General features: G+C 42.5%; 1 protein-coding gene and 1 long non-coding RNA gene across 2 annotated transcripts; both read left to right on the plus strand.

Annotated features, from left to right (window-relative positions):
• The first annotated feature begins 14,058 nt into the window (after window positions 1-14,058).
• On the plus strand, window positions 14,059-110,289 carry LOC138605461 (uncharacterized). The gene is made up of 3 exons (XR_011309325.1): window positions 14,059-14,157; window positions 64,370-64,494; window positions 110,035-110,289. It is a non-coding gene; the product is annotated as an uncharacterized lncRNA (long non-coding RNA).
• Window positions 110,290-110,473: 184 nt separating this feature from the next.
• LOC138605460 (cadherin-22) lies at window positions 110,474-207,834 on the plus strand. The gene is made up of 12 exons (XM_069677733.1): window positions 110,474-111,103; window positions 125,274-125,568; window positions 143,257-143,376; window positions 148,775-148,942; window positions 152,512-152,693; window positions 154,109-154,365; window positions 159,268-159,404; window positions 173,607-173,728; window positions 191,351-191,468; window positions 199,260-199,409; window positions 199,716-199,817; window positions 206,046-207,834. The coding sequence occupies exons 1-12, from the start codon at window positions 110,873-110,875 to the stop codon at window positions 206,582-206,584; spliced, it is 2,421 nt and encodes an 806-aa protein (XP_069533834.1). The 5' UTR covers window positions 110,474-110,872; the 3' UTR covers window positions 206,585-207,834.
• Window positions 207,835-288,358: the final 80,524 nt, after the last annotated feature.

The following is a 288,358-nucleotide window of genomic DNA, read 5'->3' on the forward strand; positions in this document are numbered from 1 at the left end:
GCTTTAGAGCTTGATTTTCTTTTCTCAACCCATAAAAATTTAAATATGTTATGGAGCCAAGCTTCCCTTAAAGCTTCTCGAAATCAAATTAATCACCACTATGTGAGAATTAGAGTTTATGGCTGAGCCAATAGAGGTGAACCATGTCTGTAATTGCCATATAATACTGCAGCATGACTCGTTGGAAGTGAAATGTGAAAACTGCCTCGCCATCATTTTCTCTCTCATATGTGTGATTTCATGCAAATGTTCTAAACCCTTGAAAAAAGCTCCGTTTTTATAATGACTTTTTATGCCACATTTCATTAGAGATAGGAGGCGACCGCTGCCTTAAGGGCATTAATGCCCCATAAAGGCTCAAAGGTAGGAAATCTTTTATATAGGTATGCAGAGGGTTTGATTATGTACTGCATACACAATGTTTGTGTTGGGGGGGGTATTTTAAGGTATTGCTCTTGACTGTTGAAATAAATTGCTGTTGTTAGTCTTAAAGCCTATGCGCACCATAAGCACATAAAACCAAACAAACACAAACAAAATTGTATTTTCCTATTTTCTCCCAGTAATATGTAGCCGGAGGGTTAGTGTTTGTGACGGTTTTCCCATTCTCGCCCACTGTATCTTGCAACGCAGCCGTTAAAGTCAAATATATTTGGGCCGTGGTAGTCAAAGCATCAAATAATTATGTTTAAAGAAAAGTCATCAGCAATGTCTCGGTACAGAACAATGTTCCTGTTCTGCAGGATAATCCACAGACCTCCCTGTCAATACACTTCAGCATAAACAAAAACTGTTAAAAGTTGTAATTTACGGAGTAGTTATTCAGGTTGTCTTCACAGCAGAGATTGTGGATATTCCTGATTAACAAGGTTTGTTTCTAAAAGACAGAACAAGAGGAAGAGACAACATTACGTTTTTCTGTACTTTTAAGAAGAGCCTGACCGATATATCTGTCCGCCGATATTTTCAGGCTGATATGGGCCTATCACAAATATCAGTAATGATACCATAGTTTACAATTCTCTCAGCAGTGTCTGAAACATATGTAGCAAAGCGTCACAGCTGAGCAGACGGTGGTCTGCAATGGAACAAGTTGACTGTGTTATGATGATGTTAAATACACCACTACCCTGTGGTGATAAACGGTAATTACAGGAGCACACTTCCCAGATATCCAGACAGTGCTGCATGTGTGACGTCCACGGTTGGCTCCGGTTGTAACTCTTGATTTTCCTGGCTGACGGTCACTTTCCTTTTCAGACTGTTTGCTTCATCTGAGCGTCGAGTTTGTTTCTTCTTCTTTGGATGTTCACTTCTTGTTGAAGTTGTATCTGTAGTCATCCATCTTTTCTTTGTTTGTTCAGCCATAGTAGATTACTGTTTACTCGCAACACTTGCAGAGAGCGGAAAAGCAGCCGCTTAGCTCCGCCTACCCTCTCTGGCAGACCAACCACTGCTGGCTGATGGGAAACGCGTCACTAACTGGGCGCCGCTTGTGATTTTTTCTGTGAAAGTCGCCACAGTCAGCTGTAGACACTGTAATACTGCAGATGCAAAGGCTTTCATCAGTGGGCAATCAGCTCAGTAACCATTGTGTTACCTCATTTGGCCATAGATAGAGACTTAACATCTGTTTCTATTCCAGCTGAAAAAATTCCAATATTGGGAATATTTTTCTCTTTTTCAATGGGTATCTGTATTGGTATCAGTATCAGTCCCAAAATCTTTTATCAGTCAGGCTCCACTTTGAAGTACCTAAATTAAATTCTGTGTTGTTTCATTGCATTTGCAAGATATCATTAGGATAAAGATGGAATTATAATAGTGAAATGAAATGATGCTCAGCTGACATGTAGATTTTTTTAACAAACAAAAGCAGATTTCCAATTTTCTCACCTCCAGTTTTAAAGCAAAACAGAGCAAAAAGATCCTGAAAAATATGCTCTACAATTTTTCTGTCTCCCTGTGTTTTTCTGACATCCCTCTCTCTCTTTGGAATGCTTCGTGCTGTGCGGTTGTTTAGTCAGTAGTGTACATTTTAAAAAATCTCTCCATCTCTCCTCCAGTCAATCTATCAGGTCGCCCTCGCGTCAGGCTGTCGCGTGGCGGCGAACTTGTGAATGACTGATCGCCGTCTGAGGTGCGAAGAGAGGGAGGTGCTGCCAAGACAGACCCCTCTGTGGCAAAGGGAGTAGTCGTGCACGTCAATCAGAACTCCACATGACCTTGTGTCGAGTCAAACAGCTCCACTTCTGGAACACAGAGGACGCAAGGTGGAGGCCCTTTGGACAAAATGGTCAGCAGGTGCATTTTTCCTTTACTTGGACGAGAGCCAGAGGTAGGGAGTCCATTTTAAACATATAAACAAACACTTATCGGCCACTTCATTAGGTACACCTGTACAATCTAATGTAGCTCAATACAACAGCTCTGCCGTGGATTCTTGTTTAGTTTTTGTTGACTGTTTTTTTGAGAGTCAGAAGTGTGTAAATTCAGTGATGTTTATAACTGAGGCCGTAGTTAAAGGTGGTGTTGTACTGAACTCCATTATATTGAGATGTGTCTCTTATTGTTTGTCCTCCCTGTTTACATACATGAGGGCGCCAGAGTGTTAGAAACACCTCTGAATATAATGCAGCTCAGTACAACACCTCTGTGGCAGCTTAGAAAAAAGCCTGTACATTACAGGCAACATAAAGGCGAATCTTTTGGCTGAGCTGGTGTGTTGGATGACATTAGATTTTTCAGGTGTACCTAATGAAGTGGCCGGTGAGTGTACTTTGGTTTGACTATGAATTGTAAATGGATGAGAGTTTGTTTAACTCGTGTAAAGAACAGATAAAGTACTGAGCAGTGCCCTGTTCTGTTTAAAATATGAGACAAAACTCTTACACGCTACACTTGTGCTTGCTAATCTTTTTGTGCTGCTAACAAGACAGCTCATTTAACATTACCCCCTGTGGAGAACAAGGCGTTTGATGTTCTGTTTCTTTTTTTTCCTCTTCAAAGGAAGAACGTGAACCTTTTTAAACTTTGCCTCACGTACGTAAGTGCTACTGCACAGTCAGTGCAGAGTTTCAGGGATAAGATAACTTTGGAGAAAACGCCAGAATTAATTGTCAGACAAAACAGTGACTGCTGTGGACGGGTACAGAACAATGCTGCGCAACAAAATGAACATTCAGTAAACAATAAGAATACATTTCTCTAAATACACCAAATAATCTGTGTTACTTCATCCCAAATAAGTGTCAAGTGTTGAATAAAAGTAATTATAGACTAGAATACTCAGTAATTCTACACTGTGGGATATTGGAACTGCAGAGCAACATTGTTTTTTATATATTATGGCTTATAATGAGCAACATTAAACTAAGTTTAGTCCAGACAGACTGAAGCACTTTATTTGGGACACATATCACCCTTTGCTTTCCAGCATGCTCCCATCATCACACACACGTGTTGTGAGACAATCTGAAGGCCTCCATCCAACACTTTTAGATTAGGAAAACCCACACATGCATACACAAACATACCTCATAAGTTACTAATATTATCAATGCATTATATATCATTGGAATATCTTAGATATTAAACACTACCGATGGCACCCAAAAGCAAATATCTAATTTCTCTGTATGTGATCAGACTTTCAGATGAGTATCAAGATTTTGTGTTTATATTTTCACTATTAACTCAAAATGTTTGGTCAAAAGACAATTATATAAGTAAACAAAATTAAAAAAGGTTTTTGAAAGACATCACAGGGATTACAATCCAGTCGTTAAGAAGTGAAATGAGTCTTTAAGATCAGGTCAGCTTAATAAATAAAGTAAAAAAAGAAGTCCAGATTTCCGCATCATTCCCAGTCAAAGGTGCCATGTAGGATGGTTTGGGGATTAGTTGACATGGCTTGAGGGATGTAATCTGCTGTGACAGATGTCAAAGCAGGATGCTTTGTGGGGTAGTAAGCAGGGCAGCCGGAAAGATTGAGGACCGCTTTTCCAAACAACCCACAGAGAGGGACAGCACGGAGAACGGCAAGTCCCTACGAGGGGAAGATGTAGAGCACGGGGCAGTGATTCATTTATGGGTAAATAGAGTGTCATCAGCATAAGAGTGGAAGTTAGTTCCAAAGATATAAATAGGGTTATAAAAGTGAAACATAAAGAAAAGTGGATCAAGTGTAGAGCCTTGAGGAATGCCAAGCATCAAAGTGTGGCGACATTAACAGCTTTTCTTAAGAGTGTATGTAAGCTTAATCCAAACGGCAACTGGACTTGGTTGAAGCTCTTGAAGACGTTTCACCTCTCATCCGAAAGGCTTCATCAGTTCTAAACAGACTGGTGGATGGAGCTAGAAATATCAGCCTCTGTAGGTCATTAGTATGCTAATTGATATGTAATCAGGGGTGAGTCGTTAACCTAGTATCACTGAGGGTCGTTAGTACCCTCTGGCGTTGATGGGTCGTTAGGCTCACAGGATCCTGAGTGTGAGCTCAGCTGTTTGGGCAGAGAATTCAACACTGCATTGTAAGTGGGTGATAGGTGGTGTCATAGACCTCCACCTCTGTTAAGGGATGGTTTTTCCAGCTTAACATAGATGGCTTCCTTGACACCTCTTTCAAAGCAGCGGTCTTCTCTGGCCAGGATGTGAACCTTGCTGTCTTCAAGCAATCTGTGTCTTCAATGATATATTGTTAACCCCAATACACTAGAGTGCAAGTCATGGACTTCTATACATTCTTTCAAGATGATCAAGTCAAATTAATGTGTTTGAATAATATACCTTGACTAAGAGCATTTCATGTAAAGCTACATTGACCACTGTTTCAAAAGATCAGAAAGGATGTAAAACAAAATAGTACAATTACAATAAAGATCTCTCAAAGGTTTCAATGATAGATCCGCAGTGATTAACACTGTGGTCGTTCAGCTGGGTCTTGATTGTTGGCCATAATTAAAATGTTCTTCTGATAGAACATTCTGGAATAAAAAATGTAACCAACTCAAGTGATGTTAATGTGCTCGACAGGCCTTAACCTCTTCTTTCTGCTTTCAGTATAATTAACAGTGCAATTATTCTTCGATTAATTCACCAACATCTTTCAAACTCAGGCTCACAACCTTGAAGTTTTGCTATTCAATGAAGTGTTTGCAAATAGGCAGAGAACTTTCCAGCTGGTTTAAAATGAGCACCAAACATACATGAGAATTTAAGAATTGAAGCAACCAAAATGCAGCTTGATTCTATTTATAGCACATGTGATCCTGATATATGAGTATCTAACAATGTGAACAAGCTTAATATAAGAGATGTTGGGATATTGCGTGTTTCTCCATTCGTGAGCCGTGACTCTTGTATTGTGTTATGAACACAAAATGCTGATATTTCCTCCTCACACGTTCTTAAGATCTCGGTGAAATAGGCTGGTGTGCAATAAATTGCTTCTGCGTTACGAACAAGCCCTTCTCCTCATACACAATGTAATGCAACGCCTTGGTAATATTATATGACTAAAGAAACTCTCTTTGGGAAAATAACTGGATTTTACCCCCCAATATAATGTCTCCGAGGGGCACAGGGAAAGATTAATGTGGTAAATATGAGAGACTATTTTTAGGCGTCCTGGACTGCTTAGCATTGACTCTGCCTGGTTGCTGCTACACAATGTACAGCAAACTAACATTAAACCTGATGAAAAAAATCATCGTTCACTTCCTATATTCCCACTGGGTATTTTTGTAATCTCATTTCTGTCTCATTTCCCTGTCATTTGGCTTCCAAGTGCGATTTAGGTGAATGGATGGATGGATGGATGTAAAAGGCCTTCAGGGACATGAAACCTGCAGATAGTTTCAACTGGCAGCGTTTCTTTGAAGGAGGTCTCACTGCCTGAAGAAGATAGGATCTAGTCAGCACAGATCATCAAGTCGTGGTACTTTGTAACCCCTGCTGGGGGACTGTGATGTAGCTGTGGGCTACGGGAGACTCAGTGATATCTGAGAGTGCTGCAGACGATGAACAGATTGGAGCCGGTATACTTCAGATGTCTGTCAAATGGGAGAGATAACTGGTCTCGCCTGTAGCCTGAGTAAAGCGCTGGGGCACTGTTGATGTGAATTGCTGTATTGATTAGTAGAGGATGGTGTTTTATTGATAGCCGATATGGGAAATCATTTTCAACTTTGTAAAAATCTTATTCAATTACTCAGTTTTACAAATCACAAATTTGATACTTTTGCAATCTGTATAGGATCCAGCTACGTCTTTCCTTTTATAAATGATTAGGAAAACATATTTTTGATAAGAAAAAAAATGGAGTAACATTTTAAGAAAGCTCCCACCAAGACCTGATCCGCACAACCTCCCCTCCACCACGACGATCTGGAAATAGAACAGACTACACTAACACAAGAGGCAGAGCTGAAGCACAGCAGATAGGAGACAGGAAACAAGCAAACAGAGGGAGAGGTAGATAAGGACAACATGCAAAAAAGGGAGAGCAAGATACGAGGATGCACCGACAGCCCTGGGAGAGAGAGGTTTTAGGTAGTCCTAATGGTCTAGCATCGAGAAGTCTGAGCTAACAGAGAGGGAAGGGAGGGGAAAATATGGAGAAGAGAAAACAAGAGAGACACACACACAACGTGGACGTCCTGTGCTTGTGGGACACCAAACAAACAGAGGAATGCAGTGGTAGTTCCCAGAAAGTATGCAGAATACTCAGGACGTGCATGGACTATATATACTGGATTAACAGATTCATTGAGAATAACTCGCCAGAAGGGCAATGGTAACAGGTACAAGGTCTGGAGTAATCAACGAATAAGCAGATTTAAGAGATTTAAAGGCCTCAGCAGAGTCAGACTGCCTGATGTCAGCAGGGATTACTTCAGAGGAAGGGAGTTAGAAGTTTAAGTCACTGGGACATTTTTTAACATAGTCTGTCTGTGCAGTGAACAGAGCCAGAACCACAGGCAATTGCTCTTCAAGTGGCAGCTAAAGTTGAGAGACTGGTGAATACATCAGCACCAAAAGTACAAGGGCAGAGTATTGTTGCTTCAATTTTAATTAAACAGTGATTTCACCAAGGATGTGACAGGAGAGGCAGCCAGAGCAGACACCACCATCTCCCCTCACAGAGTCTACCACTTCAGTCAATAGTTTCAAGTATCAATGCCAAAGTGCCAAAGACCCTCAAAGAAATAACCAAGTATTAAAATGTCATCGGAATAAATATCAAGGACTGAAATAAACGTTCCAAATTCTGCATAATTGATGGAGAAACAGGAGCCTCAAATAAGTTTTAAGTTTGGAGGTTAGAATGAAAATGCACTTCATGGATAAAGGCAGCTTTAGAAGAGTCAGGTGTGAGTTTTACATTTGGTTTAAGCCACGTTCCACTTTAACCAACGCTTACATATATTTTCTCAGGTAGGATAGGGGATGAAAATCAGAGTTTGCAATCCACTGGCTGGATATTGTTATAAAGCCAGTGGTCTCCAAACAGCTCTAACATTAAACCAAGCGGGCTCTCTTATGACCTGCGACCTGTGGAGCTTTAAATCCTTAAAGTCAAACTTTACACGAGCTGCAGTTAATAGCTAAAACAGCCGAGTGAATGCCAACCACTTCTAGCCAAGGCAGCCCAACAAAAGAAGTTCCTTTGTCAATAAAACCAAATAATAATGAGCCAGCAAGGGATGGGTGAAGTAAGTCTACTGTACATCTTATCATTACCCCTCTTGGGTGAGGAGCCAGAAATAACATCCTGTCCAGGCTTTTTTTGTGTGATCTTTCAATTCTTCATCCTTTCCTAATTGGTGCCGGAATATCTTACAATTATCTTCCCTTTTGATTCGCCTCTATGTTTGAAACTCCGGCCCTGGTTAGACAACGAGTGGCTGGAGATGCCAGTCTATCATTGCAGGTAAATAATCCTAACAAGCTTTATTTGAGCCTGTTGGTGCAGGTAGTGGAGGCCAACAGGATACCAATAGGGCTGGTGAATGCCAAAGAAGTGGAGTGCAGTCCAAGGGCACCAGGCCACACAACTGGTTACTTGCTCTCAAACCTGCATCTGTCTATCTCGAGTGCCCATGACATGTAAGCTAATAAAAGCAGAGGTAAGCTGTTCTACCTGGACGTTTCTCTCAAGTGCCACTTTTAACAAAAAACACATTTCCAAAAACTTTTGCAGCACCTGTGGGTAATTGGAGGCCAAGCAAGTAGGCAAGGGTAAGCTTAGAGCTCAGCTAACACTGACACTGACAGGAAGCTACCCCTTAATGATAATATAAGTTCAAAATAAAAGCAGAGCAACATTGTATAAAGAGAAAAAATGTAGATTAAGAAGAATGAAGAGTTTAAACTTTAATGAAGGACGGAGAAATGAAGACTGTAGTTGTTGATCTCATGGAATGCAGCCTCACAGCGGCATCAGTCCAACGAGGCCAGACTCATTAATTAAAAGTGTGAATCCCAATGCGTGCCCGTTACCTTTGTGAGTGTAATTGAGCATCCCTTGTACAACATAAATGTCAAAGGGATACACGCTGAAAAATGTGTTTAACCATTAATGCAGCATATGGTTTGCTTGCAGTTGACCTTTGTGAAAGACTTGAGTAATGGAGGAAAAGAAGTAAAGATACAGCATTTAGAAAGCAGATCTAGTGACTGTAAAGTCAAAGAATGCTATGACAAACTGTGTATAGTGAGTAGTTGCTTGAGAGAGCTGTCTCTGGTCTACAGCTTTATATATAACAATAGGAAAAAATAGTGACAACTCCTCTTAACCCAGCCTGCCGTACACTGAACAGCCATGGTTAAATGCATTGGGGAAAAAATAGAAGGCAGTGGCTTGAAATCCACATCGATGATGCACTATTGATTTGGGCCTCCGGTTACTCTTCTTTGATCTCTCCAAACTGAGAAGGGCATGTCTGGCAGGTGTGTTGATTTTAACCTCGGGCCTGCAGCTCCCTCTCACATAGCTAAGAAAATACTCAGGTACAACTATACATAGATCTGATAGACTCTCATAAAGAGCACAGGCAGACAGAAGAGTTGCACTGAAGCTCCAGGTTGCTTTTGCTCAGCTTAACGTGAGCTTTGGTGTTTTGTTTTAATCTTTCATGAGGTATTTGCTAATGATTGATCACAGGTTTTAAATGTTCCTCTAGGAATGAAGTGCCTCTGTTGCTGGTCTGTCACTGAACCTCTTCTCTTTTCTATCGTGTAATCTTTGAGTTAACTTCTAATTGTGTTTGAACAGTGTTAAGTCATTATTCAAAAAATAAATAGATTCTAATTTAAGTTATGTATGGGGGTAAATGTTAGAGATCGGTTTCTGTTGAGGTGCGTGTTGTGTACATTGCTAACTCTTTATATTCATAGTGAGTGTGTTGTTTTTAATGTATTTTTATCCACCATGAAAACTTGCCTGCAGGGATAAATAAAGTTTATTGGATTGAATTAAATTGAATTGAAATGGCCTCTGCTATAGCTACAGTGAACTTCCAATGAGTCAAGGCCCTCCTAATTTGACACACGGCAAAGACAAATCTTAATTAAATAAAAAGAAAAAGTGATGGAGCTGGTGTGCAGTGTTCTGCTTTAAGGACAGATTATTGCTCTTTTCTGAATCTTGGCAAGCTTTATTTAAGAGTTAGCTTCAGTTTGTTGTAAAAATCCTCATATTTCTTAATGCTTTTATTTTCTACATCAATGCTTTTATTACATTTACAAAATCTTATTTTTCACTTTGATAATTTTTCACTTTTTTTTTATCATTTTCTTGTACTCAACCTAAACAGTGTCTGTGTCATATTTTTAAGCATCTTGCTTCTGTTGTTACCGTGTAACCTTGTTTGAGCTCCTTTTTTTTGCCTTTATTTTACAGAAATCTATAAAAGTTACACATAAACAAAGTAATTTTTCTTTTTTTAAATTTGCATCAGTATATTTTCTTTTTACTTCTTGCTATCTTGAAAGTGTCTCCTTGTTTGCCCCACCTGCCCGTCATGTATGTGTTTTAATGTACTCATCTTCCTTGTGTCATTTTTAGATAAAGAGAATCTGTGATCCATAATGTCAATATTTAAACATTGCCTCTAGACTTCTTTGTCGAGAACTGTGTCCACCCACAGGGAGTGCACACAAGAGGCTAAAGAAGTCACTAACACAGCTCTATGGAAGGCTTCCTATGACATCCATACAGATATTCTTTTTGGTGGAGTGCGCTTGTATGAATAACTTATGCTGTCCATATTGACACTGGATCAGCTTTGAAGCAGCTTTCATCTACTCTCTGCAGAAGGAAATGAGTTTTCCTGGGTGCTGATTTGGGATCAGCTTTCAGGCAGCTCTCTCCCACTGTCTCTCTTTTCAAAATGAAAAAAAAAATATCCACAGTTCTGATTTGGAATCAGCGGTGAAGCGATGCTCTCCTTCAGTCTGTGTTCGAAATTGAGCAGTTGTCCATGGTGCTGATTTCAGATCAGCTTGAAGCTGTTTTTTTAGCTCAGGGTCATTGATTTGGAAATGAGAGCTTCCCAATGTCAGTCTTTAACCAGCTGTCTGGTAAATTCATCCTTCTGTGAGTTAGGAGTTGTCCATGGTGCTGAAATCAGATATGAAGCAACCCTCTTCTACAGTCCACTGTTTGAAAATGAGGAGTTGGAGTTGTTCATGATGCTGATTAAGAATCAACCCTGAGTCAGCTCTCTGCTACAGTCTATCAACTGAAAATGAGGAGTTGTCCATGGTGCTGATTAGGAACCCGCTTAGAAGCAATTCTCTATCCAGTCTTTCATTTGGAAATGAGAAGTTTCTTGTGGTGCTGATTTTTGTATGAGGATTGTTTCAGCTCTCAACCAGAGTCTTCCAACTGGAAGTGAGGAGCTGTCTACGGTGCTGATTTGTGATCAGCTTTCAGGCAGCTCTCTCCCACTGTTTTCCTTTTAAAAAGGATGAAATAGTCATTGTGATGACTTGGCATCAGCAGTAAAGCAACTATCACGTTGGACCCATGTTTGGAAATGAGGAGTTGTCCATGGTGCTGAATTGGAATATTTTTGGAAGCAACTCTCTCCTGCACTCTGCTAATTGGAATTAAGGAGCGGTCCATTGAACTGGTCAGCTTTGAAACATTTCCCTGCTCCAGTCTCTGCCACTGTCTTTACTCTGAAAACAAAGAACTGTCCTTGGTGCTGATTTGGAGTCTGCCTTGAACCAGCTCTCTGCCACTGTCTTTACTCTGAAAACAAGGAGTTGTCCATGGTGCTGATTTAGGCAGAAGGTTGTAAACAGCAGCTCACAACATTTTAACCTACTTGGCCTGCTACAACAACTCAGCCTGACAGTTACAATGTTGCAAGTAGCTGCTCTGTGCTGCACATGTAAGCATGCCAAGTTGATTTATATTGTAGGGCTCTGAGCAAGATGTGTTTGAAACCAGCCAAGAACAAAAAATCTAACGGAATATGGTCTCTTTCAAGTGGCTGCAAACCTTTGGGCTATTAGTTTTAGACTGAACAAATTAATATAAGAGTGTGAAGATGGGTAGAATGGTGAACGGAGATGAGTGTATGATACACAATAGCAACTATTGCAGGGATATGTTTGTTGGCAGAAAACAGATTGCTTTAATAACCTTTGACGGTACCTTTCATTATAATCCTTTACTCATGGGAAATAGAGTCTAGTGCTGGTGAATTATCCTGGTAACACTGCTGTTACCATCCTTAGATCTTTTACCCATGGTCCCTCACTGTGCTCCCCCTTCCCCTCCTTCTCTCTCACTGCCCTGTATTGATCCGCTGCTGGTTGTGTCTAACAGTACTATATCCACAGATATTTATGTTTGTAGCTGCTGGTCTCCGGTTCCCATTATGGGCTTGAGCGATAGGCATGGGCAGTGTTTCAACACCTCGCTGCTGAGGAAAAATGTAATATTCAAGAGACATGTCCTTAGTCAGCACTTCCAGAGCTCCTAGAGCTGGCTATGTAAAATGACCGGGGACAGCTAGGATACTGAGGAATAAGCTATAAGGAAAGAGATGATGAGAAGCCAAAACCTTTTCTTAACCAAGTACAACACATTTATATTATTCTGTCCTTTATGAGAATTTGAATTTTAGTGGAAATTGTGCGAAAGATTAGAGACTGAATGCAGAATATGGATAACAGTTTTGTTAAATGTACAATGTCCAAAAGGTCAAGTGGAAATTAGCAGTATGTGTTAGCTACAAAAAAAGATGCTAACAGACACAAACACACAAACAGAGATCCAAATATAGACAAATAACCTATTAGCTTAAATTGCTAAAGATTTAGACAAATGTGTGTGCCCAAATAACGCTAGTCTGCAAGATGGTAACTTCCTGAATCTAAAAAAAAAAAAGAAAAAAAAAGAATGCTAACAGAATGATTGTGTGAAATTCTGTAATTAAATCCTTTCCCATTCCATACACTTCCTCCTCGTAAGAATTTGCCTGAGGGTCTACAAGTTTATCAATTTGTAACCAGCCACTCATGAAGTCCTCACTTGGGATTAACATGAGAACAAATAACCTGTTTCTTTCTTCCCGTCTGACTTCCCCCACCCACACCCTTTTCCATCTCCTCTCTCTCTCTCTCTCTGTGATTCTCTCTTCCTCTATTCATCACCTCTCTGTGCACAGCCTCCGCACAACGGCTTTTTGGTACATCAGCGTCCTAACCTTCCTGACCTTGCTGACTGAGCCTCGGAGAGACTCCAGCTGGTTGTGATCGGTGGGCAATCTGCAGCAGAAAGCTCTCCCTCTCTCTCTTTGTCTCTGCGTCTCTCTCCTTATGTCACATTTCTGTCCCTCACTGCATATTTCCCACACAAAAACACACTGTCTGATTAACAGGTGAACAGCTTCAGTGAAGCAGACATACTTGACATGGTGACCCTCTCAAACACCCGAAAGAGAATTGATCTGAATACCACCTTCGGACTTTATTACAGACCACTCTGTCAAGTATTTCTTCATTTCCTCTTACTGTTGTTTTCTACCACTCATGCAGATAATAAAAACCTTTTCAGTACTGCGACTGAAAACCATAGTGGCCACTCTCACTCTTTGCACTGAGCGTAATCAATGATTCAACAAAAACTGAACAGAAATTCACTGTTAACAATGTAGCAGACAAATTCAACAGAGAGGTAAAGTTGTGTACGGAGTTGAAGAATACAATCAATAAATGTAATCAATCATTTTTTATTGAAAAAGCACCGAATCACAATTTGAGTTTTTTAATGCACTTTACCTAAAGAGCAGGTCTAGACGTACTCCTTGTTGTGCCTTTAAGAGAGACGCACTTCGCAACAGTGGCAAAGAAAAACTGCTTTTAACAGGCAGAAATCTCGATCACAACCAGACTTATTGATGACCAGTTATCTGCCTGGACTAGGTGCAAGTGGATATAAAAAAAAAATCTAATTTGAAAATAACCAGAGGCAACCTTATTTTTTTGTCCAAGTCATAAATGCCTAAAGCTCAAGAAGCGATGGATTTATTCATGTTTAAACACTCTCTGCTTTTGTTCCTTTGCAGGGTAAACCAGCAGTTCCACTGTTTTTAGTGTATTGACTTTTTAAATAATGCACAAATACATGTATTTATTCCAAAACAATCCGTATAACTGTATTTATTTAGTAGTTTGCACACCGCTGTAGGCCGACAGACACATCTTCATCCAGTACATCTACAGTGTAGCCTGTGTCGAAGTATCAGAGAGGATATAATCTGTCAAAGAAACCACTTTAGCTCTATCTGTTTTTATTTCTACTGCTGGCTCCGATGATCTCCATACTACTCTCTCTCTTTCTCTCTCTCTATCTCTTCATTCGTCGCTTCCCTCCATCACCACCAGGGGCTTTCCACACCGCGCCGTGCCGAGAGCGGCTTGGCCGTCCCTCTCCCCCTGCGCTTCTCGGAACGGAGACTCCAGACGCGCAGCGCGGCGGCAGACAGGGCGCACAGAGCGTCTGTCCCTCTCATTCCTTATCTCACAGGGGATCGTACACCTTTCATCCCGGGAGCAGCGGCAAGTTGAACAGCCGGCACCGCATCTGTCTGCAACTTGTCAAGGCAAAGGCATTATTTCCATCACCCGATAACAAAGGTAGGACTTTAGGGGGGTTTAATTTGGGGATGGGAAAGTTGAGTGTGCCGTGGCATGGTCTTGCAACATACAACTCCACTGGACTTGCATGATGCCGTTCGAGGTTGCACTGATGGAGTTGTATTGCAATAGAGGGAAATTGCCTAAAATCATAGAGTGGTTTTTGTGCGTGGATGTGTGTGAAGAGGCTGAATGGTGCATTTCATTGAAGCTTTTTCATCTTTACTTCAGGGCTGAACAGCAGCACTAACTTGTTGCCTCACTTGTAACACAATTAACGGCGTCTTAGTGTACTCGGTAATGAGCCGTATGCAGGAGATCAGTCGTGATTCGGATAATACAAAATGATTAAGACGGTAAATAGCCTAATTTGAACGGTTTCCAGGTTACTGTGAAGTAGGGAATGGTTTCTGACGGGTTGCACGAGCTGTGACATGATGACTGCACGTTGGTAATTGCGGTTTATTGTCGCACATTTTCAGTAAAATCTCCACAGAAAGATTGGGCAGCTGTGCACATGCATGACGTGTGGCAAAGCTGCAGACATTTAATTCTCCAGTGTTAAGAATTTTCAGCAGCCTGTGATGTAGAGTCTAAACGTGTGGAAATATGAATTCCAGCCTAATTGTAGCAACAACACTTCCGACTTTCACAAGTGAATTACCGGGGTGTAAAAATGACTGCACGCGCACAGTGGGATGCGTTTCCGAGGACTGCAGCCACTTGATGCGCCAACAGGATGCATTTAGGGAAGTTGGATGTGTGCCACTGGGCAGTAAAGCCATGCTGTTGAATGACTGAATGCAGACTTACACGCATATCGGATCATATTTTATGAAGAAAGAATTCATTTGATTCGATTTGATCCGGATTTGTGGCATTTCTTATTTAAACGTGGAAGTCTCATTACAGGGAAATACGTGTTGCAGCTGGCTCCTTTCTCTGTCTTCTTCATGTTTTTCACTCCTATAGACATATTTATACAACCATCATTTACTTAAGGTTAATATTTTAATCATGTTTAATCTCCACGTGGATCTGATGGAAGTCCTTGTGTTTAGCACATTTTGCTGGACAAGATCCAAATTTAGTACAACACGCTTTTTTCAGCAGTTACTGTATTTCTTAATTCAGCTTCTCTCCTTCTCGGTTCACAACATTGTGTTGTGATTTAAAGCCTGAAATTAATTTGAGATGTTTTTACATCTTTGCCAAACAGTCACTCCGGAGACAGACGAATGCTTTCATTACAGAAAAAGATGAACTGTGCTGTGATTTATCTCGACAGCACTGTTCTGCTGTACATGCATCATAGCGACAAGGCTGATCAAATTCCCCCCATCCTGACTTTAGATTTGTTTTTAGGGGAGGGAGGCAATTCATCTCTGTGCTATCTGGATGAAATAGCACCTATTCCCATCAGGACAACTTGCGTGTGCGCTTTATTTTGAAGGATATAATTTGTGAGCATGGGTAACAACACAGCTGGGATATTACTGAGTGACCTTCGGTGATGTTAGAAATGCTCGAGTTTTCTCCTTTAAGCTGCGAGCATTCTTGATGATTGCGTGTGCATGCCTGCAAGTGTTCATGTGTGTGTGTGTACATGAGGTGCTGTGTGTGTTTGTCTGACCGCCGGCGTGCCCCAGTTTATCATTTATCCTGAGCTAATTGGTATTTGGGAAAGTGAGAGAAATGCCTCTAGTCCCAAAAGCCAATCAATGGCTTTAATTTTCCAATTAGACGCTGATCTGTTCAGGAACCCGTCAGGGAGGCAGGACCTCTGGGTGAGGACCGTGACCTTTTATTGACCCTTTGTTTGGAAAATTGATTTCCGCAGGTCACAAATATAGGGTTGAAATTGGTTTGTGTAGTGATCAGCAAAACTTCAGGCAGCATTAAGGCAGGATTTATGCTTTTAAGGTCCTCTGAGACATTGTGTTTCCTCAGGATTGTAATGTTCTTATCTTTATTTTCATTCTGACTCACTTTGCAGTCAGTGCACTAAAATGATCATTTATTATCATTTATGAATAAATATCTACATGCACAGTGAGTTAAACTTTCCCTCCACAGTCTCACAGTTGAGACGTGCCTCTTTTCAGTCATGATTAAAAATGTAATCAGAGTGCTTTCTAGTTTTCTGCCATCGGAAATAAATGTCAAATGTTGGCAACGTTTTGGAAATGCCCCATCGTCTGGTGGTCGCTGTTTTTATTGCAATTTCTTCATCATTTCCTGAACTCTTCTTACATACAGCGTTTGTGATTTTAAAGACTCCATATAATATAATAAAAGCTCCGATCTCTTATAAAACCTTTTCTCTGTAAGAAAAAAAAGAAAACATTTGGTCCTTACCGTCCATTACAGCAGCGTATCGGCTTTGTATCCTGGACTCCTCATTTATTCAGCTGGTGGTCTAACCAGCTTGTACATTACAAGGGCCATGTAGCAGTAACCCAGATGGCAGAATGGGCTGATTGTGATTTATGTACCAAAAGTGAATGCATTACTGTGAGCTGCTGGAGTCAGTGCCAATTCCAGGCAGGCGTTTTCACACATTCTAAACAGACACACACTCACACAGGCACACACACTCGCCATAGATATACTACAACAGCACTTAGTTACATACAACAATTTGTTAAAACCGGTGTGTGCACTAAAAGTTCCATCTCTCCACCTGCCACTCTTTCTCTCCTTTTTCATCTCGTCTTTCTTTTCTCTTTGTCTCTCAAACACTTAGACAGACACACACACACGCACACACACACGCACTTGCACTGGAGCCCTCCTGAAAAATCGTTTAGATGAAGCAGTCCACCGTTGTGAGACATTGATTACCGTTTACCAAGCTGGAGCATAAACGCAGTGTGTAAAGGAGAGATGGCTTGGAGAGACAGAAGGAGAGAGTGAAAGAGGAGGAGGAAGAGAGTGGGAAGAAGAAAGAGAAAAGAACGGAGAGATAGAGAGAGAGGCTGATAGATGGCAGTGCTGCCGCAGTAAAGATGACAGATACAGGGGTAAACCAGGGGATCTTTATGGCTAACAGAGAGAGGACAGATTAGGCCAACTAATTGATCAGGACCTGTGGTTAGGTGCCTGGTTCATTCTCCGCACGCTTAGTGAACTCTCACACACACTCGCTTCCACGCACACACACTTTCAGTCACACCCTTCACCGCTCACACCTGCTGTCTTGTCGCGCGGTCAGGGCCGGTCAGCCCTTAGTCACTTCATTACCCCCTCAGGGCAGGGACTGCATCAACCATATTAACTCTTGAGCTCTGTGATGGAATCGCTGGGCAGCAGGAGATAGAGAGCTGAGGGCTGCGGACAGGCTCCATGCTTGATTTTCCAGTCCTGTTTGCACCTGATTTCAAGGAGACGCTTACAGGCAACACTTTGATCCAACTATTCTAGAGTACTGTGCCTTTGCTGTGGAAATTCTGCTAGTTTTTTATGCCTTTGCTTGTGATGAAACAGGCTACTAATACAGGTTTTTCTGTCATTGTTGCAGCAGTGTTAGAGGTTAAATTGTGGGCCTGTGCTGGAACAAGCTATATAAAGCTTCTCTTGGCATCTACAATGCTGTTCAAGCTATCATCAACAACATCTTTTCTTTCCTGTCCTTCAAGTTACAAAGATAATCAGCTCAGAAAGCATGTTGTTTACTTTCTTTCAGAGGGAAGGTTGATATAAAATATGAAGCTACAAACAGAAGGCTTACAGCTTTGCTTTGCTTATCCTAGCTTAGCATAGAGACTGGAAGCAGAGCTAACAGCTAGCTAAGCTAATGATAGGAAGACTTCTTTACTTTGTTTGGGACAAGGAAAGCTATTTCCATTTGTTTCCTTCCTTGAATGTGAGCTATGCTAACTAGCTGCTGTCTGTAGTTAGCTCATATGTAGTGGGGCTGTGGGCTACCAGACTCTTTTTCTTTTTTTAGCTTTAAGACATTAGGACATTTCAGTTGATGATTTTCTTAATGTTTCAAATAATGCCACCACCATTTTTATTTAAATTATCTCGCTGGATTTAATCAGCGAGTGAGCTAAAGTAAGTGGCAGCTCAGCTGGCATCTCCCAAATCCCAGCCTGAGAGCGCCACTGAGACACTAAACTTGGCTCCCAGTAAAAAACACGTGAACAATGAACACAAGGAAACTTTCTGACAAAAGGCTGAGCTGTTAAACAAGCTAACGGCAGCTCGACTTGCAGCCTCTTCTGACATCACATGTCCACAAAGGGAGGTTGACAAACATTTTAATGTGAAGCTGCATTATTTAGTTGTACTGATGGTATTAATCTGTTGTGGAGAGGAGAGGACCTCCATGAAGAATGTGACCACAGGTGAAGAGGAATAAGACGGGTTATTTTAAGACTTGTTTGTTTAGAGCTGCCGTGCTGTTGCTCCTGCACTGCGCTGTGTACAATGACCCAACTTACAAAACAAACGTGTAGAAATTCAGTTGACAAAATGCAAGTCGACTCCTTGTCTTTTTTTACTGATGAATGGAATCATCAACTATATGGAGGCAGCTCTAATAATAAGCATACAGACATGAGGGTGGTAACAATATTTGATCTAACTCTAAACAAGTGTTTAGTGCCAAAACAAATCTAGCGATTCCTTTAAGCATTAATATCCTATTTTAATTCCATTAATTAAATATAATTATTTGAAATTCTTATGAACATTAATAAGAACATGAAGCATGTTGGCGTTTGTAGTCCTTTCATGCAATATATCCAAAGCTAATGAGCTAAGTACTTGACAACTTATTTTATTTTTCAGTCACGTCAGACAGATCCAGTGGAACCATGTTGACATAGCCAGACACATTTGAGTGTTCAGTGTTTCAGAGTGCTGCTTTAATTACTTTATTGTGCAATTTGAAAGCAGCTCAAAGGTTTTCTCTTAATGATCCAGTTTTTAAACTTGAAGGACAAAGCACTGGTTAGATTCACTTTTTAAAGATTACAAGTATAATAGTGTAAATCCTAGCCGAACCAAAGCAACAAAGAGGCAGGCAACAAGAGGACAAAATGGTCACTAGCAAGATGCAGGCAGCTGCCGGGTCCATCTGTCCTAATGATGCAGTAAAATCTGTTGATATGGGATCAGTGTCTTCAGACCCCCAAAGCCAAAGGAGCACCATTGAAAGGACATTTCGGTGATAGAAATCATCGAAGGACGTCTGGGCTGTGTATTAAAGAGCAGCTCCAGTCATGTTTTAAATCAAATGCTCTGCTTGAAATAATAAATTGTCTGATATGTTTTTTTTCCTACAAAATACGTTTGACTTGTAAAAATCGTCTCCTCCTGCTCCCTCATTATAAATTCCTGAATCTGCATAGGCCCCGCCCACTATGCACATCTCCAACTAGTGGCAACTTATTGAAACTAAGCCAGCTTTAAATGTAGTCATTAGCAGTAGTAACGTTAACGTTAGTAGTCAGTAGTTAGTTTGAAAAAATTACGATGGCGGTTACAGCTGGCTCACGTATCGCGGAAGTGGTTGCCATAGGTTACACATAATGATATGCATTAACCGGATTGGCTCCTTAAGTTTGTGACGTCTCAAACCTGCCAATCTGAACACGTGCTGTTCAGCCTGTCCTTGGTACACTGCAGTTTAAAAGCAGACAGGCCCAGCCATGGAGATGATGCTGATGTTGTCCCTGATGTGTCTTGTAGCACATGAAGAACACCACATGGAGATGTTCACAAGGTTAAACACTCAATTTTCACTGGAGGGGGGGCTGGAGGGAAATTAAAATGTTTTTTCTACATGATAGGATCACTTACATGACAAGAAACAACAAACATTTTGTTATTCTTGACACTCAGCTTCTTGACAGCATCAAAGGCATGTTGACCGTAGTTGCGTTGAGTCTTAGTAGGGCAGTTGAACATGTGATTTAAGTCTGTGATTGAAGATCAAAGGACAAACATGTTTGATCTGATCAAAATCACCATCTGATCATCTGATCCTGACATTCAGAATCCTGCGTCCGGGCGTCCAGCTTAAAATAACAAGATTTGCTCTGGCACACAACGATAAGCCGTCCTGATTGCTGTGATAAATAGAATTGCACTTGATGTACGGTATAGTGTTGATGGTTACTCACACCATATTTCATGTTTAGCACTCCTGGTGTGCTGTTGTGGTTTTACTCCGTCTTCCCACCTAATGAATAAGCATTCCTGGAGGCATGATTCCATCTCTGGATCCAGGTAGTCTATGTGCCCTCTGTAGCCGATCTGCAGGTCTACGTTTGTGCCTCTTGCACTGGAGTGGGAAGAACAGCTGCTTTGTAAACTGGCAGTTCTTCACCTGGATGTCACGGTTCACAAAGACTCCTCCTCGGAGTCTGGCATAACCCCACTGGCAGAGCTTATGTGCTGGTGTATTTCTGCGTCAGTGTCGGCTTTGGAGGGATGAAGGCTGCCAAGGTAGGAAAAGTCATCCACATTTTTTGAGGCTGGAAACATTTGATGTGTATTGAGACACACAGATATGAGTGATTCACCACACACATGCATGCTCATGCACACACACACACATCAGAGCACGGATGTAAGGGGATTTTTATGTACGCAGGAGATTAAAAAGAACAATGGATTAGAGGTGATGTGAAGAAGTTGTTATCATATTGTTTTGTTGTCTCTTCTCAGATTTATGCATGGCATCCAGTGTGCGAAAAGGCTTTGGGGTCATTTCAATAAGTAAACAGTCCACACTCAATAGTTGTCAATTTTTTTCTGTGCTCTGCAAGTGACTGTTATTCCAGTAAATATGAGTTTCATTCTGTTTGACAGGGACGCCTCGTGTTTTTCAGCTCTTGTCTCATCTATGATTATCTACTGGCAGTATAAGGTGACATTTTTGCAGACTGGGGATGCTCATTGACGACGAGTGTCCCTGAAATGAGATTTATGATGGGCTGTCAGTTTCAAAGACTCACAGAGTGACTCAGGTACAGCCATAATGGAAAAAGAACTCTCTCTCTGTGCAGTTTAGTTAGTCTGCAAAGTACACCATGACTTTCTTTAGCATTAAAATGAGCCTGTTTAATGAGTAAACTTGGCTCGGTGAATTACAAGCTGAGTTGCTGTGGTAGATATAAAGGCCTGACCTTTTACCTTGTTGAATGGATATTAATGAATACTCGGTACAAGCCAAACCTCTGACAAAACCCTACAGTTAATTTTTTGTATTCTTTAGAAGGAAAAAACGTCTGCTCTGATGGTAGAATTGGACGTAGCCACCGTGCTGTCACCAGTTGGTTTGTACATTACATTTTGGAGGCATTTTGGATTTCACCATGTTGTTTTTTGGAGTCAGTAGTGAACGGACAAGATGGTTGATCCTCACTGTTACGTATTTATCCTGGTTGACAGGTCACAATGTTAGCCACTTTTCAATCACAGGTAGCCAATCACGGCCCTGAAGTGCAGATGAAGATGAAGTTTGAACGTATTCAACATGGAATTCGTTCGAATTAGTTCGAACACAAACATCAAACCCACCCTCCCTTTTCGGGTACATAGTGTGGTGCATACAGCCCTTCTGAGGTGCGTTGGTGTTGAGATGATCACTTCTGTAGCACGGTCTTATACTAGAAGCGTGGCTCTGTTTTGGGAAGAGCTGAGTGCGTGAGAGTGGGGTGGTAGAGCGAGTGAGAGAGAACGTAAGTGTGTGTGCACGAGTTACGTGAAGTGTCGGTGACCGGAGCAGCTGAAGAGCAGAGAAAAGAGTGATCGGGTATCTGTGTAAACAACAGTACTAATGTAAAGTTGTGTACGGCTGTGTTTGTGAATAATAAAGCCTGGGACTCCTCAAGACTCAAGCTGCGCTCCTGTGTCTTGCTTGCTGCGTGCTGCTGGCGTACTAAAGTGACAGGAGTTAGCCCTGAAGCTAGCTACAGCTTCGGCCCTGGAGCAGAACAACAATAAGTCTCCCCTGTGCTTTCTGACTACGGTCGGGACGCTGAAGCAGGGAAGGTTCACGGCTTGGCTCGTTGGTTTCCTCCATTGGTGATGAAAAGTATGCCTTTGTGGTCTGTCGGGTCCCGGCTGGAAGGACTATGGTGACAATAGTGTTGTATATGGTGCTTTTTAAGGTCATCCATTTAAGGAGCTGTCTCACACAAGGCAGAACGTTGAGGCAGAACTGGTGCTCAGAGTAAGAGGAATCCACACTCCTGGATTTCCTCCAGCTGTCCCAGTTACCTGCTATAGTTCAGAACCGTTCATGTTAGGTTGGAGGGAGATTACAGATTGTCTGTAGATGAGAATGTGAGAGTCCAGTTATGTCAGTCCATCTGTGAACTGGCGTCTTGTCCAGGGTGTATCCTTGCCTTCTGTCCAATCTATATGCCGGGACAGACTCCAGCACCTTGTGACCTGGAGTAGGAGTAAGCGGATAAGACAATGAATGAATGAGCAAACAACAGTCCAGAATTTGTATTTTTGTCAGAATTACACTCCAAAGCTTTCATTCAGCGTCTGATAATTCAGCGTAGCCACAGACAGCTGGCTCCTGAGAGTGACTAATGCAGGCTTTGGCTACTTTTCTTTTTGTCTTACTTTCTCTCTCTCTCTTGCTTTTCCTCATTCTCATCTCTCTCTGGCATTTTAATCTCCAGGCTGATGAATAATAGTGATGAATAGTATAATGATGTTTGGTGTAAAACACGGAGCTGAGTGCAGAAACGTAGCGATAGTTTCTTTGTGTGGTTTGTCAGAAATGTGCAGTAATATGTGACAGTTATAAAATGAATGAGTAAACATGCAGTCAGTTTTCTGTTTTAGCCCTGATGTTGATAAGAAAGCTGTTATTATGTTGTGTCACACACACACACACAATTTTAAAGTTCTTACTCAATGCTTGTATATATAGATGGCCGACGCATCTCCATCTGCTCCCAGTGTACGAAAGTGATGCCATGAGAGCCCCTGTGATAGGCGCTGCCATCTTGTGATGGTGATGTCATATGGAGCCAGAGTCTGCGCAGTTGACATTGTCGGGTGGAGCCGCCGGAGTCGCCGTAGCCACTTCCGCTAACCAAAACGCACACTTAACTTACCGAAAAAACAGCAAGGATCTCGCTAGCCAGCGTGTTTAACAGCAGAACAGCTTCTTGTGTCGGTTTGAGGTTAACGTTCACAGGTATGGAAACTTCAGTGACTGTAGTGATTGTTTTAGTTACGTTTCCTCTCGCTGTTCCTCCTCCACTCAAAAAAAGCTGTTTGACTACAATGAAGACATTTCAGTTGTCTAAAAGGAGACTTAGACTGTTAAACATGCTTACTTAACTGATAAAAATGTGTAAGAGTGTTGCGCACCCCAAAGTTATGAAATGTGAAAGGTTCATAGTGTGAAAGGTTTGATTTTATAAATATAACCATCCATCCATTATCCTATACGGCTTATCCTGTTCAGGGCCGTGGGGGGGCTGCAGCCAATCCCAGCTGTCATTGGGCGAGAGGCGGCGTACACTCTGGACACAGGGCTGACACATAGAGACAGACAACCAATCATTCACGCTCACATTCACAGCTGTGGGTAATTTTGTGGTTATGAACCTGACGAGCATGTCTTTGGACTGTGGGAGGAAACCGGAGAGAACCCGCTCATGCACAGGGAGAACATGCAAACCCCAAACAGAAAGGCCTCCTGTGTCCGAACCGGGATTGGAACCAGGAACTAGCTGTGAGGGGGCCGGTGCTAACCACTGCTCCACCATGGAGCCTAAAACATATCCATATATCCTTATTTATTTTTGCTGACTTGACTCGCTTTATTTGGAATGTTGTGCGAGATGTTGGGTATTTATCATAGCTAACTTAATGCCCTGCATTAGCCCAATCAGCATCAGCCCTGCATGCGCCCAAACCGACACTAGAGTGGTTCTTAGATCTACATATTTTGAAACTCAGAGCGAGCTGCTGTATTTGACAAGTTGTGCGTGTGAACGTGTTGTGAACATGTTGAAATATCACAGAGATACAACATCATACTTACCCTTCCTCTGATGTAAAATTGAACAGTTCCATTGTGTCTGAACTGACAAAACAGCGGGCGTTTGGTAAGTGGCAGCTTTAAGAAATGTGTCCGACGTCTCACAGATATCACTTCCTCCTGGCAAAGTAATAACTCCTATTACAGCCCTTTGAGGGACTCCTTGGGAGTGGAACTAAGTTGTTTTGCAATGTGATGCAGTTGGCACCTTGCAGAGGCATAATGGAAAAGACATCCTGGTATAATTGTGGTAAAAGTAATACTGAGCTGTTGGGGCAAATCTCGGTCTGACATGAGAAAATGAACACCTTAAGAATGATGATGATGTGATCCTAAAATTACATGTTTGATTGTGCAGTGGAGTTCTCCTCTGCAGGAAGGGAGTGGATGATTGAATAGAACAGGTATGAGTGCATGCTATGGGTTTATGAAATACTCCTTAATGCTGTTTCCTGTTCCTGCCACCCACGAGCACACATCTACACAAACACCAAAAAGGATCCTTTTTTCAACTTTTTATGTGTTTGTTGAATTATGCATTGAGAACGCACTCTCGGGGATGGTCGTACGGTCTTACTAATGGTATTAGCTTTTGCAGGGTAAAGCGTACTTACACAAACTTTTGCAACAACAACACACACATACACACACTCAGCTACATACACGCAGATAAGTGCAGGAGCGTGCATACACACAGGAACATCACACAGATACGTTAAAGTAGTACAGCTTGCGTCTGGGCTGAAAGGTTCAAAAGACTGTGTTCCCTTGTGAGAACATTTCCTACTTGGATATAAATTTTGGAACTTTAGGATGTTGTGGTGAACCAATTTGAACTCTAAACTAACTTTGCTTCAAATATTTACTGCCTTTAGAAGGCATAAACATCTACATGGTTACTAATATGACTCATTTTAAAAAGAAGTGATCATTTATAGACGCTCTCTGTGATTGCACCACTACTAGCTAGGGTCAGTCTGCTTGAACAATCACCCTTCATCACACATTGCTGTCAGGAATCCACCAGTTAAATTCTCTGTGATGGACTAAAGAGCCTTTAGTTCAACGTCTTGGACAAATACCCGATTATGCACAGTTATAGCTCATTTTTCTCTCAATAGGAAAAGCATAATCTCCACGATGCTTCATTATAGAACAGAATTCAATAATATCCTCCAGACATGCACCCAGGAGGATACGAAAAAAGCTTTTTTGTTAAGAAGTCATGAAACTTTGACATAATACTGATGGCTCCCTTGGAAGCAGACAATGAGAAACCTGCATGAGACTGAAATATCTGCTATTCAATGGTATCTCAGCGCTCTAATTGCACCGAGGACGTTTGGTGTCTCGAGTGTGAAAAATCAATCCCACATGAGGCGGTTGAAATGCCACCAAAATGACATTAAATTAATGGGAATTGATGTGAAATGTGGGGGATTTTGACAAGTTCTGCATCCAGGTCATTGTAATTGGATCTGTTGTGTTTACTAGTTTTGCCTTTTCTTGCGTCGAGGGCTTTAGGATGAAATCTTCAGCCTCTGTGTTTGTAAATTGTGTTCATTGTCACCTGTTCGATAGCAGAATAGCATTTTTGAGAACGCCTTTTCGCTTTTGTGTCTTCAACTACCTTTTTATACCTGAATCTTTTTCCACTCTCTTCTTTTCCGTCTGTATCTTTGGTTCACAGCGGCTCAGTTGTTGGAATTAAGGCCTTACAACAAGACAAGTTTGACGACTGTCATTTCTGGTATATCTTCCCCCTTTCTTCACACAGTCCAAACTGACTGGTAAGATAAAACAAACTGTGATGTTATATACATATGCACATGTTTTCTGTCCTCATCTATAGCCCAATGCATGCCGCAGCCCCTCTAAAATCCAGCATACAAATAAACAGTATAACCTCTTCAGAAATGGATGGATGGGGATGTTTCTGCTTCTGTCTCTTGGTTCATTTGGTCTCTTGCAACAATCTGCAACATTTCCAGCTGCCTCTGCTCTGCTGAGCCCAGACCATCATCTGTCTGCTTAATGACCACTGAGGTGCCATGTTGAGTCATAGTGATGACATATTAAGGTATATTCCTCTGTCCAATTTAAGCCGTGGTGAAGGAGCGTGGCCCATAATTTCATCTTCTATTTAACAACTGTAGGTTTCCCTCCCTCTTCTGACCTTCCCTGCTAAAAATGTAAAGGTCTCAGCAGAGATATGGAGAAAATAAGACGTAGAAAATACACTATAGAGCTGACAATAGAAAATACAAAAAATAAAGGTCATTACAAACAAAATGTCATCAAGAAATTCCAATCTTAATATTAGCATTTTAAAGATCATCTGGGCTCATTAACAATCATTTCTAGATAATTAGTATGTAGTAATATTAGCAGTGTTTTGATAATGTAAACTATTATTTTAATCCATATAAATAATAATAATTAAATCCCAGAAACCGTCTACCTGTTATCCATACCTCGGGCTGAGCCTATCCCAGCTGTCATTGGGTGAGAGGCGGGGTTACACCCTGGACTGATCGCCAGTCAATCACAGGAGACAGACAACCTTTCACGCTCACACGGGCAAACATCCGAACTGGGATTCGAACTACCCTTCTGACTGAGACCGTGCAGCCCATCTAAGAAACAGTTATATTAAATGATTTGGAAACCTATCGTGGTAGAAGACTCTGTTGTGTATGGTTGATTGACAGTTTTTGAATCGCACTTTCGATCCTCGGTCCTGTTGATTGGTTGTCATATTATGTTTGTTATGGTACCATCCTCTATCAGGTCTGTAGTTTAATGCAAATGTAGCAGAATTGTGGTACACGATGGCTGTCCACATTCACAATCCCAACCAAAATAAACATTATTATTATCTGCGTTCCCTGTGGGTATTTAAAATATTTCGCTCAGTGATACCTGTGAAGTAGCTTAGCATAATTTACAGTTATAAAAACTCCTAATTTTTCTCACACTGGTGCTCTGTGCAGGCCCTCACTGATGACTCAGTCAGCTCTGTCTCTTTAAGAAACCCCGCCCCTACAAGCCCACTTTCTTCTGATTGGTCAGCTCTCAGCATCCTGCAGACTGAGCTGAGAAGCCTGGGGATTACTGCAACATACTTTTACCTACAGATCTGAAACTTCACCCACGTTTAGTCTGAACATCCAACATTGTAACATTATATATATATATATGTCTTAATATGTGAAAGAGCAGAATACCCCCTCTTTAAGAATAACTGGGAAAAAGAAGAAGGGAGACACTTTTTGGACAAAAAATTAACTTTTATCATGTTCAGTTAAATACAAGTAACAACTGAAAACAAGCTTCTATTAACCAAATTTGTAATCAACGAAAGATACACTTCGGCGCAGAGAGGAAAAACACAATCGTTTTGGCCCGACACACAAGAAACCGAACGACTCACTCGCCCCTGCTGTTTTCTCTCCTCAGCTCTTTATGCTCTGAGTCTTGATTGGCAAGTTGCAACAGGTGTGCTCAATCATTAGCTGCACCTGTAGGAAGAGCACCACCTGAAGAGCACAGGAAAGAGAGAGGAAAACAACACAAACAGAACCACAGCACGGAACAATCCACAAGATAAATCAGTGTATTCAACAGATAATAATATTCAGTATTCATGGCATGCTGTATTAAGATTATATATTGTTTCCCCTTCACCTTGATGTTATGGCTCCCAAGTCTCACATGCTTTTATATATGCAGCAGTGCAATGATTGGTAACATCTTGTACAGATGTGATAGCTTATTATTAAAACTAAAAATAATGACAAACTGGCCATAAGAACTTAAATAGCATGTCTAATGTCTTTATCATGCACAGTCTCATCTTGCATACAAATGTGGAGCAATAATCTGGATCTCAGGTATTCATGTTCACAAAATATCATGGACTCATCTCGTCTTTGTGAGGGAAATGATTTTCATCCCCTCGACTGATTCACAAACGAACACGATGCTGTGTGTAAGCAGTCTACAGGTTTATGGAAATCTGAAACACAATAAGCAACCTCTTACAGTCCATTTAAAGCAGACAATATGGTGCGTGTTTTTCTGCTGACAGCATTCCTAGTGTTATAATGCCGGATTAAATCAGTCATTAAAATATAAAGTAGACACTATAAGCTGATAGTATCCTCCCCCCATTCAGCATCGCTGTTTCTGAGCCTACATGTGCACAGTTACACGAGCACTTCAGCTGCGAGGATCGTATTAGTCATTGCATACGGGAGCCATTGTGTCTAATTTAAGTTAGGTTACTTATTGGACTATTTATGGAGGACAGACATATTTGTACCAACAAATAAGTGAGTGGATTTTACCAGGCAGTGAAGAAATATGTAGATAAACAAAAGAGGGCATGAAAAGGGGAAACAGACTGACAAAACAAGTAAACTAATTTATTCATTATCCAACTGGAATGTTAATAGAAAATAAAAGGAGGAGAGGCGATGAGAGAGAGCAGGAAGAGGGTGACTTGAGAAAAATAAAGAGAGAGAATGTGTGTTTTTTTATGTGGGTTTGTTAGACTGTTTAATATATTCCTAATCTCCCCATTAGTGCTTGCTTTGGGACTTTCTGCAGTATTAGAAGAAGTATGCTAAAAACCCAAATTTCCATTGAAGAACATTTCAAGTTTCCATGTAGATATAACACAAGAGAAGCTCAAACACCAACACGAGCTGCTCCGGGGAGCCGTACACAGGGGCAATCTATCTTTTTTATACTTCTGTGTACTTTATCTTACCTTACCTTAAATAAAAAAAAATTTAAATTCTTTTTACAAATCTGCAAATATGAACATAATTAGGGACAGAAAAGCACAAACACATTAAAGAACAATGACGCAAGCCGTTATTAACGTGGAATAACACATAGTGTGTGTTTGCCTCCATAATAAACAAATGAGGGGCGATGTTGGGTAACCAGAACTGCTTACTTTGCAAATTCACTGCAAGCTAATAATTCAATTTAAATGAAAACAACAACATATGAGATATTGTGAGCCTCAAGGTCACCCAATCTGTGCTCATCGTTTTTATAAGCTATAACGACAAGTCAGAGAGGAGGAAAAGGCAGTCGACGATATAAGTATCAGATTGGATGGTGTGCTGCATGACAGCCTCGAGAGTAAGTTCCCCCTCAGACTCGCAAGCCTACAAAAAACCTTAAATCTCCCAGACGCTCAGCCAACAAAGTTACTAAGGTTACAAAGCAGATCTGCCAAGACAGTTTGCAAAGTTCCCTCTCCAGTGAGACGCGGCTCTTTTCACAGGGACGTGTTGACTAGACTCTAAAACATAGATAAGTCGAGCTTTTAGATGAAGACTTGTGGCAGCTTGATTTGAAGTATCTTTGAAGAGTTTCCGTGGTTGTGTCATTTTTAGCCAGAACGTACTCCCTCACTGGGACCTCGGTAGTCTTTAGTACTCCACAAAAGTACATGGTACTTCAGCTGTATTTATATAAGGCGATTTGAAGATAGCAGTTATCTGAAAAGCCATGGAGTTAATACAATACGAGAGTGTGTTTGTAACACTCTGAATAGCCTCTTCAACTGGCTGGAAATCAGTGAAGTGAGTGACTGAAACAATCTCACCACAGCGGTGCTTGTGAAAACACATCACCAGTTAAATCTTAATCGCAGAACAGCAGTGCAATCTGCAATTTTGTGCAAACTGTATTTATATTGCAACACGCGTTAACAGAAGTGTGCAAGACACGGCTCTCTGCGTATGCCTCAGACAGCACCAGAGATTAGACTGTGCCGGCTTAATTCACTGATCAGCCAACATGAAATTACAAGCTCCAGTAGGTCATGTGGTGTAAATGTTTGGCTGTTTTCTACACATTGCTGAATTTGCGCTACAGATATGATCTGTCTCTGAGAATTTACGACATGAAGATGTCACATCTGTTTTTAATGGTGCACAGCTGCATGCACACATATCAGTAATCCGGGGACACGCTAGGATTTGTACTGATAATACACATCTTTGCAAAGATTAAACCACCATGTGTGCATGTGTCAGTGTGTGCTGTGTGTGTTGGTGTGCACACTGGAGTTCCTACAGTTCTAGGCCTGTGTCTCCTCTTTGTTTCTGCAGAATAATGGGCTTTGTAAGATAATACCCAAGAGACATAACAATACTTCTGAGCCAGGGGATTGTGAAGCCGTCCCAGTTCGCAGCGCTGCTGTGGCTCCGAGCTTCAGCTATGATTGGAAAACCAGCGAAACCTGGATTTACCGGCAAATGATATTAATCGCTGCTGTGGTCCTCTTCATTTTATCATCTCCTTTCTTTTCAATCACTCTGCTCTCAGTTCCTAAGCTATTTTCTCTGTACCTTCTAATTCACTCCTACAGTGACACCCAATGTCAAAATAGGTTCATTCTCTGCAATGTTTCTGTGTATCGCAGCAGACCTTGGCAGGATTCAGTTGTATACTAGCAGTATGCAATTTAGTGTTGGAAAAACACTGACAGGCTCAAAGCGAAAAACAAGGTCATTTTTTGTGGCGTTATATCTTTCTTTATGTAGAAGTTACTGGTAAAAAACAGTTAAATATCCCTCCAAATTTCCACCTCAAGTCAAGTTTTGTCTGTTGTTAACTGTTGCATTACTATTAGTGTCAAAAATGTACAAACTAACACAAAGGTAAGAAATGAAATATCATAAAATCCTTTTGAAATCTGTTATTGAATCAAAACCTAAACAACTTTCTGCACTGGAGAGCGGTTCGGCCATCTCAGCTGCGCTAAGTGATTAGCAGCTAATATTAGATTAGCTCGTCCATCAACAACATTAACCAAGAAAAAGTTATATTTAGAGAGACACAGAGTTCAGGCATCTCACAGCATGAAACTTCAAGCCTCCAATTTTCTAACAACTTCACTCCTCAGCTTTCATGTGAGCATGAAGCCGGTTCTTGCAAGCAGTCGGCCAATAGCTCGGCAGCAGTTGGCCGCAGCCATCAAGCAGCTGTTAGTGCTGCTGAGTCAAAGATAAATCAAACGAAAGCAGCCAGTGCCAACAGCAGTAAGAGCGCAGTTTACTACTGAGGAAGTTCTTCCCTAACTTGATGCCGTCTTTGTTCTTGAGTAGTGAAAAAAAAGTTTTCCATGTTTTTGTGGTTGATGAAACAGGCAATAATGCTAGCTGCTAACAGCAGCTAATTAGCAGAGGTGAACTGGGAGTTGTTTGTTTTTCCAACCCATATTTCATCTCGTTAAGATTATTTATCTTTTGTATAATAAGTTAGGCCTTTATATACTATCAAATTATCATACAGAAGGTCTTTTTCTCTGCTAGGTTAGCCTCAGGTTAGCTTCTACTACTAGCGATCTAACAGAGTGATGTAAGCTCAACTGCTACAAGAACTTGTCCCTTTTTCACATGTTGTTCCACATTACAATGAAGCAATCTATGTTGCAAAATGGCAAAGTGGCCCTTCATTTGGCTGCTTTATTTACAGCTGATAAAGTGGTTTGCACATTTAAAAGAGTGCTGTTGAACTTTGTTGTGCTACACTGTTCAGCAGCACTCTTTATACTGTTAATCAGGTAAAAAGAGTCAGTAAATAATTTTGCCTGCAGTTTTGAAGTGACAGTTTGAAGTAATTTGCTCTGCTTTCTTATTTAGTTGTAGCCAGTGTTACAACAATATTGTTAATTGTTGGAAATGGATTTTCAAAAAGACAATTCCACTTAAAACACAATTTAGGGACGTATGATCCAAGAGGTCTGTGCTAAGCAAGTTGTTGAAGCGAAAGAGGTTTTCTGCTTGATTTGAAAGCAATGATTGACTGATGTGAATACTGAATGAGAATCCTTTGCTATCTTTGTATTATTTATTATTAGCTTAAATAAATTACACTGTGTTGACTTGTTACTGGGCCTAGCCTATATTTAATCTGCCACAGAATCACAAATTGAAGTAAACTCTCATTTTATTTCTCATTGTTCTTTTGACATGAGAATAACTTTTGCTTTATTATTCATGTCATTTTATCTCTTCCAAGTCGAGGCAAAGACTCGCCATCTAACAAATGAATGGTAAATATAACAGTGAGACCCATCTCAAACAAGGACAGGTACAAATGACGCTTTGACAGCGCCGTGCATCAGGCCCTCCATGTGTGATTGCTTTGGTATGGACGACGTTGAAATAGATGGCATAATTCTTTTTTGTGAGGGATGCACTGTTTATTAGAGATCTATCAAGTGAGATGGGGTACTGCGCTGTAACTCCACAGCACCTGTGTATTTATTGCCCTCACTCGATGCCTGGAGGAGGCCTGTAATAGAACTGATAAACAGGACAATTATGCTGGGAGCTCCTTTAGCTTGTATTGATAAGGACATTTGGCACTAAAGCATGAACTGTCTGGCTTTCAATTATCATGACAGGTTAGTGTGCCCCGCAATCTTAAAGCTAATTTTACACCTTTACAAGACAGTGTGCTTTTCAGCCATTGGAACATTGAAGAGGCGGGAAAATAACCTGAACTTCTATTTGCTGCTTTTTCATCTTTGTATATCACATTTTCCAACAACCCAGTCTGCAAATCATCCGTATACAGCCCTACTCACAAAACCCCCCTAAATCCATTGTCCCCTAGGGGCTCAGTGGCCAAAATTGACATCTCACTGCTTTTTCTTTTTTTTCAGTCAATCCTGTCAAGATTACAAAGTCTGTCAGCCAGATAGGAATTCATTTTGCCTCAGATGTTTCATGACTGAACAACCCTTTCACTCCACTTCAGTTCAGACCTGCTGTATGTCACATGTGTTCCAGTCCAGCCTCCAACAGCCGAGAGACGGTGGACAAGCTGTGGAAGTGACTGCTGACGTTTTTAACCTCTCTGAGACACCTTCCAGCTTCACTTTACTGCTGAAACTTCCATAATGTCTGTTTTCATTTATGAGCAAAACACACTGAATTGGAGCTGCTTGAAGCTTATCTGTTTTCATGTTGTTTAGTGAAGGCTAAGCTTCTGCCGGGCTCCTAAGCTCCTTGCTCATCTGATCATGATTGGACTAAGTTGTTGTCCGTCAGACTCTGCTGTTTTCTATCTTTGATTACAGCAAACTTTGAGTTGTAATCTGTTTGACTCACAGGTTTGTTTGTGTACTTTAAAGTGATAATCTCAAAGATTTTCATGTAAATAAATGTCTGTTAAGTCTCTATCGCTGAATGAGGTAACACGATGATGATTGAGCCAATGGCCCTTTGCATTTACAGCATTACAGACTGGGTGTCCGTGGCGACTTTCACGATAAAATCTCAAGCGGCGCCCAGTGACGCGTGACGCGTTTTCCATCAGCCAGCAGTGATTGGTCTGCCAGAGAGGGTAGGCGGAGCTAAGCGGCTGCTTTTCCGCTCTCTGCAAGTGTTGCGAGTAAACAGTAATCTACTATGGCTGAACAAACAAAGAAAAGATGGATGACTACAGATACAACTTCAACAAGAAGTGAAAATCCAAAGAAGAAGAAACAAACTCGACGCTCAGATGAAGCAAACAGTCTGAAAAGGAAAGCGACCGTCAGCCAGGAAAATCAAGAGTTACAACCGGAGCCGACCGTGGACGTCACACATGCAGCACTGTGCTCCTGCAGTTACCGTTTCTCGCCATAGGTGGCGCCAAAGAGAACGAAACTTAGAGATTATCACTTGTACATGTTTTTTGTGTTGTTGGCTCCTGTTCACATGCATGCACTGTACCAATTTGAAAAATTGTAATTAGGAGTGAGATTTTATTCAATGAAATGTTGTCTAACAGTCCTCTGGCCTAACAGAACAACCCGTGCTCTTTGTTTCATCACCCATCTGCATTAGAAATAACATCCCCCTCTTGAATCAACAATTCAAAATTGCATTTGTCACCTACTCTGGCTTATGCAGACTTCAAAGAGCATATTTTTGAATGGTTTCCTGGCTAAAAACTCTCAAGTGAAGCAGCATCATTTTTTCCCTATTATCCATCATATTCCTCCTTTGCACAGTTACGAGTGGGGATGTGATTTGACGGACAGTTTCCAGCTGTATGAGTCCATGCCCTCCTTCCTGCATACTTATGGAGGATTATGTGGCATTGCAAGCTTTTATATAAAGTAAAGTGGATTCTCATCTCTGTATGAATGCATGTGTGTGTGTGTTTGAGACAGTCTAATGCAAAAACAATGCAACCCTCTGTATTTGTGAGCGTGTGTGTGTGTGTGTGTGTGTGTGTGTGTGCACCTGGGTCTTTGTGATGTCTGAAAGGTTTGGGTGTCCACAGCGACTGGTCTGTCAGTGTGAATGACAACTGCCCATGCACCTGTCAGAGCGCTTTGTGTTTGCCCTTGCTAGCAAGATAGAACCCCAGAGTAACTCGGGGTTGTTTTTGTTTGTTTGTTGTGGTAATAATGCAGTTCAGGAAGGCTCTCTGAGTGTGTGTACGGCTGTGCATCCCCAGACTTTCTGACTAGAAGCTTCCTTCCTAATGCCCGGGGCTGGCAGCACAGAGTTGATTATAATGAAGCCAGGTGCATACAAAAGAGGCAAACATGTAACAGATAATTAAACAGCTTTCAAAAGCTCAACAGGTATTAACATTTATCTCACCTGTTAGAAACACAGAATTTTTAGTCCTTCAGTTTTGCAGCGATTGATAAAAAGGAAGTTATCAGCAGAAGTGTGATGGAGAGAGTGTCCCCTGGTTGGTTCTGGTCATGTTTCAACATACACGAGGTGGCAGACGAGGAGGAAGGGGGGCTGATGGAAACAGAGTGAGGAAGCTGAGGGGGAGATGACGAAGAGGAGTGTGCAGTAAATATTGTTCCGAGCCACCAAAGTAAACATCCCTGACCATGATGAGACTGATCATTGGTCATTGTGATGATATCCTGTTGGGGTTAAATTGGAAGTGTTGGTGCAGTATGATGTCAGTGTGTTGTATCTGGTGCAATCACACGGCTGTGTTGAGCCGTCTTAAATTATTAATTCATTAAATTTTTAATGCAAAATAGTTGATAACCCACTTACATACCCAATCTGATCCCCACGACCTTTTAACCCATACCAAAGAGCTGCTGGGAAATATTTTAACTCTTCACAGACAGACACAAGTTATCATATTGTGTGTATATCTTACAATAAGTACCCAAATATGTGTTTAACTCTATCTTCCTATATTATTCGTCCCTCCAAACAACATTCACCCTCATGAAAGTTAATGCTTTCTGTTGATCTGTCACACTTCCAATCCACAGCGGTGGAACACAGCGAACACAAACAGCTTGAAAAGATGCTTTATTTTATTGTGAAAGGACACGTGCTCAACAGCATGCACAAACACGGTAAAGCCACAGATTGTTAGATGTAAAAGTGCAACAATGTGTAAGAGGGTTTAGCAAAAGTCTTGCTCTTTATTGTATCAGGAAGAAGCTTCTGTTGTTTATTTTTTATTTGTCCAAAATTGCACCTCAGGTTAAAAAAGGAAAGGAAGCAAGCACAGTGTGAACAAAGAGACAGGAAGCAGCCGTGGTGCTGTCTCTCCAGCAGAGGTGCACATGAAACTGTCCTTTTGCTTAAATCCTGGAGCTCAACTCTAAATGCAGCGCCCTCACAAATTTGTCCGGGAAGCTGCATACGTGTGCGGAACAGGATCAACAAAAAGATTATGTAAACAAGCTACAGGGACTTTTGAAGCTTAAGGCGGGACTTTGAGTTTTATGACCTGGATAGCAGTGAAGCTGGAAGTCTGGAAATCCTTCATGCAACTGCCTGTTCCTCTTCTTCTAGGGCATCATAAGACGTCTACATCAAAAAGCTTAACATGCACTTTGTACATTAGCACACCAACTGTTGGTTGATGTGTTGGTTATTACTTGAAGCCCACAGATGTTTGCCATGAGAGAAACCTATATGTCTAATGGCCTTAATGCAGATATATCTGGCCCTCCTCCCATTTTATCAATAAATACAAACCTCTACATAAAATGCATATATCTATCTCCATTATCTGTTTCTCATTAACAATTTCTCTCTCACATTTCCTGTTTCTCGTTCCCTGGCACTGAGAACCTTTATGAATCATTGGTTGTTAATGGGACATTGACTATTCCAGTCACAGCAGGAGCGAGGGGAGGGGGCAGCTGGGAGTCCCAGGGGAACTCAGACCCGTGGCAGATCCATTATTCATGGTTCACCATGGGCTTGTAGCGAACACTGACACCCGACCTGCCTAAATCAAACAGGGCCAGTGAGTTTAATGCCCCCTGGGAAATGTTGGGCTCAGGTACAGGTGGGGGTGGGGAGGATGTAGAGGTGGGAGAGGGGTTGGCGGTGAGGGTCAGATCAGAAAGGACAGGAGAGGAGGGGTGAGGAGGAGGACAGGGAGTGACCCCTCTTCTTACTCCACTGGCTCTTGAAAGCTGTCAGTACAGTAGCTGAAAACAATCTTACTTTCTTTCTTCTTAATGAAGCTGTTGTCTCTTTTACATTATGTCAGCGAGTTAAATTAGAAATGCTAATGCTGCATTTTCATACAGGAATATACAAGCTTTTTTAGAGGCCTTTTTAAAGTTGTAATCTCAAAGATCTCAGTTTCGTTCTCTTTGGCGGCACCTATGGTGATAAATGGTAATTGTAAACGTTAATCCGGTTGTAACTCTTGATTTTCCTGCTGACGGTCGCTTTCCTTTTCAGACTGTTTGCTTCATCTGAGCGTCGAGTTTGTTTCTTCTTCTTTGGATTTTCACTTCTTGTTGAAGTTGTATCTGTAGTCATCCATCTTTTCTTTGTTTGTTCAGCCATAGTAGATTACTGTTTACTCGCAACACTTGCAGAGAGCGGAAAAGCAGCCGCTTAGCTCCGCCTACTCTCTCTGCTGGCTGATGGAAAACACGTCACTAACTGGCTGCTGCTTGTGATTTTATCCGTGAAAGTCGCCCCACAGACAGCCAGTCTGTAATACTGCAAATGCAAAGGCTTTCATCAGTGGGCCATAGGCTCAGTCACCATTGTGTCACCTCATTCAGCGATAGATAACTTACCAGACATTAATTTACATTGAAAATCTTTAATTGAGCCGTGTAATAAAATGTGATGGGAAAACCCTTTCAACAGAACATATGCATTGTTTTTACACATTTATTTAATTTAAGTCTGCAACTAAAGATTGTAATTGTTTTTACAATTAATTTATGATTCATTTAGTCGATAAAAAGTCAGACAATTGTGAAAAATCCCCCCCAGAGCCCAGATCGATCCTTCAGATCACTTATTTTATCAAACCATTCGTTTAAAACCCAAAGACTTCCGTTAAAAAGCAGCCAATCGTTACATTTAAGAAGCTGGGACCATCGAATGTTTGGCCTAAGTGCTTCCAGAATCACCAAATCAATTTATGAAAGTATTTAGCAACTCATCTTTTTCATTGCAGCTCGACTTGAGGTGGATTTAAAGTGACCCTCTGTCCACCCTTCTTTCTTGTCTGAATAATACTGCATGCTGGTAATATGATGCGAGGAACCTGAAACATCGTATGGACCAGTAATCGTGCAGAGTGGACGTTAGTGTGATGTCAGGGACATAAGTGAGACCTCACTGTCCTCTCTGTGTCATTGCTATGCAGGAGGGTTAGTCGTGAGGCTCCATTCAGCCCCATTCAGAGCCAGAAGGTAACACTGTATTAAAGCCAAGTGCTAAACACCCAACAAGGACCTGATTGCCTCACAAACCCGGGCATAAAGATGAGACAGAACGACAGAAAGCTAAAGAAAACCTGTCATGATGAAAACAGAGGGTTCTTTGAACGTACACCTCATTAGACGTGCTTGTGCACAATGGCAAACACATCTGAATCCTCTTCAGTCATCATGCACAGAAAAGAGGTTCAGCGGCTTCCAGAATGAAAAACAGACAGTAAATCATAAGAGAGGACATTTACTTTGAATTAATTCCCAGTTCTTGTTGTTACTGAGCTGGAAAAAAAACCCTCACAAGCGAACGCCTTTTAGATAAATTTTCCCTTGATACCATCTGCCCCAATGTAACAGGTCATTACCGCCTTGTTTGTGCATGTCTGCTTTTCCTTGAGTAATTGCATACAATCAGTGGGAAGCATAGCCATGGTGCAACTTAATATTGTTTGTATTTATTCTCTATTTATGTAAGGAATCTAATGAATCCAGAGACTGTTTTACTGAGCTGGTGCAGCCCTGTTTTCCGCACACAAAGAGCCCCTGAAGTCTTTGCAATTACCCACAGAGATTTTAAGTTTGCTGGTTACGTGTTTATCTCCTTTAACGCGACACATCCCATGGGCACCTCCTTCCTGTTCTCACTGCGAGCTGCTCTGTAATGTGAAGCATTTTCTTTGATCTTGCAATGTTGCTAATAAGGTATATTTCCTGATCTTGCTAATTAGATAATCATTAACTTGTTTTCGCATGAACTGACATTGAAATCAATAATCAAAGCACAAGGTCGCATTTCAAATGGAAGCAAAATACAAGTAAGTGTGCTTCAGAAGCAGGGGTGTATCCAGGGGGGTGGCCTGGGGTGGCATGGGTCCCCTGAAATCTGATTGGCTACCCCAGATGCGACCCCAAAGTAGTAAACTATGATGGCTACTTGCCCTTTCAGAGGCGGGACTTGTGTTCAAACCATCATTGTGAGCCGTGTTGCAACCAGTGTTGGGGGTGATGCGTTACAAAGTAATCCGTACTCAGATTACTTTTTTGTTGTAACGAGCAACATCACACGTTGGTTCTGCAAGTCAAGTAATCCGTTATTTAGTTACTTTTTCCAAAAACGAATCCGTTACTGTAAAAAAAAGCCATATTTCCCTTATCCGTTTGTCAACACAAACAGTCCCTGAAGCTCTGTTTCAGTTTCTCTCCTCCTTCTTGGCAGGTAGCTGCGTACCAGCAGAAGGTAAACACAGCTGTGTCAGCGCACGTGTGTAGCTAGCTAACTCAGCTAGCAAGCTGTCAGAGAGGACAGCGTTTACTTTGTGTAAATATTCACATTATTCTGAATGTTTGGGTGAAAGGGACGGGAACAACATGACGGTGAAATGTAAGCTGTGTCTGGAGGAGAAGTGCTCGTCAGCTGTGAAGAGCTCGACTTCAAATGTGAAGAAGCATCTGCAGCTAAACACAGCTCCACGACACTGGTGGGACTAAGAGCCTGTGTTGTATTGTTGTCATGGAAACAGCTGTGCCTAATACTGTATGCCTCTGCCCAATTCACTGTCAGACTGTTAGCATCATAAAGAGCTGTAAAGGTTATACTGCGTCTGTCAGTCCTGTTATTAGGCTGCAGAGTTACATATTATGGGCCGTAAACGAGGCCATGCAGAGACGGTAGAGTCGATACATTCAAAGGTAGACCTACAGCAGGCTACACGCCGTCCTGACAATATAACAGACATGTGTAACGAGTCGCAGAGGGGGTTTAAATTTTTGGTAATGCAAACGTGATCTAATGCATTACTTTTCTCAGGAGGTAACGCAGTAACTTAACAAGTTACTTTTTAAATGACAGCAATCTTGTAACATAAGTTAATTTCAAACACTGGTTGCAACTGGCTGCAAGCTGCCTTCGTTGCATTTCAGTGCAGCACATTTTCAGGCAAGATTAATAAGTTGCCACTCTGTTGTTATTTTTTAAATTTTAATGTGACATCTGTATGAGACTTTTATATTGGTAGTTGATGGTAAATAAATGATATTCAGACATGTTTGTGTGCGCACCCAAACTTCATGTCAACCCTGCATACGTCACATGCCAGTCAAAATAGTCTGGACACGCCCCCGTTTATAAGTAGTATGCTTGCATAGGTGTAATATTTCGTACTTGAAATGTAACGTTTGTGAATTCTTTCTGTTATATTTCTTTAACGTTTCAGTGAATCTGCACTTCATTGAGCTTGTGTCTGCATTACTTAAGTTGCTTCTATAAATAAGCTTAAGTGAACACACAGCAGTTTGCAGAGTTTCAACAAGGTGCCTTTAATTTAAACTTTCTTACAAGTGGTGATTTAAAAAGCTCACAGGCTCTATGCAGATATGCAGCAGCGCGCTGCAACACAAAAGGCTGGAGGAATAAAAGAAAAAAAGCAATCAGCGTACCAATCAAAATTTAAAGGAGCACAATAAGTTGTTTGATCTGGTAGGTGCACAATCCCACACAACAAACTGCCATGATGAGGGAGAAATTATCTTACATAGAACCAGGGAAAGTTACTTTCAAGCAATTTTGGCTTCTTTGACTGGAGGTCAGTGTTCAGACAGGAAGAACAAAGCATGAAGGATTGCAGTAGTGTTAGCCAGGTGCTCAAATCTCTCCTTTGGCTGAGGATCACAGTCTTAAAACATAAAAGAATTGGGACCTGAATGCTTGTTTATTGCATATGTTCTCCTCTCCTTTCCTTGTTTTATGCAGCTTCCCTCGTCTGCCTCTTTTCTTGCCAAGCCTCAGATTAATGCATTTGACAAACCACTGAGCAAGAAAGGGCATTAATAGCTACTCAAAGCAGAGAGCTATCATGGGAACCCTTGTTGTGAGAAAATTACGCATCTTCAAACCCGCAAGGCGGTATGCAGGGATAACAGAACACTTCTACACACTGTTTTCTAAACACTCTATTGGCCAAGCCTGAAAGGAAAGAGGCGGGAGAGACTTCAACTGGCAAGACGAGGCACGGCGAAGGGGGGGGGGTCTGTTCCCCGGGTGCTCGGGTACAGGCCTTTGCTTCCCAAACAGCTCGTCCACAAAGGCCTAATCACTAAATGACATGATGATCCAGCTTACAGCCGCAGACTGACAATGAAACTGTGCTCTGTTCTTCAAATACACCACAGGTCTCAAACACACAAGTCCAAGCGTGTGTGTGTCCATGTGCGTGCATGTGTGTTCATTTCTTCATGCATCTTCAAAATATAAACACTTGCCCAATTCTCATGTGGTTAATTTGCATGAACTTGAGTGTTTTTCCTCTTTGATGTTATTCTCCACGATTGCTCTCGACAAATGACCACAAAAAGGCTGCGCTGTTTACTGGTGTCTCAGTGCATCGTATGTTTTGACAACTCAATGACCTTCGGTGCGTTGTCCTCTGGTGTTTTCAAGCGGCAGAGACGCTAAAGACCTGAGGTGATAGGAACACACATTTAGTTCCAGCCTTTGAACAAAAATAATGATCAAAATGATTAAAAAAACAACTTTTAAATGCATGACATATTCAAGGGAATGGTGTGAATACATTTTGTTAATTAGCTTTCAAAGTAAGAACTAAACAAAACACTGTCTCACTTCATACCCACTTTAATTTGGAAACAGGTTTTTCTGAGTTTCTCATTTAAAAACAATTATTGCGTTTTTTAGCGAATGAAAACATGCTCGACCTTTCTCTTAATGCAAGTGCTCATATTTTCTTAAAGCTTTTGTATGCATCTGGGGAATGTTGCAGGTGCTGCTTTCCTTTTTTCTTCAAGCAAATCCTGGCGACAAAGGTTTGCTCACAAGTGCAATTAACAGGTATTTACTCAGTTTGTTTCCATAGGATTTAGTGGCACAGTCCCTCCTGAGATGCTGTTTACACACTGCAGAACAGGGGGCGTGTGTGAGTGACGCTGTCTGTAAAAACAAAACAAAAAGGCATCCAGCTAATTTTACTTTCTGCACCTTAAAATAAGTACAAGTGTGAATGTTTGCACACAAAAACAGACATCAGTCATCAGTCATCAGTAATTGAACAAGAACGAAGCCGTCCGCTTAGACTCTGCAGCTCACAATTTATGACCGATGCCAATGTTCGCTGCCAACGCAGGAAGCACTGTGCCCTTTATGCAGCCAAGTGAAAAGTGAGGGTGTGAAGGTCAGTGTAGTGAATGAGCCCTCAGAGTGTCAGACTGTTGTACAAGTGACCGACCGTCACCTCCCACCTCAGACCGATACTTAAAGATGGCTTCTTTGAACCATTACCTCATTTAGTACTTTTGTCATGCACAGGCACTGAGGGACGCTGACACTGAACATTTCTGATTCTTCACATTTGATGTTAATCAATGTCATTTGACTTACTACCACTACTGAGGACAATGAATCTTTGTCTTTAAAATGTGACCCACAAACTGTCAGCAGCTCTTAAAGAACACAACGGGCTGCAGCTTCAGATGCTTAGTATTAGGAAACTTTGCTACAGAGCTCCAACTCATCAGCAGATGACACCTCACCTGCTGGCCCGTTCTCACTTCCTGCTTGCTTTGTGTTGAATATGGCAGTGGATATTTTTTAAGTTTATTTTTCATATTTTCAATGCTTTTCTTGTTTATTTTTTATTTATCTACTTTTATTTGAACATATTTGAAATAAAGATATCAATCTCATTATGCTGCTGGAGGTCTTCACGAGTGTCATTTCCTCTCCTCTCTACCTTATTGCTTTGACTTGGGATTGAAGTCAGCTGACACAGTTGGAAGATCACAAAAGTCTGCTTTGGGTGGTGGTCGGGTTTGATGGACGGGTTAAAGTAATATATGACTTTCATCAACTAGACCTCGGTTTGATTTGACGTCACTTACGTCACATTTGGCGCATTATTTACATCATCAATGTTACTTATGTGACTAACGTACACAATGTTAGAACTACAAGTCATGTTCTTTTCCCTTTATCCCCTTTTTTTGGTGCCTAAACAGAACCACTGAAAACAATTCGCAACTTACCAATTGTTTGTTTTTGTACCAAATATAAAAGTCATAAGATATGGAATTTTTGTCAGCCAGCCTTCTTCTAGAAAAGATGCAGTATAACCCAATGATCTTTCCAAGCAGTTGACGGTAGCTCACTCTGTCGGTTTAAGTCCCAGTACGGACCCACCATGGAACTGGGGCTGGTAGCTGGAGAGGTGTGTTAGAGAGGTTTACTGGTTACTGTCGAGGTGTCCTTGAAGGCACCGAATGCCCCGACTGCTTGGGGTGCATGTCCGTGTGCAGCCTCCTCACTTTGACACTCTCCATTAATGCATGTCCATAGAGTCCTGTTTGTGCATGTGTGTATTTCTGGCCTCTCTAACCACGCCCTGCAAATTTATAAATGCTAACTTGACTGCAAAGCCCTGCACGTGCCAAACGTTCATTTAAGTGGTACCTAGACTGTCATATTTTGAAGCTTAGGGCCACACACCAAACTTCTGCATCTGTGCATGTTTTCTTTTTAAAGTGAAGAAGAAAATATTTAAAAGAAGTTGCACATTGCTGATTTGCATGACCTCCAGTTTATCATGCCTGAGCAAATCCCATAAATAACTAATATTAACTCAAATATACAAGTCTAAGTCTGTAAATATCAATTACAGTTGTGATTGATTGTGCTGGACTCAACCAGCAGAACAGAAGTGTAAAGGCAGACGAACAGAGAGGAGATTAACTTTGTGCCGTTTTCTTATATAAACTCCACCTGAGCTTCGCTGTGGAAGATAAAGAACATTCAATTTTCTGCCCCTGATTGGATGTTTGAGAGCTGCACTGTGTAAATAATTTTGGGCTGGGTGTATGAACACTCACACATCCATTTTCGAGCAAATATACGGAGCACATTGTCACGCACAGCATACGCCGCACACCTCAGAGGAGTGACTAACATCTCTGAGAACACTCGCGCTGCAGTAACTATGGACATTATTGTGTGCACAGACTCTCCACTGTGGACGCATTGTGTTTGTGAGACAGTGAAGCATAGGAGGATGAGAATTTGAAGCTTCATTTGAATGGCTTTGGGCTGTTGACAAGCGTTGAAAAAGAATGCTTTTCTTCTTGTATAGAAAGAAAAAACAAAAATCCCACCTGTGCGCGCACACACACACACACACACACACACACACACACACACCGACATACATACATCGGCACACATCCAGGCAGTGATCTGACAGGTGAGAATGGCTTACAGCTAGGTTAAAGGGTAGACACACTACATAAGCAGGTCACCTCTCCTGGGACGGAGCAATTCTTCAGAAGGTTGCACTATAGAGAGAAAAAAACAAAACAATGCAACACATTGAACAGGTACGACCTGCTGATCTGCTGACAGTTTGTCCCCTCTCTCGCCCGCGTCTTTATTCTGTTTTCTTCATTAAGTCCACTTCAAAAACATCTGGCAGCCTTAAGACAAATGGCAGGGAATAATTCAGCCTATTATATAACAGTAGTAAGTTGTATGACCTTTCCGTTTTAGCACTTTGCCCATGCAAATGGTTTGTTTCCGAGCATTCCATGAGTGTGCAGAGCGCGGTGCAGTGTGAGTAAGACACATCTTGACCTTGACCTTTCTCTTTGGTGTGTGTGTGCGCACGAGAGAGGAGAAGAGAGCGAGAGAGGAAAAAGAAGAAGAGTATAAGTGCTGTGTACTTTTGCAATTATTGGAACAAAGCACCTCTTACCTAGCCGCAAGAGTTGGGGATGAATCACCTGCTGAGCGAAGGCTCAAACCAGCATGTTATGAAAATACAAGAAAATCTAGTGAAACATTTTGGTGCTGACAAGATGATCAATATTTTAAAATTGGGCAGTTTGGACCACAGACTGTATAACAAGATGGACGACATGACAGCTCCCTAAAACTGAAGCCAAACCCTCTCTATCACCCCCTGCTGACTGGCTGCAGTATAGGTCATAAAGCCCGCCTCCTCCATGTTAACAGATGGGACATGAGTCAAACTATAAAATCAAAATACACGTCAAATAGAGTTTTATCAAACGTGGTTTCTGTTGTTATAGTCAGTTTTTATCATGCTGGCTTGCGTCCATGTGTTAATTTTACTGACAGGTTTAATTTTAATTAGTTATTTAAAGTTATAATCTCGAAGATCTCAGTTTTCTTTGGCGCCATCTGTGGTGATAAACGGTAATTGCAGGAGCACACTTCCCAGATATCCAGACAGTGCTGCATGTGTGATGTCCACGGTTGGCTCCGGTTGTAACTCTTGATTTTCCTGGCTGACGGTCGCTTTCCTTTTCAGACTGTTTGCTTCATCTGAGCGTCGAGTTTGTTTCTTCTTCTTTGAATTTTCACTTCTTGTTGAAGTTGTATCTGTAGTCATCCATCTTTTCTTTGTTTGTTCAGCCATAGTAGATTACTGTTTACTCGCAACACTTGCAGAGAGCGGAAAAGCAGCCGCTTAGCTCCGCCTACCCTCTCTGGCAGACCAACCACTGCTGGCAGATGGAAAACGCGTCACTAACTGGGCGTCGCCACAGACACCCAGCCCATAATAATACTATATACTGCAAATGCAAAGGCTTTCATCAGTGGGCCATCGGCTCAGTCACCATGTGTTACCTAATTCGGTGATAAATAGAGACTTAACAGATTTTTATAAATGAAAATCTTCGATTATTACATCAAAGCTATAAAATGGGGGCATAATGTCTTGAATGACAGCTCTGTCAACAAATACGGCTCCAGCAGCTGATCTGTCCCCGAGTTGCAGAGTAGAGGAGGAACGGAGAGAGACGACGCAGCTAAAAATAACACTGCAGGGATTGAACTTTCCATATGTGTTTCGGTTAGCGGAAGGGCCGGGATGTCAATACGTGCGGCTCCACCAGACGATCCCTGCACAGACTCTGGCTCAAAATGTGGAAGACGGCAGCCCCCGCTTCCGGCGGTATTCTGGCTTCATGTTTGTACACAAGAAGAGATGGAGGCGTGTCGTCCATCTTTATACAGTCAATGGTTTGAACTCAAGGTCGGACTTTGTTGAGTAAATTCTGCTGTGTGTATGAAGTTAAATACCAACATCTACCATATCACACACTCCCAATTCATTTGGCACTGTTTGATCATTTATTCCTGTTGCACAAATACACTGTCATTAATGAATTAAAGGAAACAAACTACTCATCCTGTGGTAAATGTTTTTTTCAATTTTTGTCCTTTCTCTGAAAGTCTCAGGTTAAGAGACCTTGTGAGTCGATCCGCATGTGTCCCCAGTATGCAAGAGCACTCTCAACATGCCGCTAACAAAGGCTTTTGTTTGCAAAGGCTGATGGCTGCTGCTCATCAAACACGCTTGACTCCCATGCAGTATAGATCCTCCGGTGGAGATGTGTGCATTAATGGGTGCCTCTGGGTTAGAACACAGTCGAACAGGCAGGGAAGTCTGAAAGACCTCGTACAATACATCTATCATCTTCATAATGTGGTGGCCACAGGAGCCGCAAGCCACTTGTGGAGTGTTGAGGCCGAACAATGGTTCCATTTGGACAGGTCGATGAATAGCGGGGTCACTCGCAGCGCTGTGGTTTTCTATCGGAAGGCAGGAGAATTTGAGGTTATCGTTAAAAAAGAAAGGAGACAAGACTGCTATGTCTGTCTCCATCTCATTGTAAAGATAAAAGCCTCCTGACCGAGGTGAAATGCAGCTTGCTTTTCCTCGAGAGTCGACTCTTCAGTACCAAGGCAGCGTCTGCCGTGTGACTGCAGAGACAGGAGGAGGAACTTGTGGCAGGCTGTCATTACTCAGGCCTGTGCTCAGCGTGCTGCTTACTCTTATATTAATTTCTCCATGTGCCATTGCTGACCAAAGTAATGGAGCGTAATGATATCAGTAAGCAGAGGAGCTTGTTGTTGGATTTGTCTTTTAAGACGCAACAATACCCTTCAAAGTGTTTTTCATACGTACTGCATGTCCCGCTTTTATATTTGAATTTCCCCACAACACTCTAATCTTAATAAAGCAGTCTGACTCAAGATTAACACTCTGCATACTCGTTCTTTCTTCTACAGCTGATTCTGATGGTTAGATTTTTTGCAGCACGTGATAACAACATTCAGAATTTCCCTCACAGCAGACGTAAATTGGAACTGAGCAGTCAATGAATCCTATTACAGTACCAGCAGAGCATTACTTCTAACACACAGCAAGGTGTGTAATATTATTTTTAACCTCAATGCAGGAAACACATCTAATGATAGGAGCTCTGTGGCAACTCAGAATAAAAGCTGTCTTTTAATTTTAGCCTCAAAATTCACCTGAGAACTCAGATGCTTTTCATTTTAATTATCTCGTCCTGTTTTGACACGTTTGTACATCGTGTTAAGAAAGAGCTGTCGCCACTCAGTGTGATTTTTCCAAAGACTTGTTGATATGTTTATGTGATCAACACTGCCATTTCAAGTTCGTTCCTGTCGCTTATTCTTTAATCTTTCCCATACGGCATTTATTTCCCTCCCAAAAAAACAGTTTTTCAGTATTAACGCGCGGCGTCTTTCTGTGTGGAGTTTGCACGTTCTCCCGTGCATGCGTGGGTTTTCTCCGGGGTTTCCGGCTTCCTCCCACAGTCCAAAGACATGCTCGTTAGGTTCACTGGTGACTCTAAATTGCCCGTAGGTGTGAATGTGAGTGCGAAAGTTTGTCTGTCTCTGTGTCAGCCCTGTGATTGACTGGCAACCAGTCCAGTTGTGTACCCCGCCTTTCGCCCAATGACAGCTGACCCTGAACAGGATAAGCATATAGATCAGGGGTGGGCAACCCTGCTCCTGTAGGGCCACCTTCCTGCATGTTTTAGGTTTTCTGATTACGAGCAGATCATTCAAATCAAGTGTGTTAGAGTGCGGAGAAACCTAAAACATGCAGAAAGGTGGCCCTCAAGGAGCAGGTTGCCCACCCTTGGTATAGATGATGGATTGATGGATGGACAACGCTATAGAATCTGTGAGTGCTTTTATTCTAGTAATGATCAGGTTTTCAAGTGTCCTGGTGATGTGTTGTGCGTGTTATCCTCATATCATAGTTTCAGAAACCTGGACAACTCAGTATTCTGACACGAGAAACTCGGACATGTATGTGCTGTATGAACACCTGGGAAAGTCGGGTAGAGAGACCCCACCTTTCACTCGTTTCTGTCATGCCTTTAACATTGGGCTGTCACTTTCCATGTGAAATTCAATGTATCGTTCGAACCTGGTGAAATATTAATAGTTGGAACTGTAATGATAATAATGGTAACGCTCGCCCACGAACAAACTAGTAATCTGCTTTCCACAGTCCCAGAATGCTCTAAAGCAGTGTGCCTGTTTTCAAACAGATGCCGATAATTCGCTGCCTGCTACAAACCGATGGAGGAAACCAACAAGCCGAGCTGTCGTTAAGCTTTCCTGCTTCAGCGTCCCGACCGTAGTCAGAAAGCACAGGGGAGACTTATTGTTGTTCTGCTCCAGGTGAAGCTGTAGCTAGCTTCGGGGCTAGCTCCTGTCACTTTAGTACGCCAGCAGCATGCAGCAAGCAAGGCACGGGAGCGCAGCTTGAGTCTTGAGGGGTCGCAGGCTTTATTATATAAACTGTACATTAGTTCTGTTGTTTGTGCAGCTACCAATCACTCTTTCCTCTGCTCTTCAGCTGCTCTGGTCCCCGACACTTCACGTAACTCGTGCACACACACTTACGTTCTTTCTCACTTGCTTTACCACCCTACAGAACTGATCATCTCAACACCAACACACCTCAGAAGCGCAGTATGTACCACCAACTACATATTGTACCCAATATGTAGTTGTTGCTTTTTGCAAAAAGTTTGTGGGGGGGGAAGTGACAGCCCTTCTTTGCATACGTATAAGCCTGTATATAATTTAAAAAGATTAGCTGTACAAAACAAGAACAAAAATAATAATAAATAAAAATAATAAAATAATATTGTATACCCGGCGGTAAGCATGATTCTTTCTGCTGTAAAGGACATTTCGCCCCTCTGTGGTGATTGACTCACTTTGGTGCCGGCCTCAAGTGGCCGCTCGATGAACTGAAGTTTTTGGCACTCCCTCCTTGGCTCCATGCTGCGGCCCCGCAGTTTGCTGCTTGGCTCCTCGTTGGATTAATCCAATGTAAACTGAATATTTTGGCATCTTTCCTAATTGGCGCAGCGTGTCGGGGCCGAGATGGTGAGAAATCAGGACACGACTGCACAAAATGATCAGAAACGTGTTGATTATGTTTACAGGGATATGAATAACCGGGTTTCTCATGTTCCATGTAAACATCATGTACTGAGAAAGATCAAAACCATGATCAGGCTGCAAACAGGGATACTAATGAGCATGCAGATGAATTCTGCGAAGACATTAAATGCCTGTTTGTTTATATATTTCTTATATAAGTTGTCTTGCTCTCCGTGTGTAACCCTGTATGCATTAGGGGGCAACATGCTCTCTGGGGTAAATTTAGAGAGAAGGGTTTAGAGTTAATGGGGCTGGCTAACAAGTGACATTCTCTCATTAAGTGGGAAGATTTGTCTGAGTGGCCAGTTAGTCGGAGGACATTACACAAGGTCAGAGCCTGTGGCTGCCACGGGAGAGTCAGTGAAGTAGAAAAGAGGCCGAGCAGACAGGCTAAAAGACGAGATACTTGCTGTGTTGTCTGAAAGCTTCTCCCCGACTGGCAGTGCTTGATGTGAGAGGAGTTTGAAGCTCGGACTTTGGTCATTGCTGCTTTTGAACATGAGCTATTTCAGTCCTAGATGTGTGCGTGTGCGTGCGTGCGTGCCCGTCCGTGCATCTTTTGAACTGACTTTGCTGACCATCACCGAGGGGCAGTGCGGTGCAGATCCTCTTCCTTCCACGGGGCTATGAGGTTTGCTCGCAGAATGGGAAATCAATAACGTCGATAGGATGAGCATTAGGATGGCCAAGTGGTTTGAACGGCCCCCATTGTCGTTCCACCATTTTCGTAAAGCAGTTTGTGCGCCATTCTTTCTACAGTCTTCAATTTTCAGGAGGCTGAGGAAGACAGACGACTACAGAGACAAAGACGGAGAGGGAGAGGGGGGGAGTGGGAGCTCTCAGACAATCAAACTGGAAGCACATTTCTGACAGATGTCTTCTGTTCAACAGCCTTTCACGAAAGCTTTCAAGATGTGAGGTTTTTTACAGACCATCAGCCCCCGGATTGAACCGTAGTTGTTTTCTCATCAGTACAGAGCGCCGTACACAGCTCGCCCTTCACCAAGGAGGCTGGCCTTTATGAGCAGCTCTCACTATGATGCACTGTACCAAAAGTTTTTGTCTTGTTCTTTTTGAGCTCAGGAAACCACGTGAAGCATCACCTTTACCCCCCGAAAAGTTGGAAAAGGAAAGAAAAGTCAAAAATGTCTTCACATTTCTAAAATGCTTCAAACTTCTTTCAAGCATTTTTCTTGAGTCGCCAACTTAGACGATGCTTCCTTTCCAACTCTATGAAGTGGTCTCACATTTAAACTAATTCAAACTTAATCAGTTGACTCTTATCATGGCGTAAATAGAGTTTTTATTCTCATGCATATTCTCCACCAGTTGCAACAAATGACAGAACGAGCGTGTGTGTTTTGTGCGACACCGCCGCTATCAGTTTCAGACAAGAAAATGTGCCTCCATATCTACACGATCATCCGGGTCCATCTGGATTGGAGCAATACACTGCTGTGAAATCAGAGATAAGAGGTGCAGGCCAAACCTCCGTCTATCTCTCAGACTGTGGGAGACTGTAATGGAAGTTTAGAGACACAGAGTGGGGCTATGTTCTTTCACTGTGGCTTCATTAATTCAGGCTAACATGCTGCACCGGGCGTCTGTTTATTCTTATCCACATAATTGGGTTCTTTGAAACATCGGAGTGACTTGTTGGTCCTGGATGACGTTATCGTGCTCTTATTTTGAAATAAAATGCAACATGAGTTAGTGGAAACCATGATCTGCATTTATAGCACCAATAGCTGATTGTTTAATTGAAGTCACATATTCTGAGAAGCATCCCAGCATGCATTGGGCCTGCATGCATTATTTTTACTGCTGTTACTTTGCTGTATATTGTGCGCCGTAATTACACCTTTCAGTTGGCACTTTATAATTAGTCTTGTAGGGTGAAAGTGATTTGGTGTCAGGCTGTGTTCAACATAGAGAAGGTTTAATTGCAAAGTCTGGTATAATAATGTTTACTGATGTACTTTAGAAGGATAAATCATTAACATCCATCCATCCGTTTTCTTCTGCTCACCCGGGGTCGGGTCTCGGGGGCAGCAGGCTCAGCAAGGTGACCTGGACCTCCCTTTCCAGCTCCTCCTGGGGGATCCCGAGGCGTTCCCAGGCCAGACAGGATATATAATCCCTCCTGCGAGCTCTGGGTCTGCCCCGGGGTCTCCTCCCGTTTGGAATGGTAACCAATAACTGCATATGAAGATGGACGACGTGTCTCCATGTGCTCTTATTGTACACAGTTGAAGCTAAATTACCCCCGTGACAGGCACTGCCATCTTGTGCTGGTGACGTCATTTGGAGGCAGAGCTGCGCAGCAGAGATCGGCTGATGTAGCCACTTGTGCTAACCAAAACACACACTTAACTTACCGAAAAAAAACGACAAAGATCCCACTATAGATTGTATAAAAAGATGGCCGACATGACAGCTCCCTGCTGACTGGCTGCAGTATAGGTCATAAAGCCCGCCTCCTCCATGTTAACAGATGGGACATGAGTCAAACTATAAAATCGGCGTGTTTAACAGCAGAACAGCTTCTTGTGTTGGTCTGAGGTTAACGTTCACAGGTATGGAAACTTCAATGACTGTAGTGATTGTTTTAGTTACGTCTCCTCTCACCGTTCCTCCTCCACTCTGCTGATCCGGAACAGATCGGCTGCAGGAGCCGGATTTGTCAACAGAGCTGTCAATCATTGTTTTTACAGCATCAAATAAACTTGTCAGAAAAATGAACACTTGGACATAAATCAGCATGATAAGAACTAACTATAATGACAGAAACCATGTTTGAGAAAAATCTGTTTGACGTGTATTTTGATTTTATAGTTTGACTCATGTCCCATCTGTTAACATGGAGGAGGCGGGCTTTATGAGCTATACTGCAGCCAGTCAGCAGGGGGCGATAGAGAGGGTTTGGCTTCTCTTTTAGGGAGCTGTCATGTCGGCCATCTTTTTATAAAGTCTATGGGTAAAAACCAATCATGATGTCACAGTTAAATGTTTTCTGTCTCCAAAGTTTTAAATTGTTGAATAAAAAGTGCAGGATAATGTTCAAGATGCTTTATTGCCCTCAGTCAGTCAAATTATTTCAAGGCTCTGGAGCAAAAAGAATAATTGACATCAGAGAGCCGTCGCGCTGTCAGATTTGGCTGTTAGACAGTTCCGGTCATTTCCCTAAATGCCACAGTTCTCATAAAAGCGTCACTTTGAGGTGTCATTTAGCCTCATATCTGTCTGAAAGCATCACACAGATCACCCTGTTTTGTAGTGCCGTCTCTTCACGTCAAATCCTCCCCATTCAGAGAGGTTAATCTAAATGTTAATCGAAATCTTAATGTCTTTGCTCATTTTCATCCTGCAGCTCTGCCCTGCACATGCTGCTGTGCTTAGTTAACTCTGCACAATTGTTTAACTTGGGAGATTTAATTCAGCAATCCCAATTTCCCGTCATAAAAGTGTGGCTTACTATGAAGAGTGATGTCTGCTTAATTACTGGTGCTAGTGAAAATGGCTTCTAATCATTTCTGTGCACAGTGAGTCTTTTAAAGGTCATCTTCACAGGAACGGCTCAACATTTCCGTCCCCCTTTGTTCTTCAACTACATTGTTTTTCATTGGATGTGAGATTCCATTATGTTTGAAGGAGAAGTAGCTTTTATCATCTCGCAGCGGCAGGAACTCAGAAGTTTACTCACGGGCAGACACACAGGTACAGGCCAGAGTTAGCAGGGGGAGACTGCCGGTGATGAAAGAGTGTGGAAGACGAGGGAAAGAGCGACGAGACAAAAGGAAGGATTAATAGAGGGTGAGCGAGACATTAAGTTACACTATGTTCTCTTATTAATCCCTTGTGATTCTCAGTCACATTGTCTTAACAGAAGCAGCGATTGTAGAAAAGTTTTCTTACAATACTGATTCTAAAAGACACTTTTAAACACAGAATTCTGCTTCAGTTTAAATGCATAAAAGGGGACAAACACTCGTCTACTATCAACGTTTGTTTTACTTCTCTTTACAGCGTTTAAAGCTTTAGTTCTGCGCTTTCAGATCCGGCAAGACGAGTAAACCAATGGCACAGTGGGATTGTTTTTGTTCATGCTGAGAGGCACATTTTTCAGGACAATTGCCTGCTGACAACTGTCGAACCGGAGGACTTGAGAGGAAAAATGTGCGCACAAAAGACACAGAGAGAAATAGTCAGTGAAGTGGTTGTATCTCTTTTATTTACGAATTATGCATAATTATAAGTGATACCTGAGTCTATCTTCTAAAGCTTTTAAATCCCATTTTACCTTGGCATAATCTCAGGTGGACATGTATGAGATATAAGTCCTTCTGCATCAAGCTAAATAATAAAATTAATTAATTATGATAAATAAGGTGTTTTTCCCTTTTTGTTCTGCTGCTTTCTGCAGCATGTTCACACTCATGATGTCTTCGAGGTTACATTCAGAAACGTGATGTGTATGCATTTGGAAATTAAGAACAAGAAGTGTATTTGCAGGAGCTTCCTTGTGAGGGTGGGTTTGAAAAGGTACGTAAAAAGACAACGTTTCAGGTCAGAGATCTAGGATTAGTCGTATACATGTGTGTTGAATTAAACCCTCTATATCTGACCAATGTGTGGCCTGCCGGCTAGCTGGTCCACCTTTTGGGGACAGATTTATTTTTGCCCCTACGGCTTTTAACTTAGGGGCTCGCTGCAGTTCCATACCAGACCACAGTTTTACATGTGTAATTGTTGGGCGCTGTGGAGTTCCTGTGAGCAGAGATCCACTGCCCCGCCAAGACCAGAGTCAGCCGCTCATCATGGAGCTGGAGCTGCACGAAAAAACATTCACAATTGTCGCAGGATGTGCGATTGTGATGCAAATTAACAGCAACACATCAGCCTGCTACTTTGTTTGCTTGTTGGAAAAAGAGTGCTCACCATTTTCTCGTTTTCCATCACTAATCAACAATCCGTCTGATGTCACTTTAGTGCAGCCCTTTATGAGAGTACAGAGTGAAATGACCACTGAGCTGCAGAGTCTGCGCGTCACCTGCCTGTACCTTATAAAGTATATTGACTTAGCATCTATGAAAACACACATCTGGAGGTCTTTTTTGGTAACTTAGAGGCTCCATGGACGTGTGCAAAGTACAACTCAAAGTTCTTCGTGAAACCTGGGCTGTAAAAACAGCACAGGATCCAAACTCTGAATCCATTTCCTCCGATAAAACATTCAGGAAATAGAAGTCTATAATGTTTTGAGTTTTCTCCAAACAGTTGTCTGAATGCACAGGCACCCTGGGCATTGAAATATATGTAGCAAAGCTTTATAGCTGCATCTCCTTTTCCTGTTGGCCTCGTCTCAGCCATGAGACTGAAATATCAACAGTAAACATTGTCAGTCTTCAGCCTCACTGTTTTGGGTAGAGCAATTTAACAGGGCTTCACTTCAATCTGCCACCATAAAGAGATAAGAATAACCCGGAGCAGCCGAGAGAACCTTTTCCTCTCCTTGATCGTGTTATCTTAAAGGCATATTCTCTCACTTCCAGCGGATACTGTCATGTTTCTCAGCCCATGTTTTATTTCTCCGCTCTGCACAGGGGAGCCGTGTGCCAGCCGAGAAAGGCAGGGGAAATTGGCCCTTCTCTCTCTCTGTCTTTTTGACTCACTGTAGAGCTCTCCTATTGCTTTTCCTCAGTAGTAAATAATGCTTTTTCATTGCATGCATACTCTAACTCAACAGTGTGCTGAAAGCGTTTCATAAAACCGTGAGCTGTTTGAAGTTGAAGCTTCATTCAAACTTGAATCTCTCGACCTTCTCCTCCAGCCCCTCCCCTTTCTCTCATTCTCTTTGATATGCAGGGAGTGTACACATCCCTGATTTAATTTGTATTCATTTTTTTGTCAGTCTTTTTCTTCTTTGAGACCCAATTTCATGAAATGCGTCGGTATTACAGACTTTCTGGTGGTAGATAACCATCCCTGCAATCATTTACCCTTGATGTGTTTTGGTGCAGATTGCTGGATGAGAGAGACGGAGAAAGGTGGCTGATTGACTTAGATATTTGTTTTGCTTTCTAACTGCTGTTTGAAGTGGAATCCACATGAGAGGGGGATGCTTATGAGCCCCCGCGAGTCTCTAAAGCTTCCAGTGTAGATTCATTTAGCTTGATATGCTCCTCGAAAAATTCGCCCTGCCACGCTCCCTTTTGCAGCCTCCCCTCTTCAGACACGCAGAGCTCCAACGTGTCGGCAGCAGACATTCAATTTCACATTTTCTTATTCGAAAACAGAAAGTCACAAACGCACAATGCTCCCACTCACGCAATACACACAGTTTTCCGACTTCGACATACAAAACATAATACATCAGCGTCAGCTCTGTCAGGGTTGTCAGATTTGACAGCCTGTCTTTTATTAGCATAGTTTTGCCTTCAAATCAATACGTCTCTGCTCCTTTGAGGTCCTTGGTGAAGTCGACTTCCTTCTGAGTGGAGTGCAAAACACAGATTGCAACTGTTCACTGTTCAACTGTTCAAATTTGGCTTGAAAGTAGTAATCTCTAGGATTTTAATGTAAATAAATGTCTGCTCTCTGCAAGTGTTGCGAGTAAACAGTAATCTACTATGGCTGAACAAACAAAGAAAAGATGGATGACTACAGATACAACTTCAACAAGAAGTGAAAATCCAAAGAAGAAGAAACAAACTCGACGCTCAGATGAAGCAAACAGTCAGAAAAGGAAAGCGACCGTCAGCCAGGAAAGTTACAACCGGAGCCGACCGTGGACGTCACACATGCAGCACTGTCTGGATATCTGGGAAGTGTGCTCCCGCAGTTACCGTTTATCGCCACAGGTGGCGCCAAAGAGAATGAAAGTGATATCTTTGAGATTAGCACTGAAAGTATCCTCAAAAATCCTCTGAAATCTTTTACTCTTTAGACCATTTCACCAGACTGTCTCTGCACACAAACATGGCGCACTTGATGATTAGCATTGTGCAGCCCTACACTGTACGTTAATGTCGTCAGAGGAAGAATCAGAAGAGAAAGCAGAAGCATTTCATTTGGTCTCTGAACGTTGAGTTACAAAATGCTTTGCTATCCATGTAACAGTTGGCTGTTAGCTTACATAGGCTATGCAATATTAGCTTGTTGTTCTTAAGTTATGAATGCAATGCTAAGTGATGGCTCTGTAGCGTTAGCTAGTGCTGTATTAATATGAAACCGAACTCCGTCCGCTAAACTCAACGTCTGCAGCCACAAATAGTCTGCGCTCAACTTCCACAGCTGAACAACAGACAACCACGGTCAACCCTCAACACCTGCAGACATCAATATTCAGCTGCAGCCTGTAATAATCAATCGTAGACTATGCTAACGCTAGTTGAAAACAGCGGAATAGCTGTTACACTTTTGGATGCTATCTTTTATGTACAAAAAACTCTCAAATACATAGTTAGAAGGCTCGTTTGGATTTGGGTTTGCAGTGGCTTAAAGGAGGCTTTCGAGGTTCGCGAGTCTGCCGGTGTATTTAACTATGGATAAACAGCTACAAACAGTTCACACTGAGGAACAGACAGACGCACATCCTCTCTTTCTACCACATGTAGCCACCCCCCACCCACGCAGAAACACATGCACACACGCACACACACACACTCACTGAGTCATAACTTGCTGTGTTTTTAGCCACAGGGAAGTCCTTTATCCACATAACTAGATTAACTCACAGTGAGCTCTGATCAGCTTAATTTGGATTCAGCCTACTTACCCCTCCCTGGTCTGCCTGTCAGTCTGTCTGCATGTTCGTCTGTCATTCTGTCTGTTTGAATGGCATGATGTTTGCCTGTATGTCTGTGCGTGACTTTATTTAACCGTCTCTCTCTGTCTCGCCTTTAATAAGGATTACCAGCAGCAAGTCACACCTCAGCCCATTTTTAGCCCCCCTCGTCTCTCCCTCCCTCGCTCGCGCAGAGCTCATTTCAGTGCTCAGCTGTGTTGTTGTTTCATGAATAACATAAAAATATTTTACCCCTACAACGAACAGATGAATATATAACAGCTATTGTTTGTTCCAGAAAGAAGTCGACTAGCTTCAGGTAGATTATTATGATTTTTTGTTCTTATTTTACATGTAATGAACTCATTCTGTCTGCCAGCCTTGGCAGGGTGTCAATGCAATCTATTGACTGCAGTAGTCTCTCAGTGCCTTTGGATTGCTGAATCTTTAGGATGCCCCCAGGGGTCTGACTGACAATACAATAACAGAGAGAATGTGGAAACTGTCAATTTCCTGAATACACAAAGTCTCCAAAAGTCAACATTTCCACAAACAGAAAATCTGATGCATTTTTCAAGTCAAACCCTCTTCTGACAATTCGTGTGTTATTTCTGCATCATTGTCCTACACCCATTTAAATGGAAATCAAACTACGTCATAGTTCTGTTCGAAGCAGCCTACCAACCCAGTTGGAAAGACACCTCAAAGCATTGAGGGCAAATGTAAACCCCATACACGGACAAACGTCATGCAGGAGTTCAGTGGAATCAACATCTTTCTCATTAACATTAAGAAGGTTTATTAAAGCCTTAATTAAGATTGTAAGTTTGTGCTAATTTTGCTGTCTTTGGGTGAGAGGCGGGGTACACGCTGGACAGGTCACCAGTCAATCACAGGGCTGACACATAGAGACAGACAACCATTCATGCTCACATTCACACCTACAGCCAATTTTAGATTCACCAAATAACCTGAAGACCATCGGTGTGTCCGAAACCGCATACTATCATACTAATCATACAAACCGTGACGTCAAATTGAGTATGTAATGCCTTCCCATCTCATAGTACGCAATTTTGTGTATGCTAGAAATGCCCGGATGTATACTAGATCGGCCCGGATATTTGAGAATGAGACGGGAGCTCACTGGTTGTACTCAACCGGCCCAAAATGCATTGCGGCTATTCAGCTTCTACTATGGCGGAGACAGACGGAGATCAGACTGGACATACGTAAACGATTAAGTCACGTGATACGGAGAAGGCGGCTCTGAGTATGATGCCACCGGCATCCTAGTAGTCAGGTTAGTAGGCAGTATGCATTATATACTGTATGAGTATGTAGTAGGCAGTATGTTAGTATGCGGTTTCGGACACAGCACATGTCTTTGGATTATGGGAGGAAGCTGAAGTACCTGGAGAGAACCCACAAGCACAGGGAGAAGACGCCCCCTGCTGGCCAGATCAGGGTTCGAACCAGAGCAGTAGCAGTGACATTGCTAACCACCACAACATTTAACTCCATTAAACTTAAAAATTACAGCTTTCATTTTTTGACCTCGTAACTTTTTGCCCAATGTCAGCTGGGTTGGGCTCTAGCTCCCTGTGAGCCTCTAAGGATAAGCAGTAGCCTATAACTAATGTCAGTAAAGGAGACGACATTGTAAGTTCATTGGCCATGAGCTGGTTTCCCCAATGACCAACTTGTCACTAAAGACTTGATGGAAGAGGAATAGAAGGAAAATGGCCTTTTAGGACGCAAAGACACTTAGAGTCGCATTACAGGGCTCAGCCAATGTTCAGAGAACTGAGGTTACAATGCATAACCATCAGGTCCATCGTCTCCAGCAGGCAGGGATGGGCTGCAAGCCTGCTTCATTACTGAAGTCTGGAGAAAAACAGCTAGAAGAGGGCAAAGATGGAGAAAGGGATGGACACAAAGTAGGAGGGTAGCAGGATAAGGAGGCACGAAAAGGAGAATTATATGAAGGGCCGGAGGGAAGGAGGGGAGAGATAGCGGGACAGAAAGCATGAGATGCTGAGGAAAAGAAGGGGGATAGAAATAATGAGGGATGGAAGGAAAGTGGGGATAAGAGAGGAACGGGGGAGAGGGAGGGGGCAGCAAAGAGAGAGCTGAGTGGAGCTGAGGAGGCGCTGGGCCTGGGGGATTGCTGCGCGTTTATCCTCCTCTGCAGCAGGCTTCTGAAGCACTACCTCAGGAAAAGACTTTAAAGCAGGGTGGCTGCTGCTCTGCGCTGATCTGTTAATACCCACAGATACATGAGGCTTCACCATGGTACTCTGGGGGTGGGGTGGAGCAGGACAGTGTGTGGAAGTCTGCATGTGAGTCTGTGTGTGTTTTTTTGTTAGGTGTTCAAGGATCATATCGTATCTCTGCAGACGCTATCCCATCCCCACCGCTAGCTGCCTCCAACTCACCCGGAGACATGAAGTTACCGGAGCGATTAAAAGATTAGATTGAACCACCATGTGGATGTGTGTCAGCGTTGTCACCTAAAGCTGCTGCTGTAAGGGAGGAGGGGATATGACTACCCTGTTTTAGGATCCTGTATAAATAGCATCCTGCCTCCTGGGAACTGGTGTGAAACTCCCTCAGAGCCACAGTATGCAGCAAAAAATATACACACAGGGAGGAGGAGAGGGTGCATGGGATTTGTGTTGGCTGCCTCACAGAGGAACACGTCCCGTAATCTCATAGGGGGCTATATGATTAATTTAACTAAAATACCTAACGGGGGGATAAAGATGTGAGATGTGAAAGATCTACTTCTGTGTGTTAAGCACTCCTATTTTATAAGTGAGCTTCCTGAAAAGCTGACTTCCTAACCTGCTGGAAGTCTTTTTAATCACGTCCAGCGTAAAGTCAACTTGTCAAAATGCACTTTTTAAACAGACAACAGAAGTAGACGGGACTCACCCAGAAAAACCAGAGGATCAAACTTTCTTAAGGCTGTGCAAAACTACATTCTAGAAAAACTCTTAAAAACTGTTTTGTGCCAGCAAACATGTTTTCCTCTGTCGCCCCATCTTTGTTTTTAACACACAGTCCCCTCAGAAAATAGAGCAATTTCTAGTTCTTTTCTATTGGAGGAAAGCCAGTTATAAACTTTCCAGACAAGACAGAGTCTTGTTCTCCAAGATTTTGCAGATCAACCTCTGCGCTGTCCATCAGAGCTCCTCTGAAAAACACAATTTCAGCAGTGCAAAATTAATATTTACTGGATCAACAGTTCACAAACCGAGAACCAGTCTATGCTGCCAGGGATCAGCACGCCAAGGCCCCCGCCTTTGCCTTTTGCCCGTTTTCCAATGCAACCGACCCCCATACCTGTCCCTGCAGGTGGTGGGCCCCAAAAGGCGGTGGCTCAATGTAACTTCTTCAGGCTGAGTCTGCCGGGCCCCATGGATGTGATCCTGGCCACCAGGTGCTGGCTGTCAAGCATCCCTCCGAGGTCTGGCTCCAGGAGGTAGCCCCGGTAGCTCTACCACGTTCTTGCTGATTCACAGGGCTTTTTGAACCGTTCTTAGTCGGAACCATCCACTGGGACCAATGTGCCTTGGGAGAACCTACCAGGGGCTAGTGCCCCTGACAACACAGCTCCCAGGTTCACAGAGACACGTAAAACCCTCCACCATGTTGGCGATTCATGGAGGGGATCAAGATGAATATTATATGAGCTGAGTGTAGTTGAGGTGTTGTCATTGACAACAGGGTTAGGCTTATAGCTGTTTAATAATGTCTGTTTGGTTACTATCTTTTTGGCTGACCGCCGGGGACTGACTGACTGAGTGACGGTACTTTCACAGCCGTAGAGAGAGAGAGTTGCGACATCGCAATGGCGGATCATGGAGCATATTGGACCTCCACTGACGCGACTCTCTGTCTATAAGGCTCTGGATACTTTGTTCAGGGAGTAGGCGGGGCTGCTCCTCCGCTGCTCGTCCGCTGTCCTCACCAGACTTTTAAAGATATAAAATTGGCTTACTGACTGCTTTGTGGTATGTTTGAAGACTGTCATCAAACTACAAATTGCCAGTGTAAGGAGGTAAATGCTCTAAAACGATGAACAACCCTTCAGCAAACCACACACTGGCAACGAGAGAGGAAAAAAACAGTGAGGGGCGGGAAAGTAACACAAAGCACAATGAAACCATTGAAGAGCCAGAGAGGATCTGCAACATGTTGGTGTTTGATCAAGATAAGCTCAGCAACTCTTCAAGGCCGTGTGCAACTGTTCAGCTATAATCTCCAGAAGCTTCCTTTTGTTCCCCCGCGACAAACAGTTTGACTCTTAATCATGCTTAGAATCTAAATGTCCGGGCTTACATGCTGAAACATTTGGCATCCCAAGCTTCACACAAGTTGCATGTGAGAAAAGACAATAAGGATACTCTTCAGAGATCCAAGTAACTGAAGTGTATCCAATCGATCTTCCATGTGTTATCTTAATTCGTATATTGACTTGCCAACAGATGTGAACTGTGCCTACCATTTTCTCGATTCCTATGTTATCGTCTCCTTTCTATTTCCTGTGCATCTCTTTCTTTACAACACATTGTAAGTGCATTCAGTACAAACAGTTGGAGCAGTGAATACATGCTTCATCATTGACTTGTGTTTCTGTTTGCGCTCGCGCTCACTTGATCATGTCATTTTAAGTTAAATGAGCTCTGGTGGTTCCTGTTAGACTGTTACTTGTGTCTTATCGACCAGGGCCATTTAACCACCTGATAGAAATCACCTGTATTCTCAGATAACATGACAGGCTATTAGAAAGACGTGCTTAACCAGGCGTGTGATATCGCCTGCAGTGGTCTTTAATGATGGTGTAAACAGCAGTGGTACCGGGTCACTGCTCTGTGGTACAAGCACTGAGCCTCTGCAGCGTGTGTATCAGTGTTTTTTCCTAATGTATAACATAATGTGCAGCTTAGGATAGAATGTGTTCTTATTAAACGTGCACACAGACGGCAGGATATACAGAGTCCTGTAGAGTTAGCATATAATTGATACAATCATAAAAATATCCGTCAACCACCTGTGATTTCAATACCATTTAAAGTGATTATAAAAGATTAAGGTTAATCCATCCATCCATTAATCCATCAATCCATCCATCCATTATCTATACCACTTATCCTGTGGGGGGGCTGGAGCCAATCCCCGATATAGGTTCAAAGGTTTCAAACATGACAATTTGGTGGATTCATGTTGGGTTTCTCCGTCAGCAATATATTCTTAAAAAGAGTACGGTCTACCTGCTCTTTCTGTAAAGTGTCTTGAGATAAGTTTGGTTATGATTTGGTGCTATACAAATAAAATTTGATTGATTGATTGATTGATTGAAAACGTGGTACAGTTACCCCAAATGTGACATGTGGAATGGAATGTATTTGTAATTTCTAAAGTTAAAATTGATCAAACATGGTGACTTCCTATCTTGTAAGAGGCTCCAGAGAGAGAGAAATATAAATCCATTGAATGCACGTTTGTTTGCTGGAAATGCATTTTTGGGTGCAGTTGCTGAGTGTGCTGAAGTGTGTCCAGACAGACCGCACATGAGACCAGCATTGCTCCTTGAAGCATGGAGTTGAGTGAACCTGCTTCAACTTGATTGTTAACTAGCGAGGAGACATTTGTTGCTGGCTCATTAAAAAGTAATACTCATGGAAAGAGATTATGGGGAAAGCAAACCCTGATCATCTGCATGGCTGTAACTTGTAATCTGTAATCTGAGATAACAATAGTGTAGTAACAGACATTATGAGGCAGTTGGTCTGGCCGTGAATCGGTGATAAGTGACGCCTGATGGCGCCGTCCGGAACTATTTGTCTGTTCATGTAGCCAAGGTGTTCTCACTACTGGTCAGATAACTAGCGCTTTCCCTGTACAGTGCTGCAGAGCGCGGTGTTGACAATTGTGCCACTATAATGAATGAAGCTGGCTATTTGCAAGTTGGGTCGGGTTCTATTCCGTTGGTTGATTAACATTTTTGTGGATTGGGCGGTGCAGATTTGCTCTTATAAGAGGTTGGGTGGATGCATGTGTTTAAAAAGCGTATCTGTTTTATAAACATCCATCAAACCATCCCTTATCTATACCGCTTATCCTGTTCAGGGTTGTTGCGGGGGGGCTGGAGCTTATCCCAGTTGTCACTGGGCGAGAGGCGGGGGTACACCCTGGGCTGGTCGCCAGTCAATCAGAGGGCTGATACAGAGAGACAGACAGACCCATGCATGCACAGGGAGAACATGCAAACTCCACCTAACACCTAAATTAATGCTAAAAAAGTAATAACAGTAAATTAAGGTTTAGACTTTACAGTGCATGATGAATTAGTTATATACTGTAGCTCTTGCACTAAAGAATGGTTACTCTTGCAGACATTTGTATTTTCAGCACCAGGTGCAGTGAAATGTGGCCTTGATGGGTTTTTTTTCTCTCCACAGCAAGTCAGAGGCTCTGTATTTCTACTCTGTTTGTTGAAATCTCCTCATTGGCATATTTACCCAAAAAGAGTTTATTCTGCAACATAGAAGACTGCAGACTCCAAAGCGTGTGTCTTCATCCTTTTAGAGGTCTTAAAATGATGTTTGTGCTCACATCTCAGTAAGCCAAACATCCAACCAGTTCACATGACCTCCATTCCAGCCAGTTCAGAGAGATTTTAAATAATGTTCAGAAGAGTTAAGAGGCCTAAATCCTGCAGCTTCATCCTGCTGACAGAGCCTGGGGCTTGTAATCTGGTCACACAGTTACAGGGCGACTTGGTTTCAGGAGATAGGTTTTTTAAATTTCCATCATCAGGATGAAGTTTGTGTGATTAGAGTCAAGTTAGGTTGTAATTAACATAGTTAAATAGCTGCACTGCAATCTCAGGAGACCCCTGCATGTTACACTCAAGGTAAGGGGGAGGAGGTGGTTTGGTAATTAAATGAAGATTGTAGGCTATTGAATTATCTGCTGGGCAAATACAGTACCCCCTTTTCTTCCTCCCTCTCCCCCTTCCCCTCCTCCATCCCTCGCTCTCTAGCCGCACACCTGAGATGAAGATGACAGTTAATGATGGGGTTTTTTAAAACCACTTTAGCGCCTGCCCTATAGCTCACTCTCGCTCTCTCCAGACAGACGGAGATTATTTTTTCCCCGCCGCTTCTTTCATCCTTTACTGAGAAAGGTCCACGCTCATTTTTTCTCTATATTCCATTAGCAAATTGCCTCCTCCTCTTTCTCTCCTCCTTGTTTCCACCTCCCCACCTGCCCCCTAACCCTGCCGCTAAAATCTAACTGGGGAATTTGATCATTTAAACTGGGAAAAACAATGAAGTTCACTCAGGGGTCTGTTTTATTTTGCAGAAGTCGGAGAGGAGCCAAAGAGCAACGAGAGAGACTAATGTCGGATGGCGTGGTAAAGACAACCTGAAGGACCTGGGAGCCATCATTCGCACGGAGTGGCAGCAAGGTCACCCGACTGAGGGATGGTGAGTCTGTTATTTGCATATGCTGTGGACTACGAGATAATAAGGGCTGCTTAGCGCCTCCATTTCAATCATTTTAAAAGATGTTTAGACAACCATTAGTAAACTGACCACAAAGACTGTTTGATTCGACCGGCTATTATCTACTTTCATGCGTACGTTGGCCCAGGTGATGACGTCTTTAAGAGAACAAAAAGGGAGAAACTGTATAATTGTTTTGTCATGCAACAGCCATACCACTTTAATTCTAGCATAACATACAATAACTGTTTGACATAAAAGGCCACAAACTTACAGGTCTGAAGTGAGAAATTCAGGCCTGTTAAAGACAATGACTCCTCTTTAAATACAGATGAAGTGGCTAGCATGAACAGCACATAATCACAGCGAAATCTCTTGAATAAATGCATTAATGGGATCCATTATTACTAATCAATCTATTACATTCACAAGACTTTTGTATGCACAACACAACAGCTGCATTTCATTTGCGGTAATCAACACTTGATTAGCATAATAAAATAAGTCAGTTAGTTAAAGCTGAGTCGATTAAATAGAGAGAGAGGTGGGGAGAGTGACGCTGTTTCCAATCCATGTGCGAATCACTCAATATTCTGTCCTCATTTGTGTTTCATTACAGTATGTGTATTCCCAACGCTCTGGCTTAACCCTCGTCCCAAAACTGCTGAGTCAGCCAGCTTAGAGCCCTCGCAGACTGCTCCTTGTCTTAATATGTCTAGTCCTGTGTCAGGCCTTTGGATATCAGGGTTAATATCTGACTGAAGGATCCAATCTGCAAGATTACATGTGTTTGATGTTACTTACAGCATCTGCCATCAGATGTAATTGAATGTACTGCATGGTATAATCTGATACATCCGGGGGTGATGTTTTGAGACTGCTGTCATTTCGTGTGTGTGTGTGTGTGTGTGTTCCATGGCTCATAGACACCCTGTAGGAATCTGAGATAGCCTGTAGATGTCCTGCAGGAATTAGTCGCAGCCTTATGGTGAAACATGCTCTCCAAGCGAAATAACTCATTAAGGTAATATGCTCTGCATTTCATTAAGGTAGGAAGGATGCGTCACATCCTAATGAATGTCTCGAATCCAACATCGATTAAAAAGTTCCCTTGTATTAGACTTTAACACGTTTAGGCTTTGTACTGTAACGTTTTATGTTTTAGTCAGACCTTTTTATGTGTGCTAAACATTTAACAGCACAGTCCTCATTTAGCACGACCTGAAGCATTTGACACTTACACTTGACATATACATTAACATTTCAGTCCGATGCTGCCGTGTGGAGTGATGAGCGAGCAGGTGCAGCAGGGGTTCAGTGTCAGGCTCAAGGACACTTTGACACGGCACAAGGCTGCTGCTGGCACATTGGCACTTGAGGCGATTAAATCAACCCTATTACAAGCAGGTGCCTTTAACAAAAAGTTAGTAAGGAGTTTTATATATTCATCATTTCTTTAAATGAATGGTTCTAAACTTTATATGTATTTGTTTCTTGCCCAGGCGTAGTGAGAGAGTGTTAAAGATGATGCTATAGCTAGGTGGTTAGCTTATCTTTAGGCAGAGAGAAACTAGCTTAGTTCAGTCTTGGAAGTCCCTCACAAAACTGAAGTGAAAACGGACAAATTGAGTTACATGGGGGACTATTTTTTGGGCGGTTGTTACTTCTTGGAGTGTTATTGCAGTGAGGTTACAAGGAAAACAGCACAACAACAACCAAACACACAAATAAGTACCTTATAGATGACTGTTTTTGTACGTATGTCGTGATGTTTTAAGAGGTGAGCTTAAAACATGCAGGTAGTGCCAATGCCAAGCTAAGCTAGCATATCCTGTAGTGTTAATAACAATATTTATTAAATCCCAAAACGTTTCACCTGCTGTCATACGTGCATATCCTACCCAAAATGATGATGTGATGTGAGATGTCACATTCCTCGTGTCAAACAAGGTTCAGCAGCAGCACAACCAAGAGCTACAGTAGACTTGAAAGCTGCATCCTGAGAGATACAAAAAGAGGATTTTATATGTGATTTGTTTTTGCTTTTTTTTTCACCCCACAGAGGATCTGCAGTTCAAAGAGGTAGACTAGTGAAAAGTATGTCACTGGTACCACGCCAGGATAAGGTATTACTAGCTTTAAATCCTTCAGCACTGATCAAAACCAGACTTCCTGCACTCACAGAGAAACTGGTACACACAACAAGGCAAAGCCTCCACACACACAAACACACACAGAGAAACTCATGCTTTCATGACAATAACTTGAACAATAACACCGACAACGCTGACCTTTGTGGTGCGGCTCACAGGCCAGATGACTGTCAGCGGTGGATCGCTCCATGTGGCGAGGGATGCTGCTGTACTGTAGCCCGTCTCTTTCATCACACTGTCATCCTCTATTTTTATGTTTGTCCATTTTTAACCACTGCAGTGTCATCAATAATGCATCAACAAACAAGGCCAAAACACTGTTATGATGTTCTGACTATATCGGCCTTACAGAAATAATTGTTCTGCTGTATTTGCAGTGCTTTTGTACGCAATGATTCAGGCCTTGGACTACTTTAAAATGAGGTATTACTTCATGTTCTACATTTCTATCTTCACCAATATTACTGTATTTAAAATGAGTAATATTTAAAATCTTACCCGCAGGAACAGTTGTGCTTTAGGGCAGTGGAATGATGGGTCTTTAGAGCACGTTGCTTCCGCCCCAGATGTTTAATAACCAAAGATTTGGATTAACTTCTTCAAATCAAAATATGACTGTTAAATCTGCAATCGGAGTTGGAGAGCTTTTAGAGGCTTTTCCAAATCTCAAATTCTCACAGTTCAGTAACATTTGTAATGTGCAAGCTTTAAAAACGTGTGTGAAAAATCACTGGTTGTTGAGTGTATCCATCTATATTCATTTCTGCCACCAGTGTTTTGATCCATACTTGGTGTGCTGCGTCTGTAACTGTGTGTGAGAGTGTGTGTGTGTGTGTTTCTGAGTTCGTTTGCTCATACTTGTTTACTCACATGCCTCAATATGTCCCGTAATCCCAGAGACTGGCACACATCAGAACGATGGGAGCTGGGGAATTCAGCGCCGTTCTGCCACATTCATCCGTCTAAAGAAAGAGACAGAGGGAAGTTATGTGGCTGTGTTTAGCATATTACGCTAAATAAAGAGAGCTTCTGAGTGTGCGCAGGGAAAGGCTGCCTCTCTATACGAGGAATCCGCTGTGGAGGAGATTCAAAGGAGCAATTTTACACCAGCTTATGGACAGGAGAGTGAATAGAGGGATGCACGCTGCCTAGAGACTGCCAGATGTTACACAAGGGAATCCATCTACAGCGAGATTGACCAAGAGTGGAATGATTCTAAATTGGCTCTGAAAAATCGAGCTTTCGTGTAAAAACAGATGAAGAAAGTATTCAGGGAACAGATTGTTTTATGAAAAAATAACTGTTGCCAGTTTAATTCATTTTCTTTTTTATTATCTTTGCCAAGAAAGATATGTTATCAGCTCTGTCGTAACTTTGTAGAATAAAGAAGAAGATAACAGATTTCAGTTGTATGCAGTGAAAAGTCAAGTCAAAGATTCTTTAGATATTCTTATTATTAAAAATAATGGCATACGCATGGGAGTGTGGAGATTTGGCAGAGGCACCTTTGACTCATTACGGATGCACCAATGCGTTATACAATTTAATATTATGTTAAATTATATTCAATTGAAGACCACATATAAGGGATAATGTATAGTGAGCAGGTTGCTATAGGGGGATGGAACCCAGACAAGGTGAGCTCTTGTCTCCACAAAATATTGATTTGGAAGTTCAAAATGATGTTTCTGTTCTCGCTTCAAAATAGTCCGTTACTCACAGTGAGAGCTGCGCCCATAGCAACGGTGAACTCTGTAGCCTTCTTCAAACAGGCTAACTAATCATCACTCACATTAAATGGAAACATTTCCACTGATGGTGAAGTAAGACAAGTTGAACGGGGCAACAGGAATCAGTGCAGCACCTGAGGTTTTCTGACTCGCCTCTGTCAAGTCTGGTGAAATTTTCTTTTCCATTCACCGTCTTTAAACGCCGCCGTATCCCTTACTGTGTTCTGTTTAATGTTTACTTCACGTGCCGTCTACAGTTTTGCATCTTTAACCTTAATTGCTTTCTTTCCGCTGTTTTTGCCTCTTTTCTTTTTTTCCCTCTGTAAACAAACCGACGTCAATTTTGCCGGACTTCTTTCGGCGGATTGATATGATAACACTTAGTCCTGTGGATTGTGTGGTTAGAGCCTCATCCCTAGCAACAGTCTGTTCTTCATAGCAACAGTCTGTTATCGAGAAATAGCAGACCTCGGAATGCCGCAATTAACCAATCAGAATCAAGTATTTAACACAGCTGTGTTATAATGTACAATAAAGAATCTTTTAATAAGAAAAGCAAGTAAGTCATTAGACCACATATTTAGGGACACACCTGTATTATCAGCTACTGCCTATTACTGTTTGAAATCTAAGGACAGCACTCCATCATACTCCGTATAGTTATATAAAAGCATAGATCAGCACTTAATCTGTGGTCGAGCATCATATTTACTTCTTCAGACATTCACATACAACATGACAGAGCTGATTTATTTATTCAAGTCTTCAGAAGTATATCTTCATGAGAGAGATAATTGGCTGTATCGTCTGCATAGAGGGGTAACAGACGGGTCTGCTTAAAGCACAAGGACATATTTAATAAAAGGTCGGGTAGGGAAACAGCAGGCTGGCCCAAGCAGCCTAAAAGCATGTGCTGGTTAAAACCTTGTGTCATATGTCCTTTATAAAACCTGCCTGGCTTTCATTTGCTGTCTGTACCCAGCAAACCCCTCGGGAACAATGTCAGAGTGAGGGTGAAATTAAACAAAACAAAGTTACAAAGAAAACAGAGCCGTACAAGTAACACTGTTACCACAGACGATATTAAAGGTCATTTTTTTTACTAGCTACAATAGTGCTAAAAACAACAACAAAAAAAGATGAATTTGTAGTGTAATTCAAAGATACTGCTTGAGACGGGTAATCCTATAAACACAATAAAAACAAACCCCAGTATGAGACTGCTGTTTGTTCAAACCTTGTTATCCATCTCCAGAGATGCTTTGATTCCATGGCAGATGGGAGAGGTGAGAGGCAACAGCATAGTGCACACTGATCATTACAAGGGGCAAACTGTGTGCGTGTGTGCGCGTGTGTGTGTATCTTCGTTGTTCAGTATGTTAGCTATGGCAGGTGGCTGGTAGCGAAGCATGCTCCGTGTTAAATCCAGTTCCTGCTGCGTTTATTGATCTATTATCTTTAAAGAAGTCACAGACAGGCCTTTTGTTTTTGCGTCTGTACACACTGATGTGGCTGAAGACTGCAGACTCAATGTACTGATTCTGACTCATTGCAGGATGGTGTTTACACAGTTTATAAAGTTGCCCTTCAAACTTGCTGCACTTCTTCCATGTTTTTTCTTCAGCCATAAATATTCAAAGTTTGATGTCTTTGCTGGATATTTCCAGATTAGTGACCCTTCAACAAGGCCCACCACACTGTAATTAAAGCATCACATTCTTCTTTGCTTGTGTTTTTAGTACATGTTGTTTCCTCCGCATTACTGTATTGTAATTACTGGCCTCCGTACAAGATAAAAAGCCAAGCTAGGGCCGCCCCTCTGATACTTCCATTCAAACTAATAAGTTCCCATAAGTCCTTGGTTTCAAAAGCTTTCCACACACTTTCAGTCCTTCTTTGACTTCCCCTCCTTATCTTCCACCAGCTAAAAAAAAAAAACCTGCAGACATGAAACCGGAATGGTAATTCTGCCAGGCGCGGCCACCTCCTCAGATGCAACAGTGAACTAACCAAGGGGATCTTTGAGGAAGCAAAGGGACTTTTAATGAACAGGCCCTTTATTGATCTGTGGACAAAACAGTCGTTAATTATGTGCGGGTGGGCATTTAATTGAGGGAGCGAAACAAGGTCCCTGCTTGCTAAGCTAATGCATGATCCAGAATGAGGAGAATTTGATTGAGTCCTGTGCCATTGGGCTAAAGGATGAGACACAGTCGCTCAGCATCTCCCGTTTGCGCTTTTGTCTCTTTGTTCCTCTCCGTCTTCCTCTCTGCCTCTCTTCCTTTCTTTGTCATATAGGAAGTGACACTTTCTGTGTTATTCCTCTCCCCCTTTGTTTCCAAATTAGAAGGAAGTGCCCTCAATCTCCTAATTTTCCTCAACTCTGCGAGCTCTTTAGTCGTCTGTTCAGAGCAGTCTGTCTCACGCATCTTTGATTTTCTGACTGGTATAAATGGCAGCAGTGAGGATGTGTCTAAAGCAATAGACAGGAAGAGGAGCATGTGGATTCAACATGCTGAGTGTTATGTATCATAGAAGCCATATCTCTATGCTGTGTGCGATCTAGTGTATCCCTTTGAACTGTAGTCGTCGGTCATCATCAGGCAGCCAACTGTCTTATGGCTCTGCTCAGTGAGTCTGATTATGTGCAAGCACAACTCTCCATCCCTGCTGAGGGTTATATTGTCTCGGAGAACATCGTGAAACTGATGGTCATTTAAATCGCAGTGGTTTTTAGTCAATGATTTTAGTGTTATTAATTTAATGGTTATACGCTCTCTTCCAAGAGATGAGAAATAAAAGCCAAGGAGTAGATTAAAGCTCGAACAAGAGTTTGAGCCAATTGAAATAACTTTAATAAAGTTTAAGTTTAAATATAAATTCAAGCTGCAGGCAGCGTTGAACAGGCCCTCTCACCAAAGGGAACATCGGGCTGAACGGACACTGACCGTTTGACAAGGCTATGAATGAAGACACATGAAGGATTTAAATGGTGAGAAAACACATAAACAAGCCCTAACCATGCGCAGTACAACAGCTTCCATAACGCAATGTTAATGTCACACAAGGCTTACTTCCCCTATCAGAAGGTGATGCTTTGACAGATAGATTTGAAGCCTAATTCAAAAGGCAACTCTTCAAGAACCAAGTCCACCTGCTTTTTGGATTAAGCTTCAAATGACCATGACCTGGATGACTGAGAACCTTCACATATGCAGGTAGACGTCTTCAGGCCAAGAGCTGATTGGACACTGTGTTATCTACTTTAGTTGCAGCAACTTCCCCATTTTTACAGCCAGACTGAAGAATGTTCACAGTATGTGCTGTCCAAGTTAAACTAGACAGACATAAGTCTGTTGGAGGAGTTAATAAAATAAGATCCCAGTATATTGCAAAAAGATGAATCAAAGATGGCCGACTTCCTGATTGCCTCCAAAGGCCTGTTTTGTAGATCTGGACATGATTTTTGAAACTTCACACATCTAGCTCAAAGCTAATGCTGGAATATGTGTTGGAAATATTATAGGGGGCGCTGTCGAGCCTTCTTGCCATGCCCATAATGCATAAAATATCAATACCACTTCTGATGGATGTTTCATTTGTTTTCACTTTGAGCCTGAAAACAAATGTGCAGAGCCTTGTGAGTTTATATAGAGAAAAAATAATTCCTTCAGTTTCTGTAGGGTCCTAGCACCAGTCAGTACTCAGACCCAAGTGATTCATTCTCAGTACCTTATTGATCGCACTGATTTATGACTTAGAAAAATAACAACATAGGAGTTTGGAATTTGGAAATAGTATCCTATTAAATCAAGAAATCCTATTACACATTTCCAAACACTCTAAACACGGGGTCGTTTGAGTCAACTGTGAAGGGCTATCAGGAGAGCTCCAGCGGGTTGTTCACCGTGAATAACGATTTAAACTCTGTCACTCACACCACATACTTCTACAGATGAATGGTGGTGTTTAACTGAAGAAGTGCACAAGGTGTAATCCCTACAGGGGATGAGTTGCGTTGCTTGAGCATGAGTGTGTAAGCTCAGCGTGAGCTAGACTCTCATTAAAAGAGGCTTATTTATCTGTACACCTTCTAAAGAATCAAGGCTGGCGTCTTCAAGTCTTTGGGCTGGCAGCAATTACCATACCTATCAAGTCGCTTTTATAACGCCTGTTCTGTGTCATAAGAAAGATGTGCCAAGCTATTACTCAAGCTGCCGGCACTTTTTCACAAGGTGTAAGTGCTGAATGCGCTCTCAAAATGGATTTATGTAAAGGGATCAGTTTCTGTGCCTGGAAAAAAAAACACATCCAGTTTAGAAGTTAAAAATATAGCTTTGCTGCTTTGCCTGTCTGGAGAGAGGGAATAGCAGCTTGTAGTTGTAAGTTGTTGAAGCCTCTTGTGTTTGGCATTTTAACAGCAGCTATTCTTTGTGCTTGTCAACAAGTATGGAATATGTAATAGGAAAATGTCAACAGGCCTTCAGTGATGCTGGCAATCAGTTACATAGACTACAGATTTGTAGAATAAAAATATTTAGTTTATTCTGATGGATGTGAAAGAAGAAAAAATATAATAATAGGCGGTATTTTCAATGTAAAATCTGAACTCTGTTGTTTAACAGGGATGACGACATAAGGAATAAGATCAGCCGTTTTGTTTTCATAGAAATCTCTGATGCAAAGTTCACACGAAAGCGACCATTTTAAAAAAGCGGAGGTAGGCAACTTTGGAGAAACCAGCAAGTGTAAGAGTTTTTAAAGTTCTCTAACTTTAAAATTCTTGTGTAAATAGCTCACTAGTTTAGAACAGGGGAGCTTCTGGCTGTGGCTCAGCAGAAAGCACAAGGTATGGGGAAAGAAAGGGTCCTACGGCCAGCTGCAGGGGGCGGTAGGGAGACGTCCCTACCGCTGTTCCACCACCTCAAGATGTTCTGGGATTAAAGCAGCTAAACAGCAGTGAAGGGCGGCTCCAGACTGATGACCCTTCGGCTGGCACAATGGCTTCATCCGAGGCAGAAATGCCAAGCAGGTAGACCTACCTGTTCTTATGTCTAAATTGTGAGTTCAAGTAAGGTAGGCAGGTACTTAGGTAGACCTGCAGGTAAGCCAGCTAGTCATTTAATTTGGTCTAAATAAAATGTCAGGATGGCCTTATCACAGCCTGTGACAGACACAGAGACTAGATTTATTTTTTGTTATTAATCAGAGCATTTGATTTATTGATCGCCGTCGGGGTGTAAAGAGAATTTCCAATGCTTCTTAAATATGGCTTTAAGCACTTCTGACTATGCATGTAAAAATTGACATTCAGAGTATATGCCACTCAATAACATGTCAGAAACTCGGCTTTTGATTGATTGATTCAGTCCAGCTAAACCGTAATTTACTTTAATTATGCGAGCTAAAGCCTCCACTCTGCTCATCATACAATCTAACCTTAGTAAGAAATAACTCGATCCGTCCTCCTCCCTCCCACATGACGTGGAATAAGTGTCAAAAACTCATCATATCACTGATGCTCAAACGAAAAGTTTTACTCCACGCTGAGCGCGATTGTAGGACGCTTCATAAATAACTCAAATCCAACTGGTCGGAGTATTTTTAGTGCTCGTTTAAATTTCATCGCAATTCCTGGGTGTGAAAAAGGAATGCTTGATAAACATGAGCACTGGTCCTATATGATGAAACACAAAGCAACTCTTCGGGCCCAGGCCACCCCATGTAAATTCAGCAGATGAGAGATAAATGCATTTATTAGCCTTAGTTGAGCCATACCTCTTTAAAAATGCAAACTGGGCTCCAAATGCTCACCTCGTGCCGGGCTCTGGCTGCAGGAAATTCCTCTGCTGATAGTTTTGTGTGACTAGCCGTAATATTCCACTGCTGCTCGGAGGGCTATTACTGTCACAGGAAGCCAACAGGGTGTCATTATACGGCCAGCAGCTGTAACTATTTGTTTTTTCCTATGTTAACTCAGCCTCACAGCTGTGTTCGTGGCTGTGTGTGAGCATGGAGAGGAATGTGTACATGCTTGCGTGCATCGATATGTGTGCGTGTGCGTGTTGATCATGCATCTGTTTGTGTAGCGTGTATCAAGTGTGCCTCAATGTGTGTGTGTGTGTGTGTGTGTGTGTGTGTGTGTGTGTGTGTGTGTGTGTAATCTGCAATGCTCTTTTCTCCCGGGGTCCATAACCTCCCTTTGCTCTATGATAAATGTGTAGTACTGTGGTGCATGTGTGGCCTTAAAATGAAACGGTCCGCTGGCCCCTGCGGGAGCACTACATACTGTTTTCAGACACATCATTACGGCTATGGATCTATTGATTGTTTGTCCGTGTGTGTCTCTGCTTTTTTCTTTCTCTTTGTGCTGTTTTTCTTTTCAATTAGCCGTTCTTTCACACAGATTAAACACATGACATGTGCCTAATTCACTTGCCTGACTAGCTTACAGTTTGAAGAATTGTCATGTGGGACTGCTCTCAGCACAGAAACAATACCACAGTGTTAACGGTTCCCTCATAGGCAACCTTTCATAGGTGTTGGGTTGGGCCTCTCTTTAAATGACATAACAAAGAGTCGGTGCCTCAAAGTGCCTCGAGATAACTCTGGTTATGATTTGGCACTATACAAATAAAATTTGATTGATTGATTGAAGTGATTGTTCCCTCCACAAAAATTCGGAATCGATGGTTTGTTCAAATGAAATATGTTCAGTAGTAATGTTGACATAAGACTGTTGTCCTGCTGAAAAAGCCTTGGGAACAAGGTTATGGTGGATGAATGGATGTACAAACAAAGACTGGCCTTTGTATCCTGTCTCTGACAAATAGACCTTGTTGATCTCTTTTAAACATAAAAACAATCTTTCTGAGACGTAGACCAAGGACGGTTATTCAGCTAAACTTGATAATACTTAAATTAAAGGAGAGAATGCTCAAATAAATCCTTTTTGTTAAGTAGCTATAACGACCTTTAGTTAAATTAGGCTGCAGTGTGCCCTCAGCCCTTCTTGCTCAGCCTTTGTATCGAACAGTCTCTCTCATACACTCCTGCTGTTTTCTCTTTAGCAGATTGTTAGTTATACTTTGTATGCTTTGGTTAATAACACAGGCTTTTAAGTTCCCTCATTAGTAAGAGTTTTGCATGTGCAAGGCTCCACATATGCAACCTTAAGTTAGACTTTCAAAATAAAATATTGAACAGTTTTGTTTGAATTTCAAAATAAAGCAGTCACGTATAAAATAATGAAAAGGAACTGTTTTGTTTGACTTTCAAAATAAAGTATTGAAGTATAAAATAATGAAAAGGAACAGTTGTGTTTGAATTTCAAAATGAAGTTTTCTGAAATCCTTTTATGAGTTTTAGCAATTATAATGAACATATTAAAACGTTCACAGTTTTCATCATTTTGGCAAAAAACAGAGGTTATGTAAAGCAAGAAGTTTGCAAAGCACCATAGAGCAATCGAAAGTGCTTTGCACAGTTAAAAACAGAGCGTTAGAACATTAAGAGCAGGAAGATAAATGTGACGTTAAGCAGACACAAAAGAACACATTAAGATACAAAAAAAACTAAATGTATTAAGATCAGGTCCAGTCAGAAAAATGCTCAGGTTTACACTTTCTCTTAATTGTAACTCGTCAGTTGTAATTTTCCTCAGTTTTTAGAATTCCCAGACTTCATGTTCTCGTGGGTCTCAGACTCTTTTGCAATATTCAATCTTCCCTTTTATTTTGAAAATGGTCAAACAAAAATAGATTAGAATATAAGTAGAATAAATGTTACATTAAACAGAAATAACACACAAGGACACAAAAAACAAAATATATTAAAATATAAGATCAGGGTTAAGAAAAGTGTGTTTTTTAATATTATTATTTTTTTTTTTTGAAGATGAAATCAATATCGATCACCCGTCTCAGGTATTGAACCCTGTTCTTCTCAGTAAAGGTCCTGTGTATCTTTGAAGCATGTATGGCCTCCAGCCACCATCACAAGGGGACTTTTGCACACGTGTGCTGGTCGGTTTAATTTGTTCCTCATTTAAGAAATGAACCAGGCTGAAGCTGAAAATCTGTGCTTCAAGCATGAAGCAAGAAAAAACATTACTGGTGTGTTATGGAGATTACCTGAACTATAATAAATTATTTTTCCTTATGACCAGCAGTAATGTATGCTTAATGTGATACGTGTGTATATGTGTGTGTGACTGATTTAGCCGTATCCATGTATCTGTGTGTCCGTCACTCATCACCAGAGCGAGGTCTGTGTGTTTGTGCTGATCCTGACGTTACAGCAGCCAGTTACTCTCAGCCTTGGGTGGAAAAGTCAACCCACACACTCTACTAACATTTTGACTGAACACCATCAGGGCGCAGCGCTGCTTGGAACGGATCAATCATGTTATAGTCCTCAGACTGCAGGTGTCTCTGCCAATTTAATAACAAAGCATTCACACGAATGTATAGGTCTTTTTTATGCTCATATTTAACAGATAAGAAAGTCTGATTAGAATTTGTTATGCATTGCTTCCCTGTAAATATATACTTTCTCATTGGAATACGAGTACGTGACTAACTTCTCTGTGATGGAATACCTGCCTTTACATATACATGCAGGTACAGCCTCCTGTCTCCAAAAACAATCCTGGAACCCGACCAGAGATTTTCAATTTCCAGCAGCGCTCTCTGCTAACAACCCCGGCCTACCAGGATATATAAGGCCATTACCATACACAGGAACAACAAGAAACAATGCAGAGCAGACGTCCCATAAGACCAACACAGAATGCATGGTCTTGTCTCCTCGCGTTAAATCAACATCACGCTCTGTTTAGAAATTATTTTTCCCGACGCTTTGCTCCCACTGTTTGCGTCTTTCGCCGTGTGTGAAATGTGTTTTCTTGAAGAAGGATCAGACGAGCCCTAATGCTTTATTTTGGCGAGGCGGCACGGCAAACTTAGAGGACACTGATTGCTTGTGTCCTCCACTCTAATGGTCTTGTTAATTCTCCAATGAAGCTGATTGCCACATTCAGATGTGCAGAGCGGGTTAGAGAGGAAAACTGTTAGCGGTGCAGTGACGAGGTCCTGCGGCAGCTTGCCATTAATTCAGCAGCTGAGTTCTTTCACCTCTTGTCTTTCCCCCTCACCCTCTCTCCCTCTTTCTGTCTCCCTCCTTCCGTCCCTTAACCGCTCCACATAACGCTCTAGGAATTAAATTAGAGCTTGCGAAATCTTCAGACATGCTTATTACCGGCCTGGCATTGTTGTAATGTGTCTGACCTTGACCTGTTAAGGATTAATCCAAGCAGACAGGGCTGAGCGGGCACCCCGGCTGATTCCCATGCAGAGCACAGACAGCAGTTGTGTTTACCAATCTGAGATGGAAGAGGAGAACAAACAAGAAGTACCAGCTCCTCACTCAGGGAGAGCAGTCGGGACTGGACTTCGCTGCGTCGCATGGGACAGCGGGAGAGGAGAGATGTGACAGTGAATCACTGAGTGTATGTGTGTGTTTAAAGGACGAAGAGACTGTTCAGCCAATGTGTCCGGGCTGGACACACTTTAGTCAGTGAGGAGCTGGAATGTCTCTTTGGAACCCCATATGTGGTCCATGTAATGTCTGCCACTGTGGATTGCTTGAGGGGCCAAAGCGGGCTCCAAGTGTGGGCAGTGTGAGCCTCCATCCTACTTACTGTATGTCTTACACGTGTTATTTTGTTCATAATGTTGAGCCAAACTGGTGCACAGCCCTGATCTTCCATGCAGTGGCGGCTAATGGCATATAGTTTATATAGGCGGTATGCCATTATAGCCTAAACCTCTCTGCCAGTGTTAACGCCATTAGTATTACTGCCCCTTTTCTCTGCTCTGCTCACATTCACCGTCACTCTGCGGCCTGCCCTGTTCTTTATAGGAGCTCTTTTATAACAGGTCGGTCTCACAGTCAGCACTGAGTGACACAAGTTACGGAGGGAAAGTAGAGGAGAATTGGCAGTAGTGTGTAACAGTTCTGAACTGGGAAAAAGATTTTTACAAAGAGAAGCAACTTAAAGAAATTAGCCTCTGTAGCAGCTTTTCAATAAAGGTTGAAATGGCCTCTTGGTTTTTAATACAAAAGCACTTTTCTGTTCCTCATGATTGTTGGTGCGGTTGTAAAGGTAGCTGACCGAACTCATCTGTTCCCACAGCATGCCTTTATGCTAGACAGACAGACAGACAGATAGACAGACAGGTGATCTGAGGTGAACAGTGCAGAACTTGTTTAACTGTATCTGAAAATTTTAACATCACAATTCAGAATGAATTTATTAAGAGGGCACTTATTAATTTTTCAGTGATTAGGACCACAGACTGTATAAGAAGATGGCCGACATGACAGCTCCCTAAAAGTGAAGCCAAACCCTCTCTATCGCCCCCTGCTGACTGGCTGCAGTATAGGTCATAAAGCCCGCCTCCTCCCCGTTAACAGATGAGACATGAGTCAAAGAAATACATGGTTTCTGTCATTATAGTTAGTTCTTATCATGCTGATTTAAATCCAAGTGTTCATTTTTCTGACAAGTTTATTTTTAATTAATTATTTGATACTGTTAAAATGATGATTGACAGCTCTGTTGACAAATGCTCCTGCAGCCGATCTGTTCCGGATTAGCAGAGTAGAGGACGAACAACGAGAAGAGACGTAACTAAAAGTCAAGTCAAATTTATTTGGATAGCACATTTAAAACAACAAAAGCTGATTAAAGTGGTCTGGTGGTCTATAGGGGGTTAAAAGGTCAGCTAGGTAAGAGGGAGCCAGCCCATGGAGCGACTTAAAAACAAGTAATACAATTTCAAGTGGAGAGAGGCGAGTACAGGGGAGATATGATCGCGCTTTCGTGTACCTGTTAAAAAGCTGGCAGCAGCGTTCTGCACATACTGCAGACGTGAGAGGGAGGACTGACTGACCCCCACATACAGAGTTGCAGTAGTCCAAATGGAAAGTAATAAAAGCATGAATGAGTCATTTTTAGTGATAAAACAATCACTACAGTCACTGAAGTTTCCATATCTGTGAACGTCTGCTTCAGACCAACGCAAAGAAGCTGCTCTGCTGTTAAACATGCCAACGTGCAGGATGCTTGCGTTTTTTTTTCCGGTAAGTTAAGTGTGTGTTTTGGTCAAAGGAAGTGGCTATGGCCGCTCCACCTGCCGTTCGCCACTGCGCAACTCTGCCTCAAAAGGGCGTCAGCGTCACAAGATGGCAGTGCCCGTCTCTGGAGGTATTTTGGCTTGAATTTTGTACAATCAGAGCGGATGGAGACGCGTCGTCCATCTATACATACAGTCATTGATTATGACACATTATTTGAATCTAAAAAAGGCTCCAAGAGTGAATAAAATAGCCTCAAAATGCAGCTTGTTTATCAAAAATGACTCTCATGGTACTGCATCCATGTAACACACAGTGGGCCATGTACAGTTCCAGTAAGCCTCTTATGAAGACAAGCTGAGAAATCATTCAAGCTTCATTTTCTAACTATTTTTCTTAAGCCAGGTTCTGGTTAAGCAAAATAAACGATTGAGAAACATGAAGTTTCACCTTTCGGCTGCATACCTCAGAGCAGCCTGAGGTAATTAGAAACTGATGAATAAACAAGGTTTCAGCCTTGAGTTAAAAGTCAGAATTATAAAATCTCTTTTCATTGACAGCTCCTCAATATGATGTGAGAGAATGTAATAAAGTCACCGCAAACCTGCTTGACCCGGGTGGTGAATCAGATGATAACATATAGGCTCAAAGATGTATTTTGGTCGTTGAAACACAAAAACAGGCTGAAATCCAGAGCGGAGATTTGAGAGCTGGAGTGATGGGCTCAGCTGTCTTTGTTAAGACTGCAGCAGCAGTGTTGTGAATCAGCTGGAGCTGTCTGAGGGCTTTTATACAGACCTGGGAATAACCCATTACAGTAGTGTAAAGCACCAGAGATAAAAGCATGGATTAGGTTTACTGAATCTTCTTTGGACATGAATTCTCGTGTCCTCACTTTATCTTGAGGCTGTAATGGTCTGGTGTTGTTCTCGTCTCCATGTAGCTGTTCTAAATCCATCAGTGCGCCCGTTTAGAAGAGCATCACTCTTTCTTCTTTGGCACCACAAACACATCTTCAATGTTTCCATCCTTATACCAGCAGAGGGAGTTTCGCCAACGTCAGTCAGTGATTTGCTCGATTCACTTTTGGGAACGTTCTCAGAAACAGCATAAAAATATAGTGCGACATTTCTTTTGATTGGCATGAATGGAGGTATAGTGAACAGCTCTTGCTTCGCATGTCAGGATGCACACTCGAGAGCTTTCCCATCATGCTGAAAAAGCAGTTCCATCTCCTTTTTTTACAGCAGATCTTTGATATACAGAAAATATAAAAAGTTACAAAATAACAACCCAACGTCTGCTGATACATCCGGCTTTTCTTACGTCATCAGGGGACAGTGTGGTAAACTGCAGGAAGGATAATCCACTGCTCAGCTGCTTCAGATGCACAAACACAAACTTCCCTTTTTTCATTCACAACAGGATGACGCAGTACTAAACATATTTTACAGTCATGTTCTTCTGCTGGTCTCCCAGTGTTTTACCTCCATAAAGATCTTCTAGCCCTGCACCAAACGTGTGTAGATAAGAACCGTCCATCTCCAAGTCTGTCTCTGTTGCACCTCATCATCATTATCCTCCTTATGCAGCCATCCATACTGTAGTCCTCACCTGCCTCATTTAACTTCCTCCACTTCCATGCACTGTGAACCTGTCATGCACTTTCAGAAGGTACCTAATCTCTATTTACAGATTCTACATGGAAATGTGGAATCTGTAGGCAGGGACATGGGTGGCAACTGTGCTGGTTTCCGTATGTAGGAGTAATTTGACATCCCGGCTCCCGTCATTTGTCTACAAGCTTGAAATTCTAAAAACTTAGATGTGTCATGTTTAGTAGAGCTTGAATACAGAGCCTTGCATGTGCCAAACTGACCACAGAGTGGTGCCTATTTTCTGAAGCAAGAGTGAGAACATGTTGAAATTGACATAGTTTAAATATTACCCCTCTAGATCAGGTGTCAGTACCTGAGTGAGCTTGCACCATATATGTGGGGTGGATGGAATGATGAAGGATCATTGCTCGCTGAGGATGCAGTTGTTCAAAGATTTACCATATGTAAATGAAGCATCACTGGGTGTACGGCATCATTAGCGCCACGTTTGAATCAATCTATGAAGTGTTTGTGCAGTTGTTACGGTCCTCCTCCTTTATATTTACTCCGGTCACACCAGGTGAAAGGTTGTCCTCAGGTCTCTGCTGTTTGCTTTATCACTATATTTTTGTTTCCTGCAGCACAAACCACTCATTTAAGTCAACACACGGAGCACATGCTGTTTTTCTGTGCAGGACTGAAGTGCAGTGGAAACCACCGCTGGGTTTTGGAGCCACATAAACTGTACATAAAAAGAATATATGATGCAGAGTACATGCCTCCGCAGTGAGTGAGGTCTGCTTGTAATTGGAATCTGTTTGCTGTGAAGAATCCTTCACTAAAGCATGCAGAGGGACTTATTTGGCAAGGTGATGCTTTCAAGAGAGGACCATATACTCTGCTCCTATGTAGGTCATTAGTTCTCCAAAATCCTTCACTCTCTTTGCCGCTAATCGCTTGACTAAATTTAGTAATCCTTTTGGCAGAGAGGGCGGAGATTCTTGGAGTTTGGCTGCCGAGGAGTCTGCAGACATGCAGGTTGCAGGTTTAGCTAGCTCCAGTGTCTTCAAATGTGGCATTGGCAGAATGACTTCTGGGACTATTTTTTGTTGTTTTGCTGTCAGAGAGGCATAATTGGAGCACTTTTACAGAAAGAAGGTCTTATACAACTCTATCAATGCATTCTTACAGCACTGTTTGGGACATAATGGCTACAAGGTCACTAAACACAAATAAATGCATGTGGCTCTTTAGCTGAGACCCTGGAGGCAACATAGTGGATGTGAATGCAGCAAACACGAACACAGCCTAATGACATCAAATCCAACATTCCTCGCCCGGCCTGTAAGATATTTTTGGGACGAGGAGTGGAGTCAAGTATTTGTGAGGACATGTTTGTTTCTGAATACTGGATGGCTCTATCCAACATGTGGCAGCCTTTAACAGCCTAACAACAGATTATACGTTTTAACAGCTTACTCTTAAACAATGTGTCACTTTAAATTTAATTCAAAGTTACTGTGCACACATACTTTACATGCAACTGAGAATGTCCTTAAACTGGAGCCTCATTACTTCCAGTAGCAATCTGCATACGATCCCCTATACACGCACGCAAACATCTGCATCAAGCGAACAGACTGAAATGTTGATTTCCAAAACCAGGCAGCAGCGTCTATCACGTCTCCGGTGCATTCAGCTCACAACTGTCTGAGTGTTTAAGTCTCCATCCTTCTCGCAGACTTTCTGATGCCTGTGTTTACTCCGGCTCCAATTAGTGTGGAATATTCTTTGCATTTGCAGCACGCAGTCTTATCTTCACCACAGAAATATAAGAAAGGAACAGAGTTATCTCCGTTTCCAGTCGTTTCCATGCCAGCCAGCGAACTTGACCCCTCGTTTGGACTCTCGTTTGGCCCTGTAGCCCCTATTACCCCTAAAAGACACTTTCACTTCTATATATCGCACATTCTTTTTGTCTATTTTTATCTGTATTTTTCAATGACTTATCCTCTCTGCATGGCTCACTGTTTCTGTGTTAATTTCGACCTCTCTCTCTCTCTCTCTTCCTTCGTCTCTCCTTGTCTTTGTCTCCACTCCTCTTTTCTTCCCTAAGCAATGTTTTGTGATTGGCAGCTGAAGCCTGACTGCGGTAGAGTTAATAGAGAATAGAGAGGAATACCTGGAGGATTTACAGCTGAGTGGAGACACACAAATAAGATAATGACTTGGGAATAACAATTTTCGCCTGCGCCGTTTGGGAAGGCACTGAAGAGGGAGAAACGAGACAGAGGGTGGAAAGAGAGGAGGGGAGACAGACAAAGGAAGTCTTAAAGACAGCGAGGAAGAGAAAAGAGGCACACATAAGAGAAGAGATTCCAGGGGCGGGCGACTTAACAAGATTTGTCTAAATTGGAGAAAATAGTCGGGTTCCTGTGGGTTTTCAGCAAAGATAAAGCTTTGTATTTTAAGAGAAGGAGCTCTGATGAGCTCAAACGGTTATTTTCCATCCCGATGCTTTTATTTTGATAGGAGTCTGCTTGATTGCTGACCATATCCTAATGGAATACAATACACTTTTTGAATCTTAATACTTGCAAAGAAATCTTCTGCGCGTGGGTGTGTGCATTTGTTTTATATCTAGCTTTGTTTTCCCGTTTACATTCCTCATCTGAAACAATGGCTCAGCGCGAATATAAAGACATTTTTTCCTACAATGGGAAGGCGCCTGCTGAGGAGAGATAACCCACCAAAATTTATAACGCCCGAACATCCCTTTAGCTCGCCAGACAGGAGCGGGTCACCCATCAAAACCATAATCTACAGTCATTTGGTTGTCAGAGTCGTTGCTTGAGTTATTGAGGCTGGCGGCGCTCAGAAGGCCTTCTTAGGGGACCTAATCTCGCACTAAAGACAAGGGCTCTCGGTGATATCATTTCCCCCCTCCTCTCGCTTCACTGCTCTGTCCTTCCATCATCTCTTTGACATCACTCAACGCTCAACAAAGTAGCTAATGAAGCAGAAGAGCAGAGAATATTTGCCCGGTAATTAAGAAAAATGAAAGGAAGTGGAGTTTGAAAGCTGACACGGATGCACACTATAATTGTCCTCTCCTTGACGTGGGAGTGCGGCGCAGGCTATACTTTTCCCCTGCACTCCTCTTAATTCAAGTCTCATTAGCTCCTCACTCTTCAGAGCCCCAACATCTCTGCCTATCTCGTAATTTCTCTTCATTTATCCTTTTTTTCAGTTCACGTCACAGGTGAGGTTGGCTTTCATTTTAATGCATATGTCAACAAATGAAGGAGCTGGGCCGAAAATGTGGCCAATGTGTCGGCCATTTTCTTATCAACGTGTTCAGCTGAAACACTTTAGATGAAGGGGGATCTACTGGCAGAAATGAAAACGTCATTATCTTAGACAAGAAGAAGAAGCAGGTCCACTTCCACAGAGCCCCATATGTTTCTACAGTAGCTCAGAAGGGACAAACCAAACCAAACCAAACGCTCAAGGGGATAAAATGTTACAGTGTCCAAAGCGATGTACATCTGAGAGTTAACACAGCACAAGCAGCGATCAGGACAGGAGGGAACGAAGTCAGTAAGAGCCAACAAACAGCTTCAAGTGCGACAGGGGCCGACAGGAAGTGCACAGTATCAACAAGGTCATTATCGTTATCAATAGCATCATCATCAATAGCATCAATATCATTAAGGTCAGAGGTGTTCATAAAGAGCTGAGTCTTTAGCTTCTTCTTAAAGGTGAAAGGGACTCTGCGGACCAAGTGGAGTTTGGCAGCTCGTTCCACCACCGTGGGGGCGACTGAGGAGAAGAGTCCAGTTAGAGACAGAAGAAGACTGCCAGTAGGGAGTTGCAGCAGTCACTGCAACACTGGTCCTTTAAGTTCAGTTTTATGAGGATAAACCTGCCACCACCACTCCTAAATTTTTTCTTAAAGGTCATTTAAATGTTTCAAGTGTTTTTGTAAACGCTAAAAAAACGCTTTAACGTCAAATAATCTCCTTAAACTATTTCCAGAAAATCCACATGAAGTCTGAACTTCTAACCTCAGATTATCAGTAATTTTCTGTTGCACTGAATGTGAAGATTGAATGGTGTGCTCAGCCACTTCTGCACAGTATAGGAAAAAATCACTCCTGACGAGCACACAGCTGGAAGTCTTGAAGAACTGTACTATTATTACTAAGAGGGCTCCTGGTAGCCATTTTTCACACCGTCTCTGACAATGCTGGATGCCCATTATATGTGGATACAGGCTCATTTTGTATTTCAGACCCAGACACAAACATGTAGAAGTCTGGTGTAAAATAAGCTTCAGTGTAAATGCGGGATGAAAGTGCTATAAGCCGCCTGGGATTAAGCCTGTTTAACCACCGCCGATTATTTATAGAAAGTTTTTTACTCCTGTTTGGAAGCCAACCGGAGGCTTAACAAGGCTCGAGAAGGAATTCTGTCTTACCTGGCCTTCATGAGAAACATACACTCACTGGCCACTTTATTAGGTACACCTGGTCAACTGCCTGTTAACGCAAATATCTAATCAGCCTCCACATCGGGAACAGGAAGCTGAGGCTACAATTCGCATGGGCTCACCAAAATTGGACAACAGAAGATTGGAAAAACGTTGCCTGGTCTGATGAGTCTCGATTTCCGCTGCGACCTTCCGATGGTTGGGTCAGAATTTGGCGTAAACAACATGAAAGCACGGATCCATCCTGCCTTGTATCAACGGTTCAGGCTGGTGATGGTGTGTAAAGGCACTGAGCTTCCTTTAAACGCCACAGCCTACCTGAGTATTGTCGCTGACCATGTCCTTCCCTTTATGACCACAGTGTACCCATCTTCTGATGGCTACTGCCAGCAGGATAACGCGGCATGTCACAAAGCTCAAATCATCAAAACTGGTTTCTTGAACATGATGGTACTCGGACGGCCTCCACAGTCACCAGATCTCGATCCAGCAGTGCACCTTCGGGATGTGGTGGATGCTCCCATGTCAGTATGGACCAAGATCTCCGAGGAATGTTTCCAGCACCTTGTTGAATCTATGGATCTAAGAATTAAGGCATTTCTGGAGGCAAAAGCGGGCCCAACCCGGTACCAGCAAGGTGTACAGAATAAAGTGGCCGGTGAGTGTATACGTACCCATGAGTGCCTTGTTGTGCTAACAGGGTCAACAGAAATGTAAATGCTAGCTGATATTAGGTTGTCCTTATTTACTGACAGGCCAATTATATCAGTCGTGATATTTAGTTATGACAAAATGTGCATTTGACTAAATTAGAACAGGACATCACGGAAGGAAGCTCCTCTGGGAGTTGTTGCTCATCAAACTTCATCAGATTACAGGAATCTCGCTGGTTATTTTTTAATTAGTTACTCCAGTTATTATACAGTACAGTGGTATTTGGTGTTTTCAGGATTTATAGGGGATAGTTCAGAGAAAGAGCTCCCACTGATGATGGGGTAATTACAGCAATTAAAAGTTAAGTCCAATCCTAAGCACATTATAACATCCCACAGGGGATAGTCTGGCAAAGTAAACTGTTTTTAAAGCAGTTAAAGGGACGGCTAATTAAGAGTTTGACCTTTAAGTGTTTTTTTCTTTGATTGGATTTTTTTTCACATCTAAACTATGGAATTAATATGATAATTATGTGAATATTAAATCTTAAAATTATACTATTTATACCCATAAATAATGCCTCCGTCCTTTATCCGTTTATATTACAACTTTATGAGTGGTCGCCCGTGTTTTTATTTTCTAAAGGGCTGCAGAATAATTTGTGAACCTTGAAGCTATTATTATTTCATGCTCTGAAAAATAAAGTGAAACACCGCATAAAACTAATGTGCAGATATTTCTCCGATCAGCTAAAGTAGTTTAAGAACATATAGAAAGAGAGATTTGCCTCGTCTGCAGTCTATAAAGTAATGTTGCGTTTGCATCATCTTGCGTACGCCAGTGAAATGAGGTGTTTTTACTTGTTTATGAACTCCACACTTACTTGGCTGAATTCACACACACACACACACACACACACACACACACACACACACACACACACACACACACACACACACACACACACACACACAGGAGGACAGCCACCCCCTCCGCCTGCCTGGTCCACTCCTGGCCACATGCCGTGATTCTGATTGACTCCTGATGGACATTATGCTTTTTATGATGGTAATAATAACTTCAATGCCATCCTAATGATAGTGATCATAATGCTGGGAACTGACTCTCCCAATAGTGTGTTTGATAGCTGTACAGCAACCTCAGCGGGGAGCGTGCGAGCTGACTTCAAAGGTATGATTTAGCTCCCAGTGGAGTGCAGGGCATTGCAGCACAAGTGGGCGGCTGTCATTTTCTTGGTGAACTTCGTCTGTTTGATCCCGTAGTTGAATATCAGCGCTGTTTGCCGGTCAGGTACTTGAGGACTTGAGAGAAAGTCTCAAAGGTGATTTTTTCCTCTCATACCTTCTCCTTCATATCTCTATAGATAGTTCATCCATTCTGTAACATCACCATTATGCTGGGCTTGGCCGTGCACCGGAGTGCCACTTTGGATTAGACGTAGAATAAAAGTTACACAGGGCTCATCTTGACATTAATATCGACCAGTTGGCCAGTAAACGCCGCTACTTTGCTCAGCCGCAAATTGCACCCTAACACTCCTCCACTCCCCGCATCCCTCCTTGGAACGCTTCCTGCACCGGCCGCCTCATTTTCATGCAAAAGATTGCCTTTTTCTGCCTCCAGGAGAACACAATGAATAGATTGATTAGGCAATATCGTAATGGGGATAGGGTAATGAGCCTGTCAATCATACAGTACAGGGAGTGTCTGACAGAGAAAATACGCCCCGGCAGCAGAATTGCTTTGCAGTAGACAGAGAGGGACAAAATACATGTTTTATCAGGACGCATTTAGAAACTGGAAAATCACGGGGCAAAGGATTTGTTTTTTGTTCAGAAGAAAAAGAAGAAGAAGAGCTCGTGATTTGGGGAATATTTGAATAGTCATTAATGTATGAAAAAAATCAAACAATTCATGCGACTATTAGAATCTTAAGAATCTCAAGAATATATCTTTTACATTGTTTTTACCAGCGTGGGTGTAATGAGGTACTAAAACCAGACAGCGGCTGAAGCGCATATGACGCTGTTTGCTAAATGCCATTAAATAACAGAAGAAGAAGAACGCATTGGCGCCAGGTGCCGGTAAAAACTTGTTGGTGTTTGTGAGATTCGGAATCTGAGAAAAATGCCGAGACTTCTGCAGCCGTCAAAGAGTTCTGTGTGAAACTCCGAAAAAATACATGAAAATCTCGTCAAGTGCAACGTTTGAAAGGTGAAACTAACATATCACAAGTCTACAACAACTAAGCACAGCGTGTGAGAGCAAAATAAAACTTTGTTGTGAAAAAGTAAATAGGTGTGTGTGCTTCACAAAGGCAGCAGAATGAAACAAACGAGGCATAAAAATCATCAGGGTTGAAAAGATAGCAAGAGAGTGTATGAAAAAATAAAAAATGAAAAGTATTTTTTAAATAAATAATATAATTATACAGTAAATGATACCTTAAAGTAAAAATATAAGAAAGACATAGGCCTTTTAACCACCATAAAACAAAAAGCTTATGTTTGGAGTCGCAGATGAGAAATAAATATCCAGAGAAAAAGTAAAAGGTCCAGAAAAACACTGTGAAAGCACTGAAAGAGCCACGAGTCAAAAAACATCAGACACGAAAGAAGCAAGTTGTGAAGGTGAGACGAAAAACAAATAGAGGGAAGACAAATCGGATACTATACTACATACTGCATACTACATGCTGCATACTATATACTACATACTGCATACTGCATACTATATACTACATACTGCAGACTACATACTGCATACTATATACTACATACTGCATACTACATACTATATACTACATACTGCATACTGCATACTACATACTATATACTATATACTACATACTGCATACTACATGCTGCATACTATATACTACATACTACATACTACATACTGCATACTACATACTATATACTACATACTACATACTACATACTATATACTACATACTGCATACTACATGCTGCATACTGCATACTACATACTGCATACTATATACTACATACTACATACTGCATACTATATACTACATACTGCATACTGCATACTACATACTGCATACTGCATACTATATACTGCGTACTATATACTGCATACTATATACTACATACTACATACTGCATACTATATACTGCATACTGCATACTACATACTGCATACTGCGTACTATATACTGCATACTATATACTACATACTACATACTGCATACTATATACTGCATACTATATACTACATACTACATACTACATACTACATACTACATACTGCATACTATATACTGCATACTGCATACTATATACTGCATACTATATACTGCATACTACATACTATATACTGCATACTGCATACTGCATACTGCATACTATATACTGCATACTATATACTACATACTGCATACTACATACTACATACTGCATACTGTGTTCGGTGGTGGTCTGTAGTATGGAGCTGTTCAAATGTGGCGCCAGTTTCCGGTTTTGGAAAGTGGAAGTAAACAGCCCGCCAACAGCAAAAAGCTGCGTCTTTAGCTATAGCGCCCCCTTCTGCTGCACATTTTGCCTTTGTTTGCATACTACATACTACATTTTGCCCAGATCAGTACGTACTGCTAGTATATTATGGCATTTCAAACACAGCAAAAGCGAAATACACTAGGAAGTTGAGGGTAATCACACAGGTGTGACAAACGACATGCAGGTGAAAACAATAAGGGCCTCACACAGGAGGGAGAAGACAAAGACAGGAAGTGAAGCAACAAACACAGGGATGAAACATGACATAAACTGCTCGTATGTTTTTCAGTCCTATTATGTGTGGGATGTGAACTTCTACTCAAAGGTCAAGGGTCACAAATTGATAGCCTTTCACATGTGTTATCTTCCACCATGCACCCCTTTAAATGAATAACTTCCCTCTGCAAATATTTATCCTCAAAATCCCTAAATGCTGCATTTACATGTGAGTGATGTGATGCCCTCTGCAGCTCTTCCCAGTGTGAGCGGGTGCATTATAAACCTAAGAGGAAAGCTCCCCTCTCCATGCCATCTCATTTGTTTTGCTGCCGGGCATGGAGAGAGCTCGTTCTCTTGTATCTGAAGCTAAGGCAATTTGTTTTATTTGACTTCCCGCCCTATAAACTGTCAACTCTGGTTCCTCTAACCCAGAAGAGGTTCGCTACAGAAAACAAATGTTGGCCGTAATGACCCTCTCAGGCTGAGTTCGGTTTTTGGGTGTGATCTATGTATTTATCCGAGAACGCTTGCTCTGTTTATCTACGACGAGGTGGATAACCAGCGAGTCTCTCCCTGTGCGCCTCCCTGCTTGTCCTTATATCTGTTCATGGATCTCATCTTTTCCTCAGAGGGTTGTTAGAAATCGGGGAACAACTTAAAATATTTATAGAGCTTCAGGAAGAGCTGCTCCAAAGTTTAGGACACTTTTAAAGGTGCTTTCAGAGACACATCTGTAACACACTGTAGACTCTAGTCTTGGCGTCTCTGTTTGTGTGTGTGTGTGTGTGTGTGTGTGTGTGTGTGTGTGTGTGAGAGAGAAAGTGTGTGTGAATTTGTCTTTGTGATGCAGAGAGACTAAGGGAGAAAGAGAGACGCATTTGTGTCCATGTTTGTGAAATTATGAAGAAGTGAATGTTCAGCCAACTATTGATTTTGGAAAAGGCTTTCACTGAGATGATGAGGAGGTGTGTCCTGAAAAGTGGCTATTATGTGGAATCGGTGGCCATTGGCTGATTCTCTGCGCTCTATATTCATTGCTTCCAGATCTCCAAAATAGCTTAGACTGCATGCACTGCATGAATGTTCCCAATTGCTTTTAAATTCCTCATTTCAAGGAACACACCAGTGCATAAACACGGTCTGCAGGTGCATCCCCCGTGATTGTTCCAGCTTTAATCAGAATTACAGTGATTGCCCAATTTTTTTCTTGGCTCTTCAGGAGATCTGAAGTGAGATTTGTGTGGAAATCAACTAATTCCAGGTTCTTACGTTCTTTCGTGTGTGGTGATTGCCACGATCCTTAAGCTGAGCAGGTGTGGGGGATTTTCATTATTTGCCACTTCAAAAATGGGAGGAATGATCTGTGATAAAATATCCAGGATTTTAAACACACGTTTTGATGTTGATTAAAAATAGGCAGTGTTGGGGGGTAACAGATTACTGGAAAGCCCACACACTTCTTCCTTTAAGGCTCACAGAGAAGCATGCATGAATTTAATATGCAGGGTAAGATTAAAATACTTTATTACACTGCAAATTTAGTCTGGCAAAGCACCGGCAGGTTGATGTAAAATCCTGGCAGAAGGACCATGTCCTGTTACACACACTGGTCAGAATGATTCACCCCAAGAAAGCAGGCGAAAAATCCATTTAGCAGAATGTAAATGCAGAGGTGTGCAGGCAGTGTATTTGCTGCTCAATATTTTATACAAAGTCTGGACAGGTTAGGAAAGACAGGTAAAGAGTGGTACAGCTTTTAAAAAGTGAACATCATGAGAAAGCGAGTAATCTAATTAATGAGCACTCTAAAGTTACTTCCCCTGACATTTGCCGAGCCGTAGATGAGAATTTCAAACAGCCCGTGTCCTGGCTCTTGACATTTGACATGAAGTTCCCGCTAATTCCTGAGCAGCTACATAATAATTACTGCAGTTATACAACCTGTCCCCGGGCTGGGAGGCTTGACCTTTCTGCAAATAACATGTTCATTTCGCTTAATGTGAAAACAAGGATGTCATTTCCTATTGTGTCCTCCGAACACAACGGCACAGATGTCATCTTACATGAACTTCATAAAGTTTGAACTTGTGTGATTGCCAGTGCATGTTTAGGGGGGTTTTTGAGACAAGGAAGCCCAAACTGGCAACATGAACAGCAAATATTCATAGCGTACCCTCTTTTTTGCTGTATTTTGGACTTTAGCTGCACGGAGGTACAGTGGTTAGTGCTGCCGCCTCACAGCTAGAGGGTTCCTGGTTCGAATCCCAGTTTAGACATAGAGGGCCTGTCTGTGTGGATTTTGCATGTTCTCCCCGTGCTCTCTCTGGCTTCCTCCCACAGTCCAAAGATATGCTCGTTAGGTAAATTGGGGAATCTAAATTTCCCGTAGTGTCAATATGAGCATGAATGTTTGCCTGTCTCTCTAGCCCCGTATACACTGCCAGTTCAAGATGGGATTATAACACCTCTCTTACGTTCCGTCTTCTATGTAAAACGCACGGAGGCGTAATGGTGGGGTGAAGTCGTTCCACCTCAGAGCCGGCATCGGAGGTAGCAACAGAGGAGAAACGGCGTCAGTGTAAACAGTGGAGCCCGCAGGGCGTAACAGCGCTGTGTGTGTGTGTTTGTTTACACCTCGCGCACGTTTTAGGACAGAGTTGTGCTGCACCCGGGACGTACACAAAGAGGCATTTTGGGAGGCCTCCACACACAATCTCAGAAGCACAAACACACACACGCGCACAGAACCGTCACAGAGTCGAGAAGAAACACACAGTCAGGTTTGGTTCTTTCTGACCACAATCTGGCCCTAATGGGAATCTTATGGCTGAGTGCGCCACACAGCTCACATAGTCAGGATGTATGGCCACCTAGTGAAAGCATTCCAGCAGGAAAAATGAACTACACTGAGAAGAAAAGTAGAGCCATAGTACGGGGGGATTGAAGCGAGGACTGAGAGATGGGGGTTTGGAAAAGAAACGGTATCAGAGAGGTGATAAAAAGGTCAGCAGTGTGGCTCTTAGATTGTCTTTCCACACATACATAACATGTGAACTCCATTATTAATGAATACGTTGCTGTAATAGACTGATTCCTGCATATATTCACGGTACAGAAGGATCCCTCAGTACACAGCAGACATTTGCTCCTTGCTATGAGGTTTGATCATCAGCTGCTCCTCTGCATCCACACGGTGATAAAGAGGGGCGTAAAATAAACATGTTACTGCGCCTTCTTTAAATGTTTACTCCTCTGAATATATTAAAGGATTAGAGATCATATGTAACATGATTACGAACAAAGCAGCTGAGGTGTGATCAAAGTGAGGGAGACAGGAAACACACACACACACACACACACACACACACTTACAGACGCATACACAGGAGACAGAGAAGGTGAGGGATAAACAGAAATTATGAGTCGGATTAAGAGATTACTCCACAACATGTTTTTTCTTCTTTAATTAACACAAAACATCAGCAGCATACTTGTGTATAGAATAAATGTAGGATTTGGGGAGAAACACTTTTGCACTTTTGAGGTTTGGCCCGTGATGTGATGCTGTGAGAGCTCTGCTTCACAAACATCCACAGGGCTCGCGCTCAATAAGCTTTCCCTCTCTCAGGTTCAGTACACAGAGCAAGCCTTCGTCTAAGTGTCAAACATGATCTGCTCGGCAAACTATAATTAAGTGTCTCCTTTTTTTTCTTTTATCTGTGTTCTTTCCTCCCAACATGAATTTGTTGTTTATGTTACACTGATGTGTAAAACAGGGACGCTTAAATAACAAGGTTCCTAGTGACAACAATGACTGTATATAAAGATGGACGACACGTCTCCCTTTGCTCTCATTGTTCAAAATTGAAGCCAAAATAGCCCCCATGACGGCGCTGCCATCTTGCTATAGTGACGTCATCTGGAGCCAGACCTGCGCAGTAGATCCACTTCCGCTAACCAAAACACACACACACATTTAACTTACTGAAAACAACAGCACGGATCCCACTCACCGGCGTGTTTAACAGCAGAACAGCTTCTTGTGTTGGTCTGAGGTTAACGTTCACAGGTATGGAAACTTCAATGACTGTAGTGATTGTTTTAGTTATGTCTCTTCTCGCCGTTCCTCCTCTACTCTGCTAATCTGAAATTGATTGGCTGCAGGAGCCGGATTTGTCAACAGAGCTGTCAATCATCCTTTTTAAAGCATCAAATAACTAATTAGAAATGAACACTTTTAGGGAGCTGTCATGTCGGCCATCTTTTTATACAGTCTATGACTGACAGTAGCTTAGCTGAAATAGCTACATAAGAATGCCAGTGACCTTTGTTCAGCCTTTGGAAGTAACACCTTTCTTTACTTGTGTGCCTTAAGGCCTCTTTTCAGACGCGGGGCGACACTCCGCCTGCGTACTCGCTTGGATCTCGGGGTCTCATTGCATTCCTCATGTCAATAGTCAGGCACACAAGCGTTCTGCGAGTAAACGCTAGGCGCTCTACCAGTGCGGTAACCATGGAAACGGCTTCTGTGCACAACTGCATCCCTGCCAGTACAACTGTATTTTCTCTATAGGCTATAACAAGTAGCTAAATTAGCATAATTGTAACTTAACCGTTCCCAGCTAATGTATCATATAGCCTGGCTTAAGTTAAAACTAACATTACATTACCTGATGCATCCAGTCTTGTGCCGATGCTCAGCCATGCAAAGGCCCTCCTATGGTTATTTGTCTCCAGGAGGAGCAAGGATCCGTCTCTCATCCATTGTGATTTTTGTGGTTACTGCTGCGCGGCGCGTAGAAAAAAGTTAAAGAACTTTCATCTCTGGCAGCGGGTGGGCGTGTGTGTGAGACGAGCACGGGATTGCGCCCACTTATAGCTCCGCCTGTCATTATGCCCGCGCCTCCCTACCTGCCCGCTCGCCTCTCACTGAAAATGAATGACTCGGTCCGTCAATCGCCCCCCCTCTGAAAAGACCTTTAGAGGTACAAAAACTCAGTTGTGTTAGTTTTAATCAGGTTTTAATTCATCTATTGTGAGTTAACGGCTTTTAATGTCTCATTAGCTGTAGGTAGCCATAAACATTTTTATTGGCACTTCGTCTAAACTTTAGATACACTTCAATAGATGTAGATGTAGAGATATGTAGATATAGATGTAATTTCATTAATCCAGTCATACTCTTCTGATCTAAAGTCCAACTACATTTTCACTGTCTCTTGCTTTCTTGCTTCTGTGTTAATTAAAATAAGTTTAATCCACTCTCGCTCCGGTTCAGGCCTCAGGTTTACAGCATCATCGTTGCCTCGGTGAGCGGTCTAACTGTACCGATGAAGTCAGTTCTTCTTGTTGCACGCCAGGCCAAAAATTAGTATTCTTTCACTTGCAGCAAACACAGCAACAGTAAGAAGAAGGCCGTCGTGAGATAGAGCAATTAGTTTGTGTCTTGCAGTCAGACCAGCAGGGTGCAGGGTGTGTGTGTGTGGAGCAGGGTGAAGCTCATTGAAGTGGACAGTTAAAGGCTGGATGAGTCTCATCACAACCGGCTTCTTTTGATTAAACCCTAAACTTTGGGCTGGGTAACATTTATCCCCCTAAAAGTGAGAGCTGGACTCAGAGATTGAACAAATAAAGTGTGAGCTCCCCTTTAAGCCTTTAGTTCTTCATTTGGGCCGTTACCAGCTTGTTTTTTGGAACCAGAAGTGACCACACAGGTATCGTATATTTGAATCTAAATGGGACCATCCATCCATTACTGCTAATCCTGTTCAGGGTCGCGGGGCTGGAGCCTATTCCAGCTGTCATTGGGCGAGAGGCGGGGTCACACCCTGGACTGATCGGCAGTCAATCACAGGGCTGACACATAGAGACAGACAACCAATCACGCTCACCCATGAACCTAATGAGCATGTCTTTGGACGGTGGGAGGGAGCTGGAACACCTGGAGGGAACCTGTTCGGACAATCAGCCTTACGTTTGTAACCAATGGAGTCGCTCCCTGTGGCCAATAGAAAATGCAGATGTAAGGCACTTCTTATATCCAGTTTATGGGTGACTGTGCTTTTCTACAGACTTGTAGTTGCCTAACAGAGGTCTTTATTTAGTGTCCCAAAATCCTACTGCTATAAGATCCAGTAACGTTGCACGTACTTCCTCACTCAGCTGTGAGACTTGATGCCAACTACTAGAAAAGAAGATATAACATCCCCAAAGCTCCAGCCATCCTTCCAGTTTGCACTTTCAGCTCTGCAGTACACTGTGAATGCTGCAAACACAGTGTATGCGTCATGTGCAGGTGACAAATGCAGGGAATCCGGATACAATAATAATTATTATTGAGTGGATGAGGGCTGATAAAATATTGGATAACATAGTGTGCAAAGCCATGTTGTTGCAGAGTCTTTCCTCTATGACAGCTTCATACAGCAGCACAGGTTGCACAGGAGACGGGCGCCCATGGCACAGTCACACATGTTTATAGGCAGATGTTATCAGGACTCCATGCCAAGTGAACCTCCGGCTAGTGTGCAAAGTCTGAATCAGTTGCTCTGAAATGCTCACTCTGTGATGCAAATCCCTGACTAGTCTCCTGATCCTTGATGCATCGAGCTTCCTTTCATGGAAAGAGCAAAGAAACCTGTCATACTTGTCCTGCAAGGTACTCAACTTGTTGGCATCACAGCAGTCCATCCAACTCGCTTAGTTTTGCATTTGCATCGGCTGGAAGCGGCTCTGAAAGGCTCCAGTGATCTGCGGTCGTCCTGAGAGGGTCCTAAGTATAGTCGGCCTGCAGTTGAGGGCAGAGTTGGAGCAGTGTGTTGACAGACACCAGCGCTCTTCTACCATCCCGGGCCCCATGTGCACTGACAGCTGTCAACTACCTCCACCATCACCTGTCTTTCACAGAGAGACACACACATGCACTTACACGTATGCGTGAATGCACACACTGACACGCATAATATTAGCTTCGCACACCAGCACACGGAGGCAGAAGCACACACACACACACACACACACACAGAGTCAGGGAGGAGCAAGCTTTTGGCTGGGGCTTTTAGTCCAGTCTACCCCTCCGGACCCCACTCCACTGCCCTTTTCTTTTTGTTTGTTTCATTCATATGCTACCTCTCTCTCTCTCTCTCTTTTCTCTCTCTCTCTCTCTCTCTCACTCTCTCCAAGCCAAAGCTGGGGATACAGAGCGCCAGCCACCCGTGAGATGAGCGATTTAGTAATTGTGCAGCTGGCAGCACAGGCATGGGGGCCTGTGCAGCAGCAGTGGACACTGGCATGTATGGACACGGAGGCTAGTCCAATGGGGAGAGGAAACAGAATAAACGACAGACAGACAGGCAGAGACAGACCGGCAGAGACAGACAGGCAGAGACAGACAGAAAGGAATGGAACAGTTTGTGCAAAAGAAATTTAAGAGAAATTAAGGGATGTAAAGAGAGTGGGTGCCGGCTCATCTCGGTACGTGGGTGGAAGCTTTTGAGTTTTTGTGGAGTAGCAGCAGTGCTGGCATTGGAAAGAAGGAACAGGGGGCGGGGAAGGTGGTGGTGTTGGTGGTGTTGGGGGGGTAGATTTGAAGCAAAAGCGAGGGAAGGGAGAGGGAGGGAGGGGCGGGGGTGGAAAAGCAGCAATTAGTGTAATTAGGAGAGCAGCTTTAGCAAGGCACTGACAATATGTCACCTCTCATTATAACCTGTATGCAAACACAGCAGCCTAATGCAAGGCAGCACCCATTCTCTAGACAGTTCCCCGTGTCAATGCAGATTTTGTTCTCCCCAGTCATGCTCCGCTGCATATCATTGACTTGCCAATACAACATTGGGTTTGAGATTCAGAATATAGAGTCCAGTTCGACGTCCAGACAGAGAGAGAGAGAAAGAGACCCGAACAATAGAAAGGTCCGCCTCGCATGCTGCCGGAGTGAACGAGGTGTTTGGCAGCCAGATACAAAGAGTTCTTGTTAAATTGCAGCAGGATTGAATCATTCAGGTGGTTAACACGTGATGGATGTTTGTGCAAAGGTGGTTTGAATGGAGGATTGGATGTTGCGCTCAGTTGGAATTGATTTTATGGACAATTATGGCACAAGACTTGCGTTCAGCTGTGGATGATCTGCCAATTTTCATCATTAAACCTAAAACATATTAAATATCTGTCTTTAAGTAATATTGTATACAAGGGGTGTATCATTAAATTATTTAGCGTTCAAAAAAGCTAGTTCAAACTCGGTTCGGCCTTCCTGTGTGGAGTCTGCATGTTCTCCCCGTGCATGCGTGGGTTCCCTCCGGGTACTCCAGCTTCCTCCCACAGTCCAAAGACATGCTCGTTAGGTTCACTGGTGACTCTAAATTGCCTGCACGTGTGAAGGTTTGTCTGTCTCTGTGTGTCAGCCCTGTGATTGTCTGGTGATCTGTAACCCCGCCTCTCGCCCAATGACAGCTGGGATAGGCTCCAGCCCCCCCCTGCGACCCTGAACAGGATAGGCAGTATAGATAATGGATGAATGGATGCTATTATTTCTAAAATATGCAGCTATAATCATGTTATATATCGTCATAAAAAATCAAACTAAGTCATAAATCATACCCCAAAAACCTGGAAACTTCCCTGAGGTATTGATTTCTTCCAAAAGTTACAGGATGAGGAGGAGGCATGCACACACCAGCTGCACTGTGAATCAGGACCGGACAGGATGTTTTACCGAAGAGAGCATCAGTCCCATTTCAAAAGAGTGAATTGAAAGCTAAACAAACTCGGCTGCATCTCAAATGTCGGCATAGTTTGGTTTGCAAGGTTGGCTTGAACCAGCTGCAGCCTCCGTCAGTCTGTGGTTCTGCCCTGTGGCTCGCAGTGATTTGATTCCTGCTTGTGGACAGTTCCTCTCATTTGTGGCTTTGTTATCTATGTTTTTATATTCACTCACATTGTGGATCTAGGCCTTGACTTTTTATGTGACGCAGCCAAGATTCATCTGTTTGCAAGAACAGTGGCAGCGCTTCAGAAGCTACATGTAGAAGCTAGTGTGTTGGTCGTGTCGTGGCCCGTCCTAAAGCGTTTACCACCTTAACAGGGCTCTGCTTCTTGACTCACACATTACAGCCGCTTATTGTGTTGTCCTCATGATTTATTCTCCATTTCAGCACATTCACATTCACTCGTATGTGAGGTCTAACATGAGGTCAAACACTGTCGATGTCCCGTTTCCTTCATGTTTGTGTAAACACAATAGTCCCGCCCCTTCCTTTTATCACAGCAGCTGACTGCTGGCTGATTAATCACAACAAAAATAGTTGTTCATGCGGCCACCTAAACCTTTAAATATTGATGCCAATACATTTTTTTTTCTAGGAAAGGACACCAACACTCCCCGCTCTAATGCCCCCACCTCCCCTCCTCAGCCCAGAGCTTTGGCGTACGTGACGCCCCGGTTGTAAACAGTACAGTATGAAATATAACCGATAACTGATGCAGAGACGTATGTGCAGAGAGCAGATATCTTTGTCAGAAGTAAATGTTTGTCTGAGTCGCAGGCTCATAATTTTTACCCGTTTCTGATTATTTCCACAACTTCCCTGAGCCAGTGCACTTGTTTACATGGCAACCCCACTGTACTCCAAAGCAAACTGTTGTTTTTGTGTCCCCTTTCATGTCGTCTGTTTTGTCAGGCTCGCAGAAAACGGTCCATTAAAACTTTACCATCAATACATAAACAGTTTACAGAGGCAGACATGTTTTCTGTTGTGCCTCTGGTCCTGCTTTTCTTCCACGCGTCTGTGACATGGCACAGGGCCGCTGAGCCAAGTGACTGTGACAAATTGGGATTGGAAATGACAAAATAGGCTATTTAATAAGCATGGCGGAGGGGATTGGACTCTGGTGTCGGGTTCACTCGAATAAGCAGACTGTCTGAACTCCTCCTGGGCCCGGCTTTGATGGCAGCTTTCATCCATCTGATGGGGAGATTCTGGCAGTGGAAGATGGAGCCGGGTCCGTCTCGCTATCTACGGTGTGTGTGTGTTTGTGTTTGTGTTTGTGTGTGTTAAGCTGTGCATCCTTGTGTGTGTGTGTGTGTGCGCACAGGAATGGTTTTGAGTAAATGCAAAATCAGTGCACACATCATTCCGAGGCAGAGATATACTGTAGCGAGCGAGCGAGCGAGCGAGTGGGCCTGAGGGGAGTAAATGTGGCCATGTGTTAACCTCAGGCTATTAACTTCCAAATATAAACTCCTTCCCTCAGATAGTAATCACTTGTGCTGCGTTTTTTGGTCACCTTGGCCCCTGAAATGAGAAGTTGTTATTAGAAAGAGATGCAGCCATATTCCCTTCTGATACCAGGCTGAACTGACTTGTCATATTGTGTGTTTGGGTGAGGATGCTGAGAGAAATGTTAGTGTATCAGAATGTGCAGAAAACACTACAGGAAGTAAATAAAAATGTACATCACTGACCTTTGGGAAACTGCATTAACCCTTTGAAAGGGACGTCCCCCGTTGGTCCTGTTCTATTAGATTTAAAATAACTTTAATATCCGGAGCATTCAGTGTTTCTGCAGCCGAAGACTTTCATCTTTTGTGTCAGTTTGAATTGTTTCGGATCAATGTATTATAAGTCCAACTTTTGTTTGATTATGGCGTCATGTTATTACTTTGATCAACCTTTATAGTTCGTTGCCTCACACAGCCTTGTAGCTTAGGTTTTGCAGAGACTGTAGAGATATGTCATCACATTAAGCAAATATACCAGTGAATGCACTGGCGGGCTCATTTCTACTGCAGAGTCTGAAGGTGCTTTCACACCTGACAGCTTTGGTCCAGACATTCAGACCACGGTCCGGTTGGATTCAGGTGAGAACATAAACGAGACTTAAAGTAGGACCTTAAATAGGAAGCACACCAAAACAGTGTGCATTGTGGGTTGTTAACGTGCTGACATTTGCAGAGACAGCCACGCAGCCAGGCAGCAAGATGAGTAGAGGCAGACGTTTGGGAGCGACGACAAAATAGGAATATGGGCTGACCAACGCACAAGGAAACGCACAAGAACACTGAGGTGTTCAAACTGTTCAGTGAGAAACTGAAGGAGAGTGGAACTGATTGATCTGCGGAACGATGTTGGTTAAAAATAAAAATAAAAGTTTGTTTGATCGGAATCAAAAACCAAATTGTTCCAATGTTGCATTTTGCCTCGAGCTTGGTTTGCTTTCACACGGCAGCTTTTACAGGCGGACCAAAAGTTTTGACGATTCTGATGTGCGAGGAAACTGCTTTCTGATTGGTCAGAATTTCAACGTGGGATACAAGGAGAGAGGGAACACTCTCCTGAATCACACTCAACATGACTGCAGACTTTGTTTTGTTCTCTGGGGTTTTTTTTCCTTTTAACCGACATTGTTCCAAAGTTTGCTCAGTTCCATCTCCATCAGTTTTTCACTGAACAGTTTGAATACCTCTGTATTCTTATTTATGTTAGAGCCCTCACCTCGTCGCTCCCCCACGTCTGTCCTCTACTCATCTTGCAGCCTGGCTGCGTGGCTGTCTCTGCAAGTGTCAACTTGTGTTAGCAACCCACAATGCACAGATCTTTGCTTCCTGTAATAGGTCCTACTTTAAGTTGAACTGGACCGAGTCCTGTCTTTTCTGGCAGTCCACGGTCTGGTGGTTTGGTGGTGGTGGCGGCTCACCTCTCCAAACGAACCAGACTTTCAGAGTTAATTCCAAAAGTCCAGACCAAAGCTGTCGGGTCTTAGCGCACCCTAAAGTGTTAAAGTAAAACAGGATAGAAGTAAAAGAAGAGATGGATAAAAGCAGTTACAAGAAACAGGACAAACAGATAAATCTGCAAAGTGGAGACTGTTAAAAACACAACAGACAAAAGAACAACTGTGACAGCGGAGTGCAAAGGAGAGTGTGTGAGAATGATCTTATGGTTGGGCAGACAGCAGAAGGGATGATAGAAAGAGTGTAAGGGCAGCGTGAAGGGGGGAAAGAGGGAGTAGAAGTTAAAAGAAAAACAACAAAACATGGCGACACAGAGACAGTGGAAAGCAATAGGTTTTAGAACTTGTTGACAGTGAGTTAGACACGGAGACAGAGGGAGACAAAGACAGAGGAGAAAAAGAGGTGCATGGAATAAAGAATCAGATGGTGAGAGATGAGGAGTGAGGAAAAGAATTAATGGTGCGTTGGGGGATGGAGGGAAAGTATGTGCTTTACAAAATAACATGTTTATACTACAGTCTGCACACATTCTGTCTGTGTCAGAGAAAGGCAGTGTTTGTTTGCATATATCTTTGCATGCATTCAGTTTTCTGATTATACGCGGCTCCCAGGAAGGAAAGTTCCATCCCAGTAGGAGAACACGGCGTTTCTGACAGGCTGCAACACTCTGTCTGTGAACACATGAATTATGAATTAAAGCATGACATTTTCCGCTAATGTGCAAATTCAATCCTATGAGGTTTTTTTTTTTTACATTTCCCTCCCTCAAAACATTGCATGGTTCAAAATTTGGTTGGAGGCTATAACTCACAGCTGCAGTGCACTCTGGGAGCAATCCTGCCAAGCTGTTAGTGACTGTTAGAAGTCAGAGCTGAACCTTCGTCTGATGGGAAGAGCTGACCACAGATGTGACGCTTCTCGGGCAATACCTGTGATTTCAGAACTGCTGCAAGTTCAAACTGTGTTATTTTAACCGATGAAACTCTGCAGGCGTGTTGAGCTGCTACAACATGACTATCCACAGCTTTTCAGCCTCGAGACCTTGACAGCACAATATCCACAGTGCATTAGCAATGTTTTCCTCACTGAATGCATATGAAGGACAGACTGAACCTTTCATTTCTCACGTGTGAATCTTTGTTATAGCACACGCTGCGATGCCCTTTGGACTCCATTTATCATCTTTGTCTACTAATGCCAAAGCGCACCACTTTTGTAATATTATAGATAAGATACTTACAACAGCAGTCGTGACCACAATGGTAAATGGACTGCACTTATATATAACATTTAAAAGACTTTACCACTACCACTGAGCCACAGCCGCCCCTTAAACTTCAGAGTAAAGACCACTTGTACAATCTTCTTAATTTCCAAGGAGGTGAGTATTGCTATAAAATAGTTTTATGTTAATAAAATCTTAATAGGACTGAAATGTAAAGTGTCAGCTAGCAGCTCTGCGAGGTTGGACAAGCCGGAGCAGAAGTGTTGCGACGTTCACGAACGATCCGATTCTTTTGAACAGCTCTTTGGTGCGAACGAGCCGAGCCGTAGCTGAGAGCCGTTCTTTTTATAGTAGTGCCCATATTTCACTGCTCGCCCACTGCTGAATTATGACAGGCAGCTTTTTTCAATTGCAGCTCTGCTATACAAGGTCATGTGCAGCGGAATCATGTCACCACAGCATAGCGCCGATGGTGAGAAACATAATAACCCGCCGCCAAGTTTGTTGTGTTTTGTTGACACCTCTGTAGTCTCACAGAGTTGTATCATAAATTATTGGCAAATCAGTATCTATCTAATCAGCATCTGATCTGATCTACGCGAGACAATAGTGCAATGAAGGATAAAGACTGGAATAAAAAGTGATAATGATCTAGTGTCTGTAGCCCTTTAATATCTGTACCAAATGCCAAGGCGAGTTATTTCAGTCATAATCAAAGCTGTCATGTTGCTGCTAGAGTAACAACTCCGGGGGTCAGGTTCAGAGGGCTCCCTCCTCTTGGAACCGTACTCCTGGGAATCATGAACAAAATCTCATGGTCAATAATTGCTGAAATACTTCGGTCTGCTTGTTTGTTGTGTTTTAGACCTGGAACACGCCGACGTTTCTTTTTAAGTCTTGCTATACCCCAGTGATTCATGATTCGTGTAGCACTCCGTACTCCTCTGATCTGCCAGCGAATTAAAGGATCTGAGGAGGTGTTTCCACCTGTTTTGTCAGCTTTCCTCGCAGCCTTTGAGATTCTGTTTGCAATAATTTACGATGCCTGAGGACCGAGACTGCTATTTTTGTGTAAGTCTGACATCACTGACAAAAATGGCACCGATCATTGCCAAGACCAATTTATCATTTTCATACCAAGCAAAGGGGTGTTTCCATGAAAAAGAAGCAGCCTTTTACTTTGCAGTCAGTAATTCACAGGACGGATCCACACTCCACACAACTCTCTGAAGTGGCATCTAATCTGATTGGTCAGGGAAGGCGACAATAGAGAGGAGAGCGGGCTAATGGCAGAGCACAGAGGCAAAGATAACAAGCTTATCACAGTGTGAAAAAAAGAGAGTGAAAACTTGTTCGGGAGACAGACTGAAATAAGTGGCCGACCAATCAGCTGGCAGTCAGCCTCATTGTGGTAGATTTCAAGTAATCCTCTGTATCGCACTCGGCCATGGCTGCAGGAAATTAAGGGCAATGGATAAAAACTGGTAGAAGTTCAATTTTCCACAGAAGTCAGCTTCAAATATATTTGATTGTTTTTTTATGCTCGTATTTGCTTCTTTTTTTTTCTTTGAATACATTTTTGATATTAGTGGTTATTTGTGTAGAAAAGGTGGTTAGATATTTCAGTCGTGAGCCACCTGTTTGCCTGCTGCCAGTTTTGAAAGGCCTCTTGCTTTACTGGCAAAGTCAATATAAGCAATGTGCAACAAACCATTATAAAGCCTCATTTGTAAAGCTACATTACCCTTACCCAACCGTGGTCAACAATTAGCCTATTGCAGCTTACAGTCAACAGTTGGCCCATTACAGTGCTAAGCAACTACAGGCTCCAACGTATCCAGTGTTAAGTGACTGAACCATCATCAGCATGTAATCATCTACGTACATTATACTGCTGCACATGATCACATATGCTGTAATATTCATTATTATATTAGTAATATTAATGACTACATACTGTATATTGTATTGTACTATATTATATTATACTATAATTAATAATAAATAATAATAATACATTTTATTTATATAGCGCTTTTCACGGCACTCAAAGTCACTTTACATTATTAAAAACAACCAACTAAACAAAACAAGAAGAAGAAACACAATAAGAGGAACTCTTAAAACAATGAAAAAAATCAGCATCAGAGGTTAAAGGTCTTAAAAGGTCATGATCGGAGATTTGAAGGAAGTCAGGTGGGCGCAGTCTCGGATGTGTTGGGGTAGAGAGTTCCAGAGCGAGGGGGCAGCTATGGAGAAAGCTCCGGTTCTGAGGAGGTTTGCATCAGAGGAGCGGAGGCTGCGGGAGGGAGCGTGGCGATGGAGCAGGTCTGTGTGGTATGGAGCGGCCTGGTGATGGAGGGCTTTGTGGGTGAGAAGGAGGACTTTGAACTGGATGTGTTGTGGAACAGGGAGCCAGTGGAGGTTCTGGGGGACTTAATATTCCATGTCATACTACGTTACACGTTATAGTGTAATATACCATACTGCATTTTAGTAACACTTTTATATTGCACCGTATACTGTACTACATCTTATACCTGAAATGCTGCTGCTATTACACACATGTCACTTTATCCCATAACTTGTGTATACCAGTTGTATATCTCGTATTTTATTTTATTTATTTGATCTATTCTTATTTTTATTTGTATTTACCTTCTTGTTACTTTGTCTTTGTGCTGTTGCAGTACTCGAATCTCCCCACTGGGGATCAATAAAGAATGATCTTATCATTAAAGGCTGGCAGCAACAGCACAGAATGACCACACAAATATGGCCGCCATCAGATACACTCTGCATGCTGGTGAAGTCGTTATCGGGGGTTAATTAATAACAAAATAGTCCTGAAATATATTGTTAGTGTGAGGCGATCTCTTCTGTCTGTACCTTGTGTGACACTTTGACAATAACATTTTACAATGATGAAGACTTTCCATCAAATACAAAGTTTGAGTTTAAACTCCTACTCGAGTTTTAAATTCAGCACATCCAACTTTTTTTTATGTTTTTGTACATTGTTGATATTTTTTTGTAATTATTGTTAAAATATTGCACTTTTAGTCCGAGCATCACAGAGGGCAAAAGGTCACAGTTTTTAACAACTTTGGCCCATAACTTTGCATGCTCCTTGTCAAATGAATTATAACACCCACACACACACACACACACACACACACACACACACACACACACTGCTCCTTTGCTTGCTTGCATGCCACTGAATGTTTGTGCTGATTTGAGCTGTGTGTCAGAGAGACAGAGAGGGCTGTCCGCCGGCCATTGGCCCCATGCCTATCAGTTCGCAGTGATCAGTCTTGCCTGGCTGTCGTCTGTCCACTGCCAGCTGTCAAAGGGCTCGCTCTGGGCATGCCCACTGATGAGAGGCTGCAGCCATGCTCTAGAATCAATCCAGCACTCTAATAGGTCACGTATGGCTGCACAGTGCTTGCCAATAGCTTTGGATCGGAGGGTGAGTAGGGGAGGGGGGCGGAAAGTTAGAGAGGCAAAAGAGAGATACACAGAGAGAGACAGATTTGTCAGCCAAATTTTTATCGTCAACAACAACTTTTGGCCACTGCTAGAAAAGAAAGGGCAGTAATTGACATGCTACTAATTTGCCTCGGCTACTGAAGACTTGTGACTGCGCTGAAGCGATCGCCAAGTCTGAGTGAAACCAGAACACGCTAAAATAAACCCCTCTTTCTCTGTCTCCCCCTCTAACTCATTAGACTTTCCTACTTTTAGATCTAATTATGAGCAAATGTGAACACTCTTAATGAAATTCCCGAAGTGTGGAGGCAGAACAGAAGGAGATTCATCGGAGGAGTGTGGATTTTTTGTGTTTTTAGAAAGCAAGCAGTTGGTGCTCAGCAAATGTTGCAGTTTGCAAAGCAACTTCTGGGCCATTGGTGCACGCGAGAAATATTTGATACAAATGCACTCTAATTAAACATATTCAAACTGCCTGCTGCAGTGTTAAGTCTACTGTAAGGGAACAGGGAAAGTGTAGATAGGCAAAAACGAATTAATTATATCCTCCCGATGCTGTTTGCCTTTGAGGCACTGAGGAATAAACTCTATGTTTTTATTTCTTTGAAGTTATCACTCCATAGCTCAAACATATCTAATTGGAAAACTTGAAAAGAATTTTTTTTGATCAATTTGAGTCAAGCTCAGAAAGTTGGATGACTTTTCTTTCCTTTTTTCACCCCGTTGTATATCATGCGAGGCATATGTGATCAATGTTTCATAGTCAGTATGAACCTTTTACTTAAACGTATGTTATGGTTGAAAAGCTACAGGATGTTATAAAGCTTTTAACAATTCTTCAGAGCTGTCTGTCTTGATCGATTGTGATGTTTGGACAGAATTACACCAATGCTGAAAAATTAATTCACAAGGTTATCTCCCTGGAATATACATCCTCGTGCATTGACCTAATGCAGTTTGTTGCCTGACGATGCTGCATTGCTGCTTCATTGTTGAACAGCTCTCTTAAGTCTCGTGGATGACAGTTAAAGTGCATGCAGGTGTGCCCCATTGTTATGTTCCAACAAAGAGGCTGTGGACCTCGCCTGCCTCCTCTGACGGAGGAAAAAGGCACACACAGGCCGAGCCAGTCCTCGTACTTGAGCAGAGAGGCAGTTCTCTGCCAGTAGGATGATCTGTTTGTGACTTTCGCCTCCAGCCAGCCACAGATTTGGCTCGGCTTACAGCGACTGTGGAACTGGAGACACAGTAATGTTGGAACTTGCTCTTTAACGGCACAATAGGGGTGGCCTGGTTGCAGAGAGACACATTCCTGCCCTAGCAGAGAATGATAATAGTGTGTCATCCCCACTGCCAGGCAGAATGGATTGGCCATCAGCCTGTGCAGGGCCAAGTGGTGGATCTAACAGAGGGGCACAGGGCAGAGTCAGAAGACACTGGTCACATTTTGTCTCTCTGCTGTCAGAGCAAAGCTCTATCTGACGAGAATACTAGAAAATAGGCCTATCACTGCCAACAAGCCCACTCCTACTGGTACTGGAAGCAGGCAGCGGCATGCTCAGTGCAGAGTCACAGTGTGCACCACTGATGCGGGTCTGCCATGCCAATAAGTCCAGTTCACAAAGGGAAGAGTCTATCTGTGTCGAGAGACGGAGTTATTTCTGACCGCTGAGTTGTCTTTCTGTAGATCAGTGCGGTTGTGTCCGGTCCTGAAGGAGAGCACAGGGGGAAAGGGTCAGATCCTGTTGTTGAGGTGAAGTCATAAGGCAGTTAAAGGAGCCTGTTACATGAGGGAATAACAACAATGCTGCAGAGCTTTGCCAGCTGATACAGTAAAACAAGTCACTCTAAAGTAACTTTTAAGTTGTTCCCAATGAAAAACCTAAAACTAGTTCTGTTAACAGGGTTTCCTCATGTTGGGCTCGAGGCTACATCTACATTTATATCTGCTGTGTGTGCGTCATTGTCTCTCACATTGTATGTCACATTTGAACTCTTTAGGTTTAAATGGAAAGGCTAATGTTCTTAATGAACTTATAAATGGAACAGTTTTGTTGGGAACTTGAGAGTAGCCTGTAATTCAACATATTTTAAAGCCTAGTTTGATAAGTATTCAGGTAGCTATTTGTTTACAGTTGGTGTTGGTAGCACGACGCATCACAGAAGAAGAAAGCTTATCTGCTAGCCCTCGTATGCTAGTTACCGGCCTGGAAAGCTAAAGACCACCAAAGCAAGTAGCTTATCTTTTTTAGTTGCTAGCCATAACAACAAACCCTGCATCACATGACTGAATGCTGCATGTACAAAACCCAACCCAAATATTACACGGCCAAATCCCCATATAGTTCCACCATTAACAACACCAACTGTACCAAGTGAAGGAAGAGTTCTAAGCCGTTCAGGTTGCTCTTGAACTGTTTTTCTCTGGAGATTGGACACCCCCACAGCAGTCGCTTTCCAATACCACGGACATTGCCTCGACCAACAGTCTGAGAAGGAATTATTTCCGGAAGCTCCAGGAACGCTGCCGGGCAGGAGGAGAGCGAGATTAGAAGTCCTCTCCCAGCCGGCAGAAATACAATAGGTTAAACCACCTGCAGGCCTGAGGAGCTTTTCTTCCACTGGTGCTGCAATCTTCCTTTCTTGAGGTCGTAGAGCCAGAGACATACTAAATGTTATTGTTTCTCCTTCTTTGTCGTCCGCCTTTTGTTCTGAATGTGTCAAAGGAGCCATTAATCACAGCCAGAGCCTCACACAACACAACACCACGCAGTCCGTCCAGTTCTCCATTTTTCTGTTCTTTCCTTCATCCTGTTTTTATGTTGCTCTTTATCATTCAGCCCTCCTCCCTCTAACTTCTCTCTGTTTCTGCTCTGCTAGTTCTGTCTTTCTGTCTAACCTCTGTGTGTGTTTCACAACAGCCAAGCACCGTATCAGCCCCTCCTCCTGCTACTTTCCAATGTTTGTCTGAAGTATTAGGGGGTTGTTGCCTCATTGGATACAATTAATTGATTAATACTTTTATCCAATTAGTGCTCCCTCATGCAATTAATCAGGGGCCGCTCCATCAGCCAGGCGAAAGGCAGACAGATGCTTTGGGTCTGCTGTGTGATGAACAATGACCTCTCTTTCTCGCCCCCCCCCCCCCCTCTCTCTCTTTCTCGCTCTCTCTCCTTCCTATTTTCCACACACCTGGTTTGCTGTCCTCTTTTCAGTGTTCTGCCATCGCTCTCCAGCTCGGAGTGCATTGTAGAATTCTTGCTGAACACGAGAATTGCTGTTGGAAACAGGTTTTCTCCAGATAATCCTTAAGAAACCAACACGTTGGAGGGCTCGTGGTGTCGAACACAGGGGCGGGGCTTTTTCTTTACTGCTTATAGATTGCAAAACATTCAGCAAGGCTGTTTCTATAGGAAGCAAATACAGAGCATCATGTGTCTGTTCCCTAGAATTACTGATGAGCACGTTCAAAAGTATCAAGCTGAAAACATTTCCACATTCAGCCCAAATTGTTATCATGTTAACACCAATTTTCTTCTCTGTCTTACAGCTTTGTCCTTTTCCGTCCTTTGAATCATTGATGGAGTTCTGCGATGGCCCAAGAAGTATCTTAGGACCTTTTGAAGAATGAACTTTCCGCACTGTTGGATTGTTCTGGAGGGAAAAGCCATCGAAGATCAAAGAAAATCACCAACAGTAAAATTAGTCGACCTTTTCTCAGTTCAAGGATTCTGCTTTGGAAGGCAGAACTGGTCGTGAATGTTCAAGGGAGTGGATTACAGAAGAGTTTTCTTTGCAAAGAGTAGTCATTTTTGGACAGCTTTGTTATCACCTGAGATACACACGGATCACTGGAAGGAATAAGACGCACTGCACAGTCGAGAATGGATGAAAACCATCGCTCTTCAGGGCTGTGTTACTCAATGCCATTGTATCCTGTTTCCCCGCTGATCACTGATCCAATCTAGTCAAACTTCTCGCCTTCGAGAATTCAGCTTGAAAGACATTTTTTGAGTTTGTTTGTTTCACTTCTTGAGGTCATACTTTGAAAAACATCCGACTCTACAAAGTGAGTCAGACACTGTCAAAGAATCAGCATGACCGACGATGTTACAACACCAACAGGCGCTCTGCAGGTGGTAGGAATCCAATATGCTCCATGACCTGCTCTGTATTCAGCAGATACCTTCAGATTATTCCTGAACCCATGGATTAACTTTCAAGTTCTCACACAAAGACCTTTTGAGTTTGTCCTGGTGGAGTTTTATTTGTTAGAAAACTACAACCGAAGAACACTTCCTGTCTGCAGGTATCTTTTATATTACATGTAGACCCCGGTGGATTTCTTAGTTTTTTTTTCTTTTCCTGTTTTGTTTTTTTAAATCAAGATGGCTCCTTTCTGGACATCAGGAGCGTCGAGACTGTTGGCAGCTTTGGGCCTTCTTAGCTGCTGTAGTTTTGGCTGGTGTGAGGCCTCAAGGACTAGTAGTTCGATCTCAGGAGGGAGCAGACAGGAGCAAGAACCCTCGTCGCTTGAACGAGTAAAGAGAGGATGGGTGTGGAACCAGTTTTTTGTGGTGGAGGAGTACACGGGAACGGAACCGCTATACGTGGGAAAGGTAAGTCATGTAATGTCATTATGTCAATGTATTGGAAAGAAGAAAGGCGTGTTGATTCCTTGAACTTTTTCTTGTTAAAAGCATCAGAAGCCAGACTGCCTCAGGATGTAGTTAAGATTCAGTCAAGGCGAACACAAGGATGTTCTAACACGACATTAAAAGGTTTGGTATGACAGGTTTTCAAGTTCCAGTGAAAATGTGCAGACGTTGCTTGTTTCTGTCAGCAGAGTGATTACATACATCAGCCCCGAGTAACAGCAGATCTTTTTATATTGAGCAGAACTGAGGTCGAGTTCAGGCCGTATCTTTTAAATGGATATTCTCATATTTTACGTGGGTTTCACATTGTTGGGTGTTTATTGTTCACAATTCCAGAATTACATGTTTAAAAGGTCGCCTCTGAAATGGGCCAATCAGAACAGCTGCAGGTTTCTACACAGAAGCTTAATTTTGCAGAATTTCGACCAATCGTCATTCACCGTTGTTCACCTAAGGCTGCCAACTCACCATTCCGATACCTCCTGGGAACCCCTTGGATGCTGCACTTGCTCCGGTGTATCGTCCTCTCACTCAGGGTCCGATTCTGGCTCGTACATATAAGGCCGAATAACCGATCCTAGAGCAGCAGTGACGTCAACAGTGACGGTGCAGTGACGATCGCACGTGCGGGGGAGGGGCTATGCGGTCACTCCAAATACTGTCAGCCAATCGTGGCTAAGGTCGGACCTTTGAATGGCAAAGCAGCTTGTTTGTTTCAGGAGGAAAGAGAGGCTGCGAAATGTAACTAAATTTAAATATGTATACAATTTTTAAAACGAAACAAACTTACCAACGTGATTCAGAAACACATTAGGATAATAAAATATGCCCCCTTTAAAACGGAAACTGTTCTTGTCCTTTAAGTTTCCCAGGAACTAAATATTAACACCCAAATGTAGACACACAATAACTCAAAGAAGCTTCCATCACGTAGACATCTGTCAGATTGATCTACTATGTGAGAAGATAAAAGGGCTCTTCAACAACATGCTCCGTACATTGACGTTATTGTAGAAGACAGTTCAATCCCAGCTCTTTTTTTCCATCGCTTCCCATCATGACCATCCACTGCTTGTTATTTTATCCGCTGAAGTGGTTTGAAAGATTACACTGAGTATGTCATACTCCATTGTATGTAGAGGTGCATTAGACTGCCACTGTTCTATTCTAGTCCGCTCACTGATGTGATTTCTTAAGCTGACAGCTCCCCATAGAAATCCCTCTAATAATCCCGTTTACGTGACAGTTAAAATGATGATGATTTTGACAGCAAAAATGACTCAAACTTTGCTTCTGGTACAAATAATTTGATGGAGCTCAGGATGATTCACACTGTACAAGTCAGACTGGGAACAAAATTCGGCCCCGCCAATTTTCATCTGGACCGGCCCGACACTTAAGTGTCAGTGTCAATCAAAAGTGAACTTTATTTTATGTGTGAAGGCAGGAGCGCTGATGTATTGGATCACATTCCTTGCATGCCACAACTGTGAACTCATGTAAGAAGTGAAGCTGCCATCGTTTACAACAGTTTGCACCTCCATTGGCCCGTAGTTTAGTAGCACCTGTGCAACGTAGGAGTTCATGTGTTTTACTCCTACGATTAGTGGTCCTGTTCTCTTTGTTATCTAACAAGCATTGTTCTCTGATCCTCTGTGCTGTACAGTCTCTGAAAGCTTTATAAGTCTATTGGCTACTTGATATGCAACTTGGTGCTTCCTGCTGATGCTCCACATGAAAGGCCAAATGTAAAACAGTAGATGAGTTTGTCGTGAAGCAGCAACACTAAGTTTTCTCCTAAGGATTATTACAGGAAAGTTTGTCCTGGCAGTCTTCTGGACCATAATATATTTAAAAATACTTTATCGCCGACATTAAACACTACAATCCACTGCCTTTTATTAGGAAATTTGCATCACATATTGGGGCGGCTGTGGCTCAGCGGTAGCGTCGGTCGTCCTCTAATCGAAAGGTTGGGGGTTTGATTCCCGGCTGCGACAGTCACATGCCGAAGTGGGCAAGACACTGAACCCCAAATTGCTGCAGGTGGCATAGCCATCAGGTATGACTGGGCATAGATCTGATTAGAGATTGGCACTTAGGCCTTTGACATCAGTGTGTGAATGTGAGTGTGAAAGGATGAATGTGGCATGTAGTGCAAAAGATGGTGGTCAGAAGACTAAAAAAGCGTGATATTAATGCAGTCCATTTACCATTTAATCACCCGCAGCCGTCAATCAGCCGTCATGGTTGGTCCACAAACAATGCTAACGCTAAATAACAGTGTAGCTGCCTTGTGTCTATCACTGTCATTGTTTTGTGTGATTTATTGTGTAACTTTAAATATCAAAGCTTGACCGTTGGCAATTTAACCGAAGCGTACTTTTATACACATCAAAAAACATCAAATAGTTGGAGGGCTGTTGTGGATTTGGGTTTCCAGTGGCTTCAGAAAAAGACTTCAGAAAAAGATCAGTAAGTTAGTGGCAGCCTGAAGGTCACTGGTTACGTACGACTGTGCATGAATGGTTAGACCCTGATTGGAGATCCGTCAGCCGTCAGTGTATGAACGTGTGTGTGAAAGGGTGAATGTGACATGTAGTGTAAACGCACTTTGAGTGGTTAGAAGACTTAAAGGTGCTATTGAAGTGCGGTCCATTTCACTAGCAGTGGGCTGAATCTGCTGCTTTACGTAAAATAAACACTTAGATGATTTACCAACTGAACAATTACAAGTTAACTTCTCTCCTCTGTCACTTTGTTAAACAACGACTGTAGTCATCAACTATACTACTTAAATAACCAGTAACATTCTTTTCTAATTAATAAGGGAACTTGTCCTGGAACTACGGTCTAAAAACAGTTCCTGTGCTCTGCAGGAAGTCGTGTCATGAGTTGTTCTAGTTTAGTTCTGGTTTTGATTTGTATTTCGGTGTTCAGTTATTATTTCCTGTTTCACCTTGTCACTGTGTCTCTTGTTATGAGTTCTCATTGTTCAGTTTTGTATTTACTTTATTCTGTATTCTTGTCACGATTTAGTCTTGTTTAGTTCGTATTTCATGTGTGTTTGATCGGTTAGATCACTTCCTGTTTTACTTTGTCACCTTGTCTCTCGTGTTGGTCCACTTCCTTATTTTTTTTGTCATTTGTTGGATTTTAGATTTTGTTTTTGCATTTTGCCTCAGTTTATTAAACTCTTTTCTAAGTCTAAGTCTATAATGGACCATAAACACGCAGCAGAGCAGAGCTACTTTTATATCCAGGTTCCTTTTTCAGAAAACTGCGTCTCAAGCCAGCACTTGTTTTTTAATCTGGTGTCAAACGAATTTGTGGAATCTTGCGGTAGATTTTTTTGAAACATGATGCTCAAAAGAAAGTTCTTGTTTTAGTTGGTTTGGCTCCTTAGTTCCTCATATTACACTCTTTAGTTAAACTCATTACTTTGGGATGACAGCCTCAGTGTTGTCCTTCTTGTTGACGTTAAGGACAACGTCTCGACACCCTGAGATGTGATCATTAAGTGTTATTCTTCTAATCTAATGAGCTTGTTTCAAATCAAATCTGTTTGCTATCATCTTGGTGCCTTAAGTACATTTGGGAATATGTCTGCCTTCTTCTCTCTTCGCCCGTCTCTTCACTCACATCCCATTCATCAGCTGTGTCTCAAACGAACCTCGGCGAGCTGATGAGAGCGGACAGCGTGTACGATTCGATTGCCTTACATGGGACGTGATATGAAAAGACAGAATATTAATGCAGACAGCATGAGAGTCAGCGATGAATCACACACATCAATCACGAGATCCCCCTTGTTTCTAATCATTAGGACATGGAGATTGACCAGCTTATGTTTCATCTACATATATTGATCCATCTATTCATACACATGAATGAAGATGTTCTCAGTAGCAGGGCTGGAGTGTTGCGGGATAATTATCCTTTGGCTATAATTTGTCTGCCATTGTGGTTGTGTTGCATCCCTGCTGGCAGGACCAACAACAGGGCCGACGGGCAGTAATGTGTCTGCTGGGGGACGGAGAAAGGAGAGAAATTGAGCGATTCATAAGAAAAGGGATGAAGGAAGAGAGAAGGCTGCAAAGAGAGACAGGGGGGAGAGGAGACTTCATACAGAGGCTTGTGATTCATTACAGGACGGGGTGCCAGGCAAGGCAGTGAACTGATATAAAAGGGCTGGAGGGAGCAGCGCAGCGGGAGGCGAGGAGGGATGGTTTTATTAATAAAATTATTTAAAGTTATTGGACTTGTGTGACTCGGGCACCGGCCACTGCTATCAGTGCTATTAATGGTGTGTGTGTGTGTGTGTGTGTGTGTGTGTGTGTGTGTGTGTGTGTAGCTCTCTCTCACAGATGGACTCTGCTGCTGGATTTTTGGTATCAACACTTTAATTTGAGCAGCGGCGGATTAGAGCCAAGCAGAGTGCGCCTCTGTACTGGATAATTACAACCAGCTTTTTTTCTTTTTTTTCATATTACTTTACTCCAAGTCAGCAAAACTTGCCAAGCCCGCTCTGTCTCACACTGTCACTCTGCTAATGGAATCAGATTCCGCCATAAAGTGGTCACTCACATGACGTTAAACTGGCAGCTTTGGTCAGTAAATTTAGATTATAAACCCTTGTGGACTTAAATGATACGACTTTATTTATAACTTGCCAGCTTCTTTTCAAAAATACGCTGTAATGACAGGAAGGGAATTGGGAAAGTGCACTTTTGTGAGGGACAGAGTTGCTTTTCAGGCCAGATAATCCTGGACGTCTGTTGTAGATGGAAGTAAAGGAGGCAGAAATGACACATTCTTCCTCTCCTCTGCCATGTTTCCGTCTCCTTCTTTGACCAAAGCTGTCAGAAATAAATCCATAGTGACTGTCTGAGTGTGTAAAAGAGACAGGATGTTGGACTGTGTGTGTAGCATGTGCACATGCATTTAGTTCAAGGGTTTTGTGTGCACTTTCAAAGTGTTTTATGTATCCCTCCAAACCTCTGATCTGTGTGGATGTATCTGGCATGGCTTTACTTATTCTACCTCAGCATGAACAGAGAGAACGCTCGTCCAGTGCGCCTCTTTGTCCCCTTTTTTAACTCTCCGCATTCAACTTTCAGCCAAGTGAAGCAGCTGGTGTCATCATTTTTGTTCACCAAAGCGTCTACATCCTTATGAGGAGAATCACTTTGATTTATGTTGTAGCACATTCTCTGGCAAAGCAAAGAAAATGAAGCATATTGTGTATAATCTTCTATTTGCTGTGTAGCTTCTTTACCTTTGAGGGAAAAAGCAGGTTGTTAGAATAAATACAAAACACCCATCCATGATCCATTATCTATGTGTACCGCTTATCCTGTTCAGGGTCGCGGAGGGGAGCCTATCCCAGCTGTCATTGGGCGAGAGGCGGGGTTACACACTGGACTGAATTTTAGAGTCACCAATTAACTAACGAGCATGTATTTGGACGGTGGGGGAAAGCCGGAGTACCCAGAGGGAACCCACGGGGGGCATGCACGGGGGAGAACATCCACACAGAAAGGCCTCCTACATCCAGGGCTCGAGAGTGCAACCATTTTGGTCACATATGTGCCAGAAATTTTATTTTTGTGTGAGTGCAAATAATTGTTGTGGTACGACCTTTTTTTTCGCTAATTAGTACACAGTATGTAAGTACCTCTGCTCCGCTCCATGCAGCGTCACTTTGCCGATCCATCTCTGTCTCTCGCTTAACCACTCACTCACTTCTGATTGTTCCAGAACAGTAAGGGTAAGAAGTTAGACCCTGAAGTCACTTCGCCCAAAATGTCAGCTAATAAGATTTTGTACGTTTCTCTTCATCATGATTGTAGGTGCTATTGTTGAATCAGCACGCCGCTATTATGTGATCACACAGCATGCTTTAATGTGAATCTATGTGTCAGACAGACAGACAGACAGACAGACATGATAAATAGAGAGAGAGAGAGACCAGCAGATGATGAGAGGTAAACGGCAGACAACTCCACCTCATTAACTGCATCTGAAGATGTGTGATTGTATGAAAACTCTTTGTAATATTTCAATAAACTTATCGCAACATAAATGCATTTAACTTATGCTCCAACTCTAATCATGAAATGTTTAATAATCGCGCCTGTGAGGTACACTCCTCAAATTATTTTATAAATGTATATAATATCATGAATCTGATATGATTTTAATAAAAAATGACCTTATTATCATCAAAAGGCAAACTGCACTTCCTGTCTTGAACTAAAAACGATTTGTACATTGTAAGTTAAAGTTGGGCGCGCCGGTACAACCAAGTAAAAAGGTGAATTTCGAGCCCTGCCTACGTCCAAACCAGGAATCGAACTAGGAACCTTCTAGCTATGAAGCGACTAACCACTGCACCCCCGTGCAGCCCCTAATAAAATCACAGAAGACTGAAAAGTTAGAATCTGCTTTCATTCCACGTGTTACCCGAGTACTCCTGGGTGGCATCATTTTAAAGCCATGTGTGAGTTTATGAATGAGGAGAGAGACTCGTTTGGCCGTGGACACAGTCAATCAGACAACAGAAAAATGCACGTACTACGCCTGTTAAAGCGATTCTCCTCGACGTTGTGATGCGAGCTATAATTAGTCAAATCTAGGTCCAACTGTGGCGACATCACACGGCTGTCATCAAAGGGGAACAAAACAGATTAAGGTTGGAGGAGTGGAGAAAAATGGAAACAGGACATGGTATTTCAGGGAAGCACATTTCCTATTTTAGAGGACGAGGGGGCTTCTGTTTACCCTGATTTGTCATCTCTAGATATTATTTTTAACAGTGTTTTTAATGTCATGGTATGTTGCTGCTTCTTCTCTCTAAGCTTCAGTCTCAAGTAAAATCACCCCCTCATTTTAATCTTCTCTTCTACTTCTCTCTTTGTCCCCTCTGGTATTCTTCCATTCGCTCTCTTCTCCTGCTCTGCCTCACCCGTGGTCTGTACCCTTCCTTCCCCTTACAGCTGTCTCCACCTAGGCCGTCTCTGATACCGTCACCTTGTTAACACTTTGAAGCTGTTAAGATCAGAGAGCTTGACAAGCTGCAGTGAAATGTGGCAGGCCTACTCCTGATTACACAGACTTAAATATAAGACAGCCAATTTGCTCCCGCTTTGAAAGCCTCAATAAAGCGAGGATTCACTGCGGCCCACGTTCTGATATCTTCACAGGAAGTGTAAAATCCTGCTCCCCAAATGTCTCCTTACTCTACTCTTTCTATTTTTCTGTCATGTGAAGCTGGTTCTTATTTACTCATCATGCAGATGTTTCAGATGTCGAGTGCATGTTTGTTCTTTAACATACTTTTAATGTACAAAAGAGCTGACTACATAATAAGAAGGAAACTTTCCGTCCCTGCATGTGAGTCATGTGTCATCCCCCTTCAGCAGGTTAGCTCACAGTGACAGCTCGACACTTTGCTATGACCTAAAGGTGAACCTGACAGGGCATCAACAACCTCACCGTCCCCTGAGTCACCCCGCAGCCCTCCACTGTACAGCGTCAGACATGCTAACGACTACTTGCACAAAGTTTCACTAAAAGTCAGACAATGAATCACGACTCCTGTGAGGAATAAGTATTTTAATAAGTTTAAATGACAGGCTCAGAGTTCTTTTTTAATCAATCATATGCTTTAACTGATACGATTAGCAGTGGCTTCAGAAAGTATTAAAACCCTTTTGTTTTTACACACTTTTTGAGCTGTGAGTGCAGTTTTTTAAAGGATAAAATGGATCATTAATCTCAACACAATATCCAACTGAGACAAGGTGAAAATGTGTTTTTAGAAATGTTTGCATATTAAAGAAAAAACATTATACAACAGTTAGTTCTGACCAAGTAATCTGATTGGACAAGAGGCATTCCAAGAGTGGTGGTAGAGAACGACATCACTGGGACTTTTCACTCTGTGTATCACTCCGCCTCAGCCAGGTGTTCTGGATACTGTTAATTAACATTACAGCAGAGCGTGTTTGTCTACATTAATCAGGCTGGTACCTCTGACTCACACAGCAGACTCTGTTTCACTGATTGATGATAAATTAAAACCTACAGATAAATGTACATGATAAAAAAACAGCTGATCTGTGGTCACCTGTGGACACAAGCTGTGTCCCAATCCAGAGACTGCAGCCTTCGAAGGAGGCGGTCCACGGAGGATGCTCCATTCATAGCCTGCGTAGACCGTTAAAGCCGAACTGAAATGAGACGGTCTGGTCTACCCTTGGGTCACCAAACGCTGCTCCTGTCGCCTGGCAACAGGTAGCTAGCGGGCTAACTAGCAAGCATAACTAACGTCGCTTAAGTTAACCCTCTTATTTTAAATGAAAGGCCCTTTCGTTTTCTTAAACATGTGTAAGGCTAGCTATTCAATTGAGATGAAACCAAACATTTTTACAGTTTTATTTTAAAGTGTCTTCCTCGGCCGTCTAAAAGTCCGGCATTCATTTAAATTACGGTGGGCCGCGAAGGATGCCCCCGATGGATCCTTGGCGGCCGGGGAAATGGAGGACGCATTTGTCGGGCACATCTGAAGGAGCCTTTGAATTGGGACAGCCTTCGATGCGCTTCTGTGACGCAATCAGCCTTCGAAGGCTGTGGCAGCTGGATTGGGACACAGCTACAGAGTGCAGGGAATGTTTGGGTTGCTCGGCAACAACAGTCCAGTTTTAGTAAAGTTCTGTTGTTGCTTTTTACTGTTCACTACTATTTGCCGCCTGTTTAACTGTTGTATAAAAGCAATCACACACGGCTGTGATTATCTGCGGCCAAATCACAGCCCTGATGATATTCAGCACAACATCACGACCTGGAGTGTGATATGGATTAAATATTATTACAATGTGTTGAAAGTGAAAGGAACTGAATACTTTTTGAAGTCACTGCTATTATTTTAACAATTGTTTGACAAAAGGGAAGACGTTTTTATAATTCATGTGTAAATAAATAAATAATGTAATATGTAGTGTTACATGAAAACTAAATGTAATGGATTTTGTCCCTCCCACATATTTTTGCCTGTAGTAGATAATCTCTGTTATTGAACTACAGCTCCCATGATGCTTTGTTGTTTGCGTTATGCACAGGGCTAAAACTTGGACCTGGTTTTAGTAGTATATAATACTCTCCATTCTTTCATGAACTGTACTGTATTTCAAACTATTCATTAACAGTTCCTGTTTCCTTCTGTGCAAGTCTCACTGATATAAACATGCGACATGACGTGTTCACAGATCTGATGTAGTTATGACTCAGTGCAGGGTTTTAAATAACCTCAAGTGTCTCTATGAGCTGTGTGTTTAGCTCTGTGCTGTCACATTGACCAGCATGTCGAATCAAAGAGCCAAATAACAATAATAATAATAATAAACCATAGGTTACAAAGTGCTTTACAAAACATAAAAGCCCAACAATAAAATACAATGAAGGAATAAAACAGGAAGACACAATAAGACAGGAAGTCATAGTGAATAAAAGAGAAACAACTTAAAAAATAAAGTAAAAAGGCAAAAAATTAATAAATAAAACACCCAGAATAAAACCTAAAAAAGAAACGTTAGAAGAAATTCATAAAAATTATGGTTATTAACACAGCAGCAGTTACCAGTCCCTTTCACCGCAGGCAGCATCTCCTACTCCAGCTCTCCCTCTGTGCCGGCCATGCCAATCTCTCACGCACCTCACAGTAAAGTCTCAATGTTCTTATAATGACACATTAAGTTAGCAGGCCCAAAAATCCTGATTAAAATGTGTTGGTTTACGTTGATGTTGAGGACTATTCTGACAGCATCAGACACACTCTGGTTTGTGTCAGTGACACTGCACTGACCAATTGTGAAATCACTTGTGTGTACGCCTTTAAATGTACAGAGATCATATCTGCATGAATGGAATAGAAATACTCCACCATGAAAATCCGGCCTCAGTGAAAGCTCCCACCCTGCAGAGGGATAAGCGGCAGTAGTAAGCTTGAATTCCTGCAACAATGGATTTCAATAGTGACCCATTTTCACTGTGGGGAAAGAAGTACCATAATCAAATCACTTCTGGAATCAGTTGTTCGGGACTGAACTCGAGCTGACTGAAGCTGCTGTTCCCTTTCAAGGAGGAAACTACCAACTTTTTGTGTCACACATCGCGGCTGTGATAGGAGGGAGTGTGAGATCAAAGTGAGGCGGGTATTGTGTGGAGTGTCGATTAACATTTGTGGTGACTTGTGGCTCTGCATGTATAAGTTTTAAACCCCCTTCTCGTCATTCTACCTGCCTTGGCAATGGAAATGTTACTCACCAGGCCCAATCAGCATCCCTATTAAGCAAAAACGGAGGGTTACTATATTGTACCATCATAATTTGACTGTATTCAGCTGATAAAACAACAAAGAAAAATGCTCCAGAGAAGCAGTGAAGCAGCTCTGATTCCTCCTCAGCTGTGTTTTTCTTCCTCTCATGTAAATTTGTTAAGGGCACGTTTTTCACTCCTGGTTATTTTTCTGCTAAGCGAGTGACGTCCTGGCTCTGACCTTTAGTTTGCAGAGAACAACTTAGCTAAGCGTAGTGTGTGTGTGTGTGTGTGTGTGTGTGTGTGTGTGTGTGTGTGTGTGTGTGTGTGTGTGTGTGTGTGTGTGTTTTCCAAGCTGCCAACTTGAATCACTCCAGTGAGGATAGACTGACAGACGGATGGGTATATCCAGCCTGAGGGGGAGAAATCGCATCATCCCAGCAGAATGATGAACCCACTGTGTGCGGATGTGTGTGTTTGTGTTTGCATGCACGCATATGAAGGTGTGTGTGTGGCCGGGTGCACACATGTACAGTAGGTAGGGACTTGCATGCATGGTGCCAGCATTTGTGCAATTGAATTAACACATGATGACAACATTTCACACACATTCTTGTCTGCATAATCTAATTTAGAAATACAGAGAGAGATTGGCTGGGGGAAACAAATCCAGTGGTGCATGACTATGCACATTTTTTATTGGATAACTCACACTTTGGACCAATGAAACTTCTTTTATTATAACTGAAATATTGATATCGCCTAAGAATCCGGCACTATATTTTCTCTGACTCCTCGTGTATTTGTCTTCGGGATGATTCAGGGCGGCGAGAGAAGGCAAAAACAGGTAGATATAAAAGGGGAGGGGAAAATGGATGAGTGAAGCAATATGAAGGCGCAGGCTTGCATTATTCCACAGTTTTACGACAAATACTTAATGAAAACCCCCGCGAGGGTGATAGAAGCCTGTATTTAATTAAGCCTTTATAAAATATTAACCAGGGAGGCCGGGCGATTTCCCCTCTCCCCCGGTCTGCTCGCTAGATTGAACCACAGTTACAGTGCATAGACGGCACTGAATTATAATTTCAAATAGTAGGTGAGCGAGAGAGAGAGAGCAGGTTTAGTGCTCGCTAAAGAGCCAAAGGGGAGGTTGGGATGGGGGACCGATGCTGCGCCTATTGCTGCCTCTGGAATGTCTTCTAATCACATTAGAGGGGGACTATAGCTCTGATTTATAAGGGCTCTTTTAAGCTCACTTCTTCAGCCCTGCCACCTCCATGTTTCTACCTTTAACAATCTTTGAAATGACTTTGATCTCCTAGTTTTGGCGTCACACCCTGTGAAGGGCACGACGTGCAGAAAAGGTGTAAATCATCACTCGAGCCGAGGTGTCTCTTTTTTTTCTCTCTGACAAAGTTGATGGCTGGTCTGCAGGGAGCTCGGAGATGGCCTTAAGCTGCAGTTGCTACTGGGAATAAGATAAGGGAATGGGAGGAAGACATACTAATTTCCTTTGGTCACGGCTGATGACCAAATTAAAGTTTTCAAATTTTCTGACAACTATCAATTACACAAACCCGCAGTATTCACGGTGCTGAGAACTAAATAGTAAAGTCTGAAAATTTGAAATAATCTGAAATTAAAGTGTCAGCAGCAACTTTCATCTGCCTGCAGCAGTCGTCATCAGTGACTCAAGCTTTCTCAGGTCATCACGTGATCTACGTGCAGAAAAAATAATATATTGTAATGTCTTGCTCTATAATAACAGAAACAAATAGTAAACTAATTGTTGATTATTTTCGTAAAGCTGTGGTACGGCAGCCTGCAGGGACACTCACACACACGCACCTGTGACAGGCAAAGAAGGAGAGGTTAGCGGTCAACATTCTGTCAGCACTTCTGCATTTCTGCTGCCTTAAAAAGGAGTTTTTCAGTAGATGTTTCTGTTTCTTCTTTAAAAAAAACAACTCGAGTCAAGCAGCTATGGAGAGAATTTCACATTAACTGCTGTTATTGTGCGGCGTTGTCATTGCTAATGGCAACAGCGCTGAACGGCATTGGTTCCTTGCAGCCAGAAAGTGGGAAAGAAATACTAAGGAAGAGAGGTGCGCTGTACTACAGGCTCACAAACAATGGAGCATCACAGGCTAGGTTAGAAATGCCCAGCGATCCCACTACACTGCAGACCTCTCTGTGTTTTAACATATATGCTAAGGTTGAACCAGCCTGCGAGGCTTATCTCTGCAGAAACACGGATGGCTGAGGATCTGTATCTTTTTTTACTGTCAGGTTTTACAGTTTGTGCGAGTTCGGTTTCTGTGGTCGGCCTCATTCTCACAACATTTCATCACTCTGCTTCTGCTGTAAGCATTGCATTTCCTTATTTGTGAACCCCCAACCTTAAAGTTCAAACTACGGCGATGAGTGGTCATACATCAGGGGAAGATCCAAACAGTTGATTCGTGCAGCTTGTCTTCTCTGCTCGAAATGTAGAAACATTTGGTTGCTTCTTCTTTGCCCGCCTTCAAATGTTCTCCAACAACGTACTTGACTTTAATCAGGATCAATTACAGGAGTTGCTGCTGCACATGTGGAGCAGAATTTAAAGCTGTCCAGTTTAATTCCCCTTGGGAATTTTTACTTTTAAAAGACTTTGCTCATGTACAATGTAACCTTTATTGATACTCTCTGCATTTATCACTGTAATGATTTTATTATTGTTGTGTATCTCTGTATTGAATGTCCTGTCTGTCTGTAACTCTGTGTTTCTGCTGCTGCTGCTGTCTGAGCACAAAAATACATACACATATTCTGAAAGATGATTTGAAGCATATTTGATTAAAGTAAATGACTTTAGGAGAATCATCTGAGTGCATTTCACTCAGTGTTATTGTCAGAACAGTAAAGACCAGACGTGAGTGCTGCGTTTGTTCAGGTTTTAGCAACAAGCTTACAAAGAGGGGGAGACGAGGTGTCGGTCTGTTTCCTTTTTAAGTGTATAACCATCTCACTTACATTCTCTTGCCTTAATCAGGGGCTGTTGGTGTCTAAATTTAACTGAAAATGTCAAGGACTGCTAAAATTGCCTGCTGCAGCTTGATGATATTGACTGAGTAAGATGCTAAAAATACAGCACAATAAATTTCATTTGATATTTCTCCAGAAAAACAATATTCTTAGCTGCTTTTTGCCTACATTTAGCTCATTTATAACTGTACTTATGAAGGTACAGGTGTATATTTTTTAGTCATTGCACAACTTTCTGCAGGTTATCCAGCGTGCATGACCTGGCGCAGGAACCTACGGTTGCCGACAAGGGCAATTATAGCAGTGATTAACAATTTCCATTAAAAGAAACAGACTGCAAATTCAGAAACAATGCAGATACAAAAACACATGCAAAAATCCAATACAAATGCAACAAATGAAATGTGCTGCAAATAAAAAAAGCGTGCTGCAAAAAGGCAAAACAAATGCATTAACGTCATACGCGCAAACACAGAAACGATGCAAAGTCAAAAACACACAAACCCAGAAAAACGCTGCACATCCAGTCCACACAGCGGAAGTGCTCCAGGCCTGTAGGGGGCGCTCGGTGTGACACGAGAGACTGAGGCGAGGCAGTGAATTTATTACTTGTCAGACTTTGTAATCTTTCCTCTTTATGTTGATTAAAAAGCAAATCTTGGCAGCTTTACCACGTTTCTAACTAAATGTATTTGCTGTTAAAATAACTGTATCATCGTCTCTGTGAGCGATGGTTGCCATGAGGCACTGATAACATTAACGCTTATCTTGTATTCATTTACAGATCCATACAGACTCCGATGAAGGTGAAGGCAACATCAAGTACACTATCTCAGGAGAAGGCGCCGGCTCCATCTTCATCATCGATGAGCTAACGGGAGACATCCACGCCACGGAGAGGCTGGACCGAGAAGAGAAGGCCTTTTACACGCTGAGGGCCCAGGCCCGGGACCGGCTCTCCAACGACCCTCTGGAACCGGAGTCAGAGTTCGTCATCAAGGTCCAGGACATCAACGACAGCGAGCCCAAGTTCTTGGAGGGTCCCTACATCGGCAGCGTGGCGGAGCTGTCACCCATAGGTAAGGCAAGAAACAGGCTTTGAGCTCAGGATGGCCCAAAGGTGCACATACTGTAGAATAACCAGTTATATTACTGCTATTATCATCATGCATAAGTAGGCTCTGTAGCATAATCCACTGTCCTGGGCTCAGGGGAAGCTAGAAAGTGCCAAGAAGAGCAATATGCTAAATTTCTACCCAATTCCGGAGATGGGAAAAGGAGAAAGCAGACAGGAAAGGATGAGAATGTGTGTGAGTCAGTGAATTCTTTGTGGATCAGAAGGAAGCAGGATGGTACCTCGGACATTTGAGAAGGATTCCACATGGACTGTGTCAGGCCTGTGGCCTGCAGTTAGGGAGAGGGTGCAACATAAAGGCATATAAAGGAAAGAGAGATGAAATGCAGCTCTCCCAGATGAGCTCTGTGGCTGTGCTCTGACACACTGCTATAAGGTGCGAGGAGGGGGTGTATGGGGGAAAGAGAAGAGGTGCTTGTGAAGAGTGGATAATGGTGAGGGTACACAGTGTTTTCATGAAGGCTTTTGACATTGCAACCACAATGCTTTTAATCTTGAACAACATGTTTTCATTGAGAGCAACGGTATTAGCGGCAACATGGCTGCTCGAAATCCTCGGTGAAATGGAAGAGACAGGTGAGAGAGGGCGTCAGGGGCTTCATTAGTATGGTATTAATGTCAGAGACAGCAGCCGAGGTGCAATAAACAAAACTCTGCTTGGCTGCCAAGTGATATCACAACATAACATGTGCTCAGAATGTTGTGTGTGATCCTCGTGTGTGCGTGTATGCGTGTGTGTTCATGCGCATGCGGTCGAGGTGGACGTGTTTCGTGTTTGAGCGGATCCAGGAGTGGTGCTAAATGGAATGGCTCTTCCCTGTTCGAGCCCGATTGGAATTAAATCCTGCTTCCTCAGCATGATCCAAACCACGGGCATTTCCGCCCACAGTGCTCTGCTAAATGGAATGGTGTGTGTGTGTGTGTGTGAGAGAGAGAGAGGCAGCGAAAGAGGAAGGAAAGGTAGGAGAGAGTAAAGAGCGCAGAATGCAGCCGTTAGAAAAAAGATGCAAAACCCTGGGAGGCCAGCGAGCTATTATCTCCTCTAGAAAGGGAGAAATAGAGCCATAGAGGCCGTGCTTAGTTAATGTTAGTTAATGTAATCTTAATGATCATGACCCTTCCACTTTGGCTGCTCCCCCTTGTTCAACCCTGTCGCCCCTCAGTCAAATTACGCACTAAATGAGTGCGCGGTTCATGTTTTAAACATCGTTGTGGAGCAGTAGCCCTAATGAGGTAACAGCGACTGCTTACACAAGCGTTCTCCTGCCGCTGCTCCTGTCGCTGTTTCTTTTCTTTCCACTGTTCTCCTGTTGAACATCAGCTAAGGCCAGCAGTATTTCCTGACACGTCGGTGATAAGGTCACAAGCACAATGACAATAACTGAAGGGAGTGAAAAGAGAATAAAAGGTGACAGACCACCCTGACTACGACATGTCACTCACCAGCTTATGGGCTTCTGCTGCGACTTTATTATCAAAGGATCAGGCTTATAAAGCCGATGCTAGGTCTTTCCTGATTGTCAACAAATCCTAAACCAATAGGAATTGACCTTATGACAAGTACAGCCTGTGTGACCAAAGCCTGACAGCCTTACCTCTTTTCCTCTTCGAGACACATTATACTTTTTGTAATGTCCCTTCATTTGGATGAATATGGACACTGTACTTTTGGGTCTATTCCACCAACACCACAGCACCAAATGTGCGTTAATATTGGGTAGAAAATATCACAACAGATGCACAATTTGCATTAAAGTGGTAAACTCCGGTTGTAACTCTTGATTTTCCTGGCTGACGGTCGCTTTCCTTTTCAGACTGTTTGCTTCATCTGAGCGTCGAGTTTGTTTCTTCTTCTTTGGATTTTCACTTCTTGTTGAAGTTGTATCTGTAGTCATCCATCTTTTCTTTGTTTGTTCAGCCATAGTAGATTACTGTTTACTCGCAACACTTGCAGAGAGCGGAAAAGCAGCCGCTTAGCTCCGCCTACCCTCTCTGGCAGACCAACCACTGCTGGCTGATGGCAAATGCGTCACTAACTGGGCGCCGCCACAGACACCCAGTCTGTAATACTGCAAAAGCAAAGGCTTTCATCAGTGGGCCATAGGCTCAGTCACCATTGTGTTACCTCATTCGGTGATAGATAGAGACTTAACAGACATTTATTTACATGAGAACATTAAGAGCATTAAAGAAATATGACACTAAGCCTAAATAAGACAACACAGCATATATTAAATTATAAGATCAACAAACAAGTAAATAAATATTTAATTAAAATAATTTAGTAAAGGTAGATAGAGATAGAAGTAATTAAACGTCATCCAGGTCAGGGTAGTTCAAGTAGGCTTAATCCAAAAGGCAGCTGGACTTGGTTGAAATTCTTGAAGACTTTTCACCTCTTATCCGAAAGGCTTCTTCAGTTGTAAACTGACTGGTGGACGGAGTTAGAAATATAAGCCTCTGTGGGTCATTCATAAATAAAGTGTAAATAAAAGTGTTTTAAGAGCAGTTTTAAAAGAGCTAACAGACAGAAAGCCTCAGGTTCTCCGGTAGCTTCTTCCACAGTTGAGGAGCGTAGAAGCTAAAAGCTGCCTCACCCTGCTCGGCGCTGAAGTTAGTGAAATTAATAATAAAACAACATAAATTCCAAACTTCTACTTTAAAACACAATTACTCAAAGATGTAATGTTTTGTTTGTTTCTTTGGCATCATTTGAGCCGCCTCAACACCATCCACTAATAGTTGTAATTAGTTCCAGCTGTGAGGAGCTCCTTTATTTCTTTTGTGTTTTTAATTGTCGCATAAAAGTGTCCAATAAAACCACAAAAATGAAGATGCTTTTATAAAAACGCTGACACCTGTACTAGTGTACCTGGTTTTGTCACATTTCCCGTGTGGATGCACCATATACCTGGAACCTGGCTGGACTCGTTGCTTTTTATGTCACTTTAACACAGCTGCTGTAATGTGAAGCAGGGTGGCGTTTAATGCGGTGATGGAAGCAGGTTGCACGCATTAACCACACCGGTGATATGCTCACTGTGATGTTTAACGGCCAACCACACAGCAAACGTGAGGCCATAATAGTAAGAAAGTAATCAGTAGTCAGCTGCCTGAGGCATAGTCATTTTTACTGATCACTCCTGTCATGTCTCCCAGAGCACGTCTTTGTCACAGCTTCACAGCCTCCTCCCCTGCCTGGTCGCTCTCTCTGCTCCGGCCTCCCGTCTGTCTGCCTGCTCCAAAATAACACTTGTGTACATAGTCTGTTTGTTTTTCAGGGTTGGTTAACTCCAAAAAGGAGACAAGAGGGCAAATAAAAAGGGAGTGGCGAGGATGATGATGAAGTATGAGGGCCCGCGCTCTGTGTTGTCCTTTGGAAAATGTGCGGCTAATGAAATTGCAGTCTTAAATCAAATTTGCAGTGCACGGGTGATTGAATGTTGCTTTGAGAAGCGTGCATGTGTTTATGTCGGGACAGAGGAGGGAACATGGATGGAGTCGCGCGGCAGAACGTAAGCCGTGTCCTCTCACTCGTGATGATAAAGACTGTGGAAATTTGATTTAATACAAGGTCTTGGTGGAGGACATCACGGACTGAGCACGAGCAAAAGAAATGTGCTGGATGATTTGGCCTGAAGATTGCTCAATGACAGCTTGGATAAACATGTTAAATGTGTGTTTTGTACCGATTCAAAGTCTATAAAATGTTTTGTTTAGTAAAGACCTTCTGAGACAAAACAATTTGATGACTTGATACTCGCCAACAACAAGTGGGTGTATTTTTAGTTGGTGTTGCTGAGCTGAATACAAACTCAAATTTCTTTTCCACTAAAATAACGACAGTTTATTTCAGAGATTGCTTCAGTTGTCTCATTCGTTTGACACCACAACAGATTTTTGTGATTGGTGTGTCAGTTTAATAGGTTACTTTAAAAGTGTACAATGATCCAACGTTTAGCACAGCAGCTGGAAGGTTCTGCATCAAACTTAAGCAAGACAAAGTGCGAACAATCGTCCCCATAACCACCGTGTGACACACTGCTGCCTGCTCAGGGCTCCTCCCTGTCTCACTCCCAGTGCTCCTGTGATCAGCCGTCTGTTGTCTGGTCAAAGACACAAATTATATGTGATTAGAAAGAAACGATCTACTCACATATAATTTGATATAGCGGTGCTTTGCAGCATTGAACGCTCCATCTGCCCTTTGTTTCCCCTCCTGCATTTAGTCCATCGTTTCCTTTTCTTTTTCTGTTTCATCTTTAAATGATGCAAAAGGTTCAGTACTCCTTCATAGTTGTCTTTAAAAACTGAACTCAAACAACAGTAACTGCTCACCTCTGTTAGCCTGGAGACTGGAGTGTGACACAAATGATTTAAGCCCATTCAGAGGGCATTATGAAGGCAACATAACACAACCAATGACTGTGCATAAAGATGGATGACGCGCCTCCATCTGCTGTCATTGTAAGAAAGAAAAGCCAAAATACCCCTCGCGCTGCCATCTTGCCCATTTGGAGCCAGAGTCTGCACAGTAGTGAACGCCCCCCCCCCGCGCGAACCAAAACACATTTAACAGAAGAAACTGCAAAGATCCCGCACGTTAGCGTATTCAAAGGCAGAACAGCTTCTGGTGTTGGTCTGAAGTGGTTATGGAAAGTTCAATGACTGTAGTGTTAGTGTCAGCTACGTCTCATCTCGCCGTTCCTCCTCTTCTCTGCTAATCAGGAACAGATCGGCTGCAGGAGCCGTATTTGTCAACAGACCTGTCAATCATGAGGTCACACCCCCTTTTGACAGCATCAAATAACTAATTAATAATCAGCATGATAAGAACTAACTATAATGACAGAAATCATGTTTCAGAAAAATGTATTTAACGTGTATTTTGATTTTATAGTTTGACTCATGTCCCATCTGTTAACATGGAGGAGGCGGGCTGTATGACCTATACAGCAGCCAGTCAGCAGCGGGCGACAGAGAGGGTTTGGCTTCATTTTTAAGGAGCTGTCATGTCGGCCATCTTTTTATACAGTCTATGAACCCAACACAGTGGGGATTCTGAGATGGCACAGAGAGGGTAAACTAAATATCCAGCCTGTGACCTTCATGATCTTGGTATCAATGTTGAAAGTATGGATAGGGGTGCTTATCTTGTTTTGAAAGAAAAGTCTAATATCAGCTTTTTCTGTGGTCTTGTATAACTCGTTTCATTTTTAGGCTTTTGTAAAGGAGAAATAGTTGTATTGTGCTCTTTAATCAGAAACTGTATTATAGTTCTATTTGATTAATGGATTCTCAGTAACAATCCAAAAGGTCATCTTCCTCTTTATGGCTCATCATCCCCTGAATTTTCCGAATAAAAAACGGACCCATAATTAATGTAAATCACCTGCGATGTTAAAAGCTAATGTTGCCTCGTGTCCATTTGCGAGGTAATGTTAGAGAGGTACAGGTCTCTCAATTTAAAACAGCCAAGCTTCCATTATAAAACGCCTCAAATTCATCTTTGGCAAAGAGCCCCGCGTCACTCTAAAAGTCCCAATAACATTAACTGAGACCACTTACAGTTACATCATCTTTTAACATACAAAGAGATGGATAACCTCATTTTTTTAACACTGCTATAAAAGACAACTATAAACTATTTAACCATAAAGTACAATTTAGAAGAAGGCAAAATGAATGCATAGACAATAACAGTGTATATCTGATGTATCATTTTAAGGGAAAGACATTTTGGATGACTGTTGACTCGCTGTGTTGCATAAATTCTCCTCACAAATCTGCGACCACTGCCTCCCTTAAAGCTCACTTAGTGACACAATATATCTCATGTGCTGTTCAAAGAAACTGTATTAATGTTTTTTTTTAATTTCCTGTTGTTTATTTTAGAATAGAAAGTTCTCGGCCCGTGCAATAACTTCTTGGAGTCGTCACTGACCCGACTAATAAAAAGTTCCAAAGAAGAGGAGATATGGATTTCACATAATAAATGAGGGTGTTGCTCACAGATGAACTTCCAACTGCCCTCAGTGTAACAAGTACATGCAGGTTTCACTTTAGTCAACGGGAGTGCTTCCACCTGCTCCGCTGCGTCTCTGCTGCGTCACAGCTCCAGCAGTCCGGAGCTTCCCGCTGGAGATACGCAGGGCTTCTATTTGTGCCGGATGCCGGAGCACTGCGCAGCAATTCAGCACGGAGCAGCTCGAGCGAGACAGACACCGAAACCACTTAAAACATCCGCTTAATTTTCAGAATAAAATACTTTGTGTTGACACCAGGTCGCATTTCACTTAACTACATCAACAAAATTAATTAAGCGCATTCATAATTGTTTATGAATGGGTTATTTACCCGTGGTAGGAGCTGAAAGAATCTCAAAAAAGAGACAAATCCAAGCAAGTCCACCTTTCTTTAACTCCGTCACTTCGGAACAATAACCTCACGTGTGTTTGTTATTGTTTTTATAGCACATATATCGTATTAACTCACACGATCGCACGTGATAATTACTACGGAATGGACACGCAACCAGTGGAAGTCTGGGGTTAAGGGCTTATTGTAATGACAAGAAAGTGCCTTTTATACCCCTTTCCCCCTGAAATTAGCGCGTTGACGCTGGTTTTCCAGACCCGGGAAGACCCGCTTATAGATGCCGATTGTCTTTTATACTCCTGTCAGTCTCTTTTCTGCTGCGTCATCCTCTGACGTCACAAACGCGCCCGAAACAGGGGCATTTTACATGCTAGATGGTGCAGAAAAACATAAATATCTGCGTTCTCTTTCTCATTTAAAGGAAATAATTCATGACATGAGAAGGCAGGCTCTTTAGATTTATTTACATTGTCAGAGAATCTACATATAATTGTGTTTATCATGAAAGTGAATCACTCCAGCTACAATAACCATAATATGAACCGTTTTCAGCGACCATGGAGCCCTGGTTTTCGATGTAGGCTGATTATTATGTGTATTATGCGCTTTGCTTAGACGCAGCAGATAAACAGAGCTGATGGTTCCTTAATTTGGCTTGTGTTTTGTTGAATTTAAATTGGATTACAACCTTGGAAACCATTACTTGTTTCCAAGGAGACAGTCTAAGTTTCCCCGCTGAATTTTCTTTCCTTGTTTTTTTTTGGACTAAAATAACTGATCGTGAAAAGTTCTCATTAAAATTGTTTTTCCATTTTTTTTTTTTAGATTCATTACCACTTAAAATGCTCACATGACGTCCCTTTAATTTTCTTATGTTTGATATAATTAAGTTGAAGATTATTTGTTTCGTTGTGCATTCTGTGTTTTCGCTGTTGCATTACATCCACTGACGGCCTCTGATTATTTAGTTTTATGCTCTAAATTAGTTTCATGTTTTAAGTTTGCGTACAGGATTCTTTTTCTAAAGTTATCTTCAGCAAAACGTACCGATGCCAGAGAAGTGAAGCGATTGAGATCTGTCCTTAAAATTGTGTTTTAATCTCAAGATTTCAGAACCCATATAGCAGAATATAATATAATATTTGTATAATGATAGTATGAAGTATTTAAATGTATTCTTATCTTGCAGACAGCTGATTTGATTCACTATATTTATTGAAAGAAATATAATGTACATCACTACCGAGGCACGGCAATAAATAAGTGTGACTAGAATTAAACAGGGATAGAAATATTGTTCTTTATTGTGCTGTTGCCTCAGGCAGTGTGTGTTTCTCAAAGTACTTTCATTTGATCACACCAGCTTGAGCTCTGAGTTTACCTCTGTGTACACACAGCTTTTCAAAGGTGTTCATAAGTCCATACCAGGTGGCTTACACAGGACGACATGTTGGCTAATGTTTATGTTTTAAAAAATCATGAATATTTGAATTGCATCTCTTTTTGGTTTCACAGCACAGTAAGTGTTTAAATATTCATGTAGCTTTGAGCTAGGATTAAAAAACCAACAGACTAAAGTGATGCCAACCTGGGAAGCTACTTGACAATACTACATACTCCTATTGTTGGGCGTCTTCAACAGTTTGAAGTATTGAATGGACTATGCTTTAAGACACAATCCCGAGCATGCATATTGCAGAGACATTATTGGAAGTGACACAGCGGCACCCCGAGCTAGTGCTTACGCTCCACACAAGCAGCCAATATTGAAGTAATAAAGACAGGCCTTTTCCAATTTGAAGCCAGCATTACACCGTGTTACAACATGCATACTAAGACATCCAACAACCAGTCCTTTCTCAGTCTTTGTGTGAGCTGACTGACAACACAGTTTGTTGGGTTTGAAACCATTTAGTCAGTGAGGCAGACATCCTTTCCTTCCACTCAGAGGTTGGGTTACAATGAGGGAGTCGGGTGGAAATGTGGCAGAGAGGTGCAGCTCCTGATAGTGGAATCACAACAGGGCGGCGTTTCCACTGAGCTAATCCTGTGATTGATGTGGTTCCATTAGAGAGGACCTCGGGACCTCAGAGTGGCAGAGATGTGGAACGACACGACATCTGTGCTGTAGCCTCTAACCTCAGGTAACACTGACTGGCAAGTCAGTGCACAGTGTCCAAAGAGCAGCAGGGAGCAGTCTGATAACGGGCATTAAGCTGAGCATATTCTTAGCTATTATCTGCTAATGACACGAGCTGATGTAGTGTGGAATTGCCAAACACAGAGCACAACGGACACATCTGAAAGCAGGGCCGAGGGTAGCCCTGACATTTATCCAATCCTTTATCAAAGACAGAGTCTAAAGTCAGGCTGGAGAAATGGACAAACCACAAGAGGCATTAAACAACAGAGATCTGTTTTTAGACAATGTGCTGCCTTTTATCTGCTGGACAAATGTCAGTGTCTAAGGCTGTGTTGCATTCCTCTACACTTCAAGGCAAGCTATCCCTGTAAATGTCACTACACCTTGTGCATTTTTTAAGCATAATTTCAATTTAAATGTATTGCAGCGGTCTGCCTTTGGATTGAAAACGTATGTTAATGGGAACTGTATTGATTTCAGGTATCAAGCACACTGTGTTTGGGGAAAGCATGACCACACCACAGTACCTACCAAACAGAATATGCTAAGTATCTGTACGGGCAGATTTGCTTTTGCTCAAGACAGCTAGCAGACAGGCGCTTCAAAAAATACCTGAGTTGAGGAAAAGAGGCTGAAGGGACTGACAGAGCAGAGAGAGCAGGGAAGGAGAATCATGGTGAAATGTTTTCCCAGTTTTGCTTTTGCAAGGTGACCAATACACACAGCTTAAAATCATCATCTAATAGGTTGTTGTATATTATGCTGTATAGCAATGTCTCCATCTGCTCTCATTGTACGAAGTTGAAGTCAAAATAGCCCCCGTGACGGGCGCTGCCATCTTGCGATAGTGACGTCATTTGGAGCCAGAGCTGCTCAGTAGAGATCGGCGGGTGGAGCCGCCGTAGCCACTTCCACTAACTAAAAAAACACACTTAACCTACTGGGGGAAAGCAGTAAAGATCCCGCACGCCGGCGTGTTTAACAGCAGAACAGCTTCTTGTGTTGGTCTGACGTTAACGTTCACAGGTATGGAAACTTCAATGACTGTAGTGATTGTTTTAGTTACGTCTCCTCTCACCGTTCCTCCTCCAATCTGCTATTCTGGAACAGATCGGCTGCAGGAGCCGTATTTGTCAACAGAGCTGTCAATCATGCTTTTTACGGCATCAAATAACTAATTAAAAATTAACTTGTCAGAAAAACACTTGGACATAAATCAGCATGATAAGAACTAACTATAATGACAGAAACCATGTTTCAGAAAAATGTATTTAACGTGTATTTTGATTTTATCATTTGACTCATGTCCCATCTGTTAACATGGAGGAGGCGGGCTTTATGAGCTATACTGCAGCCAGGCAGCAGGGGGCGATAGAGAGGGTTTTGCTTCACTGTTAGGGAGCTGTCATGTCGGCCATCTTTTTATACATACTATGATTGCAACATAAGTAGCATCAAGGTGGGGGTACCATGGTGGACAAGTCGCTCAAAATAAGCAACTTATGCCTTATTTTCTTTTATTTTCTCTTATTGGTTATTTCAACCACCCCCCTGTCTCTCTCCCTCTCTCTCTCTCTGTCTCTCTCTCCCCCTCAGCATAGTCAGCAAAGATAAATTCCCTCCTCCTTAAGATTGTAATGTGAGAACTCCACAAGGGGATTAAAGTAATAATCACCCTTCCTGTTGCTGTGGTCCGGAGAGGTTGCCCGGGAGGCTGCAAATTGCTGCAGTCACCATTAGGACAGCCGGGGCCTGTCATGCTAACAGAAGATGAGACATTTGGAGCAGCAGGATCACAGCGGAGAGCAATACGACGAGGCAGGAGCAACTTACAATCAATACTCGCTGCCATCCACCTTTATGCATATGACCAGTAACATCCACCATTATGTGCTCAGGCGCAGTGCTTGACATAATTGATTCGAGCTGATCTTGTGTGTGTGGTCATGGGTATGAATCAGTGTGTGCGTAGGGGAGAGGGAGACACGGAGTGAATGTTCATGACTCAGTGTGTGACGAGGCATGGAAGATGTGTGTGACAACAGCAGTGCAATAGACTGCAATTGTGAAATTGATTGAAGCTCTCACTATTTTATTATTTTACAGATGAATCGAGCAGAGATGCAGGGACACTGTCTTCACTTTATTATTAAAACAATGGTGGTGATACCTGACCTGCATACACATCAGATCTTCAGTTCTCTTGATGGATGCTGAAATCCACATTTGGAAAGGCTGTGTGGGCGTGGCTGAGAACATTTTCATCGACCACTTCCTGGTTCTCCTCAGCATTATGTCTGAATGGTCTGAATCAGAATCAGAAGGAGGAAACAGAAAATGATTCATTGAATGCTTCGCTAGCTACATCATGGTTAGCAATTAGCATACAAATTCAACTAGCATACAATTCAAGCCCCCCTCCAGGGAAAATCCAGTGTTTAACCTTGTAAACATCTCCATGTGGTGTTCTTCATGTGCTACAAGACATATCAGGGACAACATCAGCATCATCTCCATGGCTGGGCCTGTCTATGCAAATTCAGGAATTTATAATGCCTTGGGAGGATTTTTAAATGTATTTTGCAGATAAATAACACAATTTATTATTTCAAGCAGAGCATATAATGTGTCTTAAAACATGACTGGAGCTGCTCTTTAAGCTATGATGACGATATTTGTTCTCAAAGCTATGAATGCAATGCTAAATGATGCCTCTGTGTTAGCTAGTGCTATGTTATTATCTCACAAAACTTCCCCTGCCGACCCTCAACACCAAAAAGATCAAAGCAGCTCTCACATAACCCCCCTGAGCAAAAATAGATAACCGCTACTGAAAAGGCCAAAATAGGCAGCCAGGATTGAGCCAGTAGTCACACACGGGTGTCAGTACTCAGCCCGCTGATGACAGTAACACTCGGTGTAAACAGCGGAATAACTGCTGTGTGACTTTTGCAATGATTAAATTGCGGAATTAATTACGCAATAAATATCATGACATAACCACGACCAATTGAAACCATATATCAGGAGAGTTAACATTTCAATAATGGATTGAAAGTGCGTCAGAACAGTTCTTTGAGGCTGTTGTGGGTTTGGGTTTCCACTTACACCAAAAGCGTACACATTTTGCAAGGTTGTGATTTAAAGTTGACATGCCACATTGACCCAAAGTATTGTCTACAAAACACATAATGATCCTTTCTATTAAAATGCACAAGCTCAAAGACGAACAAACATTAGATTTACAATGTCTGTCGGGAGGGATGAAAAATATCCTCAAATCCTTGTAGCGATCTTCAGAGGATCAATGTAAGCAGGCCATTGGCTTTTATGACATAGCAGATTTTTCTTCCCTTTATACTTCGCTCTCTCTCTCCCTCCTTCCTCTCCCTCACTTCCTCCCCCCCTCTCTCCTGGGGCATTTATGTGGATGGGAGAGAAATGAATCACAGTAGAAGTAGTGAAGAAATAACTTTTCATGTGAAAACACCTCAGCTTTTATGGCTTTACTAAATGATCCATAATGCGGGCGGGGAGCACTCAGTCCTGCAGATTAAGGCGGGTCGGAGCGGGAGAGAGGCTCAGTGCTGCAGCCGTTAGACCCCTCCACTGAAGCTCGCTCCAGTACGGCACCAGCTGAGATAGGCACAAATCTCTTTTACGAGGCTGCCTCTTAAATAGCTGTCAGTCTAGTGTCTCACACGTGGCGCACTCCTCCAGCTCCCCTCACAGTAATTGAACCATCTCTCCCAGAGTGCTGAAATGGTGTGGGAAGCCATTCCGACAGCCTGTGTTGATACCATTAAACCCAACTCATGCATAAATCTAACTATATAGCCACCGTCACACACCCTCCACCGAATCCTCCACGCCCCCAAAACAACCCTTCTCCTTACTCCATTTCACCACAGATGGTCCCATGCTTCGTCTTCATCGGAATATTATTTACTTTATCCTTCAGGGGAAATTGTACAGCGCTTTAATATCATTTGCGACACAGACAGCATTGCTATGTTATTATGTTGGAATGGCTGCTGCTTCCTCTGTGCTCCTCAGTGTTACAAAGAGCACGTGTTAGAAAAAGAAACTTCGACTAATAAACATAAATACCTTCTAAGCTCTAATTAGTGGAACTGGGGGTTATTTACTTAACATAATTAGCTGTTAATCTCACGTACCTGGTGGGATTTGAAGTGCCTTAAAGAGGAGTTATCGTATTGTAACAACAGAATTATAAAAATATTAACTATAACATAGTGGTAGATAAAGTTATATAAACTGCTGCCATTCAACCCCAATTATGTCTGAGGCATTTTACTCTGCTGGGGGATTAAAAGCCTAACAAAGCCGTATCCTCATTACAGTTGCACAGCCATGAGCTGTTTTAACCCCGTGTAGTGCCCCCCCGCTGAGACAAGACACAGGGAGAAGAAGCGTAGCTCTCAAGATTGCTTTGTTGAATGCCAGGGAAACAGCAAAATTCTAATTTGCTGTCACATCATCTCATTATTATACTGAAAATCAGTCGTGGTGCGTTTGAAAATCAGCAAATGAAAATTAGAACAATGCCGACTTTTTCTCCTTCAATGTTGTTTTGATGATGAGACAAACAATGCAAATATCTGCAGGCTGCATACATTAGCTTCCTCTTAAGTAGATGCACTGGAAGCATGAATAGTGAGGAGACTAAATATTTATTTGTTTTGCAAGTGTCAAAAGTTGGCTCAGTCTTCTGACAAAATTATGGAGGTCGCATATGTTTGCAGACTTACATAAGCAGGCTGTTAGGTATTGTTTAGCTCGCCTCTTCTGGTTGACAGCTGAACTTTTGACCTCCCTTGATTTAGAAATGTGTCATTTCTGTTGCACCTGGAAGAAAACCCAACAGCGGCGACATTACACTTTAGAGAAGAGACAGCATTCGACACTAGCATACAGGAGTGTTTGAACATTAACTGTGGGTAATCTCGGTAAACAGATATCTGCATATGAATACACAACATGAAGGTGAAGGTTGTGATTTGTGACGCATTCTGGGTTTGTGTTTGCAGGCAGGGTTGTAGCGTCCAATCCAGTTTGAGCGGACTTTGATTGTATGCAAGACAAGAGGGTGCTGTGTATGGAGAGAACAGACGGGAGGCATCGACCAATGGCTAAAGTTTATCAGCAAGCATAAGCATAAGAGTGCAGACGGCAATCTGATAGATGTTGTCTCTCAACCCAACTCCATTCTTGCATCTCAAGTTGCTAAGCGGACTGTAAACAACGATCAGCACACGTCTAGGGTCTAAGGCCCCGTGTCCACATAACACCTTTTTCTGAGCGTCTTTTTTCAAATGCGGCCGCCAAGAGAAGAAGCGCTGCACCCAGTGTCTTTTTTCAGATCGCTCTGCCTTTTTTGTGCGGCCGCTCGGAACGCTTCAAGTTGTAAATCTCTGAACTTTTCAGAAAGGTGCTGGTGTCCTCACCGCCGCTTTCTTTCAGGCCACCTGAATGGGGCGCCACTCATCGCCCTGGTTACCACCAAACATGGAGGAGCAACTTGTTTTGACCGTTTCTTTCTACCCGGAGCTGTACGATATGACAAACAAACAATATGTGTTGTAAGCTTGTTGTTAGTTTTGAAGTAAGTTAAACGTGTTGTCATAGAAACAAAACCAGCGTGCAGCGTTTTTTTCTCTCACTGCACAAGCTCTTCACCCCAGCGCTCCCCAGCGCCCGCCTATGTGGACACCAGGCCTTAGTTGGGCTTGATTGCTATTTAGAATAACTGCTTGCTACTGCAGAGCAATTTTTACTCTGTGTTAAGCTCGTCTTAAAGAAAGAAAGACAGAAGAAAGGAGAACTAAATGAACAATAAAAGGTTTAATTGGCTGTCATTCCATTTTATTATTGATGTTGTTGCATGATTGGTGAAGAATATGATGCAGAGTTTTGTTTTATAACCAAACCTAACAAACTCAGCCCAAACAAATGTGCCCATGAGGGAGAATAACGAGAGGCAAACCTTCATATTTTAGTAATTAAAATTATTATTGCTACAGCTCTTCTGTCTCATCTGAGAACAATTTGTGGTTGAAGTTTTCATTGGTGAGAGAAAACAACTCTTTAGCTAATGAATATCTGCAGCTTCTCCCCATTAGACATACTTCTCCTATCACTGCAATATGCATTACATTCGAATCTGAGAACGTCAATAATTTTTATTGAATTCCCACAAGTCCATCAGCAGCAGAATCTGCTTAAGTGAGACACCGACCATGCCAGCAAATACTGTAAGTAATGACTTCTCCCTCTGAAAACACTGATGCAAGCTAGAGCTTTAATAAGAGCCCAAGTGCCAAACTCCCTGCTTCACTTCTCTTTTTAATATAAACACAATAAAGAAGCATTTGCATTTATATAGTTCTTCCAAGCCACCTGACGCTGCTGGCAGCCCGGATACCCAGAAACAGCTGAGCATCAAACTGATTGTTACCTGGGGAAAATTAAGATAAGGGAGTAATCCCATGGAGGAAAATGGCTTTGTTGGACCCACAGCAGTGGGGCCAACCAGGTAGGCAGAATTAACAGACCCCTGCCTGGTGCCAGTAATGAAAATCCCCAGCCTCCATATAGCCTTATGTTTTCAGTGTGATAAGAAGGATATCTCACTCATCCCCCAACTGGGATGCAGCATATCTCCATCTTCCAAGGATCAGGCTGTGTGCTGTTATTTGGATGAGGTAATGGCTGTATGATATGACTGAATTAAAAGCCCATTTCATCCTAGTTAATATGCACTGCAAGAATCCCCTTAGAGCTGCAATATATCCAGATTTAACGGAGAACCACACAAAGTTGTTGACACTACCAGAAGTTGCACAAGCTGGAGAGACGCTGATCCATTCAGCTGTTAGTTGTTTTTTTGCGTGTTTCTTGCCATAGACTGTATAAATAATGGACGTAGCCACTGTGACATCACCACTGTTCGTCGACTGCCTTTTGAAGCCTGGTTGTTGACCATTAGGCCACTGCAATGTTGGTTTTCTGGAGCAGGAAGTGACCGTATTTGGACAAAAGGCTGGTGCTGGTGTTCTTGTCAAAGTTATACAGTCTATGCCCAAGCTGGCACATTAGCTAGCAAACCATCATGTTTCCCACAGAATGGGATACTATTTGTGGTAGTTGCTGACCTGAGTTGTTTATACCAACGAAGAAAAGGGAGCTTGTTGAATGTTGCAGACTCGCCGCTGGCTTGTCCTCATCTCCAACGGGAGAGTGAGTGGGGGGTAAACAAAATAAAACAGGGAACTTAAAATACTTGTTATAAATAATACATAATACCAGACTAGATGTTTACTCACAGAAAGAAACTGAAGCACAGAGTTCTTGGATGGTTGGTTAGTACCATTAACCACACAGGAATGCATATGTCTAATATCGGTACGAAAAAAACCCATAAGGCACCAATAGCACAAACACTGTAGAGAGGTAAAGGTCAGTGACCGAATACTGCAGCACTCACCTGTCACTTAAAGCAACCACGCCACTAATCATGCATAACGTACCAGGCTACAAACATTTTTACATCAGCTGTAAATCTGTGCACATTAACATGGGGCCTAATGGGGATTGACTCGCTTTTGGAGCTAGCCTCAAGTGGCCACTTAAGGAACTGCAGTTTTTGACCCTTCCCCAATGGCTTCCTTTTTCAGGCCTGGAGGTTGCCTCTTGGTCTTCCCTGATTTTCAGACCTATTGCTGCTCATGTTATTTTACCTTTGAGGTATTTTTATAACTTCCACATAGTTCACAGAAGCTGCAAAATAGCAAACCCTCATTTGTTTCACAAGTATCAGATCAGGTCGCATCATTACTAGCTATATGTTAGCATGCAAGCCAGACAGCTCATAACTACATACAGGGAGAGCAAAGAGTGCTATAGGTGACAGTTAATGGATGGTGATCTGAGCTGTCTGATTTAATGGCCGGCTGACTTTAATGATAATCCACTTGCCTCAACCCCCCCCCTTCTTTTCCCCCGTAGGAGCTCTGTTGGATGACAGGAAACAAACAGTGCTCTGACACTTCCCGCTAATTAGCATCATTAGCATATGGCCATTATGCGGCTGGACAGTAGCATGACAGGGCTCTGAGAAAGGCTACAGCTATGACCTTTGGTGGACACCACCAGCTGTCAGTAATTACCCATAGCATTGGCCAGAGGGATGGAGACAAAGACGGACTCCTCGTCCTTGAGGACCTATGGCGCCCAAGAAGTCTCCCTTTTTATTTTATTTTCCCTGCAAGTGCAATTATTTTTAGAGTGAAAAGAAATGTGCTCACATGCTAAGAGGCAAGTACACGGTTGTTTCTAAAAATGAAGACCTTAAAGTTTTATAGGCTTTAGGCTGAGCTTTAACTAAAATGTGTGACTAAATGGGGAGATGCACCAGCGTATTCGCTGCCAGAGGCTCGTGAACGCACACTGTTGACAAATACACGACTCTGAGTGGGAAATAATGACTTAAACACTGTTGCTCCGCAAATCCAAATTTTAAGCCTTCATGTGGAAATGACTGTATTCTCAGCCTAAGTGCCGGTAATCATGAGTAATTGTTTGTTGTAGATATCTGCAGCTTGTAGCAGCCTTTGAAGCTGTAATGTTGACTTTATGACTCCATGTTTCCTTTCATCTCTAAGCACAACTTCTGTGCCGATTAGAGGCAGAACATCTCATAGCATCAGTGTAGTAAAACGGTAATTTGTAACATTAAAACATTTGGAAAATTATGTGCATAGAGATGAAATAGCTACCTTGTGTGATGCATTAACATCCGTCCTCCAAGTATATTAAACAGACAAGCTATTATGAACACACATTGGTGTGCACAAACTCACATTACTGCTACTTTACTTGTGATTCCTTCTGTTGATGTTGTGCATTCCCGAGCTCTATGATAACCGAGAAAGAATTGTAGTTTGTGATAGAACAACCAGGTCTGGTTCTCACAAAGACAGAATTGCCATAGTTTTACACACAAAAAGAAAACACCCACATACTCACATCAGCCTTCAAAGTATGCGCTTTTGTTCTCTGTTTTTACATTGTGTTGTCTCTTTTCTACAGGAACATCTGTTATGAAGGTCACTGCATCAGACGCGGACGACCCTACATACGGCAGCAGTGCCAGAGTGGTGTACAGCGTGCTGGATGGAGAAAAGTTTTTCACTGTTGACAGACAAACAGGTAAGAGTGACAGAGACCACGTTTAACACTCCCCACATCTGCTGTTGTTTATTTCTCGTAAGCTTTTCTTGAGCTCCCTCTCTTTTCTGCAATACCTTAAGCAATCTGAGGCACAGAGACTTTTCCCACATCAATACAAATCCATCGGCAAACAAAGAAGCAATTGGCTAAACGTACAAAACACGATCTTTTAATGCTTTAGACGATAACTACTGGCCCCCTTTTTGGCAAAAAGATTGTAAATATGACCTTAAGTATAAATATGTATGTACATACTTCATTAACTGTTTTTATATGTGTAAAGAATAGCAAATGTGTCTAATCCCCTTGTGTTGCAGCCTGCGTCCTGGGTTAGATTTGCACCAGATCCAGATTTACCCTTGTAAGACTCTCACCCAGCTACAAAATGAAAAATCCCTCATTCCCCAACTTGTCCGGGGCTTATCGGAGTAACATGTCCTGACCCACAGTCTCTAAGGAGTGGCTAAGCATTGGTGTTGCCTTCAAATGCCCCTCCAGGGAAATGCACTAAAGTTTTAATGATTCCCTTTTTGGTCTCCACCACTTTGAGTCGGTCAGCCTGGGAGTGTGGATGATAAATTGCTCTGCCTTGGTGGGACCAGCCGGAGACTGGATGCTTTATTCCAGCTTCTCTCTCTCACGACCCCCATTCCACCCACATCCTTTCCCCCGTTTTGTAGGCAGGCGGGCCAGCCTAATAGGTGCAAGTCAAGGGGGTCAAAATAAAGAGAGAAGGAACAGCTGTGAAATCTGCCTCATTAATATCACTCTCTCTCAGCCTGACAACGACCTGAACAGCGAGACGCCGCGGTCTCTCCGTCACTTTGAACAGTCTGCAGCTGATTTCTGTGTGTGTGATTTTACAAGGACTGAACTGAACACTGTACACAAGAACATGTCCTGTACTTTGCTTTCAAAGAAGTTTATGATTTTAGCTACAAAAATAAGAATGTTAAACGCAGATTCTCCTTAAACACATTTACTTACATGTAACTTCCTTCTTTACTGTTCTGTTATAGATGATTGTATACTTATTTTACTGTTAGAATCAAAGGAAAGACTTAAAGCTGCATTATTTCTTAAGAATTTGGTTAAAATAATCGCCTCTCCCTAATAATATCACATTAAATTGATGTTGATTGCTGCTCTGTGACTGTGAGCGCCCGCCCCGTTGTATTTCGTTTGTTAAAAAATGTGTCCAGTCTGAATCAAACAACCAATCAGGGTTAGCTTTCCACGTACCTAGCCAATCACAGTGACTCTGTACAAACTAGCGTCATCCGGCTTCCCCGTGACTTGTGTCAGCGCGCACGCAGAGGTTGTGTCAATCAGGAGCCACGGCAACTTATGGTAAATTTCCTGTACTACCTTTGCCGACAACAGCAAATACTGCTAGAGAAGTAAAAAAGGAGGACAGACGAGAAAAAAGCTACAAAGAGAGCCTTAAATAAAAAGAGGGATCAGATAAGTGGGAGTGTACGGGGCTGAAGAAGTTGCCCTGTTATTTCTTTACAGCTAACAGTAGCACTAAGCTCCAACACCTAGAGGTAAAAAGGTGGTCCACACCAAGAATCATATTTAGAATGCTAACTTTAGTAGTATAAACATTTTGTGAGCAGTAAAGTTAACTTTTTGGAATAAACAGCATCTCCTCTCTCTCTCTCTCTCTCTCTCTGTCTCTCTGTCTCTCTCTCTCTCTCACTCTTTCTCTCTCTCCCCCTGCCTCGGTGCTGCAGAGAGATGCACCGCACACACCAGTTGCAAAATGCGCGTGCATGTTTAGTGTAGCGGAGTGATACAGAGAGGCGGAATGTTTTTTACATTGGAATGTTCGTGTTGTTTTCTGTCACTTTAAAGAAAGAGGGTACATTTCTGACCACCAAGGGCAGCCCTACACACAGGTCTGTATGTGACTGAGTGACTGAGTGAGTGAGTGATGGTACTTTCATGGCTGTAGAGAGAGAGAGAGTTGCGACATCACAATGGCGGATCGTGGAGCATATTGGACCTCCACTGACGCGACTCTCTGTCTATACGGCTCTGGATACTTTGTTCGGGGAGTAGGCGGGGCTGCTCCTCCGCTGCTCGTCCGATGGCCTCACCAACGTCCTCAGCGCGCACCTGCTCTCAAACACGTTGTCATCGGCCTCATGAGGACGGTCCTTTTGGCCCACAAAAGCGCACATTGACCTGATGCCGTCAGCCACATACGAGGTTTTGACCGAGTTAAAAAAAAAAGTTACGATGAAAATTCAAACTGACCTATTAGGGGGCTATAATTACCTGAGGATTTATAGCAAATCTGCATAAAAAAAATTCACATTACAAAAATAATCAATATAATTTTAAACTATGCACGTCACACACTATGCAAAGTGGGCTACCACTGAGTCTGCCTTTTAAACCTCTGAATGCTCGTCTGTATTCTCACATGCACCACTTAAATCTCTGCAGTAAAATTAGTGCAGCTTCCACAAAGGTGACGACCTTCGTACACCATTAGAGTGCAATGGCACTCCCTGAAAACGTCAGTGCAGCAGCAGCACGCATAGATCATCAGCTGCTGACAGTGCACACACACCAGCAGAGGAAATGCCACCCTGACCGGGGCAAAAGGCAAGCTGACACCTTAGCCTAACAAAAGTACTTCTTTTTAATTTGGCTGGAATGACAGCCCAGCTGCTTCTGTAGACACAATAGAATTAGATTTTCATTTCCTAGAGAGAGGAAAACAGAAATGCAATTGATGTGAGTGAAAAAATATGATTGGAACATCATCATTTATTTGATATTAATGTAATGCATTAACATGTCGAGGCACTATTTCACAGTCGGCGTGCTCGGCCCTATTACTCGCTTAAATTGGTTAATGTTAAGGCTACGTGATACGCATTAGAATATGGACCACATAGACTTATCTGGCTGCACTGATGAACACAGACCATGCAGACTCGTATATATATAGTCTCTGCTGTGACGTTGGAGCAATGCTGCTGGACCCCGGTTGGGGATCGGGGCTTTACTTCTGACATCCCTAATTCAGATGCATCTCTTCTGGCTTGTGGCAGATGAAAGAGGAGCATCATCTGTCTCCCTCCTTAACTCCAGTGCTGCATGTACTGTATTTTGGCTACTCATAGAAAATGGCCCGGGGCTAAATGTGACTGGAATCAGTGAGTTGTGTACCCAACACAATGCAAACCTTTGGGAGCGAGGCTGCACACCAAACCCAGGAAATGCATCAACAGATTCTGATGTGGAAACTCCCAAAGGGGTAAAGTGGAATTATATTACTACTGCACAGTAAACCAGGCAGCTACTGATGCTGATGCTGCTGCTGCTGCTGGGCCAACAAGGAGGAGGATGTGCAAACCTAGAGGGACCGTGTGCTAGTTTGTGGGAGCAAGATAAGATATAAGAGATATAAATATCACATCTAACACAACAGTTTTGGGAAGGCTGTTTGCATTTGCTTGTCGTAAGGGGACCAGATTTGTTTCCACAAATGTTTGTCATTGTTACCACAATGTTTTCACTTTTCTGTTCAAATTAGGATGTTGCACTTTTACATTTAATAATATTTTCCTTAAAGCCGCTTGAAACCAGGATCCACAATGGACTTAAATTTGTCATATGGTATTCATGCACATAATAGTTACCATCTAAAATCTATAATCCATCTATAACATTTTAGTTTTGATTTTAAATATTGTTATTTTAGTGTCCAAAATACAATACATGGTTTTAACTGGGTTACCATAAGATTTTAGTTTGATGATCTAATTTCTGCAGATCTAGTTTTTTTCTTGGCTAATGCTACAATGCTATCATTTAGCATTACATTCATGGCTCTGCAACAAATAGGGCTCCTCAGATAACGTGACACATTTGTGCTAATCGCTAACTCTGATATGGACAGCAAAGGATTTTTAAACTCACCATTTAGTGAACAATTGAAATTAATAATATTCAGATGACAGGGCTTTAGACAGTTCAGACATACTATACTATACGACTGCTCTACACTGATTGTCACATGTGGCATTGTTGTGGGCGGAGCCAGGTAGATGTCAATCAAAATGGAAACAGCCATGCCTTAACAGTCTTGAGAAATGGTCTAAACAGCAATTTAAACCTTTTATTTTATACTAGGTTTTCTATTAGCAGACGTTTATTTTCACTCATTTGCACTTTGTGGATGCTTAATGACACTCTCATCTGACACTCTCAACTTCCATCATAAAAGTTAAAGTGATAATCTCGAAGATATTCATATAAATACATGTCTGTAAGTCTCTCTCTGTCTCTGAATGAGGTAACACAATTGTGACTGAGCCTGTGGCCCACTGATGAAAGCCTTTGCATTTGCAGTATATAGTATTATTATGGGCTGGGTGTCTGTGGCGGCGCCCAGTTAGTGACGCGTTTTCCATCAGCCAGCAGTGGTTGGTCTGCCAGAGAGGGTAGGCGGAACTAAGCGGCTGCTTTTCCGCTCTCTGTGAGTGCTGCGAGTAAACAGTAATCTACTATGGCTGAACAAACAAAGAAAAGATGGATGACTACAGATACAACTTCAACAAGAAGTGAAAATCCAAAGAAGAAGAAACAAACTCGACGCTCAGATGAAGCAAACAGTGTGAAAAGGAAAGCGACCGTCAGCCAGGAAAATCAAGAGTTACAACCGGAGCCGACCGTGGACGTCACACATGCAGCACTGTCTGGATATCTGGGAAGTGTGCTCCTGCAATTACAGTTTGTCACCACTGGTGGCGCCAAAGAGAACGAAACTGAGATCTTCGAGGTTACCACTTTATTGATTACAAGACCACTTTTAAGAAGCAAGACGAGCATGGCTTACCTAAATCGACAGCCTGCTTCTAAGTGACCTCTGTCTCTTTTAAAATGCAACAGAATGTGCACTCCAGGTTAGATTAAGCCATTGAAGCTCTCTGTGTGCCTTTTAACTCACCCCCTACATTATATCACTTTATCTATGTCCCTCCTTTGCTCTTTGGAAATCCTCTTCTCAGATTTGATTGCACTCCCACCCACCATGAAAGTACGGTAATGCTGTTCAGGGTGGCTGAGGCATGCCTTAATATAGCTGAGCTGTAAAGGAATGTATGCACAGAGGAGCAAATATGACACAAGCTCTTCCATCCAGCCAGTAGGAGGGGGTGAAACAGAAAGTGCTGCACTTGTGTCTCTAATAATATAGTGCTCAGCAGAACTTGATTTTCAGCTCAAGAGGGGAATTATTGTTGTTAAATGGAATAAGTGCTAACCACAGATGTAACCTTTCCAACTTCCTGCTCTCTCTATCTCTCCATCCCTCCGTCTTTCTCATTCAATCCCTCCTCAATCCCTCTGTCATTAGGGATCATCATGACAGCGGTGGCCGATTTGGACCGTGAGACGCAGGATCGTTACGAGTTGGTCGTCAAGGCAACAGACATGGCAGGACAACTGGGCGGTCTCTCTGGCTCCACCACGGTGACCATAGTGATCACGGACGTTAATGACAACCCGCCGCGCTTCCCACAGAGTGAGTCTCTCCTGCGCATTATCGTACTTTAGACAGAAGAGAGAAACAGTGAGATACAGGAGGAGAGGAAATGAAAAGAGAGTCAGAAATGACTGAGAGGGAAAAAAGACACAGGTGAGTGTGAAGAAAGGGAGGAAAAATAATGAGGAAAGTGAAGGCCAAGACATAAAAACACTTAGAAGATGATAAAAGACTTACAATATGGTTTGCAACCTGCAAGCCGCTGACATCAAAAAGCAATGGCAGCATCAGCGACCGTACAGAAAATCACCTCCGTTAAATTTATGGGCCTATCAAACCTTCAGCCTATAACAGAGTAGTCTATCAAATATGGAGAACCGATGCTCGTTTGATCATTCTTTTAGCAAGGCTCAAGAGTAGACTCAATCAATACAGCTGATTGTTCGCTCTTTGTAATGTTAAGGATTTATGATGGTCCGTGCTTTAGGGGCTGAATATCTTTCACCGCACGCATGTGCAACAGGTACCGTAGAGTTCAAACTTAAGCTAATACTGGATTCTTTCTCACCCATAGAGATGAGTAATAAGAGACGTGGATGTAGCCAACATGAGGTCGCTCGTTGGTTTGAGGAAAAAGCGGGGGTATTATGCTCATTCCAAGCTTCATATCTCACACATAATTTACAGTTAAAAAAACATAATTTCTCTCACCCTGCTGCTCTGTGCAGGCCCTCATACAGCCTCTGCCTGAGACGACTCAGTCTGTTCTGTGCCTTTAAGAAACCCCGCCCCTACAAGTCCACTTTCTTCTGATTGGCCAGCTCTTTGCCTTTGTGTAGAAAAAAACTGTGTGAAATCTGGCGTTCACAGCAGCCTGCAGACTGAGCTCAGGAGCCTGGGGATTACTCCAACTTACTTTGACCTACAGATCTGAAACTTCACCCACGTTTAGTCTGAACATCCAACATTGTAACATTATATACATGTTAAAATGTGAAACAGCAGAATACCGCCTCTTTAAAGATGACTCGAAACAAGCCACTTAGACCATTAACTCAGAAGGAAAGGTTTACTGAACTGATAAATCAAGTGAGATTGTTTTTTCTCATAGATTTCTCTACAATCAGACTTCTTTTTGAAACCAGTGTCTCCCCCTGCTGGCCAGGGAACGTCCGCATCAGCTTTACTTATGAAACCAGAGGCTACATCCACTTCTCAGTCTGTGATCTCACATCACCACTAAAACATTTTAGTCGGTTGAAAGATTTCCTTCTTTAAAGCCACAGATAAAATTTCTGGTTTACTTTTTAACATGGATATCTCAGCGTGGATAATCTAGCCTAGGCTCTCCCTCTCGTGATTCTTTTCACCTCATTTGTAGCCACAGAGCGTCTCTCCATCATCCATGTGGCTGTGTCTGATTCAGAGGGATCTGCACACGCCCCTTAACCAGTCCAACCAGTTACAGGAATGCCTTGCTTGTATTTTGACGGACAGACGAGACGCACAGTGGATTCTGATTGTCTAACAGCTCCACCACTAACATTTTAGGCTCATCTTGTCTAAAACTAAGTCGTCAGAGTTTTCATTATCAATGATCTCTGTGTAGCTCTTCAGAATCAGAATCAAGTTTAGGATTTGACTTGATGTTTAAGTGCAGAACAATAAACACGGAAGTAGAATAAAAACAAGTAAAAAGCTAATAAACAGTCGTACTCCTACTGTCAGACAAAACAATGCTCCGCGGCGCCATCTTGGAACGCTGGAAGTCGAACATTAAAAAAGTAAATGTAAAAGAATATTTCACTGGCACCTAATGTGGTCGTCACATTACTGACATATCAACCTGCTAAATACTAATAAATAGTTCTAAGTTTGATGAATAAAAGAGTATGTGCGCTCTTGATCTCACTCAAACTTTTCCATCCTCTTCTTTCGGGGTTAAACCACAACACTATTACTTTGGTTACAGCTGGAGGAACACCATCTGACAGCATGGTTGATTGTATTTGATATGTCTCCACACACCTTTTCTTATTTCTCTTTAATTCCTTTTTCATCTCAGTAAATCATATTTATCCAGCCGGGGGGATAAACCCCGCAGGATTGCACATCTCCGCTGCATGGGATGGGGAATACATGGAGCTTTTTAAAAGCAGCTTAATAAATAAGATGCAAAGGAAGATGACAAACTGTACATGTGAGGGCTTTGAGCTTCCCTTTGGGAACAATAAAGTTTTATCTCCTTACTTTTATCTTTTTATCTTGTTCATTATGAAGTGTGACAGAGCTCATATATTTAATGCAGTGTGTTCAGTCATTCGAAATATAACTTTATATTACAGATTGAATGTGTCAGTAGAGGTACATTTTATCGTATACTTGATTATTCACACAGCCTACTTGATATAAAACAGGCTTTATTATTTCACATTTTTATTAATTCAATTATAATAAAGCTTTTTTTATTTAGTTTTACATTTTTGTAATTAGAATATAAAGTAAGTTTAGTGTGAATTTGATTCTGATTTGCATATAAGAAGGACTCGTGTCATGATAAAAATTATTGTAGTTGGAGAAAGATACATTTTTTTGTACCCTCGTTTTCATGTGAATCACATGATCCCTAATCTCTATTTACAGATTCTACATAGAAGTGTTCTGGTTTCTGTTTGTACTACACTTGTAGTCCGAGTTATATTGGCCAATCACGTATCAGCAGGCTGAGGCGTACGTGGGAAAAACACATCCCATTAGCGTCATCTGACAACAATTTACCTTCTTTTTCATCTTATTAATCTCTATAAACAGACATCTGCAGCAAGCCAACAATCTGCTCTCGATCTAAAATTTAACTTAGATAAATTCCCTTGACGCTGTGTCACGAAAGCCGTTCAGATTTCCCGACTTCCTCGAATGCATCAGAAATGATCGATCCAACCTCCTTTCAACAAACGAGGATTTTAAGTAGTTTTCTTCTCCTCTTGAGGACGGATGCTTCATTTTTACAAATCTGCATCATGATGAAATTTCGACAAAGGCAAGACCTGTTAAGTAAAGTCGATCACAAGAAAAAATGTTTCTTTTGCTGTTACAATGCAGCACGCGGAAAAGGAAGTCTTGAGTGGAAGTCGTTTATCGCTGACTGCTGGCTACACGCCCGACATGTTCACCGTTGTCCCCAGAGGCTGTATCGTCATCAGACTATAGCTGATGGGATCAGAGATTGCATGATCCTGTAACTGCCTGATATCTATTTGTTCTTTAATTTTAGTCCCATCCCAACTTCCTTTTCTCCATTACAATACTCCTCTTTTTCCATGCTTTATCTTTGTTACTTTCTCATCTCTTCCTCCGCCCACTTTTCTGCTTCTTGTCTTGCTATCTATCCATCTCTTCTACCGATATCCTCACATCCCACCTCCACCCCCCCACACAGCTATCTCTCTTCATCCCTGCTCCACTGCTGTCTCCTGTGGTGTTTACTACGCCATCATTCACTGTGCTTTTTTGTCACTTCATATGTCTGTGCTAAACCTAACTCTTCCTATCTCTCGTTTCATCTGCTCATATGATTACCGCCTCCGGCCACCTACACCATGTACCAGAGATGTACCAGTTTTCAGTGTCAGAGGGGGCGGCTGTCGGGACACCGGTCGGACGCGTCATCGCCACGGATGCAGACATGGGAGACAACACGGACATGAGCTACCTGATCAAAGAGGGCGGCGAGCTGTTCAAGGTCACCACAGATGTTGAGACACAGGAGGCTGTCGTCGCCGTCAAAAAGGTACACGTCACTGAAAGTATTGCAGTACTTATGATGTTTTCCGTTGAGAGTATATTCACTGGATTTTTAAATACTTACTTTGTCTGGTGATTCAGACCCTTATTTTCCACATGGTGACACTAATAAGCTTAACCCCGCTAATCTTAACAGATGACCCACATGTGACGATATGTAATCATAGATTTAACAGTTTTGTTCCTGTAGTGTGTGGAGAGCAGCGATATGACCCAAATAGCACACCACACACTAACACATTCACCAACAACCAGAGTCCGACTCTCACAGCTGGAAATCTCACTAAATCTCTGGCGGTCAAACGAGACTTCAGGAAACAAACATGGCGGACGAAATTGCTTCCCCATTGGCTATCTTTTGGTTCCACGTGATGATCCACAGGCTGCGTGCTCAGCTGTCATCGGGGTTCCCCCCCACACAACAGGATAACGGAATCGTAAATATTGAACATGTTTAATATTTATGATTTGAAATAGGTGCGGCCACAGCGTTCTTCCAAGCAGATCGGGGGAAGTAAAATCACTCGTAACATCCCTCACACCACAGGAGCATGTGGAGAGATCCTCTTTAGAACCATCCCTAGAACCATAGTGTGTACCCCGCTTTAGCAAAGGGTCAATGTAAATCACATGATGGCTACTGAATGCTGAAGAGGGATGACTGGAAATCAGATAAGCTACCAAAAACAGGTTACATTTCCTGTTCTCTTTTACCAAATCTTTTTATTTCAAGCACTTCTGTCCTTCGCATCTTTGGCAAAATATTATGAAAAGTAATGAAAATCTGGACAAGGACTCACAAAAGGACTGAGCCCTTTCTGGTTAAGTTTGAACCAAGTAGCTAACTCTGACAGCTCTCAGGCCCTGTTCAGACACAGACACAGACATGGAGATGATTTGTCCCTGACCCCAGGTGCTTTCACAGCACAGTTTCTCCTCATGTTGTCCTTTGCAGTCTGAAGAAAAAGAACACAGAACGTATGCTGCAGTATGTTTTCATTAAACTGTATAAACACTAGAAGATGTCTTTCCTGCTAGACACAATGTTCTGAATGGGGCCTACATGCAGAATGAACATGAATGCGCAGCAGTGTTTCTGTTCAATAAACCGCCAATAATGTGGCGGTCTGAATCATTTTAGCTTCCACTGGAGATAGCATGGTGGCTAGCTGGTGCTGCAATGACAATAATAGCATGAAAGGAAAGAAAGAAGTCAGCTTGAACAAGAGGGTTTCCTGCACACTGATGCATTGGCTCAGAGCCCCTATTGATGGCAGGAATCGATATTTCAGCAGTCTATTGTTGTTCATTAGTTTTGTTGCAGTAAAGGTTCTGGCCATCAGTGTTTTGTGTTATTTTAAGCAGCTAAATCTGGAATGACTTTGTTTGTTTTTCTTCCAGCCGTTGGACTTTGAGAGCAAGCGTACACACAATGTGGTGGTGGAGGCCGTGAACAAGCATGTTGACCCCCGCTTTGTGGACCTGGGCTCCTTCCGAGACCAGACTATCGTCCGGGTCAGCGTGTCGGACATAGACGAGCCGCCTATCTTCCTACCGGCAGAGGGCTCCATCATGGAGGTGCAGGAGGATGCCAAAGTGGGAGCGCTGGTTGGCATCGTCACAGCCAAGGATCCAGATGTGAAGAATAAACCTGTCAGGTACGGCAAAGGGATCGAACGCCAACTTCACACAGAACAAAAAATGCATTATATTATATATTATGTTGTGAATTTATATTAGGGCTGCACTGTACATCATTGAACAATCGCAATGTGCGCATGTGCAAGAGTCACATCTCAGGACGTGCGGTGGTGAAGCAAACAAGCTGCTACTTTTTTGTTGCTTGGTGCAAAACAAACTTGCCAGTTTCTCGTCTCCCATCACTAATCTACAGGAAAAGTCTGTTATCACATCGCTGCAGCTCTTCACCGGAGCACAGAGTGAACTGACCCCTGTGCAGCAGTCTGTGTGTCTCCTGCCTGTAAGGTGTAAACAAGCACCAGACAGTGCAGCCATCACAGATCATGAAGGTGGGATGATCGAGGCAGACGCCCTGTTACGCAAGGTAGCTTATAAGTAAGTGTATTCCCGTTAATAACAGCACCTCATCCCGGGCTTTTAACGCTGTGGCTACATAAACAGACCGTTAACGGAGCGGCTACACCCGCAGCGCACACGCTGCGAAGTTGTGTGTGCCAGGACAGGAAGTAGGAGACGATGAGCTTTGGTTATAAAAAGATCAAAAAGTCACTGAGCTGATGTCGCCGAATAAAAACAAACATTTGAACACGATTAGTTTGGTTCAACTTCAACAATGGGTGGAGGTTGGAGCGTTTCAACTGGTGGCGTCAACAAGACAACAGGTTCAAGAGGTTCAACAGCGGGAGCTACAGCAGACGGTTCGATAGCAGTCGGAGGTGTTGGAGTCTCAGTTTCAGAGGGCAGAGGTGGAGCTAAAGCTGCTGGGGGCAGCTCGACAGGTGGAGGTAGGACAATAGGTTAGAGATGATATGACATGGTATGATGACATACAGTAACGTAACTGCAGCCCATATGTCTATTTGTAGGAAACGTGTCGCTCCACCTGTACTCTCTACTTTTTCATAGTCTTCGCTGAACCAAGTGTGGTTCAAATAATAAGTATAAATGTTAATTTTTTTTATGGACATGAAAACACACTGCGTTGATCTGGTATAATTTCCTGTATTTTTTAAAATCACAATAAATATCACAAACAAAAAGTTATTGCAATGTTATTTTTTTCCATTTCCGTGCAGCCCTAATGTTCTGTAAATCTGAGGTACTTGTTTTGACAGACATAAGGTGTGTCCTAGCTTAAACTCACATGAGTTACATGTTACTCTACCATGTGTTTTGAGAATCCCAAACTGTGATTGGTTGTTATTGTCGAGTCTGTTGAAACACTGATTTAACACAGTGACGATTGTGATGGTCCGTGCTGGAAAACAAGTTACATTAAAGCTCCTGTGAGGAGTTTTTCTCTGGTTATAAAACAAACTGATATTAATTCTGATGTCTCTATATGACCTACAAAAGCCAAAAAGACCATCAGCGCCAAGATTGATTATTTCTACATAGTTATTTTTAATGCCTGAAACTGCTGGCCGGGGGGTAGGTGTCAGATGAAGCGATTAACTGCACGGCGCCTTTGTTTACATTTTCCAGGGCGGAAATTTAAAGTACATATGACTGTTAAAGAAAGCAGGATGAGATGTTTTATTGAAAAACACCACTTTAGCACAAACAGGACAAAATCAGCAAAGAGATAAGAGGTACGGCTTTGTCCACAGGGGGCGCCAAAATCAACACAAACAGAATGTTCCTCACAGCAGCTTTAATGCAGAGTGGTTCTTTAAAGGAACGTTTTTTTCTCTATATGGACTCTAAAGAACTCGAGTTGTTCTGGTGTACATACAATAATACGTTTGCTATAAATTACATATATTTTGGCTGTGTTAAAAACATGGCAACAGCAAGTAGCCTAATAAAATGTATCAACAGAAATGTACAAAGCAAACAGCGTTACAGAGCCACTGCAGCACTGCAATGTGGGCAGCTCACTGCATCCTGCATATACTGTGCTTTACTTCTGTAGAGCCATTTATTCCAGTACAATTTGTACTATGAAAAAAAATCTTTTTAAAGAACTATATCTCACTCGCCTTAATAGATACACATGTAGCTGATGGGCAAAAAGAGACAAAACTATATTTTTAACGATTCCTCTTGAAGATGGAGCGAAAGCTGAAGCAAAGTGTGAGCGGTGGGGCCTGTACAATGGATGAAGCTGTTCTGTACATCTCCTTTTTCTCTCTGATCTCCGTGTGTGATAAAACACAACATCATCTGATAATCTGAACCAAGGTCTGTGCTTTATATGTTCTCAGAAGAGCAATCGCAGCGTGAGGGGGGAATGTAGATAAGGGCTTAGACAGTCTCACTGACAGAGTACACAGCGACACACGCAGCGGCTGTGCAAATTACCCCGATTAAAAATGCATGAGGCTCGGAGTTCCAGGTGTAATAAAGTACAACACAATGGCAGCGCTGTCGTTCACCGTTGTGTTGACAGCCCGGAGCTGAGAGTGTGTGATACGTGTGCGAGCATATATGAGTGAGTGTGCATGCATGTGTTTGACTAAGTGGATGGGTAAGTGAGTGAAAGGGGAGGAGAGAGAGAGACTGGCCAGGAGCCACCTACTGGGTTGAGTTAGCGAGCTCATGGCCTCTGGCATTAGGCAACACACTCTCTTTGAACTCTGCATTTTAATGAACTCTTAGTGGTGAGGTTTTAGAGCAAAATGTGTATTCACTGTGGCTCTGATCAGCCAGACCACCTGTTATTGTTGAGGGATCCATTCTGCCACAGTGAAACACGCTGCAAATGGAACCAGTCCTCGTGCGAAAACAAAGTAAATCAGACAAACAAGGAATTATTCAGGTTATCAAACAGCTTGTAGAGAACCGAGCTGCAGCTGTCAAAAAATGCTCTGATACAGGAAACAAGCTTAAACAATGATTCTCCTGTTGAAAGGACATAAATACTTGTTTCCCATATGAAAGGAAAGAACCATGTGTGCAGCAGCCAAGTTAGTGTGTTTTGATGCAGACAGATTTTGATGGAAACGAAGGGTTTTTCTTTGTGATGATGTGAGACTATGTGTGTGTTTACATGCAAAGGGGTTGTTAAGAGACCTAAAACCGAAATGTACTGAAAACCGAATGTTATTTTTTCTGTAGAACAGTAACGATGTTCGGGGTGGTTTGGACAAGGATGGGCAATTACTTGTTACTTATTTGATTTTGGACTGTCGTGCTGCCAAATCTGTCGTCTGACTCAAAGAAAAGAAAAGATGAAATGAGATATCGTGCAGCACATTCTGAGGTTTGCTGAAGGAGAGAGGAATCATTCTTGAATGTGTATGCTGGATACAAATGTCAATGGAAGATGTAATAGACCAATCTAATCAGCATCCTAAGTAGGATGCATGCTAATGTCTGCATGCACATGCACGCACATACACATACATAGCCTACGTGTGTGTGTATTTGCGTGCATGCTTATCACACGCCTGTGTGGGAGTCATTTCATGTGAAGCCAAATTCTCATTTCAAACCCAACTTATCTCCATGGCATTGTATGGAAATCTAGTTATACAGGCTGCAACTCAGTGGGAGAGTGGGTGGTCTCTCAATCGGAAGATTGGGGGTTCGATCCCTGACTGCTACAGTCCACAGCTGTGTCCCAATCCAGAAGCTGTATCCGTCGGAGACGCTATGGCCGAACTGAAATGAGACGGTCTGCTCTACGGAGGATTTCCTGTTTGCGTCACCAGCTGTTCCCGCCCTTACCCCTGCTCCTGTCGCTTAGCAACAGGTAGCCGGTGTAACTAACGTCACATAACTTAAACATGTGTAACGCTAGCTTTCTGACTGAAGTTGAAACCAAAAAGTTTATTCTTCGACCGCGTCTGAGTCCGCAATGAATCTCGGGATACCTTGGGCTGCGAAGGATGCACCCGATGGATCCTTCGTGGCCATGAAAAAGGAGGACGCGTTTGTCGGTCGCATCTGAAGGAGTCTTCGAATTGGGACAGCTGCAGCCCCTGGATGGACACGGCTCACATGCTGAAGTATCCTTGGGCAAGACATTGGACCCCAAATACTTACTTACTTATGAATGTGCATAGATCCTGATTGGAGATTGGCATGTAGTGTAAAAGCGCTGTGAGAAACGCACTTTAAATAAGTACAGTCCATTTACAATGACTTATAGTTCAATTATCAGAATCAATTTCATTTATTGACACTCGCTGACATGAACCAAATACAAATGCAAATGTAATTCTCCACCCGCACTATATTTTAAATGAATGCGTGATCAGAAGCCCATTTAATCCATGTGCTGTTCTCAGTTTAACATATGGTTCTCTAAACATGTTTTAAATCCACAACATGTGACCGCCGTTCTCATGAGACCTGGGAGAACGCTGGCTGCTGGCATGTTTGTCAGAGAGGCCTTAAGAGCCTCTAATGCCCTTGGTACTTTATTATGGGTTATGTGGGCATGAGTAAGGCAGCCAGCTGTGTGTGAGTGTGTGTGTGTGTGTGTGATGGGGGAGAGGAAGTAAGAACAAAGAAACCTTTCAGCGGATTTTTTGTTGACTCACCGATCTTTTCAGAGCGCCAAGAACCCCCAAAGAAGGAACGATGCATTTGTGGTTTTTCTAGAGTGCACAATGAAAATTTAATGTTGATTTTCTTCCTCTGAATAGAGTCGCTGTATAGCTGCTTGCAGTTAAGGGACACGTAGCTATTAGGGTCACAGAACCTGCGACAAGTCTCCAGGAAATGGCTTTAAACTATAATTAGCTAAACTCTGGTCCCTTGTGTAACAGTTGTTATTATTCAGTTGAGCCAGAAGTCCTTGTGAAGCTATTAAGAAAAATATACCTAAATTAAACTGCTTCGTTCACCCAGCTCTCTCCTGCTTACACTTGCTGCTGCTATTGTCTTATTTTCTGTGTCTGCTGTTCCAGATTCTCCATCGATCGCAGCACAGACCAGGAGATGATCTTCCATATTGATCCCGATTCGGGTGCCATCACGTTGGGCAAGATTTTGGACCGAGAGACGGCAGGCTGGCACAACATCACAGTGAAGGCTGTAGAAGCAGGTACATTGCTTCCAATATTACCTTGAGCTTATCACACATTGAATTTGTACATTTTCGTTCTGCTGGGAAGAGTGTGAAATATTTTTTTATTTCCTGGTGACTTTTTCACCTCGCCAAAAAGTTCCTGAAACTTCTCTGTGCAAATCCATCTCAACAAGTTTGTATAATTAACTCCAGCAGCTACAATCTGAGCAGAAATCAGGAGATAAAGAGGCTTGTTGTGACACTTTCAGTCCGCGCGTGACTTGTGGATCTGAACATGTCAAAACAAAGCCTTGTAGAAATGTGCCATCAAGGTAACAGCCATATAAGAGCAATGAAAGGAACAAATAAATAAAACTCTCACAAGTGAAGTTAGTCTCGCAGCTTCGTACTGCTCCTTCTGAAACCAGTGAGAAGATGAAGGAGACGATGACAAACTGAGGGGCTAATTTAAAGCAAAAAAAAAACAGCCCATTTTTTAAAAGAATAAAGTTAAATTTGCTCCGCGCCTGCCCACTGATGGAAACTGTACAAGTTGAATAAGCTGTCCGACATTATCCGACTCCCACCAGGGGTGATAAGGGGTGACAGACAACCTCAAACTGCTGTGCATCATTAGCTACCAAAGCTTTTGGCACATTTTCAGCAGCGGACTGTTGTGGCTTTTAGCTTTGACACAGACAGGGAGTAAGAAAACGATGCACCGTGGCAGAACAGCACTTAAATGGACACAAGATTTTATTGTTAACAGAATGCATCATCTAAGAACAAGATACAGGAAGTCATTGGATGAGATGCATAACTCACTTCTGTGAGGGTCGTTAGAGTCTAAGAAGTTAAAATGTAAAAAAACATTATGTAATTTTGTTGAATCTATCCGTGAGCAGTGTAGTTTCACACGCTGCAGGATACACAGCTGCTCACCGGCCACTTCATTAGGTACAAATCTAATGTAACCCAATACACCAGCTCAGCCATAAGATTTGCTTTTGTAGTGTACAGGCTTTTTTCTCAGCTGTCACAGAGGTGCTAATTCAATGATATTTCAGCGCCAGGCTCATAATTGATGGCGGGTCTGCACTGAGCTGCAGAGGTGTTTCTAACACTCTGGCCCCCTCATGTACGTAAGTAGGGAGGACAAACAATTAGAGACACATCTCAATATAATGTAGTTCAGTACAACACCACCTTTAACTACCGCCCCAGTAATATCATTGAATTTACACACTTCAGACTCAACAACAACTAAACTTGATAAAAGCAGAACTGTGTTTGAACTGTGTTGAACTGATTAGATAGTACAGGCGTACCTAATGAAGCGGCCGCTGAGTGTGCAGTATAAATAATGTATGTATCCCTTAACTTGAAATAGTGAATATTGGTCACAATCATCACAAACACTACTTATATAAATCATAATACATACACTATGGCCTAAAGATTGAAGTTGCCTGCCACAGGAGCTTTACTGATCGTCACTGAGAGCATCACTCCGTATTTCTAAATGTTCTTTCATGCTTTAGGTTGTAGAAAGTCCTCTTTTACTCTACTGGCATCGGTATCGGTGCATTCCCAGTTCTTAGTCATACCGGTCATGGTAATTCAAAGTTTAATCCTAAAGGAAACTGGACTTGGTTGAAGTTCTTGAAGACGTTTTGCCTCTCATCAGGAAGGCTTTTTGAACTTTGAATTTGCAAGTATTTGCAAAAACAAGTTTATACACGGAGAACAAATCCATGTCCGATGGTACGACCACACTGGCAATGAGAGGTCAGACAGAGACAAAGAAACCTCTGAGCAACAGTTTAAAGAGCAGCGCCAGTCGTGTTTTAAGACACATAAAATGCTCTGCTTGAAATAATAAATCGTGTCTGATATGGTTTTTTCTGCAAAATACGTTTAAGTACCTCCCGAGGCTTCTCCTGATTCTCCCTCATTAAAAATTCCTGACTCTGCACAGGCCCCGCCCACTATGTACTAAACAAAACACGTCTCTGCCATCGTTTAGTAGCAACTTGTTGAAACTTTGCTAGCTTGAAATGTAGTAATTAGCAGTAGTAACGTTAACGTTAGTAGTCAGTCATGAGTTTGCAAAAATTACGCTGATGGTTACAGCTGGCTCGCCAGAAGTGGTTGCCATAGGTTACACATAACGATACGCATAGCGTCACCCTGTCCATTAACGGGATTGGCTCCTTAGGTTTGAGACGTCACAAACCTGCCAATCAGAACACGTGTTGTTCAGCCTGTCCTTGGTACACTGCAGTTTAAAAGCAGACAGGCCCAGCCATGGAGATGATGCTGATGTCCCTGATATGTCTGTTAGCACATGAAGAACAACACATGGAGACGTTTACAAGGTGAAGCACTGGATTTTACCTGGAGGGGGGCTTTAATAAGAAGTCAACCCCACTGATCGTTGGTAAGAGAAATACCGAACCTGTTTGGTGTCGAGTGTTCAGTAATGCCTTTAACAAGCTGAAAAGAACAGGCTTGTTGCTTTAGCTCAACTATTCTTGAAACTTCAAGATAGAAATAAAAGGTTAGACCAGGGTCAGAGCTGTCGCAGAGAAGAAAAACATAAAACGTTGTGCTAAACATAATATGGACTGACAAACCACAGCATTACATCCATTCAGTCGAACGACTGAGACGACAGCAATTGGTGCAAAGAAAAACAGGTTCCTAAAATATTTAGAGCCCAATTTTAGGCTCCATTGTGGTTCACTGATGATTAAGAGTCTTTTCTGGAAACAGAGTTTAACAGGATTGTCTTCGGTCATGCACCACTGAGACGACATTGCACTAAATGGAAGTTTTCACCGTTAAATTATTTATCTGTTTGGGCCAAAACTGCTTGATTTATATTGATTAATCAATGTTCACATAGTCATTGTTTCGGGAAAGGATGAAAACCTTGACAGCAAAGGTAATTCTGAGCAAAGGAAAAGAGGGATACCAGGTGCTCACGGTTGCAAGGTGTTAAACTCCTGATGAATGCAGGTGTTACCTGTCGATGGGGAGCCATTAGGCTTTCTTCAGGCACACTCGCACCGAGCCAAGGATTTGATTCATTGAATCAGGGCAGCAATTTTAAACGTTTGAAAGGTGGTGAACACAGTTAGAAAACATAATGAATTGTTTATTTGTGGTTTCTTTGTCCTCGGATCAAAAATATCTTTACTGTACATATTTCAGCTTCACTGACAGAACATCAGGTCAGCTGGAGACCCGCACCGAGCTGGTTTTCATATATTCTGTCAGCCCATCAAAGACATCATAAGTCGATGTTGATAGCCATCAAAGCCCTGACATCCCTCTGACACCAGGGTGAAAATACAGTCGTCTTTGTATCGCTTGTCTCCGAGCTGACAAACACATCCCTGAAAGTGAAGGAAGAGCTTACATATTCTCATCTCATCGGGTCCTTTTGTCATTCCAAAGAAAATGAAGAAAGTAATAACTTTGGGGAGCTGGGAAGTTATTACTATACCATTAGAAGTAAACTTGAGAAAGGAGGAGGCCTGGTGTTCCCCACTTTTTCAATCTCATACAGATGAAGTGCTTTTGGGATTGCAGTGAAAGCAGCGGAGATTGCATTCTGCGTCTAACCGGTAACAACCATCGCGCACAAGAGAGGAGAAGAAAACAATGCACATAAACAAAAGAGATTTTAAAATATCCTCATATTTGCTCCTCTCTCATATAGCCTCCCACTCTGATTACTCCAATAATCAATACAGCCTAAACTGAATCGTAAGCAGTCTCACCCACCACAAGCATTAAGAAGAAATTAGACTACAGTTTTTTTCAAGCTGTAATTCCCAGAGCAATTTGGGCGCTTTTGTGCTCTGCCTCTTTGTGCTCAGCATTATGTCATAGTCACATTTTAATGTTAATTGAACATTTAAAGGGGCCCTAACCCTCCCCATATCAGGCATAAACACATGCCTGCACTTGATAGATAAAGCCTCTCACATTGCCTTCTAAGGAAACATCCGGATGGACGGAGTCAGTGGTCAACGCCATCAGAATTACTATCCACAATGTTTTTTTACTGCCTGTTAGCTCACAGAGTCCTGAGCGCTCAGACGGGGGACGGGAAGAAAAAAAGGCCACGAGAGAGATCGGAGAAGAGGGAGGGTGGAACGTGTGAAGCAGCTAGCGAGAGCATTTTAAGGAAGGACTTCATTTTCTCCATTATGATTTTATTCGTTTTTTTCCCGTCAGGTCCCTCTGCTCATTAAGGCTGGAGAGCCACAAGGTCAACTTGTCTGCACACATTGTTATAACTAAAGTTTTGTGGCGCAACCCTTAATTATTCCCCCAGTCCATTACTGACCTTTGAACTACTGTATTGCCACTGTATCAGTATTGGACAAGTGACAACAGCTTTCTGACATGCTCGCTATCCGTGCCCTGGGATTAACCCCGGCTCCAAAACTGCAAGCAGCACACTAAATGTCAATTACCACCGTGTGTCTGTGGACTAGTAAAGATGTTTTAGTTCAAGTGCAACTATGAGCAGACTGCACTGTGGTGATACCTGACCAATCAGGCACAAATATGCACACATGTTCACGCTGCATGTCTTCACATCTGCCCAATTAAAAGCTTCTCTTCCTGCAGACGCTGTCACCTTAAAAGAGGAAACAACCTCTCATCTGTGTAGTCCTTGTCTACCTCACAGGGAACACAGGAGGAGTATTAAACTGCTCTGTCACCAGCCGGGGTACTCTCACTTCCTGACAGTCTCCTCCATAGAAACGTATCAGGGCAAGTTAGAGTGACATATAATTTTCGAGACCTGATAGCGAGTATGATATCAGCCTGCAAAACCGCTTTTTTACCCAGACAGGTAGATGGAAAAAAGAGCATCACCCTGAGGGTGAAAAGATACGGAAGTAGCAGGAAAGTCTTTATCTGGTGCACTGTTGCAGGGGTGAGACATTTTCCACAGCATAACTTTTCTCATTTACTGTCGGCGGAACAAACGCACACTGTGTGATATTTATGGCGTTAGAAGACTATTCTCTCTGACTCCAAATAAGTCACACACTTGTTGCAGCATTGTGACGGGAGATAAGTGTCTCTTTTCAATCAAAGGTGGGAATGCAAAAGGAAAATGGATCTAAACAGCAAAACAGCAAGTCCTCTCTGCAGTAAAATATGTTGTTAACATTAAACTTGGAGTCAAAACGAAATGAAATTCTGTGACAAACTGCAGAACAAAGGATGTTATTTTTTCCCCAAATATTGCACCATAGAGGGTTGATGAAGGATGCACTGTTTGGAGGAATGCTGTTGATGGCATTGTAGTGAAAAGCACATCTGTCAACAACAGTGGGGAGACATAATAATGTGTAATCAGGGACCCGAGGCTGTGACCTGGCTGTGTGTGCTGCTGGTCTGTCCTCTTATATAATCACTCACATGTCCTAGCAGCCAGTGTAGCTGCAGAGGAGGAGCAGATCCTGAACACTGAGTTGTTTCATGTTTTTTTTCTACATTTGCGAGGTTGTCATAATTCATTTGTCAAATAGTGGTCATGCATCACGTATAAAGAACGTCTGAGGAATGCCGGGCACTCAAGGCCACCGAGTTGCTCACTTGCATTGTGTTGCTCTCAGAATACAGTTACATAAACATGCCTTTGTCATCAGGTCTATCTTGTTTGTTGTGTATCGTGCTTCCTAGAGTCGTCACTGAGATGAGCATGAAGTTAACATTTTGCTTGATTGCTTCATCGTCTGCCCACTGATGATTGAAACTCCACTGTGTGACTCCAAATGAAACAGAGACCTGATGCATCGATCAGTGGAGTGCAACATGCTCGTAATCACTCTGATTAATGATGCTTATTTCATTGTTATTAAATCTAGTGTCTCTCCGATGTGCCGTTGTTCAAGACGTTCATTAGTTGGTCAAGAGGATCGCTATTAGCTAACATCACATTTTAATTTCCCCACTGAAACAATTAGGATGCTTTAACAACACGCCTGAGAACGTCGAGATTTTGTCCAGCATAGGTGATAAAGAAGGTAATGTGATGAAAGAATGAGGCGGCATAAGGTTCAGTTGATGTATCATTTAATGCAGAGCTTATGAAGGAAGGGCTGCACAGTGGTGCAGTGGTAAACCAGGATGTAAATCGAAAATGGATGGATTTTTTTGTGTATTTGATTGTTTGACATTGATTTCTTTGTACCACTTCACAATAGTAGACATAGTTGGTGTGTCCCTGAATCTGATAGCAGATAAATCCATCACTAGATTGAAATGATTTACATCCTGGTACCCACCATGCCTTGCGGCTTGTTTCTTGTGTTTGGATGTAGAAAGACCGAGGGAGTGCACTTGGCCGTGCATCATCCCCTCGTGCACTACCTCTACCAGTGCAATGCTGCTTCTGCTCAGATGTCTGGCTCACACAGCACTACTACCCTGTCGAGTTAGCAGAGTCTGCATACCATTTAAAAGATACCCAAGCCTGTAGTTACCCCAGATTCACCGCTGAATTTCCTCTGGAGGAGCTGCACCTACGTCTCAACTCATTATCCATATAAACACAAACTAGTCCTACAGGTGACCATACTGCCAGATTTCCCATCCAAAGACATGCAGGCTGCAGGCTGCAGGCTGCAGGCTGGAAATATCCTTGAAATTATGATATAAAGCGCAAAGTATGAGACTGATGGTTCTGTTACTAAGAAAATATAACAGGAAAAAAGTTTGAGGAAGCCTAACACAATAAGTTTTCAGTAGACAAAGACGACATCAGCTAAGGGATATAGGATCTCGTGGAGTTGGCCGGAACACCTGATATTCCCCAAATGGCTGAACATATACATACGTGTATCTTTCTAATCTACTGCCATCTGCCTGCTGATTTATCTTCTTAACACAAAGTGCAAAACATTACAGCAACCCAGAAGAATAAAGTAGAACTCAAACATGTGCCATCGGTTCAGCTGCCCTGCATGTGAACATTTGTCCGGAGCTAGTGTCAGTCTTTGTGTTCTGCGGGCGTACCAACTCTCACCTCGGCCCCAGATGGTCTGGGCTTTGACCTTGTCAGCTCCTGGAAACACCCCCGCTGAGCCTCTCAGCGTGTGAAGGTCAGAATCAATATTTATCGTTTTAAGAAAGTCAGACAGATTCCTCATCAAGATTGTATCCATAAACACCAGTGAGGTGACACAAGCATTGGTGCAAAGGATGGAAAATATCGGAACATTTCTACACGTTTTTGCAGAGAATACCTCCATCAGCTGCCAAGTAGGCCTTTGGTAAGCACAGAATCAGCGTCAGCCTGAAATCAAAGCAGCAAATGTTTCTGCACTGATGACTGAAATCTCCTCAGACGAAAGCTTTTGAAGAGATGTCTACACCCTGACTGCACCTCATTGCCAAGATCAAAAAAGTGTCACATGGATGGTGTGATGGAGCCCCTTCACTGTTTCAGTCATCATCCGAGTTCTCAGACACTCTGAGGTCATGATCACCTCCAGTTTCTGTCTCTATTTCCAAACAACGAATATTAAAGCTTTCCTCTCTGTAAAGGTCAAGCCTGGCAGCATTACCTTGTTCTATAGGAGGGATATTGACAAAACAGTCTTGCATTACAGCGTGACATGTGCCTTCACATAGACAAAGGCAGAGGCGCTTCTTTGAGACTGTGTGAATGCATCAGGGTGAGAGCGAGGAGGTGCTGCCAGAGGGGTCCAAACGTGCTGAAATGAACCCCTGCTGTCCTTGTACTTATTGAATTCAGAGTGACTCGAAAGAAAATTAATTTCTTCAGGAGAAACGATGCTGTCAATGCTGGCGATTTTTTTTAAGCATCACTTAGTATCAATAGTATTTTTAATATAGCGTTCAGCATGTCTCTGGGTTGCTGTAATTTACTGCTTGGTTAATCAGCTTCATGTCTCCACTAACTTGTTCACTGACTCAGCCCTCCTACCTGCTACTAGCCACTGCAAACTGCGACTTTGAGGCGAGACCACCGTACAAACTTCGCCCTGTGAGAAAAACAAACACTTTGGCGCTTGTTTAAACTCAGTACTCGGTCACACAGTCCGGCGCCCGGAGCTCGCTCTCTGCCCTGAGCTGAAGGTCTGAGTCGAGTTACACGAATCACTCACTGAATCACTCACTCACTCAGTACCCGCTCTCCCAACACGCCACGGAGGCTGGCATTTGAGTTGGCAGCTTTGAAACCGGTTGACTCCTTCAAGCCCCCGGGAGCAGCGCCGAGCTTTAGACGATATTACATAGTGGTCAAACCGTGTACCGTAAAATTCGGCGTATAAGACGCGCTTTTAAAAAATTGTTTTTCATCTGAAAAGTGGGCCTCATCCTGTTTACGACCAATATATAAAATGCAGAGAGGTATGTAATGTTAAGTGGTGACGTCACATGTCCGCATTAAACTGTTCAAGCAGCTACACGTCTCTTTTTTACAAAATGCCGCTGTGCTTTTTTTGTTTTCCTCGCTGTTTTAACTTGATTGTTGCTAACACGGAAAATCACCGTCATGATCGCCACTGCTCGCCACTGCAGCCGCCACCTTCACAACAATCAACATTAGCGTAGGCTGCCAGCTACCTTTAGCTGCAGCACCAGTAGCTAGCAGGATTGCAAACTCAACATGGTGAAAGCAGATGTTAGGCTGTAATTTGTGTATGTTGAAAATAAATCAAAATACTGTTGAAATAACTTGTATACACGTTTTTATTAATAAATAGCTATAGAAAACCTTTTTCCCTCTGGGATACTCCAACGGTAACTTCCTGGTCCAGCAGGGCACAAAAAGCAGTTTTTCCGCACACCGTCATGGGAGCACGAGCGTCACAAACCCGCGAAATGACTCGCTTTGCTATCAGAAACTCATCAATCAGAAGGTCTAGAGAAGCTGCACGATTAAATTTCATCTCCATTAATGTTAGCGGAGTGCTAAACCGGAAGTTAGCTTCATCAGCGAATGGAAGTCTCTAGTGCACATGCTCTATGGGCGCTTAGGCCAGTGGGGGATTCAAGCTCTGGGTAACTGACTGAAGTGACTCGAAAAACCCGACTTTCTTTAGTGAGTGACTGAAGTTCTGTCCTGTTTTATACCTTATGCTAGCATGTGTAGCATCTAGAACAAGTTGTTTGTGTTGGTTGGTGTTTAGATTAATAAGGCATTATATGAATGTGTATGGTGCGACAGGTTTGGAGATTGCTTGTCCTGGAGGGTTTCTCTTTGTCATGTAAAGAATGAAAAGCAGAAAGTAATGAAAGCACAGAGAAAAGCTTTGCATTTAGAATCGTGTTTGCATCCTCCTCTGCGTCGCACGTGCGGTCCCAGCTGCTAAATCTGTTTAATCTTGATAGTGTTGAAAATTATTGTCCTTATTTGTCGGCTGAATATTGTGATGGAAATGAGTGTCACTGCACGTGGGAATCAGCGCCTGAGTCATGTAGGTTTTGTTAAAACCTTTTGTCTTTGTCTTGTCTTTTTTTTATTTTTCCTTTAAGTGTATAGCCGTTTAAATCGTCCATTTTAGTGAGTATTTTAAATGATTTAGTGTCTGTGGAGGGCCTTGAAATGTTTTAGTTTGTCTACATGGGGGTCATTACAGCTGCTAGGTCCTAAACACACAATAAACCATAATAAAGATGTTTTTGTTGAACAGTGGTGAGTCAGTAACTGAGGGGAAGTGACCATAACACTTTGTAGCCTCTGTGCCGACATGTCCGGGCCTCTGGCTCAGAACAGAGACCAGACGCAGACGCTGTTGAACACATTTGTATCCTCATTTACCCCTCCCGACAAAAGTGACACTTTAAATCAAACTGTCTCCTCCAGTAGAGAAAATGACCAATTTGTTCAGGGGGAACATGACTCTCCTGACACACATCCGCAGACACATGTATGCACAGACATGCACACACACTCTCACTTCCTTTCTCTGTCCTGCTTTAAGTTCTGTCAGTATAATTCAGTGCCTCAGAGATCCACTACACAGTCGCTCGAAAAGATTCGTAACAGCTGGTGAGTGCCGCACAGATGCAGAGCACGCCAGTAATCTGTTGAAATTCTTTTATTCGTCTCCTCTATCTGCAGACAGATTTAGAACAGCACCACTTGGTCCAGATGAATGAACCTGTCTCACTGAATAAGTCTGTTTCCCCCGTGGAGAGAGTTTGGGTTGGGTACAGGCTTGGAATTCTCACATTGTTTCATCTGTTTTCAATTCTGGGAATTGAAATGTGAAATGTGTAACATCTCATGATTGCTGGTTTTCAATCTGGCACAGCGGAGACAGCGCACAATGTGAAGACGAAATTAGAAGAAGTAGAAGAAGAAGAAGAGAGGCGATATCTCGCACTGGTGGAGCTCTCTGTGCGTTTGTGTTCTTGCTGCTCTGGCAAAAAGCAGTCAATTAACACCCTGCATTGATGTGAGGATTATGCTATTAGTTGAGACGAACATTCTCAGTAGCAGCTGTGCCACTGTCGGGTAGAACTGTGTGCTGAGATACACAGCTTAGCAAATCGTCTGCAGAGGTCTGTTGATTACTGGTTTGCCTCGCTGCCTTTTGTAAACCTGTCTTGTATTTTTCTTCGATCTGGCCTGTGTGACAGCTGTCTCCATTTCTGTCGTCTGCTCTGCTCATAGATAGAAGAAAATCATACACATTGTGCCTCTTTCACCCACAGGCTTCTGTTGAACTTATTCCGAGCTCGAAGTTTATACCCTTGACGTCACCTTGTGACAAGCTGCCGGAGCAAGAACATTCAGATATGGGCACCGGAGAGGAAACTGGGTGGAGCATCAGTTGATATGGCAGAGCTTGAAGGGAGATATACGCCTCCAAACATGTCACTCTTTAAGCCTTAATGTCTTCTTTATGGAACAATAATTTCCAAAGTTGCTTGAAAATACACAAAATAGAGCGGCACAGTGGTTGGGTGGTTAGCACTGCCACCTCATAGCAAGAAGGTTCCTGGTTCAAACCTCTGGGTCGGCTGGGGGCCTTTCTGTATGGAGTTGTATGGTTTTTCTCCGGCTTCCAAAGACATGCTTGTAAGGTTAATAGATGACTCTATCTGTATAATGTTAGCAGCCTGTCCAGGGCGTACCCTGCCTCTCGCCCAATGAACACCTCGACCAGCTCCAGACCCCTGTCGACCTCCTAAAGGAAAAGCGGTATAGATAATGGACGTCTTTGTGAATTAATAACTAAACTAAAGTGTGGAGAGAAGTTGAGGGTGTTTTTAAGAACTCCTGCACAGTCGCCAGTGTCATTAGATGACCTGGTGGCAGCATTAACTGTAAAACTAGGGTCACCGCTCTTTGTGAGTAAACTTCACAAAAATGTCTTGGTTTCATTGGTAATGTTTGTCTGAGGAGTTGTTGTATAAACTTGTTGGCTGGGCACTTAGCTCAGACTACCCAAGGTTAAACGTTTAGCAAACACTGCAGAGAACCTTTTGGTACACACAGAACAACAAGCCTGTGAATGTAGAGTTTGGCTGAGTGGATTGAAAAGCTGTCGGCTCTCAGGAGGTGTTGCGGCCTGTTTTTCCCCAAAGAAAGAAAGAAACATGTTTGTAACTGAGCTTCTCGTAATAACTAACTATCCATTAACATTGCAACGCTAACCTGGATCACTTAACAGTGCTAATTCAGTTTTTATATACACATGCATCAGTCATTTTCACAATACAAAAGAACTCATTTTAAAGAGTGAGCTCTCTTAATTTCACTTAATCATCCACTTTATTAACATAATTACAAGAATTTAGATTCATTCGGTGAAGCTCTTTATTGAACGCACTTGTGTGTGTTTCTGCGCCAGTGTGTGATTGTCATTCGCTGCATGATGTCAGCTTTCTGCAGGGTGCATGAACTGGGTGGTGACAGCTGTGTATACTGATTTATTCATAAGCTATGTACTCTAATTAACCAGGATATCCAGACCAACACTCAAAGCGACCAGATCGCTCGTTGAACACAGAGATAATGTCCTCTCTCACCCCTCGAACATACACACGCACATGTACACACGCATGCACAAGGGGCCTCTGGCTCCCTTTTGTACTGTATGTAGTGTTTTATGAGTAAAATGGAAACTCATCACACATTATCATATTATTAAGAATGGGAATTAAGATTCAAGGAGAAGTTGTGCTAATTCGAAGTAGGTTTTGATTGTTCTAATTATACAATTCTCTCAACTCCCACGTTTACATTCTGGCCCATTAAGACAAATGTCTTGAGAGCGCGTTGTGCTGTTATTCCTCGTGTTTTATCAAGTCGAAAATGGCATGAGAAATAAAATGACAGCACTGTCTCTGTAATTGTGTTCCAAGCATTTATTTGTCATTACCGTCGGGTTGAGGTGCGCCTCCTGCACGATGAAACAGCTAAATGCTGTTGTGTCATTATCAGATAGTGAGGACCTAGAGACAAAAATGGAATCTTTGGTGCCATTTTCATGTCACTCAGTGGTGCCAGGAAGTGTAATTCAGGTAATGGGTGCAATTTGTGAAGGCATTAGATTAAAACACTTCAGCACTCAGCAACAATGCCAAACCAAAAGCTGCTTCTTCGTCTGAAAATTCATCCATTTGAGTGTCTTAGTCTTGTCTCAATCATACTGAAGGCAGACGAGAAGAGGGTACGTCCGTGCACGATTACACCTTGGCTCACCTCTTACAGCAAAATGAGCATGTCGGTCTGTCAGTGTCTACACTGGAAAGGACTGGAAAAGACACACACTGAACAATCGTTTAAATTAAACGCAGATACACACCGTCAGAAGAACACAACATGGAGGACAGAAACGCCTCTTGTGAAGACCCCTCCAATGACTATAGAGACCGAGTGCAACACGTTATAATCTGTAACTGGCCCACCACAGGAGGAAAAAAATGTCGGAACAACATGCAACCAATGACTGTATATACAGATAAACGATGCGTCTCCATCTGCTCTTATTGTGTGAAATTAAAGCAAAAAATACGCCCCGTGACGGGCGCTGCCATCTTGCGATGGTGACGTCATTTGGAGCCAGAGACTGCGCAATAGAAATTGGCAGGTGGAGCCACCGTAGCCACTTCCGCTAACCAAAACACACACTTAAAATACCGGAGAAAAACAGCAAGGATCCCGCTCGCCGGCGTGTTTAACAGCAGAACAGCTTCTTGTGTTGGTCTGAGGTTAACGTTCACAGGTATGGAAACTTCACTGACTGTCGTGATTGTTTTAGTTACGTCTCCTCTCACCGTTTGTCCTCCACTCTGCTAATCAGGAACTGATCGGCTGCAGGAGCCGCATTTGTCAACAGAGCTGTCAATCATCCTTTTGACAGCATCAAATAACAAATTAAAAATAAACTTGTCAGAAAAATGAACGCTTGGACATAAATCAGCATGATAAGAACTAACTATAATGACATAAACAATGTTTGAGAAAAATGTATTTGACGTGTATTTTGATTTATAGTTTGACTCATGTCCCATCTGTTAACATGGAGGAGGCGGGCTTTATGAGCTGTACTGCAGCCAGTCAGCAGGGGGCGATAGAGAGGGTTTGGCTTCACTTTTAGGGAGCTGTCATGTCGGCCATCTTTTTATACAGTCTATGGTTGAAATGGATTATTTACCAGAGAGGAAAAAGTGTATCGTCAAACTTCATATTGTCGGTCTTTCCCAGTGCCCGTTCTTCTCACAGTGTGTTTCTTGGTGGAATGATCCCAATGAATGGACAGAAGTTAAATACTTTCAATTGTACAAGTATTTGATTGAATCAGCAGCTGAGATGATCAATAAACCCATAGTTTTTCTATTCTCCCTGTGCTGTGATGCCTTCCAGTTAATTGTCTGTATTTATTTAGTCTTATGAAAGGTTTGCTTTTTGTGGTTAGATGCATATAACATCTTATTTCTATGTTCTTTATCGCATTAGTAGTGCATCCTTACACACAGCCTTAAGGCATTTTTCTGCTTGCTAGAGGTTGAGAGCTCGAAGGAAGAACCTTCACTCAATGCAAAGTTTATTCACAGCAATGAACTGGTTTCTCCACCTGTGGGGGCGGGACTTAATTGCATCTCTTTACCCATTATATTTATTCAACTGTCACTCACGTCTCTGCCATATCTCTTTACGCTTTTAAAATGTTTCGGGACAAACGTCACTGATGTGTTTTCTGTCCGTCTCTTCCGCAGATAACCACACCATGGCGTCCCACTCAGCAGTGAGCATTCGGATTCTGGATGTAAACGACAATCCTCCTGAGCTGGCCACGCCGTACGAAGCCTCTATCTGTGAAGACGCCAAACCAGGCCAGGTACGTTTTTTCTTCTTTCATAGTTATAGTAAAGATTCATTTTTCATCTTCACAACAAGAATGTAATCTGTTGATTCATGAAGTCCTAACGCGATGACTAAGCTGGTTCATGATTCTTATTTGCCTCGCAACAAGTTTCAGATGAATGTTGATCAAGTTACTGCGGCTTCACAGATTGATCATCCATTTCATTAGTGTTGATGAAGGCAGGAGCTTCAGTACAATGCTGTTTACCAGTGCCTTCATGTATTACATTACCATCATACAAAAGGTTTGTATCAATGCCACAAAGACAGTGTGAAAGGCAGGACCAATCAGAGCACAGCACGTGGTAGTTTACTACTTTAAACGCCTTATTGATGTGAAGAGAGCTGAAGTGTTATACGTTATACACGTTATTCATAACCCTAGGAAGTACATTTAAACTATCACATCTTTATATTATTATTATATTGTCATAGTTTTTTCATCTTTTTATTGCCACCTACTTTTTGTCCTTTTTAATACATGAGTACTTTATTTAATTTGCCCGTTTTGTGAGCTGCTGTAACGATTTCCCCTGTGGGGGATCAATACAGCTTATCTTACACAAATTTAACATGAAACACATTTTTAGTATAACATGAAGTATCATTAAAGTAGAAATTAAAATACAAAAGAAAAATTGAATGTTTTTTCAGTCGCGTCCATACTTTGAAAAACCAAGTTGTTAAAGCTGTTTTATCGTAAGCGAGTGAAGACACCACTGATGATTCTGATTTGAATGAAAACACTGTAAGAAGAACCATCTGGATTAAAGTCCGTGAAGGTGTGTGACACTAAGAACCGGTGTCTTTTGTTCTGGAGCTCATTTGATTTAGTGAACCGTACCTTAAGCAATCGTACCTAATGTGAAAACGCCCTTATTTAAGTGATCAACATTAAGTTTCCTAAGAGTCACATTCACCATCACAGACATTTTGTAATAGGTGATTGCTAGAGACTCATCCAGCATATAGGCTGAAGTATGTGAAAGAAAGTGATGGATATTTAAAAAGACTGAAGAGTAAAATGTAAGGTTTTAAGGGCAAGTGACAAAACAAATAATTAATTTGAACCTGAGACTATTAAACACACAAACAGGATTGTTGTCAAAATGCAGAAGCCATAAGGTGTCAAACGGCAGATCATAAAGAAAGCAGAAGACTTGAGGAGTAACGGAAACCGCTGTGCATCAGTCTCACAGGTTTACATCCTGATATCGGTGTCTTACACACACATTATTATGTTGTGATTCTATAGTGGAGATTCATTCTTGACCTTTGGAATACACAGCTTTAAAACAAACAGTAAAACAGTGTCTTAAACCAATGGCAGCTGCTCAGCTGCACAAGGCATAACATTGGCTCCATTATAACAGGTGGATACACGATTTGGACAAAAGAGGCCATAAGTGCCCCTCGAGTTTGCATATTCATCACAGATTGTTCCACTCATACTCATATCGCATGTCTTTCAGTAACTGCTTCATTATTTCCATAATTCTGGTTTGTATCATTTTAATTACACACTATTATCTGTCTGACACTTTCTACCAAAGGCAATTTCGAACTCAGCTTTTTGGGCAAAGGCACAAATTGAAAGTATCAGAGAGAGAGCCAGAAACAAACTTCTACATATATTTATTTCTTTTTTAAGCTGGATGAAGATCAAAAGACTGCAGGATTAATTATGACGATGTCAATGTTGGATTATCGTCTTTGTTAGCAATGCGGTTGTTTAAACTAAACAGGATAGATTTCGGGGATTCACTTTGATCGGATGCACTGTTTGTACAGCTATAACGCCTGCCAAAAAGTTTCTGCACGCAATGATATAAGCTCTTCGTGAAAGACATCAGTCATCGATTCCTCCATTGTTATGAATCCAGAGGGATGTAGTTCTACTTCCTGTTTGTTCAGCCATTTCACACAAAAAGTACAGCCCAGATTAACATTCACTACAACATGGCAAACAGGTAAAAAGACCTACTATTGTGTGCATAATCAGCCAGCGTGGATCAAACAGCAGGAAGCTGTTTGAAAAATCAGGACAAAAGGCAACACCATGGTTATCCCAATCTAATAGCAGGACAGGTCTTTGCAGTGATCACCATTAAAAATGGACAGAGTCATTAGGGTGTTTTATCCTCCTTACATAGTCAACAGGCCCTGGGCTAAGTTGGCCCCAATTATCATGTGCAGAGCAAAGGAATAATTAAAAAAGCACAGCTTTAAAGTGGGGCCTCCATGCTGGAAGTCACATTTACATGTGTAATGAGGCTCAGGCCTCTCCTCCCCTTGATCCACAGGCTCTTAACCACTTATAGCCCCCATGTGCCTCAGCAGCACCGCCTGCCTGGGCCATGTGAGAACATTGTCAGGTCTGATCTCCCTCTCTCCCACCTCGCTCCTTCTCCTGTCTGCGTGAGCCCACATTAACCTTCAGCTCCTAATCACACAGAGATGATTAGTCTTCCAGCAAAAAGATCACGGCTGGCTTCCAGCATTGTGAAAGAAACGGCTTTTTATGGCTTTCATTAAAAGGAAATGCATTGACACATCACACACTGAAATTACCAACCAAAGAAAGGAATTTGAAAGTGCATGCAGGAAAATATGACATTTTCTCAGCATTGCTCTCTTTGTCCATCTTCTATCTATCTATCTTTCTATCTGTCTATATCTCTGTCTGTCTGTCTGTCTGTCTGTCTGTCTATGTATCTAGCTATTCATGGTTTCTGTATGTATGACCATCTATCCGCAGGGGGCTGACAAATAGCATCTGACAATATCTTGTTGTTTTCTTCCATTTCTTTTACTTGATTTTTGTATCTTCTTACAGAATCCTTTTTGTGTGTTGTTGCTGTGAGAGTGTCAGACTGCTGAGATTGAATGAAAATGTGTTAGCCTTGGGTCAGAGGCTTTCTGACGCTCATTTCCAGCCACAGGGTAACCACCGGGGGGGGGCATGGGGGAATCAATTTTCTCCTCCATGGTATTTTCCGAATATTGTTAAAAAAACAAGTTTTCACTAGTATTTTTGTCAATCACTGCATCTTTTCCTCGGACAGACGGAGGGAATGCTGTAAGGAAAATGTTTTGGGTCCGGGGAGTTGCTGGTTGCTGAGAGCTGGTGTTTGTAGCATCTTATTAACGACGAGGATGAAGCCTTTATATTGTCTGCCTTCACACTAGGAAAGGAAAGGAAATCAATTTGGCTAATGATTTACTAGATATCGTGGATTAGTTAACATTTTGGCAAAGACATGACAAACAAGGTTGAACCAAAAACTAGACCTGCAGCCAGAATTCAGGTCGATGGTGCTTTGTCGCTGTGAATAAGTGAAATTTTGATTCACAATGCTCTTACAAATCAAAGTTGCTGGCACCCCGGCCTCGACTAAAACCCTTTGTTCTCTTGAGAGGCAATCAGGTTGTTTGGCAACTGTCGGATCTGAGCAATTTGGCCACATTTGAAACTCAAGCGAGCACTTGCCCTGATTTTATTCATTTATTTATTTGGGTCTTTTTGACTGCATGCCACGCTTTGAATGAAGGGGAGGCAGTATACTGCACATGCAACCAAGGCTTTTGGACAACAAAGATGATGTCACACCACACATATAAAGCCCTTTTATTTGGCTATTATGCTTTCATTCATGATCCAAACTGAGCGCATACATTGGAGCAGGTGCAGCACTGTAGGTGGTTGTATGTTATTAGGTTGTTGTGATGCAGCATGTAAACAATGCTGGACTTACATATCCCAATTAGTGTTCTATTGTTCGACGTCCCCTCTTTATTAATTCATACCGCAGAGTTAAACGGTCCCAGGACAAGTTATTTAATTACAACCAACATTGGTGTGCAGACTTAAATGCAGGCCTGAGGTTAAAGTAGAATTAAGTATACATTTAAATTCCATTCAGGGTAAAGAGGAGGAGAACGCCGATGTCCGAGCACATTGAAGGAATGTCTTCAAGCATTTATTTAATGCTGATGCAACCAGGAAATGGGTCCAGCTGATAGACTGTATACAAAGATGGCCGACATGACAGCTCCCTAAAAGTGAAGCCAAACCCTCTCTATCGCCCCCTGCTGACTGGCTGCAGTATAGCTCATAAAGCCCGCCTCCTCCATGTTAACAGATGGGACATGAGTCAAACTATAAAATCAAAATACACGTCAAATACATTTTTTTCAGACATAGTTTCTCTCATTATAGTTAGTTCTTATCATGCTGATTTATGTCCAAGTGTTCATTTTTCTGACTGCTGTAAAAATGATGATTGACAGCTCTGTTGACAAATACGGCTCCTGCAGCCGATCTGTTCCTGATTAGCAGAGAGGAGGAGGAACGGTGAGAGGAGACGTAACTAAAACAATCCATATCCAACAGTTCCATACCTGTGAACCTTAACCTCAGACCAACACAAGGAGCTGTTCTGCTGTTAAACACACTTTTTTTCCCGGTAAGTTAAGTGTGTGTTTTGGTTAGCAGAAGTGGCTACGGCGGTTCCACTGACCGATCTCTGCTGCGCAACTCTGGCTCCAAATGATCTCACTGTCGCAAGATGGCAGCGCCCGTCACGGGGGCTTCAGTTTCATACAATGAGAGTAGATGGAGATGCGTCGTCCATCTATATACACAGTCATTGGTCCAGCCTCGTACAGAACTATGTACACCAGGTGTCTGTTGGAATATAACTAACAATAATCAATAATGCAACATTCTCTCTCTCTCTCTCTTCTCAATGGCTCCTTGTCTTAAAGCAGTTTTGGTGTGTAGAGTCACAGTGACGAGAGAAGATGAAAGATGAAGACACTGGAACTGAAAGTAGTGCATTTAAATACCTGTTCCTGCTTGGAACTATAATCTCAAAGCGAGATAAACCTAAGAGATAAACACGTCGTTATCAGAACAACAAGGCTGGAAGATTTTCTTTAGTGTCCTCAGACCTTGCAAAGTAAACACACAGGTCAAGATCAGAGCGTTCTGTTGGGGTAAAGGGCTGTTGCCTGATATGTTGGAGCACTTTGATGTCTTATGCTTCCCAGCATGCACTTATTTATTCAGTAAAATAGGCTGCCAAAGAAGGAGCCTAGAGATATAAGCATCGGCCAGCAAATGCTTGAGTGTAAAATGAGCTACAATTTTGTTTCAGCTCCCTAGAATGTTGTTAATCAGTTTGAAAACTTGGACAGAGGAGCAACTCTTGGAAAGGTTTATAACTAGATTCATTTTTCTTAAACCTCGAATGGACTTCCCTTCTGCATATGCCCCCAGACAAATAGAATATGCACTTTCACTTCACCTGGCCTTTGTGAAGAGGAAATCTGATGTAAGTCGGGGTTATTGCTGCTTTGTTCAGTGTCTGCTCTGCCTTTCTGTTCTTACCTTCTCCACAAGCCTGCTACACTGGCAGAATTAATTAGACCAAACACAACACTTGGTATTTCTCAGTAGAATCAGCTGTCAAATTGCTGGGCTCAAGATTTAAGACTTTTCACAGAAGAGCGGTCTTTTAGTTCCATGTTGCCGTTACAGGTAAAAGGCACTCATCAGGCGTTAAAATAACGTGATGGATAGTGAGACTTTACGGCTAATTACAAGAAAACACATTTATTGTACACCTTAATCGCTCAATCAAGCTGAAATAACAAGGCACGTCCCTCGCTTTGTATGAGAGGGGGCTTTGTTGTTATCTACTGAAGTTACCCTTTTTCTTTCTGTGAAAACAAAAGTCACGTTTGTGATGTTTTGTTTTTTGTGTTTGTTTGTATATTTCGTGTTGTTGGCACCTGCACAGGTCAGCAGGTTATTTTGTTATTTCTGTGTGTGTCGGTGTGTTTCAACAAAGCGCCGTACATCTGAGAGATTCAAGACAGGAGGGAACGAAGTCAGTAAGAGCCAACAACAGCTTCAAGTGCGATCGGACACTGGTGCTGACAGGAAGTGTACAGGGCATTTTTTTTGTTTGTTTTTAAATAATAATAATCATCATCAACAACATCAACAAGATCAGTATCATCATCATCATCATGAAAATCCTCAGCAGCATAAACTACATCCTCGTTGTCATCATCATCAATAGCATCAACATCATTAAGGTCAGAGGTCATGTTGAGGGCCCTGTTGTGATGGGAGCACCAGGCGCCTTTCATTGGCAGAGCGTAGTGGGCGGGGCGGAGTGTAGACCTGGATGAGGGCGTTCAGGTAGGCAGGAGACGTTTTTGTTGCTGTTTTGTAAGCGAGCAACAGGGTTTGAATTTGATGCGAGCGGCGACTGGAAGCCAGGGGAGGGATATGAGCAGTGGAGTGACGTGCTAACCAGTCGCGCTTCTGCGTTCTGGATCTTCTGCAGGGGTTTGAATGTGTATGCAGGAAGGCCTGCCTGTGTGGAGCTGCAGTTATCAATGCGTGATATCATGAGAGCCTGTACCAGCAGGTGTGTTGCATGATCTGACAGGTAGGGTCTGATCTTCCTGATGTTGTACGGGGCAAATCAACATGACTGGGCAATCGAGGCCACATGAACCTTAAAGGTTGTGTTCATAATGCATAGTGGGGACTGTGAAAACGTTGATATTGTGAGGACCAGCATCCATCTGAGGACAAAGAATCCTTCCCTTAAATTACCATCAGTGCAGCCATCTTTTCTGTCTCTCTGCTTGTCTGCACACATGCTACGATGAAATAAAGACATGCATCCACACACATGCTGTTTACACACAGCCTTCACTGTCACAGTCTTAATATATCATATCAACCCCCGCCTTACAGAGCTAATGAGGAGTCTTCTATTGTCTCCTGTTGTTTGCTGTGTTATCACCCAGCCTTGTTCGTGGAGTGTCGGCTCCCTGGCTCAGGTCTAGCTTTCGGTGGAACCACAGAGAAAATCAGATTAACCTAAGCCTTTTAACTGCGGTTGGGTTTGATCCCATTTGAGGGTTGGCAACACAACCCATTCTGTTTGTGTTTAGAGGGAGAATTCATGTGGAGGGAGGGGGAAGGGTTGGCAGAGAAGTGAATAAAGAAATGGGTGACACAGGCTAAGCAGCTTTTGCTCGGGGACACAGTTCAAGGGAGGGCCGTGACACTAAGTGTTAAATAGCTTCTCACCTTTTATTAACGGGGCCTTTTGGGAGTCTTTTGCAGGCCGATGTTCAGAGATGGAAAGAGGAAGCAGAGTAAGTAACTTTACAGGAAGAAGGGATAAGAAGGAGAAATGGAAGAAAACGAGGCATGGGGTGAAACCGGATTTGTTTTGCACTTTTATCATACGACATGTCGAACACGAGTGCACAACAAGGACAAAAATAACCGCATGCTTGAGCCACTTCGAGACAAGACTTTTTTATTTGTTTGGTATGTGGTAATTATATTAGGGCTGTCAAACGTTTAAAATATGTAATCGCGATTAATCGCATGGTTGTCCATAGTTAACTCCCCTTTTTTACCTGCTGTAAACGTACCTTAAAGAGATATTTTTCAAGTTTTTAATCCTCTTATCAACATGGGAATGGACAAATATGCTTCTTTCATGCAAATATATGTTTATTATTATTGCAACCGTCCAAAACAATGACAGATACTGTCCAGAATATTCTACAGAATAACCTCAAAGTTACTGCATGCTCAACGAGACGGGCATATTGATCTAAATGTAACATTCCTGAGTAATCAGTCACTGAGTCTGCAGCAGGAGATAAAAATAACATCATGTAAGTCAAAGTTTAATCACTTATGTTTCACAACCTGGAGCTCTCTGCATCAGCTGTGTGCTCGGCCAGCAAGTGGTGTTTCAGACTCGACGTACTCCGGTGGTAACTCCGTTCACATCGACAGTAAATAACTGTTGTCTTGTCCAGAGAAGCATCCAGCAGGGCTTTGAGGCTGAACGTGACGTTTAACAGACCCTGTCCTTCATCCATTTCTGCTCACAGAGGTTTGTTTCTGTCCACAACATTACGGCTGCATCGCTTCCTGATTGCACAAACTACGGGGCGGGCGGAGGGTCATACTAATAGGACGTGCGTGCGTTAATCGCCCGTCAGAGTAAATAGTGGTGTTAAAGGCAGTGTGCGTTAACTCGTTATTATCGTTATTATCTTTGACAGCCGTAATTTATATCTTTTTTGGGATTAGACTGGAAGTACTTATCAGTCTATTTACCAATTATTGGGTATTGAGATGCATCAGAAGTCTCACTCCTCAAACAACCCTTTTAGAAAGTGAGGACTGATCGCACTTTGCAAACATGTCTTTACAACTCAAGGACGATCTCGTCTCCAACACATGAAACAAAACATGAGATTTTCTCTGATGGGAAAATAAGCCCAGTGTTCATTTAACTGTCTGTTGTTAAAATAACGTTTTAAAAATCTGTTCTTCATTAAAATTCATGTTTTACTGTCAGACCCTCGAATCAATCTCACAGGGAAAATATTCAATGTTTATTAGCATATCCTGCAATTTCAGTTACTGCAAGTTATTCTTGATAACAATGTTATGTAATTCCATAAAATGAAAATATATTAGTCTCTGGTTGCAGGTAGATTTCCAGGAATAAAGGCAACAGTGGAGCAATCCAGTGCCCCACAGATCACTGAGCAAGTTCTGATGGGCCTCGCAGGTTTAAACATATGACGCTGTTTGTGTACAGTAACTGGTTAAGCTGTGTATTGGATCAGACTAAAATAATACAAGTCTTACTAAAGTGATATTACTCTACCACTCTGGATTCATGTCCCAGTTTGCCCATTTTTCCATCTGCAGCACCTCACTGACACGTGAACCCAATCTTGGCCTCCCGGGCCATTCCTCGCCCACCTCTTGGTATTTATCTGACTGAATGCAGAGGGACAGATATCATATAGCGCCATGTGTGCAGAATAAAGGCAGGGTGGAAAGCCAAATACTAAGTATGGCCTGGGGTAATGGAGGCCTGTCAGGTCTGCCCTGCCATCTCACAGCTGGCTCACAGGGTCACAATGACGGATCACCTCAGTTTGGCCACGGCACCGCCATTCTCCGACTCCTGGGAGAGTCAGTTTGAAATGTTAGGGCTGTTTGCAACATAGATTCATCACATCACATACATGCAAGTTCATCATTTACTCATCTCATGCACGTACAGAAAGGATGCCAGAACAAACATTAGACAAACAACTTAAATGAGTAAGAGGAGAAGCAAACCCAGACATACTCGCCAGACAGTATTTCAGGAGGAGACAGACTGAGTCATCAATTCTACTCACCAAATGCCTCTTCCTTTTGTCTCACAAATGTTAATGTTGAATCAGACAAACCAGCTGCACAGAGAGGATATCATACTCACTGTTTCCAGCAATATGTTTTAAGGGATACCCTTTTCATGTGAGTGTTTATGGCATTAAAGTCTAGGTGCATTAGATGGAACTCGTGACATACAGTATGTTTTTTGAAGGAGCCCATTTGCTGTTTCAGTGGTTCTCTGCAGGAAGAAATTCCTCAAGTCTAAATGATGCTCGTCAGTGCGATCCAAAAGGTCACACAGGAGGATCTGATCTGAATCGCAGAATTAAGACAAAGACAAGCGAGGAATAATCTGGTGGTTAAATTAAGATGTAATGGTGCAAAGTGGGTCATCAGATTGTCAGTGTCTGAAACTTTTTGTAGCAGTATAACAAAATCTTTAGACTCATGATTTGATTAGAAAATGTAAAAACAATTTGTACCGATAAGCATTTCTACAACCAAGTCGTTTTACTGTGTAAATATTTACTAGCTTCACCACCACAAACGTAGTACAGGTGGGATAACATTGTTCAACACTGCAATGTCAATATCTGGTGTGACTAATAGAAGTAATTGCATTCTTCAGTGTATATCTAACTTATAGTGTCTATTTGTCATGTTTATTATAGAACCTTAAGGTGACTGCACGTTGCCCAGACAACGCCCAACTCACCTCATCATTCATAAGTTGGTAGTTGCTGGTTGCAGTCTTTAGAATGTTCAGAAAAACCAACTGCCAGCTCCACACTGCCCAGACATTAGCTGTGTCTCAATCCAGGGGCTGCAGCCTTCGAAGGCCGTATTTGAAGGCCGATTGCGTCACAGAAGCGGGTCGAAGGCTGTCCCAATTCAAAGGCTGCTTCAGATGCGGCCACCAAATGCGTCCTCCGTTTACTCGGCCCATGGTATCCCGAGATGCATTGCGCGGCAATTCAATGGAGCATCCTCCGTGGACCGCCTCCTTCGAAGGCTGCAGCCCACGGATTGGGACACAGCTATTAGCTGACAGGACAGACTTCTGTTAGCTGCTTCATAAAACCTAAACTAAAGTTAGTGCTTAACGGACAGATAGTTAACCGACATTAGAAAAGGTCGTGCGTACTGTTGTTCTGCACCTGAGTATAGGCTAGTTGTCGAGGGAACGCACTCTCAAAATGTTGCGGTTTGTTGGGAAAAGGCGCGCATTGGTCCGACTTCCCAGGACTCCACCAAACCCGACTGGACATGTCAAACTCGACACCAACAACACCGACAAACACAGACTGTCAGCGCACACTGACCTGACAGTTGGAGTTGGTCGGCGTTTGTCTGGGCAGTGTGCAGCCACCTTTAGTTTGTAACATGTCTTCTCTTCTGAACCCATCAAATCCCAAAGAGCAGACGTTCTGCCCTGTTTCACCACAAGGTCTTTCTCAAATCATATTTTCCTTGCTCTTCTATTCTGCTAGTTCACCTTTCAGTCGCACCCCAAATAACCGAGGGTGGTGGTGAAGCATCAGTGTGTTAATACAAGTGATATATTGTGCAACTCTAGTATGTTTAAAAGATTTTTCAACTTGTTATATACTTTGTCTATTACCTCCATACAAAATAGCTAGCCAACCTGACAGGCTGCTTATGCTAATGTTGAAAATTATTTAATGGTTTATTACATTATTGCTTATTAAGATCCTCCAGATGCACAGTAGCTGAACAGTGTGCAAACCAATTTAGATTAACTTTAGCATTATTGCCCTCTTGGAAAGAATGTAGCTGATATTAATGTTGTTTTGGTTCTTTTTTTAGCACCCAAACAGTATACCCAACACAACACTAAAGTATAAAAACAGCCACTCCAGCACCCTTAATTTGAATCTAGTTCAGAGCAATGCATTGAGACAATTTAATGCTCCATTGGAAACCATGAGGATGCTTTTTAACACTGAAAATAATGGATTTCTTTGCAAAAACAATGCTGATAGTTTATTCCTGGCTTCAGAGATGAACCTCTCTTGGGCTGTTTTAAGCAGCCGCGTGTTTATTTATTTATTTATTCATTACTCCGCCGCTGCCATCGTGAAATGGTTGATTTCGGCTGTGAGTGAGAACGCCGCCTCCCTCTCACAACCTTGACCTTTCCGACACCTCTAGCAGAGAAGGGATGTACTTTTGGGAAAGTCTCCCCTTCTAGCTTTCCAGAGATGCGAGAGATTTAAGGGGGTCAGGAAAGGGGACGGCGAGATAGAAATCTAATTAGGTGATTGTGCTTGAGGGAGCCTCGCTTGCTGCTCAATAAACTCCCACACGCTCGCTCTCCTCCTCATTTCCCTGCCTTGCTTCGCTCTCTCTCGATCGGAGCCGTTCGCACTCGCCCTGAGATGCCTCCTGAGAGTCTCCCTGCTGAGGGCACAGTCACAGGACACAGATCATGGCTCACTTACTACAGCTTCGCTGCTGTTCATATTTCTTCAAAGTAACGAGATCCTCGGCTGATAATAAAGCTCCGGCTTTAAGTATCTTGTCTTTGCTCATTATTCTTTTACCCTCAGTCTGAAATAAACCTGAAAGAGCTTCAAAGAATGGTGAGAGAATCAGACCTGTTTTGGCATGGAGCACGCTCAGTTGTATTTTTCTCTGTGAAATGACTCAGTGCTCAGTGTTTCTGTGTTTACGTGCAAGAACAAACGCACATGTGAAGTCCAATGAATTTAGCATCTGCCCTCCTGATGCTAAACGAGGTTAATGAACTTAAAAGTACATTTGTTTATTTATATTTGTTGGTATTTCTTCAAAAAACTGTCAAAGCATCCAATATTTATATCATATGTTCATGCACTGTGTAAAAACAAAAGATCATTGCACAGTAAGTCATGTGACTTAGACGTGTAGTAGTGTTGCACATTTGGCAATGCTGTGGCCTACAAGTGTCATTCATTCACATCAACCGTGCACTATCAATTTGTGCTTGTTGTGTGTGTAGTCAACGGACCCTGTCTGTTGCATAGCACACCATACATATGTAGGCAGTCATGGAACTCTGGTACCATGATGCTGGGAACAGGGCGGTGATTTATCCTGACCCGATCTCTGATCCCACCGGCTGTAGTCTGACAGCGATAAAGCCTCCTGGGGACAACAGTGAACATGCTGGGGCTCGTTTTACTTGTGACTGACTTTAATTAACGGGTCTTGTCTGAAATGTCAACATCATGATGCAGATTAGTGAAAAGTAAAAATGAAGCTTGTCAGGTCTGTCCTCAAGAGGAGAAGAAAAAATACTTAAACATGAGAAGTTTGTTTAACAGAGGTCGGATCGATCATTTCTGATGCCTTCAAGGAAGTCGGGAAATCCAAAAGCTGAATGGCTTTTGTGACACAGCGTCAGAGGAATTTACCTCAAGCTGAATTTTAGATCTAGAACAGATTGTTAGCTGTTAGCATGCGGATGTCTGTTTATAGAGATTAATAAGAAGGTAAATCGGTGTCAGATGACGCTGATGGGAGCCGGGATGTCATTATGGTGGATTACGTTCCGCCTGCTTTTGTCCTGCATACGCCACAGCCTGCTGATACGTGATTGGTCAGAGTTACTCGGACTACAAGCGTAGTACAAACACAAACCAGAACACTTGCCATCCCTAAAATCCTCGTCCCTGCCTGGAGACTAATCCTGACCCTACTATGACACTAACAACTACCAGTGAAACGAAAACATGTATGTGCTTTGACACTTACTACACATATAGCTTTTGGGTATTGCACATAATAATTAGCAAGGTGGTTATATGAGGCTACCTTTGAGCGTCATGAAATTGCCAAGCATGGATATTGTACACTATTAAAATAGGCTGAAGCCTGTACTCTGAGTTTAACACTATGCAGAACTTATTTTGCTCCTGCAGTATAATAGGATTCATAAGGTTCCCTCTCTGCATAACATATTCAGCCTATAGTGTTCAACTTAGACCCTCATCTCTAAAGCAATATGAGCCATCACAGCTGAAACCACAGCACTCTGGACAGTGGGTAAAATGTAAGATGGCATGTGCTGATGTTTTTTTTCCACGTGTTTCCGTGTTACTACACTGCATATTTTGCGGCGCACTGAGGTCGAAGCATGTGATTTACCCTGAAATCACGCTGTCGCATTTTGTAATTACAAAGTAAGCCATTTCATCCCAAACAACCTCCCTGAGCTGTTGCTATGACTAAGCCTGTTCTGTGTCTGTGATGCGGCGTCAATGCTGAGGAGCTGTTTATTGTAAAGGTACAATCGTGGCCCCGGAAGTGTGTTCGGCAGTAGCTTAGTCACAGCGACGCAAAGCCACAGCTCAGGCTCATAATTCAGAGTTGTTTGCCGTGCTGTGAAAAAAAAGAGGCTGTCTCGCACAGACAGGCAACAGAAGCTAAAAAATAACACAATAAAGCTGATGTGTTTATGCGTGAGCAAGGTGTGGAGAGCATCTACTGCGTTATTGTTTGAATAAACAATTTGCAGGTGGATGATAAATGAGGGACATGTTTTCTGGAGAGGATGAGAATGAAGGGGAGATAAACGCAAAGGATAAGGAAGAACAGTGATGGATAGAGCGAGCAGGCTGAAGAGGAGGAAGGATAGACAGAGGAAGGGTCCGGTCCAGTAAACAAAGCCGTGTTTAACATTTTATAAGTTGCTGCTACTGTAACAGCTGAGTAATGGTTTGATGTATTTCCCTCGATGGTATCTGGTATCGTGAGCTTCTGTGAGAGCAGACAAAGGAGATACAGCTATCGAACACACTGCTTTAATCATTGTGAGAAATGCCTCGCTTTATAGTAGTTCTGGGGGTTGTTTGTCATGTGTGTCTCTGCTGATTTCTAACAGCAGAGGTGGAGCGGTACTTACTGCAAGAACAGGCTTGTCTTCTGCAACAACAGGAAGAAATAACACATGCTATGACCAACATACGCCGATTACTTCCAGCTACTTTTGGATGACTCCAACACTAGGTCTGCAAATAAAGACAAGAGAAAAGAAATGTAAATACTTTTGTAATAACTTGAAGTAAACTGCCATAAATTTATTCCAGTCTGGAGCTCGTGTTTTTACACACACCATCCCGAGCGCGGCATCATCGGTCACAAACTATTCCTCGGTTGTAGTAGAAGAAGACGACAGGTTAGCTTACATTTTAGCAGGAATTATGTGCAGCTAACGTTAGCGGCTGGTCTGTAAATTTTCCCATTTCCACCCAGTGAAAGCGTGTTTTTCACCACAGGCCATGGCAACCAATCAACATGTTGAGTGTCGTAGCGTGTGCGTGCAGGTGCACGGTGTTATCGGAGACGGTCAGATGGACGGTTTAGAAATGAGGCGCCAGAAGTTACAGAGCATCTTTGGTATTATATCGTCTTCAGTTTGAAATGTGTTTTAAAGCTGTAATCTTAGTAATCACCATTTTTAATAAATGTATGTGAAGTCTAATTACCTCCACACAGTTGCCTTTTTTTGCATCCTAATTACGTAACGCCGTTACTCGTATTCTGTTACTCCCCGAGCCTGGCTCTGACGTGCTCAACACATTGTGTTTGTTCAGACCCCTAAAAACTTTTATCATTTTGTTTTCTTAAGTAGATGGAAAAATCTCTGAATGGTACCTCTGAAGGTACGCTTTCCAAACAACTTTAAAGTTGAGGTGAAATGAAAAATGTCATTTTAATCCTTTTAGATCACATCCCCGGTAATATTGTGCATCTATTTGACAATATAGGCCAAAAGAAATACAGAAAATCCATTTCTTCGTATTCTTATATCAAAATCCAATCATTTTTTCTTCCGGTAAAACTAAATTTCATGCGTGCTTACGTTAGCACCAAACAATTTCAACCAATCAATCTGCAACATTTAGCCGCAGAACATCAAGAACGCTCGGTCAGTTAGCTAGCTACTGCGCTGTGGAGAACGTCTGTCTACGCCCACTTCTCAACGACCAAATCAAATCCCTCTAATGATATGTCCCGCCTGCACGTCCTGTTTCACTCGGAAATATGTCACGACACGGAAGCTAGATACTCTGGAAATGCCGTTTCAGCTCGACTTTAATGTGTTGGGAAAGAGTGTGAGTCATTTAAGTTAAAAAATGAAGGAATGCAGAATTGTTTTTGCTCAGAGGGAAGATCTTTTGACAAAGAAGCCCACTGTGAAGAATAAGTGAGAACAGCTGACTGTGTGTGCAGTGGGAAGACATGCTTGCAAAGGCAGACACGAGTGGGTTGAGCTGTTGTTAAACAAATACGTAAGCTATCAAAATGGCTAAGACAGAAAATACTGAGCATCCATAAAGTCAGTGGCAGCGCTCAACTTTCTCTGTAAACCAGGATGAAAAAAAAAAAATGTTTTATTGACAAAATGCCATCTGTGCTTCTCGTTTAATGTATTCTGTGATAGTGTGATAGACAACCCGGCAGCAGAGCATTTGCATACTTGTTAATTTTGAAAATGTATTTTAGTTGTGTGTCTGGTGCTGTGTCATAGTTGCCAGAAAAGGAGCCCCGAGCTAAAGAGAAAAAACACTCGTCTCACACCCGCACAGTTATTACAACAACTGTGCGACACCAGCTCTACTTGAAGAAAAATCTAGAATACCTGGTGCATTTTCTAAAGAATAGATTAAAGCAATATGACTGCGGCCTTGTGCCTACGACCACAGCCCTGCAACATCAGTACAACATCACGACCTCGAGTATTGCTTTATACAACAGTAAAAGCGGCAATAGTAGTGAAAAGGTTTTTACTTTTTGCTCCACCAAATCAACCGGTTCCACAACTTCACTGAAACTGGACTTTTGTTGCCGAGCAACCCAAACATCCTCCTGCACTCTGTGTGTACAGGTGACCACAGATCAGCTGTTTTTTATCATGTATATTTATCTGTATGTTTTAATTGATCATCAACCAGTGACATGAGAGTCTTCAGACAGTATTCAGAACATGTGGCTGAGGCGGAGTGATACACAGAGTGAAGAGTCCCAGTCTCTATCGCAGCACTCATGGGATGCCTCCTATCCAATCCGCTTACTTGGTTGGAGCTAACTGTTGTATATAATCATTATTAATGCTGATTAAAATAACAGGAGCTCACATTTTGCGAACGTATACTTTATTGTTTTATTGGCTCAGCCTCTCTTAGATACAAGCAGGGGGCTCTGAGGAAAAAGGGACGACACAAACGAGAGGTGACCTCATTCGGTGCTGCGCCCTGATCAACGAGCTGGCTAAGCTTTTAAACAGGAAGTCTGTGGGTGCTCTCCTCTGATTGGTGGGTCGTTCTGGGCCGACACCAGTCAGACATCCCCAGCCGCCAAGTCAGGTGTATGAAACACCCAGCTTAGAGGAACATATGACTCTCCCAGCCACACTCAGACACTCCAACATGGTTAGTTACACACTGAGAGGCGTGGCGGTGGCCGTAACACTGCAAAATTTGACACAAAGCCAACAGTACATGTGATCTACTTTAAAGCACAACATACTCAAGTTTTATGGACACTTTCAGTTGTTCATAAAAGCTTAATAAAACACCCGGTGTCCATAGCGAGGAAAACCGCGAGAGTGGTGTGTCAGCAGCGGAGGAAACCTAGCAGATGGATGTGATGTGAGAAATATCATACATCAGCGTGTGATGTGACACGTGCTGCAGAGAAGTAGGATGAGAGGAGGATGAATTGTCGCCGAGCGGCCTGGGTTCAGGCGAAAGGATCTCCGGGGGCTGTTTGATGTGTGTTCAGCTCACGGTGAATCCTATCTCACCTTATTGTGTCCACACAGAGCTCTCAAAATTGGATCACAGTTGAGTTTTATCTTTGAATGTGGATCACTATTATTGCAATGGATAGAAGGTCTACATCTTCACTGAGTCTCTGTTCCTCTGCACGTTTGAATTTTCCTTTTGCTCCGTCTCAGAGCAAATACGGCAGCCGCACAGAATGTCTCTGTCCCTCTCTGTTCAAAAGCAGCTTTTAACTGAGCGCCTTTATGATAGTTTTGCATTTCTAACATTAAGACCTTTTTATATACTGCTGCGTCAACTTTCTGGAGGAAGAAGTTTCATATCTCTTTGTGACTGTCGCCCCTTTGAACTGCACTTTCATAGGCAGCCTTCTGTTTCTGTTGCATTCAAGTACACTCGCTCCACCTCACTCCCTGCCTCATGAAAGAGCCATTTGAAATGTAAAGTGTGGAGTGCTTTTCATGTTCATTTTCTTGTTCCCATTGAGTGGATCTGAGTAGGAAATCTAACCTCTGTTTCTTTTCTGTCTTATTTAAATTTCCTTTTTCTGTTTTGGCTGCTTCTCTGTCCTCAGCTAATTCACACCATCAGCGTGGTGGACAGAGACGAGCCGCAGACGGGACACCGCTTCTACTTCACCCTGGCCCCGGAAGCTTCCAGCAATCGACACTTCACCCTGTGGGATGTCAAAGGTCAGAGGGCAGAGGTTTTGTTTTGGGGTTAGCGGTGAAGATATTTATGTCAGCAGCTGTGTTGATGGTTTCATCAGCGTAATTGGATTTTTAAGGTATAATGTGGTCTGCAGGACAGGTTGTTATATTTTCTGTGAGTGGGTGCTTTTTAATGTGCACAGATTCAGCAGCACTGTGCTTGACTGACAAACGTTCAAGATGATGATGAAGCATAAAAATGGAGGATATTCTCAGTCGATTTATCAGTGGAGATGTGAGAGTTTGGTGAAAAGCTTGAGCAACTGTAGTCCTTTACGCTTTAGGCTCCGAGTCCACATAGCGTCTTTTTCCGTCCATCTTTTTTCAATTGTTCCCGATGAGGACAGAGCGTGTGCGGCTGCATGCGGCCGCCTCGAGACAAGGCGCTGCACCCAGCGTCTTTTTTCAGAGCGCTCCACCTCTTTCGTGCGGTCGCTCCGAGTACTTCGAGTTGTAAATCTCTGAACTTTTCAGAAAGGCGCTGGTGTCGTCACCGCCTCTTTTTTCAGGCAACCAATCAGATGGGGCGCCACTTGTCACCCTGGTTACCACCAAACAGGGAGGAGCAACTTGTTTTGGCCGTTTCTGTCTCCCCGGAGCTGTACGATATGACAAACAGGATCACAATAGAGACCGAAAAGCCCGTTTGTGGGAGCAGATCGGACACTAAATGTTGCTGGTTAGTGTTTTTTAGTGCTTTTATCGCCTTACGCGCTGTGAGCTTGTTTTTAGCTGTGTAGTAACGTAAACGTATTGTTGTCATAGAAACAAAACCCAAGTGCAGCGCTTTTTCCTCTCACAGCACCAACGCTTCATCCCAGCACTTTTCTGCCAGAGAAAGGCGCCCTGTGGACACGGGGCCTCATGAAGTCGTTCCGGTGGAACGAGTTACCAAACTCCGCTCGGTCTGCAGAGCCTCTTTCCACCTTTAGGAAAAGCTGAAGCTCTTTCATGAACACCTATGTGCTGAATGATACCGATGATTATTAATTGCTGTTGATATTCATGATGATGATGATGATGACGACGTTGTTGATGTTTAAAAAAGTAAATCCGCGTCTATACATGGCATTGCTTCTGCAAAGCTGTTTGTTGGCACTCACGGTGTTCCCTCCCTTCTAGATCCTTGCTTGTGCTGCATTAACTCTAAGATATACATCAAAAGCATCTGCTAAGTGAAATTGTAACATTGTAACTCACAAAATACTCACCAGTTTCACCACATTTAGGTGCCAGATGGTTGACGTTTTAGAAACGACACAATTCACGGAGAATATCAGAATATTTTGAGATTCACTGGAGACGTTTTCAAAGAGAATTCGAACTCGTTAATCTTTCCTGTGACTTAGCATTCTCCTGATAATCAGGTGGAATATTCTGTTTCTGGATAAACACCACCTGTTCTGTTCCTCCAAGCAGATTCATATTATTAGAAACTGTTTGGTGGTAATGCAGAACTGACACTCTGTACTCTGCACGCTGTACTCTGTTGTCTGAAGTTTGTTTGACTGTATGAACTGTGAGGCTAAGCTGAACTTGTCTCCACAGTAAAAGCACATGATCATTTGTTCCCCAAATGTAGCACTTATTTGGCTTCATTTACCACAAAATCTTGATTCTTCCAAAACAGCTTACACGATTTTCTCAAGCATTATTTTAAGAATTGCTCTCCACAGAAACGGCACATTTTCACGCACCTGCACAGAGTCAGGAAACAGTGAAATCACTGCGCCCACTCAGTGATGACTTTGCTTCGTCAGGAGGATGACTTTTTTCATGCTTGTCTGTGTTTTTTGCAAACGTGGTTGCAGATCCCTCTTTCGAGATGTGTACTTAAGTGAATGTGACATCTGGCTAAATCAAGATTGATCTGACACCAGGAAAATGTCAGGGGAGCAGCCCAAGCTAGGGAAATGTCATCGTGTGGAGGCAGCGAGGTCTGCTGCAGTCCTGCACACATGCATGTATAGACAGGTTCATAAATAACACACGTCTTGTCTGACGCACACACACAATGCTCATACACATGTGTATAGATTGGGAATAGAAGTATGGTCGAAGTTCTACTCCACACATGAATCAAACACAGGGATGCAAACACACACACACACACACACACACACACACACCAACATCCTGCAGACTATTGGTGGCTCTCTCTTTTTCTTACCTTCTGTGTAACAGTGTGTGTGTATGTGCACGTAGGTTTAAGCATGAGATAGCGTCTATGCTAGGGAGAAATATTATCACCTTATGTTCATGCTTAGATGTAAATGTTACTATTCCTTACACATTTCCCCCGCACACACACACACACACACCTACACACACACATACACATATCTGTTGAAATATATATGTATTTACCAACACAAACACCTCTGCAGACCCTGTATATACTTTGTTGAAAGACAAACAAAACCCCACACAGACTTCTTATCCTCCCACCCCTCTTCTTTTTCCACTCTGGTGTCTCTTTTCATGGACACATTTGTCAACCTGTCACTTTCAATCTGTCACTTCTTCTTTTCTCCATCATGGCCTCACATTGCGTTCTGTCTGGAAGCCTTGACACACAATGATGAAAAGGCATTTTTCCCCATGTTACTAAACCCTTTTAAGTCGTCGCCGGTATTCTGTAGAGCAAAACCTTATATTTACCAACTCCACAAAGTGCCGTGGTTTTACCTGGAAGAAATCGTGTGTGATATGAAGGTGACAAAGAAAAAGAAATCCATAACAGATGTGCAAGCTGCGTATATTTAAATTCATTTTCTGCAGATATATTTATGAAGCTTGAATGGCAGAGCTAAAATGATACACCATCCAGGAGGAGCCATATTTAGGGTACCACAAGAAGTCTGCATAGTGAGCTTATACTTAATCGAATATTAATCACAATCATGATTTATAATAAAAACAGGTTAGTGAGAAAAACAAAACAAAACAAACAAATAAACAAACAAAACCAAAAAAAATAAAAAACACATGGAAAAAAGTAAAAACAGTTTCATGGTTGACAGTATATGTGTCCGGGAGTAGAAGTTGGCTCAGGTGTGTGTGTGTGTGTGTGCGTGTGTGTGTGTGTGTGTGTGTGTGTGCGTGTGTGCGTGCGTGCGTGCGTGCGTGCGTGCGTGCGTGTGTGTGTGCGTGTGTGTGTGTGGTCGGTTGAGTCCGTGTTGAGTATCCTGGACAGCTGGAGAGATGGCATGTGTGGCAGAGACATAAATAAAAGTAAATAAATAAATAGGTATAACGTTACTGTATAAATAGAATTGTATAATAATTATCAAAAACATTATATACTATATAACAATAACTTATAAGCAGTAAAATAATAAGATAATATAACTTGATATATTACTTTATAATATAATATAATCATAATATAATACAATATGATATAATGTGCAACCGTATAATGTAAAACAATATAATTTCATATATTATGATAATGAGCATTATTAGGGGTACATTAGGGGTGAGACCAGACCCGGGCATCGGATAGCAGCCCCCGGTGGTATTAACCCAAAGCCAATTTTAATAAAACCCATTAACTTTAGTTATCGTTTAAATTTTATGTAGCATCTTATTCGGGACTGCACACAGGACCAGAGGTGGTTGCTGGCCCGCTGCAGATGCAGCCCTCTCCTCTTGTCCTGTCCTGTACACAGACCACTCCCACATGTACATGCAGCACAACATGGACGTGAAAGTCCTGCTTTGCATATTAAAAGTGTCCTTATTAATAAATAATCATGATCTCAATATTGATCAAAATAATAGTTTTATTTAGTTTTCACATTAAACAACATATTTATTTATCATACATTTTCCTTCCTTTAACATTTCTTCAGACAGGTCATCTCACTGACACACGGCCTCCTGCTCTCAAGAAAGAGCCGCTCCAGTTAACAGCATCAATACAACACAAACTTACAGACAGAACATTCGATACAGAGAAAAATCTGTTTTGCCTCCGTGCCTGTAATGAATACAAAGTCTAAAGTAATTCATTGTGACTGGAGTTCAAGTTCAGGGTCAAGATTGTCCACAAAGAAAAACAACAACATTAGTTGTTCAGATGCCTTAACTACGCCTGTTGACCGCGACCGTGATCCTTCCGTCACATTACACGAGTACTTCGTATTAGTCATGCCAGCGGCGTGGCTCTGGAGACTGCCATGTCTGTGGGCCTTTTTAGAGCACAGACTTGGACACATTATAATAAGATGGGACTGAGTGATGTGAGTCTCACAACGGACCACCGCGTTCCAAAATGTGTCAAGCCTCGGCCTTTGTCCAGTCGCCATTTTACTGACCCCTAGAGCATCTATACGCTACATCTATAGCATTCATGTTGTTGTTGACGCCTTTGCTCCTGCATGATCCAATAATGTGTAATGTCCAGGGGTTTGTAGGCATTGCTAAGTGAACCCAGACTGCCCTCTTTCACTGGCATGCACCTGGTCCTCCACCTGTTCCTGCGTCAGTCCTCCACCAGCTTGGCCCTCTTCCTCTCCTGCGCCTCCTCCGTCCCCTCCCCCAGGGCACAGTTAGCTCCAGCAAGATGAGCTTTCTTGTAGCCAAAGAAATCAAGATTAGTGACAAAGTTCTTCAGCTGCTCTCCCTGCTTTACTAAAGTGCTGTGAAAAAAGTTCTTAGATCACCATGAAAATGTGCACTGATATCCGTGTTCCCGGGAGAGTACATGCAAATTACTTTGGCGGACTTTTTATCCAGCATCATCCCCCAAATACCTGCTAAACTAAAAACATCCCTAACAGCCTCAGCTGGGCTTTGTGTTTAGCGCTAATGAGAACTTGTTTTGATGCTAAATTAACACAGGCATGAAAAGCATTATACCTGCAAAGCATGCTTACATTAGCATTTAGCACACTGTGCCCAAGAAGAGCCTCTCAGAGCGGCTGCCTTGGAGAGAACCTTTTTCCGCAGCAGACAGCCGCTGTAGAGAGTGCTGCTCAAAAGTCAAAAGGACAAAGTCAGGGGCGTAACGTTCCCGCATATAAACAGTAATATGAAGATTGTTCTACATGTGCCAGAGGAGCTCCAGGGCGACATGGATAACGGTGATATATGCTCTGAGAGATGGATTGCTTGGTATCCTCTGAGCAAGTCTACCGACAAAGCTTCTGTGACTCTATTTGTCAAAGCCTCCTCCTGTATTCTGACTTACATTTATCTCTGTCTCCTGGAGGGGGCTCGCATATACACCAGTAGAGCTTAATTTCAAACAGAGGCTCGCTCACTCATTTTCTCTCCTGTTTTTGTTTGCTTTGAAAGAAAAGCAAGATAAATGTTAATAGCACAAAAGCAGTTCACGTCCCTGCTGACATCATTCAAGCACGAGTCACGCTTGACAATCCAGACACCCTTTGTCTGGAGTCCTTGAACTATACGGCAAGTATATCGAGGGTTTGTACTTTTCTGTCTTTTGTCACTTTAGCACCTTTTTTCTTCCATAAACAAAAGCTAGAAGCGGCGTGGGAGCAGAGGCGTCCACCATGAAGGCCAGGGGGCGATTTTCTTTAAATGCCAATCTGCATCCAAACACACTATATTATACATATACAAACATATATTTGTCCGGATATATTTCCAGTCAATGTAGGATTTGTTTCAAGCTATTACACAGCTGAAAACTTAATTCTGACAATAATGGCAATCTACAATGTAATAAATCTGTGTAGCAGATCGCTGCTGTGGATTTAACAAGCTGCAGACACAGCTCGACACACAGGAGTAGGTCGATCTTATCACTTCATGGAAAGAAGTCTTGGGGCAGCTGTGGCTCAGTGGCAGAATCGGTCGACTCTCAGTTGGAAGGTTGGGGGTTCGATCCCTGACTGTTACAGTCTAGAGGCCTTCATGGGTCCAAAATTTCATGCCCGAACCCTAAGAGACCCATAGTTGTGCGACCTGGAACCGAAACCAGACCCGTCTATTATTTGAAAGCTGGGGCCTGAACTGAGTTAATGGACCCGATCATCACCGACTTCACAGCTGATTGCTGTTAACAAGTTACCGTTAGTCCGAAGTCAAAACAAACCTTTTTGTCCTACCTGTGTGACGCAGCCTTCCCCCCGCTGCCTGGCCGTGCAGATAATCCATCCTCCGGCAAGAAAGTTCATAAAGCACATCGAGGTTTCCTGGTATCCATGCCGTGTTGATAAAAACAGAGATGCTAATCCACTGGTTATTTCAGATTAAAAGTCCACTTAACCAGAAGACCCGGGACCCGGACTCAAACCCATCCAGGTCCCAGGTCTTCAGGTCCAGGTAGACGCGTGAAGACCTCTACTACAGTCACATGTTGAAGTGTCCTTGGGCAAGACACTGAACCCCAGATTGCTCCCGGTGGCAGAGCCATCGGGTATGAATGTACATAGAAACTGGTTGGAGATTGCCACTCAGGCCTTTGCCATCAGTGTGTGAATGTGTGTGTGAATTTGACATGTAGTGTAAAAGTGCTTTGACTGGTCAGAAGACTAGAAAACCGCTATAGAAGTACAGTCCATTTACTTTAATCGTCAGCCTATTAAGTGAGGCAACAAGAAATCCAAAGAAAAACAGCAGTCAACAAAAATCAACACAACTGAAGAACATAAAGTAGACACCAAACAGAACATGCTATGGGCTGTTTAAAGACGGTCAGTTGAAGAGAAAATTATCAACAGACTTTGACAGTTGCGAGGCAGAAAAACCTCTGCAGTTCTCTCCACGGCATCGATGTAAAAGTCCAGATTGAGTTATTTAATGTAGCTACGTCGGCTAATTTAAAAAGCTTGCATGGTTAACTGTTTCTATGGATGCATTTCCAACCAATCCAAAGGAAACAAAGTTCAGTCAGGAGAGAGTGAACGAAGTGAGGAGTGACATGTTGTTAATGTAATGAATCGTGGTCAGAAGTCTTTGGTGCTTGGGCTCTACGGGGAGATGTGGTGATCGAAGGGTCTTGGCCCTTAGCAGTCGTAACATGTATCCCCCCGTGAAGGGATGAAGGCTGGGTGGTGAAGGGGGAGTGGAGGGTCGCGCAAGAGGACGGCATGAATGACAGTGAGCGTGTGTTGCAGTGCTATTGGACAGATGAGACCAGGTGACAAGTGTGTGAGGGGAGTGTGAGCAGAATGGCATGACGTATGAACAACTGAACTTCCGCTCGAGCTTCATTTGTCTCGTTCCTTCAGGGTGCCCCGCGCCCTGTTAGGCTTCCCTTCTGCTATGAAAACCCGCTCGCCTAACATTATCCTTCACACATGGTTGTGCCTACTTGAAACCTCATCTTATCAGCCATGCATTTATTTCTAGAGTGATGCTTGAGATGGCTGTTGTATTTTTGTGTCCACTTGCAGCGTCGCACCATATACCATTCACTATGCCCGAGACATATTACTGCTTGCTCGTGATTCGGATTCGCATCCATTCCAAAATTTAATGAGTTCTTCCTCGGCACATACTACACCGTTCCACCAAGTTTCATAAAAATCGGGCCAGTAGTTTTTCAGTAATCCTTCTGAGAAACAGCCGCACTAAAAACATAACCTCCTCGGCGGGAGTAATAAAAACACACACCGGATGGACTTTCATCATCTCTACTGCAGCCTGGTAAAAAATCAGACATCAGTGAGCACAGAGAGACAGAGGTTGTTGTTTTTTCTTCTTCTTCAAATATTAACTCGCTCATGTGTAATTCTCTGCCTTCCCTTGTCTCTCTGACCCCCACCCCCTGACACACTCACACCTCCCACACAGACAACACAGCTGGCATCCGGACCCAGCGGTCAGGCTTTAACCGCCACGAGCAGAATGTGTACTTCCTGCCCATCCTGGTGGTTGACAGCGGGCCTCCCTCCCTCAGCTCCACAGGCACCTTGACCATTCATGTCTGCGGCTGTGACACAGGTGAGAGCCACTGTAGGAGCTGCAGCCATTATTAACATTAACGTCACTGTCACCTTCCGCATTAGCCGCTGCGGTAGGAAAAGGTCACCAACATGGCCGGTGTTTTGGTCAGCAAACAGTTCTTAGCAGCTTATGTTTGTGGAATACACAGATCTGCAGACACTCGGCCCTAATGAGTGGGTACAAATATAATATATGCATGTTAAAAGAGCTTTTTTCACTTGATAAAACAGTGCTTAATCTTTGTCCACTCGGCTGACTCTATGAATCTGTGCAGTAAATGCTCGTTTGTCTTTTGCATCACAGAGGGAGCCATCCAGTCCTGCAACGCCACAGCCTATGTAATGAGTGCCGCTCTCAGCCCCGGGGCCCTTATAGCACTGCTGGTCTGCATGCTCATCCTTATTGGTAAGTAGATGGTTTTACTCATATGTGGATGGATGTGGAGATAAATGGATGTATGCATGATGGATGGCGTGAAGGATGGATGAGCACGATTCATTTGTATTGCTCTTTTTGGGGTCATTGCTGAGTTCAACTACTCCAGCAGGACCACCGCGCGCATTACGTTCTATAGTGGAATATAGTTGTTAAAATGCAAGAGGCTCGCACCCAAAGACACCACTCCATGCCCTCTGCTCATAAAATCATGCAACCAAGCATGTGTCTTTTAATGGATTGACCACTTTTAGACGTCATCCATATTTCAGGACAGAAATTGCACGTGCGGTGGCAGAAAAAACTAAGACGAATGACATAAAAACGAGATCAATTTTTCATCTCTTTCTTTCCTGTCGGACATTTTTGTTGCCGCTTTTATGAGGAGAGAGCTTTTGTTTAAACAGCAGCACAGATGATGGGTTTCTGTGTCCGGCTTTATGAATGATATCAAGTCACTTTGATCCTTGGAACACAGACGCAGACGGAGTAAATGGGATCGAAGTGGAAGTGGAGGAGGCGGGTTAGAGAGCAAACAGTGGAGAAAGCTGCCTCAGCACTTGTGTACCTCTGGAGCAGATGGCTTTAAATAGACGAGGCTTTCCAGACATTTCTGACTTTTACACACACATGCACGTGCTAACATACACATGCATGCACACGCTCACCCTCTCAGAGACTGAAGACATTGTCATATCTGAAAATTTTATGAGTTAGCTTCTCGCTCTCCCTCCGCTGTACGTCTTTGCATCCCACTCCTTAGTGACAGAAAGAAACACCGTCACAGTGTTTTGTCTCCCCCGCTCGCACCTGTCCACCTTTTACATGGAGCAGGCAGTGAATGATGGATGATTATGACACCAGGTAGGCAGATCGAACTGTAACTAACATTGCTTTCTATTTCTTTTTTAAGAGCTTTTCTAATGAGAGTTGTTAAAGCTTTGCCTCCATTAACGCAACCATCTACTGGAGTGAACATCAAAAGCATAGCATCATTTATTCATTACGGGTTTAAAAGCCTCAACAAAAAATGTTATGTACAAATCTGAGGCAACCTCTGCCGGCCATAAAAAACTGTGTTTTCCGTGTTTTTATGGTGTTCAGGGGGAGATGACACCCCCTCAAAGGCCCGCGTTTCAAACGAATCTGTGGTCTTTAAACTTGCGGAAAGCTAGACGCTGTTTTTACTGCAGCCTCGGTGATCTGGATGAAAACACAGATTATGCGAAGCATCGTGCTCATGCTGAACACACTGATGCTATTTCGTATTTTTTAATATTTCATGTCATTTAGATTCCACTAATGGAGCCATGCAATGTTGATTCCAATAGCATCAGTGACAGTGGTAACTCATTGCCACTTTGAGTGACTGAAACTGATTGGTAGAAAATGGAGTGAACACGCCTCATCAAAGCAGTGAAGGACAGAATAAATCAGAACGCCTGCTTTCTGCCAGTCATCATGTGGACAGTCAAACCTCAGGGCCGCGAGGGTCTCAGATCAGGAGGATGAGCAGTGTTTTCACAGCCATCGTGTTGCGTGAATAACAGACGGGCGCCGAGCATGTGGCAGCAATCTTATCCACTGCACATTGCCCAACACTTTTGTGTTCGTGCTTGACTGAAAACACAAGCACACACACACACACAGAAACTGAGTGTGCATCTGCTTGTGCATGCTAAGCACACGTTTACAAGCTTAGACAAATCACTCCTCACCTATTAACGTAATCTCTCCACGCACAATTACTGTGTGAAACCTTTTCTTCTTACACACACACACACACACACATTCCCTCCGCACACACCGAGTCTGCCGAACGAGCCAGCCAGGCAGCCAGGCAGCACTCCCCCTCTCCAGAGGCTGGACCACCCCTATTACATCAATTGTTGGATGATGAGAAAAATGAAAACAAATTCCTCCCTAATTACTTTACAAACAAACAGTCCCTCCATCAGCTCATTTATGGGCCTGATGTGATGAATCCATTCCACTGCGTCGCAGCATCTGCATGCATCTATTCCAATTACCTCCCATCTGCTTGTGATGAACTCCTGGGTGGGGGCAGCCAGCGCAGCCCAAGGGTAAATTAACCGTCTTGTCAGGAGCGCTTATCGCAACATCTGCACACATGGGGAAGCTGCTTTGTATGTATAGGAGGCAGCTCGACGCAGCTACATATGCTTCCTACAAAAGGTAAATTCTGTACATGGTGTTGGATTAATGACGCCCGAGGTGATCTCATCTCCAAGTTAAATAGGTTTCCAATATCTCTCAGTTCAAGCATCTGTGTGGCTAATAGGCAGTGACACTCGCATGTTATCAGCGACGAAAGAGAGGTGCTTCAGACTGAGCTGTCAAACACCTCCTTTCTGAAGCAGCACGTATGAGGGAGTTCATAACATCAACTTTTCTCCCTCCTGTTACTCCCCTCATTAGTGAGAATTTATAGTAATTGTCTTAGCGCTTGTTTAGTATGCACGCCAGCATGCGCCGCAATTTACCACAAACCATGACTGTTTCCTCAACCCCTCGGCAATTAATTCGCCTCATTCATGGAGGAGAAGAATAAACACAATGGTAACAGACAGCGCTTCCCCACTGGAGCCCGGCAAACAATGTAAGAGGGGAACTAATGTACATTATCAGTCAGAGATACTGCATAAAATCCCCATTCAAGATCAGCCAGGCTCTTGAGGGCTGGCACAGCTTTTTAGGCGAGGAACACAAGGGGCGTTTTCTCTCTGCGAGTTATTTTTTAGGCCATTTACACCAAATGAAGACAATTACAGGGAGCAGAAACAAGTCATTTATACCGATTATGTGCTTGAAATCGATGTTTCTTTTTTGCACTTTGCTGAGGAGAAAGAATAGAGCAGCAGGAGGCGACGGAAGACAAGCTGAAACATGGTGTTTTATAGTCCCACCTTCACTTCCAAGGTCACCTTGAAAGAGTGCATTTGTCCACGAGGGATCTGTATGCATACTGATAAATGTGCTTTAACATATGTGAATATCCTGCACCTAAAGTCGTGACATTGATCTAGTTAGACTGTGAAACAATGTGGCTGTATCTCATTTTCACAACGTATGGACGGGTGTTCTGGTGGGTTCAGAGCATCAAACAGTCGGTGTCATCCCAGACAGCACAGGCCCCATTATAATTGATCGTCTTTTTATCTCCGTCGACTTGTAGGCATTTGTTTTAGGCAACAGGCTATCTGTTCCACAAGATGCATGGTGCCTACTGGTTAATGATCTATCTAAATGTCCCTTCACTGGCATCCTTTTAGAGTAGTCGCTCATTGTCCCCGCTAAAAGGAAGAAAAAAGGCGAGTTTTTATGCGATGTTACGCGGTAACTCAGTCCAATCCGACGGGCCTGAGGAAACGCATCCTGCTGCCAATAAAACTAACTAAGTAACTAAGGGCAAACATTGTCATTTATTCATCTCACTGGCGTTCACTTTATCACACAAATTAATTAATTAGGCAAGCCTCTTTTTATCACCATTCATTGCATGTATAAAAAAAACTTAAAGACCACTCGAAACTGCTTTTACTGACTAATGACGACTAATTCAGACGATATTAGATGATCAGATGATGTCAGTCGAATCAGGTTTGCACCAAACGTCTACGTCAACCTCCATGTTTTACCTTCAAGGCGCACGTTTATCATTTTCCATCATATATAAAATTAAAACATTTTCAGCTGACTAATGTTTCATGTCATTTCCAGTTCTGGACAAATACACAACTTCATTACTTGAATCAAAGTATACTCCTGGTCAAATATTACTCCAATACAAGCTAGAGTCCAAGTCCTGGAGCCGAGAGCACCAGCTGGCCGTACGCCTGGTCGTAACCTTACGTCCGACTTAGAGATGAAAGTTACGACAGACTTGAAATTACGCCCCCTGTTCACCAGCATGACTTAAGCCAGCGATTAACTGCACGCTGCCTTTGTTTACATTTTCCAGGGCGGAAATTTGAAGTACATATGACTGTTAAAGAAAGCAGGATGAGATATTTTGTTGAAACACCACTTAAGCATGAACAGGACAAAATCAGCAAAGAGATAAGAGGTACGGCTTTGTCCACAGGGGGCGCCAAAATCAACACAAACCGAAAGTTCCTCACAGGAGCTTTAAACAAATGTCCCTGCGTTTTTAACTGTTTTAGTCACCACATCTGTTAGTTTCTGAGAGGATTAGGCTGAAGCAGATGGTTTGCATCTTGCTAAAACCTTGTAAATTACAAGGAGCCATTTATAGACTTGTTGGTAAAGTTTACAGCCTGTCACGCTGTTGCTCCTGCATTGCTTTGTGGACAGTTAAGCAGCTAATGCGGGTTAGGCACCACAAGATAGCCAAGCCCGTTTTGGGGCCCGATTCCCCCCTTCTGACAAATGTAGTCGTAGTAGTAGCAAAGTCCTGATTGATGGTTCTAAACGTTATCTTGTGGTGTGATTTATGCTAAGATTTTAAGTCCCCCGATCTGCACAGAAGAATGTCGTGGCCGCAACAATTTCAAATGGTAACATGTTGTGAGCTGCTGTGTGGGGGAGCTGTACGGGGGAACCCTGAGGACAGCTGAGCAGTGGATTGTCGCATGGAACCAGTGGATAGCCAGTTGCCCGTCGTCCGCCATGTTTGTTTACTCTAAAGTCACGTTTGACTGCGAGATACTTTGCGAGATTTCCAGAGTTGGGAGTCGGACTCTGGTTGTTGGTGAATGTATCTGTGTGTGTGGGGGGTGCTGTTCTGGTCATATCGTTGCTCTCCACACGCTACAGGAACAAAGCTGTTCAACCTATCATTATCTGTCGTGCCGGCCAGCCATAATAGAACCTTTCAGGGGCCCTAGTGTTGTTATTTGTTTAAAGAACCATCTCCCTTGTTGTCTTTTTGATTTATTTGACTGATTTGTGCATCGTTTGGTGACACATATTAATGATCATGTCAGTGGTTTCTTGTTTGTTTTGTGTTTGTATGAAGATATTTACCACGTACTGCGAATCAATCCCTGTCCACATGCTTCCCTGCTTATTAATTAGTCGATCAAACAGAGGCTAAATTGCTTTTTATCTATAAGACTATAAATGGAGTTGTTCATTATCTTCCCATACGCCCAAGCGTGCATAATTCATTCAGAACTGCATGTAATATGTTTTTATTATCACTGAAAATGACATTTCATGTTGCTGCACGTCGGCTGGAGGTTTCAGAGGGAAGGGTGCAGCCCTGAGATGGGATGATTGAGTCGGGAGGGGGGGGATCTGAGCTAAGTGAGACTTGTCTAATCACAAATGTAGGCAGTAATTAAAATAACTAAGCTGAAATTAAAGCCTCATTGATTTAACTGTGCATACAGCCTTTGTTTTCCACACATTTCATTAGTCTGAAACGTGATCCATCTTTATCGTTTTCCCTTTTTTAATCCAGATTTAATCGTCAAGGCTTCTCGGTCCGTTCCTTCGGGGTTAAAATAGTGATGGAACCACAAAGTCTGTTTTTTTTCACTCCACTCGGATGAGTATTGATATTCAGATTGGTCTCCATTAGGCCTTTTGAATCATATTTCTGAGCGAGGCAATCAGGATTGTGAAAAATCAATGCTCATGCATTTGAAATGTAAAACCTGATAATATATTATCATCCCCCGCTGTGCTTTTGTCCTGAGAGGTGGAATCAAAGTTACAATGGGAGCAGTTAGAAACTTTCCCATAGAAAGTATCTGCAAATCCACCATGCAAAGTGCATGCTTAATGTGCAGCGCTATACAGTACTTACACATTTAGGACAATTATTTGCTTTGGTTGTTTTCTTTAGCGCAGACTGGCCTGAATCTGCGTTTGTGATGTCATTATTCTTCACTAGATGAAGGGGAATTCCATTTGTCTTTAAAATCAGCCTGACAACTTTTAATGTATGTGCACTGTGCAGCAAAAAGCACAGATCGCACTTGCTCGTGATGCCAGTTAATAAAAAGAATAAGAGCCAGTGTTTCTCGAGGCTTTAATCTCATTCTAATGTTCAGAACATCCATGTTGTGTTGTGCTAAAACAAGAAGGTCGTCATGTGCCAACACATGAATAAATCTTTTTAAACCTTTTCATATAACATCATATTTGATCACCAGTGTGGATTTATAATCTTTCTCTCTTTTCGTTGTGTTCTGTCTCCTTCTCCATCAGTCCTTGTCTTACTCATCCTGACCCTGAAACGGCACAGGAAGGGCCAGAGGATGGCGGAGGACGAGGAGGACATGAGGGATAACGTCATCAAGTACAACGACGAGGGAGGAGGGGAGCAGGACACTCAGGCGTACGACATGAGCGCGCTGAGGAACCTTTATGACTTCCCGGAGGCCAAGAGCTGTGACTCTGGCCCGGACATCCGCTCGCTGCCGCAGTGGATACAGGCTAACCGGGTGGGCGGTGGTGCAGAAGGAGCTGCAGCAGCAGCAGCTGCGGCGGCAGACTTCTCTCTATTCAAAGGCTACATCCGAAAGAAGGTGGAACAGGCCGACGCTGACTTGTCTGTGCCGCCGTATGACTCCTTCCAGACGTACGCCTTTGAAGGCAACAGTTCACCAGCACTCTCACTCAGCTCCATCCACACGCTGTCCACCACCTCGGAGCAGGATTTCTCCTACCTCAGCGACTGGGGGCCGCGTTTCAGGCAACTGGCGGGCTACTATGCTCCGGGAAAGCCTGAGGAGGAAGGGTCCTAGCACAGCTTCTGCTCTGCAGAGAGACATTTAAACTCCCTCTTCTTCTTCCTTCTTCTCTGCCTCCTTTTCTCACCCTCTGGCAATCTACTGGGTTTGTCAAAGCCAGCTCTGTGTACTGCTTACACAACAAATCACAGTGTTGAACTTTGAACTCTAGTTTTTTTTTTTACAGGCTTTGGTTTTTGTGAGTTTTCGGACTTAGCATGAAAGCTCTGGGGATGAGACAGAGTAAAGACAGAGATGTCCAGGCGCCAAAATTTCTGTTTAGTCTAACAGGAGGATTCTCTCTCCCAAAATCATAAATGACAACCTTTATTTTAGGCTATGAGACTTTTTCATAGTTTAGAGTATCAGCATAACATAGGTAGGTTTAAACCATGCCAAGGCAAACTGTCTGACAAACATGTATTTATTTAAAAAGGAGGAAATATTTATGTATTTATTTGTTTTTATGTATTTATTTATTTATTTGCACCATGACCGTACTGCATCAGTGGACTCTGCTGAAGTGCTGCAGCAGGTGTTCCGGGAGGACGACGGAAAAGGGATGAGGGACAATGTGGAAGGACCGCAGCGGCAGAGGACTCGACAGATTACTGGTGCAGAGGTGACATCTGGGTCATACAAAAATTACATTCTGGAAAATATTTGTATTTATTTTCTATGACCACTTTTGTAAAATAATCAACTTTAGATGAAAGGCAGAGGCGAACAGAAAGCGGGAACAGATGAGGTGAAAGAAGTGCAGAAGAAAAGAGCTGCCAGGTCAGTCTGAACGCTTCACGCTGACATACTTCTGCTGTACTTTAGTGATTTATAAAACAGGGGGTTTTCGGAGGTCACAAACTGAGGACAATTGTGTGTAAACAGTTTCTTTTCTTATCCTCTCCACAGCCAATTGTACGGCAATAAGGCACAAACCGCAGCAGTGATTTAAGACTAAACAAAATGACTGTTTTATGGAATTGGCTGGTGGCCAACATTGTCCCACAGGGAGCCAATTTTCATTCCAGATTTTGTGTGTGAATGTGTACGATATGTTCAACTCATTTTATATCCTGAGACGTTCGAGTTTGCTTTTGATATTTTCTGTTATTTGTGGGTGGGGGGGTGGGAGGGGGGTGGTTGTGTCTAAATAAGAGGGTTAATACATGCTGAATGGACTGGTCACATCCACCTGATATCCACAACCTATTCAATGTTGACCTTAACTTGCAAAATGTATGGAACATTTAAAAAAAGATGAAAACAAATAAATATTTAATTTTTTTGGTAAAAGCCGACATCTCGCTGTGTGTGATAAACAGAATTACTCAGAGGTTTACTCACTAAGTGAGAGCATGGTGATAAAGAAAATAGAGCATCCCTGTTACTAATTATCGTTCGCCACTTGTTTGCTGAAGATGTCTCCTGAATTATGAATCATGCTGGAGCTAGCTGGTGTTTACACCAGGGCTACATTTAGAGACGAGTCCTAGATGGAAACAAAAAGACCATCTGACAGTCCAGAACCAAACAAAGACTCTCCTCCTCTCCGCGCGGCTCCCCCCCGGCTGCCTCCTGCCAAACTACTGTAATTGTCACAGTCACCAGAGGATGCTGAGGCATAAGAAGTTGCTTTCATCTTTATGATCTGCTGTTAAAATGTCCACTCACACAGTGGCTGGGATTCACATTCAGTTGCTTTCATAACCGGGTTTCAAACAATATGTCAGCTATTTTTTGGCCATTAGTATTTCTACTGTATCCGCTGATTGCAGAGAGCTGACACCGGACTGTGTTTCAGACATAAATTATCCATCGCTGATAAACAACAAGACGCCGTTTCCAGACTTTTAAGAGGCCTTTTGTGGAGCTGAAGTGGCTGCAACGTAGAAAAACACAAACCATTGCCGTGTGCACTCGTCTTTCTGTGAATACAAACGCAGGAGTGATGCAACGATCCGCAAATGCAGGTTTTCCTTATTTTACAGCAATGTTTCAATCACAGGGATGAAAAAAAACTGGACTTTTCAGGTTTTGAGTTGTGACAAAATGAATGCCCCACTTGATATTCACCAGGGACATTGATAATGAGTCCCAGTAAGGGTGTAAAGTTCGCTTCGCTAAGTCCCACCCCCCTTGGTTACTGTTGCTATGCCTGTCAAGCTTTCGCACAGGCATGTAAATAGTCTGACTTTTTCAACTATAACAGTGGGAGATGTTCCAGGGGAAATAATAGCTAATAAAAATAGTTCCTAAATATCAGAGAGAAGTCGACAGAAAGGACGACAACACGCATTTGAAAGCTACATCCAGAATATAATGTGTCAGCGGAGTGTTGAGAAGGAAGAGGACATAAAAATGGAGGCAAGAGCTCACCGGTGCCAATGCAAGCGTCAGGCACCCCACGTCTTTACGGGTTCATGTTAATGACGATTATACAGGAACAACGATGTTCTTGCACTGCAGGGTAAGTCAATACATTGTTTTATTTTAAGTTAATGTTACGTTATGATTCCCTATAACTTTCATTATCTAATATGTTTCAGCCCATTGCTAGCAAAACTAAATTATCCCACTTTTTCATTTTGTTTTAAGCGCGTCAGGATATTGCTCACATGTCGTGGACTTGATCCAAACACTGGATCTCCGAAAAGCACAACAGGAAAGCAAACAAAATCCTGTACAACAATGGCACAAACTAAGGGGTGGTAAAAAAAAGGTGGTGCCGATATCATCGGTGTGGTAGCGAAGGCCAGAACAGTTGACATGTCCGACATCTCTCCTCTTGAGTTTTTGGCTTCGGAAAACGTGAAAAATATGACACCGCCCTCTAAACTTTGAGGATATCTGCTGTCGGACTTGCAGATTCAATGTGCACACCGTTTCGGCATCTCTCATACAACCCTTTACCACCATAATAAGCGTGTTGATGCAGGTTTTTCAGACCCGGGGATTGTCTCTTTTCCCATTGTCAGTGAAGTATACTCCTGTCGGTCTCTGGAAACAGTGCTAGTAACTGTGAAGATGTTACGGTGGTTAGGTCTTTATTGTATCTATTACTCATTCAGTCTTTGTATCAAACTCGGCACGGACAAATTTGGAACGATGTTCGAGCGCTGCTCGGACAAAGACAGACGGAATTTGTAGCTGAGATGACGAGGAGTCACAGAAGCTACCGACGGAGCATAGCAACGCGCCGGAAAGGGGGCAGAGATTAGCGTGTCGACACGGGTTTTGTGTTCCCATCGATGCCGAAGGTGATAATTACCCGGCGATAATGTGAATGCCGATTGTAACCTTTCCCATTAAGCAAAAAAGCCGGATGTTAGCAGGTTTTTTGACCAGTGGGAAAGCTTGACAGGCCTCCCGCCCCTAGTTACGGTTGTTAACGTAGGATTGGACAGTGGCTGTTCAAGGGAGGGGCTTAGTGAGGGGTCAGTTAAGCTAGGCTAATATTGGCTTATATGTATTCAACAATTTGAATCACATTTCCCATCACTGCCTTTATCAATAAGCGGCACACTCTATAACACCATTAACCTGCTGCAGTGTTCAGTATGTATTTATTTGTATGTCTTTGCCAAGGAGTGATTTGGACATCCATTATTAATCACGCCTTTAGCCCAACAGCGTGTGCTAACTGACAAGCAAATGTCAAGGTCTGTGGGGATATACGCAAATGTAGGTCAGCGTGAGCTCCACAGTTACAGTCATACAGGAAGCAGTGAATACATGTGTCTCATTAAGGGATTCTGTACAAGTCAATCGCCATAGGTCATGTGACTAACGTTGTGAAAGGTTAAAGAGTAGGCTAATATCAACTCCTTTTTTTCCTGCAAATGAGCCTTTCACTCATTTTCCATCGTCAGGAAAAAATGTCATTCTTGCACATAAAAATATAAGAATGTGTTTCCATAAATCAGAGCGTTTCTCCCCCAACTCCAAGGGCGACACGAGGCCCGTCATTAGTTATGCAGATAGATGTTTGATGATTGACAGTTCTCTAGGGGGAAAGCCGCGTGCGCATTAAATATCCTCGTCTCTTCTCTCTGTTCTTGGCCGCGTAATGACAATTGATTAAACATTGGGGGGGAAATATGAATGTGCACTGCAGAAATATCAATCATATATAGCCTAATAGCTGAACAGCATAAGTTATTTACTTTTCAGACACTCAAAACAAAGCTCTCACCTTCAACGGCGGAGCAGCAAATCCATTCAGCTCAAAATGCACCGCATAAGCAAACCTGACTTTGACACAACAAATGCAAATGCAGCACTCTGACAAACTGAATTAATAAAGTGAGAAGATTATTGCAGTTAGGTGGCATTGACTCATTACAAAGCTGCACTCAGATGGAGGACTGTGTGTGTGTGTTCATGAAATGACACCTTTTTCGGGGTCCAAACACTCGATTCAAAGCCTGGAAAATGACCGTGACCTGTTTGTTGTTGTTTTTGTTTCTGCAGAATATTAAACCTGCAAAGATCATTTGATTTATTTCATGCAAATTAAATTAAAAAAAACAGTAGTGCTACTTTGAAAATCAAACATCCCTGTGAAATAAAAACATAGCAAGCCAACGAGGTTACAGAAGAAGAAGAAGGCCTCAAATAACAACCAGGAACACTTAGCTTGTTTGGGGTTGCAGTGTGGCAGGAGCCTCTCCCAGCATGAAACAGACAAAAGGCAGGCTGCGCCATGGACAGGTCGCTGGCCTGACACAGAGCTAACACATTAGACAGGCCCACAGGCAGCTAAGAGTTTTATCTTCACCTAACCTTCACGGCTTTGGACTGCAGAAGGAAACCGGAGTGCCTTGACAAAGACCCATGAAGAAACTTGGATAACACGTAAAACTCTACAGAGAGAGAAGTGCAGAGACCTTTTCGCTCTGAGGCAGCAATGCCCCCATCAAATAAAAACACAGCTTCAAAAATACATTTAAAGCAGTTAAGATGGTATTGATTCTGTTATTGGCCGAGCTCCTCGGGCAGGTTGTTCAAAATCACAGAGGCCCTGATGGAAAAAGCCTGGTTACCCCATCTTTCAATTCTAAACGTTGAATCAGGCAGGCGGTCCCCGCTGGAGGATCTGAGGCCGTGCAGTGGCTCAAGGAGGGATCAGATTTGTGCCGTGTAGCCCGAGGCCTGAGCTAACCGGTCTGAAAAGGTGATCCGGGAAATTCACATTAGCCTTCCTGTTTTTGCAGTCTTGTGAGACAAAAGGATACTTTTGTTTTCTACTCAAATGTAGAGCTATGTTGTTTTAAACAAAATGCCTTCAAACTATGTCATGCATGTTTCAATATGACCGAGAGCTGCACGTACTGCTGATCCCACAGCTTCATGCAGGATCCGTCTTGTTTTTCCTTTTTTCTCTCGAGTGTGTGCTGTTCTGTGTGGATGAGTCCTTGTGGCTTTATCACAACTCCCCCACATAATACTGTACTCTTCAGGCGCTTCAGTCGACAAGTTGCCAAAATGACTCAAAAATGGCAGCGAGCCAACGCAAGCAACGACCAGAAATATGGCTCACATAGCGAGTCAGATGGTCGCAGATATTTTCCTCAGGTGTGGACTGTGTGGGAGATGTTCATTAGTGCGTGATCCTTTTGCACATGTAAGTATTATACGTGTTTGCTAAAGTGCTAGCCACAAAGATAAGAGGGTTATGATGGCTTTTTTTTCCCTCCCTGCAAGCCAAAATCTTCAAAGCTGAACTCTAAATATTGAAAGACATTTCTTTTGCATATTGATAAGTGTATGTTGTTTTCTTTGGTCCAAACAAGTGAGAAAGTGCTTTAATTTGACTGACGAGCGTGCCTAGAAACCAAAGTCTGCAGCAGTTGATGAGTCATATGAGCACTTTCTCCTTCCTTTCTTTTTTGCAGCCGTCCTCGACGTGTGGTTCATGAGCGCTTCCTGTTAAAAGACCCATGACTGTACTTTAAGTGTATCTTTGACATCACCTGCAGCCAGCCTGCCCGAGGAAATCCCTTCATGTCTGTGTATGTTTGGTTTCTTTTAAGTGCTAATCGCAAAAATCTCAGTTTTGTTCTCTTTGGCGGCACATATGGCGATAAACGGTTATTGCGGCAGCACTCTTCCCAGATATCCAGACAGTGCTGCATGTGTGACGTCCACGGTTGGCTCCGGTTGTAACTCTTGATTTTCCTGGCTGACGGTCGCTTTCCTTTTCAGACTGTTTGCTTCATCTGAGCGTCGAGTTTGTTTCTTCTTCTTTGGATTTTCACTTCTTGTTGAAGTTGTATCTGTAGTCATCCATCTTTTCTTTGTTTGTTCAGCCATAGTAGATTACTGTTTACTCACTGTTACTGTTACACTTGCAGAGAGCGGAAAAGCAGCCGCTTAGCTCCGCCTACCCTCTCTGGCAGACCAACCACTGCTGGATGATGAAAACGCGTCACCAACTGGGCGGGGCTTGGGATTTTTTACGCTAAAAGTCGCCACAGACACCCAGTCTGTAATACTGCAAATGCAAAGGCTTTCATCAGTGGGACATAGGCTCAGTCACCACTGAGTTACCTAATCCGGTGATAGATAGAGACTTAACAGACATTTATTTACATGAACATCTTTGAGATCTTCACTTTAAAATAGTTGATATTTGGGGAGCATTGTGTTCATTCTGATTGAAATGGAAGGTGATTGTATCACATTGCAAAGCCTCTTTCTATTTGGCTTTTTGTCGCTTTTTAAATTCATAACAGAAGAAAGAAATGTCTGGGCCTTTCATCCTTCATCCTGACTCTTACTCTGTCCTTGTGTTCGTGTTAAAGTAATTCCTCATTGATTGAACCAGTTTTGTTCATTATGTCTTCATTCAGGTTTTTCCTTCTTGTGTTCAGTAACAGGTGCACATAACAACCTGTGCTCTCTCAGGTGTTGGCAATTTGGACCGTACCAAGTGAGATTTGTCAGAGGGGTGAAGCTTGGATTCTTTTTCTTTTGACATTTATTCTTCTTACAGCCCGAGTTAAATAATCTGTGGTCTGAAAAAAAAAGTCTTTTAGATAAATTGTGAAGTTTAAATCTTTATGAAACATTTGAAGTCGTCAGCTGCCCTAGTTGTTTTATTTTTTGCCTTACCCTTGCTTCTGTAGAAGTGGTTTGGGCCACGGGGTATTTAAAGCTTCTGTTTCCTTCTTCATGGTTTTGTCAGTGGGCTACGAGAACTCCTCTTTGTCTTTGTGAATGTCTTTGTTTGAACAACCACACAGCTTTTGATGAATTCAACAAGGAAGCAAATCCCACTGGTGTTCTACGCGCCATCGCTGCGGCCCTCTCGTTTTCACTCTGACAAAAGAACCAACAATACAAATCCTCCTTCAGAAACACATTCCCACTTAAAGCTGCTCCTCTGGGTTTTTCAGCCATCAGTTTAAAGTGTGAACACCTGATTAAAAGGTCAGCGGTGACTCCAGTAACTCATCACTCATCGGCAGTGCAGCAGACATTTGATTTGACGCCGTTTGTGTTACTACGTTTGCTTCTGCAGCGTCTGTCACTTTAAATAAGACGGGACATCTCAGTGAGGCCTCGACATGCTCAACAATGTGGAGAACAGTTAGCGCAGTAGAGTCTCTTGACATGCAGCTTGTGTGGGTGCTGTGAAGTGTATTATTTAACACTTTTAGATGCAATGAGGGGGAAAGTATAGAATAATATGTACATATTGCTGACATTTAAATATGAGGCAGAAAAAGCATTGCTTCTTTCAGCAGTATGAGGAAACTAACAATTATTTCCAAGCTTTAATTTAGAAGCTACTTTCAGTCTGAGGTCTCTGCAGACACAAACAAACCTGCAGTTTCATTACTTTGATTGGTTGGAAATGAAACCATTAAACATGTTTAATTTGTGCTCATCAGTTTATTGCTGTAGTTGTATGAATAGGACTGAAGTTTGATTTTATAAGAATTATTTTTTATACACACCATGCTTTGATGAAGCTCTCGTATGCATACACTGCGATCAGGGCCGCGCGCAACTTTTTTGGGGCAGGGGCTCGAGGCACTTACCCCACCAACATGCACAAATCCCCACCCTGATATCACACCTCCGCTGTCCATAAACACACATTATGTGGATAACATGGGAATTGTTTATATTCTACCACATTATTCCATGAAGAAACCAAAGATTTGACATGTTTTGACATGATGTACATCTGAGAGTTAATACAACACAAGCAACGATCGAGACAGAAGGGAACGAAGTCAGTGAGAGCCAACAAACAGCTTCAAGTGTGATCGGACACTGGTGCCAACAGGAAGTGTACAGGGTGTTTTTATTTCTTTTTAAATGATAATAATCATCATCAGCAACAACAACAAGATCAGCATAGTCATCATCATCATCATCATCATCATGAAAATCCTAGTCAGCATAAACTACATCCGCGATGTCATCATCATCAATAGCATCAATCTCATTAAGGTCAGAGGTCATAAAGAGCTGAGTCTTTAGCTTCTTCTTAAAGGTGAAAGGGACTCTGCGGACCGAGTGGAGTTTGGTAGCTCGTTCCACCACCGGGGGACGACTGAGGAGAAGAGTCCAGTTAGAGACTTAGGGCCCTGTTGTGATGGGAGCACCAGGTGCCTTTCATTGGCAGAGCGTAGTGGGCGGGGTGGAGTGTACACCTGGATGAGGGCGTTCAGGTAGGCAGGAGACGTTTTCGTTGCTGTTTCGTAAGCGAGCAACAAGGTTTGAATTTGATGTGAGCGGCGACTGGGAGCCAGTGGAGGGATATGAGCAGTGGAGTGACGTGTGCCGACCAGTCGCGCTGCTGCGTTCTGGATCATCTGCAGAGGTTTGAATGTGCATGCAGGAAGGCCTGCCTGTAGGGAGTTGCAGTAATCAATGCGTGATATCACGAGAGCCTGTACCAGCAGGTGTGTTGCATGCTCTGACAGGTAGGGTCTGATCTTCCTGATGTTGTACAGGGCAAATCTATGACTGAGCAGTCGAGGCCACGTGAACCCTAAAGGTTAGCTGGTCGTCACTTGTGACCTGCCCAAACAAAAATACACTTTTAAACATCACGCTTTAAAAAACTGGCTGTGAAGAGAGGGGGTGACTAATGTGGAGTACTTCCTAAATTGATAAGGCATATTTTTTTGTGGAAACTTAAAAAATATATATATTTTAATTAAGGGCACTTAGGGTGCACGTGCCTGATTGGGATTATTCAGAGAAATTGTAATGATGTCCTGGCTGTAGAAAAATGACTTAAAATACAAACATTTTGTAGTCGGTTTTGTCTTCACTGGTTTTTCTTTCTCCTTTCTGGCGAACCTTGTTGCTTGTTGTTTGGAAAACCAACAATCTAACTCCAGAGCTAACGCTGAAGAAAGGTGGCTTGATCCACTCTCATTTCTCTGCAGCTGCCCTTGAGACCCTTAGATGATGCCTCCCTCCATCACTCCACCTGAGCTGACATCAACCGTCATCACATCCACCGTAAATGTTCCCCCCGAAAAAAATCTCTTGTCACTTAACAGGAGCCCCCTTGAGGCATCAACCTTTAAAAAATAAAATGAAACAAAATGTCACAGTCAAAAAGCAGAAGACAATCATGTTTTGATGTCATCATACGCCCCCACAACAAAAGGCTACTTTTGTTTGCCCTTCAAGCCCCAGCAGCAGGAACACGTCTGCAGATCCTGATCCCGCGGCTGCAGCACAGGATGCATACTAATATTATTTAATCCAACCATTTGGACAGCACCTTGCAAAGGAGACATATAGAGCCATACCGACATGTCAAAAGCTGTCTTATTGAACATTCAGCACTTCATCAGTGATGTTCACACTCAAGATTTATGGATTAATTAATGGGTGTCCAGGTATTCGATCGCTCTACTGGGAGGTGTTCCTGGCGCAAGCCTCTGTTCCCACAGGGAGGTCGACTGAGTCTCTCATGCCTCAAGCCATACTATATCCCCTCTATATAATGGTGGGAAGACATAGATGGAGCATATATCACTGCTTGCAGAGGTCTTCTCCCACTATCCTCCACATTTTCTCGCCCCGGCCAGATCAATTGTCCTCTAAATGGAGAGCGTAATTCAGCCCCGGGTTGACGAAGTACCAAACTGGTCAAGGTCAAAGGCAGAGGTGTCTTATTGTGTTTGTCTCATGTGCTTTTCGTCCAATCACTTCTTTTTAAATCATGTTTTTCTTGTAATTTCTGGGGTGTAATTAGTTTTTATGCATCGAGCGCTAACTGGCTTTTTATGCTCCCTCCTCTTGATTGACTATTCAAACCCTCATTGTGGCTCTATAGATAAGAGCTACCAAACAATGACCAATCACTTGAATTGGCGTTCAATATCCCATAACATTGCTAGAAAAGCTCCAGGAAATGTTAACTGAACAGTGATAAACAAGCTTGTTCTGACAGTTTGATGTGCTCGCCAGCACTTTGTTTTTGCACTTATGCAAAAACTGCTCATAAAACAGCATTTGGCCCAACAGATGCTGCGAGGATAAAGGAAAAGTAATGTGCGGGGTGTTTTGTGTCACACATGAAAGAGCATTGTGTTGTCCAAAACTCGCTGTGACTTTGTTAATAGAAATTTCATCAACGCTGTTACGATTCATTGCTATTCATGAGCACAAGATGTTATAAGGTCATCTCAATAAAAAGGGCTCGGGTCTCTGAAGAGGGTGCTTCAACAATGGGCTCTGGAGAACCACAGCCTGCCTCAGCCTCACTCTTTGATTAGAAATCACATGTGCCTGCATTAATAAGAGAAACCCTAATCTAGTTATTGCTCTGTCCTTTTAATTAGAAAAGGAAGAGCTCCTGTTTAATGAAAATAAATAGTTTTATACCAAAGGGCGGTACTGGAGCTCAGGGGTTAGCACTGTCGCCTCACAGCTGGCAGGCAGGGGCATCTCTGTGTGGAGTTGGCCTGTTCTCCCTGAGTCGGTCCAAACACCTGCAGGTTGGGTAAATTAGGAATTCGGCTGGCTGTCGGAGTGAAGTCTACACTGGTTGTGTTAGCTAAGTAATACGCAACCTGTCTACTCTCACTGTAGAGTTTTAGTGGAGTCAATCTCGGAGTAATGAAACTCATGTCTGGGGATGCAGTAAAGCCAGGTCATGGGTCAGAGTCACAGAGTCCTGTCTATCTTCAGCTGTCCTATAAATAAAGCCAAAGGCCAAAAAAAATAATCTTTAAAAAAAAATATATATATATATAGCGGTGAGGTTAATGACAGCTAATGATTCGGTGGTTGCCTTAACAACAGTAGAAAAAAAAGGCGCCGTGAGCTGCTCTTTTTTAACCGTAGGCTTCAACAAAAAAGGCAGTGCGGTGCGCCTCGCGTTTTACAGCCTGCAAAACGTGCTCTGGCCCTAACTGTCTGGAGCCTTGTCAGTCCACTGACGTTGCCAGCCACCAGTAGAGTACCTCAACTAACCCCCCTCCTTGCATTACCTTCATATTTACCAATCAGCGTTGGGTAAAAACCTTATCTGACTCTTGACCAGAAGGCAAAGAAGTGTATCTCCATACGTGATGGATGATATTAAGTGTTCAATGTGTTCAATAATGATGTCTGTGTCAACGCCTTCTCTATCCTGCAGTCTAGAAGTCTTTGAGCATATCATCTGTATTATTGGCTGAACAGAATAAACATGAGTATAAATATTGGAATCAGCTCACATAATAATTACCATACACAAGATTAACTGTCAGCAGACTCCTACAATGGTAACATTTCAAGAATGTACAGGGGACATGACTGAAGTGTGAAGCCCTTGCACACTTTTGAGTTGTAAAGAATTTCCTCCAGTGGAATTCTAAAAATTAGAACTGGTCAAAATGGAAATATAGTAGACATGGTGTATTTTAAAGGCCCTTGACCTTTTTCTCAATCTGCTTCTTACTGCTCTCTCACTGCATGGTCAGCCATGGAGACTCTGCTTGGAAGGAACCTTTTTCTGGTTTCCCATTCGCAAAAGTTGAGAATAACCTGTATTCTTCTTTTCTTTTGGTGACACCTTGGCAGAGGTTCAGAGGAAGCTGCAGGATTCTAAAATGTGGAGTTGAACAGTGCAGACCACTGACCGTCTCTACACTTGTAACCTGCATGACATGAGACATCCTGCATGAACGGGCCTTTTTTAAATAGCTATTAACATCAATTTAAAGGCAGTTTTTTTTATTCACTTGACCCAGATTTTCTTTTAAAAATTAGCTTGCAAAAGCACGCTGTGGTGAAGCCGAGCGAATGCAGATGTGTAACATGGATTCACCAGCAGCTAAGAGGGTGTCCTACCTGCAGTGGAAACAGTATAATGGTGGAAAGATTGTTGTATCTGTAGTCATCCATCTTTTCTTTGTTTGTTCAGCCATAGTAGATTACTGTTTACTCACAACGCTTGCAGAGAGCGGAAAAGCAGCCGCTTAGCTCCGCCTACCCTCTCTGGCAGACCAACCAGTGCTGGCTGATGGAAAACGCGTCACTAACCGGGCACCGCTTGTGATTGACACCCAGTCTGTAATTCAGCAAATGCAAAGGCTTTCATCAGTGGGCCATAGGCTCAGTCACCATTGTGTTACCTCATTCAGAGAGAGATAGAGACTTAACAGAAATGTATTTAAATGAAAATCTTCGAGGTCACTTTAAGACTTAAATAGTTCAATATTTTCACTATAAACCAAGTTGTTATGCACTCTAAAGTGCACCTCCTTGGGAAAACATGCATGTCTGTTTGTGTACATGCCTGTATGGAGGTATGCAGCTTCCATTGGCTTCAAATAGTGTGCTATGCTGTGAGGACTTTCCTGACATTTCAGCAATGAAGAGAGGAAGCAGACATAAAGACTTAGCCTTCATACATTATTAACTGCACGGCAGCGGAGGGGAGAGGCCCTGACAGAGAGAGACTGCAGCAGGTCTCTAGATTTCAATCCTCCTCATCGAGCTGGAGTGGATGGAAGTCTGTTTGTTTATGTTGAGACGATCCACGAAGCAAGGCCGTGAAAAGTCGACTAACTGTATCAGCAAACTTAAGAGTCGGGCCTGTTTCTGACGCTGATTCCTCCATGAAGAAAAACTGTAATTATCTAAAAACATTAAAACTAATGAAACTTAACAGAAAATACTAATGGACATTTATTCAGGTCTCAGTCGTCTCATCTCTGTCATATTCTTGTCAGCATTCGGGACATGGAGGCCCAGATGTACAAGAATCAGAAGCGATGCGACAGCCCGGAATGGTACCCAGAACAGAGATATAACAAATTATAGTATAATTGGATGAGATTCTTTGTTGAAGGTTGCCTAGCATTACCATCATAATAGAAATGTAATTAGTAATAACACCTAGAAAGTGGAGGCTGTCACAAGGGTTGGCGACATTCTAATTTACCCGCTTTTTTTAAAAACACCAGCGATTAGCCAATTTGTGGTGTTGTAAGGCTCGCTGCGGCTTTGAATGAGTCTTTATAGCTTTGTCGAATGAAATAATGTGAAGCGTCTATCTGGGTATTTTTTGTACGTGCTGGAATTATGGGTTTATTGAAGCTGTATAATTGCATTTTATTGTTTCTTTCTTTCACCTCTCTCTTCCTCGTGCGGCTCATACCCAATCCGCCCCTCGGAGGAAAGTCCTTTTTTATTTCCATTTTACTTCTGTACAGTAAATTTGATCTCCTTTCATTATGCAAATCAATTTAATTTCAGCTGAAAACCTGGAGAGAGGAAGATGAATTAGAAGAAGATGAAAAGGAAGTACAGCAACATGCACTGGTGATGAAGCATTAGATTCTGCCTGGATCCAATTTCAATAGATTAAACTTCCATTTTTCCCCCCCGTCGTCCGTCCTCTTTATCCATGAAGCATCCCAAGTTGATTTAGGTTGACACCTGTTTTGCCCTAAAACAATTGTACTCCTCGCCCAATGTCGGAGGGTGAGAGACAGATGGAGCTTTAGGAGAAACTGTCTCGCTGATTACCCTCTCTGTCTTGTACTGTAAGTCAACATTATAAATCTCAGCCCAGACGGTGGAGCAGTATCAGCCAACTCTAAAAGCCAATTACTTTCTCAATGACCTGGCTCATGTAATATTTACAGCCATATAGTGACTTCTACTTACTTCAAGTCTATGAAATTGTGATGTGGAAATAATGAAATTATTATCGTGCATTTTCAATATTGGCTGCTGTGTGGCTGAATATTTCCACAGCAGCTCACAAATGAAACCCGATTTATCCCCTCAACATTTCATTTTTCATGATTTCTCTTCAAGTGTACTTTCCCGTTTTTGCACAATGAGGATTTTCTCAAAAGATTCTCCCCCCCTTTGATGTTTATTTAATGCCAGCCGCACATGCTCACACGGCCTGGCATATTTACGGCTGGAGTTTCCTCTAAATTGCTGCTCTTTTTCCTCCCACACCCTTGACAAATTTAATTACTATTACCAAAGAGTTCACAATCAAGCAGTTTGCTAAGTGATGTGACGGCAACAGGCCAGCCCCCCTGCTGAGAGGGTTGCGGCTCCTCTCCACATGGAGCCGTCCGTCGAGTTTGTACATGCTTTGATGCCCGTGTGTTTGTGTGTTTCTGTATAGGTCCGCACAGACACCGGAGAGTACAAGCAATCTTGGCTGGCCGGTCTCTGCCCACACCGACCGCGAGCCGGCCCTGACACACATACATACACACATCCCCATTGCACACACACACACATATACAGACAATGAATGCCATTGGCAAGGTTATTACCCGGTCTCATGTGTCTTTACAATCCTCCCTCTCTTCTCTACTTTTGATCTATTCTCCTTTTTGTATGAAAAATAATGAGGACGTCATTGCAGCCACATCAAAGAGGTCAAACGTCATCTCGTATTTTTGTGCATGACTGAATAAAATACACATGGTTCAAGTGCACACTTATATCTGACATTTAGAGTGCGTTCTTCACGTGCCTGCATCCAAGACCTCTGCATCGAGCAAAGCACCGCCACACGCTCCGGCCCTTTAAACCACAAGTGAATTAAATGAAACCACAACAACAAAAATGAAACTTTGCTGGAAAAGGACGATTGTGCAAGATCAGGTTAGATTCATGTCTTCATTTAATTTATGTCTTTTTTTCAGACGTTTTTCAGAGTTCCCTAATGCTGATTAAAAATGCTTTTTTGACCTATAAAATGCCAAGTGGTTTTCAGCCAGGACATATAGTACATGAAGTGCGTTTATGGTATTTGTGGCCTCCGTTTCAGCCAAGAACAAGTGCTGCCAATTCCTGTTTCTTGGCTTTCACTTGACAAGCTTCTCCGCTGAGGGATTTTAAGTCCTATTTTCAGAAGTAGAATGTTGCACTTCCTCATAGAGGTGAGTGGCTCCATGGATCAAATGTGTCTTGTAAATCTTGTTTCGATGCTGTTGTGACCTTCCTTGACTTGCAGTATATACAGCCTGACACAGCTTCAGGGTCAGCTGCAGTCTGAGATAAAACGAGGAGAAAATAGTTGTTCATGCAGGGAGCTGTATACCACATGGGGTTATGTTTTAAAATTATCTGTACAGCATTCCTCAGCAAATATTCAGCGTTTTCTGAGTCTATTGTGATGCAGTGTTAACTGTCTCTATATTAAAGTTATAGTGGGGTTTTTGAGGTTAGGTTGTATGAGGTATAGTTACACCTCGATGGCACAGGATCCATGTCCGGCGGCCCAAGCAGCTGGATTTGCGAGATCACGTGAGAACTACATTATCGCATGGGAATTGCGAAATCACGCGATAACATTAACGTTAAACAGAGCAACACACAAACAACAGTTGCTCCTCTGAGGTTGATCATCGGCTCATTTGGAGATCATTCCGTGATTTTTGTGCTTCTACCATGGCTGAGTACACAACTTAATTAAAATGTTCTTTTTTCAAGATTTCAGTGTGTGAGTCTGTACCGGTCTGTACATGGTATTTTATTTTGAAATGACCGGATGCTCTATGTTGTTTTCGTGTGTGACTTCCTGTTTGGAACGATTTGCTCCGTTCATCTTGATGCGTGCGTGAAGCGGCCTCCGTTAAAAATTAACCTGGCGCATATTTTTAGTGGAGCAGAGCGGAGAGACGCCTCTGGGACTGCAGCGGTGTTTAGCTTAGCTTCACTGTACGCACTCTAGCAGGTTTCTCCCGACAGGGACCGTGCTGACCTTCATCTACTGAACGTAGCACGCTTGCTAAAAAACCCAAACTGCCCCTTTAAATTACATATATATCATATATCAAGAGGCTGCATAAGAATGATAAAACACCTACCTTACTCAAGATGTCTTTAGTGGTTAATTATTATATTGAATATATTGTATATATGTAAGAATAAAGATGTCCTCATCATCCAGAAGGTTATGGTATTATAAAGCTGTTTATCGATGATGATGTACTGTTTCACAGTAACTAACTGACTGGTGACCTTTCAACCAATCACTGTGGATAAAACAAAGTCATTTATGAATGTCATTCAGGTGAGAAGGGTCAACCCAAAGACTCCTAGCGTATCAGATCGTCTCCATTTCTCAAGCTGCCTTCAGATCTTCAGAAATGGTCTGTTTGCTGACCGAGAAGCAGCGCACACGGCTCAGGGAACACAGAGTATGAGTTTGTCTTCTGCCACTTTCTACCTCCCTGCTTGGATGGGCCGCTTCTGGCTATGTCAAATACAGCAGTTATCTCATAGGTTGTGCTTTTAAAGGTCAGCGGCAAACAAGGTCAAAGTCAAAATGATTTGAACTCTGAGCACGGCGCGCTGTGGCGAGGCATCACTTCCACCCGGACCATTGTCTCCCTACAGGACAACAATGGAACAGCCAGAGCAAACATGTGGGCTGCTTTAAAGTTTGTTTTTCCAACACGTGTGTGAACAAGTCTCAGAGGGAAACTCTCAAGGAGGTTTGAAACATGCTGCAACTTTTTTCTGCAAAGGCTACTATTTTTTAGTGCCACTTACCTGTTGGACTGAAAATGCCTGTAGTAGATTGTCAACAACAAGGGGGATGTTGCTCAGAGGTAGAGTGGGTCGCCCTCCAATCAGAAGGTCGAAGGTTCCATCCCCAGCTCCTTCAGTCCACATTTCAAAGTGTCCTTGGGTAAGATACTGAGCCACCAGTTGCTTTCCGAGGCACAGCAAACGGGTATGAGTGTGTAAATGCATGAAAATGCAAGGCACCGTCAATAGTGTATAAACATGTATGAAGGGCTGAACGCTGACATGTAGTGTAAAGTGCCTGGAGTGGCCGGAAGAGTAGAAAGGCGCTCTATAAGTGCAGTCCATTTAACATTTAACAATGGAAAGACGCGGGTGCCTTCTGTCGGTTCAACAGAACAGACTTTCCTGCGTTAGCAGATGAACAGACGGATTAAAAGGTGTTGATAAGCTCATCGTTTATTTTCCACTTCTCAAGTAAGTAAACAAGTTTCCCACTCGAAATGAGTCAGTGGAGAAAGATGATACTGTCTCTGCGTTATTTCGCCTGTCCTTGACAACATCTGCATAAAGTCTCAGTGTGATGCTGATTGCTGATGTAAAAAAAAAACACACGATGCAGACAGCCCGAACAAAAACGAGGAAAACTCCAACACTCTACTTTTCCTCACACAGCCGACTGTGGCTGAGCCAACAGGTGCACTAGAGGGAGTCATTCTTATTTGAACCATGGTGGAGACATCTGCTCGGACAGTCTTCACGAGCAGTGTGTTCTTAACGGAATATTATTTATAGCATAGCAATACTCCATATACTTTAACCATATAATCCATTGACCCTGAATTTCTGATGGGAGCAGGGGATTGTAAAATAGGCATGATGGCTGCTATTGCGATTGGCTCATTTCTAAATTTAAAAATATCATGTTTGCAGTCAGTTTTCAGCATCGAAAATGCATTTGATTTTAATCTTGAACTCTTGTGTAGGAACTGGTTTTAAACTACAGCACTGGTGCTTGTTGAATGACACGAGCTCTGGCTTAAAATACAAAGTCCAGAGGCTACAATTAGCTTGATTGTAATCATCAGAATACAGATCAAAGTTCATCAATAGTCTGAGCCAACATGATGGTTGAACCACAGTCAATTTCCCCCTGCTATCTGTTTAAAGAGCGAGACCGACAGAGAAACCTGATAGTTAATCAATGAACACTTTATTTGCCAAAATTGCATGAAATGAAATGACGGCATGCCCAGAGCTTTGGAAGGCTGATAAAAAAACAATCTTTGTCTTTTTGTCCAGACAAGAATTCCAGTCTTTACTCGTTTTTCCACATTCAGCACTCACGCCTGGATACGGCTGAAGAGCCCTCGGAGACGCCGCCTCCCGTTCATATGACTGTCTTGTGTGAAGAGATGACAGTGCTGGCAGCACCAGTGAAATGGTATTTCAGTGAAAGGGTAAAAGCCCTATCCGATGTTGCCTGTCTGAAAATGGCAGCGCCGTTTTACTCGTAGCTCTCGAACAAGATGATGCTTCGCCCTCATCTTGGTCTCGACAGCCGCGGTGATGGGTCCAGCCGAGCTCACGGCACTCAGCTCTTGAGCTTTGGTTAGTGGAATGGAGGGTCTAAGAGGGGCGTCTCGCAAACCCCCTCATTATTTTCTGCTTGGAAAGAGTGACGGGGAGCATGGCAGGAATTCTGCTGTTTTATCTTTAAGGAAAGTCATGAATGCGTCAGGGTCTGGAAAAAAGGAATCTGAGTAAATGCTTCATTCACACATTCAGATTTGAGGTTTCTTCGTTCTCAAGTCAGCAGCTTTCAGCATGTTTAAGAAACTAATGTAGACAGCTTGTTTGTTTATCCCGCCTTGTCACTTAAAGAGATACAGATCATTTCTGAAATGATCTAAATTTAGCTTATTGTGGATTCTATGCTGGACAAGTTCATATCCAGAAACAACAGCATGTAAATGAATAATCTTAAGAAGTCCTGGTCGGTGGATTTTGTTTCCAGACTATTTTTTTTTCTAGTACAAACCAAAGTGAAAACCATTGTTTGTAAAGTCACATGACTTGTGCACAAAGTTGAAACTCTCCAAACTCAACAAAGTCAGTCTCTGAGGCTGGTTCCTTCATGGGGTTTTATATTAGTTTATAATGAGTGGTGTCCTGTTGTATCTTTTTGTGTCTCCAGTAGAGACGGGAGGATCGACTCAAAAAAAACAACTCCAGTTTGTATGAGTCACTCACTGAAGAGAGTTGCGTTACCCAGAGCTTGACTCTCCCACCGGCCCAAGCGCCCATAGAGCATGCGCACTAGACTTCCTCAGCTCTGCTAGACCTTCTGATTGTTTTTGGTCTAAGTGATTGATTTGTGATAGTAAAGCAAGTCATTTCGCAGGATTTGTGACGCTCGTTTTCTCCTGATTGTGTGCGGAAAAAGTGCTATTTGTGCCCTGCCGAGATGGGAGAGCGGTGACTGAGTGATTCTTGTAACTCTAGTCAGACCTTGAGCTCAGGGCCGGGAGCGGGCTCCGGGTTTTGGACTGCGGGAGCGAGTACTGAGTTGAAACAAAGTTGTCTCGCCTGAAATTCGCAGTTTGCAATGAGGACTTCTGAGTCAGTAAAAAGAGTAATTCCTTTCGAAACCCTCCATAAAGTTTCTGGTTTACTTTATTGAAGCTTTGGGAAAACGCAGGTCACTGGAGATGAATCTTAATTAATGATATATATGTGCACGTACAGCTGATCTCTCTGGTAACCTTCAGTGTTTTATGCTGGATCAGAATCGTCCTTCCTCGTGGATTTTCATCTCCCTCCAGTGTTAATTCAACAGGGGATTTTCATTACACAACCAGCACACACAGTATTTGCCCTTTGCTGAGTAAGCAGGTAGAGCCGGAAAGCGGATATGCCACACAATTAATTATCAGTGTTTGTACATCATTAATTTTTATTAAAGCCAGCTGCGAGTGTGAGCGTGCACTAATAAAACAGATAAACAGATCATTAGGCATTTCCATGTCCGGAGGAAAAAAATGGCCGCTTGCAAAAAGGTAAAAATGATCTCTAATCAATGTTCTGTTACTTAAAGACGTCCTCTGAATAAGCCTGATGAAGTCTGGACCCTGACTCAGACAGAGTGGCCCTCTTAGATTCAGCACAGGCAATCAATAATAGGCTTGTCAAAGCGGAAGGGTTGGTTAAATTATGGACACGTACCAATCATTACCATAAACTGCTCGCTTCATTAGCCACTATCCTCCATATCATTTCATTAGCGTAAAATCCCCCGATTAGTACATGTATCCAGCGTGGTGAGGTTCATACATCTTACTGAAAAATGTATGACCACAGTCCGCCGTCACGCCGTCTGAATCATATAAAGTGGACTAACTCCGGCCTGTGATTTTCATTCTAAAAAAAGCCTTTGAGCTCTGTAAATATTCCCTCTAATTACGGCCTGTGTAGGTGCCTGACCACTTATACAATGACAGTTCATCACTAGTTTACTACTGTTCTCATAAACTGTAAGAGACGCTGTTACTTTATAATGTAAATGGATTTCTTTATGGCGTGCTGATGGATCATCTGCTGAAGAGCAGGAATTCATTGCAGTGTGACATCCAAGGTCCTGTGTAGCCAAGATTAAATCCCTTTGAATAATTGCATCAAAGCGCCCGTTTATGAAACACGGCCAGATCCATTCTTACCTGCGCAGCACCTCTGAAACGTACCTGCGGCATTCAGCATCACCATTGTTGTGTTTGGACTCACAGGGGCCTGTAATTGCCATGATAAGTGCAAATAAGTGCAATTAACAAAGCATGGTAATTGCCCCTCATCGCTCTCCTCCTCTCTGTTTTTCTTTCTATCTCCCTCCCTTCCCTAATGATCTGCTCGTTTTGGTAGACAGATCCGCAGCAGATTAGAATCGGGGACCGGGACGACAGCAGAAATAAATAATGGTCATTAGAGTATGTTCGACCAACGCAGCACCGGGAAGTAACCTGCTCATTTCCTGCGTGCGCGAATCCTCCAATGGCTCTCCTCTGGCTCCACTGCTTCTTTCCCAATGAGATTTATAGTTGAGTAAAAATAGGGTTGTGAATCTGATTTATCACAACAAAGCTCTTTGGCTGGATCTCTCTGCCACAGTGCCCATGGTGCTCTCAGGAGAGCCTCACCTGGCACCCAGCCACCAGCTACTCCATCTCCACCTCCCTCATCCTCTCTCTCCCTCCCTCCCTCTCTCTTTGTGTTTTTATGGTTCTGTGGCGCAGAGCTAATTTCCGTCAATTTCTGAAAAGCACTCTGTTGCACTGTGAAATGGATCTCCGAAGGGGTCATAAGGGAGGAAGTTTCCGGTTGATGGGATGTTATTCTATGTTACAGCATTTTTGAGATTTACTGTGTTTGGCAACAAATATTCTAACCTTCCAGTTTTTATAATGTCAACATGCTGGATTTCTTACAATGCAGCTTCCCGAAAGCATTGGTGAAGTCATTCCTGAAGCAAGGATCAGCAGGTTGCCCATTACTATCCCTCTTTGAATATATTATAATAACTTTATTGTCTTATAATATAATATAATAACTTGTCTTTTTTTATAACGGGATATCTGAGGTTGAATAACTGGAAGGAAAAGAATCCAGTTAGATACAAATTAAAATGTTCAGATATAATGTCAACTGGACGGAGAAAATATGGAAACAAACTTTTAATATAATAAAATCTGATACACCAACAATGGCCTATAAAATGTAGAGTTGCATCAAGCTTCACATTGCAACGGTGTTGTTTGGGATTGCATGACATTGCAAACGATGTTTCCCTTCTGAGCAGGAAGAGAGAAGAAGAAAAAAACATGGCGATGACTGACCCAAAGTGAAAGTGTTGGAGACACATGAGATCATTCTGGTGGAAACAACACGGTTTCAGCAACACACTGTACTCTGTCCATTCTCCAACATTTGATTCAATACAAAATGTTTTTCTGAGAAATTACAAAAATATATCATTACATATATTTCATAAACACATCTCATTCACTCAGTGTTCATTTTGGCAGCTATTTTTGAGTCTTAAGCCGAAAATGCTTTCTGGTTTTAGTCACATTTTAGTCATTCTCCCTTTAAAGTCGACGAAAACTAAAAACATTTAAGTCCTGTTTTAGTCAATAAAAAGTCATCAAATATTAGTCAGTAGTCCCTCTTCTACTTTTTACCTGTTTGCTTCAGGTAAAATTAAGACTTCAAATTTCAGTAGATCATCCATACAGTAAAAGAACAATGAAGACACCTCATGTAAGATTATTTTTCATCATCACTTCTTGAAGCAGACAGCCGATGTTTCCTCCTTTTTGTGCAGAAGAAGCGTCACATGCAGCGTAAAACGGCTGTGAGCGCACACAGAGCCTGAAAAGTTAACGTTTTCGTAAAATTAACACAGCATTTACGACAGTATATAAGCTGATGTTTTATTCTGGAGTCGCAGCATGTGAAAAGAGAAAGGACTGCTAAGACCATTTTAACAATCCATCATCTATACCGCTTATCAAGTTCAGGGTCGCGGGGGGCTGGAGCCTATCCCAGCTGTCATTGGGCTGATCACCAGCCAATCAGACATAAGCCCCTTTTTACACTGCCAGTTCAAGGCGGGATTATTACGCCTCTGTTACGTTTCTATGTCATGGAGGTCAAATGGTGGCAGCGCACTGTTTTTTTCCGCCTCTGAGCCGGCACGATGCTGTTTGTTTACTCCTCACGCACGTTTTGAACGGTGTGTAAAAACACACACTGGACCGGCTTCATGTCTGGTCCAATGTAAAATGACAAAGGCTGCATGACGGGGGAGCGTTGTTACGGCGCTGTGGTGGAACCGCAGTGTAAAAAGGGCTACTGAAAACCTATCACGCTCACATTTACACTTACGGGCAATTTGGAGTCGCCGATGAACCTAACGAGCATGTCTTTGGACTGTGGGAGGAAAGCATCCGGAGGGAACCCACGGGGATAACATGCAAACTCCACACAGAAAGGCCCCATATGTCCGAATCAGGGGATTTTAACCAGGAACCTTCTAGCTGTGAGGCAACAGAGCTAACCACTACACCACCATGCAGCCCCATATTACCTTACTCTGGAAAAAGTGTGTGTTTCAGTGTGTGTGTTATAAAAAAATGAGTAAATAAAAATCACACCATATGTCCTAAGAGCTGTGTGGCGTAACCCCCAACATGCCTCTTCCAGCTGTTGGCATCAGATTAGGCGCAGCATTTCATGTGTTCAGAGTGCTATAATTACAGGGTGCACACAGGCCTGCTGAGTGTCTCTCAAAATTTGAAACATGGCTGTTTGTGGACGTGCCAACTGCACACACAGCTGATCTGTTGGTAACCGATGTCAGCATGAGCTACATTCAATCCCTGCTCCTACAAACCACGACGCTGTCGTCCGACCAGCACGAGAAATCAACAGGAAGGCCACGCTCTGCACAATATTTACCTGCAAATATTCAAGTCATTTTTTAAGCAACATGCAACAAATGTCGACATTGTGCTTCTCTCCAGGATGTAAGTGTGTAGATGTCTGTTAGATGGCTTTAAATAGAAGCAGAAATTCACACAACATCAGCTGTTTTCACGGGCTTTTTGTCACTGTGCAACGGGAAAGAAGATCTTAAAATCAAAGGATAATGTCTCCAAAGGTGTGTAAATACAGCTTTGGATGGTTCATGCTAATCTGAAAAGCAGATACAAAGGCACATTGAGCGTGTTTCATCTTTTTACTATCACTTCCTGCCAGGAAGACTCCAGGTGTGATGGTTTTCTCCCTTGTTTAACAGGACAGGATACACATGTTGGGAGTGATTTTCTCAAAGGCGTTTTGCTTATTACACCATCTGCCATCGAAAGGAAATGTGAAAGCTCTGAGAGGCACAGGAGGCACAGGCAGCGGCCCTCTTCTTTTAATGCCGGTGAAGAAAAGATACCAAGAAATCCAGCCCTGTAAGAGGTGGAGTGGAGACCTGCAAAAACTGCAAACCTCCTTGTTGGAGGATTCGTTGTTCAAGGTAATAAGAGAAGACAAATGTTCCAAAACTGAAGTGAAAATGATTCACTGATGTTAAAAGCATTCATATTTTTACCAGTCTTTTCTGAACTAAGCTGTAACAGTCCTCCACTCTAACTTTTCCTGTTTGGAGCCACTGAACACTTTGTCTCGTGAGTAATTGTTCAGCTAATTCTTGCCTTGAAAAGGACAAGCTGTATGTCACTACACAACAAGCTCTGTGCACAGTGCTCCAGTCACATACTGACCCAAGAGAGCGCAGCAAGGATGAATGACTGTGATAATACAACTGGTCTCCAGGCAACAAGAGGCAGTTCCTTTTGACTAGATAGAAGCACAGAGATGAAAACATATTAAGTAAACTAATTGAAAAGACCCCCAAAAACAAGGGATGGAGAGAGAACTGTGCGCCCCCCCTGTTGGGAGAGGCATCGAGAAAACAAGAGAGAAACTAATTTTCTTTCAATTATGTATCGAGCTTTTGTTCCATGAACTGATTCTTCTGACACCGGACGCTTGGGAATCACTTGTACGTGGAATCTCTTTAAATTGGACCTATTTTGTTTTCTGACAATATTATCTTAGTCATCAACTACAGACGCGCCATGAAACACGATCTGAAGTCATGGCCATATAATGCGACAGAAAGTTGGCTTCCTGTACGGAAACAAACCAGGTTTCCTCTGTCTCAGAGGAAGAGAATTGTTAAAGTGGTGTTCCTATTGGTTATGGATTATGGTGATGTCATTTATAGACATGCTGCCATTTCAACTCTTAAGCCCCTGGCCTCTGTCACTCTGCCCTAAGATTCATAACTGGTGATAGATATGGTACTCATCACTGAGTCCTTTATGACAAGGCTCGTTGACCTTCTCTTGAAGACAGACTCAACAAACTCTGATATTTGTAGATTTTTAAGGCCCTTATTGGTATTCTGTGTTCCAAATTCCAAAGTGAGGCTCGTCAGTGTCTCTCAATCAAAATCAAGAAGGGACGGGACTTCAGATATCAACTCTGGCAACAACAATGGCGGAGGAGAAGAGGGAGCAATTTCCCGATCTAGAGCTGCTGCTAACACCAGGACACGATTCCTTTCCATCGTTTTTAAGTTTTCTTTGTTACTTGAATAAAAGCAAATTTAAAAGAGCCATTTAAAACAGACTTAATGATCACTACCCAGGGAAGCGGAATTGCCACCAGACAACTCTCGTAACCTAGCAACAGCAAGCGCCAATGAGAAGCGCTCTGAAAGAGGTCGTGGGCGCTGCAAGCGCAAAAAAACACAGCGTTAGTGGCCACAGGCTCTACAGTTGTTCCTCTCTTGCAGAGTTTAGGACTTTGACTTCTAGCCACTAGTTATAGTTGTTCCTTTGGCTTTATGCTTTGTTTTAATGTGTCTGTAATCTTAACGGCATTAGAAATGAGGGAAAGCTCAATGTCCTCTGGAGAGTAAATAAGGGTTTAAAATGAAACGTTGCAGGAGTGATTTATTTCTCTCCAAAGTCATCCCACTCGACTGGTTTCTATTGATTCTGCTCGGGCAAAGCACCTAATGAATATGTTAACAAATCAAACTATAATTCCAGGTTTTACTACAATCAATGGTATCATAGTACATGTTACAGAAAGCAGATCCATATTTTAATGTTGCTAAATGCCCAACTAGTCCATTACCTTTATAGAGTTTCCATTATTCCCTGCAACATGAGCTATAAAAGACCCACACTCCCTATCTGACATTAAAACAAGAATAATTGCATTAGATGCATTGTCAGGCTGTGCCTCTCTGCAAACCTTTGCATCCCTCACTTCCCTATTTACTTGAAATTGGCTTATCAATAATTAAGAGAATGATTTGTAGCATGCTGGAGTATTGGCTGTGGGCAGACGTCCAATGGGCCTGACCACAGTGAGTTGGGTTGTTCCTAATAAGGTTAGCTGCTGCAGGATAAAGAAGCAGCAGCAGCGAAGGTGAAATGAAAATGTAAAGCTTCAGGAAATGTGGACTGAAAGAGTAAGAATTCATATTTAATATCAAAGCTGAGTCTTATTAGGCGTTCACAGAAATCTGAGTGAAAATAAATATTCATAACTAGAAGAGTTCAACAGGCAGCTGATGTTAGTGTTTAGACCATCTCGACTGTAAGCATGGCAGATCAAGTTTTGATTGACATCTGCCTGGCTCCTCCCACAACAATAGCACAGCGTAATGCAGGACTGAATCAGAGGTAACAGAAGCCCTGCCATCTATTTTACTGAATAGTGAGTTATACAATGCTTTTGTATCCACATCATAATTAGCAGTTGTCATTCAAAGGCAATGCTAGTTAAAAAGCCATTAAGGGCGCATTCACACCTAAAGTCCGCTTGTTTGGTCCGAATCAAACACCAAATTGTTCCAAAGTTGCATTTAGCCTCGAGTTTGGTTTGAGTTCTCATGGCAGCTTTTAATGTGCGGGGAAACTGCTCCCTGATTGGTCAGAATTTCCATCTGGTAAAACTCCCTGAAGTAAACAAAGCAAGAGAGCACACTGATCGATCTCACTCAACATGATCACGGACTTTAATGTTTTGATGTCACTGAACAGTTTAAAACCTCCGTGTTCTCTTGCGTTTCCACAAGCATTTGTTTGGTCACCCACCCTCATTGCTCCCCCACATCTGTCCTCTACACATCTTGCTGCGTGTCTCTGCAAATGTCAGCACCTGTAAACATCCTGCAATGCACAGTTTTATGGTTTGCTTCCTTTATTAGGTCCTACTTTACATTCTCACCAGAGTCAAACGGGACCCTGGTTTGTTTGGAAACGGACCGAGACCCGTCTTTTCTAGCGGACCACAGTCTGTTTTTTTGGTCCAGGGTTCTGTTCAATGGGACTAAACAAGGCTGGTGTGAACCCGCCCCGTGTGCAATGCCAAAATATGGCTCAGAAAACAGATCATGAATGGCCTCCAATAAAACTCAACCAACAGACGCTAAACACCTGCAGCCGTCAATACTCGGCCCACAGACGCTAACGCTGGGTTTAGTGTAGCTGCCTTGTGACCATTTCTGTGAATTTATTTATTTATTTATTTTTGGATATGAAATAAATATCCAAACTTAACCATTGCCAATTTACAGAAATCTAAAAGACATATTTTGGATTGTTTTCACAGGTTACTATAAAGCTCTTCAGATGTTAGAAGGCCAATGGCTTTAGGGAATAACCACAGGAAAAGGTCATTAAGTTAGTGGCAGCAACTGAGAACACATTTCCTGCCAAAATAAGAGCATAAAAACCATTTTGTGAAGAAGCTTCTGGAAATAAAATCATGGTGGATATTAAAGTGAGACCATCGTGGCTGCATTCTCTCGTGAAACACCTCTTCATGGATGTCACTCCTTATCAGCTGCTATTTGTGTGAAGCGTTTGCATTACTGTTTCTGCCACTATGTTGATGGATAGATGGATTGTGTTTGCAGTTGTGGAGCCATGAGGGCTATGCATTGGATTGAAGCATTGCAAACTAATCTTTTCTTTTGAAAGCAAAGCAAACTTTTAGAATAAGTGTGCTTTGTGAGAGTTTTTATCTCAGATAAATAAAAGCCGTGCCTGATGTAGAGCCCTCGACACGGGCGTAGTGATTCCAGTTGTATCCTCAATATTCACTTCATCACCGTAACATCTCATCAGGCCTTCTTCTGCACTGTCGTTGTCCATAAGTTGCTCACACACTCCTGTAACACTCCATACTATCTAATCTTCTCCCTTGAAAAGCCATCTGATGTGAATCTCATTAAAGTGAAGGCAGCACAGGACAAAGAGGCTGCAATATAACCAGCAAGCTCTATTATTATAATTTTCCAATCACTGTGAAGATTGATATGTTGATGGAGAAGCAGTTCCTCTCTCCCCCCCGTCTCCCCTCCTGGTCTGACTGACTCCTCAGGCCCATGAAGAGGCTGGGTGGCCCCTCATTAAGCACATTCTGGATTACAGCTCCTGGCCAGGGCTATTTCCAACAACATGCTAGTGCATTGTAATGAGCCTCTCTGTGTGCTGCGCAAACACACTCAATCTCCCACTTTAATCACAGAGGAGGAGACGGGCTACTCCTCGAGCCCTCGACGGGGGCAGCGAGAGGAAAGGGGGATTTGCAAGTTCCTCCATCCCCTGATGACATATAATCTCCTTGGGAGATGAGTGTTCTGTCTCAGAGCTGTGATTGACATGTCTAGCATTATGAAGGAGCGAGTTAGGGAGGGGAAGCTGTGAGAAATGCTACAGACAGGAGAGATGAGGGTGATTCTTCAGCTGTCTGGTCATTCTGTCGGCCCTGTAGCTGCAGATCATCTGTATGTCAAACAGCTGCGGGGAGGAAACAGGACATGATGAACAGGGGTAACCTATGAACTGGACATGATGTACGTCTCCCGAAGAACACTGTGTCATCTCGTGAACACACTGCCTAATGAAACTAATGGTTTTAAATTAGAGGGACAGTGTAGGATTCTTCTTCATAGAACTAACGCACAACATACGGACGTACAAAAAGTCTAACTCGTCATGATTCATAAGGCTTAACTCTTCGTGGTGAAACAAATGTGGAATTGAATCCAACTCAACAATCAAACCTGTGAATTAAAAAATCTACAAGACCAGACGGATTAAAACAAACAGCCTGCAGGCACAGTCGGTCTAAGCTGTCATGAGACGAGCATTATGTGCATAAATATGCTGCCTGAATATAACAGCGCTTCAGCATTCAGAGCTGGCTGAGCTGCATTTTCAATGAACAGGTCAGGTGACAGCACGGAGCAGAATTAGCAGAGATGTGATCTGTAAGTGGGTGAGTGCCGTCTTCAGTTTCACACATGCATTTCTCTGAAGAAAGGGAATTGTATTATATTAATGCTGACATTGATGGACCACTATCTGACTCCACAATCGAGCAAAGAATCCCTTCAAAGGTTATATAAGCTGATCATGGCACAAAGTTCTTGCAAAAGAAAACAGATGCAACGGCCGGCAAATTGTCTCCAGTTTCTTTTATTTGTACGTGCAGCGTCAGTGGGATACAAAACACAACACGATACATTAAAGGGGAACAAGAGCGCGTCTGTGTGCATGAAAAGAGACACACAGAAGGTAACAGTGATGTGCAGCAGTTAGCTGTAAACCCGCTAACAAGACCACAACATTGTTACGGTATAAAAGCAGTTTATTTGGAATATGCTCGAAGGTCGAGGTAGGGTGGGACGAGAGGGGGTCAAATGGGGTCGAGTTAACTGGAGCTGTGAGGAACCCGGGGGTCGGGACTCAGGGTGGGGGCGCGTCTCAATGCACTTTACGATTCAATACCCCCCTGTTGTTCCTGTTGTGAGATTGAAGAGAGGAGAGGGATGGGGGGTGGCAGGTGAGGGGGGGTAATTGCATTAGGAAGGCACAGGTGTGAGAGCTAACGAGACACAGGTGATGGCATTAGTGAGGGGGGCGTGGTCCTGTTCCTTAATGTTGCAATGAACAGTATTATGTTATACAGCATGTAAGAAGCATGTGTGTGATGATCTGTATACTTTTTAAATTCACCTGGACATTGCAGTACCTGCCTCTCCAGCCTCCAAACAAAGCCTTCCTCCATGCTCTGCTGCTGTTTGATGTAACTTGCATCAACTCAGTAAGAAACCCCCCAAACAGGAAATAACAAAGGCCCGTGTGATCACAAAGTATCTGATTCAAGTCCAGGTGAGGGATGTGTTTCCTCTGCCTCTTCCTGTATCCCCTCTCTGTCACTAAAGCAGCGTGATGTATTAATATAAAAGACCAGCTCCAGTCATGTTTTAAGACAAATAAAATGCTCTGCTTGAAATCATAAATTGTCCGATATGTTTTTTTTCCCTGAAAAATACATTTAATTACTTTGTAAAAATCCTCCCGAGGCGTCTCCTCCTTCTCCCTCATTAAAAATTCCTCAATCTGCACAGGCCCCGCCCACTTTAAACATTTCCTAGTCTCTGCCATCGTTTAGTGGCAACTTGTTGAAACTTAGCTAGCTTGAAATGTAGTTATTAGTAGTAGTAACGTTAACGTTAGTAGTCAGCAGTGAGTTTGCAAACATTACGATGACGGCTACAGCTGGCTCACACATCGCCAAAGTGGTTGCCATAGGTTACACATAATGATATGCATAGCGTCACCCCATCCATTAACAGGATTGGCTCCTTAGGTTTGTGACATCTCAAACCTGCCAATCTGAAAGCGTGTTGTTCAGCCTGTCCTTGGTACACTGCAGTTTAAAAGCAGACAGGCCCAGCCATGGAGATGATGCTCATGTTGTCCCTGATGTGTCTTGTAGCACATGAAGAACACCACATGGAGATGTGTACAAGGTTAAACACTGGATTTTACCTGGAGGGGGTCTTTAAGTGCTTTTAACTTCTATCTTATCAAACAAGCAGTGAAACATGGCTCTCCTGTAAGACATTTGTATCACTTGTTTTCAGCAGCAGTTTCATTCTTACATTTAAAAAAAGGCAGACGGAAAATCAAATCCTGCTTAGGGCTCGAAAAACGCTTTGGCTGCCCCTCATGAGCAGCTTCCACCAATTAAATGATCTTTTTTTCTCTTCACATTATTGATCAGACTTTTATTCTTTGTCCTTAGAAAGTCTAAAATAGCTGATTTATTACAGAAAAAAAAATCTTTCAGGAAGCAGGCTTTGCCATAAGTCTAAATACATCGCTGTCATGGTTGCGCTGTTCTGGATGTCAGAATCACTGACATCAGAGAGGATCTACGGAGAGCTCCACACCTTTGGGATTTGACTTCAACAAAAATACAGCTTTGAAATTCTGCTATAAAAGAATATCTTACTGTTTGGAGTCATAAAACTCTGACAGTGACTTAATCAGGAAGAGTGATGTTAAGGTTAAATTGCTTTGATTTTAGGGGCTTGTTTTTGCTGTTATAGGCTTTTATTTTGATAGAAGACCTGTTGCCGTCTCAGGGATGTTAAGAGGAATGTTATGACTGATGTTTGGGTCTTCTGCAGCATGTACAGCAATAAGCACAAATATCCTCCTCCTCCCTTTGCTCTGCAGTGTAAGATCCTTCCACGGTTTATTCAAGTATCAGGGCCATACAGCAACGCCTGCGTGGTCATTTTTCATCTCGCTGATACATCTGTGGCGATGTGCGATGATGTCCCCATAACTCTGTCCTTTACTGGCACTGCGTTTGGTGGAATAATTCATGCTACCATAAAGACGTGGCTGGTGGATATAGAGGAGGGAGAATTATGATGGTTTTATTAAAACAGTAAATCCAACTACTCGCCTATGGTTGAGAAATAAGGAGGGGAAAAAAGAGAACAGGACGGCGCTCGTGTCTGCTGCCAGTTTGCTCTTCAGTTGACGGCAGCATTTGAGTTCATTTACAACTTGTTATGATACGGCGGAGGGGCTGTGGGTTTTGTGTGTTGAGAGGAGGCCAATATAATCCGTCTTTCAAACAGGGACTGACACGGAGAGGAGAGGAAGCAGAAGCAGGTATGCGGCCTGCCTAACTGGTCGGCTGCATTACATTCCACACAGGCAGCACTGGTGATGGATTGACGCCAGCTGGAGAGAGGCAGGCCTGAATCAATTAAGGCCAGTTCATGAAATTGAACAGAGTTAAAACCTGTCTGTCTTTTTTTATGGTTGATTTGATCAAACCTGTGTTCACCTTCAAACCCTGAGACCTAATGGCCAATAATGGATTGTGTTACTTTGCGGTGACACAGAAATATGCCTCCAAAGGTTACTAATCCAGCTCATTATGAATTTCCAGTCCATTATTAAGAGTCTCTAGCCCCTGAGGAGACCCTCATCTATTTACTGGCTCAGTGATGATAATGACTCATTAAATATAGGAGTAAAAACATAGTAAGGAAGTGCCGGGATGCATTAGTCTGCTGCTGCACTCTCTTTCTGCTCCCTTCTGCCCTCTGATCACAAGATAACATTTTGATTGACATTTCCGAAGGTCATTGGTTAATCATCAGTAACTCTTCACCTTTAATTACGCATCAGTGGTATTATGTACACGCTTATTTGCTCGAGACCCCAATCGGTTCGACAACATTTCTTATGCAAATTGGGCGACAATTATCTCTCCCATCAATGACGGAGGAGGCAGGTCTTGTTTGTTCCTAACGACATTGTTTGCGATATTGAACGTGTCATTAAGTTCTTCCCCGCAAGGATGCTGTCAGGGTGAACGGCCTTTCATCACCTCTGCACCCTCCTGCCCTATAGAGCGCGCAGCAGAACAAAGACGCTGCGTACGCGACCTCAGATGCCCTAAAACACAAAGTAGGGCACGTATTCATGTGTGTACGTTAAATGCACACATGCTCACGCACATATCACATCAAAAGACATAACCCACAGGACATGCTAATATACAGATAATGAGGCTATATAATTGACCCTTTGCTAAGTCCGCCTCCATTGGTAACTCCTGTCAAGCTTTCGCCCTGGTATGTCAATATTATGGCGTTTTCAACTATAACAGTGAGAGAAGTTTTAAGGGAAATAACAGCACATTTCTGGGAAAATAGTTCCTAAAAATCAGAAAGAAGTCGATCATATTGTGGACTTGATCCAAACGCTGGATTAATTTAATATTCAACCGTCTTTGTTTGCTAACATGCTAACCTAGCCAAGTTAGTTAGCGTCTGACCTTGAAGCAAACAAAGGAGTTTTTGTTGATCTTTGACGGATTAAGCTGCAAGTGCGGTCTTCCACAATTTATAATCCACGCCCGACATCTCCCCTCTCCAGTTTTCGGCTAAGGATAAGCTAAAAATATGAAACAGCCCTCTACACCTCTGCTGTCGGACTTGCAGATTCAATATGCACACCTGACCTAGGCCTTCCGTGCCTAGTTACGGTTGCTAACATAGAATTGGACAGTGGCCGTTCTAGAGAGGGGCTTAGCGAAGGGTCAATTGGAAAAGGTATGAAAGGCCAGTTACCGAGCAAATGCAAAGAGCATCATGGAGAAAAACATCTCTTATTTAATAGTAGCGCTATGAAAAAGGAAAAATCACTGCAGCTCTAATTTCTTCTATAAAATGACTTTGTGCTTGCGATGCAATTTCAAAATATTACAGCCAAACAGGAACCCAGTCACATCATATCAAAGTGTAAGAATAAAATAAGTCTGTTAATCTAAACGTGAAGCTTCAATTTAACTACATTGTGCAGTCTGGCAGACATGCAGCTGGTGCACTATTCCTGATTGACGTTACTTTTTCATTTGCCCACATCTTACCCATCTTCTCTCGTGGAAAATAAGAATTACGGGGCGACAGTGATCGATTCTTTTGTCTTGATAATAATACATATAATTAAATACATACGTTGTTTGTCTCCCACGGGCCGAACGAGGACGTGGACGGCTTATTATAAATGCCAGGGTAGAAGCCTACAGAGCTTGCCAAGTTTATGAGAGTTCACTGAGCTCTCAGCAGAGCCAGAGCGACTCACATTCTGCTCTGAATATAAAATGTTAATTCATGCTGCAGGGAATCCAGAATTGGGTGAGAGAGCAGTAGTATTACCATCATCTCTCTCTCTCTCTTCCCCCGTCTCACTCTTTTCTTCATCTTCCCTCTCTCCCTCTCTTCAACCCCATAACTGACTGCATGCTCTCCTATCATGCTAGTTTGTGTTCATTCTCCCCGTCTGACACATTCGCTGTTTACTCGCCGGCTGCCACTGACCCGATCCACTCCCCTTCTTCTCCCTCCCTCTGACTGCCAGCCAGGCCGATGAACCGGAACCCCCCGAGCTCTCCCCGACTACATCCAAAGAAAATCTATATAATTTACTGAACATATCCATAAACTACACCAGCAAATGGCCCAACATCTTGGCAAAGGGGAGAGGCCTTGAGATGCAGGCAGTGCTTGTCAAAAGTCATTAACATGCGATGGGAAACACTTCCTAATTGGGGATAAAAGAGGGGAAAAAGAAAACAGATATGGACTTTTGTGAGGCTCGTTATCACCGCAGCGTAGAGTGTATCTAACGCCTTGAGCCTCGCCACGAGCCAATGAGACATTTTACTCATTAGCGGTGTAAGTAGTACAGTATATTTCCATTTGCCAAGTCAAATAGTGAGGAGGTAAAATGTGCTCTGGGCAAGATTTGCATTATTTTTTCACTTGGAAAAGCAATAAATTGGTCAACTAAGCTCGCAACAACACACTTTATATAATCAGGTCCAAATTCCTCACAGTTACTTAGCAAAAAATTCTGTTCATATACTGAGATGAACCCAAACTTGCAAGCTGGGATTACAAAAGAAGCAGTTTCCTCCGTACACACACGTACTGTATGTGACGTTTGAGTGTAAAGGATTCAACTCAATCCCTCTGGAAAATTGCAACCCCTCTAAACGTCAGCGAAAGTGAATTTCATGGTTAACTGTCTGCCAATCTCACACCTCTTCCTCCTTCACGCAGCTTTCAAGAGTGATTGATAGGACTCAAGTCATCCATCCTGGGACTATGAGTGTCTTTTTGTGGGTTACATTCATCTTTACTGCAATTACTTTGTACGGGGCAAGGTCATGTAAATTTCACCAGACATGCGTTTAAACGCTGAAACTTTATCGTTATACTCTCGCATGTTACAGCTCATAGCACCCATGTACAGAAAACTTGTTAAAAGGGAAAACAATTCTGTGCTGTTGCTGAACTTTTGGTTTCTTTCAGGCGGACATTCGTTCTTACTTTCTGTCATTATGGCAGGTAGGAAGAGTTCAGTATGAACACTATCCATAACACCCAACAGAGCTGCACTAACTGTGAAAGTGACAAAGTGTTGAGTCTGCACTCCTCTGACAATGGTAATCAGCCCTCTGCGACTGTGCAGGCCCAGTAAACTGTGGGAGAGAGAGAGTGTGTAGCCTGCGTGTGCTTGTTTTGGTGTGCTGCTGAAATGCACACAGGTGTATTGCACTTATAGTTTAATGTGTATTATTAGTGCAGTGAGATGCACAGAGAGCAAGGCTGAATTAATTATATGTAGGTCTCATCTAATGTCTCACTGAACTCGATTGGAACCAACATTGTACCCCGTGTACCCAAACACAACATCTTGGGAGCAAAGTAACATGAACAGAATTGTCATTATTTAAATAAACTCTTAACACAGTGTGGTGTATCCATATTTACATGTTTCATTCAAACATTTGAAACACACATTTTTCTGTTTACATACAGTTTCATGATCAGTATCGTAACTGTTTTCTGGCGCTCATGGTACCATTCTGCCCAGCTACAGTCGACCGCAATTAGCTAATTGTGTTAGAGCAAGTTGTTCATTAAATGTTTATTTGTATAAGGACGAGTATGAAGCAAGTAAACCGACGCTACACACTACAGCACTTGGCAAATTTGTTATGCCCGTCCCCAGATGGGCCTTTAAAATACACAAAATCAACAGCAAATACACAAGAGACCAGGATACAAAATATCCTATAATAAAACCAACTGTAAAACAGGAAGCATAAAATCAAACATGACTACATGTATAAGTATGAAAACGCATACAGTGGCACAGAACACAGCATCCTACCAACGCTTACATCTCTCCGTAACGCTCGTATCTTACCAGCTATCTTTGAGGGCAGCTCTAAAGCTACTGCTCACTCATGCACTACTCCTTACATGACTCAGCAGTTACTCTGTCTGAAAGCTGAATGTAGGTTTTTCTTTGCAATATTAGATTTTTTCCTGTTGCGATATTTTTTTCAGCACTATAAGTAAGGAAATTACCATTTAGCATTTAAGAATGTGGACGCTCTGCCTCGAACAGCTTGGGAGAGATTTTGGACACAGCCAGTATAATATGTGTATCAAAACCAATTATCCTCTACAAGCCACAGAGGCACGCAGCTCAAAAAGAACATTTTACTATATTCTGAATAAAGAATGACAAAGTTATTTAGCATCATCTTTTTGGCAGGAGAAATTTTGCAGATGAAATTACCAGTGAGACGCATCAGAAAGACGCAGAATCAGCGCTGGATGTCTTGGAAGTTGATTTACTCGAGTTTAACTGTTTGTGTAGAGTCTGTACTCTTCCCAAGAGGAAAGGCAGCATGAGTTGATGCAACGTGACAATATTTACTACAGTTGCTACAGTACTTTTTGCATAAACATTTTATGTGAATAAAAAGGAGGTCATCTGATGTTTTAAATTCTGTGTAAGGAAGAATTTGGAATTCACCATTTTCACATGGTGGCCATTTTCCTCTGACGTCTCGCTAAGGGTGGGGAGCTCAAATGTTGTTAGAATGTCGTACCTTTGTTTCCAGGTTGCAGGTCGTAGGAAAGTAGTAATATCACTGCTTCATGATTGATCAGCAACTTAAATGACAGCAGACTGCGACAATCAAGGAAGACTTTGGGCCCTATTTTAAGACCACTCTTTTGATAGCCCCTTAGCTACCATTAGACAATGGCTAATGCTAGCATTCAAGTATATCAAAAATAAATATCCGCACACCAGGAAGCTCCCGTTTTAGTCAGCACAAAGTGACGTTTGGAGCCAACATGCTCTTCCTCAGACTTGTAAAGGCATTTGTGAGTCGCCATCTTAAATACATACAGACATCCAAATACTCAAATACATACATTACCTAATTAATCATGGATGTCAGCTGTATCTTATCACATGGAGGTCTGCATGTATTTAAGACGCTAACTCACAAATGCCTTTACAAGTCTGAGGAAGAGCATGTTGGCTCCAAACGTCACTTTGTGCTGAGTAGTGGCAGCCCAATCAAGCGTCTCTCTCCCCAGCAACATTTTCCAGTTCCTCTTGGGGGATTCCGAGTTGTTTCCAGGCCAGACGGGATATATAATCCCTCCAGCGAGCTCTGGGTCTGCCCCGGGGTCTCCTCCCAGTTGGATGTGCTTGGAAAACCTCCAAAGGGAGGCGCCCAGGAGGCATCCTAACCAGATGCCCGAACCACCTCAACTGGCTCCTGGTGTGCCGATCTATATATATTTTTTTTTGATATACTTGATAGTTTTGGATCCAGCACCCACTGGGGGATGTACGTGTCTGCATTTGATTTAATGCTAGCATTCAACCACTTCCTAGCTAACATCACTCTTTAATCGTGTTATATGATACAATATGAAAGGTATAAATTAATTCTTAAATGTATCAAAGTAAAACACATCAGACCTTTCATATCGTATAATGTAACACTAGCAACATGGTAAAGTTAGCTTGGAGGTTGTTTAATGCCTAAATTTAATTGTCTAATGGCGCCAAATAGGTTAGAGGTTATTACCTGAAATGTGGCCCAACGTCCTCATGGATTGTTACTACAAACTTTCTTTTTTGATGCATTGTCCCACCATATGAACAACTTCATACCAGTTTTGGAAGGCATGGATGTTTTGCAAATAAGCGCTTCAGAACAGTAAAGCGCATGTGTTCAAGTCAAAATGACATATTGTTGTTTAATTTGAAGTACTAATTGCTCTGAGACACAAGATTATGTTTAAGGCCGATGTGCCTGAGGCAGGGCTCCTCGTCATTTCGGCATTTGGGTTTAGTTTAATAACCTTAAGTAGTTGGGATCATAATCTGTTGGCCTGGAACACTGCCAGGGACTGTTAGCGGTTAAGTAGCCATAATATCTTGAATGGCCACAGGGCAAGAAAACAAGTATCCATCCCTCTCCATTCTTCTTCTCTGCTCAAGGTCTCTTTTTCTGGCCCAATCTCCCTCCCTAGCATCTGTTTTTTGCTGTACTTGTCTTCTACAATATCTCATGTTGCTTTAACCGGCTCTTCTTTTTGCCATATTCCATCTGCTTTCTTGAGAATCTGGCATCCTCGCTTCCTCCCTCTTTCTCCGACTCTCTCTCTAACTCCCTTTGTCCTCTCTTGTCAACCTTCCCCCGAGACTGAGTTGTCACTTCTCTTTAGCGTGGCCACTCACCGAGGCTGCGCAACTGTAATAGTTTTAGATTCTGGCGAAACCTTCGGCAAACTGTGCACAGAGAAGGAGGGGTGAGAATGAGAGGGACGAGAGGAGAAAGAAGGGGAGGTGGGTGTTTGAAGGCTACTGCAGTCCACACAGGCAATTAATGACATTGAGGACGAACCTCTGTCTCCTGCCTCTGACCCTGGGTTCTGCACCCCTCCTCAACTCCTTTTTTCCTTCTCTCGTTTTGTATTTTAAGCAGTTCCTACAGGGACATGAATGCTTTTGTAGAGCTCTTTTCTTTTATCTTTTTTTTTCTTGTCTTATCAAAGAAATGCATTAAGGGCACATGGTATTCCTGCCCTCTCCCTCTCTTCATCTTTCACACAGTATTTTCTGTGACAGCATGCGCCCCCTTACAATGTTGCTTTTGGACATGATGAGTGATGAAACAGCCAAGTCTGAATCACTGGCTTTGGGCTTCAGGCTGTGGGTGGTGAGCTGTAGAAGGTTACCATGTCACAGGCATTACAATACAAAAATCCTTCCTCTTAACATGAGTCTCTTGGTGCCGTTTGTTGGCCTCACATGACACTGCAAATCCATCAGCGGTCATTTTTAATGAGCCTTTGATCTAAAGGGACTGAAATTCTCAGAGCAGTTTCCACAGGGTCTTGTTTGGGGACATCACTGGCTGTTGGACTGATCAGGTTTTCAAACTGATCATCACTGAATTTTAAGTATTAAACGTTTTCATCTTTTGTTTTTGGAGGCATTAATGTTTGACCTTTATCGGGCAAGAGGAATGATATATTTAAATGTGATAACGGCTCATTAGTTACTCCCTTTGTCCCTCAAAAAATTGCATCAATGTTCAAAATGATAGCTGCTTTGTTTTCCCTGAAGGCAGCACGTCTCCACAAACTCAAATGTCTACACATGTCAAAGTAAACAGAAGAAGAACAGACAGTAAAACCCTAACTTCTTGACCCCTACAGGGAAGGGATTTTTGCTGGCATGATATGGGTCACCTGTCCCCTGTAGAGGGAAGGGTCACTGCAAATCAATACAAAGTTGTTCAGCGAGATTTATGATTTGCATTTCTATGAGAAACCAACATCAAACCACAGAATGCTTTGGTGAGCATGAAAATGATGTGAATCACTTGGCATGGCGGTCACCAGATCGCAATCAAGTCTAACTGTGCGTTCACACCGAACGTGAAGCTAATATTTGGCTCGTGTTACTAGCGCAAGTTTGACCGCCAGATCAAAGTTCACGTTGAAATAACAGGTGAATAATCGCCCTTCGCTTCCAGAATGGAAGAGTGGAAGTGGGGCTTATGTCCATGGTTACCAACGGCGTCAGGAGAATCTACATGCGTCATTGCATTGACTTTGTATGAAATCTCGCCGCAGATTCGCATCATGAAAACACCAAATTAGTGATACACTTTTGGAAGACCATATTTCCATTATCCTTTGGCGATCCAACTGGAATTCCCTTGAATCCTTGGGTGATCCCACCATTTTATATCCTAAGGTGATCCAACCCTATTTCCTTTGAATCTCTGAGTTATCCAATCCTATTTCCACTATCCTTTGGTTATCCAAATCAACTTCCCTTGAATCCTTTGATTATTTTCCTTTTGTTGCCACACTGAAAGAAGAAATATTTTCTTAAACTCCCTCTTAAGTCCATAACATTTCCAATAACCAATTAGTTGTTTGCCAAATGCCCAGTGGTTTGAGACATGACTTGCATTATGTTGAAGCTCCTGTGAGTTTTGAAAGGACTGAAATGAATACTGATGCTTCTTTATGACCAACAAGAGTAAACGAGAAATCGGAAAACACGAGTTATGCAGGTACAGGACAGCATTAGCAAAGAGATGAAAGTTCCGTCTGTCCACAAAAGTTACTCAAAGTAGCTTTAGGTCCCGATCAGACAGCTGAGGCGGCTTGTTTGAAGTTGTTTTGAATGAGAAGGAAGCTTTTTGCGTTGCTGAGTGCCTCACGTTTTCCGCTCTGTGCGCCTCGAGAAAACTTCACCTCAAAACAGAAAAGCACCCGACGTCATTGGCGTTTCTTCTCACTGTCCAATCGGATGAATGGAGAGGCGGGCCTTCTGTCAGTTTACAAAGTAACGGGTGGTTAATGACAGCTAAGGATTCATGGTTGCCTTAACAACTGCTCTTTTTTTAATCATAGGCTTCAGCAGAAAAAGCAGCGCGTTTTACAGCCTGCACGAGGCGCTCTGTCTGATCGGGACCTTAAGTAAAGCAGGAGGCTAAAATGAATTGCTCACTCAAAACTATTTGACAGTTTATCAGCTGTTTGGCTCGTGCTGATATTCAGTCATATTACCAAGGCAAAACTATTTCAACACTAGGCTGAGGTTTGCAAGAGACATTTTCACATTTCATCCTCTCTTTGGAGCATGTCATTCATTAAACCCAGGAAAGCTGTACTGAAAAGTCAGCCAATTTTACCCTGCAGATGTAAAAATAGGAGGAAGGGAGGTGATTTTTTTTATTTCAGACAAGACAGAATCTTTGCTTCATAATCCCCTGTGCTCCTGGAAAGGTTTGAGACCTTGCTAAGCCTGTAATCTCTGCCTCCCACAACTCCACAAAAGTCAATATGAAAGACCAATTACCAGTATAAATACTGCACATTTCCTGTCTCTGAGATACTATAAATAAAAAAATAAAACCGGTAAGTGTGAAAAAGATTGAAATGAGCATCTCCAAAACATGAGGAGAATCTGTCAGATTCACAGATATGTCTGCACCATGTGTAGGCCTCGGCCTGTGTTTGCTTGTGTGTTCACTCACCTGCATGAAAGCGGGAACACTCTTATCTTGTTGTCTTAATAGCAGCATTAATTCTCATCCTTCCTGAACTTGTTGAAATCACATCTTAGATGAGATAAGACAGACTTTATTCCTCCGAAGGAAATTTATCTTGGACACACTATCTGATCATCTCCCTGTGAGCCGAGTACAGTTTGTCATTTTTATCAGCCTGTACTTCTTTTGTCTCTGTGGGCACCCTTACACTGACTGTTTAATTAAGTAACGTTAGCCTCAGAACCTGACTGGGTGCCTTCATTAAACTCTCTCCATAATGCAATTTCTGCTTCACTTAAGAGCACTTTGCTGGCTGCTTGCTCCCTACAATAGTTATGTCCCGGGGGGTGGGGGGGTAGAGAGGTAGGGAGGGGGGGGGCTGGTACCCTCAGAGGTAAAATCAAATCAATACCTTCAGGCGAGAGCTAACAAGGTCTATCTAGTGTTGTGCTCTGCTCCTAAGTAATGTCAGGGGACAAACGTGCAGCTTCTCACAGTTAGCCTATCACACGTTTAATGGAGCTGTATTCTCTCTCTCTCTTTGTGTGTGTGTGTGTGTGTGTGTGTGTGTGTGTGTTTGAGTGTGAGCTGATGACTTGATCTGCCTTAAACTTCCCAAACACAAAGAGCCCAGCAGTGAAGTTATTCGCTTTAAAGTTTGACGATCAGAGACAATGAAAACAGATGCAGACGTCCTTCATGGGTGAAGCCTGATGTGATATATTTTTCGGAGTGTAAACACATTTTTGAATTTAACCTTCTTGTTAAACTGTTTACAGTTTTTTCCTCAACAAGCATCTTCCCTTTCAGCCGCTCACCTTCACTTGTGCAGCCTCTGCCACCTGTTCAAGGTTCTAAAGTATGTGTAGGGATGAATAGGCCCGTGTCACAAAATAAATATCCTATTAAACTAATTAAAACACCACTGAGACATCATTCTTTGCACCACTGAAATGGGGAATTTTTTCATTTATTGAATTTTTAAAGTGCGGCACACTTGCCAAAATACGAGAGAAAGAGTTTCATCTCTAAATAACTGATAACACGACGAGCTTTGTATCAAGTCACACAGAAAACAGAGAAGGTCAAATTGTCCTTCGACCAGGTTGATGGAAACACCTCAGCAGTGTTGATTCACTAACTGGATGTTGTGATTCTGTTAGCGCGTCAGCCAATTCACCAACAAATCGAACTCTTGTTAGCGTGGTTAGCAAGTCCTGATTGAAGGGTATGGCGATTGCTTGTACTCTTTAATCGGCCGGGCTTGTGTTCATGTCATTGTTGATAAGAGCAGAAAAGGTGTTGTTTGTCCCCTTCAGAGAGGCACCTGTCAACTCTGGATTCGTTTACCCGCCTCTGTGCCCCGGCCCAAAATTCTCTTCACTACTATAAAGGAAACATATTAGAAGCACCTTTTTGAAATGCTTGTATTGTATTCTCAATGACGTGTTTTTGCCAAATTATAATATAGACAGTGTTGCCATCAGATTGACAGCTTCCAGCCCCATAAAAACCAGCCCAAATCATAACTTTGCCAGCATGTAAAACAGTAAAAACATTACATACGCAATAGAAAACAGATCATAAGCATACAAAGCAGTGCCGGTTTAGCGGTTGAATCGGCGGCCATAGACAGAGGCTACAGTCCTCGATGTGGCGGCCCTCAGCCCTTTGCCGCGTTTCAACCCCACTTTTCTTCCCTCATTTCCGCCAATATCCACTGTCCTCTCTCTAAAATAAAGGCATAAAAAATAAGCATACAAAGCTTCATATCTGTTCTTTGTCAACCCAGAAAGAGTGCAGTTAGACAACCAAATACACAAATTGCAAAATGCACCCCTGATGTCGTAGCGAAGCCACAGGAAAGTGATCAAATATTCTGCCATGATGTCAGCAACAAGAAAATGCAACTTATTTAAAAACGATGGGATAGTGGAGGAATGAAACTGTCAAAATCAAACATAAACAAATAGAAAATATGAATAAATGAATATGCCATGATAACGATGTCAAAGTAAAAAGGACCTCCCTCATTCACACAACTGAATACAACTCGTGTCAATCAAATGGGTAAACAATAATATTTGTTTTTGACCTTAAAATCACAGCTTGTTTGGTGTGCACCAAATGTTGACAGAAGCAGCCCCCTGTTCACCAGCCCAAGCTAATCAAACATGAACAGGCCCCGATTTCCTGAATGTGTTTATATTTTATTCTAACTCAAAAACACAAAGGAGTTTTTAATATCTACTCTGTTGCAAAGCTAATACCTAGCTTTAGCTTTACCTTAAAACCAAGGAGGACAATTTCCCTTCACTTCAGAGGAGAAAACTTACATTGTGACTTTAAGTGTTTAAATATTTTCATTTTAATCCTACAGCATGTTTGCTTCCCTAAATTAGCTTTTGTCTTTCTGCGTTTGAGTGAATGATCAGATTGACTGTTTTGGGTTATTTGTGTTTCACATGTGGTCATAAAGGTTTTTACTTAACATTAAATATCATATTATAATATGCACGTCTGTAATGTTTTAAAAAAGTAAATGTAGGTTCAGGTTCAGGTTCATGTTCAGGTTACTTTATTGATACCCAAGGGTAAACTAGTTTCGCAGTCGAGAGTCGAAACATCCAACACAGTTTGACAATCTAGACATAAAACAAGAAACAAATTTAAAATCGACAGAGTTCTGCAATCCATGAAATAAAAGCAAATAATTAAGACAATTTAAAAAATGCCAGAAGTAAAAATTCCTACCAGACAGGTTAAAAGAATAAAACAAGTTCACTGAAATAAAATATAATAAAACAATGAGATAAAAATCAAATTAAAATAAAAAATAAGATACATGCTCCAGAGTGACTCGTGCAGTGTTGTGCAAAGGTTCTACAGCTTGTTTACAAGAGTGATTGCAGCTGGAACCAAACTGTTTTTGTAACGTTTAGTTCTACAGCGTGGGACTAAGAACCTCCGACCAGAGAAAAGAAGATGGAACTCGCTGTGCAAAGGATGCAAACTGTCATTTAAAATGGTCGTGGCTATCCGCTGTAACTGCTTGTTATACAGGAAAGAAGGGTTCAGCTGGGACTCGCCGGTCAGCTTACTTGACCATTTACCAATTTGATTTAAGGAGTTCTCGTTCTTAACAGAGAGGCCAAGAACTCCTTAAATCCAATTGTGAAATGAACATGATTTTTTTTTTTTTTTAAACAAAGAAAATAGTCGATATGATCGAATACGCTGCGGGTTCCATAGTTGTGAGTTAAGTCTGGTTTTTTTGTTTGCTTATTATTTCCCTTTCTGAAGCTAACATTACAGAACCAAGTATTCTTGGATTTTACATTTATAACTGGAATTAAATGCAACAGTGAGAATCACTGCTGTGGCCGTGTGCAGGTGCGGTACAGTGTCTAAATGCATAATCTACAAAAACTGTACGTTTACTTTTAATACGATGTCAAACTCTTTGCGACACTTTCCTCCATCATCCATTTTAATTAGCGCCCACTTCAGGATTTTCCAGTGGTTGCTGTTATTTAAGCCGGTCCGCGTTCCACAGCAACAACTCCTCTACTCTCCGACTTAATTGCTTTGTTTAACAAAGTGGCAATCAATCATACCATTCACTAGTTACCTGTCACACTATCCAGCCGTGAAATAGATGAGGGACACTATTCCATCTTTTCTTTCAACCCCAGCACTTTCCCCCAGCCGCCGCCATCTTTTACAGTCGCTGAAGAACGGAGAATGTGAGGTTTTTTTTCATAATGGGATGATTTCATAATCTGTCAATCTTCATCTCGTGCTTTTTCACTGTTCACTCTCTATTGATCATTCACCGTGAACTGGAAATTATGGAATAATCAATGAGAAACATTCCCATATGCAGATTTAACTGAATGAGTGTTCACTGATGGACGTTAAGAATTATTTTCTCGTCAGCTTCATGTGTTCATTTTGCATGGAGTCAGCTCTCTAGGAAAAAGGGGAAAGTTCTGCATCTGGCTGTTAAAATTAAGATAACTGATGTAACATATGCATCATCTATTAAGCCCAATAAAGACGAGCTCCTTAAGATAATCCAGATTGCGTTCAGTTCCTTAAAGGGCAGGAGAGGGATGTGTTTCAGGGAACGTTTTTGGGAACTTTATCTTTTGATTAATGGAGCATTGATATGCATAGCTTATGAAATGAAAGGCTGGGAAATTGCTTTCCTATCTTGATGGGCTGATAATGTGAATGGGATGGGGGACTTGCCTAGCTCAGTCAACAGCACCTGTCATTACACCTTTGGTCCCTATCAGCCCGGCGATCTGTCTTCTCCCGATCTGCTTCAGAGGGGTAATCTCACAAAGCAATTAGGACTTCCTCCCTCTCCCCACTGTATTTAAATGGCAAATTATAATGTTCCCCTCCTTTCCAGCTGTGGAAGAAGTTGAATGTTTGCGCAAGATGTTCAGAGAGAGGAGAATAGCCACGGCTCATTAGTTTGGGAATCTTGCGAGATAGAGAACCTTATAAACCTCACTGATCATAAAGCCACAAACATTTCAACTTCCAGGTATTAATGACTCATTTTGACAACGTCTGTAGTCACATGGTTTCCGATTATAGATCTGATTTAATGGATGGCTTTTAAGGGAAATGTCCTTCTTGGTTTATGTGGATGTTCAGTCTCTGCTGTCACTGACATTCACATCTGAGGGTAGAAACAGTGAAGCTGCAACATGGTTCAGCTTGATGGTTCATAAGCTCCCATAATGTCTTAAAAAAACCCAGCTTTTTTTGTTGCATCAAACATCTACATGACCCTCAGTTTTACTACTAGCTGTCTGTCAGAAACAAATGTGCATAAAGGGTTGTGTAAGATCACTGCCATGTTCCTGGCATGAAGCATGATTTGTTGTATTTTACAACATGGAGCGGCACAGAGGTGCAGTGGTTAGCGCTGTCGCCTCACAGCCAGAAGGTTTGAATCCTGGTTTGGACGGAGGAGGCCGTTATGCCCGTAGATGTGAGTGTGAAACGTTATCTGTCTCTGTGTGTCAGCCCTGTGATTGACTGGAGATCAGTCCAGGGTGTAACCCCGCCTCTCGCCCAATGGCAGCTAGGATGCTCCAACCCTTCCGGTGACCCTGAACAGGCTAAGCGGGATGGATGGATGTATGAACAATATGCAACAATCAGACACAGATACAGTTTCCATCCTCAAGCTGTACTAGAAATAATTTCTATACTATTGATTACACATCTACTCCCTGGTCACATAACTCCTCTGTGCTGGCACTTCAAAATCAAAATGAAACTCAGCTGCCAGTGGTCCGGGTGGGAAACCGAGGCAGAAACACGACTGTATCAGTCTGCATCAGTCTTTATCCTCTCAGCTAGAGGTAGTGCTGCCTGCTTTTATCAAAAGTGGGCTGAGGTGACAAATTCAAGCAAGCTTTACTCTCCCAATATGCAATAAAATCCACAGAATATGTTGCTTTCAGCATTTTAAAGTGAGAAGACTATTTGTTTATCCGTAAAGTCTGACAGATGAATGAGCAGTGCTGACAAAAGCTACTGGGACCACAACACCTCCGACAAAAAGTAAGTGGTAAATACAATGTGGGTAAGATGGAGTGTGATAGGTAAGACTCCAATGTCATACTAAAAGGTGTTGCGTTGCCTGAGTGAAAGAAATGGTGGGAAACTGTCTTAAACCGTCTTCTGTTCAATCGCACTAAAAGGTTCACTCTGTACTTTCCCATCATTCTGCTGCAGGAGGAGAGGATCCGTCCATTTACGATAAAGCAACTTTAGTTATCCCTCTGAGGACGATTGCATGCTCCCTCGATCGCAGACAACACATGAAATTAAAGGAGAAAATTATTTGTAAATTCTCAGTGGTGTGCGATGCTTTGGAAATATCAGCTTGATAACAGAGGCTGAGTGAAACGTGGAGTTATTTCGCTGTTGTTGATTGTGTGGCATCCCAGCTGTAATAACACTATTAATCCTGGAGGAAGGCACCTGCATGCCTGCAGATTGTTTTGTTGGAGTACATTAATTTCAATCCACTTTACCCAATTATTGTACCTTATACTGACACTCCAAGGATAACCAACTGCAAACTCAGGTGAAGTAATCAGAGAGGAAGTGTTTAACAGTTTAAGAACACAGCTTAGGACAGAGATGCTTTTTTAGTGTTGGTTTAACACGTCTTTAACAGGCTCCATCGATCCTGTGAAACAAAGCAGGTGAATCTGTTCTGGCTGTCCGACCAATTAACAAATGATGTATCTGTCTCGCTGTACACATGTTCAGTTGGCACATTCATGTGTTAGCTGATGCGAGGAGCCGTTACTGTTATTGAATAAATCAGAGTCAGAATCAGGGTTTGTTGTGGGTTTAAACATACAAGGAATTTGTTTTGGTGATTTTGGTGCAGAACAATTAACACAGAACTAGAATAAAATAAGAAAATAGAATGTCATACCATTCCTTGTGCTTCTGTCGTAGGAATTATCCAACGCATGGTCAGACAGCGGCATATGTCATTTGCCATCCTGTGCCACTACCTGGCTCTGTGACTAGCCACCCACTACCAAATGATCCAGACCACCTGTTATGTTGTTGGGCATTATTAGAACCAGAGTCATTGGAAGTGTTTAAGTTTAAGCCCATATTTCAGTTCCTGAGATTAAGTGGTTGGCTATCTGACACATTTTACTCTCATAAAGTGGCCAAAGGGAAGAGACAAAGACACAGCGACAGAAATATACCTACTGAGAAAAAAGACCAATGAGTTTGCTTCACATGCACTGCTCACTATCACAGATCCATGATATCCCCAGCCCCTTACAGTCCATATCCTGTATGTGCTGGTATGTGTATAGCTGATTTGCTGAGGCACATGTTCTTACCACAGGACCTTTCCAGCTTCCGGTTTCTCTTGCTGGCTGGTGTCGATTGGATTCACTCCTTCACTCCCTGCTCGGCCAACTAGAACACTTCTCGTTAGGATGTTGCTCTATCCTTATTGTGTTAGCTTTGTTCTGCAAGCCTCCTTGTTAGCAAGCATGTCTTGCAGTCCTACTTTTGTCGCTGTTGTGCATCACTTCTGGAGCCATCTCGATTGGCCTTTCTTTTCCACTTGTATTGTATAGTCACTCATGTAACCAGTATGCTTTTTTTTTTTCAAAAGAGGCCAAGGCAAAGGAGAACAGCCAGTGTTCACTGACAACATGTTACTCTGCTGCAGTAAGAAAGAAACGAAAGGCTTCTCATCTCTAGTCGTCTTGTCGCTGGAAAAGGGTTCAAAGCCCGTTCACTTACAGACAACAGAAGTTCACGTCATTTAAATGGGAGACACTAAGCACTATTCTCTCTGTATGGGTGCAAAAGAAAGGACGAAGAAAAGAAGCATCTTTCAATACTGGCTGGCAATTTCTACCCACCCATGTCCCATTAATAACGACTGCTTTTAAAAATCTGAAATATCATTTAGAAAACAATTTTCTCAGCCAAGACGTTACAGTTAAAACATCCATAATGTGCTTAGTTGTATTTTTTTTATGTGTTTAAGCTGTGTGTCTCAGGGGAACACAGACTCGCTGTTTTTACTCCCTGATGAGGCGATCTCAAATTGATAGTGGACAGTGGAAGTCTCGCTGAGATAATGGAGGGACTCTTTGACGTAAGGGTAAGAGAGTGCTCATGTAATGATTCAGACCATAGGGGGGTGTAGTCACCGCTGTCAGAGTCGACAGGCAGAGACGAAATCTCCACATAACAAGTCAGAACAACCAGGTGCTTTCTGTTAGTCATGCCGGATTTCATGTGTGCAACCAGCCGAGTCAGATTAAATCCATTTCCAAATAGCATCTGTGAAAAGACCGCACTCGTACTTGCAACATGCAGCTTGGGTTCTTATTACAAACACTCTCACAGTGTTTCTCAGTGTGATGATAATAGGTAAAGCTACATCTCCAATTCCCCCTGCAGCTATAGAGCTAGTTAGAGGCTGGAGCCCTTGTGGAAGAAAAAAAAAAACAATAATGGTAATTTTAGTTTTCTTAGTGTTTTTTACTGCCCTCAAAACACATGTAAGAGTTTGGTGGAACAACATAATTGGCCTCCTACTTTAAAAACCGTTAACAATGCAGTGTTGTAAAAGCAGAACTATTTTTGGATCTGGCTCCACGACTTTAAAGGTTTGGATGGGTTAAGGCACAAACATGCTGAAGTTACAATTTGACAAAGATGGTGATGTGTCTTCAAATAACTGCTGGATTAAAATAAGGGAACAATCCGAGTAAATGTGGAAAACATTTGTCTGAGTATCCAACCCTCCGATCCTCCTCCGCTTGTAGACTTTGTGGCTCTGTTTCTTTTTTTTTAATGAACTTTGTTTATTGATTTTTAAACATAAATTGACAATACAGTGAAAGTGCTTGAGAATGAGTGCAATATTGTAACAACATAAAAAAAAGTAAAACCCAAAGAAGAAGAAAAACTAAACAAAAACTAGAAAAACAACAACAACAAAGAAAACAATATTTAGCAGCTAAAAAGAAAACATTATACCAAGTGACAGCTTGGTAATATTTCACGTTACAGTAAACCTGTCAGGGTCCTCGTCTGTCTTCCCTGTGTTTCCCTGTGTTTCCCCTCCCTCGTGTGCCTGCATGTTCTCTCTGTGTGTGTCAGTAGGAGCTGGGCGTGGCCTTGCTGTCTACATTCTCAGAACAAGCCTGCTCACCTGCCGCTCATCAGCTAATCAAGCCACCTACACTCTGCTCCGTATAAAAGCCTGGTTGAGACAATCATTCCCCGCCAGTTTGTCCGTTCACCACATGTGGTGCGCGACTAGGCTACTCTCCGAAAGCTTTTTGACTGTTTTTTTGTCGTGCTTACTCTGTTTCATTTTTGTACTTAGATCCACCTTCTCCTTCCGTCTCCGCGCCCAGCTCCTGTCCTCACGCCACGCTGCTCTGCCTTGCCCTGCTCAACTTCAGCCTCTCAATGTGGAATAAATTACTTTTAGATAACCTGCATTTTCCAGTGTGTTTGGTGTTTGTACGTGGGTCCAACTTTTGGTTACATTAAAACAAAACCTCAGGTCAGACACACTTTTAGAATCTTTGGAAGAGCCGTTCAGTGTTTACCGGAGTTTATCAAGCTGCAAGTTACTGAAAATATCTTTTACCCACAGAGGGTGAGAGGGCGGCAGGCCTACTGGAGTTTTCCATCCAGTGTTACATAAGCTGTCAGATCTGCTTGGTGCCTCGGTAAAGGCAAGTGAGAGATACCGAACAAAGCAGTAACAGCATCGGGCTCGATAAGTGTGCCAGTTTGCCTCAGTCAGAGTATTGAACATTTCAGTCCAGTGAGCATACAAAGCACCACACGACCAAAACATGCACATGGTTTGCAGGTGTTTGTAGGCATTTATCTCTGCACCTTTGCACTCTCTATTGCACCACTGCACTATTGTCTCCTGTCTAGGTCTGTCTGTGTTACCTCGTCTAACCTGTCCTTGTTCTTAAGTTCAGTGTGTCTGTTTAGTATGCGTGTCTGTACATTGAGAGCATGTGCCCACATACTTGGCCAGTGAAGCTGATTCTGAAGACGGATCAATACTGTCACAAATTTTGAAGAGCCCAACTTTGGTCCAATGAGTGCGGTGAACAATTCTACATCAAATCAATGCATGTTTGGCACAGACAGATAAGATATGCACCCATTTAAGAGCTCTTCAGGGATCCCCTCCCCCAACTCCTCCTCCCAAAGAGCCTTAACAGAATTCAAAGAGAGGTTCGGCTGTAAATACATGAAATGATACGTTTGATGTCGGGGAGCGGGGTGAGAAAAGTTTCTAGAGGGGTGTCACCTGGCAGGTTAGGGAATAGTAGCTCGGTTTCAACATTACTTCCGAGGCTCAGCATCCCTACGGCCACTAAAGGACTTTTTAACGTACTGTAAACTTATGTCGCTTTAGGGAATGATGTTGACACTTTTCTTGGCGAGACAGTGCTTCCAATGCTCCTTTACATTTTGATGGATTAACAGTCTTACATGTTGGTAGCTGATTCCAAATACCTGACAAGTACATAAATAGAGTGGAGTGACGGTTGCCAATGGAGCCCAGGGCTTCATATGTCATTGAGCTGCTTATGATGTGCTGTCATTAAGTATAAACCCTCCTTGCACTCTCCGTGCAGTTGAATAAATCTTTAAACATGACTCCTGGGTGGGATCTTAATCTGCAGGCAATGGAGAAGAATGACTTTTCTGCTTGGCTGATTAGGCCGCAGCCCGCTGGCCCCAGTGTCCTGTCAGTTTCTGAGTGCCGAATGTCTTGTTATAAATAAAGATGTTTGCGGATATCATTTCATCCAAGCTTTTGACATTGCCACTGACATCAAAGTCATTCCTTTTGGCAAGCCTTTACCAACAAAAATAAAGTGTTTTCATTGGAGAATGCACACGAGCGTGGCCGTGCATCCCGGAGAACTGTTTACAGGGCTGCTCCAGCCGACCTCTGTGAACATGCTCACTGATCGGACAGGATCAATTGTCATACCTAAGGCTGTTAGCTCCTAATCAGCTTTTTCCTGTTGTCTAATTAATGAAACTGTCTTAATTATGTTATTGTTGTTTCCTGCTTTACACAGGAAGTGTAGCGTCAGAGGAGAATGTAATCTAATAATAGGTCTGCAAGCTTTGCTGAGAACATTGGATGTAAATTCAATAATGCAAGTTTTCAGCTCGGACAATTGGATTTTTATTGGCATAATTGACAATTACCATTCACCGACATGTAACACAGCCCATCGTTTAGTGTATGATTCATCTGCTGTCAGAACAAACACGACACTGTGAAACGGAGCAGAGAAAAACATCTGATTTGTCCTCAATCACCAAGAATGTCTATACGCTGAATGTGTTTGCTGTCATTAGCATTCTGATAAGAGGTCTATAAAAGTAGCTCCAGAATACGTTTCATCAATCTTGTCTTGGGCAGCACCGAGTCATATTATTTAAAAAGCTTTCTTCCCCAGAAAACTGAAGATGTAATTTAATGTTCTCGTGAGGAAATAAATCACACAGATTATATTTCACAGTATGTTATTCCAATGATTAAATATAGTAGCAGACATGTCTTCAGTTTCTCGCTTCTACATGTACAATAACTCTGACATTGTGTTAGCAGCGTTGGTGAATGGATGAAGAAAGTTATGATGTCATCACTACATTTTGGATTTACTAAAGCAGCTGAGTTTAGGTGTTATCTAGCCATTCAATGATCTTTGTTGGTGGTCGTCTTTAGCATATATAAGAGCCTACTCCAACCCTTAACCAACTGAGTAGGCCGTGTCATCTATGGTTAGATGGAACGACCTTTATAAAAACGGCAATGCCAAGTAGCTCTTGGCAGGGGAGAGAGGAGAGAGTGGGGGATGACGCACGGCAGGGGGCCGAGGGTTGGAGTTGAGCCCGTGGCCGCCGCATCAAGGACTGTAGCCTCTGCTTATGGGACGCGCGAGTTAAGACATAGAACCATGGGCACCAGTGTAGCTTAGGGGTTAACGTAACCATAATGTTCACAAAGGTACGTCGACAGGGCTGGGTAACATTCCACCTGATGCTGCGCACTTCGCGGCGGACATATTGATAAGAATTAATGATGCACATTCTGGTCAAGTGGTAGGTGCAGTTGGCCCAATCTAATGGTGTAGATACCAACAGATAACAGGCCATGTAACTGCTATTGGAAGCGATTGTCTTAAGGGAGACTAACTATTGTGTAACAGCAACAAATGTAGCTGAGCGTAAGTTCAAGCAGGAAGACTGTTCATACTCATTCATTCATGTCACGTTCTCTCTCTCCCTCTCCGTCCTTCCTGTCTGCTGATCAGCTGATTGTGGGCGTATACTATTCAGGTACTAAACCAACCAGATTCAGCCTCGACGTCTGTCGACCAATCATTCCGCTGCTGTCAAATTTTAAAGCTGTTCTCTCTTCCGCAGACAGTTTGTCGTTTCAGCTCGATCATTGCGACCCTCCTCCACCCCGTTCACCTCCAATCCATCTCAGCAGTGTCCGAGTCCAGCTCCTCAGCTCATCCTGTCTTCACCATCATCACCACCACCAGTGTCTAGACTCCATCGGGGGGGTATCCTGGCTCTCAGCCTCTGTACTTCTTCAAGTACATGAAGACATCACGATGGAGTCTAATCGCCAAAGACTTTACACATTTCATTCTTTCCAAACTTGTAAATAAATAATTGTTCAATCTTGATGAAGTCTCTCCTGATTGAACTGATGATACCAGCGGTAAATATAGAATAATGGTAAATGCTGAGACAGTGTAACAACAGGAAAAAAGAAGTCAGCAAAATGACTCAGTAATAACAATAATTGAGTAATAATCATCTATATCATGGGGCGGCCGTGGCTCAGTGGAAGAGTCAGTCGTCTTTTATTTGCACGATTGGTGGTTCGATCCCCAGCTCCCTCAGTCTGCCAGCCTCTGCCATCAGTGTGTGAATGGTTAGATGTGACACGTCGTGTTAAAGCGCTTTGAGTGGTTGCAAGACGAGTGAGTGTTACATAAGTACAGTCCATTTACCATTGTACCATGTGCTATATCATGCTGGCATTAATGCTCCTAAGCTGCTGGTCAGAACAGACCATATAAGGCCGTGCTTCCAGGGATGTTTTGATTTACAGCAGATAATTTTGTTTATATGATTTCAACTTTACATTTGTGAAAGTGAGACGCTGCTATTCATTCTTTCACTAATGCATTAGTCTGCTTTCAGAGGAAATGTTTGAGTTACAAGGTTAAAGTTGCATTATAAATAACACCTTATATATTTATTAATAGGAAAATGTGTTGGCAAAACATTCAGTGTTCAACAAGCTAAAAGCCTCCTGACGTGTTACACTGACTGGCACATTTTCTGAAAAATATCCAGCAAATTGAAATCTCACGTTGATCTTTCACTTTCTTTCTCCCTGATCTCACAGTATTTTATCTCTAAAGCGGTATAAGGAGGAAAAAAGATGACACTGAAGTCTGCTCTTCCCTTCGACTGTGGCAGCTCTGTTGAATAGGGAAACTGAGGAAGGCAGAAAGTTATTTGTAGATCCCTAACCTTGCCTGTCTCGCTGCCATCAAACCATTTATCTTCCTTTTTTTGTTGTTCAGTGCTCATTAGTCTTGATTTAATTTTCTCCCTCTGTGCTGACTCGAAAAAGGCATCCAATTAGGTGTCAGTCCGAGTTCCTTTCGCCTCCAACTCTCCGAGCCGGAGAAAGCGATACTGGAGTTAAAAAAGCGGGTGCACTGACAACATAGGTTAATTGATAGGAAGAATAATTTCTAAGCTAGCGATTCTGAGTCTTGTTAGATTGTTGGGGGGGATTACTGGTCTTAGTTGTGTGACGATATGGTGGTGCGGTGGTTAGCAACAAGAATATTCTGGGTTTGAAGCTCTTGGCTGGCTCGGGACTTTTCTCTGTGGAGTTTACATGTTCCTCCTCACAGTCTAAAAAACGGTTAAGGATAATGAAGACTGAATTACTCGTCGGTGTGCGTAGGAGTAGTTGTCGTCAAACGTCAGCTGGGATTGTCTCCAGCCCCTTGCTACCCTGTAAAGATAAGCTGCATGTCTAAGATGGATGGATGGATGTCTACATGTCCTTTCATGTTGTTTCTGACACGTCACACAGCATTCTCTGTTGTGTCATTCAATCACTGTCTGATGTCTGATCTGATATTTACTTATCTCATCTGCCTGTATGTGAATAAGCACCCTCTGCCTCACGAGCTGCTTTGTTTATCCCTTAAGATAAACAGTATCTGTTGCAGTCTGTGTGTCTTAGATTTGTACCTCATATAGCCCATATGCAATGTCAGTGGAGAGTCAGAAATTCTTTAGACAATATAATGAAAGTGGGACTTACAAGTCTAACGTCTGTGGCATTCAAGTATCATAAACAGTGCTGGGAATATATTCATGCTATCTCTAATCTATGGTATAGCATGCTAAATATTACTAACTGATCCGTTTTGACAGAATCTATGAGTAAAGCTGCTTCCTCCGTACTGCTGAGTCAGCCACAGCTGAAAGTAAATTTCAAAAAATCACAGTTGAGTGCAGAAAGCACTGAGTGGGGAAATATTGTGAAACACGCTGTATCTGCTCAAACCTTGCAGTCAGAGTGAGTTAGGAACTTATTTAATATGCAATATGCAAGCACAATGTGCAGACGTACAGTTGTGCCTGTGGCTGAACAGCCCCTTCTCTTTACTGTGCAGATATCTAAATGCAAAGGAGGTCTGCCAAAGCAAAGCCTTACCTTTGAAGGCAAAATGCTAAGACTGATGAAAATACATGTGTCATATGTTAGCAAAGACATTTGTACATAGTTATACATTATTCACTACTACTTTTCTTTTGAGGGTTGTAGACTTTTAGACATTACAAGCCACTTTTGTGTCTATTACATTTATTAACTATCTATGTTTTATTTTTGCCTTTTATGCCTTTATTGAGAGAGAGAGAAGAGTGGATAGTGTCGGAAACGGGAAGAGAGAGAGCGGAGGACACGCGACAATAGGCCAGCGGTGGGAGTCCAACCCAGGGCTGCCGCATCGTGGACTGTAGCCTCCGTACACGGGACGCAGGATTCAACCGCTAAGCTAAATCAGTGCCCCTCTTAGCTATCTGTTACTGTCTCATTTGTAAGTTCAAGTTTGTTTTAAGAAACGTATTTCAGTATTTTTATGTGTATTTTTTCTGTCTAAATGCTTTTATGTTCACATGTTGTTATTGGTCTGTTTGCCTGTCTCTATCCTGCATCTCTGTCAGGAGTCATTTAGTTATGTTGTTGATTTGTATTTTGGTGTTTAGATATTATTTCCTGTTTTCCTTTGTCACTTTGTCTCTTCTTGTCTTGAGTTCTTGTTGTTTAGTTTTGTATTTAGTATATAGTGTTCCTGTGTTGGTTTAGTTTGGTTTAGTTGTGCATTTCTTGTATAGAATTTCCTGTTTTACTGTGTAGTCCTGCGTTTGGTTTCTAGTGTTTCCTGTTTTATTTTGTAGTTCTTGCCCCTTGTATGTCATGTCTTGTTCTGTTTCCCGCCTTTTAGATTGTGTGCCCTGCCCTCATTGTGTTCACCTGTGTTAATTAGTCTCACCTGTCCCTGATTACCCTGTGTGTATTTAGTCTCTGTGTTCCTACCCTTCTGGGCCAGTTCATTGTCTTGTTACCTGTGGACTTTTGTCGTCCTTCCTCCTGTGAATTTGTTACTCGTGTTTCTTGACTGGATTAGTTTCGTGCCTCCCCTGAGTAAGCGTTTTGGAGTTTGCTTTTTATTTTATGTTTTACTTGCGCTCCCATTTTGGATTTTGCCTTTTGTTTGTTAATTAAAACATCTCTAAGTCTGCATCTGGGTCCTCAACATGTTGTTTAAAACCTGAATCCTGACCATCTCCTTCGGCCCATCGAGTCGAGGCAGAGGTTCAACACGAGCCCGGTTCTGCTCAAAGTTTCTGCCACTGCAGCTGAATGTTACTAAGTGCTGCTCATGGTGGATTCATGTTGTCTCTCTAAATAACAACAAAGAACACGGTCTGTTTGTAAAGTGTCTTCAGATAACTTTGGTTATGATTTGGCGCTGTACAAAAATATTTGATTGATTATTGATGTGGTGTCTTGACTGTGATAGTAGCGGCTGTGTAGTGTAATTTCCTGTGAAGGATTAATTATTGATTTTGATTCCATCCATCCATCCAGTATCTATACTGCTTATCCTGTTCAGGGTCACAGGGAGCTGGAGCCTATCCCAGCTGTCTTGGGGCGAGAGGCGGGGTTACACCCTGGACCGGTCGCCAACCAATCACAGGGCTGACACACAGAGACAGACAACCTTTCATGGTCACATTGATCTTGATTTAACACTTAATACTTCAATGGTAGTATTCAGTAATTTCACATGCATAGAAATACAGACATGCAGATAAAGCAATTAATCATGGTTCAAAACATGTCTTGTTAACAACATTAGTAATTTGTGTAATTAGTGCTCAACTGGATAAACACTTAAGTGCTCCAGAGAGCTGTTAGAAAATTCACCCAAGGACAAAACACGTGTAGGAACTCTTTATAGCAGCTCCTGACAGCAGAGGAGGACGATGCAGATTTCCTTAGTCGTGTTTAACTAAACAGAGATGATGGCATTTTCATCATTTTAGATTCAACATGTGTTCAGGCAGAGTTCTGTAATGTTAGACTGCCATTGGCCAGTTAAGCCACTCCAAGGAAACGCATCGCATTTAATGTGAGGAAATTATATGGTGTCTGTATGGATCAGAATGAATTGTTATTGTTTCTGTCAAATGCAACTGTGATGAATTTCAGTCATTAGCACATACAAACGAGTGATGCTGACATAATCTTGAAGCCTGGGGAATAACCTTATTTAAGGGATTTGTTTAAAGCTATTAATAAATAAGGATAATAAGTTACTAAATATGTAACTGTTAACTTAACTTTAGCCCTTATTTCAAAGAGTGTAGCAGAACATGTTGAACTTGACTGCAGGTCACCGATTACCCAAGAGTCTTTGGCCAACTCATCTACATGTGCCAGCTACAGAGGAGATGCTATCTGCAGGAAGTGAAAGTCATTCTCACCTCTTAGCAGCGTTTTGAATAACGAGAGTGGCCCCTCATCATTCATAATGACACTGATCATCTATAACGGTTTCAGATATGATAAAAACCCAAGCTCATGTAGAAATGCCCTCTTTTCCAATTCTGATTTCTATGGATCTGCCGGCTGTAACCTTGAACAGTGACAGATAATAGGTTTGTCATTGGAGAGCTCCCTCCTCTCCACATAAAGAACCTTTAAAAGAGATATATCGCTGGCGTCGTGCTGATGAAGTCTGCAGTGTTTTGTATTATATCTCGATTCATTCTCATTTACTTTTCCTACGGGTCTCTAATTTGAATGACCCTGACGGGATCATTAAAGCAGAGGTTATAAACTATAGATTCGTCCTTAAGCTTTGAGAATTGGTCACCCTTTTCACTTTCACAGTCAGCTGGTAACCGTCTCTTTCACATCAGCGGTGGGTCCCTGATAGCTTCACTGGAGGAGGAAAATGTGAAGTACTGATGATTAATTCCATCTCAGATGTCAGTGTTACAAACATTAACGGTAGAGTAAATAAGTCTTTACTTTTAAAATCAAACATGCAGCTTGCTAACATGCTACAGGAAACTTTTGTTTTTAACTATTGTTAGCTTCCACTCCAAGTAGCGTTGCACATAACTTGAAGTTCTGTGACTTGATGATTCTTGACATAATGCACCATGGGAGTCGTAGTTCACTTCTCCACCAAAGTTTTTATGTGTACAAGCTTTTAACATCAACTTTTCATCAAAGAACCAGATGTTTTGTAATGTTGTTTATCTTTCGGAGCAATGATTTCCCCTTCAGAGTCCCCGTGTGCACCAAAGCCATGACGTAATCCATCTCTGATTCACCTTACATCATCTGTGTTAAAAATGTGTGCTAACACAGGACAATAATAATAACACTTAATTTTCAGGAGCTCTCACAATAGCCCGTCAAACTCCGGCTTATTGAGGACTGACACAATTAAGCACAAAACAAGAATTAAAAAATCTGCAGAGAAAACGATCTTCCGTCTTAGTCACAGCAGCGAGGAGAAACTATTTCCAGCCCACAGCTTGTCAAACACAATTTTTCAAAGGGTAGATAAAGACAATGCATTAATTGAACAATAGCTGTTAGCAAAGTCAACACACATTAGTCAGATCAATATGTTGTTAAATCTAACAAAAGATATTTAGCAAAGCAGTTTGTTACAGCTGTTCTCGAGTGATGTCAAAGTGAGAACAGGCATGGAGACCAGGGAGATCAAGCCAATTTCCTTTTAGTTCTTCAACATCCACTACACGCTGCTGATCCGAATTCAGAGGTGTGTATTTGCATTAAGATATTCTGAGGGGAGGGGTTCAGTGAGGGGTTTGCTTCATGACCAAAACAACTGGAGCAACGGCAATGAAATGAAGCCTTATCCGTGTTCCTGCTTGTTGAACCCGGAGCCTCTGTCACTCTCATGCGGTCTGCTCTTCCTTTCCGTGAGTGCAGCTCAGTTATCATCACGGGTTTCTTCATTCAGCCACAAGCAGACACTGATGAAGCATCAGACTTATACCGGCATCAGAAGAAACACACCGACGTGGCCATGGTGGTGGTTAGAGAATTCAAGATGGGAACCCTTAAAAAGTTATACCTTACTCTCATCGACACGTTATTTGAAGGAATGCTAAAGGCCAGTTCAGATCAATGATTCCAACGAGACTCGATGCAACTGCCAAAAGAATCCCTCGACGTCTGATCGTAAACTTTCTAAAACTGGGCCGTTCACATCAAAGCAACGCAACGCACGCGGACACAGCTGACCGTCTCCATAGCAACGATGCACTGACATACCCCTCTACTTCTGCGTTAATACTATAACGTTAGCATTAGGCAGAGGTTCCATGAATTATCGAGCTGTATTTCTGTTATCGTTATAAAAAGAAGTGGATGACAGTGACAGTGACAGTGACGTGCTCACAATGTTAGCTGTAACACTGTAAACGTTGAAGACAGAGCGTTTGGAAAGACACAGGGTGCCTACGCTAATTTATGCTGTTTCCTGATTGGCTGAAGTGAAACAGGTACATCATTCAGTTCTTAAACTGCATTTGGAGATTTGACAAATCTTCTGCAACTCCACGCAACGGCTTCAGATGCTCTGCAACTAACCAGTTCACACCGCTGCAACTTTCTCTGCAACATTCTCAAACTGTTGCGTTGTGAATCATTGAGCTGAACTGGGCTTTAAACCGAGCTGGGTTGGGCAAAGGCAGATAGTTCTTACGTTGTACTTGCAATGGAAGCGACACCTCTGGCATACAATGCTGTGTTTTCTGAAATTCCATTTTACTTTCAGGTTGGCACGTCTCATTTTTTTAATGTTGTTTGGCACCACTTCCCTGCCACAGCACCTCTGGGCTTCTGTAATGAAATGACTGACAGGAAAGTGCACACATCACGTAGCTGAAGTTGGATATTTTACGACCACGAAAAGCTCAGACTTTTTTTCTATGATTGTGCCTGATATGTAGAGCAGCTTCACAGTACAGAGCTTGCGAATTTGAAAATGACAGGCTTTGTGGGTTGAAAAATTGGTTAAGTCAAGATATGAATTCCCATGATAAGTTACATTATTCAAGAAAAGGCAAATACAGAGGAATGCAGCCAACACTGAACACAAACTTGCCAAACACTTGAAAAATAATGAGACTTGTCTGGAGCCAGGGCCGGGCGCTCTGGTTATTGTGCTAAAGGTAATTAGACTTCGGTGTAACTGTTTTCAAAGCTTCAATCAGGCTCATTTAGTTTGGTGTGTACTTCAAAACAATGCCTGCACACAATCTGCTGCCTTGTTTCCTGTTTTCTTTAATAGTGTGTACCACATGCAAACTACCAAACTACATGAAGTGAACCAATCTAATGAACAATAAAGCAAAAGGAAATAGTTTCACAGCTGCCTTTGGGTTGTTCTCTTTCACAGTCAAAGACTTTTTGGCTCAAAGTCTGGTCTTCAATAGAACATTGTTAACTTCATTATTTGCCTGAAAGGTTAAAGGCACAAGATTTGAATCTCAGTCTGCTAATATGATTCACAAATTGTATTAAACATACAAAGTGCAATGAACGACGCCTAAATTGCACAGGATCCGCGGTTCTGGTCCGTCAGATGGCGCGAGTCTTCGCCCACAGGAAGCGTGTCTGATCCGCAGCGCAGCGGAGCGCTGGCCCAAGTAGCTGGATTCACAAATCACAAGATCACAGGACAATTGCGAAATCACTCGATAATATCAACGTTAAACAGAGCAACACACAAACAACAGTTGCACCTCCGAGGTTGATCATCGGCTCATTTGGAAATCATTCCGTGATTTTTGTGCTTCTACCATGGCGAGTACACTACTTCGTTAAAAGTGTTCTTTTTTCAAGATTTCAGTTTGTTGTTGTTATAAAAACGGAAAAAACGTGAGTCTGTATATGCTGTATGCTGTTTTCGTGTGTGACTTCCTGTTGGGAACGATCTGCTCCGTTCAGCTTGAGGCATGCTTGAAGCGGCCTCCGTCAAAAATAGACCTGGCGCCTATCTTTAGCTGACCTGAGCGGAGAGACACTTCTGGGACGCGCAGGAGACGGACGCGCAGGAGACGGACCGCAGCGCGTGCTGGGGAATCACAAGCATTGACTTGAATGGGCGTGATCGACTCCGGAGGTCGCGGCGCACACGGAACATGCCGGAGACGGATCCTGTGGAATTTGAGGGTAAGAAGTATCCACGTCTTTAACACACTGTCACTGACACAGAAATTACAATTTTAATGCAAATTCCACTTGTGGCTGCACGGTGGTGCAGTGGTTTGCTCTGTCGCCTCACAGCTAGAGGGTTCCTGGTTTAAATCCCTGGTTCGGACGTAGGGGGCCTTTCTGTGTGGAGTTAATTTGGGTACTCCAGCTTCCTCCCACAGTCCAAAGACATGCCAGTTAGGTTAATTGGTGATTCTAAAGTTGCCATGAAATGTCGTCTCTCTCTATTACACTGCCAGTTCAAGCCGGGACGTGAAGCCTCCGTTGCACCTCATCTTTAATGTATGTGTGTGGCAAAGTCCTTCTGCCTCTGAGCCGGCAGCAGAGCTCTTCACAGAGGTCAAACGGCAAACGGCGGCGTGTGTGTGTGTGTGTGTGTGTGTGTGAAGCTCGCTCTGTTTGTGTACATGTCGAACCTCTTTTGCTTCTGAAACGCTTTAAAAACACGAATGGCCGGCTTTATATCGGCGTTGCTTGGTTCAATGTTAAATGGCAAAGGTGGCGTAACGGCAGAGCTTCGTTACGGCACTGTGGTGGAATCGCAACGTCAAAAGGGCTTATGTATTTGGTACCTTGCTCAAGGGCACAGGAAAGGAACTGGCACCTCTCCAGCTATCAGCCCCAACTCCACACTAGGTCCGTACTGGGACTTGAACCAGCCACCCTCCGGTTCCTAAGCAGGGACTTGGCTTGGGAACCACAAGTGGTCCGCACCGGGATAATGGACGGATGAATGGACTCCACTTGCATCGTAGTGATTCAGGTCTGACAGCCAAATAAAAACTCAGTGCTGTTTCTGTTTTTTGGTGTTACAGTGTTGTGCACCATGCCATCACCACGTCGGTCGTATGATCAGAACACTCGATGGAAAATTGCTAATGAATTTGATTCAGCCCGGGTGGATCCCTCTCAATCTGCCATATTGATTGACAGCCATACGTAAGTGCCTTTTGATTTGTTTCTTTGGATCAGAATGAACTCCTCTCTGCTGAATATCCCACTTGCTAACCTCATGAGAGCCACTTGAATTAAAACCAAAGGTTGGCTCTCTGTTTTCTCGATGTAGGAGATCTTGATGGTGCTCCTCGGGTCAATTTCAATCAGCACTCGTCTGGCAGTGTTTGAGCCCTTTTGAATTAGCTTCTGTCTTTTTTTCTCTTGCCATTCCTTCATGACAGTAAGTCTTCTGTGAGCTTATAGAAACTCGGTATAGAGACCTACCTCATCCCATTAGAACACTCATACATCACGCTGACAGTGAATTCATGATGAAAGAGTATACGGTGATTAATCTTCTTTTAATTACTCAATCATCCTTGTCTCAAGAGTTGTTTGAGGTCAGAATATTCTACCCTTGACTAAAGGTGACTCATATTTGCAGTTTTTAATATGAAGATGGAACTGAATCATTGAATGAAGTAAGAGACTTGTAAAGAAACTTTGTGTGGTTTTCATCATTACATTTCTTTGTTTACTAAGAAGTTCATTCTTCTGCTACAGGAAATGATTAAAGTCGGACAGCAGCTGGATGATTGGTTAATTCTGGTCGTGGTGAAATCTGGTTGGTTAAATACTTACAAGAGTAAAGGGGCAGAGAGGCAGAGGCTGTGTTTGAAATGCCGTACTATACACTACATGTTATATACTGCGTTCGGCGGTAGTCTGTAGTATGGAGGAGCTTTTCGAATTCATTTTGCAGTATGCTACGCCAGGCGGAAGTCAACAATAACCGCCGCTTCTTTAGCTATAGCGCCCCCTCCTGCTGGAATGCTGCTTCTCCGTCATTTCAACCGCTGCTGTGACGTTCCAGCACTTTGCATTCTGGGATACAGCAGGCGAGGTAGACTGGTCCGATGCATCCTGGAGATTTTCTCCGAATCAGTGCGTCATTGGGGTATTTTTGGCATACTGCACATTTTGCTTTTGTTTGCATACTGCAGACTACATTTAGGCCAAATCAGTACGTGCTGCTAGGACAGTATGGCATTTCGAACACAGAGACAGTCTTTCTGCTTGAACTTACACTGAGCCTCTTTATAATCTTTATCATCACTAAATGTTTTATATTTATTTGTACTGACTACTGTTTCATTTTCCATTCACTGTTCCCAATAATGATCTGTTCATAAAGCCAGAAACAGCGTAAACATTACGTAAAAGTCAATACACTATTTATTTTTCTCATTTTAACATTTCTATCCACATATTGAGTGAAGTAACTGCTTTGTGTTTTCTGTTTTTATTTTCTGACCTGGTTTATTCAAACATGGGTTGACAATGATAACTCTCAACCTTTGTAATACAGTATGTACATGTTTAATCAATATTAGAAAATGTTTTTATCAATATTTCGTTTAATTATAAAAGAGAAGGAAAATAAATACAGAGTTTAAAGTTCCTACTTCCCAAACCTTATAGAATATATGATTTACAGATCATTGATAAACCCTGTTGTACAACAGTAAGTTCAGACCGAGTCGAGTTAGTGCAGCAAATAAAAATAATCTGTCGTTGATTCTTTCTCTTTATTACTTCAGTATTTGCTGCTTGTGTAACACTCGAGGTCGTGATGTTGTACTGAATATCATCATTCGGACGTAGACATGATCATTACCTTGTTTCCATCCTCTGCCTCTTCATGTTGGAACAGCTACAGTAGTTATCGGTCTTTTTCAAACTGCTGCACGTCTTATAGTCTAACTTTATTCAACCTACAAAAAGTCCAATCCTGTCAAAGTGCAGAGTGGAAGTATTTCCAGACTGCATCACTTTCAAAAAGCAGATACAAGTGAGATCAAATGTGTAACGTCCAGTATTTTAGATAACTCGTCAGCCGTGTCGAACTAAATGAGACCAGACAAACTTCTACAAAGTTTATTTAAGTTAACTCTGACACTAATGAAGGTGCAGGGCTGACAGACCTGTCTGATTGGTCTCTTCCCCCGAGTGGTTCATTCCAATCTGTAGAAAAACATGAGCCTTCAACTCCTTTCCAGTGTGAGTCTGTGCATATTTCCCTCGTATCAAACACAGTATGGTCACTTTAAAACCAAGTGAGCAATAACACACTCTGTGGTGCGAGTTGGAGTAGCAGTCGTCCCTATTATTAAACATTAAGATGGTTATCAGACTGTGCCTCCAAATGACAAAACCTTTTTATGAGCTTATTCATAACTAACCACTCACTAATTTGCTAAATATCTGGGAAAGAGCCACACTGATTAACTGTGCAAAAATCTGGCTTAAAGTTATATTAATAACATGATACTTTCTTCTCTTCTGAGAACGAGCAGTCCTTTTTTGCAAAACCAGGCCGTGTTACTTTTGAGTAAAATATGTTAATTAACGCAGTGGTGGAGAGTAACTAACATTCGTTTAATAAAGGACTCTACCTTAGTGCAATATTAGGTACTTGAGTATTTCCATTTTATGGTAATTATTAACATTATTCCTCCATTATTGTTTATGACAAGCCCCTTTTACACTGTCAGTTCGAGGCGGTATTATTACGCCTCTGATACGTTCAGTCTTCTAAACGCAGGAGGAGGAATGGTGGGGCGAAGTCGCTCCGCCTCTGAGCCGACATCGGAGGTAGTAACAGCGTCACTTTAACCAGCCGAGCCAGCAGGGCAGAACAGCACTGTGTGTGTGTGTGTGTGTGTGTGTGTGTGTGTGTGTGTGTGTGTGCGCGTGTGTGTGTGTGTGTGTGTGTGTGAACCATGCGTTGTTTGTTTACACCTTACGCACATTTCTGTCATGAGTTATTCTAGTTTAGTTCTGGTTTTGATTTGTATTTCAGTGTTCAGTTATTATTTCCTGTTTCACCTTGTCACTGTGTCTCTTGTCATGAGTTCTCATTGTTCAGTTTTGTATTTACTTTATTCTGTGTTCTTGTCACGATTTAGTTTTGTTTAGTTCGTATTTAATTTGTGTTTCATCGGTTAGATCACTTCCTGTTTTACTTTGTTACGTTGTCTCTCGTGTTGGTCCGCTTCCTGCCTTTGTGTTTCCCGCTTGTTTGATTATGTGCCCTGCCCTTATTGTTTTCACCTGTGTTTGATTAGCCTCACCTCCTAGTTTATGTAGTCTCTGTGCTCCCCTGTCTCAGTGCTGGTTCATTGTCTTTGTCTTTGTGAAACCAACATATGTCTACTCTTGTATTACCTGCTCCGAGTTTCCTCGTGTCCTGGATTTGTTTGTAAGATTTTAGATTTTGTTTTTGCATTTTGCCTCAGTTTATTAAACTCTTTTCTAAGTCTGCATCTGGGTCCTCAACCTTTATTTTAACCTCATACCGTGACAGTTTTGCATCTGCAACGCTGGAACGCTGTGTAAAAACAGAGTAGGGCAGCTTCACGCCAGCATTGCTTGGTCCAATGAAAAATGGCAAAGGCTGCATGAGGGCAGAGCGACGTTCCTTTCATGATTTAAAAAGGTAACTGTTTGACAGGGTGCACTCTGCCTGTAGTGTTACTGGTGATTAAGATCGGCGGAGTGATACAGTTCATGTCAGGGAAGTGATGCGTCACAGCAGAGGTTGTCCCCATGCTCTAGCTTTACCCACATTATGAAGGTGTTTTTAATGAGGTATATCAAGTTCATAGTTTATGCCAAGACAACACAGTGTTATATTATCTACCAGTGTTACGGGGGCGATGGCGTTGCAATAAAAACAATGTATTAATATGTATCACACATATAGGGGCGCTGCACAGTTAAATATCAAAATAAAAGTATATGTGAATTTAAACTCTATTCTACTTTGGCAAGTTTAAATGCTTCTGTCTTCTTATAAACATGTTATTTTACATTGTTTAGCTTAAAGTAATAAATGGGTCGTGTTAAGAGTTTTAGTGAATGACCAGTGCAGCAGTATGAAGGTTTCAGATCAGTTACTCCGACTCTCTCGTCCACTCTTCTGTATACGTCTCGTTTTTAATGGAAAAGCTTTTAGATGTTAGCAGACGCGGTCCTTCAGCCCAGTGTTACCTGCCCGTCTCTGTATACACAGGCGTATACATCTCTGCGGCCGTGTACGAGCAGATGTTCTTTTGATACCGTTTGACAACAGCTCTGAAAACCTCCACTCCACTCTGGGTCATGACACAGAGTCATTACCTCTCTGTGCGCCGCCTGTTCACCGGCATCATTTCTCTGCAGCGTATTAAAGGGCTGAATAACGCTGATTTTAAATACATGGCCTTATTTCTGACGAAGCAAATGATGATATTAAAGAGACACCTGCGTTTTCTAACATCCATCATATCAGTGTGAGACGTCTAAAGCTCTACTTTATTGGTATTTCAGAACGGACACATGATTCACTTCACTTCATTTGAAAAACTAAAGCTCGACATTTCTAGAGTGAACTTTCCCAATGAAGTGGAAGTTAAAGCTACCGTGAGGACCCCTGTGGACAAAATGAACTGTCTTCATCTTTCAACAGTCAAACACATCACTCACTGTGAATCTTTGTCGTGGAAAATGTAAACAAAGGCACCTCTGGTCTGCGTGCTGTGAATCCCTTCGTCTGACATGGACTCTGTGATACAGGCATTACATATAAAGAAATCATCAACATTCTTCCCGACGATCTTGTTTGCTTTTGGAGCACATATACAGGCATCAGTGTTCATTTCTGTCTGTTACAATGTCCTTTGTCCTGAGCGATGAACTGTAAGCGATCTGAAACTGAATACAACACAAGCAACGATCAAGATATGAGGGAACAGAGTCAGTAAGAGCCAACAAACAGCTTCAAGCGCGACAGGGGCTGACGGGGAGTGCACAACAACATCAACAAGGTCATTGTTGTTATCAATAGCATCAATATCATGAAGGTCAGAGGTGTTCATAAAGAGCTGAGTCTTTAGCTTCTTCTTAAAGCTGAAAGGGACTCTGCGGACCGAATGGAGTTTGGTAGCTCGTTCCACCACCGGGGGACGACTGAGGAGAAGAGTCCAGTTAGAGACTTAGGGCCCTGTTGTGATGGGAGCAGCAGGCACTTTTCATTGGCAGAGCGTAGAGGGCGGGACGGAGTGTAGACCTGGATGAGGGCGTTCAGGTAGGCAGGAGACGTTTTTGTTGCTGTTTTGTAAGCGAGCAACAAGGTTTGAATTTGATGCGAGCGGCGGCTGACAGCCAGTGGAGGGATATGAGCAGTGGAGTGACGTGTGCCATCCAGTCGCGTTCTGGATCATCTGCAGAGGTTTGAATGTGCATGCAGGAAGGCAGTAAGTTGCAGTAATCAATGCGTGATATCACGAGAGCCTGTACCAGCAGGTGTGTTGCATGCTCTGACAGGTAGGGTCTGATCTTCCTGATTTTGTACAGGGCAAATCGACATGACCGAGCAATCAAGGCCACATGAACCTTAAACGTTGGTCGTCACTTATGACGCCCAGGTTCCAGGCAGACATAGTGGGCATGATTCTGTCTGTTTCATAACCAGTTAAAAATCCCTCAAAGCAGGTTTAAGTTAAATTGCAATGACAGATAGACAGATAATACCCTTCCTCTTTAGACAAACCAAACACACCATATAGTCTCCCGTAAACACCAACTCACACTCAAACATGCCTTCCATCCATCCATTATCTATACTGCTTATCCTGTTCAGGGTCACCGGGGGGACCTGAGCCTATCCCAGCTGCCACTGGGCGAGAGGCGGGGTCACGCCCTGGACTGATCGCCAGTCAATCACAGGGCTGACACATGAGACAGACAACGCTCAGACTCAGACAGGCAATTTTAGAGTCACAAATGAACCTAGCGAGCATGTCTTCGGACTGTGGGAGGAGGCCGGAGTACCCGGAGGGAACCCACGCATGCACAGGGAGAACATGCAAACTCCACACAGAAAGGCCCACTACGTCTGAACCGGGATTCAAACCAGGAACCTTTTAGCTGTGAGGCGACAGCGCTAACATCAAACATGCCTCATATTTGTCAAATATCAAAGAAATACTATAACCAGTCTTACATTAACCTGCTGTGAGCTGTGCGCTGTATTCATCAGTTGATTTCTCATCTTCTCTTTAAACCTCACAACACCACAGATCGACTCAGAATGATGTTTGGGTGCTCAAATATTGAGCAGATAAGCCTCTTTATAATTGAAGTCCGAGAAAACAACTGTCCCCTGGAAACGCAACCATAATGAATACACACTCTCAGAGCAACTCGAAGGGTATTGAGAAGAGCGAGTAGTGATCTTTCCTCATTAAGACATGACTTTATGTATTACAGACGATATTGTAGAGATGACAGAGAAGTGGATTGACTTCAAGGACTGGTTTTTGTTGTTGCTCCATTGAAATCCATCATTCTGACTGCTGTGATTAAACAGTAAGTTGCCTTTTTAGAGGTGAGCTAGAGTAAGTTGTATTATAGCTACAAGCTGACTGCTATTTGGATCTCAGTTTCGTTCTCTTTGGCGGCACAAACGGTGATTACACTCCCCAGATATCCAGACAGTGCTGCGTGTGTGACGTCCACGGTTGGCTTCGGTTGTAACTCTTGATTTTCCTGGCTGACGGTCGCTTTCCTTTTTAGACTGTTTGCTTCATCTGAGCGTCGAGTTTGTTTCTTCTTCTTTGGATTTTCACTTCTTGTTGAAGTTGTATCTGTAGTCATCCATCTTTTCTTTGTTTGTTCAGCCATAGTAGATTACTGTTTACTCACAACACTTGCAGAGAGCGGAAAAGCAGCCGCTTAGCTCCGCCTACCCTCTCTGGCAGACCAACCACTGCTGGATGATGGAAAACACGTCACTAACTGGGCGCCGCCACAGACACCCAGCCCATAATAATACTATATACTGCAAATGCAAAGGCTTTCATCAGCGGGCCACAGGCTCAGTCACCATTGTGTTACCTCATTCGGCGATAGATAGAGACTTAACAGACATTTATTTAAATAAATATCTTCAAGGTTATATCTTTAAATGACAAAAATCTACAATCATCAGGGATTCTTTCAGGAAAAGACAAATCAAGTGATGCACAAACAATAAAGGGAAGAAGAAGAAAATGAGTGGGTGATTGCCCTAAGGGGGAAGAAAGTTTTTATGTGTAACTTGGTTGTTTGAATCGTATTGTGCACGTCGATGAACGTATACCTGCAGGCAGGGCACAATTACAGGCCATTAAGCTGCTAATATATTATAATGATTACACTGCATCGCCTCTGCCCCGATCTCATGATTATGAATGTCACATTAAGGCAACTAGTTTTTATATATTTAATTCTAACATTTAATGATTTTTCTAAGCTTTAAAAGAGTACAGAGTCACATTTCAAATTCCCTCAGATGTCTCTCCAAGCCGTGGGTAGCTCTCCTAATTAGATAGGTGTTTTTGTGCTTGAGGTATTGCCAATTACCACAGTGACAAAGCACAAACATTAATAGGGAGATCGACTGCAAACCAGACAGCAGTGTCTGGAGCTGCACGCCCCAATAAAAACTCGTGTAGACAGGTCATAAAGCCAAAGGTGAAATCCAATTAATGACTCTATATCGGTGCAGATAACGACACTGAACGAGAATTATGCTACATTTGTGCATCTTAATGAATGTGACTGTAATTAACCTGTAACGTCTCGCACCAAATCTGCCCCTAATTAAGGCGAAAGATAAACCGTCTATCAATCCCACTCTCCTCCATCACAGCGTGCTGCGTCTACCTGATAGCGGCACAGAGACTTCAGTAATTAGGAGATCATGTTGAAAGTACGGCCCTGGGCCACGCTGTTACATTATCATATACAAACATCAAGGAGCCCCGCTGGAACAAAGTTGTTACTGGAAAGGTGGAAAGAGTGCTTGTTAGGGTCTCGGCTGCACGATTTGGAGAGTATCAGAGTGTTTGTAGTCCAGTAGTTTCCTTATGAAGTGGCCTCTCTGTTAGATATACTCCACTAAATCACACTTACACATTCTGAGTCCGAACTTTTTGTAGTCTTTACTTGAACAGCATTTATTTCGCCACCTGAGGTTGCCAACATACACTTTTCATAAAGCACACACGGAGATATCGGCTGCAATAAATGATGCTGACTTTTATTGAGGATAAATTGACTTTTCCAGCAAAATAAAATGTAATTAAACACAGGATGTTCACTTATTTTTATTTGCCATCTCACCCACAAAACGACAAAATCACTCCTTATTTGAAGGCCACCTATCAGAGCTCCGAGGTTACAGAATGCAGGAGGAACAAAATAAGCCCTAGATATCTCTCTACAAGGGAAAAGGTGTACATAGTATATGTATAGTTTTTATTTTCCTTTTATTGGCCCCCTTTTTTTCTATCTATCAATTAATTAATTAATTATCTTACATTTTTCCTTTGTTAATTCAAAAACTTTCAGTCTGGCTTCCACATCCATCCATCCATCATCTACAGCGCTTATCCTGTTCAGGATCGCGGGGCAGCTGGAGCCTATCCCATCTGTCATTGGGTGACAGGCGGGGTCACACCCCGGACTGATCGCCTGACACAGAAACAGACAACCTTTCACGCTCACACCTACGGGCAAGTCGCAGTCACCATTGAACCTAACGAGCATGTCTTTGGACTGTGGGAGGAAGCCGGAGTACCCGGAGGGAACTGGCGCATGCACGGGGAGAACATGCAGACTCCACACAGAAAGGCCCACTACATCTGAACCAGGGTTCAATGAACCTTCTAGCTGTGGGGCGACAGCGCTAACCACTGCCCAACCGTGCAGCCCCTCTGGCTTCAGCACAAAAATCTTTCCTAATTACTCATGTGAAAGATAGCCGATAAAGAGACTCTCTGCCTGGATGTGAGACACAATATACAGAATAACCTGTTTACCTCCTCGTGTGTAGGTTAGTTTGTCTGTAATGTCCGGTTGCATCTTCAAAAATGTCTCGACAGGCTTTGAAGACAGAAAAAGACATACATTCACAATGTGTCCTTCACACTGCTCTATATATATGAGCATCTAAACCCCGACATCAGATGAAAACCTGAAACGAGGCACTCGACCTGTGGTATGAAAAAACACTCACTACTGCTGTTCATGGTGATTCGTTTGTTGCTGGTAATGTAATGCAGTTGTTGTTGTTCAGTGTATTCAGTTATAGGAATGGACCATTTTTTGCACAGCTCCTTTGAGTGAATGTTACAGGCTTTGACAGAGGCCAAACACAAGGTTACAAACATGTAGTACACATGAATAAAACTGTATCACACAGTGGACACCACAGGGGTGAAGGAAGTCCTCTCTGGTTTAGAAACATGGTGTGGGCTTCATGTAAATCGGGAGTCAACCTTGGACTATATTTGGCAGAATGGCATGTCAGTGTCACAAAAAGCTCCGAGTCATTTCCACTCTCATGTCCACTTGCAAATGCAATTTGGAAGTGGACATGTGCAATGCAAAAACAAATGTAAATGACTGTGCAAAACAGAATGCTCATTCTTCCTGTGAAGCACAGCAGCTGAACTGGAATGGAGGCTCGTTTGAGTTCAGACTTTAGAGTCAGTAACGCGAGCTTTATTCAAACGCCAACTCTTACCAAAATAGAATTAGAGCAGGTTCGTTATTAAAGGCAGTTTGATGATCAGAATAATTACAGTCAAACTGAAATTAGAATTTGATACTCTAACTGAATAAAAATAATTACATTTGCAAAAATGTCTTCTCTCAAACTGTTTTGTTTTTACACTGACTTCATTCTCATTATCAGCATACCTAAAAAAAGACGTGAAAGCTTCAGGGGGAACCAAAAATTAAATATTTATTACATTATTTTCCCCAATTAAAAAAGAAATTCAGACTTAGTTGCTCATTGCAGCTTGCAAAAATCTACATACAAATTCAGGTGCAAGATAAAAACAAATTTGAAAAATAGAGAAGTGGAATTTTGGTGAAGCTCAAATCTACATAGAAATGTAGAGTCTGTAGGCAGGGACGAGGATTTTAGGGACGGCAAGTGTTCTGGTTTCCGTTTGTACCACACTTGTAGTCCGAGTAATATTGACCTATCACGTATCAGCAGGCGGCGGCGTATGCAGGACAAACAATCAGTGTGGAGAGCAAAAGCAGGCGGAACGTACTGACAGCCCGCCTCCCATCAGTGGTCATCCAACAACATTTTAGCTTCTTATTTATCTCTATAAACAGACATCTGCAGCAAGTTCGCAACAAATTCCCCTGACACTGTGTCACAGCCCTTCAGGGTTTAGATTTCCTGATTTCCTTAAATGCATCAGAAATGATGGAGTCGGCCTCCAAGAACAAACAAGGATTTTAAAAGTAGTTTCCTTCTCCTCTTGAGGACAGACCTGAGAAAGCTTCAGTTTTACTTTTCACTAATCTGCATCATGATGTTTAAGTCAATCACAAGTAAAACGGTTTCTTTGTCTGTAACAATGCAGCACGGGAAAAGGAGCCTTGACTGGAAGACGTTTATCGCTAACCGCTGGCTACACACCCGACATGTTCACCGTTGTCCCCAGAGGCTGAATCGTCGTCAGAGCCGATGGGATCAGAGATTGGTGTGGCTCAAACTGATCAAATTAAGTTCAAATTAAAACACACAAAAAAAGAAAACTGACTGACTCCTAACACGCAGCACAACAGACAAAGTAGACATACAGTAAGCTTATTTTATGGTGCCACCTCAGATTAGATAAAACTATAATATGAAAAAACTACGAAATACAAAATTCTCCATGGAAACAAAAGTGTCGTTAAAACATCGTCCAGGAAAAATAAACAAGATGCTTCATGAACTAAAATGTGTCACCATTAAGAGGATCAGGGAGAAAGTGTGGATTCACAAACACACTGAGATGCTAAAACAACAAAACAAGAAATGGCAAAAGGATGTGAGTTGGAGAAAAAGAGTGTGTGACAAAGAGGGAAAGAGACTTATAGTGTCTCATTTTCTCCAGTCTTTGCATGTGAATGGATCCATGCGGGTCATTGGTCTTGTTTCCTCCTGGCTCGCCTGTCGAGTTGGATATATGTAAACTGGCCTTGCCTGCGGCAGCCTTTAAAGGATATCAGTTTGCTGGAGAGTGAGGAGAGGCGGTGAGGGGGGGGCAGGCCTAGCTGAGCGGAGCAGTTGTGTGTGTGGAGGGGGGTGAGGGGTAGGGTTGGAGTGTGGCGGGGTATTACGTCCCCCAGATTGAGCACAGTCCCTCGGGTTCAAACTCCAGCATTATGCGTGCCTGTTGACTCATGTGGACCTTTTCCAGTCGCTGTTCGTCTGCACACGGGGGCAGGGGGTGTGTGTGTGTGTATCTGTATGTGCAAATGTGTGTGTGTGTGTGTGTGTGTGTTCGTGCATGGGGAACCCAATTCAACTCTTCGCCGCAGCAGCAGCCTGAGTAGATTAGCATAACAGAAAGTGTAGAACTGCGTCACTGTAGTTCTCTGTACCAAGAGAGGTGAAAATGACACATTCAGGTGACAGAAAGCTGTGTGGGAATAATTACACACAGCAAAGTACAATGAAATGCTCACAGGTGTTCGACAGGAAGCATAATGTTGTATTTTAAAAAGTGCGAATTAACATTTAAATATAGTCGGATCACAAAAGGAAACCACAGGATTAAAACGGAAAGTGGAAATTTGCTTCGAGCAAAAAAATTTTTTTTTCATCTGTTCCATTTTAACACTGCTCGACTTATAATACAACTTTTGATATGTGGTGCAGTAATACTGTCAGGCTATATTATGTTCTTTATCATGTGCAATATTACCTCCAATAGCAGAGGCTACTGTATATTCACAGTGTGCAGTATCCTGTGCAATGCTACTAATCAACTCTTCTTATTAGTACCATGCAATATTATTTCTTGTTCAATATTACTTTTATTACTATCATGAACAATTACTGCTGTCAACTGCCATGAACGTGGGGAAAACATGGGAGGTGGTGGTGGTGGACCTCTCATTCTCCAGTCTGCATTAGTAAGGAGAGATGTGGAGATCGTCAGGTCCTACAGGTACCTGGATGTACACCTGGATGGCCGACTGAAGTCGTCCACCAACACGTACGCTGTGTACAGGAAGGGCCTGAGGCGGCTTTACTTCCCGAGGAGGCCCATAGAGAGAGATTGTTCTCTATAATGGACAATGTCTCCCCAACTTCTCCATAACATGAAGGACAATCTGAGGAGCCACAGACTCGTCCATCCTCGCTGTTCCAAAGAAAGGTACAGGACGTCTCCTTTACCTGCTGCAATCAGGCTCTACAACACACCTGCACATGCCCAAACTACAGGCACTGAACTGGTCTAACTATCATCTGCACTGTCTGTGAAGGTCTGTCTCAGTCATCCAGGTCATGGTAATTCTAAGCTTAATCCAAAAGAGTGGAAGTTCTTGAAGACGTTGAAGCACATCAACCAATTTAGAATTATCATCTGCACTCTCCATCTGCCTATAGTGGACTATATCTTTATATATGTATCTGTATAGGTGTGATATGTGAATGTTTGCTGTTGTAACAATCTAATTTCCCCTTGGGGATTGATAAAGTAACCTACCTTCAAACTGACCTACCTATATACCGACTGACCTACCTACCCACTTACCTACCGACCGACTGACCTTCCAACCAACCAACCTACCGACCGAATGACCGACCTACCTACCTATCTACCCACCTACCTAGCAACCGACCTTCTGACCGACCTACCTACCCACCCATCTACAGACCTTCTGACTTACCTACCAACCAACCTTCTGACTGACCTACCTAGCTACCTACCGACCTTCTGACCAAGCTACCTACCGACCTACCTACCCACCCATCTACCGACCTTGTGACTTACCTTCTGACTTACCTACTTACCAACCGACCTGACTGACCTACCTACCTACCTACCCACCTAACGACTGAATGACCTACTGACCTATCTACGGCCCTTCTGACTGACCTACCTACTTACCTACGACCCACCCACCGACTTAACCAAACCCCCCACCTGCCTACCTACCGACCGACCCACCCACCCACCTACTGGCCCACCCACCATACTGTAATTTTGGAGCAATCCGGCACTAAAATTTCCTTTGGGAAAAATAAAGTTCTATAATTAAATTGTTTCTAATTTTGGGAAGTATTTTTAAAAATGAGTCCTTCAAACGTCGGACTTTGTTTCTAAGGTTTTCACATTAACATGAGCTGCACCGGTAGTGCACCTTTGAGGTCACACACAATGTGACCTCAAACTCCCAGTAATAGCGTGATGTACAGTTATGTGCCGTGTGTGTGTAATATGTTCTGTACTGTGCTATATGTTGGTGAAATGTGTCGCTGAACTTGTGACCCCTCCAGCTTAAGTGTTGCTCTCTCTCAGCCCGCCTGCTCTCCTCCTCTAAATAGAGTTTCCAGCCCTGACAGAAATCCTGTCACAATCCGCCTGCTCATAAATGGCACTCGCCTGTTTGTCACCCCTATTTCAAAAAAAAAAGTGTGAAAAGCCGGGGAGGTGACACATTCTCACCATCTCAGTTCATCTCATCCCCCCTCCCTTCCATCCCTCCCCCCGACAGTGTCGCTGTGTGTGATTAGCTGTGAAGAAGCGCAGATTTTAAGGTGTGCTTTGATTGCTTTTGCAGCTAGAGTGGTGGTGAAATGAAATAAAACCTCTGCCATGATATGAAGGTGGCCTGCTTTAATTACACTCTTGGAAAAAAGTGCAATATCTTCTGCAAACTTTGGATTGTTCTTATAAAGGTACCACGGTTTTTATAACCACTTGACTTTGTGTTTTCTGCAGACCTGACAGATTGTTTTAACTTTACACGTTGCTTAAACAAACAATAGTGTCTTTTTAACACCCCAGCACTTATTTGAAAAAGAACGTAGCAGCTCTATTCTTTCATCTTTTGTTATATGAAGAGGTCGCCGGAGGAAAACAAGTGGTTCTGAGGAAAGAACTAAGGCCACACAGAGAGAGCGATCAGAGGGGCATGGGTCTCGCTGGCTTTTTACCATACGGTGCGATTGTGGAAACCATCGGCGATGCTTGGAAACACCTCAGCCGCGGTGTCATAGCAACTGCAAAATCCTCACAAGACATGATCCAAATATCACAAACGGCACAGGAGGACCAAAAGCAAACACTGACAAATCAATAGGGTCATGCATAACCGTACAACACAATCAGGTTGTCTATTTCAAAATGAAGAGCTAGCGGATTCTCAAAGGGACATTAAAAAAACAACGGTGTTTTTGCACCACCGTACAACTATTGTGAAACAACATAGCCGGAGGATCTGTTAACCTTTATTCTGACATTTGGGGGAGCCGTGAACTACATGTAATCAATTACGTTTAACTACCTTTCGCAGCAGCCTGAAGTTGGTTCAATTATTTTTTTAATTGCATAGTAATTAAATTCGTTTACTTACTGTTTTGTCCTTTAAAACATCTTCAACTAGAAAGAATTATGTTTTATAAAAGAAAAGGAATGAGTTTAGTTTTTATTTCACCGCTGCTTCTATAATTGAATCTTCTCTGCCCTGCACATTCTGTTCATACTGACTGCTGTGAAGGTATGCCCAGACATTGCATTAATCATAAGTTTTGCTTTTATGAGCAAATGTTCAGAGAAGTTGTTGCATGTAATTTTAGAAGTAACCTGGTTAACTGAGTGATCCTGCTTGGTGCAGAATCCCCACCTGGACTCTCGTCTCTGAAGGCAGGTGTTTGAAACGAGCTTCAGTGTGAGCTTCAGTGTCCATCTGTCACTCTTCATGCAAAGTGTTATTTCTATGTATGACCTATGGAAGGTCTGCCTTTTTTGTAAAAACTTTATTAAGTAGCATGTTTGTCCGGCGTGTGACTCTGATGTATTTTATTGTGTGATAATTTCACATTACATGAAACATTGCCAGGGGCTGCACAGTGGTTAGGGCTGTTGCCTCACAGCTTGAAGGTTCCTGCTTTGAGTCCCGGTTTGGTTTGCATGACCCAGTTCAAAAAGCGGTGCAAAAATATGGTTTTCACAAGGTACAGGGAGGAAGAAGGGCTTTGACCAGGTGTATGTTATGAATTGATCAGTGCAAAATAAACAAAATTAAAGTTCCAAACACTCTTGGTCATATTGTGCAGAGGCAGTAAAATCACACATTATTTTAGCTAATGCAACGTGTCTGATTTGGCTGGCAGCTTTTTCAGATTTCTTTAAGCGTTCTGGCATCACAGGCGACTAAAGCCCCATACCCATAGTGGAGATACTAGTTTTACTGGGCCTCCTACACTCACGACCTCTAAATGACCCCAGAAAGTTCTCACGGCAATCCAACTGGCAATTAGGACAACAAGAGATGACATGAGGGTCAACATAAAAACACAGCGTGGTGCAGAGCTTCAATGCAGAGGGAAAACATATGCCCACATAACTCTGATGACTGAATGTGAAAAGTGAACATGTGGAGTTGTCCATTGTTTGCTTTAAGGTTTTTTTTTGCTTGTGCTCGCCGAGGATCCACATTATACAAAACCTCTTGCCCGCTGCGTCTCTCCCGTTTTTTGCATCTCTTTGCTACCGAACCTTTCCGCTGGAGATGTGGCTAAGATGACCTTTACCCACTCTGCCTGCAGAACACTACAAGCGAACAGCTTTGCAGATGTGAGAGAGGCTTTCAGTACCCGCTAAGGAGTGGTTGCTCTCTTGTGGATTGAGAGGCTTTCGCCAAGGGAGAACAATATCCTGCAGTTATCAAAGTGCTCAGACAAGTTGCTTTTATTGATGCAACACAGTCCAAAAGGCTTTTTTTTTTGGTGTGTGTGGGAAAAATGCCAAGGCCTCTGGCTCGGCTGTTAATGCCCCTGGTTCACATTCCAGTGCTCTATAGTAGCGAATGCAAACTGTGTGTGTCCGTTCTCACAGGTTTTACATATTCCAGTAAAGTGAGTTTATATATATATTATTATATTATCGTATTCCTCTTTCAACTGTTATAAAATCTGTTTAATCAAAATCTCTCCATTACCAAGAAATAGATCAGGCTGTAGGACGATTGCAGGTCAATGAATCATGGATATATATATAAACAAATTAATGTTTGAATAAAAGATCTCCGAGGCTGACCGAAAGAATGACAAGCGGCCGAAATGAGTTTCCTCTGCAGGGTGTCTGAGCTCAGCCTTACAGAGAGGGTAAAGAGCTCAGAGCCGCTACTCGCATCGAAAGGAGCCAGGTGAGGTGGTTCGGGCATCTGAATGGGATGCCTCTTTGGCGTCTCCCTGGGAGGAGACCCCAGGGCAGACCCAGAGCCCACTGGAGGGATCATATATCCCACCTGGCCTGGGAACACCTCAGGATGAGCTGGAAAATGTTGCTAGGGAGAGAGATGTCTCGGCTATAAGCAGAAGAAAGTGGATGGATGGATGACGATCTCTGAAACGGTTATTTGCTTCTCTTTCACTCCTCAGCAGAGATGTGTTCCAACATTCTCTGCAGCAGTTATTTCACAATTCAATGTGCAAAAAGGTTAATTTCCCATTTTCAGGTGCAGATGCAATTCAGGTAATGAGGCATTGATACTTGTTCCTGCTCATTCTGTAGTTGCACCATGAATTCATTTAAATAATAAGTAATTATGTAAAATGTTAATATGAATAATATTAATTTAGCCCACTTAAACTAGCATAATTAACAGATTTAAAGTATGCACACAAGTATTATAATGAATATACTGTATCGCATAAACTGTGCAGTTATATAATGCCAATATAGACAATGTAACAATGAAATCTGATCTTTCATGGCAATTAAATGATAATGATTGACCTGCGTCAGAACACTTTTTCTCTGCATATACTGCAAACTTTTAACACAAGACAGGACATGTGCTTTTTTAAAGTTCAGTCATGTAACTGTGGAAACCACATTAAGCAAATACTGTAACATTGGGGAGCATAAAGCAGTCACAGACACTGTTATGAGAGCATCAGCACAGCAGAGTAAAACATAATATACAGTGTTAACTGCCTAACAGCCTCTTATGTAGCGGTGAGGTAATTATATTGCAATGATGCTCACAAGGGAATACAGTTCAAGTGAGGGAACATGTTTGCAACATTATGCTGAATGGCTTAATGACCAGTGTAGTAATAAGCATTTAAGCATGCGTATATGAGCTAGCTCTGCACATGTGAAACAGATTAGTCATGTGAATGTTGTACATGGAAAGAATTCTGTGTTTAAAGGCTGTGAGCAGCAAGCGGGGTTTGACTCTTTGTATTAAAGAATGGTGCTCATTAAACGGTGGTAATAAATGAATCAAAGCAATCCTCAAACGCTGCAAATGTGTGCAACAATAAAAGCTCTTGCACAGCAGCTCAATGGATGGAGACTTCTCCAATTAGTGATTACAGCCCACTGGCATGACATTAAGAAAACAAGCCAGGTGCACGCTGGGCAGGCATTTGTGTGTGATTTCAGAGAGAGAGTGAGAGCAACAGGTTGAACAGCAGCAAAAAAAAAATGAGTCTGCCAGTTTTAATAAACCACCCAGTTGGTGATGACAACCCACAACGTCAGCTGATGAATGAGCCGATGCAGAGCGTCACTGTCCGTTATGTGGGGAAGGTGGTGCCTCAAAGTTTACAGTATTTCCTGGGTTCTAAGTAATGTTAATACATTTTCAACCTTTTTCTTTCCTATCATATTAAGGCAAATGCATCTGGTGCCAAAAATGTAAACAGTATTTACAACATCCATCCATCCATTATCTGTACCGCTTATCCTGGTCAGGGTCGTGGGGGACTGGAGCCAATCCCAGCTGTCATTGAGCGAGAGGCGGAATACACCCTGGACTGATCGCCAGTCAGTCAATCACAGGGCTGACACAGACAGACAGCATTGCAGGCTCACATTCACACCTACGGGGAATTTAACAGTTATCAATTAACCTACCGAGCATGGACTGTGGGAGGAAGCCCGAGTACCCGCAGGGAACCCACGCATGCACGGGGAGAACATGCAGAGTCCTCACAGAAAGGCCCACTATATCAATTCAACTAAGAAAAAAAAGTCTGTACACTGCACTATTATTATTTCTAACGTTTGCACTCACTAATACCCTGCACATCTTTACAGTTTTTAATCACACCTGTTGTTCATATTTTGTAGTATACGTATTGCTTTTCATATTTTATTCTTATCTTTTACTTATTTTCATTCTAGTTCTGTGTTAATTGTTCTGCACCAAAACCACCAAAACAAATTTCTTGTATGTGTAAACCTACTTCAATCATCAATAAACAATCAACGTCAATAAACCTGATTCTGATTCTGATTCTGAAAAGGCATAAAGTAAGAAATACGGTGACGTAGTATGAAGTCTTTAATGAGTACCGGTCTGATGGTTGGGTTAAAAAAACAAGGGACTTTAATTTAGGAAACCAGGGTTCGATTCCTGTTTGAAAATAATAGTCAGTGTTGACAAAAAAGATGTTCAACGTTACGTACATACATTACATTATACTGTATATGGTGCGTTTGTAACATAACATGCATAAATTATGTAACTGGCATTGGTGCAACAATCAGTGCACGTCAAAGAATGTGACATGTTTTTGTTTGATTTTCAAAATAAAACTCCCTGACAGAAATTGTTTATCTATTATTGGTAACTTGGCTGCTCTATTTTGAAAGATTGAGCAGATGTTGAATGGTTATAATTGCTAACTAGACAGCAAAAGCCAAAACTGACGCGACAGTTGTACCTAGATCATCACAGTTTGAAGTGTATTGGTCGGCCAATAACCTACCTGCCATATCTGACCATTTGGGAATGAGAACATGTTCATAGTACTTTTTTTGTGCTCTCACATTACTCATTCCTGCATTAGTCCACATTACTACTACTGTATTGCTCGTCTTCTATCATCTCTGTATCAGAGATGGGTGAACAGCCCCCACATCACACATATGCACACTTCTGTGGGTGGGTGGTCAGTGTACCTACGTACATGTAGTCATCTGGGTCCTTCATGGTGTTTGGCTGTGTTAATGTTTCTTTTCCACTTTGTATATATTAAAGTACGAGCTGGAAATGTGATATTTTTGTCAATGTGTTTTATGTATATGGCATGGATGCAAAAGTCTAGAGTTAACTCAATCATAAGGCTCGTGTTGACATTTGTACTGCTAGTCTTTGCCAAATTGCCTCACAGGGGAACTTGGCTGGCAAAGCACAGCTGTGACAGGGAAAAGGGCTACTCTGAATTAACACATGCCAATGTCTGTAACTGAGTCCCTCTCTGAGTGTTGAAGATGATGCCAATGCTGGGGCCCCTGGGAGGATTGGCTTCAGAGTGGGATACAAACAGAGTGAAAGGCCACAAGACACTGCACTATATAGTGGGTTTAATAGCCGTCATGGTGACACCTACACTGTCTCAATTTCCCCCTCATACT

The sequence above is a fragment of the Semicossyphus pulcher genome, unplaced genomic scaffold (genome assembly GCF_022749685.1).
Source record: "Semicossyphus pulcher isolate SPU_LCO1_2020_fin unplaced genomic scaffold, fSemPul1.0.p SCAF_3, whole genome shotgun sequence".
Lineage (NCBI taxonomy): Eukaryota > Metazoa > Chordata > Actinopteri > Labriformes > Labridae > Semicossyphus > Semicossyphus pulcher.

Bases quoted from the DNA above. Each gene is read 5' to 3' on its own strand.
- LOC138605460 (XM_069677733.1), top strand. From the start codon at position 110,873: ATGGCTCCTTTCTGGACATCAGGAGCGTCGAGACTGTTGGCAGCTTTG. The intron at 111,104-125,273 runs GTAAGTCATGTA...ATTCATTTACAG, and splicing joins AACCGCTATACGTGGGAAAG to ATCCATACAGACTCCGATGA. The intron at 173,729-191,350 runs GTACGTTTTTTC...CTCTGTCCTCAG, and splicing joins AAGACGCCAAACCAGGCCAG to CTAATTCACACCATCAGCGT.